General features: G+C 43.3%; 1 protein-coding gene across 1 annotated transcript; it reads right to left on the bottom strand.

Moving 5' to 3' along the window:
- Window positions 1-50,054: 50,054 nt before the first annotated feature.
- On the bottom strand, window positions 50,055-285,483 carry rttn (rotatin). The gene is made up of 49 exons (XM_033018928.1): window positions 285,344-285,483; window positions 277,811-277,998; window positions 274,903-275,098; window positions 273,312-273,419; window positions 270,969-271,059; window positions 265,547-265,661; window positions 262,006-262,156; window positions 257,856-258,021; window positions 250,258-250,445; window positions 249,329-249,444; window positions 243,100-243,270; window positions 237,703-237,915; window positions 235,272-235,384; window positions 233,034-233,160; window positions 229,786-229,911; window positions 226,069-226,185; window positions 209,750-209,889; window positions 201,273-201,444; window positions 199,780-199,879; window positions 194,573-194,661; window positions 183,352-183,469; window positions 181,029-181,125; window positions 178,062-178,118; window positions 177,458-177,640; window positions 174,394-174,633; window positions 164,225-164,369; window positions 160,113-160,264; window positions 156,294-156,513; window positions 148,467-148,595; window positions 140,051-140,161; window positions 136,790-136,948; window positions 115,498-115,575; window positions 113,468-113,660; window positions 111,747-111,835; window positions 110,505-110,622; window positions 108,573-108,771; window positions 92,156-92,246; window positions 90,840-90,993; window positions 88,450-88,587; window positions 86,082-86,293; window positions 83,980-84,085; window positions 77,293-77,390; window positions 76,404-76,481; window positions 76,161-76,287; window positions 67,222-67,424; window positions 64,638-64,905; window positions 55,123-55,226; window positions 53,175-53,244; window positions 50,055-50,253 (listed from the first exon to the last, which is right to left on the bottom strand). Exons 1-49 carry the CDS (start codon window positions 285,372-285,374, stop codon window positions 50,180-50,182), a joined length of 6,729 nt encoding a protein of 2,242 aa, XP_032874819.1. The 5' UTR covers window positions 285,375-285,483; the 3' UTR covers window positions 50,055-50,179.
- Between the last annotated feature and the right edge of the window lie 2,875 nt (window positions 285,484-288,358).

The raw sequence follows: 288,358 nt of genomic DNA, 5'->3' as shown, positions 1-288,358 counted from the left end.
TGCATGCCTACTTTTAATGACTGGTGTACCATGACACCCAGGTCTTGTTGCATCTTCCCTTTTCCTAATCTGCCACCATTCTGGTAAAAGTCTACTTTGTAGTGGCCTAATTCCAGCAGTCCGAGTACACACACCACGACACCCTTAACTCTACCCCTAGGGAGCCGTCAGGAAACCCCGTGGCAGACCAACGCCCCTGTCCCTCAATCGGCGAGGGGGATGATCCAAGGAGTGGCCTACCCCCCAGGGACCGCCACAACTTTCCTGTTTTTGCCACCAAAGTGGATAACCTCACATTTATCCACATTATACTGCATTTGCCATGCATTTGCCCACTCACCCAGCCTATCCAAGTCACCTTGCAGCCTCCAAGCATCCTCCTCACAGCTAGCACTGCCCCCCAGCTTCATGTTGCATTCAATTCCCTCGTCCAAATCATTAATATATATTGTAAATAACTGGGGTCCCAGTACTGAGCCTTCCGGTACCCCACTAGTCCCTGCCTGCCATTTATATATTTAAATAAATAATGATGTGAACATATAACAATCATATTAAAAAATATATAATCTGAAATAAACATTACCAACTTAAAGAAAATTGTTGTGTGTAATTACGTTTAATTTTGCTTCTCCAGGGACACATTAATTAACCTGGTTTGTAAATGATCCAATAATATTTGATTCTCTTATCAAATATGGATTTATTAAAATTAAAAATTTGCTCTTATATGTATTTTACAAAATATCCAAATATCTAGCAGAAAATTTAAAATGAATAATTACACAATAATTTCCTGGTCTTATTACGATATAGTCGGTTCTGTGAAGGGGGCGTAGTTGTTATTGATCGTTGCATCTCCCCTTTTCCTAATCGGCCACCATTCAGATAATAGTCTACTTTCTTGTTTTTGCCGCCAAAGTGGATAACCTCACATTTATCCACATTATACTGCATCTGTCATGCATTTGCCCACTCACCCAGCCTATCCAAGTCACCTTGCAGCCTCCTAGCATCATCACAGCTAACACTGCCCCCCAGCTTTGTGTCATCCGCAAACTTGGAGTTGTTGCATTCAATTCCCTCGTCCAAATCATTAATATATATTGTAAATAGCTGGGGTCCCAGCACTGAGCCTTGCGGTACCCCACTAGTCACTGCCTGCCATTGTGAAAAGGACCCGTTTATTGCTACTGTTCAAAAGGGGAACTGCAGATGCTGGAATATCGAAGGTACACAAAATTGCTGGGGAAACTCAGCGGGTGCAGCAGCATCTATGGAGCGAAGGAAATAGGCGACGTTTCGGGCCGAAACCCTTAACGTCGCCTATTTCCTTCGCTCCATAGATGCTGCTGCACCCGCTGAGTTTCCCCAGCAATTTTGTGTACCTTCGTTTACTCCTACTCTTTGCTTCCTGTCTGCCATCCAGTTCTCTATCCACATCAATACTGAACACCCAATACCGTGTGCTTTAAGTTTGTATACTAATCTCTTATGTGGGACCTTGTCAAAAGCCTTCTGAAAGTCCAGATATAACACATCCACTGGTTCTCCCTTATCCACTCTACTAGTTACATCCTCGAAAAATTCTATAAGATTCGTCAGACATGCTTTACCTTTCATAAATCCATGCTGATTTTGTCCAATGATTTCACCACTTTACAAATGTGCTGCTATCCCATCCTTATTAACTGATTCTAGCAGTTTCCCCACTACCGATGTTAGACTAACTGGTCTGTAATTCCCAGTTTTCTCTCTCCCTCCCTTTTTAAAAAGTGGGGTTACATTAGCTACCCTCCAATCCTCAGGAACTACTCCAGAATCTAAAGAGTTTTGAAAAATTATCACTAACGCATCCACTATTTCTGGGGCTACTTCCTTAAGTACTCTGGGATGCAGCCTATCTGGCCCTGGGGATTTATCGGCCTTTAATCCATTCAATTTACCTAACACCACTTCCCGGCTAACCTGGATTTCACTCAGTTCCTCCATCTCATTTGACCCCCGGTCCCCTGCTATTTCCAGCAGATTATTTATGTCTTCCTTAGTGAAGACAGAACCAAAGTAGTTATTCAATTGGTCTGCCATGTCCTTGTTCCCCATGATCAATTCACCTGTTTGTGACTGCAAGGGACCTACATTTGTTTTAACTAATCTTTTTCTCTTCACATAACTATAAAAACTTTTGCAGTCAGTTTTTATGTTCCCTGCCAGTTTTCTTTCATAATCTATTTTCCCTTTCCTAATTAAGCCTTTTGTCCTCCTCTGCTGGACTCTGAATTTCTCCCAGTCCTCTGGTTGGCTGCTTTTTCTGGCTAATTTGTATGCTTTATCTTTTGTTTTGATACTATCCCTGATTTCCCTTGTTATCCACGGATGCAATACCTTCCCTGATTTATTCTTTTGCCAAACTGGGATGAACAATTGTTGTAGCTCATCCATGCAGTCTTTAAATGCCTTCCATTGCATATCCACTGTCAACCCTTTAAGAATCAATTGCCAGTCTATCTTGGCCAATTCATGTCTCATACCTTCAAAGTTATCTTTCTTTAAGTTCAGGACCCTTGTTTCTGAATTAACAATGTCACTCTCCATCCTAATGAAGAACTCAACCATATTATGGTCACTCTTGCCCAAGGGGCCACGCACAACAAGCTGCTAACTAACCCTTCCTCATTACTCAATACCCAGTCTAGAATAGCCTGCTCTCTCGTTGGTTCCTCTACATGTCGGTTTAGAAAACTATCCCGCATACATTCCAATAAATTGTCTTCCTCAGCACCCTTGCCAATTTGATTCACCCAATCTATATGTAGATTGAAGTCACCCATTATAACTGTTTTACCTTTGTTGCATGCATTTCTAATTTCCTTTTTGATGCCACCCCAACTCCACTACTACTGTTAGGTGGCCTATACACAACTCCCACTAGCGTTTTCTGCCCCTTAGTGTTTCGCAGCTCTACCCATATCGATTCCACATCCTCCAAGCTAATTTCCTTCCTTTCTATTGCGTTAATCTCCTCTCTAACCAGCAACGCTACCCCACCTCCTTTTCCTTTCTGTCTATCCCTCCTGAATATTGAATATCCCTGGATGTTCAGCTCCCAGCCTTGGTCACCCTGGAGCCATGTCTCCGTGATCCCAACTATATCATAGTCATTAATAGCTATCTGCACATTCAACTCATCCACCTTATTACGAATGCTCCTTGCATTGAGACACAAAGCCTTCAGGCTTGTTTTTACAACACTCTTACCCCTTATACAATAATGTTGAAAAGTGGCCCTTTTTGTATTTTGCCCTGGATTCTACTGTGCTTCTGCAGAAATTGGAAATAGTCATTAGAGACATGCCAAATGTTCTTAGTCTGAGAAAGTTCATAAGGGATAGGAAGAGAATTAGGCCATCCGGCCCATCAAGTCTGCACGGCCATTGAATCATGGCTGATCTATCTTTTCCTCTTAACCCCTTTCTCCTGCCTTCCTCCCCTAATCCCTAACACCCATACTAATTAAGAATCTATCTATCTCTGCCTTAAAAATATCCATTGACAGCCTCCACAGTCTTCTGTGGCAATGAATTCCACAGATTCACCACCCAAAGTTGAGGCATTGGTGTGTTTTCTCGGTCGTACAACTGGATGCCATCCATACAATGCAACCAGGACAAGTTGCAGGTGTAATGTATGCCTGGGAACATGAAGCTCCTGACCAGCTCCTCTTCAGCACTTCCCGTTTAAGATGTGCAGATACATTAAGGTACATACACTGTAACAACCAGGTGTTTCTGTCTATATTGCAATAAATGGGCATGTTAAGCGTACATGATGATCCTTTTCTAGCCTGCATCGACTTCACTGTTTTACTGTTAAAGGCTTCTGTCTGCTAGTAGTGCCAACAATTATTAAATTATTATTATTATTATTATGAAATATGAAGAAAATTAATTGCTTCTAGGTGACAGGTACAGGAACAATAAAAAAAAACCAAGCCAGATTCTCTTGCTTAAATGCTGAGGAAATGTATTATACATGATCATTATGGATTCCAAAATGCTGGAATCAGCATTGAAAAAGAGTCATAGAACCGAAGTACAAAAATATTAAAAGTTTGACCTATCTGAGGACTAATTTTATATGACCCTTCAAACATCGGTAAATTTATGTTGACTGGATGAAATAGTCCTGGCGATAGACACAAAGTGCTGGAGAAACTCAGCGGGTCAGGCAGCATCTCTGGAGAAAAAGGATGGGTGACATTTTGGGTCAAGACCCTTCTTCAGACTGCAAGTATAGGGAAGGGAACTGAAGGTAAGAAAAGGCCACCAACAGATGATAATGGTCCACTGTTGGCTAGGGAAGAGGTGATATGAGTGGATACAAGGATTTGAGCAGTGAAACTAGTAGGATGGCTAAAATGGAGCAGGAGAGGTAGGAGGGAATGCAAGGGTTACTTGAAATTAGAGAAATCAGCGTTCATACCCCCGGGTTGTAAGCTACCCAAGCAAAATAATATTGGATGTGCTTCCAGTTTAACTTATGCTGCATACTCAATCTAATTAATGCCACAGTCTGCACCTGCATTTGGCACACAAAACTAATAAGGACATTGCAAGGTCTAATGCTCTCTATTTTTGATGTAGAGCCAGGCATCTTTTGAAGTTACTGATCAATGTTTGCCTGCTTTCTAGGCTGCCATGTATGCTATTGACATAAATCATCATCTCAGGGGGAGGGGGGAATTATCCCGTGTCCTGTAATTTTTTTTCAGGAATGTGGTATCAGCTAAAAATTGTAAATGGATCGATATGTAATTAGCCAATTGATCATAGCAGAAACCCAGCAGTTAATTATAGTGAGTAACTCTGCAGAACAAAATACTCATCTGGTATTAACATTTGATACACTAGCTATTAGATCATTAGCTAAAACCTTTCCGTTCGATGTCCTTCATCATTTCTCCATGGCATGAATGTAATTAAAACACAAACGATTTTTTAAATAATTAAAACTTGTTATTTTTAACTCTCTTTCTTGGGTTATTTTCCTTTGAGGTTTCCCATATCACCCACTACTCCTTATTTGAGAAGGCAGATTATTTATTCCCAATAAATTATTGAAAACTCAACAGGGTTAACTCACACTCCAGTGTTCAATCTCTCCTGATATAGTAACATTTATCTTTGGTTCAACTCCTCTCCATAACACATCACAGATGATGATCTCAGTTAATATTGATAATTCAATATACATTTCATCTTCATCTCTTCCTTTAATGCTATATCTTCAAATTCCTGGGACATATCTTCACATTATATCTGACATTAAACCAATGAGCACATTTGAAATAAAATCACTTTACTTGATATAATATAGCGAGACGTGTTGTTTAGCAAAGTGATCTTTATTAAGTTGAACAAAGAACAGCTCACACGTGACTGGGGAGGGGTCCCCCAAAGTTATTTTTAATCGCAGGGCACACCTCTAAGCCACTTGACGACTTCTTCCTGCCAAATCTAGTCACATGACCCTGCCAGTCCTAGGGTTCGCCCAATAAGTGGCCGAACCACCAGGTGGCGCCACAATAATGTGATTTTAGATCATTAGACTGAAAAACACTTTTAGTTATTTCTATTTCTTTTGAATATGTTACTGTTGATTACTAGATGCAAACCAAATTAAAACCTAGGTTTCAGGAGCAACATCCCTTTGGTCTTTTTTGGAGTCCACTTATTTGGTTACTAAGTACTGGAGGATACTGGCTCCAGCAGGAATAGCTGATGAGTTCAGGAACGGGGGACAATGTATTTCGTGTATCTAGCAAATTGAAGGCACATTCTTTTCCTCAATTTCCTCACAAAAGGCAACATGAAAAGTTTGAGCATTTAGCGTGATTAAGTAATCGCTCCTCCAACATTCTTACTCGAGATAGTCAGAACCTTTCTCCCAGGGTGGAAATGCCCAACACTAGAGGGCATACATAGCTATAATGTGAGAGGGGAGAATTTTAATGAAGGTATGCGGGGCAAATATTTTACACTAGAGGGAGGGTATTGCGGGCCAAGAATCCACTGCCAGAGTTGGTGGTGGAGACAGATACGATAGTGGCATTTATAACGCTCTTAGACATGTATGTGGTAGTGCATTAAATAGAGAGATATGGATCATGTACAGCCAGATGAGATCAGTTTAACGTGATTTCATGTGCCAAAGGGCCCGTTCCTGTGCTGTACTGTACTATGTTCAATGAATAGGAAGCAAAACAAGTTACGTGCAGTGAAGAATAACTACACTTGATATTGTGAGATGGCTGCACAAAGCATTTCCTGTTAGTCATCCTCCAACCAAATGTAATCCTTGCAAATCGGACTGGACAGATGTTGGTAATGCTTGTTTTTCTTTTCTGTTTCATGCTATTCAGAGGATTTTGGGGCTTGAGGTTTATCAGAATGGACTTCATGAAAGGCCATACAAAACCTTGAAAATAAGTTTTTTTTTACATGAGAAGAACACACAGAGGATAAAGCAATATTTAAAATGTAATTGAAATATTTGTAAAGACTGGGAGGCAGTGGAGATACCAAGACTATTGCCAGTAACTGGAAGCTGTAGGGTAAGGAACGGTAGATTAAAAATAGAGAAACGATGCTGGTTTACAAAAAAAACCACAGAAAGTGTGGAGTACCTCAGCGTGTCAAGCAGCACCTCTGGATAACATGGATAGGTGATGTTCCAGGTTGGGACCCTTCTACAGAGTATGTGTCCTTTATAAATGACAAATTGTTGTTGAGAATTTGCGGTTGAGGCAATTGATATTCACTGTGGTTCAAAGAAAATCGGACAGCAACCTCTACAGATACACATTCCAGCATAAAGCAGGAGCAAGAACAAGTTCAGCTGCTCTACCGCTCAACCACATTTGTCATTCTCACAGTAAATTTTACTTCTTATGCAATGCATTAAATTTTCTTAGCGTCATAGAGTCATACAACACAGAAATAAGCCCTTAGGCCCAATTAGAAAATAGGTGCAGGAGGAGGCCATTCGGCCCTTCGAGCCAGCACCTTGTCCCTGTCGGCTAAGATGTCCCATTAAAGCTAGTCCCATTTGCCTGTGTTTGGCATATACCTCTCTAAATCTTTCCTATGCATACATGTACCTGTCCAAGTGTTCACCTCCTCTGGCAGCTCCTTTCATATATCCACGAGTGAAAATTTGCCCCTCAGGTTCCCATTAAATCTCGCCTTTCTAAAGGGGCTGTCCCACTTGGGCGACCTAAACTGCGAGTTTAGAAGAGTGTCTTCGACCTTCAAACTCACAGCATGGTCGACACGTGGTCCTAGGAGGTCCTATGAGGACACTAGAAGTCTCCTTCATGCTCGAGGGAAGTTCCTGAATACACATGGCCTCAGCATGGTCGCAGAAATTGCATGTTGAAAAATCTGGGATGAGAGAGGGGGGGGAGAGAGGGGGCGGAGAGAGGGGGGGGAGAGGGGGGGGGGAGAGGGGGGGGGAGAGGGGAGGAGAGAGGGGGAGAGAGGGGGTGGAGAGAGAGGGGAAGGGAGGAGGAGAGACCCGAGTCGAGGCGCGAGTGAGTGTCAACCAAAGGAGCGCCAGTTGGGCTGACGCAGTCTTCTGCTATGATCTTTAGGCGACTTTTGATCTATGACTGGGCAACTTTTGGACAACTGGGGGAGGAGGGAGGGATGGGAGCTGACGTCAGTCACAGCGCGAGCAGATGCAGCACGATCTGACGTCAGTCACAGCGCGAGCAGATGCAGCACGAGCAGATGCAGCGCGAGCAGACGGCAGGCAGGCAGATGCATTGTCACGTCATCAGCGAAAAAAAGGCGTTTTGATTTCAAAGTTTGATCGGATTTGTGAACATTTTTATTAATAACTCAAGAAACAAAGCACAAAATTTTCAGGTGAGCCGATTTCAGACTCCAGGGGACACATGTCTACCAGAATATGTAAACATTTTACCGTTCGCGCGTCGTTTTTTTGAGAAGATTTGAAAACACACAAACAAATAAATGAATGCACACACACACACACTTCCAAGGTCAGAGTTTTATGGTTATAAGGATATGATATATGATTGAATCAAAATCAACAATTATAAATTCGCATTTCAAAAATGGTTTCACAATTTAATAATATTGATTTTCAGTATTCCATACTGATATTTGAGAATACATGAGGTTGCATGCAAAATACTGATTTTCAAAAATCTGGTTTCTGTGTGGTAATCAGTATTTTGCATTTATGTGAGAAATACCGATTTCCCCAACAAAATACTGATTTGCAGCCATCAATACACGGAAATGCTCGGTGAAACTTGGCAGCTCTGCAATTATTCATAATCACATTGTGTTTGAGAATTCAAAATGTGATTTGTGATCTTGTTTCTGTCATCATGGAACTAGAATTTGTTATAATAGTATGACTGTAAAATAGGTTAGTTTGAAAGCGATCATAGTAATGTCAATGCACCATTTAGTTTGACTTCAATTTTCATGATGGAAATTGAAGTTGAACTAAATGTTGCATGCTTACTTTCATAGACTGATGTACAAGGACCCCCCAGATCCTGTTTATACTTCCCCTTTTCCCAACTTGACGCCATTTAGATAGTAAACTGCCTTCCTGTTTTTGCTACCAAAGTGGATAACCTCACAATTGTCCACATTAAATTTCATCTGCCATGCATCTTCCCACTCCCCCAACCTGTCCAAGTAACCCTGCATTCTCATAGCAACTAGCACCAAGAACTCGCTTGTCAGATCCTTCCTGTACTGGCAGAGTCTTACTACCAATGAATGCTGCTTCTTGTGGATCAGGCGCCGCTGGAATCCCCCACAAAATCGGACGAGATCACACATCGAATGAAGCCTGCAGCTGCATAGAGAGGTGGTCGAAGGTACCACCAGCATTGCAAGGGCAGGCCGACTTTCATATCACAGACCCTGTGACACTGTAGGGCCAACAGGCCTTGAAGGCCAACATCAGACTCAATATTTTTAAGAATTTGTTACATGAAAGGTACAAAATGGCACCAGCTTTAAGTACTGCCACAGAGGAAATCTAATATTTCTGCACTGCAATTGTTGCACAATTACACTTGTGTATGATTATTATTATGTAATAGACTAAGTGGGACCCATTGGGTCCCAGCATCACACGGGAGGGCTGGTCACCAACGCAATATTCCACCTCTCCACCAATTCCAATATTGCTCGCCAGTGGGGGGCTGTCTGTTGCGCTAGTATGGGTGTTGTGGGCCAAAGGTACAGGTTTCCATTGGGCTAGTATAGACATTGTGGGCCGAATAGATTCTTGGGCTGGCATCCAACTGTTGCAATGATTTTCAAAGCCAAGCCAAGGCAAACAATTGGGCTGCAGCCACCTGACAACCAAAAATCATTTTGTGAACACAAGCTTGTTAAAAAGGCGAGGGAAACAATTGGGCTGCAGCCACCTGACAACCAAAATTCATGTTGTGAACATAAACTTTAAAAAGGCGAGGCAAACAATTGGGCTGCAGCCACCTGACAACCAAAATTCATTTTGTGAACACAAACTTTTTAAAAAGGCGAGGCAAACAATTGGGCTGCAGCCACCTGACAACCAAAATTTATTTTGTGAACACAAACTTTTAAAAAAAGGCGAGGCAAACAACTGGGCAGCAGCCACTTTTCAGACGCATCGAGGGTACTCACCGTGGAGTAGACGTGCTTTCAGTGTTATTTGCATCTCAGAGAGCCGTGACCCTCTCGCTTCCTGGGTCTGGCAGAGACTGAGTGAAGGACTACACTTCCAGGTTTTATAGTCCGCCCCCCCCCCTCCCCGCCCCCGCCGCCAGCGTGGGCGGCAGAGAGAATGGCAAATTAAAAAAAAAACATTATTATCTCTCTGATCTTTCATCGATGGGAAAATCCTCTGGTTCTGGAAGGCGGAGTGGGGCTCTAAGTGAGGTGGCCAAAAACGACGGCCATAGGTGGCGGTGTTTTCTCGGAAATCGCAGCACAGTGGGCCAAAAGCGGTCAAGATCAGACTTTTAGTAATATAGATAGATAGTATGATTTTACTGGATTGCATGCAAAACAAAGAATTTCATTGTATGTAGGTGCATGTGATAATAAGCTACTATTAAACTGTTGAACATACGTTAAAAGACTGTGGTTACAAGCTGCAAACCTCCCACACTTGTAAGCATTACCGGAAACAACTTGTTCAACTGTTATTCCCAGTCTTGTCCAAGTTGGGATGAAAGGACATTTTTTAAGCTTGTATTTTTTTTTTTAAAGCCCCTTGATTATTGTTTACTTTTCTGGAATTTACTGGGCTGAGCATATTCATCAGTCAAGAATTCCTCACCCGCATTGTAAGCACCCGCACTGATGACTTTGCTTTTGATCAACATTGAAAAACTGTCAACAACACAGTAGGACCTTTCATTACCTCTTGTGGACTAATAATCTATAAAAAAATTTGCTGATGGTTCCCAGTTCCTGGAAATGAATCCGAGATCTCACGGAACAACATCAACAGCCGCAAACATTCAGTGCACACTCCAAAGATTAAAACCAGCTTATTGTTTTCTCATAGTTTGTGGGGGGGGCATGGCAGGCCACATTTAAGATGATGGGTTAGCAAGTTATTAACATTCACACACTCTGCTGGCTCTGTCTTACAAAGGTGTGAACTGTCCTGCAGAGAACTGCAATGACTAATGACTGAGGCTAGTCAATTTGGAAAGACAATTTTATTACCAAAACAAACAATGTGAACTAAAGGACCTAAACGTATCCACAGAGTGGCACAGTAACAGAGTTCCTGCCTTACAATGTCAGAGACCAGGGATTCATCCTGACTATTGGTGCTATCTGTACGGAGTTTGTACGTTCTTCCTGTGACTGCCTGGATATCCTCCAGGTGCTCCGGTTTCCTCCCAAATTCCAACGACATACAGGTTTGCCGGTTAATTAAATTTGGTAAAAATTGTAAATTGTCCCAAGAGGATAGTGCTAGTGTATGGGGTGATCGCTGGTCGATGCAGACTCGCTGGGTCATAGGACCTGTTTCTGCACTGTATCTCTAAAGTCTGAAATCTAAATGTGTAGTTTATTAATTGGTTAATTAATTATTAATCTGTGAGATGAATTTACCATAAATATGGTATCATTATCCAGAATGACACTGCTTGTCATTCTGGATATTGATACCATATTTATGGTAATTCATGAATAGAAGACTTTCCTACTTTTTCTTTGCACAAGTTACCAAATGAACAGTGTTTGGTTATTTTGACATTAGTGCTTCACAGCACCCCAGAGATGAGGCAGACTTCATCCCTTATAAATAAGTGACCAAAAAAAATTAACCTGCATCTTCGTTGTAAGGGCTTCCGTTCAATATGGTCTCGATAAACAAAACTCGGCCAATACGTAATCAATTGGCAACCAATGGATGTCATAGTGGACACCAAGGGCCAGTACCTTCAATTTAATAGTCATAGAATTATTAAATGGATACAATACAAAATGTGTACTGCACCATATTTGGCCTGTTATGTCAACAATAGCTCTCTGCAAGGGCTATGGATTAGTTCCAACTATCACTTACAATTTTTTCATATAATAATCCAATTTCTTCATGGGCAGGATTGAGCAGATTCCAACACACAGCATAAAAACAACTTTCCTCATCTCATTCTAACTCTCTTCCCATTTATTTACGGCGGGGGAACTCTAGTCCACAACCCCTCCACTAAGTGACACAGCCTTCCAATATCAATTTTCTGCGACCCCTATTATTTTATATACTCCTATCTAATCTCCCTTCTCTTCTTCAAAGAAAGAAACTACAGCTTCTCTAATCTATCATTGCAACCAGGGATTATTCTTGGAAAGATTTTCAGTACCCTCTCCAATGCCTCTTTATCCTTCCCACAATGAGGTTATCAGAATTGCGTGCAATGATTTATTTCAGGCTAGACCAGTGTTTGTAAACATTGAGCATGACTTCCCTAGTTTTCTAACCTGTGCCTCTATTGATAAAATCCGGTATTGTCCACGCCTTCTCAACCAGCCCAGCTGCTCTCACAACACGTACAACAATTCTTACAGATCACTCTGCTTTTCTGCTTCTTTCAGAATCTAATGTTCATAGGTGATAGGAGCAGAATTAGGCCATTCGGCCCATCAATGCTACTCCACCATTAAATCATGGCTGATCTATCTTTCCTTCTTAACCCCATTCTCCTGCCTTCTCCCCATAACCCCTGACACCAATACTAATCAAGAATCTGTCTACCTCTGCCTTAAAAATATCCATTAATTTGGTATCCACAGCCATCTATCTGTATATTCCTTACTCTACAGCACCTCTTCCCACTAGTACCACTTCACATATCTCTGCAAATAAGTTTGAAAATACCACGTGTCTGCCCATTCCACCGACCTGTTTATAACTGACTGCAATTTATCCCTCTCCCTTTCACAGTGCTGCCCAGGGCGGGAAGAAGAAAGGAAGAGGTGGAGCCAGTGGGCTGAGGGAGAGCTGAGAAGGGGAGGAGAAAGTAAGGACTACCTGAAATTAGAGAAGTCAATGTTCATACCGCTGGGGTGCAAACTGCCCAAGCGAAATATGAGGTGCTGCTCCTCCAATTTACGGTGGTCCTCACTCTGGCCATGGAGGAGGCCCAGGACAGAAAGGTTGGATTCGGAATGGGAGGGGGAGTTGAAGTGCTGAGCCACCGGGAGATCAGGTTGGTTATTGCGGACCAAGCGGAGGTGTTCGGCGAAACGATCGCCAAGCCTACGCTTGGTCTCACCGATGTAGAGCAGTTGACACCTAGAGCAGCGGATGCAATAGATGAGGTTGGAGGAGGTGCAGGTGAACCTCTGTCGCACTTGGAAAGACTGCTTGGGTCCTTGAATGGAGTCAAGGGGGGAGGTAAAACAACAAGTGTAGCATTTGATGAGTTCCAGCATCTGCAGTTCCTTCCTTCTGGATTACAAGTTGTAATCCAGTGCTGATTGCCACATTCACGAAGTACTCCACGTCCAACAAATCAACAGTTTCCCACACAACACAGATTGGTCCTCAGTATGAAAAGTTGCTCCTTCGTTTTTTATCTTTTCTGTTCAAATTAAATAGATTCTGCCAAGCTAGTCACAGCAATAATCTTAAATTAAAATTTTGAAGAATAGCACTAAAAATAAAACTAGTCACTGCAATAATGCGTTCTAAATTGCACAGACGTTATTTTCCAAATTCTTTGAGCATCCATTTTATCATCTCAGCCACTGTATATATATGTTAGGATGAATCTTTACAACGATAATGAAATAAAAATTGAAATCTGACCACACATATAATAGGCAATGTATCACAATATCCAGCGACCTTACTGAAAAGTCCATTTGTGTGGAAATCAAAGCATTGTAGAATCCCTGGACAAATTTGGCACAAGGAATATTTCACTCTTTGTGTTTTATTGCAAATAATCTTAATAGTTAAATGACATGCTTGCTGTGCTTGAGGCTGATTTAAATAACAGTCGGTGATATGTTACTGTAGCACACTTTAATGGATATTGTACCAATGTGACACCCTTGTTTTGAGGCTTAATCATATAGATAGATACCATCTAACGCTCCGAGTGCTCCATACACCTTTTTGTGTTATAACAGATGCACAATATCCAGTTTCCATGCCAACAGATTCATCATGGACTCATTTCTGCTTCAGGTTTTCAGGACCAATCGACTAAAGAATATGTGGAGATCAAAATAAATTACACGCATGGACCTAAATAAGGTCTTTAAAAAGCAACAGATATTTCATGACACATAGGGGTATAGTGACTCATATTGGCACTCTGTGGTAGAATATCATTTTTTACCCACTGCCCCCCTTATACACAAATAATTATTTGTAAAGAAGTAGTTGCTTATTCTGTTCATGACATTACAAACAGGATTTATTATCTGATGAGTAAGTAGAGCAGATAATGTTTACATTCCGGACAAGCTATTGCCAAATCAACTCACAAAAATTCTTAATTAAACTATTTTGCATTTCAAAATCTTAAGGAAGAATTCCAGAGCAGGTATATGCTGAATGCAAGTTATGCTTGACATGGTAAAAAAAGCATTCTTTTTTCAGTGAGCTGTCTGATGGAGGAGTTATTTTTAAGGGGACCTCAAAAAGGTGTCACACAAATGTTTTATTAGGGAACTGATGTAATCGACATGGGCAATTGAGCTGGTTAATGGAAAGATGATAAAGAGTTGCAGTTACATTTGGAGTAGTGTTTGTGTTCAGCGCAAGTGTCAGTGTTAAGTGTCCAGGTTAAGTGTCTATTAGTTATTACAGAGAACCCTTGTCAGAAATACATTTTCCAAAATATTTTAGGGATATACAATGGTAATGGCATTTAGCTAAAGGAGGAGAGCGGACTAAACACTTAACAAAATAGTAGAATTGAAGCAGGATTTTAATAGAGGAAACTTAGGTGAATTGGTGAAAGAAATTCAAAGTAAGATACCTGAAGATTGAAGAGAAGGCAATATTGTAAGATAATTGAATAGTGAACAGTCGACTTCAAAAAACATTGACTTTTGAGAGGGACAGAATTTATCCGTGAAGTGTGTAATGGAAGAAACTGCATCCAGCATGAAACATCGGACTAGTTGCTTGACAGCATAGCAACATGATTGTGCAGAAGGTTGTGAGAAAGATAGGTACACAAAAATGCTGGAGAAACTCAGCGGGTGCAGCAGCATCTATGGAGAGAAGGAGATAGGCAACGTTTCGGGCCGAAACCCTTCTTCAGACCCTTCTTGAGAAATATAGAGTGCAATGTCATTAATCAAAACGGTTTGCCTTATAGTAGCAATGTTACAAAATTTTGAGATTTTAAAAATCAAGTCTGTAATTTATCCCATCAGATAAAGCATAAAAATAAGTTTAATTTGACACCTAATTCACTTTCATATCTCAAGTATTTAAAAAGTTATGGCCATTTTCATACTCGGAAATGAGCATCTTGTTCCCTATTGATTTTCTATGGTCATAACAAAAAAGCTGTGATCGTGAACAGTCAAAAGCCCATAACTTTCTTAAAAATTAAGAGAACTGAATGAAATTTTCAGTTATCATAGATTGAAGCATTCTGAAACAAATATAAAATAATCTTACTTGGATGACCTGAAATTAAAGCATATAATTAGTTAGTTACCTAATTGTAACTAATTTCAGACTTCAATTACTAGATCTAAACATCTATCCATTTCTTAATAAATGATTAACATTTTTAAATAGCCTAAATGCCCAAATAATATTCACAAATAATTTACATTTACATTTACATTAATTTATAGACCAAATGGAAGGAATTTAGTGCTCAATTGCTGTAAATAAATGCCCATTTAAATCAGCTTTCCAGTGGGTCCCTGTGGAACCCGCTGGTTTAGAACGTTCACATTGCGGTAGATTTGTGCCCCAAATACCGAGAAAAATACTGCGGGATATAATGGGCCCAAAATGAGCTACTCGCAATATTAAACTTTGTATAAAGGGTTCTTTAGAAGCCCTTTTTAATGTAAAAATATACAGCCTAACTTCAGATATTTGCTTTATGAGACCCTGCGGTTGCTGGCGGTCGCGGGTTTAGAGATTGATTTTTAAACTACTATAACTATTATACGAGGCCTTTAAAACTAATAATAGCTTTTGCGACGGGGTCTTCCAGCGATTTTTCGTTAATAATTAACTAGGCTGAACATCTTCGATTTGAACAGCCTAGAGAAAATCGCGTTTTAAACCCGCCCCCCTCTAAACGGCGCCAAAATCGCGCACACCCGCAGCAGCAGATTTTCAACGACGCTTCAGGTAGGTTTTGCAACATACCTACTTATAGCATTAGGACAATGGCAGGAAATACCAAGCAAGTACACGGGGTGAAGAAGAAAGTGTATTACTGCAGATTACTGCTATCACAGCCTATTTAGGAGGGAAACAAAGGACAGTCCAATTTTAAATGAGAATATAATAAAAAAAACTGCAGAGGCTGGAAATCTGAAATAAAAATAGAAAAGTCTCAGAGAAACGAAGCAGGTCATGCAGCATCTATGGAAAGAGAAACAGTGCATGTTTCAGGTCTGAAATGTTTATCAGATTGAATCCAGCCAAGCTAATTAATAATGAGGGAGCAGAAAAGATACGTGGGCACCTGGCCCAATATTACCAGGAGATGGAGGAGTAAAATTCACCAGTCTCAGATTATCTTATATGGAAGTAATGAATTTAGGATAAGACATGGTTTGCAAGGACATATATGAGTGTGTAAATATTTTAGGAGGGTGTTGTCAACGCTTGGAAACCTGACACTAGAACAAAAAAGTCCTGAAAATGCGCGGCAGATCAGCAGTATATGTGGAAACATAGAAACATAGAAAATAGATGCAGGAAGATTGCTCCCGATGTTGGGGAAGTCCAGGACAAGGGGTCACAGCTTAAGGATAAGGGGGAAATCCTTTAAAACCGAGATGAGAAGAACTTTTTTCACACAGAGAGTGGTGAATCTCTGGAACTCTCTGCCACAGAGGGTAGTCGAGGCCAGTTCATTGGCTATATTTAAGAGGCAGTTAGATGTGGCCCTTGTGGCTAAGGGGATCAGAGGGTATGGAGAGAAGGCAAGTACGGGATACTGAGTTGGATGATCAGCCATGATCATATTGAATGGCGGTGCAGGCTCGAAGGGCCGAATGGCCTACTCCTGCACCTAATTTCTATGTTTCTATGTTTCTATTCGGCCCTTCGAGCCTGCACCGCCATTCAATATGATCATGGCTGATCATCCAACTCAGTATCCTGTACCTGCCTTCTCTCCATACCCCCTGATCCCTTTAGCCACAAGGGCCACATCTAACTCCCTCTTAAATATAGCCAATGAACTGGCCTCAACTACCTTCTGTGGCAGAGAATTCCAGAGAGAGAATGAGAAACAAAGTCAACGTTCCCAGTCCAAGACGCTTCCTATTCCTCTCAAATCCTCATCCAACCCTAATATTTGTTAATGTTTTCTGTGACCAAATTGGCAAGATTCAGCTGCTTTAACTATTGGTTTCTCAAGGAGAGAACTGAGGACATAAACAATAATAATACAATTACCACCTGTCCATTTACACTGAGTCACAACTGGCCGCTTAATCTCATGTCTGTATCAGTGGAATTACGGCGGGGAATATACTTGAAAACATAGAAAATCTAATCAATAAAATAAAGTGTATCTTATATCTATTACAGTCCAGTGTGAGAGCACAAAGTGAGATTCCTTAATTTGATGTTTTACATTGTTTTAGCTTTTTTTTACATTCACTCCAAATAGTATTTGAAACATTTCAAACAGCAGCTCATAATTTCTTATTTATATTTATAGGACAAAAGCAGAAATTATCAACCCTTAGATATAGAATACATATCTAAAAGTGCTTTTCTTCCTTGCATTTTTGTATTGTATTGTATTGTATTGTATTCAAATTTATTGTCATTGTCTCAGTTAGAGACAACAAAATGAATTTCCCTTACAGGCAGTATCATAAAAATAAAAATAATAAATAATAATAAATAATAAAACATATTAAAAATAAAATAGAATTTAAAAAAAAGCACAAACACTGAAAGTCCACGACACAACATAACACAGTGGCACCAAGGTGAGGAAGGCACCATAGTCCAGCCAGCCTCCCCTCCGTTCTTCCCAGATGTTCACTCGTGGTCGAGGCCTTCCTAGCACCCGCAGTCGCCGCCCCGGGCGGCCCGATGTTCAGGCCCTCACGCCGGGCTGGTGGAACGCCGACGCCGAACCCCGACGATGAACATCCTCCTCCTCAGCGGCCCGGACCTCCAGATCAGCCGCCTCCCGCAGCCGGAGTCCGCAGCTCCCGTGTCCGCAGGCCGAGCCGGGCAGAGTCGCAGGGCCCCGCGCTGTCCATCAGCGCCGCCCGCGTTGGGAGCTCCGCAAACCGCAGCTCCAGGATGTCGGTGCAGCAGGTCCAGCACTCCGGGCTCCAGACGGCGATCCCCGGTAAGGCATCGCCAGCCTCGCGATGTTACAGCGCTGTCCCGCCGCTGCTGGAGCTCTGGTCGCAGGAAAGGCCGCGGCAATCCAGTAGGTAGGCCGCTGGTGGGGGGGGGGGGGGGGCGAGGACGCGACTCGAATAATAGTCGCGTCTTCACCAGGAAGCGGCTGAAGGACGGTATCCCCTGCACCGTACCCTCTTCCCCCACATGAAAACACAAAAAAAACACAAAAAAACACACTTTTACATAACTAAATAAACAAAAAAACAAAAAGATACCGGGCTGTAGGTGGAGGCTGCTGGCACCAGCGCCACCGGAAGTACAAGATTTTGTTCAAAATCACACATGTTATACCACTCACCAGATTTATTCAATAGCTTTTTGGAACAACTGGTTTTGTTTTTGTGTGGAAAATGTTGCATCCCCTACAAATTGCTGAGTATAGCGAAAACTTGGTAGAGAGGGGCGGCAAAAAACTAATATCTTGATTGGAATCTGTGGTGTGAATTATAGATTGAGGATGGGATAGCAGCACATTTGGAAAGTGGTGAAATCATTGGACAAAGTCAGCATGGATTTATGAAAGGTAAATCATGTCTGACGAATCTTATAGAATTTTTCGAGGATGTAACTAGTAGAGTGGATAAGGGAGAACCAGTGGATGTGTTATATCTGGACTTTCAGAAGGCTTTCAACAAGGTTCCACATAAGAGATTAGTATACAAACTTAAAGCACACGGTGTTGGGGGTTCAGTATTGATGTGGATAGAGAACTGGCTGGCAGACAGGAGGAAAAGAGTAGGAGTAAACGGGTCCTTTTCAGAATGAAAGGCAGTGGCTAGTGGGGTACCGCAAGGCTCAGTGCTAGGACCCCAGCTATTTACAATATATATTAATGATTTGGACGAGGGAATTGAATGCAACATCTCCAAGTTTGCGGATGACACGAAGCTGGGGGGCAGTGTTAGCTGTGAGGAGGATGCTAGGAGGCTGCAAGGTGACTTGGATAGGCTGGGTGAGTGGGCAAATGCATGGCAGATGCAGTAAAATGTGGATAAATGTGAGGTTATCCACTTTGGAGGCAAAAACAGGAAAGTCAACTATTATCAGAATGGTGGCCGATTAGGAAAAGGGGAGATGCAACGACACCTGGGTGTCGTGGTACACCAGTCATTGAAAGTAGGCATGCAGGTGCAGCAGGCAGTGAAGTAAGTGAATGGTATGTTAGCATTCATAGCAAAAGGATTTGAGTATAGGAGCAGGGAGGTTCTACTGCAGTTGTACAGAGTCTTGGTGAGACCACACCTGGAGTATTGCGTACAATTTTGGTCTCCTAATCTGAGGAAAGACATTCTTGCCATAGAGGGAATACAAAGAAGGTTCACCAGACTGATTCCTGGGATGTCAGGACTTTCATATGAAGAAAGACTGGATAGACTCGGCTTGTACTCACTGGAATTTAGAAGATCGAGGGGGGATCTTACAGAAACTTACAAAATTCTTAAGGGGTTGGACAGGCCAGATGCAGGAAGATTGTTCCCGATGTTGGGGAAGTCCAGAACAAGGGGTTACAGTTTAAGGATAAGGGGGGAAACTTTTAGGACCGATATAAAAAAACCATTTTTCACACAGAGAGTGGTGAATCTCTGGAATTCTCTTCCACAGAAAGTAGTTGAGGCCAGTTCATCGGCTATATTTAAGAGGGAGTTAGATGTGACCCTTGTGGCTAAAGGGATCAGGGGGTATGGAGAGAAGGCAGGTACAGGATACTGAGTTGGATGATCAGCCATGATCATATTGAATGGCGGTGCAGGCTCGAAGGGCCGAATGGCCTACTCCTGCACCTATTTTCTATGTATCTATGTTCTATGTTTCAAACTCAAATGTGTTGCTGCTTTGTTGAGGGGAAGGAAGAGGTAATTCATCAAAGATTGTAAGCAGAGTCATACAGGTGTACACCATGGAAATAAACCCATCAGCCTCCAGAGTCCATGGTGACCAATCACTCATTGGATTGGATTGGATTCAATTTATTGGCATTGTCTCAAGTAAGAGACAACGAAATGCCATTTTCCTTACCATCATACAAACAAATTTAAAAAAAGCACAAAACACAGAGGTCTACGACACAACATCCCCACAGCGGCACCAAAGTTCATCACTGTGAAGGAAGGAACCAAAGTCCAGTCAACCTCCTCGCTGATGTTCCCAGATGTTCACCCGTGGTCGGGGCCTCCCGAGCACCCCGTAGTTGCCGCCAGTGGCGGACTGGCCAGGGTGTCAGCGTGCCCGATGGCAAGTGGGCCCTGATGAAGTGGGCCCCCTATATCAAGTGTGCCCCTGATGAAGTGGGCCCCCTTTGTCTCCTGGCAACCAATATTTTTAGACCCAGTCCGCCACTGGTCACCGCTACGGGTGGCCCGATGTTCAGGCCCTCTCGCCGGGAATGATGGAACCCAGACGTCGAACGGGAGAACATCCTCAGCGGCCCGGACCTCTAAATCGGCCACCTCCCACCGGATCATTTACACTAATCCTATATTAACCCATCTTTTGTTGTTCTCCCCACACTCTCTTCAACTCCCCACAGATTCAATCACTCACCTACACACTCCGGACAATTTACAGTGGCTACTTAGCCTTCTGACCCTCACATCTTTGGGAAGTGGGTGGAAACCGAAGCACCTGGGGGAAACATAGAAACATAGAAAATAGGTGCAGGAGTAGGCCATTCGGCCCTTCGAGCCTGCACCGCCATTCAACATGATCATGGCTGATCATCCAACTCAGTATCCTGTACCTGCCTTCTCTCCATACGCCCGATCCCTTTAGCCACAAGGGCCACATCTAACTCCCTCTTAAATATAGCCAATGAACTGGCCTCAACTACCTTCTGCCACAGATTTACCACTCTGTGTGAAAAATGTTTTTCTCATCTCGATCCCAAAGGATTTCCCCCTTATCCTTAAACTGTGACCCCTTGTCCTGGACTTCCCCAACATCGGGAATAATCTTCCTGCATCTAGCCTGTCCAACCCCTTAAGAATTTTGTAAGTTTCTATAAGATCCCCTCTCAATCTTCTAAATTCTAGCGAGTGCAAGCCGAGTCTATCCAGTCTTTCTTCATATGAAAGTCCTGACATCCCAGGAATCAGTCTGGTGAACCTTCTCTGAACTCACCTCTATGGCAAGAATGCCTTTCCTCATATTTGGAGACTAAAACTGTACACAATACTCCAGGTGTGGTCTCACCAATACCCTGTACAACTGCAGTAGAACCTCCCTGCTCCTATACTCAAATCCTTTTGCTATGAATGCTAACATACCATTCGCTTACTTCACTGCCTGCTGCACCTGCATGCCTACTTCCAATGACTGGTGTACCATGACACCCAGGTCTCGTTGCATCTCCCCTTTTCCTAATCGGCCACCATTCGGAAAACCCATGCTGTCACAGGACGAACGTACAAATTCTACATTGATTGTTTTTGAGGTAAGTGTTTGTGGGTTAATGTGCCACAGTGCTGCCCAAATGCTTCAAAGCAGCATGTGATGAAGATGATTTTTAATTTTCCCTTGCTAACCTCTGAGAATAGGTGGCATTCATGCAGAACTTCACCTGCAGATGGCAGGATTAGGGTAGAATCCATTAGAGGCTGTAAAATACATGATGTTGAGAAGAAAATTCAAAGGGTAAATATAACACATGAGCATTTGCTGGTGTGTGTCCACTGCTTACTTTTCCAGTAAGATTTATTTTATAACTTCTCGGAAAAAATCAATTTACTTCAGTGAATTAAATTTTTTTAAATCAGAATTCCACTTTTGTTTCTCTCTCATTACCCTTTCCCGTCCTTTTCCATCCATACCCTTCTCTCTGGCTCAACATTTAGACTTTAGATTTGATGTTACACTTTAGAGATACAACATGGAAAGAGGCCCTTTTCCCCACTGAGTCTGTGCTAACCAGCCATCACACCATAGGCAAGCACTATCCTACACACTAAGGAAAATCTGCAATGTGACCAAAGCCAATTAACCCACAAACATTTACGTCTCTGGCATGTCAGAGAAACCGCAGCATCCAGAGAAAACCTAGCCGTACAGACAGCACCCATAGTCAGGATCAAACCTGGGTCTCTGGCACTATAATAATAATAATAATAATAAATTTTATTTAATGGGCGCCTTTCAGACATCTCAAGGACACCTTACATAGTAATCGGAATAAAAACATATAATCGGAATAGAACAGGTAAAAAAGACATCACAGAGACACAAATTAAAAACAGAATTCAATCCAAAAACAGAAAATCAAAAACACACTATGAGGCAGCAATCCTACTATCGTGCCACCATTAAATTCCTCTTCTCAACTTATTTGACAACGTTTGTCTCCTTTTTACCTCAAGCCTTTGTCACTTACTCCACCCATCTGCCAATCAAACCCACCTCTCCTGTATCCACCTATCACTTGCCAGGCTTGTTCCCGTCTCATTCTCTCTTTTCCAGCTTTCTGCTCCCGACTACAATCAGTCATAAGAAGGGTCTGACTTGAAAAGTCACCCGTCCATTCCCTCCACAGATGCTGACTGACCTGGTGAAATCTTTCAGTACTTTGTGTTTCGCTCAAGTTTCCAGCATCCTCAGTTCCTCGTGCCTCCATTTCTTGGTTTTAATTCTGTCAAAGAATGCTGATGCTGTCTTAAATAATGTGAGCTCAATATAGGGTTTGATAGTGGACTGAAAAATAATAGCCTTCACATAATTCTCTAATGTGTTATAACCCATGAGAGAATACTGTATGTATAGAAAATAAATAGCTTTGCTGTTGCCCAGGCATCAGCTACTGTGAGATTCCTGATGAGTTTCTCTTTGTCTGTACTAACACTCATATAAAAGCAGTATTGATTGTGACACAATCTGCAAGTGTTCAGCTGAGCAACGATTCCAATTCATTGCTGTCATGAGAAATGTTATTTCCGGTCTCCAAGAGAGCCAAGTATTATTTCCACACTAGCCTTGAATTTATTTGTGTAGGAATACTACTTTTCTGAAAGCCACCAGGTGCACTGACAGCTGACAATTTCTTATTTAGAATAAGAGAAGACTATATTCTGCATCTCTTAACATCAACCTTGACTAGATTGATAGTGCCTGGAACGCGTTGCCAGAAGCGTTAGTGCAAGCAGATATAGCAGCGGTGTTTAGTTAGGCACATGATTATGCAAGGGAGTGGAGAGACTTGAATCATGTGCAGGCAGTAGAGATCAGATTAATTTGGCATAAGGGTTTCGGCCCGAAACGTCGCCTATTTCCTTCGCTCCATAGATGCTGCTGCACCCGCTGAGTTTCCCCAGCAATTTTGTGTACCTTCGATATTCCAGCATCTGCAGTTCCCTTTTGAATAATTTGGCATCATGTCTGGCACAGACATTGTGGGCTGAAGGGTCTGTTCATGTACAGTACTGTTCTATGTTCCACAATGTTGGCTTTGGATTTCTCTACCAAACAAAATGGAGAAAGACTGAAACAGACATGTGAAAGAAAAAAGTTTTTCATTTATGTGGCAATTTTTATTTATTTTTTTCAGTTCCTCAAAACAACAATGAAGAGATTAATTATTTTCAATGATGTTAGCTGAAGGATAAACGCCATCACTTTGAAATGGAATGTGAGAGAACAGGTGAGCCTAAGTTGATTCCCATCCCTCCCTCTCTCCCCTGTTCCCCCACCCAGACACACCTATTCTCCCCTCCCCCACCACATAAATTCTCACTGCTCCATGTCGTCCAGAGATGCTACCTGACCTCCTGAGTTTCTCCAGCACTGTGAGCTCCTCTATCAAACTTCTTTCACTTTGCTTCAGACTTTAGATTAGATTAGATTAGATAGCCTTTATTGTCATTCAGACCGAAGTCTGAACGAAATTGAAGCAGTCATACATACAATACAATACAATAAAAAACAACAATAAACACATATTAACATCCACCACAGTGAGTCCACCCAACATCTCCTCACTGTGATGGAGGCAAAAGTCTTAGGTCTCCAGTCTCTTCCCTCCTCTTCTCCCTCTGCGCTGAGGCGATACCCCCCGGGCGATGTTACAAATGTCCCGCGGCTCAAACACCGCGGCCCGGGGTCGTCGAAGCTGCCGCCCACCAGTCCTGCTGACGCAGCCGCTGGCCCGCGGCCGAACCCCGGACTCAGGCCACCGCCGCCAGAACACCGTCCCAGCCACCGGAGCACCGTTCCAGCCCCAAGCCGGCTCGCCCTCACGTGAGTACCGTTACCGTCTCAGCCTCGCGCCAGGCCTCCCCGACATGGGCGCCGCTCATCCCTCGGGCTGGGCCGCCCCGACATGGGCGCCGCTCATCCCTCGGGCTGGGCCGCCCCGACATGGGCGCCGCTCCTCCCTCGGACTGGGCCGCCCCGACATGGCGCCGCTCCTCCCTCGGGCTGGGAGCGCCGACATGGGCGCCGCTCCTCCCTCGGGCTGGGCCGCCCCGGCATGGGCGCCGCTCCTCCCTCGGGCTGGGCCGCCCCGACATGGGCGCCGCTCCTCCCTCGGGCTGGGAACGCCGTACCTCCCCGAGCTCGGCCACTCCGACGGGAGCACCGTTCCTTCCTCGGGCCGGCCGCCCTCCCGGGAGCGTCACAGCCCCTCACGGAAGCACTGTTCCAGCCCCGAGCCGGGCCGCCCTCCCGGGAGCATCACAGCCCCTCACGAAAGCACTGTTCCAGCCCCGAGCCGGGCCGTCCTCACGGGAGCGAGCCCAGTGCGAGCCCAGTGCGAGTCCTGGCGGGCTCTGCCTCCTGAGCCTCGAGGTCGCCAGCTCCGCCATTAGGCCTCAGCGCAGACGGAGGCAGAGAAGGGGAATACGACAAAAAAGTCGCCTTCCCCCGCAGGGAGAGACAGCAAGCCCCGTTTCAACCCCCCCCCCCAAAACAGAAACTAAAAACCAAAACTAGACTAACCAAAACGAAAATAAATAACACAAAAAACACAAAACAAACAGGACTGCTGGAGAGCCGCTGCAGCCAGAGCCGCGCCGCCACTAGAGAGATACAGTGGGGAAACAGGCCCTTCAACCCACTGAGTTGGTGCTGACTGGCGATCACCCCATACACAAACACTATCTTACATACTGGGGACAATTCCCAAGATTACTGAAGCCTAGTAATCTACAATCCTGCAAGTCTTGGAGTGTGAGAGGAAACTGGAGCACCTGGTGAAAACCCATGCATTGACAGGGAAAACGTATACATTCCATACAGACATCACCCATAGTCAGGCTTGAACCCAGGTGTCTGGCACTGATGCTGCCATGCTAAGAGATTAGGGGGGGAGAAGGGGGGGTGGAGAAGGGGGGTGGGGGGAGAAGAGAGGTGGGGGGAAGGAGGGGGGGGAGAAGGGGGGTGGGGGGAAGGAGGGGGGAGAAGGAGGGGGGAGAAGAAGGGGGGGGAGAAGGGGGGGGGAGAAGAAGGGGGGGGAGAAGAGGGGGGGAGAAGGGGGGGTGAGGGGAGGGAGAGGGGGGGAGGGGGGGGGAGGGGGGGGGAAGATGGGGTGGAGAAGGGGTGGGGAGAAGGGAGGGGGAGAGAAGGGGGGAGAGATGGGGGGGAGAAGGGGGGAGAAGGGGGGGAGAAGGGGGGGAGAAGGGGGGTGAGAAGGGGTAGAGAAGTGGGGGGAGACGGGGGGGGGGGGGGAGGGGGAGGGGGGAGAAGGGGGGGGGAGGAGGAGAAGGAGTGGAGACACTTTTAAGAAGCCAGACAACTTTTAATAAAGTTTAATGGGCATTTAATATTACCGGTCAGTTTTCCTTGGTTCTGAAAACTCCAATGAGCCAATTAGTCAGTCAGCAAAGGAAATTACCTACGGCTACCTCGACTGCCTATAACTATATGGTGACCCCACTACCACTGCACTACAATTTCAAAAGGACCATGCCGACCAATTTTTACTCGCTGAAAATTTTTCCTCGATCAAACTGAAGCCGCGAGTATGCGGGAACTTCTCTCGAGAATGAAGGAGAGTTATGCCCCTGTCCCACTTAGGAAACCTGAACAGAAACCTCTGGAGACTTTGCGCCACACCCAAGGTTTCCGTGCGGTTCCCGGAGGTTGCAGGTGGTTGCCGGAGGTTGCAGGTAGTGGAAGCAGGTAGGGAGACTGACAAAAACCTCTGGGAACCTCCGGGAACCGCACGGAAACATTGGGTGGGGCGCAAAGTCTCCAGAAGTTTCCGTTCAGGTTTCCTAAGTGGGACAGGGGCATTACAGTGACCTCCTAGGACCACGTGTTGACCATGCTGTGAGTTTGTGGCGAGTGCAAACTCTTTTAAACTCGCAAATGAGGTCGCCATAGTGGGGCAGGCCATTTAATAATCTATATTCTTAATTCTACATTGTGCAAGCATTACAATGCCAGTACTAGCCAATTAATTTTGAATTGGCTAGACCAATATGAAATGTCTTATTCAGAGTTTTAAAACTTTAGCAAAGTCTATACATTTTAATATGAAACCTGTCTGAACCAGTCCAGCTGAACATTTCTGTTTTATAGCTGTCTTTATTGGTGCTGAAATGCTTGTGACTCCAATTCTATTTATGCCTCTGACTTCACAGGTGTTGTTTCTTTATCTGCTAAAGTAATCTACCACATTAACTATTTGCCGAAATGTGTAAGCAAAAATGAACGTGTTAATGTCAAAACATTAGTAAAAATAAATGGATTAAACAGCGTTTGCTCAAGGCACGGAAAGATTCTTAGACAAGTCGCAAATGTGTCCCCTATCCACTGCAGCCTCCGCAAACCCCTTTAGGATCAAGCGAATATCTAAAGGCAAGATTTTACATCCTCACCCAAATATGCTAAAATCCAATTACATAAAATCCAGGTTACTTTGTAACATTTTCTCGCTACATTCCTACCTTAATAAGGAACTTATGGGCCTGTCCCACCTAGGCAATTTTTATGCGACTACAGGAGACTCTGCGGTCGCCACATGTTCAAAGGTGGTTGCCGGGGAGTCGCCTTCATGGTCATGAGTAGTTACCGCATTCTCGGAGCTAGGCGCGGTTCTGGGCTGTAATTAAGACGGTGGCGCTGTAATTAAGACAGAATGAAGCCGTCATGGAGAGTAGCGAGAATTCTCGTGCCATAGGTGCAGTGGTAGTGGGTCGCCAGGAGGTAGATGGTTCTCGTAGGTTCTTGTAGGTTGTCGCCGGTGCTGACCAGTGAATTTCATTGGGGAAATAAACATAAGCAATAGTTTTCAGAACCAAGGATAACCGGCTGGTAATGTTAATGTCTGCCGAGCTTCACAGCCGAGTTTCTCTGGCTTATTAAAAGTTGTCTCCACTCCTTCTCCCCACACCGTCTCCCCCTTCTTCCCCCCTTCTCCCCCCTCCTCTTTTAAAGGACTTAAGTGGCCCTTCCCGTACACTGTAATTTCACCGTCTTAATTACAGCGCCAACCTTCCTGTTCATCGCGGTGTGTGTCTGGATCACATTGGCTTTGCACCGTGTGAATTTCACTCACATAGCGCTCCCCCCGCTTGCCCTGTCCCCCGCCTGCATAACTGGCTGGTGAAGGAAGCGCTGTGTGTGTGTGTGTGTGTGTGTGTGTGTGTGTGTGTGTGTGTGTGTGTGTGTGTGTGTGTGTGTGTGTGTGTGTGTGTGTGTGTGTGTGTGTGTGTGTGTGTGTGTGTGTGTGTGTGTGTGTGTGTGTGTGTTGCACTCTGACAGTTGCCGTTCCAGTCGCTGGTTTTTCAGCAACCTGCTACGACTTGACAGTCACCGGCAGTCACCTGAAAAATCACATAAGTGGGACAGGCCCATAACTCCATCACTCCAAGCACGCACCAGATCTAATACAACTAATTTTCAAACACAATTATATGTTTGCATTTGTAGACTTGAAGAGACTCCAATTTACCAGTCAATAAAAGATGATATTTAACATAATGTGGTGGCATATTGGCACAGCTGGTAGAGCTGGTGCCTCACAGAGCCAGAGACTCAGGTGCAATCCTGGCCTCGGGTGTTGGCTACATGGAGTTGGCACATTCTCCCTGTGACTGCATGGATTTCCTCCAGGTGCTCCGGTTTCTTCCCATGTCCCAGAGACGTTTAGAATTTTAGGTTAATTGACCTCTGTAAAATTGCCCTCAATATGCAGGGAATGGATGAGAAAGTGGGATGACATGGTACTTGTGTGAACATGTGATCGTTGGGTGGTGTGGACTCGGGGCTGAATGGCAATTTTCCATGCTGTATATCTAAATTTCTCAAATCCAACTAAATGATTGATTTTGGATACGGTTATGAACAATTTCAGACTATCCCACATAATATCCATTGGATGAACCTTAAAACCTTTGCTGATACTGCACTAATGTCCTCTTTCTACATTTTAAATTCTGTGTTATTTCTCAACAATGTTTTAAAGTTAAGTCATCCATAGAATTATCCTTTTAACCATCATGGCTTAGAACTTCCAATTGCAGAAAGCTGTTCTTTGTCAGCTTTTTACAACTGAAAATTGATTTAACCTGGGATGAGATATCACTCCAATCACTTAAGTGCCTTTTCTCTTCATTCTGGAAACCCCTTCAGCAGCTTGCAGAAGTGATTCACCTTGACATATTTTCCACATCAGTCATGCATGGGATGATGTCATTTAATTAATAAAGCTCTTTTTTGAGGCACCCATGAATAAATTAGAGCATTAGAAGAAATTAGAGGAACCTTTGTTGGTAAAATTAATTTCCTAATGCTGCAGCAGGATAGTTTAACGTAATGTACTAGCCTATGATTGTCCTCCCCACAATACAATGCCAACACTCCTTACCCATTCCCTAGTTTTGCTTGCAACCCAATTCCAATTTCCATCTTGGTTGCTTGCAACACTACGTGTTTGCTTTCGTTATCAAAGGATACTCGGGTCTCTTTGTAAGTCAGTATACGCCAGGTAATATTTCTTCCCCGCTGTTTTTTGTACCAAAATGATTACCTCCATACACATCCATGTTGGAAAGACCAGTAATGTCCATACTCATTCACTCAGCTTGTTTAAATCTAATTTCTTGGCATCCTTCACACAACTCACAACCTCACTGAATTTCATGTTGTTGGTGAATTTAGAAATATTACATTTGGTCATTTCATCCAAATCATTGAGATGTATTGTGAAAGTATCCATTTATATGGTACCCAACAAGTAACCGCTTACTTTCCAATCTACCTCATTGTGTACCATGCACTTTTTTAATCTACACTTCCTCTGTAACTGTAAAATGATGAAGCTGTAAGATTATATTTCACACTCTGGTATTTGTCTCCTTACACTAGCTGTTGCACTTTTTACAGCTCAGTTGCATTCATGTATAGTATGTTTTGATTGGATGGTGTGCAAACAAAGTTTTACACTGTATCTCTGCGCATCAGACAATATTAAAACAATACCAATATTTTGTTTCCTGTCTGTTAACCAATCTTTAATCTATGTTTGAATATTACACCAAATCCCATGTGCTTCAATGTTGTACACTGAAATTATTAAATGGAATTTTATCTGAGGCCTTCTGAAAATCCAAATGCACCACATCTACAGGTTATTTCTTAATTATTCTATCCTTTATTTCTCCAAAAGCTCTCGTAGATTTGTCATACACCATTTCCCTTTCATAAATCCATGCAGACTTTGTGCAATCCCATCCACATTTTCTAAGTGTCCTGTTATCGTATCCTATTTAATAGATTAAATTTTCCCTCGCACTAATGTTCCGTTAATTGATCTGTAGTTATCGATCTTCACTCTCTGCCTTTTGTAAACATTTGGATTACATTTGCCATTCTTCAATTTGCCATATGCTTGAGGTATCATTCCCTTGGTAAGGAACTATTCTAGGATGTAAACATGGAAATGGTGGGTGCATTGGATGTCATTTTCCTTTCCTGGAAAGAAACTGTTCTGTAGTCTACACAATTTTGGAAATTGACTCCCCACTGCATTTACTATTCTCATGGTTACCACTTTTAGTACTTTGAGGTGCAGTTTATCAGGTCCTTGGAGACTCATCAGTTTACAGTCCTATTGATTTCTCCAGGATTACTTTTTCAATTCATATTGATTTTTTTCTTCTTTGCAATGGACACAGTTCAATAAATTCTGTGATGATCTTTGTTAAGACAGAACACAGTTATTTCTTTAATTGTTCTATTGTTTCTTGGTTCTCTATAAAGCATTCTCCTGTTTCTTTCTTTCTTTTTAAATCTTTTTATTGTTTTTTTTCCCAAAAAAAACACAAATAAAAAAACAGAGCAAAAAGAATAATGATAAACATAACAATGGTATCGATACATTGGGATCAGGATTACATTAATAACAGGTATAACCTAATATGAGACCAGTGTCAAAATACACAATCAATATAGACCTCCCGGTCTATCTTTAAAAGGAAACATAAATGTAAAAAAAACACAAAAATAAAAATAGGCATTCACCTATTTCTGATATTTACATTTGACATCACTATAAAAAAAAAAAAAATAACCCTTTTTGCCTATTTGCAATGATTTTATAATACATTTTTAATGTTCCTTGCAAGTTAACTTTCACACTCGCTTGGTCAATCATGTGATCTAATTTGTGTAGGAAGGAACTGCAGATGCTGCTTTACACCAAGACAGACAAAACATGCTAGAGTAACTCAGCGGGACAGGCAGCAGCTCTGCATAGAATGAATGGGTAATGTTTCAAATCGAGACCCTTCTTCAGTGAGCATCAAGGGAAAGGGAATTACAGAGATAAGGAAGTGTCAGAGATCAAAAGAGATGAAGGTCAAAGAAAATGTAGAATCATTGTCAGCGAGGGTAAGGTTACAACAAAACAACAAGAGGTACTATGTAATCAGGGGGACAGTCAAACTGGTCAGAGAACTGGGAAGGGGGAAGGATGAATAGAGCGGGAGAGCAAACATAGAAACATAGACAATAGGTGCAGGAGTAGGCCATTCGGCCCTTCGAGCCTGCACCGCCATTCAATATGATCATGGATGATCATCCAACTCAGTATCCTGTACCTGCCTTCTCTCCATACCCCCTGATCCCTTTAGCCACAAGGGCCACATCTAACTCCCTCTTAAATATAGCCAATGAACTGGCCTCAACTACCTTCTGTGGCAGAGAATTCCAGAGATTCACCACTCTCTGTGTAAAAAGGGTTACTTGAAGTTAGAGAAGTCAATATTTATACTGCTGGGGTGTAAGCTGCCTAAGCGAAATAATGAGATGCTGTTCCTCCAATTTGCACTGGGCATCACTCTATTTTTGTTGGATTCTATACTGTTTCTAATCCTTTGACTTACTATTTTGTCTGGAAACTTTATGCAACATTTTAGACCTAATACGGCCTTTAACATCTTCTGTTAGCCATTATTTTAAGTTGCAGCTAAAGAAGAATAGGTGAAGAAAACAAAGCAAATGTCTCTGATAAGGTGTAAGACTTATGGTCCTGTCCCATTCAGGCGATTTTTTTAGGCAACTACAGGCGACAAGTCGCGGCATGTTCGACGGTGGTCACCGGGAGTCGTCTCCTCAGTCGCGCAAAAAGTCGTAGCGTCTTTCTGGTCGCCGCTAAATTTTCAACATGTTGAAACATTTTTGACGACAGTGGGTTTGACGCCAATGAGCGTAGCTTGATTCTCCCGTCGTTGGAGTCGCCGTAGGTTGTCGCCAGGATGACGTAGGTTATCGTTGGTTTTTCAGCGACCTGCTACCACTCTGACAGCCGATGACAGTTGCCTAAAAAATCGCCAAGTGGGACAGGCCCATAAGAGAAACCAAATTAGGTAAATGGTACAAATGAAGGTTTAAAAAAGGTAATAAAGTTAAGATCAAATAGGAGGGCTGAATGAGAATAAAGAGAAAGGAAAAAGTCAAAACTGCAACTGTAGGATACAAAAATGGAATGTTAATGTAAATTCAAAACAAGGTTGCTGATTATATTGTGTTGTGTTTCAATTATAAATGTGTAATAACATAAAATGTTGGTGATCAACTGGTATCTGAGGGGAGTACAGTCACGAGAGTGTGCACATGACATAATGTGCATGCATGTGAGAGAATGCACGAGAGAGCGTGTGCGCACGAGAGAATGTGTATGAAAGAGTGCACAAGGGAATGTGTGCATGAGAGAGTGCATGCATGAAAGAGAGAGTGTTTGCACAAGAGTTACTGTCTGTGTTGGAACCTGGACATCAATTAATCCAAGTATGGGTTGGCAGGTGTGGATTAACCACATAGTAAAGGTTTCATCCTCCTGTTTAGCAGCAGTCCAACTTCTCGACCAGAAGTAATAATGTCAGGTAAAGTTTATGGTTTTGCATGAGTAACCCGTAGGTTGAGAGTTTAAATGCCACCAAAATAATTGAAGTAATTGAATACATTTGGGAATTTGTTAATCGCTACAAAAACAAAACGAGCATCAAACTCTATTGAAAAGATCCAAATTGTTCCATTTATATCAATTCATACGGTTCTTGCCAACATGTACCTCCATTCGTCCAAGCACCGGCCAGCTTCCCTTAAAATTCCCGTCCAATCTGCCGCTGTCTCCAAGGGCATTGTGACCAATCACATAATTCGCTGGTCACTCGGCGGCCAATCAGACACTTCCCTTACTGAAGCAGAAGATTGCTGCAGCCAAAATCACTTTTTCTCTGATGTTTGCACAGTGCTAGGCAAAGACATTTCAGGTAACATTCTTTGTAAAGATTTTTTTAGCTGTCTGAAATCATTTATTTCATGAAATATTTATCTTTAAAAAATTGAAAAATTAATTAAAAAAATTCAGCAAAATGGCACCATGTAAAAATACTGATTTCCTCAGCAAAATACTGATTTTCAGGTACTAGAATACTGAAATGCTCTGACAAAACTTGGCAGCTCTGAATACATCGCGATATCGACAAACTACTAAAAAAAACCCATAAAATCCAGGAGGTAAGGCGGGCCCCTGGATCCCACCCGTAATGCGCTCGCACTCCATCAAACCGTACACTCAGAGTAAGATTTTTCATTTTCAAATGTTGGTAGGTATGATATACATCATGTAGAAATTAACAAAGTAAAAATTACATGTAAAATCCATGGAAATTTGGACTTCCAAAAACAATCCTTTGCCTTTATTTCTGATAATCACAAGGTTATTTAAAAAAAAACCAGATACAACAGATATACAGATAATTTAACCACTCTCTACGCCTTGACGGCCCAATCCCCTTTGAGGCTTTTCTGTCAAGCTTTCACCAAATAACATCTTCAATAGAAGACAAAACTTTGTAGATTCCTGCTTCACCTACAAATTAGTCCCCTTGTATTATGCAATTTTTTTTGTGATACATTCAAACAACTTTGGTAGCTTGACAAAAGAGTGCAGGAGTAGGCCATTCGGCCCTTTAAGCCAGCACCTCCATTCAATGTGATCATAGCTGATCATTCCCAATCAGTACCCTGTACCTGCCTTCTCCCCACATCCCCTGACTCCGCTATCTGTAAGAGCCCTATCGAGCTCTCTCTTGAAAGTATCCAGAGAACCGGCCTCCACCGCCCTCTGAGGCAGAGAATTCCACAGACTCACAACTATCAGTAATCATTCAATTAAATAACATTAACTCCCAATCTAGCCTTCTGCCTGAACTTGCCTTACTCAAGCATATTCAAGAAGCTTACTCAAGAAGGGACCAAGAACTTATGTAATGTCTTTGTTGTTCGAAACATTCATCTCTGGACACATACATACTACAGGTGCACAACTTTTTATCCGAAAGCCTTGGGACCAGACACTTTTCGTAATTCGGAATTTTTCGGCTTTCGGATTGGAAGATTTTTAGCGTAGATTTAAACGGCTGGCTCAGTGGTAGAGTGCTCGGCTCATATCCGCAATCCCGGCAGTTACTCGATCGCGAGTTTGAGTCTTCAATGTAGTTTTTTCTTGCAGAATAGGAGAGAATAGGGAGGGTTAGGCTGGGATCATTCTCTGCGAGATGATCTTAGTGCGGGAGACAAGTGTAGGAGAGGTGTACTGACCGTGTGGGCAGAACTTTGGCAGTGATTGCCCACCATTCTCAAAAGCCACTGTGTCTCCCTGTCCCTGGGATAGTAGGGGGCGATCAAACAGCACAATACCCCCCTCCCCCCCAACTCCAGAGGAATCCGCTCCCCGATGGGCCGCTACGGCGACAAGTGGCAGTTCGCCCACAGCCCGAGCTGCGCGACCCCAAGAACAAGACGTACCTTGCACACCATCAGCTTCTGCCCCTACTTGTTCCTCTGGAGTTGGAGCGGGGCTGGGCTGGAGTTGCTGATCTGAGTTGCTGATCTGGGATCTCCGTGCTTGCAGTGGGCCTGGGGGTCGGTGTCCCGATGAGGGGGCGCAGCTCGGGCTGTGGGCGAACTGCCACTTGTTGCCGTAGCGGCCCATCGGGGAGCAGCTTCTGGTGGTCCTGACGTCTCCGGCCACCCACCTGTACAGGAGCTGAGACTACACTGTACCGCCCTTGCAGGTGAGCAGGAGAGTGGGGTTGTTTGCAGTTGCAGAGGGAGGGGGCAAGGGCGGTACAGTTCCCAGTCTCAGCTCCTGTACAGGGGGGTGGCCGGAGACAGTCAGGACCAACAGGAACCCGCTCCCCGATGGGCCGCTACAGCGACAAGTGGCAGTTCGCCCACAGCCCGAGCTGCGCCCCCTCATCCGCAACCCGGGTTCCTCTGGAGTTGGAACGGGGCTGGGCTAGAGTTGCTGCTGGCTGTGAGTCTCTGGGATCTCCGTGCTTGCAGTCGGTGTCCCGTTGGTCCTGACGTCTCCGGCCACCCCCCTGGACAGGAGCTGAGACTGGGAACTGTACCGCCCTTGCCCCCTCCCTCTGCAACTGCAAACAACCCCACTCTCCTGCTCACCTGCAAGGGCGGTACAGTGTAGTCTCAGCTCCTGTACAGGGGGGTGGCCGGAGACGTCACAGCCCGAGCTGCGCCCCCTCATCCGCAACCCCAAGACGTACCTCGCACACCATCAGCTTCTGTCCCTACGGGGAGCGTGTTCCTCTGGAGTTGGAACGGGGCTGGGCTGCTGCTGGCTGTGGGTCTCTGGGATCTCCGTGCTTGCAGTGGGCCTGGGGGTCGGTGTCCCGTTGGTCCTGACGTCTCCGGTGACTGGCACTGACCTGCTGGCATCGCCGACGTGAAGACAGTGCAAAGCCCCCGCGCCGGTGCAATGGGCGGGGAGCTGGAGAGGGGAGGGAAGGAGTCACACACATGGCCGGGAAGCAGAGGGGTGTAGGTGGGGTGAAACTGAAGGGAGCGACAATCTGCTGCTGCCTGCCCGCTGAGTTAAAAAGTTCCCACGCAAGACTCACGATACACTGTGTATCGTGAGTCTACCGTGGGAACTTTTTAACTCAGCGGGCAGGCAGCAGCATATTGTCAATTATTAACCCTCCCGCGCAATATACCCTCACCTTCTCTTTTATGAATGGGGATTTAGTTCCCCTTTCTTCGAGGACCGACCGGAGGTTCCACTGTCACCTCTGCGGGCCGCCCTCGGTGAACGTCTTCAAGGACCTTTCTTCAAGGACCGAAATAATGTCCGCTATTCGGAGCTTTTCGTTATTTGGATGTTCGAATAAAAGGTTGTGCACCTGTATTGTTAAATCCTTGTGTCATGTTTTTGGTTAAATTAAATAGCTTGAAGTTTTTGTCAATTCTCACAAGTCCCTCTTTAACTAATGAGCTTCTGTTTTATTCATTGTTTGCAATCAGTATTACATAACATTTTCTCTTATTTGTTAATATTTTTAAGTTTACTAGTTTTGAAAGGAAATTTGAACGAAAGATTGAAGTTTGAAATGTCTTTTAACCAACAGACTTCTTGATTGCTGTGGTGTATTTGAAATAAGATACTGCCTTGAAGCTGAAATTCAAACCTGCAAGGAGGTGTTTTAACTATTTCTCTTTCTGCAGACCTGTTCGGTTTTTTCCAGCATTTTCTGATTTTATTTCAGGATCCTAGCATCTGCAGATTTTTTTGATTTTGATTTTCATTCATAGATACAACATTTTAAATCAATGGAACTTTGTTCAGCTATGTTTACAAAATAGCTTTGTTTACGAATTAGCTTTTATTCTTATGCAGTTCAAATTAAAAGGGTAGGTTTTATAGTGTTCGACAAAGCAGTCAATTCAATTATGGGAATTCTGGAAGCTAATTTTTCAGATTGACTCTGACAGGCACCACCAGAGGTTGTCAAAGTAAGGAAGTACAAACGTAATTGGGAAAATTGGTATTAAATCAATGTGACATCCTAAATTCACTCAAACATTGTATCAACGTGTTTCCTTTATATTTTAAGAATAATTCCCTTTAAAAAGAAAATTCATCAACTAGCATCTGGCACAATACTAGGATATCAATGGAAGTATACATGTGATTAGTTGTGAGTTTGGCAACAAATGCATGGAAATAGGTGGCTGATTTGCACTGAAAATGTGTCTGAGGAGAGGGGTGGGGGGGTTGTTAAGAGGGGAAATAACAGCTTACATCAAAACGGACATAAGCCCCATAGACAATATGAATTACAGTGCATTCAGGAAGTATACAAACCTCTTGTTACGTTACAGCCTTATTCTAAAATGGATTAAATTATTTTTTTTATCATCAACCTACACACAATATCCCATAATAAAAAAGCGTAAACAGGTGTTTAGAAATTTATGCAAAGTAATTAAAAAGAATAACTGAAATATCACATTTACATAAGTATTCAGACCCTTTACTCAATTCTTTGTTGAGGCACATTTGGCAGCGATTACAGCCTCGTCTTCTTGGGTATGGTGCTACAAGCTTGGCACACCTGTATTTGGGTAATTTCTCCCATTCTTCTCTGCAGATCCTCTCAAGCTCTGTCAGGCTGGATGGGGAGCTTCGATGCACAGCTATTTTCAGGTCCCTCCAGAGTTATTCGATCGGGTTCAAGTCCAGACACTGCCTGGCCACTCAAGGACATTCACAGACTTGTCACGAAGCCACTCCTGCGTTGTCATGGCTGTGTGCTCAGGGTCATTGTCCTGTTGGAAGGTGAGGTCCAGAATGCTCTGGAGCAGGTTTTCATCAAGGATCTCTCTGTACTTTGCCCCATTTATCTTTCTCTCGATCCTGACTAGTCTCCCAGTTCCTGCCGCTGAAAACATCCCCGCAGCATGATGCTGCCACCACCATGCTTCACCGTAGGTATGGTATTGGCCAGGTGATGAGCGGTGCCTGGTTTCCTCCAGACGTGACGCTTGGCATTCAGGCCAAAGAGTTCAATCGTGGTTTCATCAGACCAGATAATCTTGTTTCTGATGCCTTTTGGCAAACTCCAAGTGGGCTGTCATGTGCCTTTTACTGAGGAGTGGCTTCCGTCTGGCCACTCTACCATAAAGGCCTGATTGGTGGAGTGCTGCAGATATAGTTGTCTTTCTGGAAGGTTCTCCCATCTCCACAGAGGAACTCTGGAGCTCTGTCAGAGTAACCATCAGATTCTTGGTCACCTCCCTGACCAAGGCCCTTCTCCCCGATTGCTCAGTTTGGTCGGGCGGCCAGCTCTATGAAGAGTCCTGGTGGTTCCAAAGTTCTTCCATTAAAGAATGACGGAGGCCACTGTGCTCTTCTGGACCTGCAATGCTGCAGAAATTGTTTTATACCTTTCCCTAGATCTGTGTCACGACAAAATCCTTCTTCGGAGATCTACGGACAATTTCTTCTTCTTCATGGCTTGGTTTTTGTTCTGTCATGCACTGTCAACTGTGGGACCTTAGACAGGTGTGTGCCTTTGCAAATCATGTACAATCAATTTATTTTACCACTGGTGGAATCCAATCAAGTTTTTTCAGTTATTTCTTTTCAATTTGCAAAATTTCTAAACGCCTGTTTTCGCTTCTTCATTCTGTGGTAGTGTATATAGATTGATGATGAAAAAAAAGAATGTAACCCATTTTAAAATAAGGCTGTAATGTAACAAAATGTGGAAAAACTGAATGGGTCTGAATACCTTCTGAATGCGCTGTAAATTAAACTTGAAAATAAACAAGACAGTAAAACTTCCACAATCTGCTATCCAATGAATTAAATAACTGGATGGTTTGGCATCTGACTCATTTGGTGATGCTTGGCTCATTCCCTATCCGTCAGTTCAATTAGTCTCCCTCCATCAACTCCACTGAGACTCCATTCTGCCTCAGGACAGCACCCAATATAATCACAGTCGATTTACACCCTTTTTCTCTACTCCTCTTTTCCGTTGGGCAGAGGATGCAAAAGGTTTAAAGCATGTCCCACCAGATGCAAAAACAGCTTCTCTCCCACTATTATCAGACTCTTGATGGACCTCTCATTTGCTAAGGATGAATTTCTGATCTACAATCTTACATACTGTGACCCTTGCAATTGCTGGAGACAGTGGTAGACTGTGTGGTTTAATCAACTAGTGTTTACGTTGTAGACTGTGGGAGCTAACATTCAGCCAACATATTGCATGCCTCCCATTGGCCCATCACTTCCTCAGTGACGTAGCCCATTGTCTTCCAGATAGTCACAGATCTAATTTCATCTGGAGATCTTCCTTTCTCTTCCTCCAGCCTTGTCGTGCTCCAAGCACACAGTCTCCATAATTTGCACTGCTTTTAATGGGGTTCCAGCACAAGACTGGATAGATACATAGTCTCTTGCCCAGAGTAGGTGAATCGAGGACCAGAAGACATAGGTGAAGGGGAAAATATTTAATATGAATTTGAGGGGTAACTCTTTTGCACAAAGGGTGGTGGGTGTATGGAACAAGCTTCCAGAAGAGGTAGTTGAGGCAGGGACTATCCAAACATTTAAGAAACAGTTAGACAGGTACATGGATAGGACAGGTTTGGAGGGATATGGACCAAACACGGGCAAGGAGTAGTAGTGTAGCTGGGAAATTGTTGGCCGGTGTGGGCAAGTTGGGCCGAAGATCCTGTTTCCACACTGTTTCACTCTATGACTAAAATGCATTAAGCCTCTCACCCTTTTCAACATTTCATTGGGTATTTCCAATCTACGGCTCCTTATGCCCCTGTCCCACTTAGGAAACCTGAACGGAAACCTCTGGAGACTTTGCGCCCCACCCAAGGTTTCCGTGCGGTTCCCGGAGGTTGCAGGTAGCGGAAGCAGGTAAGGAGATTGACAAAAACCTCCGGGAACCGCACGGAAACCTTGGGTGGGGCGCAAAGTCTCCAGAGGTTTCCGTTCAGGTTTCCTAAGTGGGACAGGGGCATTAGTCCCTTCTTCTTTCCACACCATCTACCACTCTGCTCTCAGCACTTTCGCACACAACCATGGGAGATGAAAGTCAGTCCCTTCCTACCATCTAGGGACCTACAATGTCCTTCTAGGAAAAACAGCAATTCACTTCAACCTTTTCCAGTTTATCGTGTTTCAATCAGTATTTACTATATCTATGACTATGGTCAAACACAGTTCACCAGACCATAGTCAGATTAGCCAAACCCTTCCAACTAGTCTACAAGAGATATCGTGAACTTTCAGTCTCCTGTCACTTTAGCTTAGTTTTTACTTTAGAAATAGTGTGAAACAGGCCTTTCGGCCCACCGGGCCAGCACCGACCAGCGATCCCTGCACATTAACACTATTTTACACACAGCAGGGACAATTTACATTTTTATATAAAAGCCAATTAACCTACAAACCTGTACATCTGTGCAGTGTATGAGGAAACCAAAGATCTCTGAGAAATCCCACGCAGGTCACGGGGAGAACGTACGAACTCCGTACAGACAAGCACCTGTAGCCAAGATCAAGCCTGGGTCTCTGGCGCTGTGAGGCACAAGCTCTATTGCTACGCCACTGTGGTGATTAATGTTCTATTCCATTCTGTCCTCAATTTCTAAGAACAGATTCTTATTTTTTGACTCGGTACACTACAGCCATTGGGATTTCAAATTGATTTTAGCAATCTAATTAACCCTTCCTTGCCACCTCCCACTCACTTCCATAATTGTGCCTGTCCCTTTTGGCTTCCTTTTGTTGTTCCTTTTAATCTTCTATTGTTACCAAGGCAACTTTGATCTGCACCTGATCAGTCATTCCCGGGATGGCGGGACTGTCATATGCTGAGAGAATGGAGCGGCTGGGCTTGTACACGCTGGAGGTTATAAGGATGAGAGGGCATCTTATTGAAACATATAAGATTATTAAGGGTTTGGACACGCTTAGAGGCAGGAAACAAAGGACAAGGATAAAGGCCATTTATTGTCACATACACCAATTGGTGCAGTGAAATTTGAGTTGCCATTTGCAGCACACCAATAAAAATTAAACACATCATTAAAGAATTTAACATTAAACAGAAAAACATCCTTTGTCTTTCTCTTACATTTCCAGTACAGATGTAAGACGTCGCGATCTGAAACATTAACTGTTCCTCTCCACATGCAGGACTCGCTGAGTGCTTCTAGTTTTCTATCTTCTGATTTGCAGTCATCTTCTCCAAAGATCAAAATTAAATCTGGTGACAGCACAAAGCTTCTGGAAAATGAATAAATATTGCAGAAGGAGGTACATTGATATAGTTTGGAGCAAATCATCAGGTCAGGCAGCATCTCTGGACGACATGGAGAGGCGATGTTTTGGATAGTTGGAGAGATTGGCCTAAAACATTGCTCGTCCTCTTGGTACGGAATATTAAAAGCTAGTCTGATTTACTAACATAATTATTTCAATGTATTAGTTTAAGTAGACGTGTTACTGATATATATTTGACTCCGAGATATACAGCACTGAAACAGGCACATAATAAGTCCACACCAACTATCATGTACCTCTAGTTTCCCTCTCCTCAGTTTCCCTCTCCCAACACTGTCTGAAGAAGATATTCTGAAGATTGGAAGATAGAGATAAAATGCTGGAGTATCTCAGCTGGTCGGGCTGCATCTCTGGAGAAAAAGGATGGGTGATGTTTTGGGTCGGGTCCCTTCTTCAGATTGAAGATTATAAAATGTGTTGAGAGCAGGAGAATATATCTGTGAGCAAGTACAAAAAAGGAATCATTCTAAAAACAATTGAATAAAAAATGGAAGAGCAAAAAGGAATTGAAAGGGTTTCGCCAGAGCAAGGACATTTGGACAAAATGTGAAACTGGATATATCAAAATTAGAGAGAACAGTGTTCACAAACTAGATTTATCTCCCCAGAGGCCAACGAGAGAGATGGGAGGAAGATTCAGAGGGCTCATTCTATTGAGGTCAATTGTAGGTCTTCAGGTAGGTAGTGCAGTTATGATGAGGTACCAGGAAACACTTAGCCAAAGGGTGGCCTTGGGAATGATGGCTTAAAAGCAGTCGATAAGACACTATTCATTCTTTTAGAGGTGTTTTCAATTTAGTAAATAAAGATACAGCATAGAAATAGGTAAAGGAAACTGAAGAGCTGATAGGATTGCTGAGTCATTATGTGAAGTTCATGTTCATAAGTGATAGGAGCAGAATTAGGCCATTTGGCCCATCAATTCTATTCCGCCATTCAATAATGGCTGATTTATCTTTCCCTCCTAACACCATTCTCTTGCCTTCTCCCCATAACCCCGAGCGAGCCATGGTCCATTGTGGGACCTGGAGCTACAAGACTACAAGACTATCTTCTTGCTTTAAAATCCCTGGAACTGCTATGGGCTTGCACGACACAATTAAAATTTGAGACTATTGTCAAAAAATTGCAATGAAAATGAAAATAAAATATATCCTGCACACTGCATCTTCAAGCAATTCAAGGGTGACCAACATCTCCTGTGCATATGTTCAAAGGCAATTCTCCTTTGCTTGAACTACACAGACTGGCCATCAACCCTCCCTCCTACACGCTTGATATGGAACAAAAACAGAGCTGATTCTCTGTGCCCGCTCACGTCAAGTGGGTATCAGGCATTTTAAGAAGAAAGATAAATGTTCTTAAAACCATGTTAAAATCAAGCAAATAATCATTATCATAAGATTTAAAATAAAGTCCATTATCTTTTATCACAGGGTCAGAACCCTATTCAAATGACTGGGATCGCGAATCGCATATGATAGCCAGACCTAAGAAAGTGCCGGCTGCAGATAAACGCAAGCAGCCCAAATATTATACAGTACATTTCAGCTATCAGTGTGTCAAGGTTTTCCTTTGTAAATTGCCTGAATGCAAGTCCTGTTAGAATGCAGGTACTGGTGGGGAATCAATAAGCTAAGTGTGCAGTCTAGGAAGATTTTCATACTGTAGTAATGAAAATAGAAGACAATAGGGAAGAATAGAAAAAGACAAGCCATAAATTAGATTCAGTCTATTTGTTTGAATCCCATACAGAAGAGATGTACGTTTCATTTAAGGGCCTGTCCCACTGCGGCCACCTAATTCACGAGTTTAGAAGAGTTTGCCCTCGACTCATACTCGCAGTATGGTCGACACAAGGTCCTAGGAGGTCTTTGTAAAGCCCCTGCCCCACTTACGTGTCCTTGGCACACAAATTACGCGACCTCGTCGTCGCGTTGAAGCGTGACGGTCCCGCGAGAGACAAGCACGTCATCCTGCGCCCGCACAGCCGTCTGGAGCGTGTGACGTCATTTGAATATAGACACAAAATGCAGGAGTAACTCAGCGGGACCAGCAGCATCTCTGGAGAGAAGGAATGGGTGATGTTTCGGGTCGAGACCCTTCTTCAGTCTGAAAAGATGATTCAGAGATGCTGCTGGTCCTGCTGAGTTATTCCTGCATTTTGTGTCTATCATCAATTTTCTTGGCCCCGCTCTGGGAGTAGAAGTGGGGGCGGATCCGGATCCGCAATGGCCATTTACCCCAGGCTGAGTTCGTCGATCGTTTGCCTGCTTCTGCTGCTGTTGGAGGTGAGACGTTGCACCACGCCACGGTCTTGGGCCTATCCCACTTTGGCCGTCAGTTACGCGACAGGCCGGAGGCGCGCAAAGATTTCCACACTGCTCCACACCACTCCATGCGCCCGTCCCGTGCTACCCACACGCTAGCAGGTCGCGTAAATGGCGCGCGAAAGATAGCCGGGAAAGGCCCTTAACTCTCCTTCATGCTCGAGAGTAATCCCCACGTACTCGAGGCCTCAGCTAGGTCGCGGCGTTTATTTTTCAACATGCTGAAAAATGCCCGTGAGTAAAAAAATGCGCCATGGAAAAACATCAATATATTTTTACTCGTAGGTTTAGTCGAGGTTGGTCGTAATAGGTTGTAATTCTATCGCAGGTATTCGAAGGCAATCAAAGGTAGTCTAAGGTAAAGATCGTTTAAAATAAATAGGTAAGTAAACCGACCGGTAATGTTAAATGCCCGCTAATCTTTATTAAAAGTTGTCTGGTTTCTTAAAAGTGTCACCGCCCCTTCTCCCCCCCTGCCCCCCCCCGTGCTCTCTAAAGGACTTACCATAACTGTGCCAGCCGTCTTTTACCTTCGTCTTCATCGCGGGTGTGAATTTCAGACAGCGCTTTCCCTGGACCCCGCCTTTGTGTGTGTGTGTGTGTGTGTGTGTGTGTGTGTGTGTGTGTGTGTGTGTGTGTGTGTGTTTGTGTGTGTGTGTGTGTGTGTGTGTGTGTGTGTGTGTGTGTGTGTGTGTGTGTGTGTGTGAGTGTGTGTGTGTGCGCGTGCGCGTGTGTGTGTGTGTGTGTGTGCGTGCAGACGGTCGATCCGGCTCGCGGTTTCATCGTTGACGGTCAATCCAGTTCGAGGTTTTCCAGGCGAGTGCCCTCGAGCTTGCAGGTCGAAGACTGTCGCTTAAAAGTCGCGTTAGTGGGACAGGCCCTTAACTAATCTGCTCTCTCCATAGATGTAAACTGACTACGTGTGCTTTTCAGCATTTTCCCTGGTTTCAAAAGCCAAACAATTAGCCCGTCTCCTGAAAAATAAATGATGTCACCGGTTGCTTTTACTCACTTTCTTGAGGGTATGAAATTGAAGAAGGTTTTGTTTTGTAACTGGTATTTTCAACAAGACTATTAATTTCAGCAAATAGATAAATGCCACCCATTCATTGATATGTTTCATGTAAATGATTGCTTGGGCCCCAAGTCATGGTCCATTGTGGGACCTGGAGCCACAAGGCTAGAATTCATGTTTCTTGCTTTAAAATCCCAGGATCACGGGCATGAATATTTATTGGAATAAATTCAAATGGTTATTGATTTCGATCTGACATTGTCTGAATGTCTTTAGAAATTGTTGGAGTCTAACTTTTGAAATCATTCTGTATTGCACTGCCAGTTCAATTACTTACTCCCAAAGTCTGCATACCTAGCACATAACATCCTCAAACCAATAACAGATTTTTGTTTTTCTTTGTGCCTCAAAGGAAAACACCAACCAAGAAAGCATTATTGGCTGGAGAGAGATTCTATTGATTAAACTGTCTGCTGTGTCATCATGCTATTTTCATCATTGCATCTGGTGGTTCCAGTAATATCATATTACCTGGAAATTGCTGCCTGCACTTATACATGGAGAATGCTAACGTTATCTTAGAGGTGATACCCAGCAGCTTGCACAAAATTGCCTGGGTTATTTGTCCAGAAAAAAAGATTGATCCATTAGATGTTGAGAAGTTGTTTGCAGTTTTGGGGAAGACTTGGACCAGAGGTCATAAATATAATGTCAATAATAAGCCCAAAATGAATTTCAGTAAAGATTCCTCTGACCAAAGTGTAGTCAAAATGCTGAACTGATCTTTAGAAAGACAAGTGGCTTTAGGGGGTTCATTTTATTTCCTCAAAGAAAAACGTGATGCGCCTTGAGAGAGAAAGGAATAGGATATATTAGTGGAGTTACATGAGAAGTGGGAGCTCATGCGTTTGGAGACTAAACATAAACAAAATGGCCTGTATCAGAATCACAGAATGATTACAGTAGAGACTTAGACTATTTGGCCCATCTAGTTTATTTCAGTTTAGAGACACAGGCCCTTCGGCCCACCGAGTCCGCACCGACCAGCGATCCACGCACATTAACACTACTCTACATACAATAGGGACAATTTAAACAAAGCCAATGATCCTACAAACCTGTACTCCTTTGGAATGTGGGAGGAAAACAAAGATCTTGGAGAAATACCCACAGGCCAAGGGGAGAACATACAAACTCCATACAGCCAGCACCGTACTCAGGATCGAACCCGGGTTTCTGCGCTGTAAGGCAGTAACTTTACCGCTATGCCATCGTTGCTGCCCTATTTATTCCATAATGGCTCTAATGATGTCCGTCCATCCATCCATCCATCCATCCATCCATCCATCTATCCAATCAATTACTAAAACTCTCATCTTGATCACTTCCAGTCTGCATTGTAATAAAATTTGCGCAAAAACGATCCCTCATAGCGCTACTATTTTTCGCCACCTTACTCACCATTCTCCTCTACTGCAAGTCAAACAAGTTTTGTTCCATCAGTGAAATATTAGAAGTTATCGGTCTGTTATTCGCCAGGACAGCGAGGCCCCTTCCGGCACCCTCTATCAATCATTGGCAGCGAGAATAAAGCTGAAGGAGCGAAGTGTGCAAAGAGCGAGCGGGATCTGTGTTCTGCGAGCGGGCGCTGTGTTCTTTGTTCTGCGAGTGAGGGCTGTGCTCTGAGATAGACACAAAATGCTGGAGTAACTCAGCAGGACAGGCAGCATCTCTGGATAGAAGGAGTGGGTGGCGTTCCGGTTCAAGACCCTTCTTCAGACTGATGACAGTGAGAATGTGTAAACTCCACACAGACAGCACCCGAGGTCAGGATTGAATCCAGGTCTCTGGTGCTGTGAGGCAGCAGTTCAATCAGCTGTGCCACTATGACACTAGAATTTGAGAAATTATGGATTGTAATAAAACTACTTTAGCACATATAATAATGGCAGTAAAATGGGAGAAACACCTTGTCATTTGCAGCAGAATTCTAGGATTAAACATCATTGATAGGATATCTCGAATAGGATGCAAGTGTATAAATATAATTTACTACAATAATCTCAGCAGTCTTCTCGTCTCCACTGCCCGAGGTTAGATATGTACAAATGTGGGACCATGAAGTGGCGCAGTGGTGAAGCTAGTAGACGTGACAACTTCAGTAACCCGGGATAACTCCTTACCTTTAGTGCTGTCTGGTTGGTTTGCACATCTATATAATTACAAGCCTCATCTTGACCACTTCCTGTCTGCGCTGTATATTCATTTTAGAAAAAATGCTACCCTGTATCGCAGAGATTTTTGGCCATCTTACGCAGTCCTCCTCCACTGAGCCAACCCCGAGGATTTTTCCCATCGATGAAAAATAAAAAAGTTGAGTGCTTGAGATCAGCTGATTGGTCCTCTCGCCTGTCAATCATCGCGATGAAGGTAACGCCCCTTCCGGGGGTCGGGGGGGGGGGGGGGGCAAAGACTATAAAACTCTGGATGCCTGTACGCGAGTCAGTCACTCTGCAAGATCGCGAGGGAGAAGCCACGACTGTCATCCTAAGCTGTGAATCAACTGAACTTATTGCAAGTATATTGCATCATTTGTTGGCCCTTAATGACAATGCCATGAGTTGTTTGGCCTGCTGGCCTGCCTGTGCTTGAAAGTGCAATGCTTAATTGGAAATGAAATGCAATGACAATGCCATGAGTTGTTTGGCCTGCTGCCCTGCTTGTGCTTGAAAGTGCAATGCTTAATTGGAAATGAAATGACAATACCATGAGTTGTTTGGCCTGCTGTCCTGCCTGTGCTCGAAACTGCAATGCTTTATTAGGTCCGACTGTGTTTGGAAGGAATAAATGCTTTATTAGGTCCGATTGCGTTTAATCCAAAATTCCCGCTCATTTCATGACTTCCGCTTAGTGGACAGGTCGCTCTGATTGCGTAATCTCCGGAGAGTGCAGAGGTCGCGCTGATTGCGGAAGTTCCGCTGACTGCGGAAGCCCCCACCGTGGAGAGGCCGCGCTCAGCCGTGTGAGTAGATTCAAGAATATTTACCATCATATATATGGTGTGTGAGTCAGTGTGGGTGAGTGTGTGTGCGTGTGTGTGTGTATGTGTGAGTGTATGTGTGTGTGAGTCTGTGTGTGTGTGTGTGTGAGTGTATGTGTGAGTGTGAGTGTGTATATATGTGTGTGAGTGTATATGTGTCTGTGTGTGTAAGTCTGTGTGAGTGTGTGAGTCTGTGTGAAAGTCTGTGTGAGTCTGTGTGTGAAAGTCTGTGTGAGTCTGTGTGTGTGAGTGTGTGAGTGTGTGTGTGTGTGTGTGTGTGTGTGTGTGGTGGATGGTGTGTGTGTGTGTGGTGGATAGCGTGTGTAAGTGAGTGTGTGTGCGTGCGTGTGTGTATATATTACAATTGGTGGAGAGGTGGAATATTGCGTTGGGGGACCAGCTGGGACCAACGGGTCCCACTTAGTCTAGTTTTCCCTATGATTGCGTGGGTTTCCTCTGCATTTTCATGTTTGATCCCACAACCCTGGGATGTCAGGACTTTCATATGAAGAAAAACTGGATAGACTCGGCTTGTACTCGCTAGAATTTAGGAGATTGAGGGGGGATCTTATAGAAACTTACAAAATTCTTAAGGGGTTGGACAGGCTAGATGCAGGAAGATTGTTCCCGATGTTGGGGAAGTCCAGGACAAGGGGTCACAGCTTAAGGATAGAGGGGAAATCCTTTAAGACCGAGATGAGAAAAACATTTTTCACACAGAGAGTGGTGAATCTCTGGAACTCTCTGCCACAGAAGGTAGCTGAGGCCAGTTCATTGGCTATATTTAAGAGTGAGTTAGATGTGGCCCTTGTGGCTAAAGGGATCAGGGGTATGGAGAGAAGGCAGGTACGGGATACTGAGTTGGATGATCAGCCATGATCATATTGAATGGCGGTGCAGGCTCGAAGGGCCGAATGGCCTACTCCTGCACCTATTTTCTATGTATCTATGTATGTAACCCAAAGACACATTGGTCGGTGGTTTAATTGGCCAATATAATTTGCGCAGAGTATGAAGGTGAGACTAGAGGGAAATAATGGGAATGCGAGATAGTAAAATGAGATAGCTGGAGAATAATCTAAATGGAATGATGTGCAGAGTTGGTGTGGAGAGTGTGGGCTAAAAGTATTGTTTCGATGCTGTGCAACATCTCTATGTCCACGACTCAAAGTTTCAAAGATCGTATTCTATACTTGTAACACGAGACACCTATGGGAATGATCAATTTTGCAATCTTGCAGCAGAGCTTAATCTATATCTTCTATACTATTGCTAAAACTCTCATCTTGACCACTTCCGGTCTGCACTGTTTTTAAATCTGAGCAAAAATGGTACCATATATCGCTAGGATTTTTCGCCACCTTTCTCACCGTTCTCCTCTGCTCCAAGCCACCAGGTTTTGTTCCGAATGGTGGAAGGTTATAAAAGTTATGAAGGTTTAAAAAATCGTGAGATCAGCAGATTGGCCTTCTCACTTGTCAGTCACCATGAAGGTAACGCCCCTTCCTGCACCCGCAGGAGATTAAATCCCCGAAGGCGCGGCTGAGTCCGTGAACACGGCCAGAAAACGCACGTCCAGAATTTGCCCGTCCAGAAGCAGCCCAGAATAAAGGTGAAGCAGCTGAGTATGGGCTGCAGGTGGGGACGGGGCGGGGGCAGGCTGTGTTCTGCAGGCGGGGGTGGGCTCTGTTTGCAGGCAGGGGCTGTGAGCGCGACAGGCGCTGGGGATGGGAGCAGCTGAGTGAGTCCGGAGCCGGGTCCTGGAGCCAGGATAGCAGTCGGAGCCGAGGCTGGGAACCCCCCCCCCCCGTACACATCCCACCCTCCCCCCCACATAACCCCCTCCCCAATACGCAGCCCCTCCCCCACACACACACCCCACTCCTCCACACACCCCCTCCCGCACACACACCCCCTCACACACCTGCCGTTGCGTTGGGGGAACAGGTGAATGCTGGAATATTGCATTGGGGAATGGGTTGCGTTGGGGGACCAGGCCTCCCGTGTGACTGGGACCCAAAGAATCCCACTTAGTCTTGTAATGTAATAAAAAGGAACTGCAAATGCTGGTTTATACCAAAATGCTCCTGTACATTGGTGGGACAAAAAGTGCTCCTGTACATTGGCGAGACAAAGCGTAGACTAGGCGAACATTTTGCTGAACATTTATGCTCGATCCGCCAAGGCCTACTGCATTTCCCGATGGCTAACCACTTTAACTCCCCTTCCCATTCCCATACTGACCTATCTGTCCTCGCCCTCCTCCATTGCCAGAGTGAGGCTGCACGCAGATTGGAGGAACAGCATCTCATATTGTGCTTGGGTGGTTCATAACCCAGTGGTATGAATGATGAATTATCCAATTTTAGATAATATCTACAAACACCTCCCTTCCCCTCCCCTCCTTCTTCTGCATTAAAAGATTGTTGACTTGTTCCACAGGTCCCAACTATGTTTCCCTCTTGGGCTCACACTGTCTCCATCCAACAAACAACCTCTGCCGCAAGCCCAGATTTGTCCTGTTTTTATTTTCTTGTTTCCAGTCCCCACATTCCCCCCTCTTCCCAACTACAATCAGTGTGAGGAAGCTGAAATGTCACCTATCCATTTTCTCCACAGGTGCTGCCTGACCTGCTGAGTTACTCCAACATTTTGTGGGTACCCTTGCAGCACAGCTTAAACAGTTTCCTCTTCAAATGTCACAGAGTATTCTTCACAACAGGTGGCAGTCCCAACAACTAGGAACAACAAAATTGCTTGATTTTTAACCCCCAACAGAAGCCAATTCTGTCATCTCTACTGTACCTTAGGCTGAACTCAACTGATGGGACTTTTTTGCCTAAGGATTGCATCATTTTGTTTCACTGATACATCATAATTCACTACAAAAGTCAAAATAACACGTCGATTTAATCTAATGAAAATTTTATTACTGAAAATAAATTAGAATCTCGATGAAACATACACATGATTTATAGCAAGATTGCACTCCATTTCACAATAAAAGGTTCACAAAGCTAGGCAAGGTATTAACTGTTCAGCAGGACTGCGAGATTTTCCAAGCACTTCAAAAGATAGCTGTTTACTAGACCTTCAGGGGGACCTGGAAAGTAATTTGCATTTGAATTACAATGGACTATTATACAAATATGCAATATTGGCAAATTATACATTTGCTCCATTAAATAATTATCTCTGATCCCACAGTTAGTTTGCGTTACATATCTCAAACAGACAAAACTTTATATTTCAATAGTAGCACTATTTACTTTGAAAACATATACCCATTCCTCAAGTTGGGAATCGTACTGTACAACTGTGCTGAATTGGAGGATGGTCATAATTAACATTTCAAAGGTTATAAAATATTTTTCTTGAAGGTGGGCACCTGAAATTTGCAGTCACTCTGAATACTGGCATCCTGGATTCAGCTACAATCCATAAGCTATATACTAGTTAGGAAGTGCAGCACGAGAATAAACTACAAATAACCTGTTTGATTACTAGTTTATCACCTTGGTTTGTTGGAAAAGACCTGAAGGCTACCCTTAGGCTTAGAATCTCACAATGAATGTAAGGTTATATTGAGCGGTGCAAAGGCAGCCTATTTGTTTTTATCCCGGGAAAAGAGAAATTATCTGATTTCAGTCTGTCCAGATGGGAGAAGGCTGCACAATTTGTCTGTCGTCTGATGGAATAGAATGTCTAGGAGAGGGGCAGATCTTGGGCTCTCACTTTCAGATTCTATTATCATCACTGTACTGCTGCACACAGGTGGCACAATACAGCTCCTGGCCAAGTGAGTTGCCAAATAAGAGCATCTGCAAAAACCTCAGTTCAGGTTCAGAATTTGTAGGTTAGTCCCTTTTGGATTCAAAGAAGAATTGCAATTTCAATATTTCAGCGAAATAGTACTTTTACTATTGCTTGCCTGCTGTCCTTCAATAAATCTGTTTTGTAGCTTATAGACATGTCAGCGATGCCCAACATTTTCATGTTAAGGGCCAGAATGACAATCCAAATCCCTGCTGGAGGCACTATCACCAAAAACCTGTGTTAACGTAAACCAGATACTGATAACTTGGAAGTAAAAAAAGCTAGAATTTCAGGTTCAGGTATCTACCAAGCAAAAATAAGTTAATAACAATGTCCTTATTTAAAATACAGAGAAATATGATTTATAAAATGGGATTTATTTAGTATAATGTAAATTATTTCACATTGTAAAGATCAAAACATATTTTAATCAGGTTACAAGCGTTGGAAGTACAACAGTAAATTGAACCTATATTAAAATAATATCACTTCCTTTACAATGATCTACAGTATTGGCTGCTTGACAAATTAAATTTAGTTACTAAGGTGAGAGAAAGTTTCAGTTGAAATTCATTAGTTTTTTTTGCTTTGTTGGTCAGTTGATTTGGATAAAACAAACCCTCTATTTTTGTCAAAAAAACATCTATTTTGTAGGTCAAGCATGAAAAGTTAGAACTTTCTGTTTGTCTGTTCTGCTTTACATATCATCACCCACCCTGTCTCCCCACCAACTCTCTGGTACCAAAGCCAAACAGTCAACTTGCAGGTAGTGTTTTCAGAATGCTGCTCATCATTTTACCAAAGGGCTGACAATAAGAATTAGAGGCTGCTACTGCCATATTTAGCAAATTAAAGATCCAACTTTTTATCTCAGAATAGCAGATTAGTTTGCAGATCCAAAGATTTGGGAAAGGCATTGATGAAAGCAGTTTTTTTCACAAGTGACTGCAAATTTCCTCAGCATTTCTGTTGGATATATGATGTGATAAATTCCCAATCTTTGCTGCCCCATGAAAATTCTGATCAACAGTTTGGGACCGTGGTAAGAAAGGGGCGACTCTTTCTTCTTTCTTTAACTCTCATTGCACTTGAAATTCTCCCATGACCTTCCATTTTCTGAGGTTCCACTTAAATGGTCTGAATGCAAGAATAGTCTTGACATATTTTTTATGCCTTGGCAAATGGGCTACAGGTCTACTAACCTGCCACTCTAAAAAAGGGTCCCACTCTTCTGTGTTTCATTGTTTGCTGGGGCAACGCACTTGTGGGCAAATTGATTTAATTATATCAAACTACTCTCAGATAGTTATATTTCAGATAATATATCTGAAACATAATGATAATTTTATTTCAGCTAATTATTTGGAATGATAACTAAGATCTGGAGATGACTGAGTGATCAAATTATTGAATTACCAGGATAGATAAGTGCTCCTTGTCAGCTGTGATGTTGTGGCTGAGCTAGGTGTCTACACGATAGAAGGCTGCCCAATTTCATACAATGACTGTTGCAATTTAAACAGTTGGAGAATTAAAGATGTGATGGCCAGATGGAAGTAATCTAAACTGGGCAGTGGCATTTCCCAACTACCTGGGCTAAGTTTCCGTGTTATGGGTTTCAGATTGGCCCTGAGAGAAGGAGATTTCAGGTCTGGATGTCTCTGGTATGCTGTGTGGTTGGGGCATATGCACTCTGAGATGCACTTGTTCTTATTAACAAGAACTCAATTATAAACTGGCATCAACTCTGTGTGAAACTAAGCTGTAATATTGATTTTGCCTGAATATTACAAAAGATGCCTCTTGAAATCTCAGGATATATTTTCATTTATAACTGATGCAATTTATGTACCCCAACTTTATGAAAAAAAATCACTTGCATGGTGATTGGATAGGTTCAGCTGTTGCATTAACTGGTGCATTAAGTTAATTTCTTATTTTTATGGCACCCAGTCTGCCTTCTTATGTTACATTTGTTGATGGAAATACTATAAAAAGTGCTAATTTTGTGATTGGTGTTTCTATGGTACCCCACAAATTGGTAAATCTTCAATTCCTTGCGTCAATATTTTGTATGGTATTGAAAATTAGTTGCAATTTCTAAATTATATATTTCAAAAAATAAATACACATTAATCATTTATTGAGATTTGAAAAAAATCAATCTGGAATTTTAGAAAACAGATTCATTATTACTTTAATACTTACACTTTTTAACTGAAAAGCAAGCTTCATCCACTCTCCTCTTGATTGATGGATTTTTCAGAGTCACTTTTGCCTGTAAGCAACATTGACTTCAATTTGATATTGTGGAAATTATGTGATAATTATGATAGTTTTGTTAAGAGAACACAAATTAAAGCAGCCATGTTGAATAAAGGTAACATCAACAATTCTAATTTATTAAAGGAGAATAAGAATATAACGTTCTGAATACTAAAAATAATATCCAGTTATTTAATCTACTACTGACAGTGTTAAAGAAAATATTGCATGCAAAAACGTCCCTAAATATTTCAGGATATTATAGTCATTTTTTGATATTTAAGATGCCTAAATATCTGAGGCTCCGACACTCCGAATTATGGCATTATCATGTTTTAAAAGAGCATGATTTAGTCACATTTTGGGCTAGAAATGTTATGTGCTGGATAAGAACATAGTACAGCAACAAAACTGGCCCTTCAGCCCGCTATGTGTGTGCTGACTCTGATGCTACTCTGCTTGTACACAGTCTATATCTTTCCATTCCCTGCCTCTTCATTTGTCTGCCTATATGCCTCTTAGAAGTGAGCTCTACGTTGTTCATCAGTGAACTCTTTCAATTAAAAGTCTCTCCCAGCAAACAGTGATGTATAAGGTCTTGTATTTCCTTTTGCTCACTGCAGAGTACACAAAGAAAGAAAATGTTTGCAGAGATATTGGAGAAAGAGAGGATTAGCATTTGGAAATACAATTGGGATGTAGATGGGGTGGTTAGGTGCTGGGGCACTGGAGGTCAGGTCAAGGCTTTGTGAGTTGTGTAAGTGAATTGATATGAACTGAGATTTGACTGGGGTCTAGTATTTTTCTTGCAGGACAATGTGGGGATGATGCAGTGGGCGTGGAGATTCAAGTTTGATTACGGAGGGGGATGGTTGAGGGATTTTGGAGTATGGGGTGAGGAGAAGGCTGGTGATCAGGATAACTGGAGACATTTTTCATGGCTAATGCACAGCACAGTGGCCATTTCTGCTGCAGGGCTCCCCTGCAAAACATCAAACTTATTAAGCAATTGATGTTCAGATGACCTTTGTGCTAATTTAAAGAAAATTGTAACCTTGTTTAAAAGTAAGTTTATTAAAGCTGATTCATGTACTGTTATGTTCCTCAAACATAATGACCAAATGTAATGGTATGCACATCACCTTTGATTATCTAGGACGTATATTCTGCATAAATGTTTACAACTAAACAAGTGCGAACTGACAAAGTGAAACAGGGTCACATTTCTCCTATCACCACTATATGTTTGGAGCTTTCTAATTTCACACTTCACCCGCAGATAGGAGAGATACTAAAGATCATTTCAAGTCAATAACTAAGCATAAGGATCACAATTTTCGAGTGCCTGATACAAAAATTACTTTCACCATTGCCTGCTAGATGATGTCTTACAGGAAGCTATCAGCTTGCAGTGCTCACAAACATGAGACCATGCCACTCAGGAACAGTTCTGATGTGTGGTTTAAAATAATAGTTGATTTCTTTCAACTCACATCCCCAAGCAATGAGAAATGTATGGCAGTTTGTATTTCACATGATTTCATAACACAGTTGCTTTGTTCAACATTAATATTCCATACAAATTGGCAAAGATTAAATCAAGGATGAGGTGCATTTTTCAGTCAAGAGTAAAAACAAGTAAAAACTGCAGATGATGGTTTACAAAAATAGACTAAGTGCTGGAGTAACTCAGTGTGTCAGGTAGCATCCCTGGAGAACATGATTGACTGATGGTCAATCATTCTGAAGAAGAGTCCCAACCCAAAACATCACCTATCCATGTTCTCCAGAGATGCCTCAAACCCACTGTGTTACAGCACTGTGCATCTTTTTTCCACATGATGGAACTCAAGATTAAAACCACAGTGCAGATATTCAAAGAAACACTCACCTTCTGATAGTTGTGAAGCAAAGCCCAGAGAGCTGAGGCTCCGATAGTCTGAACCAAAGGATTCTCATTTTCGAGGCAAGCAGCAAATATTGACGCAGTTTTACCTGGGAACAGAAGGGGAAAGTGCATGGTGGTTATTCTTTTCCATGTAACTACGCAAAATACACATTTTATGCAGATTTAGTACCAAACAATTATTTTAGAGTAAGTGCTATGAAACAAAAAGTAAAGCATGCTGGTGCCAATCATTAACGAATAACACTTGCAGCTAAAAGCATTATTTGGCTGAAGGGGCGCTGCACTGGCAGCAGCCTCTACCTACAGCCTGTCTGTCATTTCTATATATTTTTTTTAAATTTTCAGTTAGCCCAAAGTCTGTTTTAGGGGGAAACTTTAACTTTTCTATGTGGGGGAGGGGGGCAGGGTAAGGGGGAAACCGTTTCCCAGTCTCTTCCTGGCGGGGTCGCGACTATTTCTCCGAGTCGCGTCCTCGCCCCCCACCTCGCGGCCTACCAGCTGGATCGGAGTGGCCTTTCCTGCCGGGGACCGGGAACCGGACCACGGCTGCTACAGCGGCGGCGCAGCGCTGGAGTCACCGCGGAGCGGGCGATGCCTACCCGGGTCGCCGTTTGGAGCTCCGGAGCGTTGAGCCGTTGCTCCAACATCGTGGAGCTCTGGTGCGGAGAGCTTCCAACGCAGGCGGCGCTGAACAACATCGCGTAGTCCTGGGGCGCCTTGCAGAGGGTCTGCAGCAGCAGTCTCCACCCGGCGCGGCCTACGGACTTTGGAAGCCGCCGACTCCGGTAGGAGGGGGCCGACTCTGGCGTCCACGCCGCTGAGGACGTCCCGCAGCCCCGACGTCGGACTTGTATCACCCCTGTGAGCGGTCCTGGACATCGGGCCGCCCGTAGCTGCAACTGTGGAGGGCTTGGGGAGGCCCTGACCACGGGGAACAGTGGAGAAAGAGACTGACTTTGGTGCCTTCCCACACAGTGGGAAACTCTGATTCTGCTGTGTGGGGATGTTTTATGTTAAATTCTCTAGTGTGTTGTGTTCTTTATTTTTATTGTATGGCTGTATGGGAATTTCATTTCACTGTGCCATCTGGCACATGTGATAATTAAATGTATCTTGAATCTTGAGGTATCTTGTGTACTTAGTTGCTTTGATAATCTGCTACACTTGGCTTTAAAAACAACCTTCTAAAGTACAGAGTTCTCAAGGGAATTGAGATAAATGGGCACATGATTAAGGAAACTGGACTGCACCGATAATGGAATTCAATAGTATTTTATCACATTGTGATGGCTTGAAATACTTGAAGTGAATAATTTTCAGAACAGTGTCTAATAGCCTAAATCGTGCATCAACACTTGAAACATCGTAATCAAATCTTGGGTCTTTCTTGAATTTCCTTCTCACGTCATTAATTTGTTATAATGTGCAGGAAAGTAATCACATTGTTCACTGTCCAAATTCAATACATGAATGAAAAATGTAAAGCTATTAGAAAATTTATATGCAGTAACATTCTTACTGTACAATCATGACTAGTGCCGAGTCTGAAGTGAAGTCTAAGGCTTGCAATAAATGGGGGAGGAAGTGTAGGAGTGAGCTTCAGTCTAATAGGTTTGACTTGGCGCGATAAATTTATTTGTGCCCTGATCTATATTAGATTTTTTTTAACACTCTGCTATATCAGTACACATACATCTCAAGAAACTGGAGCACAATCTCAGAAAATGATACCACACATTTTAAAGCTACAAGCCTAGCGCAAGAAATGAAAATGTTCAGTTTAATTGCTAATCACAAGTTTCAAAGCAACAACATTATTCTGGCAAGATAGTTTTTTAATGCTTTCCTGGAGAATTCAAAGGTGAAAAGCTATAAAATCAGAGGATTGCAAAATGAAATCTAAGCACACAGAAAACAACCGTTCGGACCATCATACTCGCACTGACTTTTTGGAAGTTCCATCTGAACAGTTTCTTTGCATGGCTCTTTCTCTGTTAGTCTCAAATGTACTAATTCCTCACAGTAATTGGAGAACAACTCTGTTTATAAAATGTCAACAGTTGCTCTGCATAATTACTTCTGCCCCTGTCCCACTTAGGAAACCTGAACAGAAACCTCCGGAGACCTTGCGGCCCACCCAAGGTTTCCGTGAGATTCCCGGAGGTTTTGGTCACTCTCCCGAATGGTGGAAAGTGGTTTCTGCATAGTCGAGGCTTCTTCTATGTTCCTGCGATTATTAAAAAAACAAAAAAAAACGGCCTCGACTAAAAATAGGTTGCTGTTTGGTCGAAGCCAGTGGAGTGGGGTCGCTATTTACTTACAGGCAGTCGAAGGCAATCTCCTTCGCTGACCGGCCATTTTGATTGGCTCATTGGAGTTTTCAGCAAAGATATATAGGATCTTTGGTTTTCAGGACCTAGAAGATCCACCGGAAGGTAAAATGCCCGCTGACTTTATTAAACTTCTTAAAACTCTCTCCACTCCTTCTCCCCCCCCCCCCCCCCCTCTCCCCCCTTCTCTGTCCGTCTCTCCCCTTCTGAGAGGCCCAAGAGCCATTGGAGCGGTTGCAGAGGGAGGAGCTACGCCGGAGTGGTGAGTTTAAAACCTGATCGCGGGGCTTTCCTTTACAGAGGCCCAGGAGCCGTTGGAGCGATTGCAGATGGAGGAGCTACGCCGGAGTGGTGAGTTTAAAACCTGATCGCGGGGCTTTCCTTTACAGAGGCCCAGGAGCCGTTGGAGCGGTTGCAGAGGGAGGAGCTACGCCGGAGTGGTGAGTTTAAAACCTGATCGCGGGGCTTTCCTTTACAGAGGCCCAGGAGCCGTTGGAGCGGTTGCAGATGGAGGAGCCCAAATCTGTAACGTTCCATTCGCATTTCAAAACAAGTGGGCTTGAAGAAGCCGCTGATTGGTGGAAGCAGACAAGAGGGAGCAGCTGATTGGGAGTCAGATCCCTGCTGATTTCTTCCAGCACTTTATATTTTATCCAGGGTAAGGGGAGAGTGCCAGGGCAGTTTACTGTTCTGGATGTCAGATGTGGGAGGTCATGGAGTCTGATAGCCTTCCAGACGTCCACATCTGCGCCAGGTGCGTCGAGATGGGGCTCCTAAGGGACCGTGTTAGGAACCTGGAGCAGCAGTTCGATGACCTCCGTCTGGTCAGGGAGAGCGAGGAAGTCATAGAGGAGTTATAGAGAGGTGGTCACTCCAAGACCACAGGAGGTAGGCAAGTGGGTCACGGTTAGGAGGGGCAAGGGGCAGAGGCAGGGACTAGAGAGTACCCCGGTGGCTGTACACCTTGACAATAAGTACTCCTGTTTGAGTACTGTTGGGGGGGGGGGCAGCCTACCTGGGGGTAGCAACAGCGGCCGGGCCTCCGGTACAGAGACCGGTTATGTTGCTCAGAAGGGTAAGGAAAAGAAGAGGAGGGCAGTAGTAATAAGGGACTCTATAGTTAGGGGCGACTCTGTGGACGCAGTCGGGAGACCCGGAAGGTAGTTTGCCTCCCTGGTGTCAGGGTCTGGGATGTGTCTGAACGTGTCCAAGATATCCTGAAATGGGAGGGAGAGGAGCCCGAGGTCGTGGTACATATAGGTACCAATGACATAGGTATTTGGGCAAGAGTGACCATAATATGGTTGAGTTCTTCATTAGGATGGAGAGTGACATTGTTAATTCAGAAACAAGGGTCCTGAACTTAAAGAAAGGTAACTTTGTGGGTATGAGACGTGAATTGCCCAACATTGACTGCCAATTGATTCTTAAAGGGTTGACGGTGGATATGCAATGGAAGGCATTTAAAGGCTGCATGGATGAACTAAAACAATTGTTCATCCCAGTTTGGCAAAATAATAAATCAGGGAAGGTAGTGCATCCATGGATAACAAGGGAAATCAGGAATAGTATCAAAACAAAAGATGAAGCGTACAAATTAGCCAGAAAAAGCAGCCTACCAGAGGACTGGGAGAAATTCAGAGTCCAGCAGAGGAGGACAAAGGGCTTAATTAGGAAAGGGAAAATAGATTATTAAAGAGAACTGGCAGGGAACATAAAAACTGACTGCAAAGGTTTTTATAGATACGTGAACAGAAAGAGATTAGTTAAAACAAATGTAGGTCCCTTGCAGTTAGAAACAGGTGAATTGATCATGGGGAACAAGGACATGGCATAACTGAAATTGAATAACTACTTTGGTTCCGTCTTCACTAAGAAAGACATAAATAATCTGCCGGAAATAGCAGGGGACCGCGGGTCAAATGAGATGGAGGAACTGAGTGAAATACAGGTTAGCCGGGAAGTGGTGTTAGGTAAATTGAACGGATTACAGGCCGATAAATCCCCAGGGCCAGATAGGCTTCATCCCAGAGTACTTAAGGAAGTAGCCCCAGAAATAGTGGATGCATTAGTGATAATTTTTCAAAACTCTTTAGATTCTGGAGTAGTTCCTGAGGTTTGGAGGGTAGCTAAAGTAACCCCACTTTTTAAAAAGGGAGGGAGAGAGAAAACGGGGAATTACATACCAGTTAGTCTAACGTCGGTAGTGGGGAAACTGCTAGAGTCAGTTATTAAAGATGGGATAGCAGCATATTTGGAAAGTGGTGAAATCATTGGACAAAGTCAGCATAGATTTACGAAAGGTAAATCATGTCTGATGAATCTTATGGAATTTTTTGAGGGTGTAACTAGTAGAGTGGATAAGGGAGAGCCAGTGGATGTGTTATATCTGGACTTTCAGAAGGCTTTCGACAAGGTCCCACATAAGAGATTAGTATACAAACTTAAAGCACACGGTATTGGGGGTTCAGTATTGATGTGGATAGAGAACTGGATGGCAGACAGGAAGAAAAGAGTAGGAGTAAACGGGTCCTTTTCAGAATTGCAGGCAGTGACTAGTGGGGTACCGCAAAGCTCAGTGCTGGGACCCCAGCTATTTACAATATATATTAATGATTTGGACGAGGGAATTGAATGCAACATCTCCAAGTTTGCAGATGACACGAAGCTGGGGGGCAGTGTTAGCTGTCAGGAGGATGCTAGGAGGCTGCATGGTGACTTGGATAGGCTGGGTGAGTGGGCAAATGCATGGCAGATGCAGTATAATGTGGATAAATGTGAGGTTATCCACTTTGGTGGCAAAAACAGGAAAGTAGACTATTATCTAAATGGTGGCCGATTAGGAAAAGGGGAGATGCAACGAGACCTGGGTGTCATGGTACACCAGTCATTGAAAGTAGGCATGCAGGTGCAGCAGGCAGTGAACAAAGCGAATGGTATGTTGGCATTCATAGCAAAAGGATTTGAGTATAGGAGCAGGGAGATTCTACTGCAGTTGTACAGGGTCTTGGTGAGACCACACCTGGAGTATTGCGTACAGTTTTGGTCTCCAAATCTGAGGAAAGACATTCTTGCCATAGAGGAAGTACAGAGAAGGTTCACCAGACTGATTCCTGGGATGTCAGGACTTTCAGATGAAGAAAGACTGGATAGACCCGGCTTGTACTCGCTAGAATTTAGAAGATTGAGGGGGGATCTTATAGAAACTTACAAAATTCTTAAGGGGCTGGACAGGCTAGATGCAGGAAGATTGTTCCCGATGTTGAGGAAGTCCAGAACAAGGGGTCACAGTTTAAGGATAAAGGGGAAATCCTTTAGGACCGAGATGAGAAAAACATTTTTCACACAGAGAGTAGTGAATCTCTGGAACTCCCTGCCACAGAAGATAGTTGAGGCCAGTTCATTGGCTATATTTAAGAGGGAGTTAGATACATAGATACATAGAAAATAGGTGCAGGAGTAGGCCATTCGGCCCTTCGAGCCTGCACCGCCATTCAATATGATCATGGCTGATCATCCAACTCAGTATCCCGTACCTGCCTTCTCTCCATACCCCCTGATCCCTTTAGCCACAAGGGCCACATCTAACTCCCTCTTAAATATAGCCAATGAACTGGACTCAACTACCCTCTGTGGCAGAGAGTTCCAGAGATTCACCACTCTCTGTGTGAAAAAGTTTCTTCTCATCTCGGTCCTAAAGGATTTCCCCCTTATCCTTAAGCTGTGACACCTTGTCCTGCACTTCCCCAACATCGGGAACAATCTTCCTGCATCTAGCCTGTCCAACCCCATAAGAATTTTGTACGTTTCTATAAGATCCCCTCTCAATCTCCTAAATTCTAGCGAGTATAAGCCAAGTCTATCCAGTCTTTCTTCATATGAAAGTCCTGACATCCCAGGAATCAGTCTGGTGAACCTTCTCTGCACTCCCTCTATGGCTATAATGTCCTTCCTCAGATTTGGAGACCAAAACTGTACGCAATACTCCAGGTGTGGTCTCACCAAGACCCTGTACAACTGCAGTAGAACCTCCCTGCTCCTATACTCAAATCCTTTTGCTATGAAAGCTAACATACCATTCGCTTTCTTCACTGCCTGCTGCACCTGCATGCCTACTTTCAATGACTGGTGTACCATGACACCCAGGTCTCGTTGCATCTCCCCTTTTCCTAATCGGCCACCATTTAGATAATAGTCTGCTTTCCTGCCCTTGTGGCTAAAGGGATCAGGGGGTATGGAGAGAAGGCAGGTACAGGATACTGAGTTGGATGATCAGCCATGATCATATTGAATGGCGGTGCAGGCTCGAAGGGCCGAATGGCCTACTCCTGCACCTGTTTTCTATGTTACTATGTTTCTTTCCCCTTCTCTCCCTCCCTCCCGTGCTCTCCAAAGGACTTACCGTGCTCTGTGGCAGCCGTTTACCTTCCTCTTCATCGCACAGACAGCGCTCCTCCGCTGTCCCCGGCCCCCACCTTCGCGATGTGTGTGTGTGTGTGTGTGTGTGTGTGTGTGTGTGTGTGTGTGCGGTCGGTAGCAAAGATCCTGTAGGATCTTTGGTCAGTAGATTCAGCTCACGCTCCGTTCGAGGCTTTTCAGGCAAGTGACCAAAACCTCTGGCAACTCAGGGAAACCTTGGGTGGGGTGCAAGGTCACCAGAGGTTTCCGTTCAGGTTTCCTAAGTGGGACAGGGGCTTTATTTAACCAAATTTGCAATTGGGCATTCTAAACAAGTTTCCTACAGCCTTGTTGTAGTTTTGTCTGGAGTCTAAAACACAGTGTCACCAAACGCATTGGAGAGAACGTGTCAATGTAGCGGCACCTAGTGGTGGTTTAGGACTGTTTGAACCCTCGTCATTGGTTGGCTTCATCACGTGACCACGGGGGTTTGTTCGCAGGCGTTCTAGTCAGTCGTCAGCGCTCCTCCAAGCCGCAGGAGCTATTACAGTGTTAGCTGACCAGGCACGCATGTACTGGGCTTCATTATCGTTTTTGTTTGCCAATAAAAATTATTTAACTCAACCTGCCTGTCTCGCTAAAGTGGTGACCCCGCTGGTCCGAATGTTTTTTGGATCTTTAAAATGAACGCCACCGAGAACCTCAACCCCCAGCCTGACAGCAAAATGCGGTTGCCCTGAAACTGCCTACGGAACAGCGTCAAGTGTTGTTCGCCCACATTGAGGCTCAATTCGAACTCAGCAACATCGTCGCAGATGCCACCCGTTACTTCTACATGGTGGGGGTGCTCGGTCAAGAGACTGCCACCCGATTGTTGCCGTACCCACAAAGTATGCGTTCGACAGAGTATGAAGGTCTCTAGGCGCTGCTGCTCCGCACTTTCGGGCTCAGTCGCCGTGATCGCGCGACCCGCCTGTTACACACAGACGGCCTCGTCGATCGTAAGCCGTCCGCGCTGATGAGCGAGATGCTCGCTCTTATGGATGGCCACCAGCCCTGCCAGCTGTTCGAGCAGGCCTTCCTCGAGCAAATGCCCGACAACCTCCTGCTTCTCGCTGGGTCAGATTTCGCCGACCCCCTGCAGCTCGCTGAACGGGCCGACTAGCTGTGGCTTGCCAAACAGCAGGACCATCAGCTGGGTGTCCGCACCTTCGCACCAGCAGCCTCGCAGAGATGTACAGCCCTCCGCTGCCGCAGTCGACGGCCGGAGACGTCAGTAAGCGCCAGAGGTGCTACCACCACCAACGCTGGGGTGCAGAGGCCCACCAATGCCGCACCTCCTGCTCGTTTTCGGGAAACGCCTCGGCCGACTGCCAGTAGAGGCCAGAACCATCGTCTCTACGTCCGGGATCGTCATTCCAGACTTCTCTTCCTGGTGGACACCGGGGCTGAGCTGAGCATCATTCCTCCGTCTGGGCGCGATACTCGTGCTGGTAAGCATGGCCCCACTCTTACCGCCATCATCGGCAGCCCCATCCGTACCTATGGCACTCGGACCCTTTCCCTCGTTACTCGTGGGTCTTTACTACTGCAGACGTTTCCCAGCCGTTGCTGGGCGCCGATTTTCTGCTGGCTTTTTCTCTACTGGTAGATGTGCGGGGCCGGCGCCTTGTTCCTCTGGAGTCCCCCCAGCCCACGCCATCACGGCCCGCAGTTCGCTCCGACCCGCACCTCGGATCTGTGACGGATGTGGGCGGGGCATATGCTCCCATACTGGCTGAATTCCCGGAGCTTCTGACCCCTCGTTTTCACGCGGCTGCCCTTAAGCATGGGGTGGTCCATCATATTCTTACTGCCAGCCCCCCACTGCATGCACGGGCGCGCAGGCTCCCGCCCGACAAGCTGCGTCTCACCACGGAGGAGTTCCGACAAATGGAGGACATGGGGATTGTGCAGTGCTCAAACAGCCCGTGGGCATCCCCATTACATATAATCCCTAAATAAGGTGGGGGGTGGAGATCGTGTGGGGATTACCGCCGCCTGAACGCTGTCACGATCGCGGATCGTTATCCAGTCCCGCACATTCAGGACTTCACGGCCCACTTGGACGGTGGATCTGGTGCGCGGCCACCACCAGATTCCCGCCCACACTGATGATGTGCCCAAGACCGCCATCATCACCCCGTTCGGCCTATTTGAATGGCAGCGGATGCCGTTTGGGTTGAAGAACGCCGCGCAGGCTTTCCAGTGGTTAATGGATTTGGTGGGTTGAGGGTTGGATTTTGTGTTTGTGTACTTGGATGACATTCTGGTCGCCAGCCGCTCCCACCAGGAACACTGCGCGCACCTGCGGGCGCTGTTCCAGCGGCTTAAGGACCACGGGCTGGTTATCAACCCCGACAAATGTCAGTTTAGGCTCCGCTCCATTTCCTTCCTGGGACACCATGTCACCTCACAGGGTGCTGCACCTCTTCCCGCTGAGGTGGTGTCTCGCTAAATCACAATGGGTCATGTCAGGTTTTAACCTCTGTTCGGCAAGAGAAATTTGCCCATTGTTGTGTGCTAATGTTAGAAGTCTCTATACACAAAATAAGATGCAATTTTAGAATGTACATTTAAATATAATGCCCAAAGTGTGACCAATACTCAGAAGTACTCAAATTATATTATGTGAATCATTAAATGTTTCTTTAAAAGGGCATGAAATAATTTATAACAGTGTTCTAAGCAATTATGTTATTACCCAAATATTCACCAAAAATAACTTACCATTAGCTAGAATCTTTGGCTTGTTAGCTGGATGGAAGCAAACATTGTGAAGAACAAGCAGTGCTGTGGGTTGGTTGTTCTTGCACTTTTGCTGGGACATTGTTGCCAATAGCTCCAAACTACCTTTCATCTTCAGAATCATCTGCTGTCCCTCATCACCAAAAGACAAATTCAGCAACAGCTTCAGCCAAAGCATTGCCAAATTGCTTACTTGTTTTCCTGCTGCCTTCGGTAATGGCAGAGAAAGGAAGTTCGGCAAGAAATTGCTCTGTAATAAAGATTAGATGCACACATGAGCTGATGTCCTCATCTTGATGATGAGAAACACTATTGGCATCGACATTTAAAATATTACCAGCTTCAATGGCTACCTGAAGTAAGTTTCACATTTTAGCTTGCTAAGTGATGATTTACAAATTAAAATGCAAATTACAACACAAACCATTCCATTTAAAAGATGCAAAGTATATACATTTTATGCTGATTGGATACTTTTCAGTGCAAAGCACAATTTTTCACATCAACACATTAAGGGAAATATTTGTTTCCGCTAATAGCTAGACATTTTGCTGGAGAGCCATGGAGCTCAGACGATAGCTGCTCTGCCTCGTTCAGAAAGCACCAAGACATGGGAATTGATATTCTTTTTAAATAATATTTTATGATTTTATAATAGATGCCAAATCTGTCAGTCATTTTGGAATACAATGCAAGACAAGAATGTAGCTGGAAAAGATTGAATGCTTTTGTTCTTTCACTCCCACTGAGTAACTAGTCATTAACATCAAAACACCCTGATCTCTTGGCCACAGTCTGCCAGCAATGATGCTAAAGACATGTCAGTAGAAGAGACACATTCCCATTTTAAGTGCCTCCCTATTGCTTCCACCAGCATGTAGGCTTGCTGACTAAATCCACAAAAAAGCTGCAGTTTAATCTAGTTTACTCTGATGGGTCTGTCCCACTTAGGCGATTTTTCAGCTGGCGGCGACTGCCTGAACAACGGGGGACCGCAACGGCGACTGTCAGAGAGAGAGAGAGAGACACACACACACACACACCTCAAACGGTGGGGGCCAGTGCAAGCGGGGGGAGCGCTGTCTGAAATTCACATGGTACAAAGCCAAGGTGATACAGACAACACACCACGATGAACAGGAAGGTTGGCGCTGTAATTAAGACGGCTAACACAGTGTACGGTAAGTCATTTAAAAGAGGGTGGGGAGAGGGGGGGGGGGGAGAAGGAGTGGAGACAAATTTTAAGCAACCAGATAGCTTTTAATAAGCCAGAGATACACAGCTGTGATGTTAGGCGGACATTTAACATTACCGGTCGGTTATCCTTGGTTCTGAAAACTACTGCTTGTGTTATTTTTCCCCAATGAACCGATGAAAATGAGCGGTCAGCAAAGGCGATTAACCAAAACTACCTACGACTACCTACAACTCAAGGCGACAAATTGGCCAGGGAGTTACTGAGGGAACGGTCTCTGTGGAAAGCCGAAAGCGGGAGGAAATGGGAAGATGTGTCCAGTGGTGGGATCCTGTTGGAGGTGGCAAAAATGTCAGAGGATTATATGTTGTATGTGATGGCTGGTTGGGTGGAAGGTGAGGACAAGGGGGACTCTGTCCTTGTTAGAAGTGGGGGGATGGGGAGTGAGAGCAGAACTACGAGATATAGAGGAGACCCTGGTGAGAGCCTCATCTGTAGTCGAAGAGGGGAACCCCCGTTTCCTTAAGAATGAGGACATCTCCGATGCCCTGGTTCAGAACACCTCATCCTGGGTGCAGATGCGGCGTAGATGGAAGAATTGGGAGTAGGGGATAGAGTCCTTACAGGAAGCAGGGTGGGAAGAAGTGTAGTCCAGATAGCCATGGGAGTCAGACCCTAGCAATGACTATTTTCAGGACATTGTCAGAAAGTTTTACAATTGATCATCATGCCACATTCCAAATCTCTATATGCAGGAAAACTAGTCTATATGGTGACCCATGGAACTGACATTTTTCTAACCTTTCCAACCCTTCTCCAAATCGAGTGATTCTGGCACCGTGGCAGTTTATTATATCCCGGTTGACCAAATTTCCATTAATGTTTAATTTATTCAAATATTATAGACCTGAATTGCTAAACAAAACCTCCTGTGAGACTTTGGTATATGGGCACAAATATATCTCTTCTATTTCCTTCACTTACCCATTCTTCAGAAAATGACATCTACGTGACATGATGAGCCGCCAAGAAATCCATGATGACAGTCCTTATCTATTCTGTACGATTCCAAACACTTGTTATTTTTACCTTTAATTATGGCTGTTTAGAATTTTGCTTTAGCTGTCCCGTCACCTATTTAATCTTTCTCTTTGCGAACAAAGTATTATGTTGACCATATTCCAGTTTCCCAGCCTAAAACATTGTAATCAGAGCTGCAGTTGGACTTTCTATGATCGCTGTTGACTTATTCACTAAATTATACTTCCCAAGTCCATTGATTCTAATACATTAAATACATTTTTAAAACAATTTCAGTAATGTCAAGATTTACGTAACGCTGTTGTTTGATTATACTAAAACATTACTAACCTTCTGTAAAATGCCTTTACACTCGTGGGACATAACTAAGTTGGAGAGCACAGCAAATGCCAATTGTTGAATGGTATGATTATCGTGTATCTTCTGCAAGGCTTGCTTCATAATCATATGGACAAGGGCGTTCCCCCCAACTCCTTTCTGTGATGGATGAGGAATTAATTGTCCTCCAGTTCCACAACACAAGGAAGCACATGCTGAAAATGCCAATTTGGAAATTGAGCAAGCTCTCATAATTCAGATATCAATTTCAAATGGATAATATATAAACACAGTATACTTATAATTAGCAAAATATTCAAATACTTCTACCTTGGTCAACTTTGATTAAAAAGCAGGAAAAAACCTAATTGCTTCAAACACTGAAACATCAACCAGCATTGCAGGTACAGTATATTCAGCAATAAGAGTCAAAGATTACATTCTAGATACCAATCCAGAGTATTGGCTACTAGTCAGTTGAGTCAATAATGTTCAGGATATTAATGGCAAGGGATGGGTGCAGGGAATGTGACTATTCCTGAAATGTTAAAGTGTCGAGTTTATGATCTGTTTTACTACAAATTCCCAATAAATGTACTGGTAAAAAACAAGGAACTGCAAATGCGGGTTTCCACAAAAGGACACAAAGTGCTGGAGTAACTAAGCAAGCCAGGCAGCATCTCTGGATAGCATGGCGAGGTGATGTTTTGGGTTGGGATCTTCTTTAGACTGAATGTAGGGAGGGGAAGACAGCTGGAAGAGAGGTGAGGCAGGGCAAAGCATGCCAGGATACAGGCAAGGGGTATTTTTGAGCAGATGGTTGGAGCAAAGGCCAGTGATAAAAGCAGAAGGTGCGAGGCAGGATTGAAGAGTTGTGAATTGTGAAGCCAAAGGAAGGAATGTAGGTGGGGTGGGGGAGGTGAGGAATAGATGGGGGGGGGGGGGGGAAGGAAGAGAAAAGGAGATTAAGGGGGAGAAAGGGGGGGGGAGAAAGGGAGGTTTGGAGGAGGAAGGAGGGGAGGTTGTTAAAGGTTAACCCAAATTGGAGAATTCGAATATTCCTACCGATACCCAAGCGGAATATGAGCTGTTGCTCCAGTTTGTATGTGGCCTCACTCAGGCAATAGAGGCAGCTCAGGACAGACATGTATATGCCTATTAGACATGTCCCACATGTGCATGGTGCGAATGTTACAGTATTACTGAATACTACTCATGTCTTGGTGTACTTATCAGCGAAGTTTTGAATGGAATGCAATCATCAGTGAATGTCCCTATTTCCAACTGTGATGGAAGAAAGGCCATGGATGAAGCAACCCATGAAGAAGGTACAAGAACTTCTGCATCAATGTCCTGGGATGATTACTCTCCAAAAATGTACTAGGTAAAATTGCAGCCAGCAAATAAATCGTCCTGATTCCTGTCAGACTCTCGATTCATTTTGATTTTTACTCGGATTCTTGATGCATTCCCAACCAAATACCTGTGGAATTTAGTTTCTTGTTGTCCATTTTAGTGTGAGGTTGCCTCAAGATCCGGAATCACATTAACCTACTGAGTTTTGATGAGTTAAGTCGAGCCTGCCCCACGAGCATGTGACTCCATGCGGCAAGCGCGACCTAAAGGGCCTGTCCCACGAGCATGCGACTGCATGCGGCAAGCGCGACCTAACGTGGTCGCTTGAGCCGTACGGCCTCGCGGGGCCGGTCCCACTTCGATCGCCGGAGCCGTATGGAGTTGTGCGGAGCTGGTCCCGACATCGCGTGGGGCTCCGAAAAACTGACCGTGTTCAAAAATTCCGCACGACAACGGCCTGCCAGTCTGCAGCCGCCTCGACGGCGTACTTCCCACGGACTTCGCTCGAACTTCATGTCACTCACTCGACCTCCGCGCGGCTCCCGCTTCTGGTTTGGTCGCGCTTGCCGCATACAGTTGCATGCTGGTGGGACAGGCCCTTTAGGTCGCGCTTGCCGCATGCAGGTCGCATGCTCGTGGGACAGGCCCTTTAGGTCGTGCTTGCCGCATGCAGGTCGCATGCTCGTGGGACAGGCCCTTTAGCTATTGATAAATGCGGCTTGATGTCACTGCCGCTAACCCTTTCTGCTACTCTTTGAGATTAAAGAGGCAGGATGCATCTATCCCTGCTTTTGAGGATGGGACATAGATTGACATTTTGTTATCTGTCACGTGGAGACAAAGTTAACTATACATGAATACCTGGGCTGTCTGCATAGTTAGTTCTGGAGCACACGTCGTTAGCAGCACAGTTAAGATTTTTTGTCAGGTTTTATGACCTTTGCTGTATCCAGTTTTCTCAGGCATTTATTAATAATATGGAAGTGAGTGGTTGGCCAAAGAAGCTTGGCAAGTCACCCATCTTTTCAGAAAGACCCTTTCCCGACGGGCCGCGGCTGTGGACTGGGAACGCGGCTAGAGGCCTTTACCGAGACGCCGCGGCCTCGATGCCTCCCGGATCACCGCGTAGATGCCCGGGTCGGGGCCCGGCCGGGTCCTCGTGGGTAGAAGCACGGGTCGGGTGAAGCGGCCGACGGAGCCCGTGGCTGTGGCCCGGGTCGACACCATGGAGGCGTGGAGTGGAGCATTGACAGCGGTGAAGCCTCAGTGACGGCAGCTCTCAAGCCTCGTAACAATGGGGCCTTGGTGGTGGAGAAGCCTCGCGGCAGCGGCGATATCTCGCAGGTCGACCAGTGGTCGACGGTCAATGAGAGCGTGGAGGACCACCATGGGAGGGGAAGAACAATGGAGGACCAGGCAAAGGAGGACCGTCGTGAGGGGAAGAACAATGGAGGGCCCAGCGTGGGGGAACCGCCCTGAGGGAGGGGGGAGAACAATGGACAATGGGGGGGGGAAACAAAGGACAATGGGGACCCGGCATGGCGGAACTGCTGGGGGAGGGACAAAAGGGGGAGCTGCCGTGCTTTGTAACTTTGTCAGCGCCGTGGGTGGTTGCTATTGTATACATTGCGTATGCAAGGAAAGAATCTCACTGTGCCTAGTCACATGTGACAATAAAGTATTCCTATTCCTATTCATTCTGTTCTCAGTCGCTGGATGCCACCAGTGTTGAAGATTGTGATGTTGTGGCCAATTTACACTCTATCTCTTTGAGACCAATATCTTTTTCCTGATGTTAAATACCCCAAACTGAATGTAGTTAATGTCTGATCATGCTGTAAGAATGAGGTATCACTATTGAGAAGGGATAGAATTGAAAACTGATGGATGAGAACAGGCTTTTTAATTAGATTGTTGTACCTATACAGTAGGTTTTAGCAATCCTCAGTGGCAGATTGTATTAACATACAATCCTCCTAAGCATTGCCTGCAGTTTACTATTTCCAAATTTGTGTATTCATTTGTTCAAAATATACAATATCCCACAGAAAATCATTTGGGCAATCCTCCAAATCAAAGTCCATTCCACAACATCTGTTGCCTAACATCTGATTAATTTCTACTGTCGTTCCTGGTCCCTTAGAGTGTTTTAAAATCTAATTTTACTAACCTCTTGTGTGAAATTGTGTCAATTGTCATCTTGATCAAATAGGCTTCCAGTTTTCTAATTATTTTGCAATGCCAGACAAACGATATTTATGCTCTACTGCAACTAGCTTCTACTAGCATTGTCATTTTGGCATTCACTTCTGAGTTGCACACAATGTAAAATGGCAGAGCATTAAGTGTCTGACAAATGTATCTGTGAAATGAGCCTGGATATGAACTCAGTTACCACTGAAATGATATCTGTTTCAAATCAAATATGGCTGACAACCAATGGTTCACAAGTTTGCAATATATTAATTTAGCAGCAGCAAAATATTGCAAATTGGATGTAAGAAAATTAAACTTGCAGGTTCAATTAGGTTGTTAACTTAAGAACTAAATCAAAATCTCAGTGGGAACTTAATTAGACACAATTTCAAAACAGCTTAAATAAAACGACATCAGCAGAACACAAATGGATCGTGAAAGATTGCACTGCCGCAGTAAGTACTAAACTGCGTTAGGGTTTCAGTTGTTGAACAGATGCCAGAGGCCAGATATGAAATGATTAGCAGACTTCATAAAATGCCACTGCAGAACTGCAGCTAAAAAATTGCTGCAATGTTTTCTCGTTTCATTCTCGTAATTACCCGTGTCCTTCCTATAATTTGTCTTTTATCCTAGTTTACTTCACTGCTCTCTGCCATAAAATTAAAAAAAAACACACCAGGTTGCACAGATGCTGATGACACTCAGTTCTGTCTCACCACCATCTTTCTTCATCTCTTCACCGTTTCTGATTTGCCATTCTTTGACCAAGAAATAATTTTGAATCAAACTATTTAGAAAACCAAAGCTTGTATATTTGGTTTGAAGACGTTCTCCTCTCTCCAACAAGAGTTCTGCAACATCCTCTCTCGCTGCTCCCCCTCTGATTCCTCCTGCTCTATGACCATATTTTAACCCAGACTCTCTACCACAGCCACGTGTGTTTTCTCGGTGCTTGCCTGCGCCTCCATCTTCTACCTCGTGGATTCCAACTTCGGTTCCAGACATCCCAGTTCGGACCCAACCTGGATTACAGGTACCGACAGTCGATCTGCGGCTTTTCGCAACAGTTCTCCTTCCATGCCCGGCGTTCTATACTGGCTGCGATGCACCCGCACCAGCAGGCCCTTGTTTTGACTCCTGCAGCTCCGGGCCTCACTCACCCAGACCTGCAATGGACCCCGACTGTACTTCATTCAACGCCAGATCCACGCCCTCAACAAACGCTTCCTCGCTGACCTGGACTATACCAAGGATCACAAGCTTGCCCGCCTCCAGACCAGTCCCATCCACGAACATTCATCGACTCGACCGCCCGCAGGCCTGGCGCTCCACTGCTGGACCGCGCCGCCTGCCCGAACACCACGAGGCCGAGATTGCCACCACGAGGAGCAGCACCAACATCCATCCCCTCTCCGACCTTCACCACCTTCCCGGCCGAACCCAGGCCCGGACCACCGAAACTGTGCGGCCGCTGACTTTCACTGCCTCCCTGGAGCCACTGCTGCCGACCTTCACTGTCTCCCCAGTGCCATCGATGCTGCTGCCACCGACCCGCATCTTAACTCTAGCCCTCCACGGGCCTCCACCAGCAACTCCGCCGACCCTCACCTCTCCACCGCCCAGCAGCAGGCCTCACCCGAGTTCCAGGCTGAGAACCAGTCCCACAACCTCCACGATGCAGACTCCTACACCACGTGGCCTGACTCTGCTGGGTCCTACTGGTCTCTCCCCCCCCCCCCTTACATGGAATTGCAGTAGTGAGGGTCTTCCCCTTCCCCCTCTTTTAACCAGGTTACCCCGACCACACCCCACCAATACAATATTCCTCACGCTCCCATCCTCTGAACACCCACTATCCCCCCCAGTAGATCTAGCCTTGGCCTTTGTACACTTCCCGGCCCACCTCTGACCAGAACCCCCACCGTTGTCGTGTCTTCACCATCCCCTCCCTTTCTGATACGGAACGGTCTGTCCTCAACATAGGCCTCACCATCGTTCCCCTCCGCCCCCACGTCAACGAGTCCGCCACGATGTGGAGCTTTTCTCCCGTGCCTTTTTCTATGGGAAGGAGTCCTCACCACCCAGTGATGCCCCCTTATCTCGTCTCCACCGGAACCCCTACTCTTGGGCTCCCCAGAATGGCTTTCTACACCCTCTAGACCTCTTTATTTCTAACTGCCGTCATGACATCAACCCTCAACTTTTCCAGTTCCCTCACCCCCTCTGAACGTACAGCCATCCGCTCACTCTGCAGCAACCCTGACATTATAATCAAACACGCCAACAAATAAGGTGCCGTGGTAGTCTAGCGCACTGACCTCTAACAGCCTGAGGCCAGGCGACAACTCTCAGACACCTCCTCCTACTTATCCTTGGACCATGATCCCACAGATGAGCTGATTTCATCTATGTCTATGTTTCTAACTTCTGGATGTCTGCCTTCCAACCTTATCGTTTCCCAGCCTCGCCTTTTTAAAAAGTTTGTGTTCACAAAATGAATTTTGGTTGTAGGGTGGCTGCAGCCCAATTGTTTGCCTCGCCTTTTAAAATTGTTGCAACAGTTGGATGCCAGCCCAAGAATCCATTCGACCCACAATGTCTATACTAGCCCTTTGGAAACCAGTACCTTCGGCCCACAACACCCATACTAGTGCAACAGACAGCCCCCTCCCACTGGCGAGCAATATTGGAATTGGTGGAGAGGTGGAATATTGCGTTTGTGACCAGCCCTCCCGTGTGATGCTGGGAACCAACGGGTCCCACTTAGTGTAGTATTATACTGCATCTGCCACGCATCTGCCCACTCACTCAACCTGGCCAGGTCACCCTGCAACCTTCTAACATCTTCTTCACAGTTCACACTGCCACCCAGCTTTGTGTCATCTGCAAACTTGCTAGTGTTGCTCCTAATTCCCTCTTTCAAATCATTAATATATATGCTAAACAGTTGCGGCCCCAACACTGAGCCTTGCGGCACTCCACTCGCCACTGCCTGCCATACTGAAAAGGGCCCGTTCACTCCTACGCTTGTCTTCCTGTCTGCCAACCAATTTTCTATCCATGTCAACACCCTACCCCCAATACCATATGCTCTAATTTTAGTCACCAGTCCCCCGTGCGGGACCTTATCAAAGGCTTTCTGAAAGTCTAGATACACTACATCCATTAGCTCCCCTTCATCCACTTTACTTGTCACATCCTCAAAAAATTCCAGAAGATTAGTCAAGCATGATTTCCCTTTCATTGAAGGATTTATCATCCTTCAGTCCCATTAGCCTACCCAATACTATTTCTCGCCTAATGAAAATTTATTTCAGTTCCTTTCCCCCCTTAGATCCTCTGACCTCCAGTACCTCTTGCCTTTCTGTTACTAAAACAGCCTGCGTCAACTTGCATAACATTCCCGAACTACACCCATCAGTAATGTTATGGAATTTGACTCGGACTATTTAAAAAAAGTCATTTTATGCCTATGATAAATTCCCAGTGCCTGACCAAGTACATCCTTGATTCTTGTGAGAAGCTAGGAAAAAAATTGCAGAGGCCCTTGCAGAAATAGTTGCATCATCTTTAGCCACAAGAGAAGTTCCAGAAGACTGGAGAGTGGCTAATATTGTACTGTCATTTAAGAAGATGCACCAAAATTAATGGTATAGTAAACATTGAAGAAGGATATTTACATCTATAACAAATTCTGGATCTAATGGTAAGACGGGAAATTCAATCCAACAACTGTGAAGTGTTGTGCTTTGTGTATGTCAAACCAAGGTAGGACTTGGTAAATGGTTGAGCCCTGGAGGATGTTCCAGAACAGAGAGAACTGGGAGTACAGGTACATAGTTCCCCAAAAGTAGTGAGTTAGGTGGTCAGTGTGGTGAAGAAGGCATTTGGCATGCTTGCCTTAATTGGGAAGGACATGGATTACAAAATTGGAATATCATGATGCAAATGTGCAAGTACTGTGTGTACCGGTCTGGTGGCCAAGTTATAGGAAGGATGTCATTAAATTGGAAAGGGTGCAGAAGAGATTCACCAGGATTTCACTTCGGCTTCTGGGATTGAGTTATATTGGAAGAGATTGGATAGGTTGGACTTTTTTCTTCAGAGTGTTGGAGTGCAGGAGGCTGATATCTTATTGAAATGTGCAAGATCATGACAGGTGTGGATGAAGTGAATGCTCACAGTCTTTTCTCAGCATAGACAATTTAAAAACTAGAGGACATAATGTGAGTCGACATCGGGGCAGATTTTTCACTCAGAGGGTAGTCTGTATCTTAAATGAGTTGCCAGAGGAAACTATGGAAGTGGATAAAATTATGACTTTTAAAAGCCATTTAGATACATAGATATGGATGGAAATGGGACTAGCCCATGCCATCTTGGTCAGCATGGACAAGGTGGAGTGAAGGGCCAGTTTTGTGCGGCATAACTCTATGACTTCACAGATATTTGAGAATATTTCGAGCTTAAATAACCCTCTTTTTACATATTATATGAACTTATTGAATGCTTCTTTAAAAAAACCCCCATCAAAAACACATAGCATTTAAACACCAAGGAAAAGACGAGAATGCATCATATAATCGGCACAGCCATGGATAAATGAACGGGAAATGAAAGCCTCTAACATCTTGTCCCAACCCTGCTCCATTCCAAATTCTACAAGGAATTCAGTGCAGAGCATAGCCTGCTGTCTAGAGGTGAATTACTGAGTGATTTCCACATCTGTGTACTCTGGCTAACTATGGCAGAACTGATGAAGGGCTTATTTAACTCCTTTTGGGGCATCCACAGATGGTCGCTGAGGACAAAGATCGAGTGATTACCAGGAAAGGCACGAGAACTACCTGGGTTGGCAGAGGGACCTGACTTAGCTGTTACATCCCTGGTGTGCCCATTCTGTAGTACAGCTTCTCCCGTCTCTGCAGGATGTGGCCAGTGTGCTACCTGCAAAACATTAGCATCCCTCATTGTGGACCAACAAGACCAACCTATGGCCATCACGGATGCTCCTTCCTCAAAAAGGAAAGATTTGAGAGATAAGAACGCAGCTGGCAAAACTAAAGGACAATGCAATCAAGTGAGTTTTGAAATCACTATGAAAATGTCCGCTCATAGAATCTTTGGAATTAACAGCATAGGAGGTTTGAACCATAAAGTCCAAAAAGATTTTGATTGAATATGGTCTGCAATTTAATCCCATCTCCTTGACCTAATAGTAACGCTATATTACATTCTGATGCACTTGTTTATTAAGTGTACTGCTGTTGTATAATGATTTGGGAACTGATCACTTTTCACCCTAGTTTCCTGATATTCCAAGCAACTTATACTAAATGATTTGTATCAACTCTTTGCACATTGTTGCTTTATTGATGAGCCTTAACTCTACTTACATGCAGGAAGATTCGCTGTGTAGACACACAGCAACTTCAGAACTTCCAACATTAGTACGTCATCCATTAAAAACCAGGGCCAAAGTGAATGAATAGCATTCACAAGATGAGCATCAGATGCCGCAATCTGCAGGAATGAGGATAGGAAGCACGTGGAGGCAGTGGGAAAGGAAGAAAAGAAAAATCTGAGTGTACAAGTAAGAATTAATGAATACCCATTAACTTGATTTGGTACCGACTTACTTTGCATTCGACGTTGTGATATAGACAATTCCTCAGTAATTGCATCACTGTTTTTAGCTCCCTGGTAAGGGGGTCATCCTGTGACATCAGAAACACATCAATAGTCAATATAAACATGCAATGAAAAATGCTAAAAATGCTATGGAAATATACATTTCCCCTTATAACAGGGAAGGCTGCCATTTCAGTCCATCGAGCTTGTGCTGGCTCATTGTGCAATCCCATTCCTCATTAATTTTCTCTGCAGCCTATTCTTTTCACATATACATCAACATTTGGAACAATTTACAACAGCCAATTAATATATAAACCTGCATATGTTTGGGGCATTGGAGGGGAGGTCGGGTTATCTGGAACACCTCAGGGAAACCCGTGCACAATAGAAAGTTTGTACAAACTCCAGATAGATAGATTGAACCCGAGTTGCTGGTTGTGAAGCAGCTTTCGTAGCTGTGTCAACAAAGAACTTCTCCAACTTGGCGAGGGGGTGGGGCAAGGGGTGTGGAGAGGAGGCACATTGTCATGGGAACATTATCATTTATGTTTTGTTTAAGAAATAGTTGGATTATTTTATTGAGAGCTGAATTACGTGCTGCCTATTGTGGGACTTCAACAGGGCAAACACCCGTGAAATCGTCTGGTTACCGACAACTTTGATGTTCATCATTCAAATACATAAATTATCTCTTTAGCAAAATGTGAATTAAAACCTCCCCATGGAATTTAACCATGAATATTTAAGAAAACAAAGCATATGCCAAAACATCAGTAGGAACATGTTTTTTTTAATTAATAAATTAATTATGTTTACGAACATCTTGGTGTCTTAAGATAAGATCAAAATTCCATCTACCGTCTGAATCTTTACTTCTCCCGTTTCCTTGCTCACCTTTTTTCTTTGGATTACTTTTCCAGGCCTCAATGAATCCAAGTTGAATTGTACGTACGTTTGCTTCATCTGTTCTATACAGCTGTCAACGAGGCCAGCTAAACAAGGAGGGATTAAAGAATCATGAGCAGATTACAAATAGATTGTCAACATTTGGTTTTATCTCATTTGTGTAAAATATTTTCAAATGTTTGCAAAAATTACATCTACTGTATTTCTAATGCTGCTCATAATTTAGAATTAAGGGTATTTTATAGATCCCTGCATATTTTAGTTGGAGAAAATGTGTGGAACATTGTGTATTTTTGTATTGACATTTTCAGAAGTTGAAAGAATGTTCATATTAACTGGCGAATCTATTTCAATTTTAGAGTGATTTTTCTACTAAAGCTTTGGGTGATGGATAGGGTCAGAGATATTGGTTCAGGGCCATCGCTGCCATATAATAAATTGGTGATACAAGGAACTTCAGGTACTACTTTACAAAAAAGTCCCAAAGTGCTGGAGTAACTCAGCGGGTTGGGCAGCAACTCTGGCGAACATGGATAGGTGACATGGATGGGGACCCTTCTTCATAGATTCTAGGACAGAATTAGCCCACTCGGCTTCTCAAGTCTATTCGACCATTCAATCATGGCTGATTTATCATTTCCTCTCTATCCTATTCTCCTGCCTTCTCACCATAACCCGACACCCTTACTAATCAAGAATCTGTCAAGCTCCACCCAAAACATATCCATTGACTTCACCTCCACAGCTGTCTGTTGCAATGAATTCCAGATTCACCACTCTCGGACTAAAGAAATACCTCCTCATCTCCTTCCTAGAGGTGCGTCCTGTTTTTGAGGCTACGGCCTCTGATCCTAGACTCTCCCACTAGTAGAAACATCCTCTGCACATTCACTCTATCAAGGCCTTTCACTATTCCGTAAGTTTCAATGAGGTCTCCCCTCATCCTTCTAAAATCCAGAAGTACAGGCGCAGTTCCTTCAAACGCTCATCATATGTTAACCCAATCATTCCTGGGATCATTCTCGTAAACCTCCTTTGAAATCTCTCCAACGCCAGCACATCCTTCCTCAGATATGTGACCAAATGCAGTCTGACCACTGCCTTAAAGGCTCAGTATTACATCCCCGTTTTCATATTCTAGTCTTCTCGAAATAAATGCTAGCATTGCATTTGCTTTCCTTCCTCCCGATTCGACGTGCAAACTAACCTTTTGGGAATCTTGCACCAGCACTCCCAAGTGCCTTTGCACCTTTGATTTCTGAATTCTCTCCCCATTTAGAAAATAGTCTCCACTTTTATTCTTACTACCAAAATGCATGACTCCACACTTTGCTACACTGTATTCCAATTGCCACTTCTCAGCTCACTCTCCCAAACTGTCCTTCTGCCCTGCTTTCTCTACACTACCTGCCCCTCCACCTATCTTTGTACTATCTGCATACTTGACCACAATGCCTTCAATTCCCCCATCCAAATTATTGATATACATTGTGAAGAGTAGCGGCTCCAGCACCAATCACGGTACAACACAGCTAGTCACTGGGCCTACAGGGATGAGGTGGAACAGCTGACAGTGTGGTGTGGAGAGAATAACCTGCTCCTCAACACCTCAAAGACTAAGGAGCTCATAATAGACTACAGGAAGAAGAAAACGGACATTACACCATTAATCATCAGAGGGGACTGTGTGGAGAGGGTGGCGGATTTCCGCTTCCTGGGAATCCACATTGAGGAGGACCTGACATGGAGCGTGAACACCTCTGCGCTGCTGAAAAAGGTCCAGCAGAGACTGCACTTCCTGAGGGTGCTCAGGAAGAACAACATCACCCAGAGACTGCTGCTGTCCTTTTATCGGTGCTCCATAGAGAGCATCCTAACATACTGTGTATGCGTATGGTACACCAGCTGCACAGCGGCTAAGAGGAAAGCGCTCCAGAGGGCTATTGACAATGCCCAGAAGATTGTCGGCTGCCCTCTCCTCACCTTGGAGGACCTACACAGTTCCCACTGTCTCAAGAAATCCCAGAACATTATAAAGGACATTTCCCACCCCGGACACTCCCTGTTTGAAATGTTGCCGTCAGGCAGACGGTACAGATCAATGAGGACAAGGACAAACAGACTCAAAAACAGTTTTTATCCCACAGCAATAACTACACTTAATATAGCCACCAAATGAGCGCAGGTGCGCTACATACCAAAGGGAATGTGAAATCGACAGAAGAATGTATGGTTGTGTGTTTATGCTTGGTTTTTTCATGTTATTTATTTTAGTTGTTAATTTTAGATATTTCTCTTTTACGTATCGTTAGCTTTTAGATAATGTGTGAATGGTGCACTGACTGGTTGGCATTTTTAATTTTGTTGTACATGTTTACATGTTATAATGACAATAAAGAACAATTTCAATTTCAACACAGCTAGTCACTGGCAGCCAACCAGAAAAAGCCCCTTTTATTGCCAATCTTTGCCTTTTGCCATCCAGCCAACCTGCTATTCATGCTAGTTTCTGCCCTCTAATACCATGGGCTCTCGTCTTCTTTAGCAGCCTCCTCTGCGGCACCTTATCAAACGCCTTTTGACAATCCAGGTAAACCACATCCACTGACTCTCCATTGTCTATCCTGCTATTTACTTCAACAAAGAATTCCAACAGGTTCAGGTCAGGAGAAATTGGTGGGAATCCAGGTGGGAAAAGGGAAGAGAGCGAGGAATAAAGGAGGAGAGGGTGAGGAGGGCAGGAGAAGGGTTTGTTTGTAGGTTAGCTACCTAAAATTGGAGAATTCTCCATTTCTTCAAAACACTGAAATCTCTAAACCTTCAAAAGTGAATTCTCTAATTCTAGGTAACTAAACTACAAACAACCCCCTTCCCCTCCCCTTCCGTGTGCCCCATGTGGATCTGTACCCCTTTCTTCCCTTCACCCCTCCACCCACCACATCCATTTATTCCTTCCCCTGGTTTCACAATTTTCACCTCTTCTATCCTTATCTCACTCTTTGTCTTTTCATCTCTGGTCTCTGTCCACCCATCTACCAATCAAAACTCTCCTCATCACTTGTATAGAAACATAGAAAATAGGTGCAGGAGTAGGCCATTCGGCCCTTCGAGCCTGCACCGCCATTCAATATGATCATGGCTGGTCATCCAACTCAGTATCCTGTACCTGCCTTCTCTCCATACCTCCTGATCCCTTTAGCCACAAGGACCACATCTAACTCCCTCTTAAATATAGCCAATGAACTGGCCTCAACTACCTTCTGTGGCAGAGAGTTCCAGAGGTTTACCACTCTCTGTGTGAAAAATGTTTTTCTCATCTCGGTCCTAAAGGATTTCCCCTTTATCCTTAAACTGTGACCCTTTGTCCTGGACTTCCCCAACATCGGGAACAATCTTCCTGCATCTAGCCTGTTCAACCCCTTAAGAATTTTGTAAGTTTCTATAAGATCCCCCCTCAATCTTCTAAATTCTAGCGAGTACAAGCCGAGTCTATCCAGTCTTTCTTCATATGAAAGGCCTGACATCCCAGGAATCAGTCTGGTGAACCTTCTCTGTACCCCCTCCAAGGCAAGAATGTCTTTCCTCAGATTTGGAGACCAAAACTATGCACAATACTCCAGGTGTGGTCTCACCAAGACCCTGCACAACTGCAGTAGACCCTCCCTGCTCCTATACACAAATCCTTTTGCTATGAATCCACCAATCACTTCCCATGCTTTGTCCTGCTCCCACTTCTCTTCCAGCTTTCTCCCCCAACCCCCATCACAATCAGTCTGAAGATGGGTCCCGACTTGAAACATCACCTACTCATGTTCTTCAGAGATGCTGTCTGTCTGCTGAGTTATTCCAGCACTGTGTCTTTTCTTTATAAAGAATTGGTACTACTATCATTCAGAATCAACATCATCAGTGTGCAAGCTTACTATATTCTGCTTCAATAGCAAGTTGTAATCAAACTCGGCAAGATATTTTTTTCCTTCCATAAGACATGTGGCAGGTTTCCATTTTCACATTAGTTGTGTTGTATACATTATTAAAATTATATGTTGCTAATAGGAAGGATGTGTTCATCTCTTCTTCTACTAAGTATAACAAAGTTAAGCTTCTGTCATTATACCCATTTTGCACAGTTTCTGTTGTGTGATATCCTGGTCAAATATGAAACCTAAACGTTAAAACTGTTTTTAGGCCTATGTCAGAGTTCAAAGATCTGAATCGTCCCATCAGCCTGCAACAAATTCACTACACCACAAACTGGTTAGTATAGTTGGAACTCTGTGGGTCTGATGGGGATATATTTTATGGCCTTCCATATTTTATGGAATTCCTACCACCAAACACAAAACACCGATAGGGAATACATCAATCTTCATTCTGTGCCGGGAAACCTTTTGTGTGAAATTAGAATGGTCAGGTGTACTATAAGACCTACACAGCAGATAGTTGGTTGATCCACTAAAGGTGCTTTGTGACCGGCAATTACATCAACAGCAGTGAGAGTAATTCTTCAATGTTGTTCTATATGACGGCCTTAGATTTGCTATGACTGGTACCTTTACAGTGCTTTGGTCTGAAGGAACCTATCCTTCATTTGCTCCTGGATTGACTCGATGCAATGTACTTAACTAATAACATAGCAGGGCTGCTCATCAGCCAGTTGTCCTTGGGTTTTTGATCATAGGAAGAAAATGTGTGCCAAAGTATTTACTTTACATAAATTATATTTCCCAACGATAAGAAGACAGAACAATTCTTTGATTTGAATCTGAAAGTAATTTTTAATTAAACATTTACCCAAGCCCCAATGCAACTCTAAGGGGAATGTCAAATTCAACAGCTAATTTACAATAAAGAATTTCACATCTTTCACAATTTTTAGTAGAAGGAATTTAAACGTTTGTTTGAATAGATTTGAAGGGGAATATAATATGTTTGAAATGATTCAAAGTTATGAAATGTCTAACACATTTTTCAAATGCTTGAATAATCTTACAACAATACAACTGAAATGAGTGTTGTAATAAGGAAATAACATAATATGAACTCAAATGGAACCATATTTTACATTAATATTGGTCAGATGTGAAAGATGCAAGATATCATAGGAATAAGAAAACTAATGAGATGTATCTAAATTCAGTAAAATACCACAAATATTACTACACAAACATACTTCACAGTGTTATACATTTTAACAATGGATATCATATGACATCCAGTCCATGTAATTGTGATCAAGAACATTAACAAAAACACCTCTTCAGAGAAAGCTGATAAGAAATTGTGTTTGGACTGAAAAGGGGGATGTAGCCTAGGAAATATATATTGAGGGCAGTGCAAAAGAAGATAGCACGGTTATGAGGACTCACAAACAAATTTAAAAAGAGAAGGAATGGCAGAGAGGTTTAAAGAGTGGGAGTTGTTGAGCATTGGCTATGGATACCTGAAGGTATGACCCACAAGATTATTGCAACATTTAAGAGCTTCCAGTATTACACCAGGAGTACCTTCACTGAACATGCAATATTTGCGACTACAAACTCAACTATTTCTAGCATTCTTTTTCTTGTCCTCCATCAATCTCAATCTCATAGAAACATAGAAACATAGAATGCATGCTTCAGACTAGACATTCACAATCACAATATATTAGTCAATTGAGGCCCACAACTTTATTCTCCCAAAACTCATGAAGGACCCAATCCCTACATCACTTTCCATCGTCAGCCATTAACTAATCAACACTTTTCACTTCCCTTCACCCTGGCTAATCGATGTGTCCTATCCCACACCTCCCATCATATCTTGCCTCCCATCATGGCTGTTTAGCTGATCACTGATTCAACATCAAGCCCCAATCGTGCCCACAATACAAGCCTTCCTATCCTCCACCACTTCTCTTTTACCCTGTCTCTTCAATCAATCCCTTGCCTTCTCAAACCTGGCTTGCTGACACATTCCAAACAATATTGGTGCAACACTCTTGTACCATGCTCAATCACTACAGTGCAAGGCTTTGGGCCTCAAGTGCTAATGAAGTGTATGGTAATGGAACAATAATGAAATAGTTATTTGTGTGCTATTCATTGCATTGCAATCTTTAGGTGAGTATGTCCTTGAGTTCATCAGATTGCATTAAATCCTTTAAACCTTCCACTCCTTGCTTGCTGATCTGCATTGACTCAGAGTCTAGCAAACCTACAATTTTAATTTTACCTAATCTTCAACCCTCCCAGGTCTCATTTCTTGCTGTCTCTGTTTCACCAACTCTCCATCGCCAAATGCGTGAATCCTAGCCTCATTATCTCTTCCACCTTAGTTGTTCTCACTTCAGTGGCTGTGTTTTTAGATTATTAATCTTAGCTGAACACTGCTCACTTTCACCTTAAATGACCCTAAACCCTGCCTTCTTACTGAGCTAACGCATCACCCATTCGAATATTTCCTCACGTGGCAGGGCATTGCATTTTGTTTGCTTATGCTTGTATGAAGCACATTCAAATAGTTTAATTAATTAAAGAAACCATAACAATCATCCACGTAATATGATTTATTCATGCATAATAAAATTTATGGTTTACATAATACTTTGACACTTCTCTGATAACTTCACGTTGAATACTCTGACAAAAAGTCAGACAGAGCTGATTTTGCAAGGATACATTTATCACTTACCCTGCAAGGCATGCTTCTGTGCAGAAACACTCACAGGAAGTAATGCGATGAGAGCACCTGCAGTGACTTTCCTCTGAGTGTCTTCAGATGATTTACCCTCGTAGCTCTACATAAGAAAATGCCACATCAAAATCAATTACAAGTAACTGAAACTACTTTCGTAACGTTGAAATAAAAAAATCAGTTAGTTAAATTTGGTTTGAACAAGTTTTGGCCTTTGGCATATTCAAAATACACATCTACTTTAAGTTCCCTTCTTATGCCATTGAGTTAAAAATATATAGGCAATGGCCCAGAAATTCATACACAGGCCATGTTTCATCAACATAATTTGATTGTCATTTTCAGAGCAACATGCGGCTGCTTTCTTAAAGGGTTAAATCATGCCATTAACTCTGGAAATTCAACCCGGTATATCCAGCCACAAGTCATTCTTGCTGACCTGGAAAGATTTCCATTTCAGTCATGCATGTGGCACCAGTTGACGTGATTCTGAGTAATGCAGACCCCTGGATACTCACAGGACCACCATTACACCAACTTGTTGTTCAAGAACTTAACTGCCTTCCAAAGGGTGTCACCTACCCTACCGCTGCCACCGCCAGTTCATCGGCCCACAATCTCCTCTGCCTTCATCTTGAACCCTTCGTGCACAATACTGCTGTCCTCATGCCCCCTCACAAGCCCTCAAAGCTACAGATTTCCAGAAAACCCCTTGATCATCAATCCTCTTTCCTTTTAGGTCATTCCCTCATTCTCAGCATCAAACTATCTGCTAAAACATCAGTTTTCCTAGAATTGGCATTTAAAATGAGAGGTCACCAACCTGAATTATTAGCTGTTACTCCTTCTGATGCAACTTAACCTGGTCAGTGTTTCAAACATTTAAGAACGGTAAAAAATAGCAGGAGGATGCCATTCAGTCCTAACACCAGCTCCACCTTTCAGTAAGATCATGGCTGATCTTTTACCACAGTTCCACTTTCCATTATGTCTAAAAATATAGCGATCCATGTCTTGAATATACTCAGCTCGCGAACCCAGATAGCTCTCTTGGGGAGAGACCGGGGGTGAAGAATTTTCTACTCGTCTTTGTTTTGTAAGGCAGACCTTTATTTTGAGATGGTGATTTCCATCGCACTCATAAAAAAATTCGGAAAACTAATCAGCAGCAAATTTGAATATATTCACTTGATCCTCGCATCTAAATCACTATATGTTGACTAGTGATTAGTAAGTGCACTCAGAGAGAAATAGCTGGTGCCTCTTTGTTTCTGTAATCAGCAAAAAATGTATCGAAACTTCAGACAAAACATTCAAGACATTTCTAATGTTATTGGTTGAATTTTTATTGCACCAAATGGGTGCGTTTAATGGGCACTGGAGCAGTGCACTAACTATCCCTCTGGTCATGTCCCTGCCACTGCCACTGCAAACTTTACTAACATCCTACTCTTTGCGATTGTATTTTCCCATGATTGAAAATGTGCTGCTGGGCACCATATGCCATGGATATCAGACAGTAGGAGCATAGAGGATGGGCAGGGCCACAGATGGGAGGGAAGAGTAGATGTTGGATATGGAGAGGATTGAAGAATTTGAGGTCATTGTGGGACCAGTCATGCAGATATCCCAATCTAACACTGTGGCAATATAATTTGATTTACTCGATTGGTCCAAAAATGGCCTCACCTGGGACGTGGGTGTAAAACTGACACCCCCCCCACCGCCAAGTTACAAGATGAGTTATGCATTGAATAATTATTTCATCAGGTGTGCAACTGAAGTGAGAGTTGCAAAGGTTACTCACTCCATTGAAGATCATAGATACTGAAGATCATGAGTGAACTTTCATTATTTATTTTAAATCTAACAACTCTTGGGTATTTAAAATGCAAAGTTTAAAATGCCGGTAATGATAATGGTTAAAGTACTAATCCCTTAAGTTTAAGCAGCTGTGAAATGAAACCTTGTAATACCTCACTTTTGCACCTGAAGCTAAGTAGCTTGAATGTAAATGCTATAGCTCTGTTGGCTAATTTGGATTCCTCGTACAAATACATTATCATATATTCAATGTATTGGGAAAATGTTTACAATACCTGTAATAAACTCTCACAAAGCATAGTGCCTGATGATACATCATCTTCATCTTCATCCAGAAGCTCAGTCAGAGACAGACACTGGATTGAATGCTTTTCCGCACCAAGATGATTCTTCCCCTCTTCCATCAGAAGAAGAGATATGAATTGCAGGGATATCGTATGCAGGCTAGGGTTGGAGGCGGACAGTTGAATGCACAAGGAAATAGTCTCTAAAAGACAGAGAGATTCTTATTACAAAAAGACCAATCCAACTCTGCCACTCCTGGAAACTGCCACCCCCCCCCACCCCACAAGTTGCAAGATGAGCATAATGCCCGTCCCACTTAGGAAACCTGAACGGAAACCTCTGGAGACTTTGCGTCCCACCCAAGGTTTCCGTGCGGTTCCCGGAGGTTTTTGTCAGTCTCCCAACCTCCGGCAATCACCTACAACCTCCGGGAACCGCACGGAAACCTTGGGTGGGGCGCAAAGTCTCCACAGGTTTCCGTTCAGGTTTCCTAAGTGGGACAGGGGCTTAAGTGGGACGGGGCATTATGCAACTAACTTTTAAACTATTTTATCCATGTTGTATCAGGTGAAAGACTGAAAGAGTTACATAATTCAGAGAAATTCATATTTGGTTGTCAGGGTTAAACACCTATTACATTTTAGCTCCCCCACGTTTTCAGTTTCCACTCAAGTCAACATGTGGTTGATATTCTCACAAGCATTTAGCACTTGTAGCTTTGGACAATCTTCTCCCTCATCAATTCCAAGAATATGCAAGGAAAATATCAGCAGAAGTTTCCTCTATGAATCAGTTTACTCTGCAGAAACGCATTTGTTACAGATGCTAAATGAGAGAAGGGATACATGTCAGGGATACCAGCCAGGGGATCTTCATCCAATAGGCAATATTCCATCGGGATCCTATATAAAGCTCTTATCAGGAAGCATCACACTTGCTCTGACAACTATTCTATCGAAGATCACAAGAAGCAAACAAGCCTTCCCCCACATGCCAATTGACTCCATCTATGCTTCATGCTGCCTCAGGGAAGCAGCCAACATGTTCAAGGATCACTCACACCTTAGTCATTTCCTGTTCGCCCCTCTCCCATTGAACAGAAGACGCTAATACTTGAAACCACATACTACCAGATTCAGGAACAGCTTCTTCCCTGCCAATATTAGACCATGGAAAGGATCTCGCATTAGCTAAGGTTGCTAAGGTCCAATCTACCCCATTGTTGTTCTTGCACGTTCTCTGTAGTTGTAATCTACAGTATGTACTTGGATATGGCGTGATTATACACATATATGGTATGATTTGACTGGATAACATGCAAGCTGGTTTTCACTATAGCTCAACACGCAGGACTATAATAAATCAATACCAATGCCAAGTTTAGACGGGAGAATAGAAAATACTCAAGAAGAAATCTTACAAATGATTTAAAGATTTTTGTGAGAAAGCAATTACAATAAAAGATATTGTCTTTGTTTTCAATTTCTTGCCATGATTATCAATGCACAAAAAAAGCATTACCATTGGCATAATGGCAATGAAACAATACAAATCATTTGAACAACTGAACAGATGTCCTGCTACTCATGAGCATCTGATGAATGAGATAATAAATCGTAAACTATATTAAAGTATTGCTGCAATGTTGTAAATTAAATTCCAGGTGCTTACGATGAATTTCACCTCCCATAGCTTGTGGAAAAGCAGAGGAATACCATACATGATATAACATGGAAACAGGCTCGTCAGCTCACCGAGTTCACACCAACAAACGATCACCCATTCACATCAGTTTTATGTCATTGTACTTTTGCGATTATTCCCTACACACCAGGGGAAATTTACAGAGGCCAATGAACCCACAAAACGGCATGTGTTTGGAATATGGGGGGAAAACCGAGCAGCCGCAAGAAACCCATATGGTGAATGTGCAAACTCCACACAGATAGCACTCGCGGTGAGGATCAAACCAGGTCTCCAGCGCTGTGAGACAGTAGCTATATTAGCTGTGCCACTCTATTTGGGTACATTTTTGGTTATTATGCTACTTGTGGAATGTGACATTGGGGTGATGTATGCCTCAAAAGCCCAAAGTTGTCAGGCACAGTAAATTGACAATAATTAAAACAGACTTACTCTACGGTTCATGCTATATTAAAACTGTTAATCTGAATTTTTTTAAAACAGGGAAAACTATTGTGCAGGAATTTGAATTTGGTTAAGCAATTCAAAATTATTCTTAATTGATTCCATTTTAAGACACTACATTGACGACTGTGGCTATGGCTGGCGTAGTACCCATGGGAAGACCTAGTCCCTTGAATACAGGGAACGTACACATTAGCAGGTTTATGTTACCTAAGAAAGCAACCCACTGCTTTGTCACAGCAGTTACGACAGCTGGGAATATAGCCTGACCACATTTCCGGAGAATTGTGTTCAAAAGAATAAACAAGTCCGTCCACGCTTGGTAGATCCCAGATGTTATCTCACAGCCTGAAAGCACAGATAATTATTAGATTGGCATTAAAAAAATCACTAATTTAGAAACAGAAATTCTAGTCATTAACTGCTATTACTAACAATAGAAATGTCATGTTCTCTCTTCAACCTACTTATGCAAAATTCTCTGATAATGGTTATATCTGAAAATGTTATTCAGAGAACAAAGATTCTAAACTCCTTAGTGAAATATTAATCAGTGATTTGTAGACGGTTCATAATAATTGAAATGTACATTCAGAAAGCATCATATGTCCTATCCTATCCATGCCAGTCACACAAAAGAGCTATCCAGTTGAATCCCACACACCGCTCCGAAGACTTGTCGATTCAAGCACTTTTGAAATATGATGCAGCATTGAGGGGAAATTGTGGGCATGGGAAAGAGTGGAGGAGTTTATTACTTGAATTAATTCAATGTTTAATTCGCAAGTTTGTAAGTTACCCAAAGGGAATATGAGCTGGTGTTCCTCGTGTTTATGTGTGGTCGCTCTCTGGCAACGGAGGTCAAGAATAGAAAAGATAGTATGGTAATGTGAAGAGGGGTTAAAATGGCTAGCAACTGGGAGATCCTCTACTCCTAATTCCTCCATCTATGCCACATCTGCACCTAAAATGAAGTGTTCCATACCAGGACATCTGAGATGTCCTCATTCTTTAGGGAATGGGGGTTCCCTTCTTCCATCATAGGTGAGGCCCTCAGACGTGTGTCCTCGGTACCCTGCAGCTCTGCTTTTGCTCCCCCTTCCCCTAGTCCTTACCTTTCACCCAATCAGCCGTCGCATACAACAATAATCCAACATTTTCGCCACCTCCAACAGGAACCCACCATGGCACATCTTCCCATCTCCACCCCTTTCCCCCTTCCATAGAAATTGCTCCCTCTGCAACTTCCCGGTTAACTCATCGCTTCCCAGGCAAACCATCCACTCCCCAGGTACCTTACCTCCAATCGCAGGAGATGAAACACCTGTCCCTATACCTCCTCCCTCGACTATCCAGGAACCCCGACAGTCCTTTCAGGTTAGGCAACGGTTTACTTACATCTCCTCCAATCTCATCTACTGTATCCGTTGTTTCATCTGTGGACTCCTATACATCAGCGAGACCAAACGTAGACTGGGCGATCGTTTTGATGAATAGCTTTGCTCAGTCTACTTGGGCCTACCTGATCTCCCGGCTGCCAAAACTACTGGTTCTCATATTACAACCTGCTGGTCCTCCTGACACCCTAAGCTCCCCCATACCCATTCCCCTCATTGTTGCCCTCACACACTTCAACTTCACACAACAAGGTGCCAATTAGCTCCTGAACTTAACTCCAGGGGAGAAAGCAGATTTGCACCCAAGAAAATGTGCAATGCCAGATATATGAAGCCTAAGACATCTGGGCGAAGAATACATCTGAAGTGATGAGGAAAAAAAAACACCAACATGGACGTTGATGCCCTACATCTGCAGTACTCTAGCGCACACTAATTTTACAATAAATTCTTTAAACAATTTAAAAAAAAATACCAATGCTTTGAATTTACATGGGGAAAATAGAAAAACATTTTTGGAAATAATTTAATTGCATTTTGTGCTGCACCTGATCAAAAGCTATAATTTTAAATAAATAAAATGCAACACTTTCAGCACTATTTTCAAATTTCTTCACTGACTGTCCTTTCATTTTATCAGTAACTTTCTCCGTCCTACAAACCCCTATCACGACTCTTTACCTTCCCTGTTCAGGTTCTTTGTGCATTGCTCATTTCTATGTGAAGGGGCTGTGAAATACCCAGCTTAAATTTCTCCATTTCACCTTCTGATTGACCTTATTTAAGACACTCCAGAAATCGACTCATTTGTAACCACATCATCCTTTCTGATATTGATTTCCTGTTAATCATCCTCACAAATTTATTTCAGCATCAGGGTGTACTTGACAACAACACAAGTGATGTGCACAATGGTGTAGGAAACTGATCAAATGATGAATAATCCTGCAAAGGATGCTTTTGTCATGATAATGGCATCAGAGAAAAGGAATTTTCAAAATCAACTATCAAATATAAGTTAAATTAAGTTATTCCTAGACTACCTGCTCAAAGTTGAATCCAATTTGGTTTTCTCTAACTGAAGCAGGAATGGAAAAACTAACTAACATTTTCAAGTATCTTCAAACTGACTGTGGAAAACATACATATGAACAAATTGCAATTTGTAGGTAAAAGAGAAAACTAAAGATATTAGCATATTACCAAAATAGTCTTTGCAGCGTATACAAAGTGCTGAAAATACATTTGACAACAAAGGCTTCAGCAAGTCATCTTGATTTATGAACTCTGGATGCAAGATTAAACTGGATTGGATTAGTCCAGAAAGAGAGCATAGATACTGAAGATGGCTCAATACCTGAAGAGAAAGACAATATTACATACACCATGTAACAAATATGAGTAATTAGATTCTATCTTAAAACGTTGTTATACACATTCATTACCAATGCAAAGGCAAGTTTAAAATCCATTCATTTGACCACTTTAAACAAATTACATGGGGAAAATTTTGGACCAAGAAGAGGCTTAAATGGTCAAAAAAAACATTGCATCATTGCACAATTTTTAATTTGCATTCCCTGCTCATAACAATTGCAGAACAAAGCCAAATGTTGGACTATGAATTTTGCTTAGTCCCAGAGTTAATTTCATGTTCTAACTCTGGATTAGACCAAGATTCAAGGTCCCTACTGGATTTCAAAGGACATTAATAAGACCAGTGCTGAGGAAGAGTAAGGTGACATGCGTCAATGACTATTAACCGGTGGCACTAACGTGCATGGTGATGGAGTGCTTTGAGAGGTTGGTTGTGATGCACATCAACTCCTGAGTTATCAATGACCTGGACCCATTACAATTCACCTACCACCACAACAGATGATGTGATCTTCTTGGCTCTTCAATGGATCACTTGGACAAAAGGCTGTTGTTCATTGACTACAGCTAACACACCATCATCCCCTCCAAATTTATCATCAAAGTCAAAGAACTGAGTCTCTGCTCATTCCCACTTCATCTCAGAAGCATCTCAGGACTGTGTGTTTGGACCCCTATTCGGTGTCTCTATACTGATGACTATGTAGCCAGACACATTTCTAAAGCTATCTTTAAATTTGTCGACTAAACCACTGCAGTCTGTGTGAAAAATGTTTTTCTCATCTCGGTCCTAAAAGATTTCCCCCTTATCCTTAAACTGTGACCCCTTGTTCTGGACTTCCCCAACATCGGGAACAATCTTCCTGCATTTCGTAAGTTTCTATAAGATCCCCCCTCAGTCTCCTAAATTCTAGCGAGTACAAGCCGAGTCTATCCAGTCTTTCTTCATATGAAAGTCCTGACATCCCAGGAATCAGTCTGGTGAACCTTCTCTGTACTCCCTCTATGGCAAGAATGTATTTTCTCAGATTAGGAAATGCTCTAGTGATTTAATTGAAGTTATCAGAAGTAAACATTCACATTAAAAAGATTCCCCTTTTCAGAATTTTAAGTATTTAATCTGGAATGTATATTGGACTGACCTGAACTTTAATATCCTGGATGTGGTTCGGCCGAGTCAGTGGTATTCCCAGCTCCCATATGCACTTTTCAAGTAAACTAATATTTGCCAACCTACAGCAAAATAAAGACATGAAAAATATTAAATTTAAAGACAAATTATGAAGCCAGTTGGTGCAATTAGTTACATAAATAATACAAACACCATACGCACCAGAAATGTCAAATATTTCAAGATTCTTTATGTAAATTTCACACAGTGAAATATTTTGTGCACCAGCTCTATTATGGTGGTACATTATCTCTGATTATGTACTTCTATGCTATCTTTATATTCATATTGTGTCTGTTTTAAGCTCTTCAATGTACTCACAAATTTATTGACACAAAATAATCACTAAATTAGCATTATTCAATGTGTTCGCAAATTAAAAAAATAGCTGTATTTCTCAGGAAATTGAAGCAGACTTTTGAGCATGTTAATGAGACATTAAAATGGAGCATAGACATTTTGTTGGGGAGCACCAAACCAGAAAATACCACAAGTAAGAAATTCAAGTGAAACGATGAATGAAGCTGAACAATTATTTTGTGCTTGCCAAGGTGGTAAGATTTGGTTGGATGAGCTTATACAATGTGTCCACAAATTTGTGAGACCTTTAGTCTTGGCTGCTGCAAAGTTACTCTGGATTCCTTTAGCTTCTTAAGCCTTTTGTCCTACACATCCCTCCCCATCCTCTCTGCAATTCTTTTCAAACAAACTTGTTTTCTTTTTCACGGTTCTGATGAAGGATCTTCAACTTGTAATGTTAAGTCTGTCTCTCTTTCCAAAGATGCTGCCTCATCCACTAATTACTTCCAGCACTTCACTTTTATTGAAGACTATCCCCATCTGCAGTTTAAAAAAAAATCATTTATGTTTCATGCTTACTGGGAGGGTGTATACAGCTGGCCTGACAAACTGAACCGTTATTGAAGACTAACACAATGGTTGGTGTTTGAGCATGGGACAACTTAAGTCAAAATTAAAAGTATTTTCTTCTGCTTTTTAATCTTCAATTTAAGATTATCTTTCTCTTTCAACATCGTGGAAACGTGGGACAAAAGCCTGAGTTTTTGTGACTATCTGATAAGACTATCAAGATCCTATACAAAGTTGTGTATAAATTGATACTTTATGAACTAAGTTATAAGCAGATCAATCCTGATCTTGTTTCTGGCAGAGTAGGCTCAATGGGTAAAACACACAGATTGTGCTCCTAATTCATATGTTTGTATGAGATCCAGCAAAGATGGCTATGTTGGATACCACTACATTCGTCAACCAATACATAATACCAGAACAACAATTTTCAATCCATTTTATAGAAAGATCAAAATGCAATAGTACAGTACGCTTCACTTCATGTCACCTCATGGATTTCACAGCTATTGAAATATTTTATATGCATTGTTGTAGGAGAGCAAACTTTAAAGATAATTCATATACAAGATCACATAAACAATGATGTAAACAGTACTAATTTGTTTTAGTGCTGTTAGCTAAGGGCAAACGTATTTGCCAGGTCACCAGTTGCAGTGGGAGAAGTGGAGAGTTTGGAGACGAGTTTGGTTGGTATTATGGTGTTGAAGGAAGAGTTATATTCAATAAATAGGAGCATGACATATATGTCTATGTTATCTAGATGTTCCAGGGATGAGTGTAGGGCCAGGGGGTTGATGTCTGCATGGACCTGTGGTGGAGATAGGAGGATTGCGGTGGATCAAGGCCATTCAGGCCACAGCTATACTTTCCAGTAAGCTAATCAGACGACTGTGATGGCGACATTAGGTATCAGGTGTACCCAGTGGTGTCAGGGTGGGTGATGCCATTACACTGACCTTTTATTTAAAATGAGCATTGAACTCATCGGATGATGTTGCCATTGATTTTGTCCAAATTCACTTTGTAGTCTGTTATCGCATGCACGCTTTGCCACAATCGACGATGTGCTTGTGGTAATTCTGGGAGTCCAGCTTGGTCAGGAATTGCTTTACCTAGTTTTCCTGTGGAGGTTGGGATCAGCCGACTTGAAAGCCTCAGACCTGGACTTTACTAGCAGGTGGATCTTGCAGTTCATCCATGATTTCCCATTGGGGAACAATTGGATTGACTACTTTGGCATGCACTCCTCTACACACTTACTAATGAAGTTTGTGATGGCATTTGAATTTGCTGCATTTAAATGTCAAATTTAGCAAATCTGTTCAAGGTGGTGCAGTGGTAGAGTTGCTGTCTTACAGCGCCAGAGACCCGGGTTCGAGACCTGGGTGCTGTCTGTACGGAGTTTGTATGTTCTCCACGCTGAGTTTCTCCAGCATTTTGTGTCTATCTTAGGTTGTAGGATAATTGGCTCGGTAAAATTGCAAAAATTGTCCCTAGTGTGTATAGGATAGTGTTAGAGTGCAGGGATCACTGGTTGGCATGGATTCAGTGGGCTGTAGGGAACTGTTTCCACACTGTATCTTTAAACTAAAGAAAACTAATGATTTAGGCTCCAAATCCACATCAGTTTAATCCAAGGGCAAAAACACTAACATTGTGTCAAAATATCTTCAGAGTTCCCATTGAACTGTCATGTCCTATAATTCAGCGGGACCATGGCAGTGCGAAATCAAAGTTATTCTTTTGGCAGCAAACAAGAAATAGAATCAAATAAGCATCTATTTGTACACAATTACAAAGTATTAATGCAAAGCAGCTGGATAGGTTAATAACATGAATTGATGGCATGAGTCATATTTAAATCAATGTAAAATATAATAATCAGTTTCTGCTGCTCATATGTGCAAATGTGTACCCATTAAAAGGACCTATGTCTTCAATTTTGATGTCTGAAACATTTTAAATAGATAATTATAGAGAACAAGTGCATGATAAAAACATTCTTATGGTCACACCAAATCTCATATACATAGTGATACTTTGTTTTATACATTTGCTTAAACATTTATTTGATTTCTTATCTTTAGAGATAATAAAACGTGTAACCATTTGCACGAAGCACTGCAAATCTGAGTTTCTGGGCCTCTATGTGAACCAACTTCAAAAGCTGTAACTACAGCAATGTCTGGAGCTTGTAGCCGTGCTGGAATCAAGTGCAAAATTGAAGAAGAGAATTGCTACGAACACATAAATAATGTGAGACATTTAAAATTAATTTCTAACCACTAAGAAAAAGAGAACTCCAGATAAAATAAAACCTAAGCCCAATTTGTAGAACATTACTTTTAAAATGAAAGTGTGTCTATGTGTCTATTAACAACTTATCAATGAAGAGAGGAGAATCACAGGTGGAAGGATATAATAAATGCAGTAGGTGGCAGCGAGGATTTGTGACAATGATAAGGAAACTGTGGTCCTAAAGGCACGGTTGAATAGGTGTGTATGACTCGTGTTGGCACGGTTAACATCTTTCATTGCATTACTAACATTTGGAAATAGCCTTCAGAGGTCTGGAACGAGAACTTCAGAGATCACTAGCAGAAATGGATTGTCCTGCTTTTTGTAAATGCATTAATCCAGGCTGACACACTAGTACAGTATGGAGGAAACATTGCACTGTGGCACAGGTTGTTACAACTAAGGCCTGTCTTGTTAAACAGACGTACAAGACAATATGGTATTGATGCTATCCATATTATTCTGGCCAATATTTACCTCACAATCAACGTAATCCAACTAAAGTGGCGAATCAATATCACGTTGCTGTTGAAAGTTTTTGGTGTAGAAATTATCTTGCACATTTCCTAGTTTAAAGCAGTGACCACTTTCTTTGCAGGCTTTAATTGCTCTGTGGTGGTTATAGCGGTTAAAGGAACCGATTAAAGACTGTGTCTAAGGCTGCATGAAAGAGGGTGGAAGAGACAGTGGTGAGCAAATGGCGAGCAAAACATTTAATGGAGTAAAAGCGTGGGTGGATCTTCCTGTCTAGAAACATATTAATATTTAACTGTTGGATGGGTTGAATGTGGATACTTTAAGATAAAAGATTATTTCATTCCTATAATTTGATCTCCTTCCTGGGTTCTAAAGTTATTTAATTACATGCATCAAATAATGGAAAATATATTTATACTAGTTTGATTGCAAGACTTTTCATTTCATGCACTGTAAGCTATGACAGCTTCACCACTGTAAACTCCACCACACAGGCAATTGACCTGTATAGAAGAGGATCTTAAAGCAACTTCTCGATACCCGTGAGAGAAAGGCTAAAAGAGAGGGTATAATCACAATTCTAGGTGTTAACTTGCCATTGTGTTTCAGAGGACTCTTACTTCATAGCATAGAATTTGTATGATCCGTCAACTAATAAGATAGATAGACACAAAAAGCTGGAGTAACTCAGCGGGACAGGCAGCATCTCTGCCTGTCCCGCTGAGTTACTCCAGCTTTTTGTGTCTATCTTCGGCTTAAACCAGCATCTGCAGTTGCTTCTTACACAACTGGTAAGATAGGTTTAAAATTCAAAACAGATGAGGTGCAGTAGCGGAGTAATATGGCTTTTGTTCAGCAAGTCGTGGAGCAAATAATGGGAGAGAAAAAGGTTTAGGAAGGAAATAAACACGTATTGCTCTTGGCTTCCAAGTTTGTCTTTTGGGAAGCATGGAGAATTGCAGAGTATTCTTTATTTAAAAACATAGCAGAAACACGCTACTGTCGGCCATATGGAGTGGAATGCCACAACTTCTGTCTTTTAACAAAAGTGGTATTTTTAGGTTGAAACAAAATACATGGTGTTGACATGGCTAAAGCAAGTTGAATAAGATGATGAACTAATTCTAGATTCTTACTGTGAGCGACACTATGAACAGCTGGTAGTTTTCTGTGGGGATAGGGACAGGGACAGGGGGAGGGGGGTGTAGATCATTGACTCATGTTATGAGTCATACTTTGGAGCTACGCCCACTAGTTTAACAGAAAGCCTCCCTGCCCTTTCTCTCTCACTTTTAGAGTAACGTGCTAAGATGAAGTTACCTATGCTGTAACGTTAATAAAGTCTTTGGATCTTAATCACAGTGTGTGACTTAAGTTATTCCAACTGCAGAAGCTTAACATGGTGTCAGAGTGTCGGACTCACTCCTTGCTTAATTATATTGCTTTTATTTTAGTTTGTTGTTTTCTCCGGTATATATTGCTGTGGCTTCTGCTCTCAGAAACCCAGAGATCCTGGTGTTTGACGAGGACCTCGCAGAACGGTGGCGTGTATTTGAAGAGGATTTCTCAATTTACATTGAAGCAGCTCACCCTCCTGTTGCTCCCGGTGTTCGAGCGTCAATTCTTCTTAATCTAGCAGGCACAGAAGCTGCTCAACGTGCCAGAAGATTTCATTATGAACGGCTAGATTTGACCCGGCTGGTGTGCAGATCGCTCCCGCTGAATCTATCCGAGACCCGGACTGCATACTACGCAAATTCAGACACTTATGTGAGTTACGTACTAACTTGGTCATGGAGAGGCATTTGTTCTTTTCTTGAAGTCAGAGACAGGGAGAACCTGTGGAGATGTATATCAGTATGTTAAAGCACATTGCCAATCGGTGCGATTTCAGGGATATATGTGAGAGCCTAGTCCGTGACCGTTTGGTCTATGGTGTCCACAATGATAAATTATGCGACGAGCTACTGCGAGTTGCTGATCTTACTCTAAAGTCTGCTGAAAACCGCTGGCACATTGCTGAAATGGCTGACTCATACAAAAGTTTTAGGACAGTCTACTGGTCGTGAAATTAATGTTGCCAGTATGTCTTATCAAACCTCTCGCCATTCTCCTCAAGTGCCTGACAATTCTATCATGAGATTAATAGACAATTGCTTTAACTGTGGGGGTTCACATGTTGCTGTTCGTGACCGTTGCTCAGAGTATGGTAAATTGTTGATTTTGCAACAAAAGAAATAATTTCTTCAGATGCTGTCATTCACGTAGCAACAGAGTTCTAACAAGACAATCTGTTAATTCACTTGGCCATGAAAACTTGCTCTCAGAATGCTCTCAACAAGCTCCCACGGATTTGCAGGCTGCTGGCAAAAGTTTTGACTTTGATGAACATTCCTTGTCTGATTTAATGCATAAACAACTAGACCCCAAGGTTACTTTGCTCGTTAATGGCAAGAACCTTTATCTGAAAGTGGACACCGGCGCAAGATGCAATGTGATTTGTCTAGCTGTGTTTAAAAAGTTATGAAAAACAGAGACAGTCACTCCTACGGCTGACTCCCTTATCCCATTTGCAGGAGGTCCAGTTACGCTGCTGTCTCAACTCACGTGTCCACACCTGAGTTTCTATGTTGTTCGTGAGGATGTGCCGTCTCTGCTGGGTGCCAACCCATGTCAAGACATGGGACGTCTCTTTCAGCCCTTCTGTTTGTCATCTGACTACCCCTGTGACTTTAGCCAACAAATCCTGACACAATACAAAATTTTGTTTGACGACAAGCTGGGCAGGTTGCCTGTTAGGTTCACAATTACCATTGAACCTGAGATAATTCCAGTTGTCCGTCCAGCTCATAAGATTCCCCATGCAATGTGGGACCGTGTTCAAAGTGAACTCAACAGAATGGTGTCTCTAGGTGTGATTGCTCCTGTCGCTGACCCCTTGGATTGGGTTTCCACCATGGTCGTGGCAACAAAGAAGAATAAAGACGAATATGGATTTGTATCAACCCTAAGGACTTAAACACAGCCATTAAACAACATCACTATCCCATTCGCACTGTGGACAAGATTGCAGCGCTAAATGCCAAGAGATAATTCTGGTAGATTTAGCTGGGACACAACTCCTCCAAGTTAACCACCTTCAGCACACCATTCGGGCGTTACAGATTTCTTCGCATGCCCTTTGGCATAAGCTTTGCTAGTGAAGTATTTCAACAAGCTATGGAGCAGTTGTTTGCAGGTTACCCATGCTCCATTGTAGTGGATGACATCCTCGTTGCTGAGCGAACTGTCGAAGAACACAATGCTAATCTGACGAAGGTCCTGGATCATGCCAAGGCCATCAACCTCAAGCTAAACCCTCAAAAATGCTAATTCAGGGTAAGTGAGATGAAATACATAGGTCATGTGTTTACTAAAGATAGCCTAAAAACTGACCTGGCGAAAACCAGTGCTATCAAAGAGCTCCCAGCATCCTCAGATGTGCTCACTGCAGAGATTCCTTGGCATGGTTAACTACTTGAGCAAATTATTCCGGACTTCAGTGAAATATCAGCCCCGTTGTGCCAGCTTACACACAAAGACACTGCTTGGACCTGGCACGAGCAATAGCAGAGGGTGTTCGCCACTCTTAAGCAGCAGATGTCTTGTGCTCCTACTCTCGCTTACTTTGATCCTAAACGACCGGTCACACTGACTTGTGACGCTCCACAACACAGACTAGGCGCAGCTTGTCTTCAAAATAACGGTAGCGGCAGTAAGCCTGTTGCCTACGCCTCGCGCACTATGACTGACACAGAACAACGATATGCCCAAATTGAGAAAGAGCTGCTGGCGGTAGTTTTCACCTGCAAGAAATTTAACGACTTTATCTTCGGACAAACGGTCACGATTGAAACTGACCACCAACCTCTGATCAGCATCTTTAACAAACTGATTCATGCCTCTCCAGCGTGCCTACAGCGGATGCTGCTGCAGCGTCAAAAATATGACATTGTTCTGATCTACAAACTTGGTAAGGATATGCACCTGGCTGACCCTCTCTCGCGTGCACCGCGGAACACCTGCGAGGGTCCGCCCTCGCCGGATGATGACTTTGTCGTAATGACTGTGTCTTTTATTCCCTCGTCCTGTGTGGAGGACCTGGTTGCCCACACTGCTGCTGACAGTACTTTACGGTCGCTTGCCTCTGTCACAAACACTATAACATTCCGCTGCCATTTCGTGACAAAAGGACATAAGGCTGTGATCCCTGCTTCGCTGCACAGCAAGTATTTTAACGCTGTCCATGCAGGGCACCCAGGCGCTGAAGCTACCATCCTACGGGCAAGAAACATGTTTTACTGGCCTGGCGTGGCCGAATACATCACCGATTACATGTGGCGTCCTGTGCAGTGTGACTTGGCACCTCATCAACAAAACCAACCACTTCTTTCACATCCGGCTCCTGCACTCCTATGGTCTACACTGGCTACTGACATATTTGAGTGACATGGTAAGCAGTACCTGGTACTTGTCGTTTCGTATTCAGGATGGTTTGACATTGATTTTTTTAGCAGCCCCACTTCTTGCGGGGTAGTTTTGAAGCTTGCTCGCCATTTTGCAGACCATGGAGCTCTGTGCATACTGTTATCTGATAATGTCAGTCAATTTACCAGCCAACACTACAAGGAATTTGCTGCACGCTGGGGTTTTCGCCACATCACCAGCAGCCCTGAATATCCACAGTTGAATGGACTAGCTGAGCAGGCTGTCAAGAGTGCCAAACAGCTCATGGAACGATCGTACAGAGCTAATTCTGACGTGCTCCTGGATCTACTCAACTTACACAACATCTCCCGCGACCCCATTTTGGGTTCACATGTTCAACGTTTATTGTCGAGGCAGACATGACCCACGGTGCCTGTGGTGGATCAGGCATTGATCCCACAGGTGGTTCCACCATCGGAAGTCCAGTCCAGGTTACAACAAAAGCATGACATTCAAAAACAGTGGTATGACAAGACAAGTAGGCCACTGCCACCATTAACCAAGGGGCATGTGGTTCGTTTGCAGACTGACAAAGGCCATGACCATATTGGTGTAATTTCTGGAATTGCTTCTGACCCACGATCATATCTGGTCAGTGCTGATGGCGGCACCTACAGGTGTAACAGACAACATTTCCTGCATGTGAATGAGCCGGCTCCTCCTCCATATTATCCTGACCGTACAAGTGTACTTCCGTCCGTGTCCAGCGGCATTGGCCCGCCTACACCAGCACAACTTCTGCAACGGCTGCTTTGCCAGTGGCGATGCCCCCTCCGCCTGCGCCACAGCCCTGTTTCATCATCGGGAATGCTGGTTCAGTCTCCGTCACCTGTGAAGCCACCGGCCCTATCCTCGGTTGGGAAAAACGGAGATGGTCTATTTCGCACACGTGCTGGTCATGTTTGCAAGCCCACCGTGAAGTACCCAGGCTATGTTTGACTTTCCTCCAGCTTATTATTAATTGCCATGCACGTCTTATTTAGTCAATGGTTTTGGACTGACATTTCATTCTTTAAGAGGGAGGATGTAGATCGGTGTCACTCATGTTATGAGACATACTTTGTAGCTACGCCCACTAGTTTAACAGAAAGCCTCCCTGCCCTTTCTCTCTCACTTTTAGAGTAACGTGCTAAGATGAAGTTACCCATGCTGTAACGTTAATAAAGTCTTTGGATCTTAATCACGGTGTGTGACTTAAGTTATTCCAACAGCAGAACCTCAACAGGCGGGTGGAGAGTGTTGGCATTAGCTTCCATGCAAGTTACGTTGAAAAGCAATGATCTGGACGATGATCCCCCAAAATTGTGTTGCCAAACAAAGTTGGCTACAGGCCAAATGTTATGCTTGGGGAAATTGAAATAATAAATGACTCTTTCTCTACCGCATAGGGACAGGACAATTGCCTATTAAGATCTCAGATGAATTGAGCCAAGTTACAATGTTCAGATGATTTAGGAGAATACACTGATCTTTATTGTGCTCAGAATTCATAACAACCCCATCTGTTCAGGTCTGTACAAACTCTTCGAAAAAAAGCAGGTGAAATGTCAGCTGAGTTTTGAGATTCACAGCTTGCAGTATTTTCACAGGACAGAATTGATGCAACTTACAGCACAGAAAGGGACCATAGAGGTTTGTCATATCCAAGTGGTCAGGAAAAACCTATTCAGCCGAGAAGCCTTTTGTGTTTTCTGTACGTTGTTACATAGGTTTTAGCACATTAAGTATATAATACAGTGCCCTCCATAATGTTTGGGACAAAGACCCATCATTTATTTATTTGCCTCTCCCACTTAACAATTTGAGATTTGTAATAGAAAATATCACCTGTGGTTAAAGTGCACATTGTCAGATTTTATTAAAGGGTATTTTTATACCTTTTGGTCTCACCATGTAGAAATTTCAGCTGTGTTAATATATAGTCCCCCCATTTCAGGGCACCATAATGTTTAGGACACATGGCTTCACAGGTGTTTGTAAACACAGGTGTGTTTAATTGCCTCCTTCATGCAGGTATAAGAGAGCTCAACATCTAGTCTTTCCTTCAGTCTTTCCATCACCTTTGGGAACATTTATTGCTATTTAATAACATGTGGACCAAAGTTATGATAATGAAAGTGAAATAAGCCAATTTGAGACTGAGAAACAAGAATAAAACTGTTAGAGACATCAGCCAAACCCTAGGCTTACCAAAATCAACTGTTTGGAACATCATTAAGAAGAGAGCACTGGTGAGCTTACTAATCGCAAAGGGACTGGTGGGCCAAAGAAGACCTCCACAGCTGATGACAGAAGAATTCTCGCTATAATAAAGAAAAATCCCCAAACACCTGACTGACAGATCAGAAACACTCTTCAGGAGTCAGGTGTGGATTTGTCAATGACCATTGTCCGCAGAAGACTTCATGAACAGAAACACAGAGGCGACACTGCAAGATGCAAACCACTGGTTAGCCGCAAAAATAGGATGGCCAGGTTACAGTTTGCCAAGAAGTGCTTAAAAGAGCAACCACAGTTCTGGAAACAAGGTCTTGTGGTCAGATGAAATGAAGATTAACTTATATCAGAGTGATGGCAAGAGCAAAGTATGGAGGAGAGAAAGAACTGCCTAAGATCCAAAGCATACCACCTCATCTGTGAGACACGATGGGTGGGAGTGTTATGGCCTGGGCATGTTTGGCTGCTGAAGGTACTGGCTAACTTATCTTCATTGATGATACAACTGCAAAATGGTAGTACAGGTGCACAACCTTTTATCCGAAATTCCGGAAACCGAAAAGCTCCGAAAATCGGACATTTTCGGTCCTGGAAAAAAGGGAGGGTATATTGCCCAGGAAAGTAGGAATCCCTAGACCTAGTACAGTGAGCGTCCACCGAGGGTTGCCCGGAGAGGTACCGCGGTCGCCTCTCCGGGTGACCCTCGGTGGACGCTCACTGAACTAGGTCTAGGGATTCACAAAAATGCTGGAGAAACTCCGCGGGTGCAGCAGCATCTATGGAGCGAAGGAAATAGGTAACGCTTCAGGCCGAAACCCTTCCTCAGACTGCCCTATCAGTCTCCCCTGTCAGTCTGAGGAAGGGTTTCGGCAAAGGGAGGGGAGAGAAGGGAAAAGAGAGAGGAAGGATCTGCCGGACATGCTGTGTGTGTGTGTTTGTTTGGCGGAGTCTGAGGGGAGAAGGAGAGAAGGGAGAGAAGAAGGGAAGGGAGGGAAGGGAGGGAGAGGTCCAGCGGCGGGAACGGATGCCTGGGTCCGGGCGTGAGCTGAGTCCGAGGTTTGTAAACGTTGCTGCAACCCCCGACCCGGCCCTCGTGTATTGTTCACCGCGTCTTCCTGGAGAGAGGGGGGAGGGCGGGAGCCGGGGCTGTGTGCGTGAAGCACGGCGACTAGAGGGACGGGAGAGCTGCCCCGGGAGCGTGAGGGCACCTCCCCCTTCCCCCTCACACCCCCCTCCCCATCTACCCCTTTCTTCCCCCTCTACCTCTCTACTCTCTCTCGGCCCGCAGCGATCTGCCGGACATGCTGTGTGTGTGTGTGTGTGTGTGTTTGGCGGAGTCTGAGGGGAGAAACGCCGGCACTAAGAGCGAGCGAACGCGCGGACAGAACGGACAAAAGCAACGATCATAGATCGGAATAGGTGACCAAAGATCTTTGTAGGTGACATTTCGGGTCGAGACCCCTCTTCTGACTGACTCAGGGGAAAGAGGAGCAAGAGCTATGGACGGTACTAAGGACACGTGAATGGAAGATATGCCAATATCTCCCGTTTCCCTTTCCCTTGACTATCAGTCTGAAGAAGGGTCTCGACCCGAAATGTCAACCAACGCCGCTCTATGAACGTTGCTTTCATCCGTCTGTCCACGCATGAGCTCACTCTTGGTGCCGGCGCTTCTCCCCTCATGGCAGCTATTGAAAAAGTCAACCCGTAATATCACCTATTTCCTCCTATTATCACGTATTCCTCATCAGAGATGTAGCCTGATCCGCTGATTTACTCCAGCCTTTTGTGTCTGTCTTCGGTTTAATCAGCATCTGCAGTATGTGCCGTTTAAAAAGTACAAGGCATGTGCCGTTTAAAAAGGAAGTGATAAAAAACATTTAAAACATTTAACAACACCTAAACTGTTCCCTCGCAACGCTGCGAGCGGCATAACTGAAGTCGGGTCGGTGTTACTGAAATGACGGAGGTTACGCTCCGGTGCGGACTACGCGTCAGTTCATTGTATTTCGCAGGAGTGGACCATCTTGCGCGCTATAAGATCTTTGCTCCAATTGAGTTGATTACTCTAGCGCGGGGCTCAATTGGGAGAAATAGGTCCTATCGGCTAAAGGCCGGCCCTGACCGGGTAACTGCCGGGATCGAGGCGCAAACTCGCGACCACGAGCCGAGCACTCTACCACTGAGCCACATGTTAAAATCTACGCTAAAAACCTTCCGTTCGGAAAACTGAAACATCCCGAAATCCGAGAAGTGTCTGGTCCCAAGGCTTTCGGATAAAAGGTTGTGCACCTGTAGCATAATACTGATGGCAGGAGCATAATAAATTCTGAAGAGTATAGACACATCCTATCTGCTCAAATTCAGACAAATGCCTCAAAACTCATTGGCCAGCGGTTTATTCTACAGCAAGACAATGATCCCAAACATATTGCTGAAGCAACAAAATAGTTTTTCAATGCTAAAAATTGGTAAATTCTTGAGTACCAAGTCAGTCACCCTTTCTGAACCTAATTGAGCATGCCTTTTTTTGCTGAAGAGAAAACTGAAGGGGACTATCCCCCAAAACAAGCCCCTCAAAACGCTTGGCAGAGCATCACTGGTAAAGACACCCGGCAACCGGTGATGTCCATGAATCACAGACTTCAAGCATGCAAAGGATGCGCAACAAAATACGACACATGACTACTTTCATTTACAGGACATTGCTGTGTCCCAAACATTATGGTGCCCTGAAATGGGGGGGGGGGACTATGTATAAACACTGCTATAATTTCTATATGGTGAAAACAAAATGTTTAAAAATGGCCTTTTATTAAAATCTGGCAATGTGCACTTTAACAACATGTGATTTTATTTCTATTACAAATCTCAAATTGTGGAGTAAATAGGCAAATAAATAAATGACGGGTCTTTGTCCCAAACATTATGGAGGGCACTGTATCAATGTACTTTTTTAAAGGAAGAAAAGATGTCTGCCTCCTAATCCTTTCAGGCTTTCAGTATCCTCTGAGGCACATTTTCTTTCTCTCAACTCTTGGAATCTTTTTATCAATTATTATTTTTTAAATCAAAATCTTTTTAATTCAGTTTTCATGACATAAAAAAGTGCAAAGTTGTCCATTTGTTACAGACAGAGTGTACAAAAATAAAAAATAAAAAACAACTTATGCCTACATATAACAAGACAACAATAAAAGAAAAACAAGATACCAAAAATAATCCCTCCCCAGTCACTGCCAGTGAGCATATGCAAATATCAGCTTGTCCCAACAATAATCCACGATAAGTGAATGGGTAGATAGATAGATAGATATAATTTATTGCCACACAACCAGGGTTGGTGGAAATTTGGGTTGTCAGCAGCAGTACAATAATAAAGAACACACAATAAAACTGTAACACAAACATCCACCACAGCATTCATCACTGTGGTGGAAGGCACAAAAATTTGGCCAGTCCTCCTCCATTCCCCCCCCGTGTACAGGACCAGAGTCCAGTCAGTCCAGGATCGGCTCTTCCTCACCGGAGACCGCGGCTTTAGATTGTTGTAGGCCGCAGGCCGGCGGTCGAGATTTAAAGTCCCCGCCGCGGCCAGAAGCACCGTAGACTGCAGGGCCGGCGGTCGAAGCTCCCCTTCAGGGGTGATGGTAAGTCCATGCCGCACCCGCGGTAGAAGTCGGCCGCGGGCCGGCAGTGATGGCTTCTTCTTCCCCCGGGTCCCCCATGAGGGATCCCGGGCTGTAGACCGCGGCTTCAGGCTCCACGCAGCGCCCGCCGCTGAAGCCCCGGGCACATCTCCGGGAAAGGCCGCGTCGATCCTTGATGTTAGGCCACGGGGGAGGCGACCTGGAAAAAGTCGCCTCTCCATGGAGGAGGCGACCGAAGCGGTTTCCCCCTTACCCCCCCACACCACCCCCCACACAAAAAACACGAAGAAACATTAAATACATACTTTAAAACATACTAAAAAATAAAAAAAAGCTGGAAAAACTGACGCGCTGCTAGACTTAAGCTATTAAACTGTACTTGATGATCAAGCATTTACAAAGCCTGGAATGCATTTAAAAAATGTCCCCACGCTTTCTGAAACCTTCCTTTTGAATGTTGAAGTGAGTACCTGATTTTCTCGAGTTTTATCAATTATTTTAAGTTTGTGCTTCATGTTTATGATCTTTTGGCTGAGGGAAATAAACTTCTTTCTCACCAGATTATGATGGCGTCTGAAAATTCCGCACACCTCAATTAATTTATCCCTCTGCATCCAAAGTCAAGAGAAAATAATCCCAATGTATCCAATTTTCTTTTACCCATCATATTTTCCAGTTCTGGCAACATCACTGATTTTCTTCGATACACTCAAGCAATCATATTGTCGCAATACGTGAGTTTATCCATTTTCAGTGAAGTGAAGAGATTTAACTGGAGCATGCTGTGAACAGCATACCCTCTGCTTTGCCACAGTTAAGCTGATAACAAAAAAAATTAACATACTTTGATGACTTGTTGGGGTTTGGGAATAAGGCAGTGGAAATGCTACATAAAATACTCTAATACATTTGAAGGATGTAGTAAGAATAACAGAATGCTATTGTGTTATGAAAGTAGTCATTGGTTGATCTAATCTTTGATATTATGCATGCAAAATACAAGCATGTCCCTTTTCCCAAATATATTCAGCAATTGAGGTTTTTTTTTTAAAGTAACATGTAAAGAATTTAAAATAATATTTAAAATATATTCCTATATAGCATAATCCAGTGCAGAAAAACCTCAAATGGAATGTACTTACCAAAGAGGTAGTGCAGCCAAGATTTAACAGACTAGTTCCTGTGATAGCCAGCTGGCTCTTATAGATGAGATTGAGAAGCGTATTTCTTTGAAGTCAGATGATCAAGAGGAGATATCAATGAAAAGGGCAGAATTTTATTAAATGGATGCATGGAGGATGTTTCACCTGGCTATAGAGTCTAGAATCAGGTGTCATAGTTGGGCGATAAGGACTGAGATGATATGAAATTTCTCCACTCAGAAGGCAATGAGTCTCTAGAAATGTTCTATAATGGAAGGCTATGGTAGCTTCGTCATGGAGTTTGTTCAAAACCAACATTGATAGATTTTTGATTGTGGAGGGATAAATGATAAATGTCCCAGAAAATAGCCGTGGGTAAGATCAACAATGACTTACTCCTAATTCTTATCTTTTTCCATGCTTGGTTCAGTAATCAAAATTAGTTGCCATCCAGATGGAGATAGTTGTCAGTCTGAAGATGGGTCTCGACCCGAAACATCACCCATTCCTTCTCTCCAGAGATGCTGCCTGTCTCGCTGAGTTACTCCAACATTTGGTGTCTATCTTCGATTTAAACCAGCATCTGCAGTTCCTTCCTACACAACTGAGATTTTAAATTGTCAAGCGATCAGATGGGGCCACCAACTGATGATTGAACAGCGGAGTCCCATTCTCACTGGGCGCCATACAATTAATTTGCTTCGTTTTATTTACTTTTTTGCTTTACTTTTCTCAAAGTAGCTTTTTTCTCAGTTTCTTTTTCTGTATCTCCTTTCATTCCAATTTACTCATGCAAGTATGATTTGATTTGACTGGATAGCATGCAAACACAGCTTTTTGGTACACATGACAATAATAAATCAATACCATTACAACACAAAAATCTGAAGAAGGGTCCCAACCTGAATCATCACCTACCCATGTTCTGCAGGGATGCTGCCTGACCCACTGAATTACTCCAGCAATTTGTCTTTATTTTAACTATTATTCCTTCCTCATTCTTAAACTCAATGGTTGAGTAGAGAGCCTATTATTCCCATTGTTTGCTATGATGTGGATACCTCTTCACCCTCACAAGTTATCAAGACACAATTAAAAAATGTGATACATAACAAAGGGTTCTCCTCGGGCAAATTTTCCTGCCAATATCTGAAATCGCGAGCAAATTTAATAATTTCCAATTAACTTTACAAAAATCACTCACCCATTGAAAGCTACAAGAAGGTGGTTTTGCTTGAATGCAGTTAATGTGTCTTCTGGAATGACTGCCAGTAGGTTGGCAAGCAAGCTGCACACAGCTGACAAGAACTGAAGGGTAACAACTGCGCATTGCTCCGATAAAAGTTCAGAATCATGGGAATTCTCACTGTGCAGAGATTCTGTGACTTCTGATTCACTCTGGCCTTATTAGAAGAAAACAGAAAGATGCAGTAAGGCATTTATGAAAAGTTAAAATAATACACAGCAAACAATGCCCGATTTGCCTCACACATTTATGATATGTGAACAGACAAACAAGTCTATAGATTGGTTGAGAAGCATGAGGAGATGTAACTTATCATGATTAATACGCAATTAAAACATCCTGAAAGCTTTACACGATAACCTACTAAACAGCAAGCACACAGTTAAAACGCAAGGTTTCCTTGTTGAGATTAGATTTACAAACATGGAAACCCTAAAGACAATATACAAGAGTTGTGAGATTTAAAATGGACATGAGCTGAATGGACACTATTGGTTAAATGCCAACTAAATGTTAACAATTGCCTTAGCATATTTTAGAAGGCATGATTAATTTCTGTGAGTAGAGGTTATTGGGACATTTAATAGTTGCATTCAACTTTTATAAAAGTTTGGATAGAATACATATTTCCTGCTCTTGGGACGAGATGGAAAGGTAAACTCTAGTACAGAAAAGGTGCCCATTATAGACAATAGTTGCAGGAATAGGCTGTTCGGCACTTCGAGCCAGCACCGCCACTCAATATGATCGTGTGCGGGCGTGGCACCGACAGACAAGAGGCCGAAACAAAGAAGTCGAAGCCAAAGAACCGAATGGAAACGAGGCTGAAACGCCAATAAACCGAAAGATTACCAAGACAAAACGCCTACTAACCGAAAGGATGGGACGCCTAAATGCAAACTAACCGGAAGGGCGGTACGCCTAAAAGCCAACGAACCGAAAAGCTGCGTCGCCTAAAAGCAAACTTACTGAATGGCTGCTTTGTCGAAACGTCACCTACCCGAAAGGCGGCGTCGCCTACAGGTCAAAGGACCGACTGCCGCTCAACAGAAAAGTCCAATAACGGACATGACGTTGCCAGGGGGGCGGGACTTGTCAGCGATTGGTCCAGACCCACGCGTCCATCACATCACTGGGAAGGCATGAACATTGTCCCAAACCTCCGCTCCACCCGACCCACAGCCCGCGGAGGGTGGCTGTGGGAGAGTGGGGGCTGTCCCGAGTGATGCACACCTTCGGCCGCTTTCAACTTGGTGCTTGGGTTCAGATTGTCCAGTCACCTATGGCTTGTGTGGGAAAATGAACCCCACACTCCCGTCTCCCCCTTCTCGCTCCCCTCTTCTCTCTATCCCCCTCTCCTCCTCTCTCTCCACTCTTCTCTCTCTCCTCCTCTCTCTTCCCCCCCTCTCGCTACTCTCTCCCTCTCTTCTTTCTCTCCCCTTCTCTCACCCCCCCTCCCTTCTCTCACCCCCTCTTTGCAACTCTCTCTCCCCTTCTCTCACCCCCCCCTTCCTTCTCTCTCTCCTCCGTCTCCACCCGCGGGAGCGTCCCACAGTCACTGACTGCGATGCACCGCCATCGGACCCCAACCCCCACACCAGGGTGATTCATCCCACCCCCCTCCGACCCCCGGACCCCCACACCCACACCGGGTGATTCACCCCGGCCGCGGGGACAGACGTTTTATTTAATACCATCTCGGTGCTTGCGGAATGCACCCAAGCTCCCACGCACAAAACAGGCAGCATCTCTGGAGAGAAGGAATGGGTGACGTTTCGTGCCAAGACCATTCTTCAGAGTGCGTCTGAAAGGTCTCGACCCAAAACGCCACCCATTGGTTTTAACCTACTGCATGATACGTTTTACACAAAGTGGGGGAACGTATCCTACCTTGAGCTGTCAGCCTGTTGATGGGAGATTCAAGAATAGGAATAGGAGACACAGCCGACGCTTGCAGCAGACCATGGAAATCAGATGCAGCCATCGATAAGGATGAGATTGGCAAAATCTGAAAATTTCAAAGTTAGGAAGCATAAACCAATACCAAATACTGTGAAGATGCAAACATCATTATTTAACTTTGTCTTTTTATGTTTTTTTCAACCAAAATTGAAATCTGGACATGGTATTAGCACTTGGCCATCAGGTAGTGTTCTGATCAGTGACTCGGGAAATGCTTGGGCTAATGATTGGGACAAGGCATTGGTATATGCAGCAGTCAATGGTGTTGAGGGGGTGAAGAAGGTTGATCCAGCAATCAGGGGAGTGGAGTATTGGATTAGTAAAGGATTGGGGTGTGACAAAGGTTGGTTTGATATTTAGAGGTTCAGGAATAGACGTAGAGTTGTTGTGTTTCATGGTGTTGATACTTTGTGAGATAAGCATGCACCCAAGGTGAATTATCAAGCCTGAGACCTGCTCAGGCATGTCCCCGGACATGTGGAACGAAGGTCTTCTTATGCATGAATTACATGAAGCACCTATTGGTCACCAGTGTAGTGAAAAGTAGCATACTTTAAGCACCAATAGACAGTGCTGCACATGGCCAGGCACTATCATACATTAAATGCACAAAGGGCTTTTTCACACAAAGGGTGGTGAATGTATGGAACAAGCTGCCAGAGGAAGTAGTTGAGGACTATCCCAACATTTAAGAAACAGTTAGACAGGTACATGGATAGGACATGTCTGGAGGGATATGGACCAATTGGGGCATGTTAGGCCAAAGGGGCTGTTTCCACACTGTATCTATGACTCTATGGCAAGGAAGGAAAGTCATGGATTTGGGAACCCTTGAAAATAATTTCCAATGGTCATTAATAAAAGCATTTTCTCAAAATTTAGTTGTGCAGTGCACATATGTACAACCCAAATGAATTAAAATTTTTAGTTCACTATCTTTCAAAACAGATTCAAAGCTAAGCATTTGAAATCCATACAATTCATGGCTCAATGAGTAATGCATTCTTTGTACCTTGAAGCTTTCTCAAGATATTTTGGTTATTTTCTAAATCCAATAGTAACACTGACATGTCATTTCTATAGGTATAAAATACTTCCTAAAATTGCAGCAAGAAATATCAATTAAATGTGTTCAGAAATACTTTTAACATTCATTGATCTGTTACACACCACAGTACTTGATGTTGATGGAAAACTTGACAACTGACTGTGATTTGATAGACTGGATGATGCTCTCCAATACTGCAGTGAGTCAGTATCTGGTGATAGAAAATGAAATATCACTGGTTATCAAATCCATCTGTAAATGTAGATTTATATTTATGAATAGTGGCAGGTATACAATGTACAGAATCTTGTTGATTCCACAAGTGCAGTCAATATATATTTATAACCTCATACCTCCACTGTGTACATTTACATGCCTTTGTGTTTACAGACTGTAAAAACAGTTGGTAATGTTCAGTTCATCAATCTTATCATATTGAAAACTTTGAAAGTTGGCTCCTGAAAAGGATTCTCCATACATTCCGATCATTTCATAGTGTACAAAGAGATCAAAATCCAGTCAATGACTTTATGCTCGTTAATTTTTACAAATATTTGTATCCCTTTTACATTGAGAAAGCTACTCTTTATTTGCCCCCAGGAAATAACCCACCTATTTAGACAGTGCTTCCTTCTATAACATTCAATCTTAATGACTTTTATTTACAATTAAAAAAACCCTCCCTGGTATGACTTGTGTTATGTATTATATGAATGATACACGATACAGTAACTATTCAGCATATAATGGAAACATTGCAGTATTGTCATTACGCTAATGGACAAATAATGTGCCCTCCTGACCCATTCGGCACTTAAAGCAGAGTTTTCGGTAAATTCACTTTGTGTGAGAGATTTAAACTAAAAAAAATTCAAGGCAAGAGTTTAAACTGAATTGTAATTCAAAGATACAAAAGTAAAAAGCTGAAATAAAATGGTTCCGGGACTATGTTGTAATATCATAAATGGCCTTGTCTGTTGAATATACAATTGCAATTGCTCATAAACAGGACTGAATTTTACTGGTCCCCTGAGAGCAATAAAAGTCAGACAATAATGCTTATTAAGTACAGTCAATTAGGAAAAAAAAAAATCAAGATTATACTCAACAGATATGAATCAGATGCTATCAGACTATGATGTTTTCCAATTGTAGAATAATTGGCATTATTTTAGGCTGCAAAAAGGTTTCAAAGAACATGGGCAGAAAAACAGCAAATGGAACTCAGTCCTGAGGCAATGCATCTAGGAAGTGCACACAAGATGAGGGAATATATACAATAAATTACATCAAGCAGAGCTGTATATCTACAGTTGGTACAGCGGCAGACGCTGAAAATGGAACATTTAATGATTCAAGATTCAAGAGAGTTTATTGTCATGTGTCCCTGATAGGACAATTAAATTCTTGCTTTGCTTCAGCACAACAGAACATAGTAGGCATGACTACAGAACAGATCAGTGTGTCCATATATAGCATTATATAAATATATACACACATGAATAAATAAACTGATTGTGCAAATAAACAGATAATGGGCTATTAATGTTCAGAGTTTTGTCCGAGCCGAGTTTAATAGCCTGATCTCTGTGGGGAATAGCTATTCCTGAACCTGGTCGTTGCAGTCTTCAGGCTCCTGTACCTTCTACCTGAAGGTAGCGGGGAGATGAGTGCGTGGCCAGGATGTAAAATGCCATTTTACATCACGGACACAACAGGTAAAATGACTGCCTTCAATGCCATATATTACTACAATTCTATATACTTACTAATTCATAAAATACAAAGATACTGGGTGGGTTTATTGCCAAGTTTGAAAATAAAACATTCTCAAAACTCTTACCTTCTAAAGTGGTGCTGAGCAAACTACTGCTCGTAGTTTTTGGGAAGTTTAAATCAAACATGTACCTTCCCTGGTAGCAGTGTTTTGCCATATGAGCTACATGCTCAAAGAACTGGCAATGGTACAACAGAGCCTGGAGAGCAGGCAGCCCGACTAGGGATAAGCCAGACTCCTCATTGTGAACACAGGGGCTCTACAAGAAGAAAAACACTTCAGGCAAAACATTAAAGCAAAACCTTAAATTCACAGCAACTGCAACAACAAAGTAGACATATCTCATTGCATAAGACTTCCTAAACACATTTCATCATCTTTGTAGTTGCAAATGGGCGCCATATAGATTGATGCTGTATTTTTTTAATTATCAGATATTATTTGATACCAAAGGTTTCAGTAATCGATTAGACATTCCGCTTGTTGGGAAAATCATCATTCAAACCGCAATACACATTTAGAATCAAAACAATTCATCAATTTAAGCAAATAAATTCCAATCTACAGAAGGTCACTAGAGGGAATTATATTTTTCACTTAATTCACACTTTAAACACAATTTTCTTTAAACTGCCAGATGTGCAAATATCATTGTTCAGCAAGAAATCCTCAATATTTTTTTATAGTTAGTACACTAATTTTCTCAGTAATGGCTGCAATATATTTTATTTCTTGAAATTAGTGGGAGAGTCATATATTCTGAGCAACATCTGTTACCACTCCAGGAGATGCAATGATCAGTGTATAGGGTGAGCATTCACATCAACGTTCAGCTTCAATTCTGCTTGCAGTCTCATTCTTCCACTTCCTTGCTTTCCTTTGACTGTCTTTCCCTTTTACAATTCACAAAGCAATCTGCTCTTGTGTAACACAACAATATAAACTGAGCAGAAATAACCAATTCCTTCCTTGCATTTTTAAGCATGAATCAGATTCCAGTCTCATTCCTTTTTTTAAATGTTACTTTAATCACTGTTCTTCAGAAAATCCCCAAAAGCAATGTAATATAAATTTTGGATTTTTCACCAACTACTTATGATACGGTGTATTTCACACCGTAGAGATATTTAGTCTAGGAATACATTGCCCAGAAAAGGTACACTAATCCATTACTATGCAGTTGCCAACTTTGGTTGTAGAACAACTGTCTAAAAAGTCAGTAGCAACTAATGTGCTCAATGGACTGAACTGACCTTACGAAGGTGAGAGAGTGAAGAAAACAGAGATGTCCAGAGTAAGAAACCATGAGGGAGAATGGCCAAGATGGGGGCATATAAGCTAAAAACTAGTGGTTAATGACAAAATGGACTAAGATCACTGAATGGAGGAGCGTGTGTGTCTGAGACAGTGGGTAGGTGGTGAAGGAGTGGTGTGGTGGTACAGGTGGAGAAATTCAGGAATCAGTTTTGTGATGGGCTTTAGGGGTTGAGACTTGCAATCAGTTCAGGAAAAAAAGGGTGGGTCAAGTCAGCAACTAGGTAAAGATATGAACATAGAGTGTACTAATCAGATAGGTGGGCCAGGAATCATGGTTTGACCTTTTGGTGATTAACCAGTTAGGAGGGAAATGGAGATAGTGGAGATGAGACCCAAGGGTCAGAATACATGGAAGGTGCTTAGTTTCCAGTTTGGTGCTGCACTGTGAGAACACAGTTAGTTGATAGTTGATCCCAGACAATGTGGATACATTTTTTCAGCAATGGTCCAAAAGCATTATTACTACATGGAAGGATATCATTTGACGTCCTTCCACCACTGAAATAAGGGGGCTTTTAGGTTTAAGTTTTGTAGCCAAATGCATGCAGAGGTTCGTGCACAGCTGTATTTTATATAACTTTGCTTTGGATTATTTGGAAGAATAACAAATAAAAATAAAATCACATTTTTATGCTTCTGCAGGCAGGCTGTAATCTTGCTTCCAGAAATAAAGTAACCTGCAAAAAAGCTGCATTCACCTATTAAAGATAAGGTTTTATTTTTATATATTCTCTAAAAAGTACAAGTTAATACAGTACACGTTCACAAACTTTCCGTACCTGCCAGATGTAATCCTTGGCTTCCTCCATAGTGGCTGGCATTCGAATCATCAGCAAATTCTGGAGAATGGATGCAGCCTGAACAAAATTAGACCTTTGTTATCCTTCTATACAAGTAAATGCCAGCAGTATAGATACATCCCTTAGAAACACAGAGATTCTTGAGAATGCAGTACAAGAATGGAACATGTCAGGCCACCTCTAATCTTTTAATGAATGCAAACCCTGATATGCCAATCGAGTTGAAAACTGTGCATGGGTGAAAATAATATTTAGTTTTGATCTCATCAAAAATTAGGATGACTTAGTTGGGTTTGCGCATGGTGTAAGGATACAGTCCTTTAAAGAATGAAGACAAACAAAGAGATAACTAATTGTTCAATCTTCTTCCATCAGCAATTTTTCATAAGCCATTGAGAAGAAGAATGCGTTTTATGAACAGACCATAGAAACATAGAAAATAGGTGCAGGAGGAGGCTATTCGGCCCTTCGAGCCTGCACCGCCATTCGATATGATCATGGCTGATCATCCAACTCAGTATCCCATCCCTGCCTTCTCTCCATACCCCCTGATCCCTTTAGCCACAAGGGCCACATCTAATGCCCTCTTAAATATAGCCAATGAACTGGCCTCAACTACCTTCTGTGGCAGAGAATTCCACAGATTCACCACTCTCTGTGTAAAAAATGATTTTCTCATCTCGGTCCTAAAAGACTTCCCTCTTATCCTTAAACTGTGACCCCTAGTTCTGGACTTCCCCAACATCGGGAATAATCTTCCTGCATCTAGCCTGTCCAACCCCTTAAGAATGTTGTAAGTTTCTATAAGATCCCCCCTCAATCTTCTAAATTCTAGTGTGTACAAGCCGAGTCTATCCAGTCTTTCTTCATATGAAAGTCCTGCCATCCCAGGAATCAGTCTGGTGAACCTTCTCTGTACTCCCTCTATGGCAAGAATGTCTTTCCTCAGATTCCATCAGATAGATGAGCCATTGTTCCTGGTCTAATTCAATGCAAATTGTGTGCATCATTGTGTGTTGCAAATGTATAGATATTGTCAATAGAAGCATCACAAGCATCTCAATAGAAGCATCACAAATATCTCAAGAAAAGGTTTCGAGCAGAGTGACTTTGCACAGAAACAGCCTGCTTTAGTTATGGTATCAATGAAGATAAACAATAGACAATAACCATATAACCATATACCAATTACAGCACGGAAACAGGCCATCTCGACCCTTCTAGTCCGTGCCGAACACATAATCTCCCCTAGTCCCATATACCTGCGCTCAGACCATAACCCTCCATTCCTTTCCCATCCATATAACTATCCAATTTATTTTTAAATGATAAAAACGAACCTGCCTCCACCACCTTCACTGGAAGCTCATTCCACACCGCTACCACTCTGAGTAAAGAAGTTCCCCCTCATGTTACCCCTAAACTTCAGTCCCTTAATTCTGAAGTCATGTCCTCTTGTTTGAATCTTCCCTATTCTCAAAGGGAAAAGCTTGATCACATCAACTCTGTCTATCCCTCTCATCATTTTAAAAACCTCTATCAAGTCCCCCCTTAACCTTCTGCGCTCCAAAGAATAAAGCCCTAACTTGTTCAACCTTTCTCTGTAACTTAGTTGCTGAAACCCAGGCAACATTCTAGTAAATCTCCTCTGTACTCTCTCTATTTTGTTGACATCCTTCCTATAATTAGGCGACCAAAATTGTACACCATACTCCAGAATTGGCCTCACCAATGCCTTGTACAATTTTAACATTACATCCCAACTTCTATACTCAATGCTCTGATTTATAAAGGCCAGCACACCAAAAGCTTTCTTTACCACCCTATCTACATGAGATTCCACTTTCAGGGAACTGTGCACAGTTATTCCCAGATCCCTCTGTTCACCTACATTCTTCAATTCCCTACCATTTACCATGTACGTCCTATTTTGATTTGTCCTGCCAAGATGTAGCACCTCACACTTATCATCATTAAACTCCATCTGCCATCTTTCAGCCCACTCTTCCAACTGGCATAAATCTCTCTGTAGACTTTGAAACTCTACTTCATTACCCACAACCCCACCTATCTTAGTATCATCTGCATACTTACTAATCCAATTTACCACACCATCGTCCAGATCATTGATGTACATGACAAACAGTGGACCCAACACAGATCCCTGTGGCACCCCACTCGTCACTGGCCTCCAACCTGACAAACAACCATCCGCCATTACTCTCTGGCATCTCCCATTCAGCCACTGTTGAATCCATCTTGCTACTCCACCATTAATACCCAACCATTGAACCTTCTTAACCAACCTTCCATGAGGAACCTTGTCAAAGGCCTTACTGAAGTCCATATACACAACATCCACTGCTTTACCCTCATCAATTTCCCGAGTAACATCTTCAAAAAATTCAAGAAGATTAGTTAAACATGACCTTCCAGGCACAAATCCATGTTGACTGTTCCTAATCAGACCCTGTTTATCCAGATGCTTATATATATTATCTCTAAGTATTCTTTCCATTAATTTGCCCACCACTGACGTCAAACTAACAGGTCTATAATTGCTAGGTTTACTCTTAGACCCCTTTTTAAACAATGGAACAACATGCGCAGTACGCCAATCCTCCGGCACTATTCCCGTTTCTAATGACATTTGAAATATTTCTGCCATAGCCCCTGCTATTTCTACACTAACTTCCCTCAATGTCCTAGGGAATATCCTGTCCGGACCTGGAGACTTATCCACTTTTATATTTCTCAAAAGTGTCAGTACTTCCTCTTCTTTGATCCTCATAGTTTCCATAGCTACTCTACTTGTTTCCCTTACCTCACATAATTCAATATCCTTCTCCTTGGTGAATACCGAAGAAAAGAAACTGTTCAATATCTCCCCCATCTCTTTTGGCTCTGCAGATAGTTGGCCACTCTGACTCTCTAATGGACCAATTTTATCCCTCGTTATCCTTTTGCTATTAATATAGCGGTAGAAACCCTTTGGATTTACTTTTACCTTACTTGCCAAAGCAACCTCATATCTTCTTTTAGCTTTTCTAATTTCTTTCTTAAGATTCTTTTTACATTCTTTATACTCCTCAAGCACCTCATTTACTCCATGCTGCCTATAACTATTGTAGATCTCCCTCTTTTTCCGAACCAAGTGTCCAATTTCCCTTGAAAACCATGGCTCTTTACAATTTTTACGATTTCCTTTCAACCGAACAGGGACATAAAGATTCTGTACTCTTAAAATTTCACCTTTAAATGTACTCCATTTCTCTTCCACATCTTTCCCATAAAACAAACTGTCCCAATTTACTCCTTTTAAATCCTTTCGCATCTCCTCAAAATTAGCCTTTCTCCAATCAAAAATCTCAACACTAGGTCCAGTTTTGTCCCTCTCCATAATTATATTGTGCAGGTAAGACAATAGGTGCAGGAGTAGGCTACTCGGCCCATTGCACAACTCCATGACTAACAAATTGGTCTTCCAAATGTCGGGGTGAAAGTTGAGCAATAACTGTTTAGATGAATAGTTTGATGGAATCAATGACAGAAAATGTTATTGACATTTCAGCAGATTTATGAAAGGCTGCATAGAATAAAGGGATTCACAAATTTCTCAATAAATAGTATAAGATAGGCATCAAAAATTGTGTAGAATTAGGTGAAGATTTCAGATGGGACAAATGGAGGTGTCTAAGATTGTTTCCAAGTAGCTCCTGGTTCAAACCACTAAATTTATTCTTCCCAACAAATCTCAAATATAACCTCAAAGAAGATAAAGCTGGCTTTCATTTGCAAACTGTTTTTTCAAAGTTTCTGGCTGGAAGAGAGACAAATTAATTTTTTGATGAAACCGGTGACAACAGAGGTTTACTCATCCAGGTTGGATGAAGAGGTCTTGAACGAGATCCAGTCCACCAATACAAGTCAGTCCCAAAGTAGACCTTCGGCCTCCACAAGCTACTGCTGTGTTACGATGTATTACAATGTTTGATGCTTCTTGTTTCCGTCTCCGTCAGCCGGAGAAACAGGACTGACAGATGATGAGTGTCCAACTTGATGGTGTGGGGGTTAGAGCAAGAGGCATACTTGATGGCTATGTAGCAGCGAGCAAAAGCATTAACATCACACATGGAGCAAGAGGCATACTTGATGGCTATGTAGCAGCGTGCAAAAGCATTAACATCACACATGGAGCAAGAGGCATACTTGATGGCTATGTAGCAACGAGCAAAAGCATTAACATCACACGTGGAGCAAGAGGCATACTTGATGGCTATGTAGCAACGAGCAAAAGCATTAACATCACACGTGGAGCAAGAGACATTCTGATGGTATTTGGAGAGTAGGTTCCTGATGTAGTTTGATTGAAGTTGCTGCTGATGATGAACAGGGCATCATATTTTAAAGTAATTCTATTAGTTTTTGTTCTGGTTGATCACCAGCAGAGGACTTCATACATTTATTATCTATTAAACAATAAATCATTTATAACTGATATACACCAATGAAATCTTTAAATAAACCAGTGTCAAATTTTAAGATAATTTCATTGCTTTTAAATCCAATTATTCAGAGCGATGTGTATGAAGGAACGGCAGATGCTGGTTTAAACCGAAGATAGACACAAAATGCTGGAGTAACTCAGCCAGCATCTCTGGAGAGAAGGAATGGGTGACGTTTTGGGTTGAGACCCTTCTTCAGACTGAAAGTCACGGGAAATGGAAATGAGAGATATAGACGATGATGTAACTCAGATACTCAGAGAGATGATTGGACACTTTCATTACATTTTTCAGATAATCCTTCATTTCCAGTTATATTTCAGAGAAGCGAGGGTGCTGAGTCAATATATATATGCCCGGGGCACAAAGGTTAAAGATGGGCCGGGCAAGGAGAAGGACAATGGCTCGCGGGACAACAGGATGGAGGCAATGGCTGCAGCTGGGATTGTGAAATTGTGCCAAAACCTGGCGACTATTGTATATACACTCACACAAAGGGTGGTGGGTGTATGGAACAAGCTGCCAGAGGAGGTAGTTAAGGCAGAGACTATCCCAAAATGTAAGTAACAGACAGGTACATGGATAGGACAGGTTTGGAGGGATAAGGACCAAATGCTGGCAGGTGGGACTTGTGGAGCTGTTGGCCGGTGTGGGCAAGTTGGGCAGAAGGGCCTGTTGCCACTCTGTAAGACTCTATGATTCTGTGGACTGTTTATCTGCATTATCAGGGCTGCCAACATTGGGTGAGAGTTGTGTAGATGTTCCTTTAACATAGTGACCTCACCACTACTAACCACTCCCTATATCCCAAGTATAAATGTAACCTCCCCACCCCTTGATCTCTCTCTAGCTCGTGTGACGGACCACGTACAGCTAGTGCAGTAATGAATGTGAGTTATAACAATAAAAGCAGTAAAGACTACTGTGCGTTATTGTAGCACTTTACATGGTGTCACAATAGTGGCTCTACGTCTCTACGTCTCCTATTCTCTTGCTATCCTGTTTTTTTTTATTTGACCCAGTAACCTACCCCTTCTATACTCTCGTGCCATGGCTACCTCGTGCCGTAAACCTGATCCTCTCGTCTTCGATTCGGACATTGCCCACCGTTGGGATGTCTTTAGACGAGACTTTCAGCACTACGTGACGATTGCCCATCCCGCAGCCACCGCCGAGATGCGGGCGTCCCTACTCCTCAACATTGCCGGCCCCGCCGCCCTGGAACGGTCTGAGTCGTTTGTCTATGCTGCAGGTGAAGATGAGCGAGACCCGGTATGTCTTATGGCTAAATTCACCGCAATGTGCGACGTCCCCACTAACTGTATTCTCGCACGGTATAAGATGTTCAATCGGCGCCAGGTCGTTGGCGAGTCCGTTGATAACTACATCGCCGCTTTGAGACACATGGCCAGACGTTGTCGCCTGGACGCTCTCACACCAGACCAAGTGACCAGGGATATTCTTGTATATGGCCTCTTAGACTATAAGCTTAGGGCTGAACTTCTGCGTAAGCCCGACCTGTCCTTAGACGAGGCTCTCCACGCCGCCCGCATGGCTGAGGCGGTGGACTCGGCTTCGCCGCCGGCCGGTCATGACATCAACTTTGCCAGTGCTACCGCCCGCCGGCGGAACACTGGCCCGCCACGGCAACAGGTCTCTCCCGCACCCGGCGTCGCCAGCCCACGGCGTTGCCCTAACTGTAACTTTTCCTCCCATCAGTTCAATGTGTGCCCAGCGTTGGGAAAGACATGCAACTTTTGCAGAAAATTAAACCATTTCTCTGCAGCCTGCCGCTCCAAGGGCAGGCCAGTACCCGCACCACGGAGAATGTTAAACAACGTTGCTCAGGCTGATAGCGAGTTCGATTCCCAACACGAGCCCGAAGATTTACCTTTGTCCGATACTAGTTCCCCCTCCCAAGGGGAGGCGGGCATCTTTTCGATCTTAGATGCACATGCCTTGATAGCAGACCCTTCGGTTAGGGTTACTGTTAATGGTTCGACCTTCACTGCGAAACTAGACACGGGGGCAGTTACGAATGTAATGTCAACAAGCCTATTCAAAAAGATTAGGACCGATGAGAAAGTCACTGTTGACAACTCCCGCCTACATGCTTACGGGGGAGGGCTTCTCGTTCCCGTGGGAAAGGCAACCCTGCACTGCAAGATCCTGAAGGCCTCTCGGCCCCTCACTTTTTATCTGCTAGACTCTGACAGCGTCACCTTGCTGGGTGCCCGGGCGTGTCAGGACCTCGGCCTGGTCTCCTTTCACCGTGACATACACCTGGTGCGGACCCTCATGGACCCCCTGCTGGAATACCCTGACCGCTTCGACGACAAGCTGGGCAAGCTGCTCATTCGCCATGAAGGACAAGGTGGAATCAACGCTGCGCGACATGGTCACCTGGGGCATTCTCAAAGAGGTGAGCGATCCCACCCGGTGGGTCTCCACCATGGTCGTTGCCGCCAAAAAGGACAAAAGTGAAATCCGCATTTGTATCAACCCCAAGGACCTGAACCTGGCGATCAAACGCCCGCACTACCCTATGCGAACTGTAGAGGACGTCGCTGCACAGGTCGGTCCGGCCACTGTCTTTTCGGTCCTCGACGCCAAGAGCTCGTTCTGGCAGATACCGCTTGACGAGCGATCCTCCTACTTGACCACCTTCAGCACGCCTTTTGGACGTTTCCGTTTCCTCCGCATGCCATTCGGGATCAACTCCGCCAGCGAGGTGTTCCAGCGGACCATGGAGCAGCTGTTTGCCGGTCTGCCGTGTGCCATAATCGTGGACGACATCCTGGTCTACGGGAAGGACGTAGCCGAGCATGATCTCCACCTTCGCCTGGTCCTCGACCGGGCTCGCGATATAAACCTCAAGCTCAACGCCAAGAAGTGCCGTTTCCGCGTCCCGGAGGTCACGTATGTGGGGCACGTCTTCACCGCCTCCGGTCTCAAGCCCGACCCGCAGAAAACTGCTGCCGTCTCCAGTATGTCTTCGCCCGCCGACGTGCCAAGCCTGCAGCGCTTCCTAGGCATGGTCAATTACCTGGGGAAGTTCATCCCCGACCTCAGCGAAATGAGCGCTCCTTTGAGGGAACTGACCAAGAAGGACGTTGCCTGGGTTTGGTTCCCGCACCATCAGTCGGCTTTCGAAGCCCTGAAGTCCCAGTTGGTCCGAGCACCTACTCTTAAATTTTTCGACCTGAAGCGCCCCATCGTTCTGACTTGCGATGCCTCGAAGTTCGGCCTCGGTGCCGCCTGCCTGCAGCTCTACGACAAGCTGCAGCTACCCGTCTCCTACGCTTCCCGCACCATGACCCCTGCTGAGCAGCGCTATGCTCAGATCGAGAAGGAGCTCCTGGCCGTGGTGTTTGCCTGCTCGAAGTTCAAGGATTACATCCTGGGAAACGACTTCCTTATCGAGACTGACCACCAGCCGCTGGTCACCATCCTAAACAAGCCGATTCACGCCGCCTCATCCCGCCTGCAGCGTATGATGCTGCAGCTTCAACGCTTCACCTTTCGGATTGTGTACCGCAAAGGCAAGGACATGTTTGTGGCCGATACTCTGTCTCGTGCACCCCTGGTATCCACTGCCCGTCACCCGTACGAGTCCTCCGACCTGATGGTGCTTAACCTTAACATTGTGCCTTCTCAGCAGATGCAATCCCTGGTCAAGCACACTGCCCTGGATCCTGCCCTGCAGCAGCTTGCCGACGTCATCAGGCAGGGCTGGCCAGACCGTCGCTCATCTCTACCTGCCGGTGCTGATCCGTACTTCCTGGTCCGCGATGAGCTTGTCCTGCACGACGGCGTCGTGGTGAAGGGTCACAAAGTGGTCGTGCCCGCTGCGCTGCATGCTCACTACTTCGAATCCGCCCACCGCGGTCATCCTGGGGCCGAAGCCACTCTGTCACACGCCCAGAGTCAGTTCTACTGGCCCGGCATGGCCGATTACATCCGGGACAGGGTCTCCGCCTGCGCTACCTGCAATAGCCTCGCTCCCCGTCCGCAACGCCAGCCACTTCTGCAACAGCCTGCCCCTGAACTTCCATGGATGGCCCTCGCCACTGACATTTTCGAGTGGCATGGAAAGCACTTTCTAGTCCTTGTTGATTCCTATTCCAGCTGGTTCGAAGTTGATCAGCTGCACTCCCTCTCCTCTTCGGCCGTCATCGGGAAGCTGCGCCGCCACTTCGCCACCTTCGGCTCCCCGGCTACCCTCCAATCTGACAACGGCAGCCAGTTCACCAGTGCCGAGTTCCGGGGGTTCGCTGCCAGCTGGAACTTTCGCCATTTCACCAGCAGTCCTGAATACCCGCAGAGTAACGGCCTGGCGGAGCGCGCTGTCCGCAGTGCCAAGGACTTGCTGGAACATTGTAGACTGTCCGAATCCGATTTTTACTTAGCTCTTCTTAATATCCGCAACATCTCCCGCGACCCTGTCCTGGGCTCGCCAGCCAAACGGCTGATGTCTCGCACTACGCGACCTCCGCTCCCTGTCACCCAGCGGTCACTCGTGCCTTCTCCCCTAAAGCCTGCTGCTGTCCAGGAGCGCATTGCTCACAAGCACGAAGAGCAGAAGCGCTCCCACGACCAGTCATGCCGCCCCCTTCCGCGTCTGTTCCCCGGCCAAGTCGTCCGGATGCAGTCCCCCTCCGGTCCCTCTAAGCTTGCCACCGTTGTCGGTGATGCTGGATCGCCGCGCTCCTACCTTGTCGACCACGACGGCACAATTTACAGGCGGACCCGCCAACATCTCCGTCCCGTCAACGAGCCTCCTCCGCCTCCTGCCGTCCCCTTCTGCCCTCCCCTGCCCGAAACACTGCCTGCCGCCCCTCGCATGCCTCGGTCTCTGCCTTCCCAGCTCTCTCATCCTCACTCGCCGCCTGCTTCCCCTGGCTCGCCTGCCCGTGCACCCGATTCTGCCGCTATTTCCCCGCCTCTGCCTACGCCTGCTCTTTCTACGCCCGGTTCCCCGGCTCCTTTCCCCGCCTCGGCTGCTGCTCTTCCTGTAGAGGGAGGAGATGGCGAGCTGCGGACCCGGTCCGGTCGACTGGTTAAGCCGCCCGTCCGCTATGGTGATTTTGCTTAGCTGTATGCTCCTCTGCTTGTTTAACTGTTTGCCTGCCTGCTCGTAGCGCATGAGACGTGGTCCCTATGTCACTACTGTATTGTTTGTTTCCAAGGGAAAGGATGTAGATGTTCCTTTAACATAGTGACCTCACCACTACTAACCACTCCCTATATCCCAAGTATAAATGTAACCTCCCCACCCCTTGATCTCTCTCTAGCTCGTGTGACGGACCACGTACAGCTAGTGCAGTAATGAATGTGAGTTATAACAATAAAAGCAGTAAAGACTACTGTGCGTTATTGTAGCACTTTACAAGTTGGGAGTGAGAAATTGCGAGAGACCAAGCCCGAGGGAGTATAGCGACCGGGGGAAGTGGGGGGGGAGGGAGGAGGTACGGAACATTTGCAACCGAGTGGGGAGAGGGTGTGGAAGAAGGGTGTCCCCCCCTCCCAGGGTAGGAACTTTTTGAAATTTGATGTATTTGATGAAAGCTTGATGTATGGAACAAGCTGCCAGAGGAGGTAGTTGAGGCAGGGACCATCCCAACATTTAAGAAAAAGTTAGACTGATACATGGATAGGACAGGTTTGGAGGTATGGACCAAAAGCAGGTAGCGTAGCTGGGACATGTTGGTGGGTGTGGGCAAGTTGCGCCGAAGGGCCTGTTTTCACACTGTATCACTCTATGACTACATTATACCTCCACCATGCATGAATGCTTCAAAATCAAGTGATCGGGTTTTATTGCCATATACTCAAGCATAGAAACATAGAAAATATGTGCAGGAATAGGCCATCGGCCCTTCGAGCCAGCACTGCCATTCAATATGATCATGGCTATTCATCTAAAATAGTAAGATTAAACGAGAACTTACCAGTTTGAAGTTTGATCTGTATTTTATGAGGAGGAACGTTGAGGGAATACGTGAAGAACCCGCTTCCAACGCATGCGTGTCATTCTTCAAAGCAGCGGTGTGAGGTCACAGAAACTATAATGACCTAACATAGTAAGATTATCAAAGAGATACCAGTTTTTGATATGATCATAGGAGGGTGGGAGCGGAGGGCACGTATTCCCTCAACGTTCCTCCTCATAAAATACAGATCAAACTTCAAACTGGTAAGTTCTCGTTTAATCTTACTATTTTACTTCGGAGTCACGTGAGTGACTACGTGAAGATTTCAAAGCTCTGTGACCTCATGCCGTGGAACGAGTCCATGCTTCACAACTGCCTTGGGTATTGGGAGAAGGTATCATTAGTAATTTTAAACACACTCATACAAGACTTGTGTGATATAACGAAAAATAAATTTATTAAATTGAAATCATAGCCCTGTAACCTTTCGGGCAAATTATATTATTGAACGTAAAATGTTTTCAGAAAACGATGATGGCTCCAAAACTGGTTTGTTATAAACCCTTTGGAAAGTCCTTTTGGATGACCATCCTGCCATTCTGAGGATTTGGTCTGTTGGCACCCCCAGAATTTTTGCTGCGGATGTTGCTGCAGCCCTGGTGGAATGAGATTTAAAAACATTAGTGTCTATTCCTGCCATCTTTAGGACACATTTGAGCCACCTTGAGATAGTTTGGGTCGTGAGCCTTTTGTGCGGTTTCTTGTAAGAAATTAACAGAGCCATTTCCTGACCTCGAATGCTCTTAGTATATTCCATGTATAATTGGATATGTCTGGCTATACACAGGCGTTCGTCATTTGGATATGCCATAAATTCAATCACTTGACCCGATGAACCTGGTCTGTTTTGTTTTATTAAATCATGTATAACAAACACCAGTTTCTCGGGTGAGATGATCAAGGTGTCCAGGCTCAGCTTGTTTAACGACTGGACTCGTTGTGCGGTAACTAACGCCATGAGCATAACCATCTTCATGGTCAGTTTCCGAAGTGATAATGCTGTTATGGGCGACCAACTCCTCAGCATGTTCAAAACGACACCCACATCCCAGATTCTGGAGTACCTGGTTTTAGGGGGTTTTGCATTGAATATGCCCCTCATAAGTTTTGTTACCAGGGGGTGCGTTCCCACCGTGTGCCGCTCCGTTCCTTGTGATAGGTAATTGGAGAGTGCACTTCTGGCACTATTGATGGCACTGTAGCCTAATCGTTTATCACAATGGAGGCTTGTTAAAAATTCCAATACGGCCGGAATGTTCTTGGCCCTTTGGTCTAAGTTGTTGTCAAAGCAGTATTTGCCCCATTTCTTGATGTGTCCGAGGTACTGCTTCCGTGTTGACAGTCTTTGTGCGGATGTGATGAGATTCATAGTCCTGTCTGACAGCCCCATGCCGTGTAGTGGGTCTTTCAGACTCTACAAATCAACAAATCCATAGTCTTATGGCATGGGTGACTGCCCCCAGTCACTGGATGAATCAATAAATTTGGGCTATGTCCAATAAGGGAACATGGTTCTAACACCATCCCCTGTATGACCGAATACCACGGTTGAGTAGGCCAATCGGGTACTATGAGAATCCCAGATGCCGAATATTGTTGAATTTTCCTTTGTACCCGATTGATGAGGCAGAACGGGGGAAATGCATAAAAAAGCCATTTCCCCCAATGCAGTGAGAAAGCATCTGTAGCTTCTGCCCCAGGGTCTGGTTCCCAGGACACATACGTTGGTAATTGGTGATTCAACCTGGATGCAAAAAGATCAATATATGGTCTACCATATTTTGCTGTAATTTCAGCAAATACATTTTTATTTAACATCCATTCCGTGTTTTCGTTAAATTTGCGTGATCTGGTGTCTGCCACTGAATTTAGCTTACCTGGTAGGTATGTTGCCGATATCCAAATGTTTCTTTGGATACACCATTGCCAAATTAAATTTGCCAATTGATCACAAGATGTCGATATATTTCCACCCATGTGATTTATATATGCCACCGCAGTGGTATTATCAATTTGTAATCGTACATGCTGGTGGTTAATTGCTGAGCAATATGACAAGGCCCAAATTGTGTGGCCGGGAATGTAGCCACAATCTTCCCAATTATCTGGGCTACCCGTCTAATGGAGGGTCTGTTGGTGTTAAGAAACTCGCTGCAATCCTCCTGTAGGGCTAGAGCTTTATCTATTGGTAAAGTTACTAACATATTGACCGTGTTAATGGTGAATCCTAAATAATCCATATTAGTTGCTGGTATCAATTTAGACTTAACTGGATGGATGATAAACCCTAGTTGTTCAAACAATTGTTTTGTGGCAAGTACTGTTTGATGTGCCAATTCGTAAGTTTTGCCAACAATAAAAATATCGTCTAAATATGCCATCACCCTATGGCTTTGTTTACGTAACAATGCCAAAGCTGGTTTCAGAATTTTAGTAAATAATCTGGGGGCTGATGTTAGCCCATTTGGTAAGGCTCTATATTGCCAAAGTTCCCCCATCCAGTTAAATTTCAAATACCGTCTGTGTTCCCTTCTGATGGGTACTGTATAGTATGCATCTTTTAAGTCAATGCTTGCCATATGGAACCCAGCTGACACTAATTCTTTAGCAGTGATATCCATTTTAAAATGAACATATTGAATGAATGTGTTTAGGGTTGAAAGATCAATGATAATCCGGCAACCCCCATCTTTTTTATTTTTAATAAATAATAAATATGTTTGATACAAATTCTAATTGTTCATGAATAGTATGCTCAATTACACCTTTTGTATACAATCGTTGTAGCTCCGTGTGGGCTTTAGATTGTTCGGTTTTTGTAAGAACGAAATGCCTTTCTGGTGTATGTTGTACTGGGGGGTTATTGGAATGAGTAAATTCTATCAGATAACCCTGAATACTGCTTAGAACATACGAGTCTGTAGTGATTTTACACCATTCGTCACTGTAGTATTGCAACCTCCCCCCCACCGTCGTGGGTCCCTTTTTTTACAAAAGAACCACACCCACCTACCTCCATGGTTACTGGTGGTTGTATTATTTTCTTTGTTGTTTGAAAAAGGGGGGTTCTGTTTTTATTCGTGTTCGTGGTTGTACTGGAGGTTGAGGCTTCCGCATCTTCCAGGGTGGCCGTCCCTGGCCATACCCTAAAAAAGGCTGCTGCGGGTTATATTGGGTTCTGGCACTGCCACTGGTATAAGCCACACTTTTCGGTCTTCCATGTGGCTGGTACCGTGATCCAAAATAAGCCTTTGTGCTGGCTTTGATGAGCCCCAGTGTCTTGGCTTCTTCGTCTAGTTTTTTTACTTGTTTGCACAAGTCTTGCCCAAACAAAAGGGTTGGGGTTTTAACGGCTCTTTGTTTGCAAATTGTTGCATATTTAGGATTTTGAGATCATGGTTCCTGATGTCCCTCCCCATATGCTTCCAAATGCGTTGGTTGACACTGGGGACTTGTAATGCATCACAGTTACCAGGTGGCAGATGTCTGGCCAGTGTCTCTGTGAATATTTGCTGTTGGAGTTGATGGCCAGGCATATAATTAATACTGGCTGCCATCCTGGAATCCAAGTCTGCCCCTGTTTGACTTGGTTTGAAATAATCTGCCACCATGCGCAGCAGTGTATCTTTTTCTGCAGATTCAGGATCATGTGAAGCTGTATGATTAGGGTCTGGCCCATCAGGGTCCTACCCACTCTCCTCCGAAGAGTTTGAGATATCAGGGGGTCCCTCACGGGGTACCATATGGGGCTTGCCTGCCCACTGTGGCTAGTCTCCACATTCATGGGACTGCCACTGTGAAGGAGCTCCTCCAGCAGCTCCTTTAGACGGTCTTTATGTTGAGCTGCACTTGCCATTTTTGGCTGCTCCCATTCCTGCAGCCTTTCAGCAGTGTGCTGCTCTTTCCTGCATCCCCGCTGTTCCCGTCCCCGGTACTCACGGGTGCTGGTTTGCGGGCTTTCCTCGTCCCGCCGCTGGCCACACCGGTCCTGTGTGTAGGTCCACTGCTGTTCCTGGTCAGCTGTTGCTCCTGGCTGCTCCGTCTGCAGCCACTCATAGCGGGTTTGTTCTGTCTCCCGCACCCGCTCAGCCCTGGTCCGATATTGATACGGACTGGTCGCCCGCTGCTGCTCCAAGTCGGGCTCTTCTAGATGGTGAGTTTTCTTTTGAACTTTGCCTCCCGGCCGGGAAGTAACTTTAGTCGGTGCCAGAACGATTTCTGGCACAGCTGATTCCTCTACCGAGGCATCTAGTGCCGACGGCTGCTGTCTCTGCCCTTCATCCACGCTTTCAACGCGTTTCTCGGGCAGCTTTCTAGCAGCCCGCTTCCTTTTTACTCTGTCCATTTTGCTGTGAATAAAAATGCAGAGTGCCTTACCTGCCTTTTGCTGGCCCTTTTGTCTTCTCCCGCTACTGGGGGACGTCCTCCCCCCTCCTGTTGACTCGTGCAATGCGTGTAGCGATATGACACGCATGCGTTGGAAGCGGGTTCTTCACGTAGTCACTCACGTGACTCCGAAGTAAAATCAGTACCTCTTTCCTGTTTTTTCCCCATATCCCTTGATGTTGTTAGCCCCAAGAACTAAATCTAATTCTCTCTTGAAAACATCCAGTGAATTGGCCTGCACTGCCTTCTGTGGCGGAGAATTCCACAGATTCACAACTCTCTGCGTGAAGAAAGTTTGTCCTCCATCTCAGTCCTAACTGCCCCCCCCCCCTTTATTCTTAAACTGTGACCCATGGTTCTGAACGCCCCCAACATCGGGAACATTTTTCCTGCAGTTACAGTAAGTGAAAATCTAGCAGGCAAGCAGGATGCTTTCACCAACCACCCCCATTTGAAGTCCACTATCTTCCACCGTATCTACCCAGTGCTTAGTACTTACTTCCAGCAGCCACTGGTTGTCCTCCAGGATGCACCGAGCCACAGCCTGATCCATGCCGGTCACCTGGGCGAATTCAGCACAGAGACTCTCACGGCAGCGGCGCAACGCTTCGAAGCCTCCGACGGCCCGGGACTCTTGCACTGAGGCTGCCCCATGGCCGGAGCTGCAGTGAGCGACTAGCCAGCCTGGCAAACACGTGCCAGCCCCACTCCCCGTCCGCATCTGTCCCCGCCGCTGCTTCTGCTTCCAACACCCGCAGCCCATGCAGTTGATATGAGTTTTGACATTTTCGTTGATCACAGAATTTCCCACAACAGAGCGAGAGAAATTTGTGATAACGTGAGAATTTGGTGAAATGCGTGATTCTCACGCTCAATGCCTGGGAGTTGGCAGCCCTGCCTCTCTATCCCCCTCACCCTCTCCCCCCCTCTCTCTCTCCTCCCTTTCTCTCCCCTCTCTCCCTCCCACCTCACTCGCATCCCTCTCTCTCCCCCTCTCATCCGCTTTCTCTCCCCCTCACTCTCTCTCCTCTCTCCCGTCTCACCTCTCTCACCTTCCCTCTCTTCTCTCCCCCTCCTCCCCTCTCTCTCTCCTCCCTTCCCCTCTCTCTCTCTTCCCCCTCTCCCTCCCACCTCACTCTCCCCCTCTCTCTCCCCTCTTTCCCCTCGCTCTCTCCCCTAACTCTCTCCCCTAACTCTCTCTCTATCCCCCTTTCTTCTCTCTCCCCCTTTCTTCCCCCCTCTCCCCCCCCTCTCTCTCTCTTTCTCCCTCCCTCTCTATCTCTCCCTCTCTACACACTCTCCCCTCTCTCTGTCTCACCTCTCTCTCTTCCCCCCCTCTCTTTCTCATCTCTCTCTCCCCCATTTCTCCCTCCCACCTCACTCTCCCCCTGGCTCTCTCGCCCCTCTCTCTTTCTCCTCTGTCCCTATCTCCTCTCTCTCTTTGCCCCCCCCCCCTCTCTCCCTCTCTTTTACCACCCCTCTCTCTTCCCCCTCTCTATCCCATTCTCTCCTCCCTCTTCACCCCCTCTCTCTCCCCTCATTCTTCCCTCTTACCCCTCTCTCTCTTCCCTCTCTCTCTTCCCCCCCTCTCCCCCCTCTCTCCCCCCCTCTCCCTCTTCTCTCTCTCCATTCACGCCCCCTCTGTCTCTCCCCTCACACCCCCCTCTCTCTCCCCCCACTGTCTCCCTGTCTCATTCCTCTCTCTCCCTCTACCTCCCTTTGAGAGTCTGTCTCTTCAGCACAGAGACTCTCGCGGCAGCGGCAGCGGCGCAACGCTTCCGACGGCTCCGCGGCCCGGGTCACGCGCATTGTCCGGGGTGCTCCATGGCCGGAGCTGCAGCGTCAGCCCCGCAAACACTCGACAGCGCCGCAAACACTCGCAAGTCCCCGCTCCCCGCATCTGTTCCCGCCGCTGGTTCTGCTCCCATCCCTTCCGCAGCCCCGGCTCTCCAACACCCGCGGACTATGCAGTTTATCCGAGTCTTGAAATTTTCGTTGATCACAAAATTTCTCACCACTGAGCGTCAGAAATTTCTGATCAGCGTGAGGGCGTGAGAGTTTGCTTGAGGGCGTGAGTCTCACGCTCAAAGCGTGAGAGTTGGCAGCCCTGCATTATGTGCTAACCGAGTGTTGTACTTATGTATGGCAATAATCTCACTGATTTGTCTGCAAAAAAAAAAGTTTCTTATAGAAACTTACAAAATTCTTAAGGGGTTGGACAGGCTAGATGCAGGAAGATTTTTCCCGATGTTGGGGAAGTCAAGAACAAGGGGTCACAGTTTAAGGATAAGGGGGAAATTGGTTCAGGCTCCACAATACATTGTCTGCCATTAACCATCAAAAATGTGCCAGTTATTTGGAGCTTTGAAAGGTTCTGTGTGTCCCATTTATATCAGGCACTACAAAGTCATGTTGGAGCATATTCACACTGGCCAAACTCAAATGATGTCCGACTTCAAATCTGGTATCAGCCATGGACAATTCTCATTGAGTGGTGCTTAACACGCTCTTCACGATCCTTGCAATTGTCGCACCAAAACTCACCTTGCTTTACAGTATTTACAATCCATTAGGAATGCCAGACAAGATCTATTCCATTACATACTATTCTATTCATAGCTGCACATGCATAGTGGAATAATATCATATCTCCCACTGTGGTGTTATAGAATTATACCCTTGTTCCATTTCAGAGGTTTAATAAAATAATCTTGACTGACACCTTCATGTAGTTTTCATGGAAAGCTGCAATCTCGAATGTGTCCTTGTTTTAGATGAAGTATTAGGCCCTTTTCAGCAGGTACAGTATCAAAGATCCCATGTCCAGAACAAGGGGTCACAGTTTAAGGATAAGAGGGAAATCTTTTAGGACCGAGATGAGAAAAACATTTTTCACACTGGAATTCTCTGCCACAGAAGGTAGTTGAGGCCAGTTAATTGGCTATATTTAAGAGGGAGTTAGACGTGGCCCTTGTGGCTAAAGGGATCAGGGGGTATGGAGAGAAGGCAGGTACAGGATACTGAGTTGGATGATCAGCCATGATCATATTGAATGGCGGTGCAGGCTCGAAGGGCCGAATGGCCTACTCCTGCACCTATTTTCTATGTTTCTATGTTTCTATGTGATAATAAAGAAACCATTGCACCACATGCTGGGTTGAACTAGATATAGACTTTTCGATCACAGAAAGAATTGATGGATGCAGGGATCATGAAGTAAAGTGATTATAGGGCTAATTTAAATTAGTCTAGATATAATTGAATGGAAGGTCAGACTGAGGCCTTTTCTTATTAACATTCTATCCTTTGTAGTTCCTTTTGCCTCTAACTATTATTTATCATATTCTTATGTTAGATCTATTTCACATTACTTATCATTTCCCACGTGGAAATTATTCATAATTTCTTCCCAAGATTGAGGCACAAAATATTTTGTGCATCTGCAGGTTTTTTGTGGATTTTCAGTATATTTCTAGCCTTGAGTCATAGTTTAAATTATACAATTTAATTCCATTCTTAATGACCTTCTAGTGTCATTTTAAAGACCTGCCATTATTTATTGTATTTTATCCAAGTTGGGAGATATATCTTTCCATCTGCAATTATGTGTCAGAAGTAGATAAATAACAAGAATGGATTTTTCATTCTCAACAAATCAATATCATTTTAAAATAACATGAGCCAATGTTCCACAAAATACCCAAAGATATAAAATAATAACATACTAGAATGAATAGCCATTTTTACTTGAATTTAAATGCTCTTAAGGGCAATTTATCAGGTTAAACTAGTCTATTATGCTGTATTTTATATATTTCTTCAAAAATTAAATTTGACCCAGATAGTTCTTTGCTATTTACCAACCCCTTTGAATTGTATTAGGCATCGTTCCACCCTGCTTATTGAATAGGTCAATCCTACTAAAACCAGTGTTCATGCAATCTAAAAATGATCATTTCTGCAGTCTCCATGGGACTTCACTGCCTAAAAGCACAATGTTAGCATTGCCTTAGAAAACATCTTTGTTTTGGTTAAATAATTTTTAAATTTAGCAATGTATCCTGAACCTCACATAGTTTCACCATGTTAAAAAAACTCAGATATGCAACTTTATCAAATTCTATTTAAAAGCCTTATGTTGTTTGACCCTAATTTGATTACTGCAAGGAATCTTTGTTGAATTATTTGATGTGCATTTAATTACTTGACAAATACAGATACATAATGTGAACTAAAATGCCATAAATGGTCAGAAGGCCAGGCATCAATTGTGGAGAGAGAAACACAGGTAATGTTTCTGGTAGCTGACCTTTTGTCAGAACTGTAATATGTTGAACAGGTGCCGGTTGATCAATTTAATATATTCTTTATTTTATTTAGGGAACCAAGAGGAGCAGCACAAATTTGATTTTATGGTCAATGCCACAATGATGGGCAGAATAGTTTGGGAGAAAATATATATTTGAAAGGCAGAAAGGAGGAAATGTTACATCAGGCACTGATTATATCCTATGAGAGGCCAAAACTCAGACAAAAAATATTAAATAAAAAAAAGGTATGGAATTTGATTTACCAATACGATGATATGATGGACAGTTTAACAATGGCGAACATTACACACATAGATACACGTATGCTACCTTGAATTTTGAGAAGTTAAATTACCCTAAAGGGCCTGTCCCACTTACGTGATTTTTTGGGTGACTAGCCGGCACCCGTCATAGTCGCAGCAGGTTGCCAAAAATTTTCAACATGTTGAAAATCCAGCGGCGACCAGAAAAAGGTACGACTCTTTGGGCGACTACCCACCACCAAACAGGCGTCGCCCCGTGACATGCCAGCAAGTCGCCAAAAAAATTGCATAAGTGGGACAGGCCCTTAATACTCCTAATGTCAATTTCAACTTTCCACTATTTTGGTGTGGGGAAAAAAATAGATTTCTTTCATAAATAACTATAATTTTAAAATCATGCCTCTTGTTTTGGATTTCCGCAGGAAAATAAAAATTTGATCCATCTTAGCATACATCGTACTGACCTGGAAAATCCCCCTGCATACGATAGAGGAATTACAAACCATGATTATGTAAACTGCCTCAAAATTAAATCAGAGAAGATACGTTAACACTGTTTCTCTTTCCACAACTGGTGTCTGACCAGTTGAGAATTATTGTATTTTAATTCACATCATGCATCTCTGCATCTTTTTGTTTAGTGATATAAATAAAAATTCATGCAAATGTACAGCAGGCAAAATAACACCTGCAGAATAAGGAAGTTATTATGTTAGGCTTGCAATATTTTGTTAAAAATGATATTAATTTTACAGATTTGAAATAATAACTGGTCTAGGGAAAGGAAACAAGGCTGATAAAATAGCAGTAGCACAGTAGCTCGATATCTGGAAGCAGGGCATGATTAAATGAACATAGAATCTTTAAACACCAGCTGTTATGTAAAAACATTAGAGCAGCCATTTAAATATGAAATTACTGAACTCTATCTCAGGCCAGAAGATTGTAAAATGCTGAATTACTAGCCGATTGTTGTCCCATGAACAATACTGGGGTAGTTGCCAGAAAATGGGTAAAAACACGAATCAATGAATCAAGTGAAGAGAAGGTCAGTGCCACATTTAGTGGGATTGGACTACAATGTTAGTACCCAATCAAGTCTTTTGTTGCCTTTAAGTGTCTCGGACAATAAAAAAAAATGCAAGTATAAACATATGATTGAAAATAAAAGAGTTAATCCTTTAAAAGATGCAAAATGAAAAATGTCAATTTAAGTTTATTCAATTTAGTTTAGAGATACAGCATGGAAACAGGCATTTCTGCCCACTGAATCCAAGCCGTCAATCAATTACACGCTCACACTAATTCTATGTTATCTCACTTGCTCATCCGCTCCCCACACAAGGGGGGGACAATTTTACTGAGGCCAAACCCGTACGTCTTTGGAATGTGGGGAGAAAACCGGAGCACCCGAAAGAAATCCACTCATCACAGGTAAAGGTGTAAACTCCACACAGACAGCACTCGAGGTTAGGATCGAAAATGTTAAAAACAAATTATATAAAATACAATACGGTTTACTTAATTAATTCACAAAATATAAATTCCTTCAACATCTACCTAACTTGCAGAGCTAGTTTTAAATGTTGTTATTATGGGCACCTTTGTAATTCTGAACTCCTACATCACAATTAGAATAATTGTTTGTCCAGCGATATGCCATCAAGATCACAGCGATACAGTTACAGAATATAGCTCAGAGAAGGCAGCCTAATTATGAATATGTTTTATTGCTCTGAAGTGCTCAGTATGTTGGGTAAAAGCCAAATCATAGCACGAATATCTACTACTATATAATTGAAAGGATTGCCTACCTCTTTACGAACCATACTGCACTCAGACTGGTCCAGAAAGATATTAAGCACTGTGCCCCACAATCCTCCAGAAATGTTTTGACAGCTGGCTGCCAATGCAACACAGCCACTTTCTACCAGTGTTAACGCTGATCCAATACCCAAGCTGCCAAAACGTACCTAGCAAAATACAAACAGAAACTAATACATATAGCATGTATTGAACAAGTATTGGTCTCATCATTTGCAAAACACATACATTTCATACTTCAAATGAATGCCGAAAATGGAGATATATAATATTTGGTACAAATCTGAATATTGGTTGACATATGCCTGCAAAATAAAAATAAAGTGATTTGCCATTATAGATTGCATATTGTGACCTCAAGATCTTGCAAATTAAGTAAAATGCAGGAAAAATGTAGGAATTTGATCATCTATGTGTGGCGTTCCACATGACAGGCGAGGCTCTCAATGAATATTTCTCCTGTTTTTTTACCATGGAGAAACAAATAAAGATTCTGCAACTTGGGAAAGTCATTGGCGATGTCTTCTAGTTCAAAGTTGCTGGATGTCCTAAAACATATGATTGTATATAAATCTCCAGGACCTGATCAGGTATATTCAAGGACACTGTGGAAAGCTAAAGAAATTGCAGGAGTCTTGGCTGAGGTGTATGAATTATCATTAGACATGGGTAAGGTGCCGGAAAACTGGAGGCTGACCAATTATGTGCTGCTATTTAAGAAAGGCTGCAAAGAAATCCTGGGAACTGTGCATCAGTATGAGCAACATTTGCAATAGGAAAATTACTGGAGAAAATTCTAAGAGATAAGATAGACATGCATTTGGAAAGACATGGTTGAAATTGAATATTCAGCATGGTTTTGTACATGGGGGAAATAGTCTCACAAATCTGATTGAGTTTTTTGAAGAAGTAACCAAGGAAGTTGCACTATGTAGACGTAGTCAATATGGCCTTTGATAAGGTTCCATGTGGTAGGCTGCTCAGGTACATTAGATTGGATAGGTTAGATTAGATAGGATCCAAATTGATGGATGCAGAATTGACTTAATGGTAGGAAAGAGAGAGTGGTGGTGGAAGATTGTTTTTTGGACTGGAGGCCTATGTCTAATGGTGTGCCTCAGGGATCAGTGCTGCATCCACTGCCAATTATCATCTATTTCAATGATTTGAATAGGAATGTACAAGGCATGATTAGTAAGTTTACAGATAATATTAAAATAGGTGGTATCGTAGACAGTGAAGATAATTATCATGAATTACAATGGGATCTTGATCAACTAGATAAGTGGGCCAAGGAATGACAGATGAAGTTTAATTCAGATAAATCGTAGATGTTGCATTTTAGGAAGTGAAACCAGGGCAGGACTTTCGCAGTGAACAATTGGGTCTGGGAGGATTATAGAAAAGAAGGATCAAGGATCAAACTATTTGGAGTATCATGTTCAGTTTTGGTCATCCAGCTATAGGAAAGATGTCAGTCAGCTGGAAAGAGTGCCGAGAGGATTTACAAGGATGTTGGCAGGATTTGGGCCGAAGGGACAGTTTCCATGCTGTATATCTCTATGATTCAATGCTTGTGCAATGCAATATGCATATTGATCATTTTTTGCAAGCAAATCTCATCAATAGGAATAAGATAATGGACAAATATTTAAGTTTTAGTATGAAAGAAAAATACAGTTTGTGACAAGGGGGAAAACTACCCAGTTTTCTTCAAAATAATAATGGGATAGAAACATAGACATAGAAATTAGGTGCAGGAGTAGGCCATTCGCCCTTCGAGCCTGCACCGCCATTCAATATGATCATGGCTGATCATCCAACTCAATGAGCTGGATCTCTTCAATGAAGCAGGGTTTTGCAAAGCATTCTCTCAGCATGCAGTGGAATATTACCCTAGTATTCTGTGGTCAGGCCTCTGTTGTATATCAGTATCATTACACGTGAATGTTTAACAGAAAATAACTTTCTTCATAAGGGAGGAAACAAAGTAATTTATTTGCCAATGCAAGATGAGAAACCAATTTCAAAATTTGATTCCTGAATTGTTTTGATTAGTCAGTAGTAAGAATGACACTTAATCTGTTCTATACAATGGAAGACAATTTTTTTAATTGGATGGGATAGTTGTGGAGTGGCCAGAAGCAGAGAAAAGGGATAATGGGAAGGTATTCAAAGCATTGGAGAATGACAGCTGGCACCTCAAAAGGATCTACACCAGGCTCGCAGATAATCATCCTATTTATAAATGGCTGAAATGATAGGCTAGAAAGTCATCAATTTTAGTTTCCTGAAGACATAATAAATGCGGCAAGCCGTGTGAATAGATTAATTCAACTGATTGTGTGAATGGACAAAACTGTGGCCTTGTTGGAAAAGAAAAGGCCATCGGCTCTGGAGAAACATGGTGCGTTCTAAATAATGGAAGGCTTGAAGCAGTGGAGTTAAAAAGTGTCTGGGATTCATTCATTCTAGTAGCCAATTAAAAGGCCATGGATAGGATCATACATTACGGCCTTTAATATCGAGAGGAACAGAAGTTATGCTACCACCACGATATATAATCTATGTTTGGCCAACATCCAGAAAACTGTAAGGTGCCCTTGGTAACCTGACCTTAGGAAAAATAGATCGATCCTGAAAAAAATGCAGCATTGATTAAGCAGAATGATACACAGACTTCAAAGATTAAATCACAAGGAGAATCATAGTCATATAGTGCGCGAACAGGGAATGGCCTCCTCTCCGTCCCCCGTGGCGGCCGCTTTTCCACTGCGCCTGTCCGCGCCAGCGCTGTGATAACGACCGCCGCCGCCATGTTGTAGAAGTTCAAGGAGCCCAGCGGAGCGTGCTGCATGACTTGAGCTTGTGGTTAGCGACTTCAATCCAGAGCTCGGGGGGGGGGGGGGGGGGGGGGAATCTGCGCAGCTTGCCGCGAGGAGCAGAGGCATTGTGACGTCATCCAGCTCACTTCAGCACGTTAAATTTTAAAAAGATCTCAGATTGGTGACCAATTTTAGTAGAAAATTCGGGAAATAATGAATCAAATTTTCAGATGAGGCGATTTTTGAGATCATGAGGTAAATCTCTACCAGAATATGTAAACATTTCACCGTTAGCGTGTCGGGTTTTCGAGGAGATGTGAATCACATACGAACACACACATACACACAAATAAATACATCACATCCAAGATCAGTTTTATATTATAATAGATTAGCTGATGAACATGTACAAGAAAGATTGCACACCTCAGGATCTCGGTCAACCCACAGGGGAATAAGCCAGGCTAGGTCAAGTCTTGATGGCACATGATCTTCAATGTTATGCTCGTAGACCAAAGACCACATAGATATCCAATCCTACAACAACAAAAAAAGCATGAAATAGCTTCCTTTACTACAATGCTATTGCTAAAATTAAACCTTAATTCAGATTCTATATTAAGCATAAAGGCATTTGTATGCGTTTTCAAATAAAAATGCTGATATACCACCCACAAGTGGTTAAGAAAGAACTGCAGATGCTGGAATAATTGACGTTGGACAAAAATGCTGGAGAAACACAGTGTGTGAGGCAGCATCTATGGAGCGAAGGAATAGGTGACATTTCAGGACTCTTTTAAATCTAGCTGTAAGCATAGCACCTTTTTTCAATGCTCTAATCATATAATCTTTAATATTCCCAGAGGTCTGATATCGTACGACCTCCAAGATGAAGACCTTCCCTGACCCGAGTTGATTTGACCAATGAAGCCTATTCCAACCGGCAAAGCCTTTGGCCTACACATATCCCCCAAATCCTTGGCCTTGCATAGCTGCTGACCCAATCAGATGACCAGGCCCTAACGGGTCAAATTCGCTGACCCGAGCAGAGCACCAGCCCGACCGATTGTGGGCCCTCACACCAGGAAGCTGCAGCCCCGACCAGACCACTGGTCCTGCCCAAGGAACGGCCCAATGCTGAGTCACCGGCGACGGGCCTTGACCTGCAGCACTCTATGCCATGTCCCTCGTAGGAGGCCTGATCTACCAGAGAGCCTGACACTACTATCTCGACGCACAGACTGACCCGAGCACATCGTTTATCTAATGGAGCAACCAATTCCACACTCCAGCTCCCGGGCCTGACCAGAAGCAGTCATCCCTGGAGGAAACATGGGAAATGTGCTGGGCTACAAGTACGACTGAAAGAACGTGGTTTCAACTTACTCCCCCCTCCACACCACACACACACACACTCCCTCCCCAACGTACTGCTGGAAAATATACAGGCTATTGAGAACACACTGAATGACCTAAATGCTAGACCTACTACCTCCCTTAGAGAACTGAGGGACTGTTGTGTGCTGTTTCATAGAGATATGGCTCACTTCTGCCTCACCTGACCATGCCACACAACCAGAATATTTCTAGCTACACCAGACGGACCTACTCAGGCAGGTAAAGGGCAGAGGAGTCTGCTTCTTATCTAGCTTTGCATAACACTCAGACGTGGCAGTCCTGGCAAGCTCCTGCTCCCCTGATAGTGGAATATCTTAGTGGAGTGAATGCAACAAGAATTCATTTTGGCTCTCCTGACTCTTGTCTGCATCACATCCAAGCTGATGCTAAACTTGCACTCGGGGAACCACACTCTGTCACCAACAGCATTGAAACTAAGTATCCTGTGGCCTTGTTGTAAAAATCAGGTATTTTGATCAGGCCAACCTCAAGAATGTGGTGCCAAAATACTATCAGCATGTTGCCTGCCCAACCAGAGTTTCAAACACCCTTGACCACTGCTGTACTCCCTCTATGGCAAGAATGTCTTTCCTCAGATTAGGAGACCAAAACTGTACGCAATACATAGGATAAACTACTTCAAATTGTAATACTACTTTCTTAAAATGGGGAGGCATTGACATTTAAATCTATTAAAATCCAGTAAGTAGCAATTTGAGTTGAATGATTAATCTGTGCTTGAGTGCAATATATTGGTCAAAGAGCCAGGGGGGTCATCTTATGATCCATTGACATTTTCTGTGATCCTTAAAGCTCATAGGAGCAGGTACAAAAGGCATACAAGTTGTGAATTGATGGAATTGCCTTCAACAAAGCAATTATTTCCAACCAGCATTGCATTACTATTGCATCACACGATCAGATTTGGAAGAAGATGCTAACATTTAAAATATTGCAATCTCATACAATCTTGTGCCTCCAATAAAAAGTAGTAATTGATTTATAAAGAATTTGGCTGTAAAAATTCAAGAAAGATGAAAATAGGTTAGGTAATCAGCATATGGGTTGTCAAAAAGTGTGATGTTATCCAAAAACGTTATCCAACCATGTACTAAAAAGATTATTCTTGCCTCCTGGTGTAATAAAGAGTATTAAAGATAAAACTACTTTTGTAGATTGAGAAAGACAGCAATGGATCAGGGCAGGGCAAAGATGGCCTCTTTCGTACCCTTTTCATCTTGTGTAATTACATTGGATTATTCTGGCTTTGTTTCATTTAACTCAAGAAAACTCCTGCATTTCCAGCAACGAGTGTTCCTTCTAATCTATTTTGTAGTCTCCAAAGGTTTGCAACCTCAAAAATAGCATCAGCTTCCATGAGTATCAATGATGCACGCATAATTGCCCTTTCTATTGATCTTTTTAAAAAAATATTCCAAAGCGTGTCTAATTTCTTCAATATACACTGTTCCATTCGGTGATTCAATAAAAGTTTCTGTACTGCAATTCCCTAAGCAAATTTAAATGAGCAACATGCTGCTGAGATGAATGAATGCACTTTGTGAAGCAAAGTAAATTCTGATCTAAAATGATGAAAATTAGGGCATGCGCATATGGGTCTCTATGGTTAATTCAGTGTTGGGGATGGTGCAGAGTAAATTATCACAGTGGGGGGATCCAAAAGGATTATTCCTGTCTCAGAGATGTGCTGTAATACCCTTGTATTCTTGATTCAGCATTTCCTGAATTGAGGGTCATCCTCAATCACCTCCTCCCTGTGGCCACAAAACTGCTCCCTGAATTGCAGTGCAAACTCTACCAATTGGGCGGCAAAGAAGACATGACCTGCACGGCATAGCAAAAGCAAAATAAATATAAGGAGCTGAATCAACTTTTATAAGGAGCCTCTTTTAACAAAATCCTGTAATTATAACAACTGAGGGATAGCGTAATATCCTTTTCATATTTAGCTGCCCTCCGAAATTCATTTTACCGAGATATATTTTGTGGTCAGGAGGCCAGCTGAAGATCGGGGAAGGAAGACAAAAGTGCTGGAGAAACTTAGCGGGTGCAGCAGCATCTATGGAGCGAAGGAAATCGGCAACGTTTCGGGTCGAAACCCTTCTTCAGACTGATCGGGGAAGGAGTTGTGTGGGTTGTTTAAGTGCAAGGAAAGATCTTGCAAAGCTCTAAAATTAGCCTTATGTGGGAAGATACTTCATACACATTGGTGTAGTTGGCAGAGCTGCAGCCTATTCGTGATCTTTATGCCATTTGTGTGCAATTCGGAGTGCTGGTGTAGGATTCCCAAAAAGTTAATCTGCACGTCGAATCAGTAGTAAAGAAACCAAACTCAATGCTTGCATTTATTTCAAGAGGGCTTGTATACAAAAAACAGGGATGTAATGTTGAAACTCCATAAGGTGCTGGTAAGGCCACATTTGGAATATTGTCAACAATTTTGGGCACCATATCTGCTGGCTCTGGAGAGGATCCAGAGGAGGCTTACAAGAATGATCCCATGAAAGAGTAGGTTAACCTATGATGAGCGTTTGTCAGCACTGCGCTGGAAGGTACGAGCGGGGGACGGGGGGGGGGGGGGGACCTCATTGAAACATACAGAATAGTGAAAGGCTTGGATAGAGTGGATGTGGAGAGGATGTTTCTACTAGTGGGAGAGCCTAAGACTAGAGGTCATAGCCTCAGAATTAAAGTACATTCTTTTTGGAAGGAGACATTTCTTTAACCAGAGGGTGGTGAATCTGTGGAATTCTTTGCCACTGAAGGTTGTAGAGTCCAAGTCAGTGGATATTTTTAAGGCAGAGATAAATAGATTTTTGATTCGTAGAGGTGTCAGAGGCTATGTGGAGAAGGCAGGAGAATGGGGTTAGGAGGGAGAGATAGATCAGCCATGATTGAATGGCAGGCCATTTCCCCCTCTAACTGCATGTGTTCCCCTGGGTGCTCTGGTTTATTCTCACATTCACAAGTCGCGCAGTTTGGAAGAGTAATTGACTTGTGTACATTGCCCCTAGTATGTAGGTAATTGGAAAAATCTGGGGGAGTTGATAGGAATATGGAGAGAATAAAAACATATGATTCAATGAGGATTAAAGTACATGTATGGTTGATAGCACATACTTGGTGGGCTGAAAATCCATCTCCATGCTACAAATCTCTATTGTTTGTATCAGGGATGTGGAAATCCATTTGGGGTCATAACAGGAAATGCTGGTTGAAAGTCATAACTAGATTCAATTCAGAGACAGCCATAAACATCACTTATTCTGGATTAAGTAGTTTTTCAATCACAAAAAGCTGAGAAAGCAGTGATATGAGATCTAATTTCCATGCACATTAAAAAACAATGTATTTTACATCTATCACAATATTATCAATCTGCATTATTCAATATCTTGATGCTTCACTTTAAGATTGGTTACAGTGAATCAGCTGGCAGCCATTGTTCTCTATTTTTTTATCTAAATGAATCTCTTAAATTGTAATAATCTTCCAATTTCAAAGCATCTTGTCAGTTTCTTTAGATAGTTATAGATTGTTCCTCGTCTGATTGCTCCATGTCCCCATGTACATAATTCTTCCATTAATTTCACCCTGTGTCAGTCCCCTGCCCCCTTCTCCGCATTCAGCCAGAATCACAGTACTATTAATTGTCAGAGTTATAGAGAGATACATAATGGAAACAGGTCATTCAGCCCAACCATGTCAACAAAGCACCATTTTTTTCCGACACAAATCCATTTTACTCTTCCCACTTTCCCCATCAACCCCCAGACTCAACCACATACCTGTGCAATTGGGGTAATTTACAGCGCTTGCACATTCAAATGATGTGGTATGAAACCAGAGCACCCAGGGGAAACACACAAATTTAAAGTGAGAATGTGCAAACTTCACACAGACAGCAGAGCTCAGGATTGAACTTGGTCGCTGGAGTTGAGAGGATGCAGCTCCAGAAGCTGTGTCACAAAGTGCTATCTCACACATTTCATATTATTAAAGTATTAAATATCTTCACATTCTTTGAATAATCTTTCAATTTTCTAACTTCTGCAGCTAAATCCACTATTGTAGTGTCATTTTTTTCTAAAGAATTCTGATACCAGTAACTCAGTTTCTTTATGTGGTATTTTACCTGAAAGCCTCAAACACTAAATTTCTACCTGCACTCTCTTTTGTGTTTCTTATCGCAATTCTATGTTTCAATTAAGGGAAATGTAAAATCAAATGTCACATGCCCTCTTTCCTTTCATCCTTACTCTTTGGCTTGAAAATTCAATTTCATGACCGACACAATGTGTTTAAAATGTGGAGTAAAAATCCGTGTATGTGAAGATGGCTTTGTCGCATGCAGCGTGCACACTGAAATTTGCTTCCGTGCACGAAGGAGGCAGTATGTGCAACATTAAAGACAGATAGTGTGCAATGCATGAATGTGGCTGAATCTGTCACACTGGTAATAAAGATTTAAACTTAAATGTCAGGGAAACGAGAAAGGAGTTATTAAAAAACGCAAAGTGAGGAGGTGAGTACTATTCGTTGCGGTAGCTTATTTACAACAGTGTTCCAGGCATAAGAACATCCAATGCACCTTCAGTTTCTGCTCCTGAACTAATTTTGGATCCAATGTGTGTCTCCACTCTCCCATGGACATCATGGCATGTTAGACAAATGTATCTTGTGAGACATTGTGAAATATCTTCAAGTTCAATTGCATTGCATCAATTGAACTCCCCTCCAAGAAATCTGTCAAGTTACACTGATGTGACCTTTCCTTAATGAAGCCACGCTGAGTATCTCTGTGAATATGTCTTTCTAAATGAAGGTTTACACCATACACTAGAAAGGTATATGGTATTAATTTACCTACCACTTGGGTTAAAATTACAGGACCGTTTTATTTCTTCTTTCTTTTTAAATAAGACCACATTAGAAGTCTTCCAATATTCTGAAGGCATTTCAGAAATGTGTGAGATTTTTTTTTAATGCTCTTGGATCCCAATTTCTTCCCTTGCTTCTTTAAATAACCAGGGAAATATTTCACCTGGGCCTTGCAATTTATCCACTTCTAAAGATACCAAACATGCTAATATTTTCTCTTTTACAAGGTTCATCTCATTCAATACTTCACTGAGTTCAAACCAAATTCAGACCCCACATTCAGGCTTTGCAAAATATTCCAATATGGAAACTTAAATGTTGCGTATCACCTCTGTAAATGAGCTTAACAATTTTGTTTATCCACCTCATTTTCCAAAAGTGAGTCTCACCTGTTCTTATGCTCTGCTAACTCCAAAATGTAATTCTCCAGCTATTTAATATATGTGCACACCCACCTAACCAAAGTATTATCTACCTAACCACATATTTAACTGTTATTTAACTGTTAAGCCATAGATCAATTTCAGTTTTTGGAGGCAATGTGGTCTTGTTATTATATTACTATGTGTTTCAGATATATTGCAATAAATCTATAGTTAAGACTTGGAAAAATACAAAATGCTGGAGGAACTCAGCGAGTCAGTTAGCATCCCTGGAAAACATGCATAGGTGACATTTCAGATCGGAACCCTGATTCAGTCTGAAGAAGGGTCCCGACTCGAAACGTCACCTATTCATGTTCTCCAGGGTTACTGCTGGTGGTATTCCTGACCGCCATTTAGTGCGGTTCCTTGCCAACATCCTTGCAAACCTCAGTTTTGTACTCAAGACCAGCGACGGACAATCTTGCCGACTGCGATGCCTAAGAACTGGAGTCCCCCTCGGTTCGGTAATGGCCACCATGCTCTTCAATCTCTATATCAGCGATCTGCCACGCACGACCTCGCGCCAGTATGTATACGGATATGATCTGGCCCTACTGTTGGAGTTGGTCAAATGTGGAGGATGTGCTCTCGGCAGATATGGAACTTGTCGCGGGCTACCTTAAGACCTGGAGACTAAAACTGAGTGTGGCAAAAACCATCACATTAACCTTTCATCTGAATAACAAGGAAGCTCAATGCCAGCTAACCGTCACCCTCAATGGGTCAACCCTACCCTATAAACCATTTCCTACATACCTTGGGGTGCAACTAGATCGGCAGCTGACCTACAAGCAAAACCTTACTAAAGTCTCCGTACTAAAGTCTCGGCACGGAACACATTCCTGCGTTGCTTGGCTGGATCGTCATGGGGCGCCAGGACATCTACTCTCTGAACCAGTGCTCTTGCACTCGTGTACAGCGCTGCTGAGTACGCCGCCCCAGCATGGTGCCGCGGCGCTCATATTGGCAAGCTAGACGCCATCCTCATCGACACCATGTGGATCATCACCGGCTGCCTACGTCCTACTCCGACGGATCTTCTGCCGGTGCTTGCGGGTATCGCACCTGCCAAGCTTGGAAAAGAGTACTTCACCCACAGACTGGTGTGCTAGGCCCCATCGGACGCCAAACACCATTTGCACCACCTCGCCCAGGACTCACAGCAACTGGGACCTCAACGCCTGTCATCTTGTCGCTCCTTCTCCCGTCACGCAGCGACCCTCTGTGGCTCCGGTTTCAACACACTAGGAGCTTGGAGAACCAGCTGGGAACAGACTTCGCGACCTCCTCAATTCACTGTTCCACCGAACAGCACAGCCCCACCCGGCTCGGACCTGCCCTGCAAAGAGTGGGTCGCCCTGAACCGGCTCCGCACATGCATCGCTGGGGGCTTCATTTATCAGCAGCCTGCGTGTGTGGAGCAGACCAGCAAACAACGCAGAACGTCATTTTTGACTGCGCTGTCCTCCGCCCCCCTGGTGGAGGGGTAGACCTCACGGCCCTCGACAACAGCACATTGTTCTGGCTACAGCGCCTGGGGGGCGTCACATAACCTCTGCTGCCTCAAACGCAAGAAGGGATGCTGCCTGAATCGCTGTGTTACTCCAGCATTTTGTGTCTTTCCTTGGTTAAACCAGCATCTGCTGTTCCTTGTTTTACATACAGCACAACTTGTCTGACCATGATAATGTACAGCACACACAGAATTAATAATTAACTGAATCTACACATTGTTCTTAAAATGGAAATGATTTTTTCAAATTTAAACAATTAAATCTTATCCCAATGAGGCTCTTATCCCAATGAGGCAAATTGATTAATAAGCCACCCAACAACCTCAATAAGCCATCTTACCACACACGATCCCAATTCACATTGAAATGAACTTGCTACGTGCATTATTTAATAAAATATGCATGCCTAAATATGCTTATTAATTGCTTATTTATAAGTTTCATCTAAATTTATCTGATATCTATGATGGGATATAGGGAACAGTGAACCAGATATTCTCTGAAAAGATATTCAATCATGAAGTAGCAAGGAAATGTCAGAAAAAATGTTTACTTGCTCAAAGGTGTTCATCAAACATGTAAATGTCCTATTGATGTTCCTACCTTATCTTTGGCCTGTGTTTTCATCTCGTAGGACAGCTGGAGCAAGCAGATAACTGCATTCTTTGTGACACCTTTACCCATGAAAGACACTGCATTTCCTCCCCATTCCACATAAAAGGATGAAATTACCTGATAGATTGACAAAGTCAAAAAGTTCACATGAAATGAAACATCTCAGCAATGCAGCAGTGAAAATATTTACCTTGAGTCTACCGGGTCAGTCGAAGTTCTGACTTAGTCAATATTGACATGAAATGGGCTGACCACCATTGAAAAAAGGGACTGATGCCTAAATTATCAGCACAGCAGTATTTTCTTTGTTTAACATTATTATTATTTTTAATATACCATGCATCAATTTATTGTTGTGCATTTTAAAAGTTTTATTTCTAGTTTTGCAAATGTAAATGTTTTATTGCAGTTGTTTCTATCTTCTTAATAACATTTTAACCAATCTTCTTGCTGCAGCTTACTTCTCATTAATATCACCATTTTTCCTTTGATGATAGATCAGCGGATGAAGGAAACAGTAATTTAATTAGTTAATGAAAAGTGAAGTGAATTTTTCTCAGTTGTATAATGATATTTTAATAAGGATACTGTGTTTAAAACTGCATCTTCTAGCCAGATAAGTAAGTGATTCGTGCCCTCATAGTACAGATGGCGGTGGCAGCAGACACAGGAAGACAAGAGTGATGGTGGGTGGGCTGGGAGGCACACAGTGTTCCACGGTCCTGGGCACTGAGCTTGAACAGTGGCGACGTGAGGTGAAGGACAACAAGAAGGACAACGGTTTGAGGTGCCAGTGGAGTGGGCCGTTAGATGTTGTGCTACAGACTGGAGCTCAGGTGAATCAGGCGCCACTGCAAGAGGTCGAGCACACAGATCAGACGCGGCTTGCAGTGGCATGGGGGCGGCAGAGGACCCTGTGACACAGCCACCGTCAGAATAACAGGCCTTTATGGCCAAGTTAAGACTACATTTTTAACAACTATGGATGAATCATATGAAACAGCATCGGAAAAGTGGCGAATCCTGTGTACTGTGTAATCTATTATATCTACGCATTTGTACTTGAGTGTATGTTGTGTCTATGTATGGTAAAAAAAATAATCTGAACTGTATGTAAAACAGGAATGTCACTGTACTCAAGTACAAGTGAGAATAAAATACCATGAACATACTGGTAGAAAACATATGGTCTACCAGACACGGGTGATCATTGTCTCCTGTATGGTTTGGAGGTGTGCGATACTTACAGCAGGCACCTTAAAGCACTGGAGAGATGCCACTATATTAGCCTTCACAGAATCCTCCAAATTCACCAAAAATATAACAGAAACAATTATCAGTGTCCTCTCTGCAGCCAACAACTCCATGGTGGCCAAGTTTCACTCTATTGGCTACTATGCTAACATACCTTTTATCAAACTCCTAAAATAGACTCACAATTCCAAGTTGTCATGGAAGAGATACTCAGAATGTCAGAAGAAATGACTGAGTAATGTGCATGAGGACTCCTGCAAGTGCTGTCCTCTGGCATCACCTTTGAATTTACTGGTGTTTGTGAGATTATGACCGATGTCTCTGTAATTTCCTCCCCTCAACAATTAGGGAGGTATCTCATCTAAGAAAGCATACCAAGTCTTTCCATATTTTCGTTTGTGTTTCTTATCTGCACTTTTTATAATCAACCAGGTTGTAACGAATTAATAACCTGACATCAGCACTTTTGTTTTCTGCTTCTTTTCCAGTCTACTTTTTAGTTATTCATGATACATTGGCTTCAATTTAATCATGAGTTCGGAACGTACTTAGGCTCCAGCAGAAACACTTGCCTATTAAAGGTCTTGTATCACTGTTTTTACAGTACAGCCTGCCAAGCTACAATTGTAATTTACTAAGGGCACATATTTTCTCATTACTTTGATATTTGATTTTATTTGATTAGTATTTTTAATCTGAAATGTCTATATCCTTTTGCAAAGCTATTCTAAACAAGACATTCTTGCCATAGAGGGAGTACAGAGAAGGTTCACCAGACTGATTCCTGGGATGTCAGGACTTTCATATGAAGAAAGACTGGATAGACTCGGCTTGTACTCGCTAGAATTTAGAAGATTGAGGGGGGATCTTATAGAAACGTACAAAATTCTTAACGGGTTGGACAGGCTAGATGCAGGAAGATTATTCCCGATGTTGGGGAAGTCCAGAACAAGGGGTCACAGTTTAAGGATAAGGGGGAAGTGTTTTAGGACTGAGATGAGAAAATCATTTTTTACACAGAGTGTGGAATTCTCTGCCACAGAAGGTAGTTGAGGCCAGTTCATTGGCTATATTTAAGAGGGAGTTAGATGTAGCCCTTGTGGCTAAAGAGATCAGGGGGTATGGAGAGAAGGCAGGTATGGGATACTGAGCTGGATGATCAGCCATGATCATATTGAATGGCGGTGCTAGCTCGAAGGGCCGAATGGCCTACTCCTGCACCTATTTTCTATGTTTCTATAAACATTGAAACAAAGAAAGGAAGAACACTAAAAAGTATTCAACTCACTTCAGAAACCTGACCTTTGTCAACATGATGTTATTGTTTTATCTGGACATTTCAATTATCGCACTATCAATACTCCATGCCTTTTGCTCATCATTGAAATTTCTAACAAACAGACAGCAAAGAGTCAAGGTGGGTGAAAAACTCTCCAGCCCTTTGACTCTCAACATAGGAGCCCCCCAAGGGTGCGTTCTGTCACCCCAGCTCTTCTCACTTTACACCAACAACCTCACATCCCAATGCAGCTCAGTTAAAAATTTTAAATATGCAGACGACACAACAATAATTGGCCTTATCTCAGACAACAAAGAATCACAATACCATCTAACAGTCGATAGCGCAGTCAAATGGTGCGCAGACAACAACCTCCAGCTTAATACTTCAAAAACCTTAGAAATCATCATAGATTTCAGACGCAATCAAAACCACAAACCTCCAGTCCATGTCAACTCTCACCCCATAACCTCCACAAACTCATTTAAGTTTCTAGGCACCTATATCTCCAATAATCTAAAATGGCACATCAATGCAGACCACGTCATCAAGAAAGGTCAACAACGCCTATATTTCCTCAGACAGCTCAAAAAGTTCAGAGTCGATAAACACCTCCTGGTCCGTTTCTATCAATCAATCATTGAAAGCATCATCACCTCCTCAATCACAGTCTGGTACGGTAACACCGATAGTCACTCACTACACAGAATACAACGCATTGTCTCCAAGGCCTCCAGGATCATCAACTCCCCCCTCCCCTCAATCCATTCCAGTTATCTCCAACGTACCTCAAAACGGGCAGAAAAGATCATCTCGGACCACTCCCATCCAGCAAATCACCTTTTTCAGTCTCTCCCTTCGGGGAGGCGCCTCAGGTCACTTACTACTAAAACCACCCGCTTTAAAAACAGTTTCTTCCCCTCAGCAATAAGAACTCTCAATTCCGTCCAATAATCAGACAATAATATGACTTTTGATGTATACAGTGTCTTGTCTATGGTCTTTGTTTGTTCTTTTGCACTATGTATTGTTGGTGAGATTTGTGATTTGTGATGTGGTATGGATGCACTTTATAACGGTGATCTGTGTTATTAGTGGTATGTAACAAAAGCAGTGTACCATCATGTACCGAACCCAAATACCATCAACCCTGGTTGCGTGGCAATTAAAGATTCTATTCTATTCTATTCTTCCCAGAAAATGTAATCAATATCCTTCCTGCTGGTTTACAGCTACAGAATAGTTTAGTATCAACAGATAGAATAGAATAGAATAGAATCTTTAATTGCCACGCAACCAGGGTTGGTGGTATTTGGGTTCGGTACATGATGGTACACTGCTTTTGTTACATACCACTAATAACACAGATCACCGTAATAAAGTGCATCCATACCACATCACAAATCACAAATCTCACCAACAATACATAGTGCAAAGGAACAAACAAAGACCATAGACAAGACACTGTATACATCAAAAGTCATATTATCGTCTGATTATTGGACGGAATTGAGAGTTCTTATTGCTGAGGGGAAGAAACTGTTTTTAAAGCGGGTGGTTTTAGTAGCAAGTGACCTGAGGCGCCTCCCCGAAGGGAGAGACTGAAAAAGGTGATTTGCTGGATGGGAGTGGTCCGAGATGATCTTTTTTGCCCGTTGTGAGGTACGTTGGAGATAACTGGAATGGATTGAGGGGAGGGGGGAGTTGATGATCCTGGAGGCCTTGGAGACAATGCGTTGTATTCTGTGTAGTGAGTGACTATCGGTGTTACCGTACCAGACTGTGATTGAGGAGGTGTTGATGCTTTCAATGATTGATTGATAGAAACGGGCCAGGAGGTGTTTATCGACTCTGAACCTTTTGAGCTGTCTGAGGAAATATAGGCGTTGTTGACCTTTCTTGATGACGTGGTCTGCATTGATGTGCCATTTTAGATTATTGGAGATATAGGTGCCTAGAAAATTAAATGAGTTTGTGGAGGTTATGGGGTGAGAGTTGACATGGACCGGGGGTTTGTGGTTTTGATTGCGTCTGAAATCTATGATGATTTCTAAGGTTTTTGAAGTATTAAGCTGGAGGTTGTTGTCTGCGCACCATTTGACTGCGCTGTCGACTGTTAGATGGTATTGTGATTCTTTGTTGTCTGAGATAAGGCCAATTATTGTTGTGTGGTCTGCATATTTAAAATTTTTAACTGAGCTGCATTGGGATGTGAGGTTGTTGGTGTAAAGTGAGAAGAGCTGGGGTGACAGAACGCACCCTTGGGGGGCTCCTATGTTGAGAGTCAAAGGGCTGGAGAGTTTTTCACCCACCTTGAATCTTTGCTGTCTGTTTGTTAGAAAGTGTAGAATCCAATGGCACATGGCTGGGTGGATGCTCATGTCCAACATTTTATTGTAGAGTTTAATCGGGTGTATAGTATTAAAGGCCGAGCTAAAATCTATAAACAGGATGCGTGCATAGGTGTTCGGTGATTCCAGATGATGAAGGGAATAGTGAAGAGCTAAGTTGATAGCATCCTCAACAGACCGGTTGGCCCTATATGCAAATTGGAAAGGGTCCATGATGGGGGCAGTGTGGGTTTTCAGATGGGTGAGGACTATGTGCTCAAAGGCCTTCATGGCGACTGATGTTAATGCCACAGGTCTATAATCGTTCAGGCAGCTCACCTTGGAGGACTTGGGCACAGGGATGATAATGGATGATTTAAAACACTGCGGGACTCTGCATTGGCTGAGGGAGGTGTTAAAGATGGAGGTGAACACAGGGGCCAGCTGAGCTGCACAGTGGTTGAGAGCAGCGGGGCTGAGGTTGTCAGGCCCTGCCGCTTTTCTTTTATTAAGATTTTTGAAGGCCGCCCTAACCACCTCCTCAGAGATGGTGAATGGTGCTGAGTTAGGTGGGGGGGAGGCATGGATGGCGGGGTGGCATTGTCAAAGCGTGCGTAAAAAGTGTTCAGTTTTTCCGGTAAATCCGGATCCTCGTCTGGGATGGGAACAGGACGTTTTTTGTAGTCCGTCATCTTCTGTAGATGTTTCCAGACTTCTCTTGAATTGTGGGTTTTGAGTTGTTGTTCCAATTTGTGTGAATAAGCTAATTTTGCTTTCCGAATTGCAGACCTGAATTCATATTTTGCTGATTTATACTGAACCTTGTTACCGTTGGTGTAGGCTGCATTTTTCTTTTTGCGAAGAAGTTGTATGTGCTTGTTGAACCAGGGTTTACCATTGCTGGGTATTGTGACAGTTTTGTAGGGGACGCACAGTTCTTCACAGAAGCGGACGTATGATGTCACCACGTCAGTGTACACGTCGATGTTGTTGCCGGATACGTCGAGGAAGAGGTCCCAGTCAGTACATTCAAAACATCCCCTTAACGTTTCGATGACATCCTCTGACCAGGACTTAACGGTTATTGTTTTGGGCTTGATGGATTTTAGTTTTTGTTTGTATGCGGGGATGAGCAGCAGCATTACATGATCGGATCTACCCAGTGGAGCACGAGGAAAGGCACGGTAAGCGCCAGTGATGTTAGTGTAACAATGATCCAATGTATTGTTTTCTCTGCTCGGGCATGTAACTTGCTGAGTGTAGTTAGGAAGTTCTTTTGTTAGACAGCTGTGGTTGAAATCGCCCAAGGCTATAATGATGGAGTCCGGATGCGAGCTTTCCATGGAGGAAATGTGATGTGATAAAATATCCATAGCCGTGTTAGCATTAGCATTGGGTGGAACGTAGACGCCAATTAACACAACAGATGAAAATTCTCTTGGTAAGTAGAATGGTCTGATGATCAGACAGAGGAATTCAATCTCAGGGGAGCAGTGTTGTGATTGTACTGTGATGTTATTGCACCAGCGTTGATTGACAAGGAAGCAGATACCCCCTCCCTTGGACTTGAGTGACAGCGCTGCCGACCTATCGGCTCTGTAGATGGTAAAGCCGGGTGGGGTTACTGCTGAGTCGGGAACAGATTGATCCAGCCAGGTTTCCGTGAAGCAGATTGCAGAAGATTCGTTGTACTCTCTCCTTGAGTGGATCAAAAGCTGGAGTTCGTCCATCTTATTCCGGAGTGAACGGATGTTGGAGAGAAGTAGTGCCGGTAGTGGAGGCCGGTAGGGCCGCTTCCTGAACCGAGCCAGGACTCCTGCTCGCCGTCGGACAAGCCGTCGATCAGGCCTAGGAGAGGTCCCGGGGTATGGCCCAGGTGTGGTGTTCCTGGCATGTAATTCCACCGGAAGGGTTTGTATAAGGGTCGAAGATCCAAAAACTCCGTTCGATCTTGCCCTTATAGTGAGCAACTCAATTCGGTTGTAATTGAGTATGCAGCAGGAGGAGTTTTTAACATAGAAGGACAAAAGGGCGTAACATATAAGCAGGGACTGTACCGGCGCGCGCCTCAAGGCCGCCATCTTTCCAGTAGCTTTATATATAGATATATAGTTTTGAGATTTCTGTTGGTTCATTATTCTAATGAGATATTTCTGACCTTGGTCATTACAGTACATTCCTTCCTTCTAGCAATGTAGAACATCTAGCATTCTAGAATATTCTCTCCTTCCTCAATCAACTTTCCTCCCATCTTTTGGGGTGCCACAGAGAAGCACAACTGCCAACCCATTGAATCAGCGCCAATGATCGAGCGCCCTCTCACTACCAGGTGAAACATACTATCCACAAAACACTTGACGTGACAGGTGGACTGCAGTGATATCAATTATTAATCAAATCTAAAGATTGAGCTTCAGCAAATATCGACAGGTCCTCCATTGGTGGATGAACAAATCATTGGAGCCTTCTGGAGTTACCGCTTGTGCAGAACATATGGTTAAAGCTTTCAGGATCAATGAACCATGGGTGAAATTAAATTTCCATTTTAAATATTACAAGTTTGCAACTTTATATTTTTATTATAAACTACTTCCTTAAAACCTGTTTCAATAATGACATTTTGTAATTACAAAATCTGTCCAGACATTTGTGATGCTGCAATTGTTTCATTGTATTCCAAAAATGTTTCTGCAGCTTGGAAGAATGAACAGAATAAACCGTGATTTTTATGGCTATCAACCAAATAATTTGTCGAGTTTCTAGTTCTCTTCAGTCTCTTCAACTGGATGAAAATAAAACTAACATGGCAAGGCAGCAAAACACTACTGACTTGAAACATCACTTTTTGTAAATCATTTCCGCAGCTTCTGTGAGCACCTGTTTTATTACAAAACTAAATCACTTTAAAAGTGTAATTATTTTGCAGGTTATTCCGGGCATTTGAATACATACCTCTAGAAGGCCATTCAGATATTTAGTACAAAGTGAAGAGGATTCCACAGTGTCTGAGTGCAAACTCCATCCAGGAAGAGCAGTGATGTGGACCATTCCCTGCAGTGCCCGCTCTAATGAAGGAAGCCCGTAGAAATGTGGGGCATTTGTAATCCGCAAGCATTGTAAGAGTTTGCCTGCCAACTGGGTTCTGAAAGGACCAGCTAAGTACAGGCACTTTCTGTACAAAAGCAGAGAGGAAGAATTTAGTGAAATGTTATTAAAAAGAGCAAAATCACTATTTTCAGCATTCAAACAGATGATGTCCAAATTAGTTTTTGTATGATGACAAGCATAATTTCTGTTGGTTGTGAGCAAGTGTCGTTTAGCTTCCTTGACAGAGTAAGTGACAAAGTCAGGGATTCATGTTTCTTTGCAAAACACATTATACCACAATTTGCACTAATTTATTATTGAAAACTTTCCTTGGGCGCATATGTCTAAACACACGTTGTTGCTTCCGCTTTACAGGTGTGCCTTGCATATTAAATGTGGAGAGTCAAGGAACTGGAGTCACTATTCAGAAATAAGGTTCACCCACCTAAGGCAGAGGTGAGCAGAATTTTTTTTTACTCAAAGGGTTGTGAATTTTTTAAATAGTCGTCCTCAACAGCCAGTGGAAGCAGAGTCGTTGAATATTTTTCAAGCTGTGGCACAGATTATTGATAAGAAAAGAAACTAAAGGTAACCTGCAGTGGAGTTGTGGTTACAAGACATCAGCTATCAATGGTGGAGTAGGTTCAATTAATATAATGGCCTACTCTTCCTCCTTATTTCATTTCACTTTCATTTCACTGCACATCTCGTATGTGTATGTGACAAATAAACTTGACTTGACTTGAATTTGTATATCAGCTGTTGATTTAAAAAAAAGCTGCTTTGCATGAACAGAAATTTGCATAAACAATGTGTGTATTATATAAGACTGGCTAACTCAGTGGGTCAGGCAGCATCTCTGGAGAGAAGGAATGGGTGAAGTTTCTGGTCAAGACCCTTCTTCAGACCCGAAACGTCACCCATTCCTTCTCTCCAGAGATGCTGCCTGACCTGCTGAGTTACTCCAGCATTTTGTGCCTATCTTCGATTTAAATGAGCATCTGCAGTTCTTTCCTACACATAAGACTGGCTCATGGATACAGGGAACTGCAGATGCTGGTTTACAACAGAAAAAATACTGGAGTAAATTAGCCAGTCAAGTAGCATCTCTGGAGGGCATTTCAGGTCAGGACCTTCTTCAGACTAATTCTGATGGAGGAGTGAAAGCTGGAAGAGAGTTAGGTATGGAACAAAACATGGCAAGTGATCAATGGAGACAGGTGAGGCGGTTTGATTGGCAAATGGGTTCTACTGCAGTTGTACAGGGTCTTGGTGAAACCACACCTGGAGTATTGCGTACAGTTTTGGTCTCCTAATCTGAGGAAAGACATTCTTGCCATAGAGGGAGTACAGGGAAGGTTCACCAGACTGATTCCTGGGATGTCAGGACTTTCATATCAAGAAAGACTGGATAGACTCGGCTTGTACTCGCTAGAATTTAGAAGATTGAGGGGGGATCTTATAGAAACTTACAAAATTATTTTGGACAGGCTAGATGCAGGAAGATTGTTCCCGATGTTGGGGAAGTCCAGAACAAGGGGTCACAGTTTAAGGATAAGGGGGAAATCTTTTAGGACCGAGATGAGAAAAACATTTTTCACACAGAGAGTGGTGAATCTCTGGAACTGTCTGCCACAGAAGGTAGTTGAGGCCAGTTCATTGGCTATATTTATGAGGGAGTTAGATGTGGCCCTTGTGGCTAAAGGGATCAGGGGGTATGGAGAGAATACAGGATACCGAGTTGGATGATCAGCCATGATCATATTGAATGGCGGTGCAGGCTCGAAGGGCCGAATGGCCTACTCCTGCACCTATTTTCTATGTTTCTATGTCATTTGTACCAAAAAATTGAACAATTAAATTCTTACTTGCAGCAGTATGTCAGATCCTTAAACACAGTACAGGTGCACAACCTTTTATCCGAAAGCCTTGGGACCAGACACTTTTCGTAATTCAGAATTTGTCGGTCTTCGGAATGGAATTTTTTTAGCGTAGATTTTAATGGCTGGCTCAGTGGTAGAGTGCTCGGCTCATATCCGCAAGGTCGCGAGTTTGCGCCTTGATCCCGGCAGTAAACTCGGTCGCGAGTTTGATGCCTTCAATGTAGTTTTTTCTTGCAGAATATATGTTTGTATGAAATGCAGTGTAGGAGAGGCGTACTGACTGTGTGGGCAGAACTTTGGAAGTGATTGCCCACCAGTCTAAAAAGCCGCTGTGTCTCCCTGTCCCTGGGGCGATCAAACAGCACAATACCCCCCTCCCCCTCCAACTCCAGAGGAATCCGCTCCCCGATGGGCCGCTACGGCGACAAGTGGCAGTTTGCCCACAGCCCGAGCTGCGCCCCCTCATCCGCCACCCCAAGAACAAGACGTACCTTGCACACCATCAGCTTCTGCCCCTACGTGTTCCTCTGGAGTTGGAGCGGGGCTGGGCTGGAGTTGCTGCTGGCTGTGGGTCTCTGGGATCTCCCTGCTTGCAGTGGGCCTGGGGGTCGGTGTCCCGTTGGTCCTGACGTCTCCGGCCACCCCCCTGGACTGGAGCTGAGACTGGGAACTGTACCGCCCTTGCCCCCTCCCTCTGCAACTGCAAACAACCCCACTCTCCTGCAAGGGCGGTACAGTTCCCGGAGGATGGCAGGTGGCCGGAGACGTCAGGACCAACAGGAACCCGCTCCCCGATGGGCCCCTACGACGCCCCGAGCTGCGCCCCGTCATCCGCAACCCAGGTTCCTCTGTAGTTGGAACGGGGCTGGGCTGGGCTGCTGTTGGCTGTGGGTCTCTGGGATCTCCGTGCTTGCAGTGGGCCTGGGGGTCGGTGTCCCGATGAGGGGGCGCAGCTCGGGGAACGGCTTCTGGTGGTCCTGACGTCTCCGACCAGTTTGCAGTTTTCCTCGAGTTGGAACGGGGCTGGGCTGCTGCTGGCTGTGGGTCTCTGGGATCTCTGTGCTTGCAGTGGGCCTGGGGGTCGGTGTCCCGTTGGTCCTGACGTCTCCGGTGACCGGCACGGTCCTGCTGCAATCGCCGACGTGAAGACAGTGCAAAGCCCCTGCGCCGGTGCAATGGGCGGGGAGCTGGAGAGGGGAGGGAAGGGGTCACACACATGGCCGGGAAGCAGAGGGGTGTAGGTGGGGTGAAACTGAAGGGAGTGACAATCTGCTGCTGCCTGCCCCGCTGAGTTAAAAAGTTCCCACGCAAGACTCACGAAACACTGTGTATCGTGAGTCTACCGTGGGAACTTTTTAACTCAGCGGGCAGGCAGCAGCATATTGTCAATTATTAACCCTCCCGCGCAATATACCCTCACCTTCTCTTTTATGAATGGGGATTTAGTTCCCCTTTCTTCGAGGACCGACCGGAGGTTCCGCTGTCACCTCTGCGGGCCGCCCTCGGTGAACGTTTTCAAGGACCTTTCTTCAAGGACCGAAAAAATGGCCGCTATTCGGAGGTTTTCGTTATTTGGATCTTCGGATAAAAGGTTGTGCACCTGTACTCATAAATAAACAGTTATCATGTTACTCATCAGGCTTTGGACCCAACACAAAATTAAAGGGCAGAACATAGCTGGCTGTTAAGATGGATCTGCTGGCTTTTATTCTGAAGATCCAGGCCTGCCTAAATGGCACTCCTGAACCTAGTTTTAAAATAGTGGATCAAATTGCTGGAGAACAACCTCAACTGCCATTACCTGTCTGTAGTAAAAGTGAGGGATTGCAATATTGCATTGAAGAATCCTGTCAGTTCCTTTTGCAGCTTCTGTCTTACAAGACTTTGAACTTCATCCATTTCACCTTGAGCTGATGATTCTGTCTGCAGTAAATTCAGCAGCGAACTGCTTTCCTGTCACATCAATGCAAGAGCAACTAGAGTGATTCAAACATAAAATGTCTTTAACCCACCCACCTGGCAATATGAACTATGATCATTGCTGAATGCCTGCACTGTTCATTCACACCAGCAGCTCTGTCATAATATTGATCATTTAAGTGCAGAGCCTGGTATGAGAATCACAAATTATTCAAAGAAGAGAAAGTTTTCGATATTTACAGCTCTAATCGAGGCATTTATCGTCTGTGACGGAAAAAGCAGAAAAGGTACATTTTCCTTATCATTTTATTTTAAAACAGAATATTATTCATTATTCAATACATATACTTCAGAGAATACTTGAAGGATAATTTCAGAAACCTACCCATCTGAAATGTATGATTTAGGTTTTCTAGAATTATGGATTGTGGGATCTTGTACATTACAAGGGGTGACATTCCCAAGATTGGTGTTTCTGATTAGACAGGGGGCTGCAAAAGCTACGTCTCTATGAAGGTGGACACAAAAAGGTGGAGTAACTCAGCAGGTCAGGCAGCATCTCTGGATAAAATAAATAGGTGACGCTTCTGGTCGAGACCCTTCTTCAAATGGAGAGTCAGGGGAAAGGGGAACCAGAGATATAGATGGTACCTAGGACAAATTAATGGAAGATGTGCAAAAGCAAGGATAATCAAGGAAATGTGCAGCTTAATACTGACAGTGAACTCAACAGGACGACAGCAAAACTAGCACGAAGATGAGGGTGGGGGAGAGACGAAGAGAGACAGGAAATGCAAGGGTTACTTGAAGTTAAGAGAAATCAAAATTCATACTGCTGGGTTGTAAACTGCCCATGCGAAACATGAGGTGCTGTTCCTCCAATTTATGTTTGCCCTCACTCTGACAATGGAGGAGGCCCAGGACAGAGAGGTCAGTGTGGGGATGGGAAGGGCATTTAAAGTGTTTGGCAACTGGGAGATCACGAAGGCTGAGGCGGATTGAGAGAAGGTATTCAGCAAAACGACCTGAAACACCAGGTACGGTAGATGTGGTTGGAGAAGTGCACGTGAACCTCTGCCTCAACTAAAGGACTGTTGCGGTCCCTGAACAGTTGAGGGAAGAGGTATAGTGACGTGTTGCATCTCCTGCAGTTGCAGGGAAGGTACCTGGGGAGGGATGAGTTAACCAGGGCGTTTCGAAGAGAATGGTCTCTGCGGAAAGCAGAAATGGGTGGTGATGGGAAGACATGCCTTGTGGTGGGATCCCGTTGGAGGTGGTGAAAATGTCAGCCGGCTGCACAGCAATTTAACCCCTGTGGCTTTCATCCTGGATAGATGTATTCAAATGGCATCAATCACCCTTAGTAGATAGGGAAGCTTGTTTTTCAGCAGTGTATTCTATAGTCCGTTTGTTAAGTGTCAGTGTCTTTTGTCTCTCGTCTTGTTCAGTTGTCTGTCCGATAGTTACAGTTCCATTGTTTCTTTGTTTAGTTAGTTATGATATGTTCAGTTTTCATTTAAGGTCTGCAGATATTTTAATACTTTGCTCTGATGCCATATAACCATTGTGCTTCAATAAAAGCTACTGGACTACAGGACTCGGCAATTAATTGAGATTCAGTGATCCTACTGTTGACGAGTTATTGCTAAGTAATACTTCTTTCTCCAAATGCATTTGGAGAAGAAGTATTATTTGGAAATAACTCTAGTCAACAGTAGGATCACTGAATTCTCAATTATTTGACAACAGTCTTGGGAAACCTAGCTCGTGTAGATGTTGCTCCCCAGAAATCCAGAGATATGGTTGAGTGTGGTTGGAAGACTGGTGAGGATTGGTCCTTTGAATCCTTTTACATCTCTTGTACTTTTGTAGAGTACATCTGTACTTTTAAAGGGGATCCCAAATCTAGGGCCTGATGCTCCTGCTAATAAATTCCAACAAGATAACAGCAAAAGCAATCATAAAGTAATTTACAAAGGCAACAAAAATCGGCTTTATGGAAGGAAGCAGTCGGCGATGGTGGAACGTTATTTATCGGACTGGAGGTCTGTGACTAGCGATGTGCCTCGGGGTTCAGTGTTGGGTCCATTACTGTTTGTCAACTATATCAATGATTCGAATGAGAACGTACAGGGCATGAATAGTGCGTTTACAAATATCACTAAATTCGGCGGTATTGTAGATAATGAAGATGGTTGTTAAACATTGCAGCAGAATCTTGATTGATTGGGCATGTGGGCTGAGGAATGGTTGATGAAGATTAATACAGAGGAGTGCAAGATGTCGCATTTTGGGAAGTATCAGCACCTACACAGTGAATGGCAGAGCTCTGGGGAGTGCTGTAGAGCAGAGCGGCCTAGAAGTGCAAGTAATAATAATAATAATAATAATAATATCTTTTATTGTCATTGCACATAAGTGCAACGAGATTTGGGTTTGCAGCTTCCATCCGACATCATAACTTAAGTAACTACTAAAATTTAGGTTTAGATACCCCGAGAACATGGTTTGTACAAAGAACATTACAACAGTAAAATAGTCAAAACAGACTAAAGTGCAGATGTGTCTGTGCGACGTGACCATCTGAGGGAGACAGTCCAGGGGGGGGGGGGTGGGGGGCACTCAGCAGGGCCAGTTCAGAGCAGCTATAGCTCTGGGAAAGAAGCTGTTCCCAAGTCTGGAGGTTTGGGCGTAGAAGGCCTTGTAACGTCTGCTGTAAGGAAGTAGTTCGAACAGTCCATTACAAGGGTGTGAGGAGTCTTTGTGAATGCTGACGGCGTTCCTGAGGCACCGTGTGCGGTAGATGTTCATTGTGGATTGACAATATTACGTGGTCAAGAAGGCTTTTGGCACATTGACCTTCAGAGGTTGGGAGGTTATGTCACAGTTATACAAGATATTGGTGATGCCACATTTAGAGGATTGTATTCAGTTTTGGTCACCATTATAGGAAATATGTTGAGTTGGAAAGGGTGCAAAGGGTGATTTATGAGGTCGTTGCCAGGACTAGAAGGCCTGAGCTACAGGGAGAAGTTGAGCAGGCTAGGACTTTATTCTTTAGAGTGCAGGAGGATGGGTGATCTTATATGTGTGTAAGTTCATAAAAGGAATAGATAGGGTAAATGCACAGTCTTTATCCAGAGTAGCCAAATCAAGAACCAGAGAATGTAGGTTTAGGGTGAGGGGGATGGAGGGGGGGTGGAAATATTTAATAGGGAGATTTACCTTGATGGGCAACTTTTTTTTTTACCAAGGCAGGTATATGGAAAGAGATGCCGAAGGAGTTATTTGAGTCTTGCGTGCAGTTTTGGTCCCCTAATTTAAGGAAGGACATTATTGCTATTGAGTGCAGTGTAGGTTTAAAAGGTTACTTCCCAGGATGGCGGGACTGTCATATGATGAGAGAATGGAGCGGCTGGGCTTGTATACTCTGGAGTTTAGAAGGATGAGAGGGTATCTTATTGAAACATATAAGATTATTAAGGCTTTGGATACGCTAGAGGCAGAAAACATGTTGGGGTATCCAGAACCAAGGGCAAGGTTTAAGAATAAGGGGTAAGCTATTTAGATCGGAGATGAGGAAACACTTTTTCACATTGAGTTGTGAGTCTGTGGAATTCTCTGCCTCAGAGGGCAATGGAGGCCAGTTCTCTGGATACTTTCAAGAGAGAGCTAGATAGGGGTCTTAAAGATAGCGGAGTCAGGAGATATGGGGAGAAGGCAGGAACGGGATACTGATTGGGGATGATCAGCCATGATCACATAGATTGACGGTGCTGGCTCGAAGGGCCGAATGGCATACTCCTGCACATATTGTCTATTGATTGTGTTTATGTATAGTATTATCTGATCAGATAACATGCAAGACAAAACTTTTCACAGTACATCATCTGCACGTAACAAATAAACCTGATCCTATCTGATAGCCTTGGGTGGATTAGCGTGCTTAACCTATTTGTACCAAACGCATTAATTACATCTTATTTCCTGTACCTGTTTAGCCAGGAGCTCCAAGACTGAGCGTAGGTAGTTCGCATCTGTACCATCCTTTTGAGTTATCAAGATTTTGGTTAGGAAAGTCACAACATCAGCTAAAAGTTTCTCATCTTCAACGCAGGCTGGAAGAACTTGTAAAAACCTGGAACATAGTTAATAGCAAGTGTGTGACATTTCAAACTAGGCGACTTCATAGAATATAGCAAAAATGTAATTTCAATACACACGATTTGGTATTATTTTTTAAATGCCAGCTTTTGTTCAAAGTAAATTAAGGGACTAAAATGAATCAAAAGCACAAAAATAATGAAATTCCAATCCTCCAGACCTTTCTATACTGTCAATGTACCATGTGGTTATTCTGTTGTATATTTCACCAACACCTGAAAAAAGAGATGTAGCGAACATATCTACAGAATATTTCAAAGGTGTGCAAGATCTGTAGCATTGTGATATTGGATCATTTTAATTACTCTGATATTGACTTAATGATATTAATGTAGAGAGCAAAGAAGTGTGCATATTAGGGCGAGTTTATGGTGCTGGAGAGAATAATCACTGAACATTTGAGAAGTGATCTTGAATCATACAAGTTTATATTGAAAATGGATGTAAGCAAGAAATATCCTAAATAGACCCAAAATGGAAAAGGGCGAACTTCAGCGGAATTAGAAAAAAAAAATGGCTAAGATAAAAGTGGAACCAAATGTTGATAGATAAACCAGTAAGTATTTATTGAACAGATGTTCCAGAACAGCAAGACACAATCCTACCCAAGGGGAAAGGCAAGAGAATCAAAGCCAAAACTCCTGGGATGACAAAGGAGATTTAAAAAATGAAAGAAAAGCATGAAACACTTTAAGTTGACAAATTATATTGAGAGAAGTTAAAAAAAAAACAAAGAATGAGAGGATGCAAAGAGAGGATGCAAAGAATGAGAGGATACAACATGAAGAAGTTCCCAAAAGGGGTGAGGCTGTTGAGAGATTTAACATAACCACGACTCCTTAAAGAAATAGTTGGAATAGTGAATGAGTATATGCATCGTTACCAATTAAGAAGCTGGCAAAACTCAACATGGAGAGACGAGAAATAACAGCTGGTGTTAATGTGATGATAAAAGATAGGTGGGCACTGGTTACGAGTAAATAATTCATCATTTCCATCACCAGGTTAGCTAAAGAAAGTGAATTTGAGATTTCATGGAGCTTGATATAATGTTCGAATCTTCCCTGGTGATGACAGTGAGCTCGGAAAAGAAACACCCTTGTTAAAAAGGAAATACAAGGATAAACCAAGCAACTCAACTGCCATTTTGTCAGTTTAACTTCAGAGGATGAATTTGCTTTGAAAAAGAATAATCAGGGAAAATATTAACAGGCATTTTAATAGTTTGAGTTTAGTTTAGTTTACAGATACAGCGAGGAAACATGTCCTTCGGCCACCGAGTTGCACCAACCATTAACGCTATCCTACATACACTAGGGACAATTTACACTTATACCAAGTCAATTAACCTACAACCTGGTACATCTTTGGAGTATGGGAGGAAACCCATGCGGTCACGGGGAGAAAGTACAAACTCCGTACAGATAGCACCCGTAGTCTGGATCGAATCCAGGTCTCCAGCAATACAAAAACTCTAAGGCAGCAACTCTACAGCTGCGCCATCGTGTTGGCAATTTGTGTTGGATTAACTTTGTTTCATTTACTAATGAGGTGAAAGAGAAAGCACCTGAAAGGTTTGCATGTGTTGATTGTCAGGAGGATTTTGACAATGTCCTTCTAAAAATGAGTCAATAACATTGAGGCATAGATACATGGACAATAGATGCAGGAGTAGGCCATTCGGCCCTTCGAGCCAGCACCGCCATTCAATGTGATCATGGCTGATCATCCAATCAGTATTCCATTCCTGCCTTCTCCCCATACCCTTGACTCTGCTAGCCCTAAGAGCTCAATCTAACTATCTTTTGAATGCATCGAGTCAATCGGCCTCCACTGCCTTCTGAGGCCTTCTTTCCACAAATTCACAACTCTCTGGGTGAAAAAGTGTTTCCTCAGCTCAGTTCTAAATGGCCTATCCCTTATTTTTAAACTATGGCCCCTGGTTCTGGACTCCCCCAACATCGGGAACATGTTTCCAGCATCTAGCGTATCCAATCCCTTAATAATTTTACATGTTTCTATAAGATTCCCTCTCATCCTTCTAAATTCCAGTTAATGCAAGCCCAGTCACTCCATTCTTTCATCACATGACAGTCCCACTATCCCATGAATTAATCTCGTGAACCTACGCTGCATTCCCACAATAGCAATAATGTCCTTCCTCAAAGTAGGAGAACAAAACTGCACACAATACTCCAGGTGTGGTCTCACCAGGGCCCTATACAACTGCAGAAGGACCTCTTTGCTCCTATACTCAACTCCTCTTGTTATGAAGGCCAACATGCCATTAGCTTTCTTCACTGCCTGTTGTACCTGCATGCTTACTTTCAGTGACTGATGTACAAAGACACCCAGGTCTTGTTGTACTTCCCCTTTTCCTAACCTGATACCATTCAGATAATAATCTGCCTTCCTGTTCTTGCCACCGAAGTGGATAACCTCACATTTATCCACATTATACTGCATCTGCCATGCATCTGCCCACACACCCAACCTGTCCAAGTCACTCTGCATCCTCATAGCATCCTCTTCACAGTTCACACTGCCGCCCAGCTTTGTTTCATCTGCAAATTTGCTAATGTTACTTTTAATTGCTTCATCTAAATCATTAATGTATATTGTAAATAGGTGCGGGACCCCACTAGTCATTGCGGCCATTCTGAAAAGGACCCGTTAATCCCTACTCTTTGTTTCCTGTCTGCCAACCAACATGTCTCCTGCTGCACCAGAGGACCTAACACCCTCGACCACTGCTACACCACCATCAAGAATGCCTATCGCTCTATCCCTCGCCCTCACTTCGGTAAATCCGACCATACCGCGGTGCTGCTTCTTCCTGCCTACAGGCAGCAATTGAAGAGCGCACCCCCAGAAGTGAGGACAGTACAGAGCTGGTCGGGGGGGGGGGGGGGGGGGGGGGGGGCAGAGGAACAACTCCAGAACTGTTTGGAGTCTGTAGACTGGGCAATGTTCAAGGACTCGGCAACGGACTTGAACGAATACGCCACAGTCGTTAGAGACTTCGTAAAGAAATGTGTGGAGGACTGCATCCCTACAAAAACCTTCCGAGTGTTTCCCAATCAGAAACCTTGGATGAACTTTGAGATCCGCACTCTTCTGAAATCCAGGCACAGGGCATTCACTTCCAATGATACAGTGGCCTACATGAAGTCCAGATACGACCTTGGTAGGCCATCAAAAAGGCCAAAAGGGACTTCTGCTCCAAACTGGAGGATGAGACAGATGTTCGGCAGCTGTGGCAGGGCCTGAATGTAATCACCTCCTACAAGGCGAAACCAGGAGGCAGCTCGAATGTCGGCGAAACATCACTCCCTGACGAGCTCAATGCGTTTTACGCACGCTTTGATAGGGAGAATACTGATGTGCCTTCCCGATCCCCCATTCGCTGTGATGGCATTTCAGTCTCAGTCTCAGAGGCCGACGTCAGGAAATCCTTCAGAGGGGTGAACCCCCGAAAAGCACCTGGACCTGATGGTATACCCGGTCGTGTTCTAAAAACCTGTGCGGACCAACTGGCTGGAATTTTTACGGACATTTTCAACCTCTCACTTCTGAGGTCTGAGGTCCCCACCTGCTTTAAAAGGGCATCAATTATACCGGTGCCCAAGAAGAGTAAGGTGACGTGCCTCAATGACTATCGACCAGTGGCATTAACGCCGGTGGTGATGAAGTGCTTTGAGAGGTTGATCATGGAGCAAATCAACTCTTACCTCGACAAAAACCTGGACCCACTGCAGTTCGCTTACCGCCACAACAGATCAACGGTGGATGCGACCTCGCTGGCCCTCCACTCCGCACTGGACCACTTGGACAACAAAAACTCATATGTCAGGCTGTTATTCATCGATTACAGCTCGGCATTTAACACAATCATCCCCTCCAAGCTGGTTACCAAACTCGCAGAACTGGGTCTCTGCGCATCCCTCTGCAATTGGATCCTCGACTTCCTCATTCACAGACCACAGTCTGTTCGTATTGGTGGAAATGTGTCAGCCTCGATAACAATCAGCATGGGAGCACCTCAAGGCTGCGTGCTCAACCCCCTGCTGTACTCACTCTATACTCATGACTGCGTAGCCAGTCACAGTGCGAACTCCATCATCAAGTTCGCTGACGACACCACTGTTGTGGGGCATATCACTGATGCGGATGAGTCAGAGTATAGAAGAGAGATCGAGCAACTGTCCATATGGTGCCAGCGCAATAACCTGGCCCTCAACACCAACAAAACCAAGGAATTGATTGTGTACTTTGGAAGGAGTAGGAGGGGGACCCACAGCCGCATTTAAATCAACGAGTCGATGGTCGAAAGGGTCAAGAGCTTCAAATTCCTGGGCGTGCACATCTCTGAAAATCTTTCCTGGTCTGAGAACACTAATGCAATTATCAAAAAAGCTCATCAGCGCCACTACTTCCTGAGAAGATTACGGAGAGTCGGTTTGTCAAGGAAGACTCTCTCTAACTTCTACAGGTGCACAATAGAGCACATGCTGACCGGTTGCATCGTGGCTTGGTTCGGCAATTTGAGCGCCCTGGAGAGGAAAAGACTACAAAAAGTAGTAAACACTGCCCAGTCCATCATCGGCTCTGACCTTCCTTCCATCGAGGGGTTTATCGCAGTCGCTGCCTCAAAAAGGCTGGCAGTATTATCAAAGACCCACACCATCCTGGCCACACACTCATCTCCCTGCTACCTTCAGGTAGAAGGTACAGGAGCCTGAAGACTGCAACAACCAGGTTCAGGAATAGCTACTTCCCCACAGCCATCAGGCTATTAAACCTGTTCGGATAAAACTCTGATTATTAATAACCCATTTCTGTTATTTGCATTTTATCAGTTTATTTATTCATGTGTGTATATATTTATATCATGGTATATGGACACACTTATCTGTTTTGTAGTAAATGCCTACTATGTTCTGTGTGCTGAAGCAAAGCAAGAATTTCATTGTTCTATACAGGGACACATGACAATAAACTCACTTGAACTTGATTTTCTATCCATGTCAATAGCATACCCCCAATATCATGTGCTCCAATTTTGCCCACTAATCTCCTATGTGCGACCTTATCAAAGGCTTTCTGAAAGTCCAGGTACACTATATCCACTGGCTCTTCCTTGTCCATTTTGTTACATCCTCAAAAAATTCCAGAAGATTTGTCAAGCATGATTTCCCCTTCGTAAATCCACGCTGATTTGGACCGATCCTGTCACAGCTATGCAAATGCACTGCTATTACATCTTTGATAATCGACTCCAGCATCTTTCCCACCACTGACGTTAGGTTAACTGGTCTATAATTCCCTGGTTTCTCTCTCCATCCTTTCTTGAAAAGTGGGATAACATTAGCTGCCCTCCAATCCACAGGAATGGATCCAGAATCTATAGAAAATTGGAAAATTATCACCAATGTGTCCACGATTTCTAGAGCCACCTCCTTAAGTACCCTGGGATACAGACCATCATGCCCTGGGTATTAATCAGCCTTCAGTCCCATCAGTGTACCTAACACCATTTCCTGCCTAATGTGAATTTCCTTCAGTTCCTCCATCACCCTAGGTCATCTGTCCCCTTGTACTTCTGGGAGATTGTTTGTGTCTTCCTTAGTGAAGACACAACCAAAGTACCTGTTCAACTCGTCTGCCATTTCCTTGTTCCCCATAATAAATTCACCTCTTTCTGTCTTCAAGGAACCCACATTTGTCATAACTAATTTTTTCCACTTCACATACCTAAAGAAGCTTTTACTATCGTTCTTTATATTCTTGGCTAGCTTACCTTCGTACTTCATCTTTCCGCCCCATATTGCCTTTTTAGTTACCTTCTGTTGATCTTTAAAAGTTTCCCAATCCTCTGGCTTCCCGCTCATCTTTGCTGTTATACGTCTTCTCTTTTATTTTTATACTGTCCTTGACTTCCCTTGTCAGCCACGGTCGCCTCTTATTCCCCTTAGAATCTTTCTTACTATTTGGAATGAAATGATCCAGCATCTTCTGGATTCTCCCCACAAATAACTGCCATTGCTGTTCCACCATCATCCCTGCTTGGGTCCCTTTCCAGTCATAGAAACATAGAAAATAGGTGCAGGAGTAGGCTATTCGGCCCATTCGAGCCTGCACCGCCATTCAATATGATCATGGCTGATCATCCAACTCAGTATCCCGTACCTGCCTTCTCTCCATACCCCCTGATCCCTTTAGCCACAAGGGCCACATCTAACTCCCTCTTAAATATAGCCAATGAACTGGCCTCAACTACCTTCTGTGGCAGAGAGTTCCAGAGATTCACCACTCTCTGCGTGAAAAATGTTTTTCTCATCTCGGCTCTAAAGGATTTCCCCTCTATCCTTAAGCTGTGACCCCTTGTCCTGGACTTCCCCAACATCGGGAACAATCTTCCTGCATCTAGCCTGTCCAATCCATTAAGAATGTTGTAAGTTTCTATAAGATCCCCCCTCAATCTCCTAAATTCTAGCGAGTACAATCCGAGTCTATCCAGTCTTTCTTCATAAGAAAGCCCTGACATCCCAGGAATCAGTCTGGTGAACCTTCTCTGCACTCCCTCTATGGCAATAATGTCCTTCCTCAGATTTGGAGACCAAAACTGTACGCAATACTCCAGGTGTGGTCTCACCAAGACCCTGTACAACTGCAGCAGAACCTCCCTGCTCCTATACTCAAATCCTTTTGCTATGAATGCCAACATACCATTCGCTTTCTTTACTGCCTGCTGCACCTGCATGCCTACTTTCAATGACTGGTGTACCATGACACCCAGGTCTCGTTGCATCTCCCCTTTTCCTAATCGGCCACCATTTAGATAATAGTCAGCTTTCCTGTTTTTGCCACCAAAGTGGATAACCTCACATTTATCCACATTATACTGCATCTGCCATGCATTTGCCCACTCACCCAGCCTATCCAAGTCACCTTGCAGCCTCCTAGCATCCTCCTCACAGCTAACACTGCCCCCCAGCTTCATGTCATCCGCAAACTTGGAGATGTTGCATTCAATTCCCTCGTCCAAATCATTAATATATATTGTAAATAGCTGGGTCCCAGCACTGAGCCTTGCGGTACCCCACTAGTCACTGCCTGCCATTGTGAAAAGGACCCGTTTACTCCTACTCTTTGCTTCCTGTTTGCCAGCCAGTTCTCTATCCACATCAATACTGAACCCCAATACCGTGTGTTTTAAGTTTGTATACTAATCTCTTATGTGGGACCTTGTCAACAGTCAACTTTGGCCAGCTCCTCTCTCATGCCTCCGTAATCCCCTCTATTCAACTGCAATACTGACATTTCCGATTTTACCTTCTCCCTCTCAAATTGCAGATTAAAACTTATCATATTATGGTCACTACCTTCTAATGGTTCCTTTACCCTGAGTTCCCTTATCAAATCAGGTTCATTACACAACACTAAATCCAGAACTGCCTTCCCCCTGGTAGGCTCCAGTACAAGCTGCTCTAAGAATCCATCTCGGAAGCACTCCACAAACTCCCTTTCTTGGGGTCCAGTACCAAGCTGATTTTCCCAGTCTACCTGCATGTTAAAATCTCCCATAATCACTGTAGCATTACCTTTGTTACATGCTAATTTTAACTCCTCATACAACTTGCACCCTGTCTCCAGGCTACTGTTTGGGGGCCTGTAGATAACTCCCATTAGGATCCTTTTACCTGTAAAATTTCTCAGTTCAATCAACAATGACTCCACATCTTCTTATTCTATGTTACCCCTCGCAAGGAACTGAATTTCATTCCTTACCAACAGAACCACCCCACCCCCTCTGCCCACCTGTCTGTCTTTTCGATAGGACGTATACCCCTGAATATTCAGTTCCCAGCTCTGACCCTCTTGCAGCCATGTCTCTGTAATCCCCACAACATCATACTTACCAATTTCTAACTGAACCTCAAGCTCATCCACTTTATTTCTTATACTCGCACAATTAAACATAACACTTCGGTATTCACCTCCCCTCTCACACTGGTTCCTATTTCACCTGACCACACAAAAAATTCCAAATGTGCTGCTCGCACACAGCTTTGAACTGCGACAAACAGGAGGATAGTAGAAGACTGCAAGAAGAGAAATATTCAGCAACATTTTCTGTTTTAGCTTCAGATTACCAGAATAAGCAATCATTTTCCTCTCCAATTACTGCAAGGAGACATGAGTAGACTGGCTGGATGGGCAGACAAGTGGCAGTGTAAATTCAACATAGAAAAGTGTGAAGTGACACACTTTGGCAGAAAGTGTCAACAGGGATAATTTCAACGATGGCATAATTCTAAAAAGGCCACAGGAAAAAGAGACTTGCTTATGTACATGCATTGATCCTTGAAATTGCAAGGAATTTTGGACAGAGAATTAGAATTCAGAGAGTGGTTAATAATGCAAAAAGATATACAATCATAAATGGAGCCATAGAGTACAATTAGTGAATTATTATTCAACACATGCAAAATGTTTGGCTACAACCCGAGCACTGCATCCAGATCAGATCACCTTCAATAATATGAAAATCGTTAAAATGATGTATTAAAGGTTTACTAAAATACTTCCAGGGATCAAAGGTTTTCAACTGCAAGGTTATAATGCACTCTCCTTGGAGAACAGTAGGATGAATAGAAATGTGTGCACACAATCATGGTGGGTTTAGATAAGTAGATGTAAGATCTCCCATTGGCAGTTGATTCAAAAGTAGGGAATACTGATTTTAAATTAGGGACAAAAGTTATAAAATGGGTTTGAGAGGATAAGCATGGTTTGCCCATGATAGTTAAAATCTGAGATGCAATGCCTCAGGGTAATGGAAATAGAAACAATGAGTGCCTGCAAAAAGAAAACGGTTTGACACTTGAGAGGGGGTTAACGAGCAGACCATGGAAAACAAACTAATGGGAACCAAGATAATGAGACTAATGGATTGGCCTATGAAGAGACTAAATGGGCCCAGTGACCTCCTCCTGAAATATAACAATTCAAATATTCTATACACATTTTGCTGTTAATTATGGAAATTAAACAGTAGTTCTTTCAGATTAGTGTATACAACAGACAACATCCCAGCTTAATTTGAAACAGGGGTTAACAAGAACAGGCAGGAAGGCAAAATTGAGGTGACAATTAGGACAATCATCATCTCACTGAATTGCAGAGCAGCTTGACAAGGTAAAGTAACCTACTCCTGCCCTTAATTAGTGTATTCATATGACAAAAAAATCATTTTGTTCAGATTGTTTCACAAAGGACATAAAGCTTGTTTCAAACAAAAAAAATACTGGAGTACGTTTCCGAACAAATGAATCAGGTTTTCAGCTTTGATTTCCTCAGAAAATGTCTAACATTCCAACAAAACCTTTTGCACAACAAAAAAACACAAAGTGTTGGTGCAACTCGGCGTGTCAGCATCATTGAAGAAAGTGGATAGGTGACATTTCGAGTCAGGACCCTTCTTCATACTGATTGTGGGGGTGGTGGGCAGGAAAGGAAGCTGGAAGGGAGTAGGGCCAGGACAAAGCTTGGCAAGTAATATGAAGATGGTATGACAAAGGCAAGAGATGAAAAGACTGAAAGTGTGAGGTAAAAGGATTGAAGAGACAACATCCAAGGATTCTAGTCCCATACTTTTAAGGAGAAATGGCAATGTTTTCCGGGGCAAATTTGCTTGCTGGATGTTAAACACATTCAACAACAACCTACCCCGCTGCATTTAAACATAATAATTGGTTTTGTACAATTGCTTCCAATAAAAAAATATATATATTTAAAAAAAAAAATAGTAATTGCAGACAGATCAAATAGTGGCACTGATCACTTTTATGATACTGTCTCGAAAATAATGGAATCATTTAAGAGAAAAATGGCAATTTTAACTGATACAAAGTACATAAATCATAAAATATGTGAAAAATAACAATTCTAAATAGTAGATATTCAACGGTTGCATTTTCAGCAATTGTCCAAACCTGCCCAATGCTGTCTGCCATTCAAGGTTGTGCAAGATAGATATGCTGCTGCTGGTTCCTTGTTTCAGTGCTAGTTTATCATTCAATAAATATAATCTCATCCTGGCAAGAGCAGAATTGACAGCACTGTGAGAATCTGCCTGGGTGATGGAAAGAAGAGAGTCCTGCAGACCACTGGCAGTATGACTTGTTTTTAGCACCACTTTGTCAACAGGAGACAGTATCATGTCCTCTGGAAATCTATATAAAAAAAACAAATCAATTTGCCAATTAAATCAGTATGTGTACAATTCAATTGTGTCGCTTCATTATTGAATCCACCGTGAAATAAAATATAGAACAGTTCGTAGAAAGTTATAACGTTAACAAACAATCCAACACAAAGTTTATTGAAGAACATTTTGGATCTGAATTTCTATTTTGATTCCTTAAACACTGCTTGATTGCCAGTTTGGGAAAACATGTGGATTATCACAGATTATCCAGTTTTACAGCTTTGAGAAGCACATTTGTCCCTGAACAATGATTTGGATTAGTGCCGAGGAAGATTAGAAAGCAGTTCTTCAAACTCTGTCAATAGGTAAGTGCTCAGAGTGGCGCCACATCAAAACACACAGACCAGAAAAGGAAATGAATAGGATGAAGCATTGACTGAGCACCCTCTTGCTAAACTGCTCATGTTTACATCCAAGAATAATTATACAGAGATCAGGTCAGAGGCTATGAATCCTGCAGTGAGTGACTTACCCCCCAACACCCTTAAGTCAGGATAGAATCTATGCCTATTTCTTTGACAAGGCCCCTTTGCCACATCATCGATGATATTTTCTCCACTTCATTTTGGAAACTTTCGTCGACCTCTCCCTCTTTTGACTTTTTTTATTTCCAACTTCCGTTGTGACATCGACCATCCTGACTTCTCCACACCCCCCCCCCCCCCCCCCCCCGGCTTACTCCAATCACACTCCTTCCGAATGCACAGCCATTCACTAACTCTATGCCAGTCCCAACATCATTATCAAACCCACTGACAATGTAAGTGCCATTGGTAGTCTAGCAGATGGATCTCTACCTTGCTGAGGCAGAGTCAGCTCTCATACACGTCCTCATACATACCTCTTGACCATAGCCTCACCAATGAACACCAGGCCGCCATCTATTGACCCATCCCAGATCTCATCATTTCCAGTAATCCCCTCTCCACAACCTCTAACCTAATAGTTCCACAACCTCCCCCACTGCCAGTGTCTATCACCTTTCCAAAATCCACAAACAGGAATGCCCTGGCAGACCTATAGTTTCCACCTGAACTTGCCCCACCGAACACGCCTCAACGTTATCTTGTCCCTCCAAGTCCAGTCTCTGCCCAGCTACATCCAGGACACATGCCAAAAACGCTATTCTTGGCCCTCACCGCATCATATTTACCTTGGACATGCACCATTTGCACTTCCATTCCTCCATCAGGAAACCTCAGGGATTAACAATGATGTGGTCATATGGATTCATAACTGGCTTACTGATAAAAGACAGAGGGTTTTGATATTCAGGCTGGAGATCAGAGGATCTGTGCTGGGACATCTGTTGTTTGTGATATATACAACTTGGATGTAAAGTAGATGAGTTGGTTAGTAAGTTTGCAGATTACACCAAGATTGCCTTGGTTGTGGACTGTAAGGAAAGCTGTTGAAGTAACCACTGTAACTTAGATCAGTTACAGAAATGGATAGAGAAATGGCAGATGCCATTTAATCTGAACAAGTGTGAGGTCCGGGAGCAAACTGCACTGGGAGGCCAGATGTAAAGGGAAATCATACAATTAACAGCAAAACCCTTGACAGCAATGATGTACAGAGGGATCTCGGGGTCCAACTCCATAACTCCCTGAATATGGCAACACAAGTAGATAGAATGGTATCGAAGGCCGAAGGTGTGCTTGCCTTCATTGGTGAGAACATGAAGTATACAACTCAGGAAATCCTAATCTGACAATAGACAATAGTTGCAGGAGTAGGCCATTTGGCCCTTCAAGCAGCATTCAATGTGATCATGGCTGATCATCCACAATCAGTACCCTGTTCCTGCCTTCTCCCCATATCCCCTGACTCTGCTATCTTTCAGAGCTCGTCTAACTCTCTCATGAAAGCATCCAGAGAACTGGCCTCCACCACCTTCTGAGGCAGAGAATTCCACAGACTTGATTAGCTTGATTAGCCTACCATCAAATGTATCAAATTCCTTACAAACATCCATGTAGAGAATATCCACCTCCCTGTCCTCATCAATCACCTTCATCACCTCCTCAAAATAATCAATCAAGTTAGTAAGACAGGACTTACCGCATACAAAATCATGCCGACTGTTCCTGATTAACCCATTCTTCCAAATCCAATCCCAAAGAATTCTCTCCACTAGCCTCCCCACTGACACGTAGCTCACCAGCCTGTAATTTGCTAGCATTTCTCCACTTCCCTTTTTCAACAAAGGAACATTAGATACTATGGCGACCTCAGAGAACTTGCCTGTGGCCAGAGAAGATGCAATGATCTTCATGACTCCCACAATCTCCTTGTTTGCCTCTCTCAATTAGATGGGATGGATCCCATCAGACCCTGGGAATTTATCCTCCTTAATACTCTTCAAGACACCCAACACTTCCCTTTTTTAATCTCAGACTCGCCTTGCATACTGTTCTCCACCCTGATTGCACTCTCCTCCAATCTTTCTCCTTTGTGAAAATAGATGCAAAATATTCATTTAGCCTCATCAGCATCACCATAATCCTTCGCATCTCCCTGCCTGCTTTGAAATTTATTTGACCTAACCTCTATCTTTCCATCACTCTTTACATCATTTTTGACCTACCACTCCGGTTCCCCCCATCTCTCTCCCCACCTCTCTCTCCACCTCCCCCCCCCCCCCCCACCACTCTCTCTTATCCCCCCCTCCCCCCCCCCCCCCCTTTGAACTCTTTGTGCCATTTGGCAGGCTTGGTGCCCAAAATTCATTCAGTAAAAAACATTTACACTGCCAAACAATTCAAATAATACAAATGCGCACTTACTCAGGTGTGGTGTCAATTGTCTGATCTATGATTTGCTCAATTCCATGATACCATGCAAGGTTCCAGGCTATTTTCAACGTGTGCGATACAGGTTTCATGGACATTGCATCCGATGTAGATGGAACCACAATACAGTAGGGGCTCACAACATGATGTACTGCCACTTTGACCATTAATTTGTACCTTTTTAAATTAATAGAACAAATCAACATAAAATCATGCAGAACAAAGCATAATAAAATTGTTTGTGTCTTCCTTGGTGAAGACAGACCAGTGTACTCATTTAACTGGTCTGCCATTTTCTTATTTCCCCATTATAAATTCACGCGATTCTGACTGTAATTATAAATTCACCTGATTCTGACTGTAACAAGAAAGAAACAGTCGTTGCCAAAGGTCATCCCCAAAATCTTTTTTAGCAGTTATTTTCTGGGCAATTGCTTTATTTTTTTATAAATCAGTCAGGATTAAATTTCTCATGTATTACTTTTTTTAGTAATATGAAATCTGCGTTGATGAACATGCTGCCAAGCCGTATTTTAATGTAGACAAAAAAATAACATTAAAATATGTCGGCAAAAACATTAAATTCAGAGAAGCTTACCTCCGAGTTACAGTAACAGGCAAGCTGAATGGAGAAGGAGCAGCAGCACTATTAGACCTGTTCAGAAAATGGCCTCATGAGCAAAGTCATCAATATTATGAAACAAATCAACACAGAAAGACATAACAGATCAGTACTTTTGATTAATAACCAATAACTTTAGACTGCACGCATGGTGACCTGCAACAGATGTATGTATCCATTATGTTGTCTATTAATTCTAGGTCACTCTTATGGGCCTGTCCCACTTAGGCGATTTTTCAGTCGCTTGAAAAACCGGCAACTGGAACGGTGACAGTCAGAGTGGAACACACACACATCGCTTCCTTCACCAGGCGGGGGACAGGGCAAGCGGGGGGAGCAAAATTCACATGATGCAAAGCCAAGATGACACACTCACCGCAATGAACAGGAAGGGTGGCACTGTAATTAAGTAGGCTAAGCACATTGTCTTTTAAAAGAGGGGGTGGGGGAGGGTGAGGGGAGTCCTTTAAAAAAGGGGGGAGAGGGGAGAGAGGGGGGAGGAGTGAAGACAACTTTTAAGAAGCCAGAGATACACGGCTGTGAAGCACGGCGGACATTTAATATTACCGGTCGGTCATCCTTGGTTCTGAAAACTATTTTTTTTCCCCAATGAGCCAATGAAATTCGCCAGTTAGCATCGGCTACAACCTACGAGAACCTTCGACCTCCTGGCAACCCACCTACAGCACGAGAATTTGCGCTACTCTCCACGGCGGCCTCATTCTGGTCACCGCTAATGTTTCAACATGTTGTAAAATTTGTGGCGACCATAATGAGGCCGCGACTATTTCCCAGAATGCGGGAATTCCTCACGACCATGAAGGCGACCACCCGCGAACATGTGGCGATCATGTGACGACCGCACAGTCTCCTGCAGTCGTCTAAAAAGTCGCCTAAGTGGGACAGGCCCATTAAACTTTCACATAGCAAAAGAAAGAAAACACAATTCACAGATTAGGATAGGGAGATTTAATTATCTTTGTAAATCAGCTCTAAAAAGTAACAAAAATAGAAAAGAGATTACCCTAGTGCTCAGGAGATGGCGTTTTCTTCGTACCATTATCAGGGGTAAAAATAATATTTATTTTTAAGATACTGAAATATATGAAAAACCCAAACGAAAACTTAAAACATGTTGCGAGGAAAAATGTTTACATTTACACCTCATTTACCAAATCTAGTACCAACTAATGGAGATACTGCAAATGGATACAAGTTCATGTTACACACTAGTACAGTGGGCGGCGCGACTCACATCGCAGCGGCCTTTGCAGTCCGTCTGTCTTTTTTTTATTTTTTGTCTCATTTGAATGTAGTTTTTATTTTATGTGTGTGGGGGGCGGGGGTTGGGGGAAACTTTTAAAATCTTTCCCCTGCACGGAGAACCCGACCTTTTCTCTGTCGGGTCTCTGTTGTCGTTGGGGCCTAGCACCGTGGAGCGGCCTCCAACCGGAACGACCTGGGGCTCCAGTCGCGGAGCCTGCGGACTACTCACCATCGCGGAGCTGGCCGAGTTCAGAGCGGGAGGAGTGTTGGTGGTGGCCCCAAGATTCGGAGGCTCCAACCGCAGGTCTGGTGGGCGGTGACACCGGGAGCCCGCGGGTCCCTGCTGGGAGACCGCTTTTCGGGGCTTCCGCAACAGCGATTTCTCCCGCCCGAGTTGCGGGGTTCAGGATGACCTGGAGTGGGGCCTTACATCATCGCCGGCGCGGCTTTAAATGGCCGCGGGACTTGTTAGCGCACGCCGGGGACTCCAACACCAAGACCCGGAGCAGGGCCTTGCATCACCCCGCGCGGTTTTATAATTGCCGCGGGACTTATCTACCATCGCCCGCCGGGGACTTTGACTCTGACATCGGGAGGAGAACGAGGAGTGCAGGGGAGAGATAAGACTTTGCCTTCCATCACAGTGAGGAGGAGATTCACTGTGATGGATGTTTGTGTAAATTGTGTTGTGTCTTGGTTCTTCTTCTGGTTTGTATGACTGCAGAAACCAAATTTCGTTTGAACCTCTGGGTTCAAATGACAACAAATAAATTGTATTGTATTGTATTGTATTGAACTTTTTTTTTCTCCCGCTATGTACCATGTTTACTTGTTCTGTTGTGCTGCAGCAAGTAAGAATTTCATTGTCCTATCTGGGACATATGACAATAAAACACTCTTGCCTCTTGATAACTCTATGCCTTAACTTTTAAATTAAGTCCCATAGTTGCCATGAAGTTCAATTACATTTTGTGCACTATTCAAGCGCATCTTATACATCTATTGCTTTTCACCCCTCCAAAGGAAGTCAGTTGGGTCGGCAGAGCATGGTGGGGCTTGGAGTGAGTGATGAGAGGCTAAAGGAGCAGAGAGAAGAAAAGGATTGATGTGGAAAGAGGGGACTGGAGTAGGTTAGATTGAAGAGGATCCAGCAAGGGTTGGGGAGAAGGATTGGGGATATGATCGAAGCACAATTTAGGAGTTAATTGAATGGGTCATTGGGGAAGCAATCGAGATGGGGAAGGGGGCTTTGGTCTGGATACAGGCTATGATGGGATTGGGAGGGAAAGGGCAAATGAAAACAAAACAATTTGCCCTATCTTCACAGAGCAACAGAAACTTGGTATTTTGCATCACCAGTTCACTCAAATTCAGGTCGCCACCAATGTCAAAGTAGGCAGTAAAATTCCAGACATGGAATCAAGACCAACACTGACATGCCAGAACCATGCTGTATGCAGACACAGTCTACAATGTCAAAGCATTCACTACTGTTAATGCACCAGTAATGCATATGGTGCATCACATACATTAATTTTCAGGACAGCAATGATCACTGTTGTTTCACAACTAACCTTCGCATACCTAAAGGCAGAGCCATACTACAGAATTTCTAGATCATTTAGTTAAATTTTTTTTTATGGTTTCAGATACGAAGTCAATAACTCACAGTCTTACCCAGCATCTATTCTGGCTATTTCATCAAAAAGAAGCAGGGTCAGTAAGGCAGCCACCTCAGAAACTGTATCTGTGTCATTACGCAAAATCAGAGATACTGAAAAGAGAACAAATATTAATTAAAGGTTTACTGATATTCAATTTGGTTTTGTGCAATTCAATTTGAGTTTACCTAATCTTTTACACTTTGTCCTGCCAAATCACATTGAAGTAAAAGTATATTTATTAAATCTTTGCAATGTAATACAATCCACTTTATTTTAAGGAGGAAATAAAGGTAAACATTAAACAAATGTAGATCATAGTCTGTAACTATTACATCGTACATTTAAAAGGTACAAATTGATTCATTTCACACATTAAGCTTTAGATATAGATTAGGTCAGTTTCACAAAAATGAGAGCTGATATACAATGATGTAAAACAGCATAAGAAAAATATGATTAATGGCCTAAATAGAAAATTGTTGATTTAACTAAATAAAATGCCCATTTTTTAATAATAAAAAGACATCTAATAACAACACTTGTTTTCAGATATAACCTGTCAAAAATATCAGTATACTGGCTGAAACAAATCTGTTCAAAAAATTGCATTGCTGCAATGCTTGTCATTAGCCCCTCAGATGTTGTGAAAAGTGCTTTGCACCTTCGCAGACTGAAAATGCTAATTTTAATTGAAACTAAAATAAAATGTAAATTCACAAATGTTTATATTGCACCTAGACTACAAGCCAATTAAACCTCAAGGTGTGAAGGTGTATACAAAATGAGTTACCTAAATCAGTGGTTCCCAACCTTTTTTAGTTCATGGCCCCCTTGGGTTCTTTAATTTTTCTGTGCCCCACCCCCCCTCCCCCTGACATTATTAGTGGAATAAAAGTGGCCCCCTTCATTGAACCCGTGGCCCCCTAAATCCCCAAATTTTTCTGTGGTCCCCCTAAAATCTGCCACGGCCCCAGGTTGGGAATCACGTTTCCCCACCCGCCCATAGAATTAAATGTATATTTTACGGACAAAAGCCAAGAAATATCAATTCATTCTACCTCTCAACAAACAGACTTGAGATATAAATATTTCCATCAAGGAATATCTGAGCTGCATCTCTCAGAACCAGAAAAAAAAAAGCATAATGCACAAAGATAAACAACAACTTAGAACAAAAATCAGTAACTCAGGATCTACATGATGTAAACTCTAACTCAATTCCTATTACCTGAGCAGGAGTGTAGTGCGTGATTAATTGGTTCACTGAGGGAGCTGAAGTAATTGTCAGAATCCAATTAAATAAAAATCCAGTCATAATAAGGAGAAACAAGATGGCTGACATGAACTGGAGCTGTGCATTCTCAGTAAATTGCAGCCATGGGCATCCGCTTCTGAAGCAATAAAGATGTTAAGCCAATGCATGCCAATGCTTGGCATAAGACTCACTTCAGAAAACTGATGTTTTTATTTTGTCCTTGCATTCGCATTACAGTTTAAATACTCTATCCTGAGAGGTTGATAACGGCTCCCTCTTCATCAACATTCTAAATTCTTCCTTCCATTAATGTGCCAATCACCAGCAGACCAATACGAAACATGCTTCTCCAAACACTCAATCCTCCCCCAACACCTGGTTAGGTCATGGTTTTCAAACATCTATGCCCCTCTAATGTCTCATCACTATATATGTTTGTAGAGGCCAATTTTAAGTACCAAATTAATCTTTTATCTGGCTGGATATAGTCACAAAGCACAAACAGGCCTTGTAACCTACCAAGCTTGCAGTGACCATTAACAACACATCGGCACTAATCCTATTTTCTATTCTTCCCACATTCCCATCAATTTCTCCCATATTCTTTCACTGACCTGTGCATTAGAAGCAATTTATAGTTTGATACAAGGTCCCCCTGACTTTATCAATGTTCCAGCCAACAAAGAATAGCCCGAGAAATGTGGCCAACCCTGACATTCCTCTACTCCCTATCAAAATATCCCTGTGAATATTATCAGTGTCTAGCCAAATATCCAATGTATATTCAGATTAAGTCTCAGGATCATAGTTATATTAATTCATTCATAACCCAAATTCTACATTAATATTCTATATTAAATTGTCTTTTAAATCTTTATTGGATACAAATCTCTAACTTGCTGTGACATAAGTAATGGATATAAATCAATAGAAATTGAATGTAAAACAAAATGTAGGTTGCTAAGGAGAATAAAAATAAGCATCTAGACTCTCTCCTTTTTACAATTTAGCCAGAGGTTTCACTAATAAACTGAAGTTTGCAGTGGGAAAATAGCAATGTAAGCAACTTCAGGGAGCTCACCTCTGAAAAGAGCAAGTAGAAATGAAGATTGCTGAGCCAGGCTGTGGCGCAGCGTCGGGTCCAGGTAAACCAGCTTCCGTAAAATAGAAAGACATGGCAACACCAAACATTGCATGTTCTAAAAACAAGGGAAAGATAAACTAAAGTAAACCAATTACAGTACAAAACCATATAAAGCAAAAAATAATTCTAAAGGAATCCTCAGCAAAGAGCAGCATATTTGGAAAAGATTTCCGTGCAAGTTTTAAGCTTAACTAACCATTTCCCTGCATCACCATCCCAACCCAAACAGGACATTATGTTGGTAGAAAAATGAGCCATCCAATCAAAAACTTCCTATTGTTTGCTTCAATTGGTCTAATCACTGGGTGTGCTGACTTTAACAAGTAGAATTCAGCTTTATATTCATTCCACTTCAAAATATATTATTTTTGCTGTCTGTGCAGACAAATGACACTGCTTATGGTGTCCCTAGACTCCATTTACACATCATACTGCCTCTGGAGCCAATATAATCAAACCTATCCCACTCCCATTGAGCAGCAGCAGCTTCTTCTCTCATGTTATCAGGCTTCTGAACAATTGTTCCATGAGCCAGGGTACAGTCTGATTCTCATCTACCTCGCTTCAGATATTGGACTTTGTCCGATGCGCCATAATGCTAAAAAATATGTTTTTGCACTTTGTATCTTTCCCTTTGATCTACCAATTGTAATTGAGATTGGTTTGATTGTATTTGTGGATAGTATTGTCTGACTTCATTGGATAGCACGCAAAACAAAGTTTTTCAATATACCTTCGTACATGTGACTATAATACCCTAAATTAAAGGGTTTTATTTTTATTCAATAGTTGGCAACATGAATTTTCATGTAACGTACTAGTTCACTGACAAATGAAACAGATGGTAGGATTTGGTGTACTGGCAAGAATAACAATAGCAGAATCCCAAATATAGTAGAAAACACAAATGAGAATGTCAAATATTCAGATAAAAGATGTAAATATATGACACCTTTTAAAGAGAAACGCAAATTAAATAATCTAATATATGCCTAACATTTCATACTATTGAATTGAGATTTTTTTTTTTTAATCTGCTCTCATACTTAAAAGAAAACATGGACTCAAATATTTTATTATTGCAGTGCCATTGATTATCACTAACATTGTAAATTATCTTTTCTTGTCATTTATCAGGATACAACAGTAACAAACCTGTTAATGGAAATGAGATCCAGAAACATATACCAACCAATGAACTCACAATGTGCCAATGAACTCACACGCAATTAAAATAAATTACCAATATAAAGAAATACTAGTTTTTGGTGAAAGAGACAATGAGATTTTTTTAATCCCTCTGGCTCACTTAAGTACATTAGAAGATCCAGTCATACTTATCCAATCTAGCCATTTCTTGATTAAAGTCCAATACTAATGCGAATAACTCTTCAGAGGCCTCAGAGATCACAAAGACTAAAAAAGGCCAGAATGGTTATATTGATGAGAAGCTAAAAAACTTAAACTGGATATAAGCTAAACTTTGCATCAATGTTTTTAAACATGAAATCAACTATGACACCACAGGGTGGCGCACCAATGGCTGCAGCGCCAACAGTCTGTCTGTCCCTTCCTTCTTTGTTGTTTTTTTTGTACATGTCAAATGTATGTTTTTAGTGTTCTTTAGCTTGTTTTATGTGGGGGGTGGGGGAGGGGGTTGGGGCAAACTCTGTAGATTCAGGATCAGTTCCTGTGGAGGGCAGCTAATGTTATCCCACTTTATAAGAAAGGCAAGAGAGAAAGCATGGAATTATAGTAGGTATGTTACAAAACTTACCTTCAGCGGCGCTGTAATTCTGCCACTGGCCGTGTGCGCGATTTTGGCGCGTTTGAGGGGGGGCGAGGTTAAAACGGGTTTTTTTTCCTGACCTGATCCTGAATTATATTTGTTGGAGTGCAAGATTTTGCTAAAGAATCGTTCCCACGGCCGTTCTGTGTGTTTTTTTAAAAAATTCACCCGACAAGTTAATCGCTGGAATGATTTTAAAACCAGCTTCTGAAGCCGTCAATGCCGACAACTGGGACGGATTTTATGCAGGACCAGGTTAAAGAAAGTAGTTTATTTTTATGTATAAAAGTGTTGCTTAAGAAGTATTTAATTCACATTTTACGTTGTGAAACGGTGATTTTTCCCCCCGAAGAACCGGCAGTATATTTGCTGCAGATATGGGGGTATAAATTCACTGCACCTGAACGTTCTAAATGGTCCCGTTCCAGTAAAACCCACTCGCAAGCTGATTTAAATGGCCATTAATTTACAGGTATTAAACATTAAATTCCTTCCATTTGGCCTATAAACCCATGACAATGAGATTTAAAAATTATGTTATATTCTGAATTATTGTGTGAATGTTATTTGGACACTTAGGCTATTTAAAAATGTTAATCTATTCGTAACAAATGGATAGATGTTTAGATCTAATAATTGAATTTTGTAATTAGCTACAATTAGGTAACTAACTAATTATATGCTTTAATTTCAAGTCATCTAAGAGATTGTTTCATATTTGTTTCAGAATGCTTCAATCTATAATAACTGAAAATTTCTTTCAGTTCTCTCAAATTTTAAGAAAGTTATCGGCTTTTGACTGTCCTCGATCACAGCTTTTGTGTTAAGTCAATGAAAAAGCAATAGGGAACAAGATGCCAATTTCCGAGTATGAAAATGTCCATAACATTTTTAATACTGAAGATATGAAAGTGAATTAGGTGTCAAATTAAACTTATTTTTATGCTTTATCTGATGGGATAAATTAAAGACTTGATTTTTTAAATCTCAAAATTTTGTAACATTGCTAATTATAGAACAGTTAGCCTGACATCGGTGGTGGGGAAGATGCTGGAGTTAATCATAAAAGATGAAATAGCGGCACATTTGGATAACAGTAACAGGATCGGTCAGATTCAGCATGGATTTACGATGGGGAAATCATGCTTGACTAATCTTCTGGAATTTTTTGAGGATGTAACGAGGAAAGTGGACAAAGGAGAGCCAGTGGATGTAGTGTACCTGGACTTTCAGAAAGCATTTGATAAGGTCCCACATAGGATATTAGTGGGCAAAATTAGGCCACATGGTATTGGGGGTAGAGTGCTGACATGGATAGAAAATTGGTTGGGAGACAGGAAACAAAGGGTAGGGATTAATGGGTCCCTTTCAGAATGGCAGGCAGTGACTAGTGGGGTACCACAAGACTCGGTGTTGGGACCGCAGCTATTTACAATATACAGCAATGATTTAGATGAAGGGATTCTTAGTAACATTAGCAAATTTGCAGATGACACAAAGCTGGGTGGCGGTGTGAACTGTGAGGAGGATGCTATGAGAATGCAGGGTGACTTGGACAGGTTGGGTGAGTGGGCAAATGCATGGCAGATGCAGTTTAATGTGGATAAATGTGACGGTATCCACTTTGGGAGCAAAAACAGGAAGGCGGATTATTATCTAAATGGTGTCAAGTTGGGAAAAGGGGAAGTACAACAGGATCTGGGGGTCCTTGTTCATCAGTCAATGAAAGTAAGCATGCAGGTATAGCAGGCAGTGAAGAAAGCGAATGGCATGTTGGCCTTCATAACAAGAGGAGTGAGTATAGGAGCAACGAGGTCCTTCTGCAGTGTACAGGGCCTTAGTGAGACCACACCTGGAGTATTGCGTGCAGTTTTGGTCCCCTAATTTGAGGAAGGACATTCTTGCTATTGAGGGAGTGCAGCGTAGGTTTACAAGGATAATTCCCAGGATGGCGGGACTGTCATATGTCATAATTTAGAAGAATTGAAATGGGATCTTATTGAAACACATAAGATTATAGAGGGTTTGGACATATAGAGGCAGGAAACATGTTCCCGACGTTGGGGGAGTCCAGAACCAGGGACCACAGTTTAAGAATAAGGGGTAAGAACTGATATGTGGAACACATTTTCACACAGTTGTGAGTCTGTGGAATTCCCTGCATCAGAGGGCGATAGATAGATAGATAGATCCTTTATTTGTCATTCAGACCTTACGGTCTGAACGAAATGTCGTTACCTGCAGCCATACATACAATAATAAACAACAGAACAGACAGTAAACACAAATTAACATCCACCACAGTGAGTCCACCAAACACCTCCTCACTGTGATGGAGGCACAAATAGTAAGATTAAACGAGAACTTACTAGTTCGAAGTTTGATCATTATTTTATAAGGAGTACCTTGAGGGAATACGTGAAGAACCCCGCCAGGACGCATGCGTGTCATTCTTCAAAGCAGCGGTGTGAAAACACAGATAACTTTAATGACTTAAACATAGTAAGATTAGAAAGAAATACCAGTTGAGTATATGATCATGGGTGGGAGCGGAGGGCACGTATTCCCTCAACGTACTGCCTCATAAAATAATGATCAAACTTCGAACTGGTAAGTTCTCGTTTAATCTTACTATTTTACTTCGGAGTCACTTGAGTGACTACGTGAAGATTTCAAAGCTCTGTGATTTCATACCGTGGAAACGAGTCCATGCATCACATCTGCCTTAATGACTGTAGGAGGAATTGTGTCAACATAATTTAGACATGAATCCGACATTAAAATCCATGAAATTCATTAACACAAATTATAACCCCTATTTATGGGGTAAATTAAATTACAGAACTTAAAATTGTTTCTGCAAACGTTCCAGATTTCATGACTGGTTTATTATAAAATAGTTGGAATGTTTTTTCCCCTGACCATCCTGCTGCCTTGAGGATTTGGTCCATTGGTACATCCAACTGCATAGCTGCCGATGTAGCTGCAGCCCTGGTGGAATGAGATTTAAAAATATTAGTATCCACCCCAGCCTGTGTTAGAACCTGTTTCAGCCATCTTGAGATGGTCTGGACCGTCACTTTGTGTGGTTGCTTATGGCTGACTAAAAGTGCCTTCTCATTGCCTCTGATGATTTTCGTTTTCTCCATGTATAACGACAAATGTCTTACTATACAGAGACGATCATCTGTTGGGTAAGACCTAAATTCTATATTGAGGCCCGCTGATCCCTGTCTGTTCTGCATCACTAATTCATAAATATGAAACGTAATATTTTCAGATGAAGAAATGTTGTCCAGTCTTAATTTATGTAATGACTGTACCCTTTGTGCCATGACCAATGCCATTAGCATGACTGTTTTTAATGTCAGTCTATGTAGGGACAGAGCTGTTGCTGGAGACCAATTCCTGAGGGACAATACTCACATCCCATATTTGGGAGTACCTGGTTCTTGGGGGATTGGTATTAAAAATTCCCCTCATAAGTTTTGTTACCAGTGGGTGAGTTCCAACAGAGTGACGCTCTGTTCCTTGCCATAGATAAGTTGATAAGGCACTTCTGGCGCAGTTGATGGCACTATAACTGAGCCCCTCATCATAATGGAGGCCTGCCAGGTATTCCAGAACAGACGGGATGTTCATATCTCTGTAGGTGATGCTGTTTTTGTTACAATACATCTCCCACTTCCTGATATAGACCAGATACTGTTCTTTGGTGGACTGTCTTTGGGCCGCCGAAATCATGTTCACTGTTCGGTCCGTCAGTCCCAGCTGTAGTAGAGGTATTTTTAAACTCTACAAATTAATAAATTCAAATAGTTATGGCATGGGTGGCTATCCCTTGTTACGGGATGAACCAACAAGTCTGGTCTATTCGGGATGGTGATACATGGTTCTAATACCATGTTCAGTATCACTGGGAACCATGGTTGAGTAGGCCAATCGGGTGCTACCAAAATACCAGACGCAGAGTCCTGCTGTATTTTCCTTAATACCCGACTGTTGAGGCAGAAAGGAGGGAATGCATAAATAAACAATTTCCCCCAATGCAGCGAAAATGCATCTGTCGCTGCTGCCCCAGGGTCTGGTTCCCATGAAACATAATTTGATAACTGGTGATTAAGCCTGGATGCGAATAGATCGATATCTGGTGTTCCATATCGTGCTGTAATATCAGCAAATACTTTTTTATTCAACATCCATTCGGTGTTTTCATTAAATTTGCGTGACCTGGTGTCTGCCACTAAATTTAGTTTACCTGGTAGGTAAGTAGCTGATATCCAAATATCTTTCTGGATACTGCCAAATTATATCAGCCAGATTGTCACATGATGTCGATTTGTTTCCACCCATGTGGTTGATATATGTTACCACGGTGGTATTGTCAATCTGTAGTCTAACATGCTGGTGATATGACCCAGTACAATATGACTTTAGGTCATAGAATGCGCCTAACATTTCTAGGTAGTTTATGCCCAGTGTGAGTAATAATGATGCCTCCTGAGCAGTCCATCTACCTCCACAGCTGGAGATGGAATTGGTGGCACCCCAACCAAGTGCACTGGCATCAGTTTGTAGCACCATTGAAGGGTTGCTGATAATGATTGGATTGAAACAAAGCCAAATGTTATCTATCCACCATTTTAGTTCCATTATAGCTTTGATTGGTAGCTTCATTGGTCTGTCAAAATGACCAGCATTGATTTTGAGTGCTTGTATTTTTGCTCTCTGTAAATTTTGGTAATGTAAAGGTCCAAATTGTGTGGCTGGAAAGGCAGCCACCATTTTGCCAATTACATTTGCTACCAATCTGATGGATGGTTTACTGATGTCAATGAGGTTATTGCAAGCCTCTATTAAGTCTATAGCCTTTCCCTTTGGCAAAGTCACCGACATGTGAACTGAGTCAATGGTGAACCCCAAATAGTCCATTGTAGTGGAAGGCGTTAATTTAGATTTAACTGGATGGATAATAAACCCCAGTTTTTCAAATAACTGTTTTGTGGCTGTTACAGTTTGTTTGGCCAATTCCAAAGTTTTGCCCACAATAAGTATGTCATCTAGATATGCCATGACCATGAGTTTTCGTTTCCGTAGAAACGCTAGGGCTGGTTTCAAAATTTTTGTGAACAGTCTGGGGGCTGATGTTAATCCATTTGACAGCGCTCTATACTGCCAATGCTGTCCCATCCAGTTGAATTTTAAGAAACATCTGTGGTCACCTCGTATAGGCACTGAATAGTAAGCATCTTTTAAATCGATGCTAGCCATGAAGTAACTACTTTGGAAATCAATTGTTTAGCAGTAACAAAGGTTTCCATTTTAAATGAATATATTGTACAATATATTCAATTTGGTCAGATCTATGATGATGCGACAACCACCATCTTTTTTTGTTTTTGGTAAATATATTGGACACGAATTCTAGCGGTTCGTGTTGGGATTTTTCAATTACACCTTTTGCGTAAAGCCGCTCCAGTTCAGCATGCGCTTCTGATTTCTCTTTACCAGAAAGTACGAACATTCGGTTCGGTATATGCTGAACTGGAGGGCTGTACTTGTGTATAAATTCTATTGTATATCCCTGGATACTGCTTAAAATATAAGTATCGGTAGTTAACATGCTCCATGCATCCAGAAAGGAGTGTAATCTCCCCCCAACCTCCATGCTCCCTGTATGTTGTAGGGAACCAGACCCACCTACCTCCATAGTTACCAGTGGCAGGTTTACTTCTTTTTGTAAATCCTTCGTTGATGTTGAGGCGGTGGTGTCTGGGTTTGTGGTTTGGTTGATGTTGGAGGTTCGCGTATCTTCCAAGAAGGCCGGCCTGGGCCATGGCCTAAAAATGACTCATGTTTGGTGTACCGGACCTTCGAGCTTTCACCAGTCGGTCTTGTTCTACTGGTGGGTGCGTAGGGATGCTGTCTGTGGCTGTAGTGGGTTTTTGATGAAGTCCCTTTTATGAGTCCCAGGGTTTTTGCTTCCTCATCGAGCTCCTTGACTTGCTTCGATACGTTACCTCCAAATAGTAGTATTGGTGGTTTTATGTTCCCAGGTTTGCACAGACCCGCGAATTTCGGATTTAAAGTGGGTCGGATGGCATTCTTCCTGATGCTATTTATCTCGTATTGAGTGTTGCAAAGCAATGCCAGTGCATCCTGTTGGCCCTGGGACATGTCGTTCTTATCCACTGTGCGGGCGAATGCTGTTATCCCTGCTGTTAGGAGTTTTAATACCTTTTGGAGTTTGACATCCATGCCTCTAACTCCTATTCCAATATGTTTCCATATACAAGTATTGACTACTGGAACATTCAGGGATATACAGTTGCCGTGCAGGTGTCTTGACGTGGTGTCCAATACAGCCTGTTCTTGTAGCTGGTTAAAAGACATATAGTCTATACTGGCAGCAAGCTTTTGCTCCAGGTTTTGGCCAGTCTGGTCTGGCTGTATGAAGTTGGACACCATGTCCAGCAGATTTTCTCGTTCCTGCATCCCCTGCACACTTGATTTTTCTTCTGCGAACCTCTCTTCAGGATCAGCCCAGTACTGACCCCCAGTGCTCCCTTCTGATGAGGGAGAAGCACTGTGCAGCCCTACAAGAGGTGCTGCTGTGAGTTTTCCTTAGAGATCACAGTGACTCGACTCCATCTCCCGGAGCCTGTCACGTTGGAGCAAATGCTCCACACACCGCTCCATCCGGCTCCAGCGCTCACGGTCGCTGGCCGCCCGCGGTTGCTCAAAGTCGGACTCCTCTGAGTCCACGACTTTGTTAGTTTTTTGTCTTGCCTTACCGCCCGGCCGCGGAGTGGATCTGGCCGATGCGGAGGCGACATCGGGCTACTCCGCGGTCCTCCCCCACCCGCTTTGTCGCAGCCCTTGTTGCTTTCTTAGACTTGTCCATGCTTCCCACCTGTAAGTTGGTATAGGAAACACACAAAAAGACCGCAGAGTAACTCTTACCTGCTGGTTCTGGCTTTTTAAAACTGCCGCTGCGGGGGAACGTCATTCCACCCCGCCTGGCGTTTCGCAATGCGTGTAGCGATATGACACGCATGCGTCCTGGCGGGGTTCTTCACGTAGTCACTCACGTGACTCTGAAGTAAAATCTTAGGGCTGCTGTCTCTTCCCTCCTCTGCGCTGATGCAATACCCCACCGGCCGATGGTAAGTCAGTCCCGCGGCTCACCGAGCTCCGCGAACGGGCCGGTTCAAACTCCGCGGCCCGGGGGTGGTCGAAGCTGCCGCCCTCCAGTCCAGCGGACGCAGCTGTTGACGATGTCGTCCACTGGCCCGCGGCCGAACGCCGTCTCAGCCACCGGAGCACCGTTCCAGCCCCGAGCCGGGTCGCCCTCACGTGAGCGCCGTTCCACCCTCGAGCCAGGCCGCCCTCACGGGAGCGTCTCAGCCCCGTGCCAGGCCGCCCTCACGGGAGCGCCGTTACCCTTGAGCCAGGCCGCCCTCACGGGAGCGTCTCAGCCCCTCACGGGAGCGCCGTTACCCTCGAGCTGGGCTGCCCTCACGGGAGCGCCGTTACCCTCGAGCCAGGCCGCCCTCACGGGAGCGCCGTTACCCTCGAGCCAGGCCGCCCTCACGGGAGCGCCGTTACCCTCGAGCCAGGCCGCCCTCACGGGAGCGTCTCAGCCCCTCACGAGAGCGCCGTTCCAGCCCCGAGCCTGGCGCCCTCACGGGAGCGAGCCCAGGGCGAGTCCTGACAGGCTCTGCCTCCGGAGCCTCGAGGTCGCCAGCTCCGCCATTAGGCCTCAGCGGAGACGGAGGCAGAGAAGGGGGATACGACAAGAAAGTCGTATTCCCCCGAAGGGAGAGACAGAAAGCCCTGTTTCAACCCCTCACCCCCCCCTCCCCCCCACCCCCACACATAACACAAACCTAAAAACCAAAAACTTAACAACAAGACGAAAAAAACAACACAAAAAAGTAAAAACAAACGGACTGTAGGTGAGCCGCAGCCGTTCACCAGCGCCGCCACTTCCAGAGGCCGGTTCTCTAGATATGTTCAAGGGAGAGCTAGATTGGGCTCTTAAAGATGGCGGAGTTCAGGGATATGGGAAGAAGGCAGGAACGGGGTACTGATTGGGGATGATCAGCCATGATCACATTGAATGGCGGTGCTGGCTCAAAGGGCTGAATGGTCTACTCCTGCACCTATTGTCTATTGTCCCTGGAGGGAGACCGCTTTTCAGGGCTTCCGCAGCGGCGACTTCTCCCGCCCGAGTTGCGGGGTTGAAGAGCTCCTCAAGCGGGGCCTACATCACCGCCCCGCGCGGATTGGAATGGCTGCGGGTCTTTGCGAGCGCCCGCCGGGGGCTCTAACATCAAGAACCCGGTGCGCGACCTTGCATCACCCGGCGTGGCTTTAATGGCCGCGGGACAATTCGCCATCGCCTTCCGGGGGCTTTGACTTTGACTCTGACATCGGGGGGGAGAGTGCAGTGGAGAGATAAGTTTTTTTGGCCTTCCATCACAGCAATGTGATGGATGTTTATGTAAATTATGTTGTGTCTTGGGTCTATTTGTTTGTAATGTATGGCTGCAGAAACGACATTTCGTTTGGACCTCAAGGGGTCCAAATGACAATAAATTGAATTGTATTGTATTGTATTGTATTGTATTGTGTTGTCTTACCTCGACAGAGATGTTATTTTTTTTTCCGTATCGTATCTCCGTCCGCACTGTGGCATAACATCGAGAAGTTGGCGGCCTTTGCTGGAGACCGACTTCGAGAGCTCCACCGCGGGTGCCTGTGGACTTACCATTGTGGAGCCCGCGATCCCTTTGCCAGGAATTGACCTCTGAGCTCTACCGCGGGCACCTGCAGACTTTAGCAAGGTGAAGCTCGCGGTCTCTGTTTAGAGACCAACATCGGGAACAAGCCGCAGGAGCTTCAACCACCCGACGCGGGATCTCTGATCGCCTGACGGGGAGCTACGATCGCCCTTAAGCGGGGTCTATAACAGCCAGCTGCGGGGGCTTCGACAGCTGGCTACAGGAGCTTTGTTCGCCCCGACGAATGGTTCGACTAACCCGACCATGGTAGAAAAATGAGGGAAGATTAGACTTTATTGACTTCCATCACAGTGAGGAATGTGCTGTGGTGGATGTTTATGTTAACTTTTATATAGTTGTGTCTTGTTGCTTTTTTTTTGGTATGGCTGTATGGTTATTCGCATATCACTGTACCTTAATTGGTACATGTGACAATAAAAGACCTTTGAAACCTTTGAATGAGAGAACTAGGAAATTAATGGCATTGGAAAAGGTTATGAAACAAAGCCTTAACAAGCAATCAGCAATACAAGCATTCTGTCAATTAGCACAAACTAGAGACAAAAAACATATTGCAAAGTACCTTTCCATTTTTGTGTATACTCTCAAGTATAAATGAAACTAACTTTTCTGCTATTCCAAGGTTTTTCAGTCCTTCGTGAATTTTAGTATCTGTAAATAAATACCAATCATGAGTTATTATGCTGCACCAAGTTGCGATTCGGAAAACATTGTCTGAAAAGTGAGTGGAAGCAATTTAACATTATACAAAAAGAGCTGTGGTGATGAGCACAGAACTGCAACTAATTGGACTGCTCTGTCAAAATGCTGGAATAAGTATGATGGATCAAATGGCTCACATCCCTGTCGTTTTATTTCTTAACTCTATGAATTCTCGATTTTTAATGTCTCCAGAAGCTTCACGAATGTTTAGTTTATCATTTGGAGGAAATGAACAGATGTGTTTTACGTTGGAACACTTTTTCAGTATCTGCAGTCTCGTGTCTCTGGCCAGCTGTTCAAGTTCAAGTTCAAGTTAGCCCCTGCTGAGGCAGACCTTGTATTGTGCTACGCTATGCTGAAAATGTAGAAGCTGGCTGCCAGTAAAAGACAGCAGCAGAGGGCACATTGGGACAAACTGTATAGCTCAGGAGCGAGAATTCAGGGCAATTTGAAATCCACCACCTTTTAATGCTTATTATTTTCTTGTGGTACGTACTCTTACTGTATTATTCCCAGTCATGTACGCAAATTATAATTTTGAGTTATGAGGTGCATAAGAAAGTGAAATGTCTGGGATGCTCTCAGTTCCCAGGATAAAGATTTTTATAGTGTGAGGGAGTTGAGTTAATTTGGGAGTAAGCTATGTCAGTGGAGATTGGCCCCGTGGTTTGCTCAGCCTGCAACATGTGGGAGATCAGGGATATGGTCGGTGTCCCTGGTGATTACGTTTGCAGGAGGTGTGTCCAGCTGCAGCTCCTGGCAGACCGCATTGAACGGTTGGAGCTGCGATTGGATTCATACTGGAGCATCCACGATGCTGAGAAAGTCATGGATAGCACGTACAGCGAGTTGGTCACACCGCAGGTAAAAGGAAAGAGGACAGAAAGGGAACGGGTGGCCAATAGCCAGCACAGCAGTAGGCAGGTAGTGCAGGAATCCCCTGCGGTCATCTCCCTCCTAAACAGGTATACCATTTTGGATACTTATTCCAGCATTTGGAGACGGCTCATCAGGGGAAGGCAGCAGCAGCCAAGTTCATGGCACCATGGGTGGCTCTGCGGCACAGGAGGGGAGAAAAAAGAGTGGAAGGGCAATAGTAATAGGGGATTCAATTGTAAAGGGAATAGACAGGCGTTTCTGCGGCTGCAAACGAGACTCCAGGATGGTACGTTGCCTCCTTGGTGCAAGGGTCAGGGATGTCACTGAACGGCTGCAGAACATTCTGGAGGGGGAGGGTGAACAGCCAGTTGTCGTGGTGCATATTGGCACCAACGATATAGGTTAAAAAAAGGGATGAGGTCCTACAAGGTGAATTTAGGGAGCTAGGAGATAAACTTAAAAGTAGGACCTCAAAGGTAATAATCTCTGGATTACTACCAGTGCCACGGGTTAGTCAGAGTAGAAATAGGAGGATATTGCAGATGAATACGTGGCTTGAAAAATGGTGCAAGGGGGAGGGATTCAAATTTTTAGGGCTTTGGAACCAGTTCTGGGGGAGGTGGGACCAGTACAAACAGGACGGTCTGCACCTGGGCTGGAATGGAACCAATGTCCTTGGGGGAGTGTTTGCTAGTGCTGTCGGGGAGGATTTAAACTAATGTGGCAGGGGGATGGGTGCAAGAGCAGAGAGGCAGAGGGGTGTAAAATGAGGGTAGAAGCAATGGGTAGCAAGGTGAAAAGTAAAAGTGGCAGGCAGACAAATCCAGGGCAAAAATCAAACAGGGCCACTTTTCAACATAATTGTATAAGGGGTAAGAGTGTTGTAAAGACAAGCCTGAAGGCTTTGTATCTTAATGCAAGGAGCATTCGTAATAAGGTGGATGAGTTGAATGTGCAGATAGCTATTAATGAATATGCTATAATTGGGATCACGGAGACATGGCTCCAGGTTGACCAAGGCTGGGAGCTGAACATCCAGGGATATTCAATATTCAGGAGGGATAGACAGAAAGGTGGTGGGGTAGCGTTGCTGGTTAGAGAGGAGATTAACGCAATAGAAAGGAAGGACATTAGCTTGGAGGATGTGGAATCGATATGGGTAGAGCTGCGAAACACTAAGGGGCAGAAAACGCTAGTGGGAGTGGTGTACCGGCCACCTAGCAGTAGTAGTGAAGTTGGGGATGGCATCAAACTGGAAATTAGAAATGCGTGCAACAAAGGTAAAACAATTATAACGGGTGACTTCAATCTACATATAGATTGGGTGAATCAAATTGGCAAGGGTGCTGAGAAAGAGGATTTCTTGGAATGTATGCGGGATAGTTATCTAAACCAACATGTAGAACAACCAACGAGAGAGCAGGCTATTCTAGACTGGGTATTGAGTAATGAGGAAGGGTTAGTTTGCAGTCTTGTTGTGCGTGGCCCCTTGGGCAAGAGTGACCATAATATGGTTGAGTTCTTCATTAGGATGGAGAGTGACATTGTTAATTCAGAAACAAGGGTCCTGAACTTAAAGAAAGGTGACTTTGAGGGTATGAGGCATGAACTGGCCAAGATAGACTGGCAAATGATTCTTAAAGGGTTGACGGTGGATATGCAATGGAAGGCATTTAAAAATTGCATGGATGAACTACAACAAGTGTTCATCCCAGTTTGGCAAAAGAATAAATCAGGGAAGGTAGTGCATCCGTGGATAACAAGGGAAATCAGGGATAGTATCAAACAAAAGATGAAGCGTACAAATTAGCCAGAACAAGCAGCCTACCAGAGGACTGGGAGAAATTCAGAGTCCAGCAGAGGAGGACAAAAGGCTTAATTAGGAAAGGGAAAATAGATTATGAAAGAAAACTGGCAGGGAACATAAAAACTGACTGCAAAAGTTGTTATAGATATGTGAAGAGGAAAAGATTAGTTAAAACAAATGTAGGTCCCTTGCAGTCAGAAACAGGCGAATTGATCATGGGGAACAAGGACATGGCAGACCAATTGAATAACTACTTTGGTTCTGTCTTCACTAAGGAAGATATAAACAATCTGCCGGAAATTGCAAGGGACCGGGGGTTAAATGAGATGGAGGAACTGAGTGAAATCCAGGTTAGCCGGGAAGTGGTGTTAGGTAAATTGAATGGATTAAAGGCCGATAAATCCCCAGGGCCAAATAAGTTGCATCCCAGAGTACTTAAGGAAGTAGCCGCAGAAATAGTGGATGCATTAGTGATAATTTTTCAAAACTCTTTAGATTCTGGAGTAGTTCCTGAGGCCTGGAGGGTAGCTAATGTAACCCCACTTTTTAAAAAGGGAGGGAGAGAGAAAACGGGGAATTACAGACCAGTTAGTCTAACATCGGTAGTGGGGAAACTGCTAGAGTCAGTTATTAAAGATGGGATAGCAGCACATTTGGAAAGTGGTGAATTCATTGGACAAAGTCAGCATGGATTTATGAAAGGTGGATCATGTCTGACGAATCTTATAGAATTTTTCGAGGATGTAACTAGTAGAGTGGATAAGGGAGAACCAGTGGATGTGTTATATCTGGACTTTCAGAAGGCTTTCGACAAGGTCCCACATAAGAGATTAGTATACAAACTTAAAGCACATGGTATTGGGGGTTCAGTATTGATGTGGATAGAGAACTGGCTGGCAGACAGGAAGCAAAGAGTGGGAGTAAACGGGTCCTTTTCAGAATGGCAGGCAGTGACTAGTGGGGTAAGGCTCAGTGCTGGGACCCCATCTATTTACAATAAATATTAATGATCTAGATGAGGGAATTGAATGCAACATCTCCGAGTTTGCGGATGACACGAAGCTGGAGGGCAGTGTTAGCTGTGAGGAGGATGCTAGGAGGCTGCAAGGTGACATGGATAGGTTGGGTGAGTGGGCAAATGCATGGCAGATGCAGTATAATGTGGATAAATGTGAGGTTATCCACTTTGGTGGCAAAATCAGGAAAGTAGACTATTATCTGAATGGTGGCTGATTAGGAAAAGGGGAGATGCAACGAGACCTGGGTGTCATGGTACACCAGTCATTGAAAGTAGGAATGCAGGTGCAGCAGGCAGTGAAGAAAGCAAATGGTATGTTAGCATTCATAGCAAAAGGGTTTGAGTATAAGAGCAGGGAGGTTCTACTGCAGTTGTACAGGGTCTTGGTGAGACCACACCTGGATTATTGCATACAGTTTTGGTCTCCTAATCTGAGGAAAGACATTCTTGCCATAGAGGGAGTACAGAGATGGTTCACCAGACTGATTCCTGGGATGGCAGGACTTTCATATGAAGAAAGACTGGATAGACGCGGCTTGTACACGCTGGAATTCAGAAGATTGAGGGGGGATCTTATAGAAACTTACAAAATTCTTAAGGGGTTGGACAGGCTAGATGCAGGAAGATTTATTCCCGATGTTGGGGAAGTCCAGAACAAGGGGTCACAGTTTAAGGATAAGAGGGAAGTCTTTCAGGACCGAGATGAGAAAATCATTGTTTACAGAGAGTGGTGAATCTGTGGAATTCTCTGCCACAGAAGGTAGTTGAGGCCAGTTCATTGGCTATATTTAAGAGGGAGTTAGATGTGGCCCTTGTGGCTAAAGGGATCAGGGGGTATGGAGAGAAGGCAGGGATGGGATAGTGAGTTGGATGATCAGCCATGATCATATCGAATGGCGGTGCAGGCTCGAAGGGCCGAATGGCCTACTCCTGCACCTATTTTCTATGTTTCTATGTTTCCCCCTCATGTTAACAGCTGTTGAGCCAGGAGACTGGGTTTCACTGGCTACTAAGTGAATGGAAGGCCAGTTGCAGTTGCGTTTGTATAGAGATTTTTTCATCACAGATTCTTATTACAAGAGATGCACTAATTAAATCCAATTTATCAGGTTAGAAATTCATATTGTAGTACAATATCTTTAAAGGAAGTACCCCAAACAAGAGCTGGAACCGATGGTCCGGTTGGGGTCTGAAGAAGGGTTTCGGCCCAAAACGTTGCCTATTTCCTTCGCTCCATAGATGCTGCTGCACCCGCTGAGTTTCTCCAGCTTTTTTGTGTACCCCCAAACAAGAGAACTGGTTCATATGATGGAGGTTAAATTCAACAATCTGAACAGCACTTAACGCATTCAGAACCAATTACCTTGAGCCATAATCGCTAGTTGTTCCGCTGCAGATTTCCGTAGAATCAGGTCGACAGTCTCCGAGATCAAGATTTCATATACTTTGCAAACACTCTCATCCTATAGCAAAAGATAGGAGCATGATATTGCTGTAGCAATTCAATTAAAGTGCCATTGGGGTGGAAGATTGCAACCTTCACGTGGTCTGCCTTGTTTCAACGAATGCAATCAACCCGGCGTGCACAATCAAATAAGATCAAATAGAACAAGTTGTCCTACAACTTTAGGCTGTGCACACCATATGCAAGAAGAGAAGAAGAAAGTGCCATTGAACCATGTTATTGTAAACAAGCAGATGAAGCTGCATGTTGAAAAGGAGTGGAATAATTTTGCTCTGAAGCTCTGATTCAGCTTCATAACCCAAAGGTTTTCTTTGTAATAGGTTAACCTAGCTAATTGAGTTAACCCATACATCTATACTCATTGGGTGTTACAGTGACAAACTAAGGACTGCTTCAGCTATGGACCTGTCTTTGTGGAAAATGCACCACCCTGGTTCCACTGCACTGTAACTGAAGAAGGGTCTCGACACGAAACGTCACCTATTCCTTCGCTCCATGGATGCTGCCTCACCCGCTGAGTTTCTCCAGCATTTTTGTCTACCTTGTAATTACCAATACATAACTTATGCAAGGTAGCATCTGCTTATAACTGCCACAGTAACTGATACAAGCTCACTTTCAAACACATTTCCTTTGTTTTACTCATCCCTCCTCTCCCAACTTTATGTGATAACTAACTTGTATTGTCTCCTTCCCACTTTTGACAAAGGGCATTGTACCTGAAACATTAAACGTGCTTTTTTTTGCCCACGCATCTCTGTTGACCTGCTAAGTGAAAATAGCAACGGTAGACACAAAATGCTGGAGTAACTCAGCGGGTGAGGCAGCATCTCTGGGGAGAAGTGTTTCTAGCACTTTTGTGTTTGATTTCAGATTTCCACCATCTGCATTTTTTTTAATTTTCACTTACCGATTAGAGGAAATCTATAGCAAACCTTAATGCATTACATTTGTCACTTTGTTTTTGCCTTTAACTTCATATTATTGCATTTAGTTTAGTATAGTGGTACAGCGTGGAAATAGGCCCTTTGGCCCACCGAGTCTGCGACAATCAGCGATCCCCGCACACTAATGCTATCCTGCACACACTGAGGACAATTTACAATTTTACCAAGCCAAATAGCCTATAAAACTGTATGTTTTTGGAATATGGGAGGAAACCAGAGATCCCGGTGTAAACCCATGCGGGTCACAGGGAGAACGTACAAATCCTTTCCAGACAGCACCCGTAGTCACGATCAAACCTAGGTCTCTGGTGCTATAAGGCAGCAACTCTACTGCTGTGCCACCATGCCACCCATTTTAGGAATTATATGCCCAGAAAGATGAATTTTATTATATAACAATGTGTGAACTATATGTTTGAAAGAAACAAAATAATGGATTCTTACCTTAAAGAAAGTTTTGTCATTATCTTCCAACTGTAAATCTATAGTCTTATCCAATATATACAGATCAGACACATTGTTGAATGTACTTCCTTGTAATGCAGGCTGTTTATTGGAGGCATCTTCTTCATTTACCAAATGTGGCATTAAGTGTGTAATAGCTACAGAGCGTACCCTGTTGATCAAACAGAGAAAATAATCTATTTACTGTCGTTAAAAAACAGCAAGATTTCATTCCCTGAAAAATATCTGATAATGGCGAACAAACCAGGCCAGTTATAAATAAGGTAGCTAACGCATGTTGTGTATGTTACAAAATTGTTTGTTATTGCCGAACTGAAGCTTTACTAATTTGATTTTGCTGATGATCTTACTCGAAGTTGCTGATGATCTTACTAGAAGTTGTGCCTGTGAAGCAGGAAATAAAATAAAACGTTTTTGTTTAACGCATCAACTTTTCACAATCCAGTTGCATTTAAACAATCATTTAAAAAATGTTCCACTTCCAAACCCAATAAAGATTAATTTGCATTAGTTCTCCAGAAGCTGAGTGCCCAAACTTCAAGATTTCCATATATCTGCTAATAGGGAATTCTCCATTGGGCTAAAGCAACTTGGAACTGGTTTTAGCTTTTAAGTTTGTCTGGGTTACCAACTTCATAAGGAAATATGTGGAGAATGTGTTCCCACTAAGACCTCAGTGTTCCGTATCCAGAAGACTTGGATACATCTGGAGATCCATAATCTACTAGCGACCAGATGCTGGCCATTCAACTCAGGTGATAAACCATCAAATATGAAGTCCAGGTACGACCTTGTTAAGCCCAACTCGAAAGCAAAGAAACACTTCTGGTCTAAACTGGAGGATCAGGCAGACATTCAACTGCACAGGCATGACTTGCATGCATTACTTTCTATGACAAAACTAAATCAAGTGACAGTGAAGAATCACTTCCAGACAAGCAGAATCCTTTCTATGCTCACTTCAAGAGAGCACCAAAGTGCCTTCACAAGCCCCAACAACACTGATCTTATTCTCTGAGGCTACGACAGTTTGGCTTACATGATAATAGCTTCCTTAAAGCAAGTATGCACCTCAAATTGGAATTGGGAGAGGATAAAGGTGTCCAAGGAGAGTCCTGCCAGGTGGTCCACACAGGTTCTGAGAACATGGCCAGGGACACCATCTGGGCCAGTCGCAATCGGCGGGTTCATTCTCAGGAAGGCTATCTGACATCTGTGAAGTAATTCTGCTGCCAACCAGCATCTGCAGTTCCTTCCTACATAGTTCTAGTAAATCTTGTCTACGCTCTCTGCCGTGCTTTCGTGCTGTATAGTGCAGTGCCCAATATCCCAGACTTAATTAAACCAATGTTTTAACGAAGTTCAACACAACCTCCTTGCCTTTGTACCCAGCACCTATAATTAGAAACATGTGCAAATGATTGGCATTGTTGATACTGCATATTTTGCATTGGGCATACACTGCATAGTGGAGTATCTAACTCCGCTCTATGATCTTTGGCCAGTGCTCCGGGTGGCGTCCTCGAAGGGAGGGGATCTATGTGATCTGCCATCCAGGGCGGGATGGGGGCGCGATCCATGTGTGCATGTGATAGATGTGGCCTGCTATCCACTCAGACATGCATCCTGGCCCCAACGCAGAACAAGGTTGCCGACCCCTGATATAGGATATGATCAATATTTGCAGCTTTCCTTCATATTCTCTTGTAAACACTATTAATTACCCTATTCCCTAACATTACACTTTTACCTTCCTGAATCTTTTCTCTCTATTGTGGTGTAACAATCTTCTCAAAAAACAATATTTTGTTGAAGCAGACAACAAGGCTGAAGGCCTTCCTCGGATTAGTCTGAAGAAGGCACCCAATCCAAAATGTTGCCTGCCCATTCCTACTACAGATGTCTGATGCGCTGAGTTAGACAATAAACAATTGGTGCAGGAGTATGCAATTTGGCACTTCAAGCCAACACCGCCATTCAATGTGATCATGGCTGATCATCCACAATCAGTACCCCCAGGGCTCTCACTTAACTTTTTTTCCCTGTTGCCAGCCGGGCAATCTAGGCAGCTTTATAGGTTGCCAAATGACAGTTTAGGTGGTCATTTAAGACCATTTGCATGATGCGTGCGATAATGTGCTCGGACGAAGTGCGTAGTTACCAGTCGGAATTATGCTCAATGAAGCATTCACATATTATTTCTGCTTCAAATAAAGTCACAAACTAAATATATTCACCAATCAAGACATGATACATACCACAATGACATGCAGCAAAATTATAAGACAGTATCTCAACTCTTTTTACACATTGCAATTAATGCAATTTCTATTAGTTCTTTCCACTTCCAAACAAAAATGTGGTTGGATTATTCAGAGTATAATCAACCTGTGTCAATAAATCCTGGATCATGGTAACATATATGCTTAACCATGCACACTACAGATTGATGCAAACATGTTTCTGTGAAGGACCAAAAATTATAATGACATGGCCATAGCATGGATCGTTATTGCTATTGGTACAGAAACACTCTCCCTTCCCACATAATTTATCCACAACCAAATATACAGGTTGCAAGGAAATTTCTAAAGGCATTTTATGAGTATAGAAGTTGGGATGTAATGTTAAAATTGTACAAGGCATTGGTGAGGCCAATTCTGGAGTATGGTGTACAATTTTGGTCGCCTATTTATAGGAAGGATGTCAACAAAATAGAGAGAGTACAGAGGAGATTTACTAGAATGTTGCCTGGGTTTCAGCAACTAAGTTACAGAGAAAGGTTGAACAAGTTAGGGCTTTATTCTTTGGAGCGCAGAAGGTTAAGGGGAGACTTGATAGAGGTCTTTAAAATGATGAGAGGGATAGACAGAGTTGACGTGGATAAGCTTTTCCCACTGAGAGTAGGGAAGATTCAAACAAGGGGACATGACGAGAATTAAGGGACTGAAGTTTAGGGGTAACATGAGGGGGAACTTCTTTACTCAGAGAGTGGTGGCTGTGTGGAATGAGCTTCCAGTGAAGGTGGTGGAGGCAGGTTCGTTTTTATCATTTAAAAATAAATTGGATAGTTATATGGACGGGAAAGGAATGGAGGGTTATGGTCTGAGTGCAGGTATATTGGACTAGGGGAGAATACGTGTTCGGCACGGACTAGAAGGGTCGAGATGGCCTGTTTCCTTGCTGTAATTGTTATATGGTTATATGGTTATATGATAATAGCTGTTAAAACCGACTATACCCATCTGACAGGTTAAACATTACGCTAACTGACAAGAGACGGACAAAGGACATCAAATGCAGCAAATGTTCTTTTGGCAATATGTTTATAGGTGTCAAAATGCCACATTACCGGACATTCAGATTAGATGAATGTGTTGTAAACAGCAATGAAAATACCTAGTTTGTACACACCAGGATTTTTTTTAAATTATTGATAAACGCTGTTTCCATCATTCCCACTTCAGAATTAACGTTAAAATTACAACTGAAATATCTCCTGACCAAATTTGTGTCACAATAGAGTCTGGGAGGGGCAGGGTGTGAATCAGTGTGGGGAGGATTGAGAAGGCAATTGGAGTGGAAAGGATGGATTGAGGCAGGTGAATTAGTATGTGTTGGTTGGAGTATGTGAAATTGTGAGGGGAGAGCACAGGGGATGTCAGTGGTGTTGAATGGGGAGATCAGTACAGGATGGGTGGGGGGCGGGATCAGTACAGGATGGATGGGGGGGGGATCAGCACAGGATGAATGGGTTGGATCAGTACAGGATGAATGGGGGGGGGGGTCAGTACAGTGTGGATCGGAAGGTCTGTGCAGGATGAATGGGGGATCATTACAGGATGAATGAGGGATTAGTACAGGATGAATGGGGGGGGATCAGTACAGGGTGAATGGGACGATCAGTACAGGATGAATGGAGTAGACAAAAATGCTGGAGAAACTCAGCGGGTGAGGCAGCATCTATGGAGCAAAGGAAATAGGCAACGTTTCGGGTCGAGACCCTTCTTCAGACTGTTCCTCCCATTCTTATTGAATGGGGTGATCAGTACAGGATGGATGGAGGGGGGGGGGGGGAATGGGACAACACAGGATGAATGGGAGCTCAGTACAGGGTGATCGGGGGGGGGGGGGGGGGGGTCAGTGCAGTGTGGATCGGAAGGTCAGTAAAAGATGAATGGGCGGATCAGTAAAAGATGAATGGGGAGGTCACTACAGGATGGATGGGGAGGAGTCGATGCAGGATAAATGGAGGTGAGTCAGTACAGGATGAATGGGTGGTTCAGTACAGGATGGATGAGGGGATCAGTACAGGATGGATGAGGGGATCAGTACAGGATGAACGAGGGGGTCAGTACAGGATGAATGAGGGATTCAGTACAGGATGAATGGGGAATCAGTACAGGATGAATACGGGGTTCAGTACAGGATGAATGGGGGGTTCAGTACAGGATGAATGGGGGGTATCAGTAAAGATGAATGGGGAGCACTATAGGATGGATGGGGGGAGGGGTCGGTGCAAAAATGGAGGGTGGGTCATTACAGGATGAATGGAAGGATCAGTACAGGATGGATGGGGGATCAGTACAGGATTGATGGGGGAGCAGTGCGGGATGAATGGGAAGAGCAGTGCAGGATGGATGGGAAGGGGGGTCAGTACAGGATGAATTGGGGGACTAGTGTAGGATGGATGGGGGGTGGCAGGAGAATCAATGCAAGGTGGATAGGGTGATCAGCGCAGGATGAATAGATTGGGGGGGGAGGGGTAGATGAGGAGGGGAGCACAGGGGATGTCAGTGAGGACTGAATTAAGGCAGGAATGGGGATCAGTGCGGAATGGAGAGGAGGGGTCCCAGGATAAGAGGTGTGGAGGAGGGCGTACAAGAGAGAGAGAGAGAGAGAGAGAGAGAGAGAGAGAGAGGGGGCGAGGTGGGGAGGAAGGAAGGTCAGCGCTCCTCGGACAACATCGCCCCGCTGCCTTGACCATCCCTGAGCACTGCCAAGTGCCACCGCCAAAGGGGGAAGCGTTTGGGATCTCCTCCCCACCGCCTCCCCTCCTCCGCCAGCCAACAGCAAGGTGCGGGCCCGAGCGGTGCAGCTCAAAGATCCTATAGCTATAGACGGCAGAAGGAGGCCTCCCCCTCCCTCCCTCCTCCCGGCCTCGGCGTGCGAGAGGGTTTCTTTTGAAAGTGGTTATCGCCGTTAGCGGATTTGCAAGCAGCGGCCGCTGACCCCGCTCCTGCCTTCTCCCCATGTCCAATGACTCTGCTATCTTTAAGAGCTCAATCAAACTGTCTCTTGAAAGCATCCAGAGAACCGGCCTCCACCGCCCACTGAGGCAGAGAATTCCACAGACTCACAACTCTGTGTGAATTTTTTTCCTCTCATCTCCATTCTAAATGGCTTACCCCTTATTCTTAAATTGTCCCTGGATTCCCACAACATCGGGAACATGTTTCCTGCCTCTAGCGTGTCCAAATCCTTAATAATCTTATACGTTTCAATAAGATCCCCTCTCAATCTTCTAAATTCCAGAGAATATAAGCCTAGCTGCTCCATTCCATCAACGTATGACAGTCCCGCCATCTCGGGAATTAACCTGGTGAACCTACACTGCACTCCCTCAATAGCACGAATGTCCTTCCTCAAATTCGGAGACCAAAACTGCACACAATACTCCAGGTGTGGTCTCACTAGGGCCCTACAACTGCAGAAGGACCTCTTTGCTCCTATACTCAACTCCTCTTGTTATGAAGGCCAACATGCCATTTGCTTTCTTCACTGCCTGCTGTAACTGCATTCTTACTTTCATTGACTGATGAAGGACCCCCAGATCTCATTGTACTTCCCCTTTTCCCAACTTGAAACCATTTAGATAATAATCTGCTTTCCTGTTTTTGCCACCAAAGTGGATAACCTCACATTTATCCACATTAAACTGCATCTGCCATGCATCTGCCCACTCACCCAACCTGTCCAAGTCACCCTGCATCATTATAGCATCCTCCTCACGGTTCACACTGCCACCCAGCTTTGTGTCATCTGCAAATTTGCTATTGTTACTTTTAATCCCTTTATCGAGATTATTAATGTATATTGTAAATAGCTGCGGTCCCAACACCGAGCCTTGCGGTACCCCACTTGTCACTGCCTGGCAATCTGAAAGGGACCCATTAATCCCTACTCTTTGTTTCCTGTCCTCCAACCAATTTTCTATTCATGTCAACACCCTACCCTCAATACAATGTGCCCTAATTTTGCCCGCTAATCTCCTATGTGAGACCTTATCAAATGCTTTCTGAAAGTCTAGGTACACTACATCCACTGGCTCTCCCTTGCCATTTTCCTAGTTATATCCTCAAAAAAATTCCAGAAGATTAGTCAAGCATGATTTCCCCTTCGTAAATCCATGCTGACTCGGACCTGCTACTGCTATCGTAATGTGCTGCTCTTTCATCTTTTATATTTGACTCCAGCATCTTCCCCACCACCGATGTCAGGCTAACTGGTCTATAATTCCCTGTTTTCTTTCTCCCGCACGGATTTCTCTCTCCAGCACTGTTTGTCTGCTTAAGTTTTCAGCATCTGCAGTTTCCTGTGCCTCCAAAACATAACATGACAAAGGAGATGGACAACAGAATTACAAATGCTCACTGCTCCAATAAATCACCCTAGTCATCCATGGGGTTCTACAATAATATTGTGAGTATATAAAAATGTAGAAATAATCTCTGACTTACAATCATTTAATTGACAATGCAAAAGTATGCACTTTTACAATATGTTCACATTTCTGGAATAAACTAATGGAAGAATGAAGGACAAACTAATAATGTAAATCTTACTTGGCTGGGGATTTGTGACATATCAAACAGTTCCATTCCAGTCAATTTTCTTTCAAGGCTGCAGAATGTTATTACAGCCCACAAAGAGATCCAATTATTCTTTGCAATGAGTTGTAGCCTTAACCTTGTATGATGCTGCCATTTGATCATTTCAGTTTGTAATTTCACCTTCAATGCTTCTCACAGTTTTAGTATTTTTAGATTTCTGTGTGCAGAATACTGTTTGACAAAGAATTGATGGTCTCCCAAGTGCTTTTTATCTGATTGCCACACCAGGTTCCTTCAGGGATCAAACTTTCAGTAAATGGTTTTAAACTGGATTAGAAATTTGACTTTTCTGCCAAATGGGTCTCAAATTATATTTATGTCAACAATGGGAGAATCAGGGAAGGGTTTCAACCCAAAACGTCACCCATTCCTTCTCTCCAGAGATGTGCCTGTCCCGCTGAATTACTCCAGCATTTTGTGTCTACCTTCGATTTAAACCAGCATCTGCAATTCTTTCCTACACAATGGGAGGAATAATCTTGATCAAATTTCCTGTAAATAAATTCTGAATCACTTTAGTTCCATTGGAGCAATGGACAAGAGCGATTGTTACTGTAAAAAATATCATATCAACACCACCCACCACCCCAACACCATTTATTTTAGCTTACATTATTCCTTTATTTGGATACCAAGAAGACAGAGGGTTGAATTTCCCTCACATAGTTTCTAGTCTGTTATTGGAGAAATCTGCATGTTTGCTAAAGCAGATGCCATGAATTACAAAGGCATGATACTCGGACAGCTTAATGAAAGTGAAGATTCTTATCATATTACAATGCAAAATTGTCATTCAACAATACTTGTCACAAAGCTGTCGTCATATAAGCATTTTTCATGTTTATAAATAAATCCCTTGCCTGTACTGTACATGATACTCTGAAAGCTGTTGAAAATTGTGATTTTGGTGTTAAAAAAACCTCTCTTCAAAAGAAAGTGCTAAATCCACTGACTAGTTCTTTCTGTTGAAGTTACCTGGCAAGCTGGAATCTGATCTCAATGGTGCTCCAAACAATAATGCAAACAGTTTTATTTAGTGTAACTAATGTTCGATAATTAAATTATATGAGCAAAAAGTAGAAAAGGAAAATGCATTTACAATGCACCTTTCCATGTATTCCAGATGTAATGAGACGTCAATGCTGATTGATGTTGTGTCAAGCCTCCTTCCGCAGTATTTCATCTCATCCAATCAACTTCACTTTTAGTGATTGTTGAAACAATTCATAATTAACAAGGTGCAATGAACAAGAGCGATCATATGATGTATTTTAATATTTGTTTTCAGGAAGACTTTCTTGGGTCTCCTTACTGTCCTAGGGCTTACTGTAAACAGATTGCATAAGCAGGTTTGTGGGGGTTGCAGTGAGCAGTCTGACTGCTGGTTTTTCTACAGCAATACATCAGTGATTGATCTGGAAAAGTTATTTATAGGCTGAGATGTGCTGCATGTCTAAAAAGACTTAAGGCACTGTATAGATGCATATTGGCAACAGTTTACATCGCTGGACCTCAGTGTAATGTTAAAGGGTGGGTTATTTTAAGATAAATTATTCTGCTTACGAATGCTGTTTACTCATAAATAGGCGAAGAGATGCACGGATTCTTGCTATCCTTGGCAAAATGCTGGGTGCAGATTCATCCTGTGGCTCACTCAATGCAAGAATGCAGCGTCCCAGCGGCCCATCTACAGTTGCAAAGGCCTGGAAAAAACAACGGCAACATTAAACAATGGAGATGCTTCAAAATGCTAATAGTCCATTTTTTTTACACAAGGACAGGCATTGAATAAACTCATTTTAACTACAATGTTTAGTTCGTGCATTTTCTGTGACATGCCCTGATGACATCGGCCTGATGAATTAAAGTGAAGTTCTTCCAAAGGATCAGAATAGAAACTTACCATACGATGCCTGGAGAATTACTAAGATAACGAAGGAAGATATACATTAAACCACCTGCGAACCAGTCAAAGTTGTTGAGAAATTGTATCAATTAGAAAAGCGATAAAACCTGAGTAATTTTCAATGAGGTATGTCAAAGATGACCATCTTCATAAATTCTATTCAACTTCATCCAAATCACAATGAAGGATGAGGTCTGAATGCCAGCAGTGAAAGTCATAGGGATTTTAGTGACTGAACGGAGATAATAAAATCCAAATGGAAAAAATAATAGAATGTAGGCAAAACAAATCTTTGGGTTCCTATGATAAACACTTCTGGATATGAAAAAGAAGCAGTAGATGGTCATTAAGTTCCAAATCTCTCCTAGTGCAAATTTGCACTTTTAAATAAGAAAGTGCAAAACGGTATTGTCACTCCATAAATTAAAAAAAGAGGAAGATAAAACTTCCTGGTAGAAATTTACGAGTCGTCCTTAAATACAGGAGAGGTGCCAGAAAACTGGAGGGTGGCAAATGTTGTGCCTCTATTCAAGAAGGGTTGCAGGGAAAATGCTAGGAACTATAGGCCGGTGAGCTTAACATCTGTAGTTGGAAAGTTACGAGAAAGTATTCTGAGCAATTGGTTATACAGGCATTTGGATGTGCAAGGGCTAATTAAGGATAGTCAGCATGGTTTTGTATGTAGGAGGTCGTGTCTCACATATCTGATACATTTTTTGAAGACGTGACCAAAAAGGTCGATGAGGGCAGAGCTGTAGATGTTGTATACATGGATTTCTGTCAGGCATTCAACAAGGTTCCACATGGGATCCAAGGAGAGATAGCTCCTTAAAGCACACGGCATTGGGGGTTCAGTATTGATGTGGATAGAGAACTGGCTGGAAAACAGGAAGCAAAGAGTAGGAGTAAACGGGTCCTTTTCACAATGGCAGGCAGTGACTAGTGGGGTACCGCAAGGCTCAGTGCTGGGACCCCAGCTATTTACAATATATATTAATGATCTGGATGAGGGAATTGAAGGCAATATCTCCAAGTTTGCGGATGACACTAAGCTGGGGGGCAGTGTTAGCTGTGAGGAGGATGCTAGGAGACTGCAAGGTGACTTGGATAGGCTGGGTGAGTGGGCAAATGTTTGGCAGATGCAGTATAATGTGGATAAATGTGAGGTTATCCATTTTGGTGGCAAAAACAGGAAAGCAGACTATTATCTAAATGGTGGCCGACTAGGAAAAGGAAAGATGCAGCGAGACCTGGGTGTCATGGTACACCAGTCATTGAAAGTGGGCATGCAGGTGCAGCAGGCAGTGAAGAAAGCGAATGGTATGTTAGCTTTCATAGCAAAAGGATTTGAGTATAGGAGCAGAGAGGTTCTACTGCAGTTGTACAGGGTCTTGGTGAGACCACACCTGGAGTATTGCGTACAGTTTTAGTCTCCAAATCTGAGGAAGGACATTATTGCCATAGAGGGAGTGCAGAGAAGGTTCACCAGACTGATTCCTGGGATGTCAGGACTGTCTTATGAAGAAAGACTGGATAGACTTGGTTTATACTCTCTAGAATTTAGGAGATTGAGAGGGGATCTTATAGAAACTTACAAAATCCTTAAGGGGTTGGACAGGCTAGATGCAGGAAGATTGCTCCCGATGTTGGGGAAGTCCAGGACAAGGGGTCACAGCTTAAGGATAAGGGGGAAATCCTTTTAAAACGAGATGAGAAGAACTTTTTTCACACAGAGAGTGGTGAATCTCTGGAACTCCCTGCCACAGAGGGTAGTCGAGGCCAGTTCATTGGCTATATTTAAGAGGGAGTTAGATGTGGCCCTTGTGGCTAAGGGGATCAGAGGGTATGGAGAGAAGGCAGGTACGGGATACTGAGTTGGATGATCAGCCATGATCATATTGAATGGCGGTGCAGGCTCGAAGGGCCGAATGGCCTACTCCTGCACCTAATTTCTATGTTTCTATGTTTCTATAGCTGAACAGATAGCAAATTGGTTTCATGGAAGGAAGCAGATGGTGATGGTGGAAGGTTGTTTCTCGGACTGGAGGCCTATGACTGGTGGTGTGCCTCAGGGTTTGGTGCTGGGTCTGTTTGTCATGTACATCAATGATTTGGATGAGAACATTTTAGGGCAAGATTAGGAAGTTTGCTGATGACACAAATGTGGGTGGTTTTGCAGGCAGTGAAGATGGTAGTGAAAGATTGCAGCAGGATCTTGATTGATTGGCCAGATGGGCTGAGGAATGGTTGATGGAATTTAATACAGAGAAATGTGAGGTGTTGCATTTTTGGACATCTAACAAGGGCAAGACCTACACCGTAAATGGTAAGCCTCTGGGGAGTGTTCTGGAGCAGAGAGAGATCGAGGAGTGCAGGTGCAAGATTCCTTGAAGGTCGAGTCGCAGGTAGATAAGGTAGTCAAAAAGGCTTTTGGCACATTAACCTTCATCAGTCAGAGTATTGAGTATAGAAGTAATGGCGTCATGTTGCAGTTGTATCGCCGTCGTCGTGGCTATCCCTCTAGGTCGAGGATGATGGTCTACATTCTGTTGTTTTAATGGACTTTCAGGTGGCTTATGAGTCCAATCCTGGCTTTGAAAGTTCTTCAACATTCAGGACAGGGAATTCCAGATGGCAGATCGGGCTTTGGTTGTTGCTTCCTCTCTTTCCGTTTTCTTCCCTTTCTTCTAATTCTGCGCATCTCTTGGCTTCGAAGGTCGCTGTTCCTCCTTGGATGATGGTTGGCCAGAGTTTCCTATCCTTGGCATTGGTTTCCCAATTGTCGATGTCGATTGCACATTTCTTCATGCTAGCTTTTAAGGAGTCTTTGAATCTCTTCTTTTGTCCGCCTCTTTTCCGTTTGCCTTCTTTAAGCTGGGAGTAGAAGGTTTGCTTTGGTAGACGCTCATCTTCCATCCGAACAACATGACCAACCCATCTTAGTTGGTTCTTGGTGACGAAGGCTTCGATGCTAGATGTTTTTGCTTCATTCAGCATGCTGACATCGGTTCTTCTGTCTTCCCAACTGATATATAAGCTGCTTCAAAGACATCGTTGATGGAACTTTTCAAGTGTTTTCAGATGGTGTCGGTATGGTGTCCAGGTTCCTGATGCATACAGGAGCGTTGGAATCACCACTGCCTTGTACACTAACATTTTAGTGTCTGTTCGGATGTCATGATTTTGGAAGACTCATGTTCGAAGACGTCCAAAAGCTGTTCCAGCACATTAAGACGATGTTAGATCTCGTCATCAAGGTCGACATTGGAGGAGAGGTGGCTTCCAAGGTACAGAAAGTGATCCACATTTTCCAGGGTTGTTTCACCAAGTTGAATCGACGGTTCTTTCCGATTTGTCTCAGTTGGTGATGATTGGTAGATAACCTGAGTCTTCGTGGAGTTGATGGTAAGTCCAAGTTTTGTGTATGCCCTGTTGAAGGCAGTCAGGATCTGTCGCAGATGATTTTCTGAGAGAGGTGCAACACAGTTGTCGCCTGCGTATTGGAACTCGATGAGGGAGCTCATAGATGTCTTAGTTTTGAACTTGAGACGGACAAGATTGAAAAGTCTGCCATCTGTCTGAAGACGATTTTGATTCCTGGGGGTAGGTCGTCCTGGATGATGTGGATGGTTGTCACAATGAAGATGGTGAACAGTGTTGGGGCAATCACGCATCCGTTTCACTCCTGATCTGACTTGAAACGGCTCACAGTTGCTGTTGCTGGCCATGACTGTGGCTAGCATGTCATCATGGAGGAGTCTCAGGATTCAAATATACTTTTCAGGACATCCAAAGGTGGATAGGATGTCCCATAAGAGTTCCCTTGATATCGAGTCGAAGACCTTAGTGAGGTCGATGAATGCCATGTACAAAAGGTTGAACTTGTTCACAACATTTTTCTTGTAGTTGACGCATTGTGAAGATCATGTCGGCTGTTCCACGTGATGGTCTAAAACCAGCTTGTGTCTCTGGAAGGATCTTCTCGGCTGAAGGCTTGAGTCAGTAGTTCATGATGCGGGCGAGGACTTTGCCTGCTGTTGCTAATAGGGAAATTCCATGATGGTTTCCGCAGTCAGATCGATCGCCTTTCATTTTGTAGATGGTAACGATTGCTGAGTCTCTAAAGTCTCGTCGTGCATCTTCATTTATCCAGATCTTGATGAGAATTTGATGCAGATGGTAATGGAGCAGCTTACCTCCAATTTTGTAGAACTCGGCTGGTATTCCATCGAGTCCAGCTGCCTTGTTGTTTTTCACGGTTTTGATGGTTTCCTTGACTTCTTCAAGTGGTGGTAATCTGCTTAGGGAGTCGTCAACGGGCTGCTTTAGAATGGTGTTGATCACATTTCTGTCAAATGAGACGGTTTGATTTAGAAGATCTTCAAATCTCCATCTAGAATTGATGTCAGCATTGCTCTTCAGGATGGTTTTTTATTTATTTATTAGAAGTACAATAAGTTACAGTAGTACACAACACATATATCTTATTACATTTGTTATACCCCTTCATTTTTTGAGCTTTAAGAAAGATAGAAATAAAGGAAGTAAGGAAAGTGGGAAAGAGTCGTGCGAGAAAGTGTTGAAAAAAAAGCCCACTAGAAAAAGAGTTAGAGAAGAAAGTTAAGAAAGAGACCCTAGAAAAGAAAGAAAGAAAGAGAAACAATTGCTCTATTATAAAAAACCACGCATCTTCGCCTTTGAGAGGGGCTTGACCGTGAGTGGATGAACCAAAAATGGCTTTGGTTGCATTGGAAAAAGCCTCGAGTGTCGTTGGCATCAGCTAGTTGTTGGATTTCCTGAGCTTGCTCCCGCCACCATTGGTTTTTCAAGTTTCAGGTGCTCTTCTGGACTGCAGCCTTGCATTCCTGATAGCACTTCCTTTTGGTAGCTGACTGTTGATCATTTTGTAAGGTGATGAAAGCTTTTCTCTTTTCATCAATGAGCTGTTGGAGTTGTTTGTCATTATTGTCGAACCTATCCTGATGTTTTTTTTACTTGAACCCAATTGTTTCTTTGCAGGAGGCAATGATAGCTTTTTTCAATAGATTCCAGTGTTCTTCGACAGATGGTGGGATTGGTTGAGACAGTTGTTCTTGAAGTTTTTGTTGAAACTTCTGTACATGGTTGATGTCTTGAAGGACGTCAACATTGAATGTCTTGATGGTGTTTTGGTTTTGATGTTTCCTTTTGGGCCGAATCATGGTGGACGAGATGAGACGATGGTCTGTCCAGCACTCGTCGGCACCAGTAACAGCTCTTGTATTCAGTACATTTTGTTGGTCTCGGGATCGTACGATGATGTAGTCGATGAAGTGCCAGTGTTTGGAACGTGCAGCTGCCAGGAGACTTTGTGCCTGTTTTTCTGGCGAAATAAGGGGTTTGTAATCACCAGGTTGTGTTCAGCACATTTGGTGAGGAGGAGTGTTCCATTGACATTGACCTTGCCAACTACTTCCTTGCCGATTGTTCCAGTCCAGAGCCTATGATCTTTCCCGACTCTGGCATTGAAGTCCCCAAAGAGAATGATCTTGTCGTCGTTGGGAACAGAGGAAACAACGTCATCAAGTTGGGCGTAGAAGTTCTCCTTTACTTCATTTTCAGTGTCCAGAGTTGGATCATAGGTGCTGATGATGGTGGTGTATTGGTTCTTGATGAGTTGGATGCGTGGAGTCATAAGACGTTTGTTGATTCACAGTGGTTGTTCAGTCAGCTTAGGAAGTCGGCTGTATCGGATGGCAAAACCTACTCCGTGGATCCCCGGTTGTTTAGGATCAAGACCTTTCCAGAAAAAGGTGTATTGACCTTGTCCTTCCTTCAGTTGCCCTTCTCCAGCATCTCTGGAGAGAAGGAATGGGTGACGTTTCGATCAAGACCCTTCTTCAGACATCACCCATTCCTTCTCTCCAGGGATGCTGCCTATCCCGCTGAGTTACTCCAGCTTTTTGTGTCTATCTTCGGTTTAAACCAGCAGATGCAGTTCCTTCCTACACAAACCAATGTTCGATCCTGACTGTGGATGCTGTATGTACGTGGTTAGTGCATTCTCCCTGTGATGCGTGGGTTTTCTCTGGGTGATCCAGTTTCCTCCCACATTCCAAAGACATGCAAGTTTGTAGATTAAATGGCTTCTGTAAATTGTGTGTGTACGAGGATTCCTGGTTGGCTGAAGTGTCTGTTTGTAGGTCAATTGGCTTCTGTAAATTGTCCCTAGTGGGTAATATATGGAATATATGGTATACTGGAATCTCATATAGATAGGGTGGTAAAGAAAGCTTTTGGTATCCTAGCCTTTATAAATCAGAGCAGCATTGAGTATAGAAGCTGGGATGTAATGTTAAAATTGTACAAGGCATTGGTGAGACCAAATCTGGAGTGTGGTGTACAATTTTGGTCGCCCAATTATTGAATCCTTTATTTGTCATTCAGACCTTTCGGTCTGAACGAAATGCTGTTGCCTGCAGCCATACATGTAATAATAACAAAACACAATAAACACAAATTAACATCCACCACAGTGAGTTCACCAAACACCTCCTCACTGTGATGGAGGCAAAAGTCTTAGAGTTACTGTCTCTTCCCTCCTCTTCTCCCTCTGCGCCGAGGCGATACCCCACCGGGCGATGGTCAGTCAGTCCGCGGTTCAAGCTCCGCGGCCCGGGGGGTGGTCAAAGCTGCCCGCAGCTGTTGCAACGGGTGCTCCGGAAAACAGGCACCAGCCTGTGACCTGCGAGCTCCTGACATTGTCCTCCATTGGCCCGCGGCCGAGCCACGGATCCAGGTCGCCGCCGCCAGAACGCCGTAGCACCGTCTCCGCTCCGCACCGGGCCGCCCACAAGGCAGCGTCTCAGCCCCGCACCAGGCTGCCCCCACGGAAGCACCTTCCAGCCGGGAGCCGGTCCGCCCACACGGCAGCGTCTCAGCCCCGCACCAGGCTGCTCACACGGGAGCGCCTTCCAGCCGGTAGCCGTGCCGGCCGCACGGGAGTGTCTCAGCTCCGCACCGTCCGCCCTCACCGGAGCGCCGAGTCGTGCCGCTACCCGGACGTCGCCACAGCTCGAAGACGGCCAGCCTCGCTGGCTCTACCTCCGGACCCTCGAGGTCGGTCGCAGGTTGGAGGCCGCCAGCTCCGCCATTAGGCCTCAGCGCAGACGGGGAAGAGAAGGGGAATACGACAAAAAGTCGCATTCCCCCGAAGGGAGAGACAGAAAGCTCTGTTTCACCCTCCCCCCACACACATAACACCACCTAATAACCAAAAAATGTACTAAACTAGACAAAAAAAAACAACATAAAAAGTAAAAACAGACAGACTGCAGGCGAGCCGCAGCTGTATCACAGCGCCGCCACTTCCGGAATTATAGGAATTATAGGAAGGATGTCAACAAAATAGAGAGAGTACAGAGGAGATTTACTAGAATGTTGCCTGGGTTTCAACAACTAAGTTACAGAGATAGGTTGAATAAGTTAGGTCTTTATTCTCTGGAGCGCAGAAGGTTAAGGGGGGACTTGATAGAGGTCTTTAAAATGATGAGAGGGATAGACAGAGTTGATGTGATCAAGCGTTTCCCTTTGAGAATAGGGAAGATTCAAACAAGAGGACATGACTTCAGAATTAAGGGACAGAAGTTTAGGGGTAACATGAGGGGGAACTTCTTTACTCAGAGAGTGGTAGCGGTGTGGAATGAGCTTCCAGTGGAAGTGGTGGCGGCAGGTTCGTTGGTATCATTTAAAAATAAATTGGATAGGCATATGGATGAGAAGGGAATGGAGGGTTATGGTATGAGTGCAGGCAGGTGGGACTAAGGGAAAAAAGGTGTTTGGCACGGACTTGTAGGGCCGAGATGGCCTGTTTCCGTGCTGTAATTGTTATATGGTGTTATATGGTTAATATAGAACTAGTGTACGAGCATCGCTAGTCGGCGCAGACTTGATGGGCCGGCAAGGCTGACAAGGGATGTCAGGTACAGTAACAAGTTTGAAACAAGTTTATTCATGGATAACCCCTTGAGATGGACAGTCATCTCGTTTTGGAGGGGCTCCAACATAAAACATACAGCACAAGACATAACATACATAAAGGCTCTCATTGACCCACCTACCCACACACCAATCCCATAACCCCTCCATCCCCACTTGTTATAGTTTATAACAATTGTTAATTGACTTTACATATCCAAAAATAATAAGTTATATGTTACAGCACAAATGATCACACACAGAGCAAGCTAGATAAAGGAGCTTGAAGACTCTAATACTAGAAACAGGTACATTGTTTTATAAGGAAGAGTAAAAGTGTATTTTTAAATAGACAAAATGAGCTAATAGTCCTTATGGTACTAGGCAAAGTGTTCCAGTCAGAAGGAGCTTTGAATTTAAATGCACGTCTCCCAATTTCTTTGTTAGTTCTTGGAATGAAAAAGAAGGGTTGCTGAATATGTCTTAGTGAGTGTGAGGGTGTGTATGGTAATAGGTCTTGTTTTAGATAAGAAGGGTAATTGAGATGGATGCATTTAAAGATGAACTGGAACCAGTGGTAGCATCTTCGAGCGTGGGGGGATAACCAGTTTAGAGTTTCGTACATAGAGCAGTGGTGAGTTATATATGGACACCTTAAAATAAATCTGCAAAGACTATTATAAACTACATTGAGAGATTGAAGATGTGTATCAAATGTATTCTGATAGACAATATCAGCATAATCCAGTGTTGGTAGTAGTAGTTGAGAGACAATTCTTTTTCTCATCTGAAAGGTGAAACAATTTATATGGCGGTAAAGAATAGCTAGATTACAGCTGAGTTTTTTAGTAATCGTCTCACTATGTTTCGTAAATGAAAGTGTTGGGTCGAGCCAAACACCAAGATATTTGAAGTTCAATACGTGTTCTAATGGTGATCCTTCAATAAATGATATAGTCAGATCTACAGAATTACTAAGGCCTTGTCGGGTACCAAATAACATACTGCATGATTTATTTTTATTTAAAATTAATTTTTTAAATAATAGCCATTTCTGAACAGAAGTAAGATCTAATTGAAGGGTTCTTTCAATTTCAGACTTGTTAGTACTAGATGTATATAGCACTGCATCATCGGCAAATAGTTGTATTTGACAGTCAGAACAGATATTAGGGAGGTCGTTTATGAAAATAGAGAAAAGGAGTGGTGCCAAAGACGAACCTTGCGGGACCCCCTTCTCAACAATTAAGAAATTGGATTGACTTCCATTAAAAGTGACACATTGGCGTCTGTTATGAAGGTATGAGTTAAACCACAGTAGATTGTTTTGAGAAAGACCAATAGAGTAAAGTTTATCAAGCAGTAGGTAGTGGTCGACAACATCAAAGGCCTTGGTTAAATCAAGAAAGATGGCACCGGTGAGTTTACCATCCTCAGAAGCAGTGAACACATCGCTGGTGAGTTTTAACAGAGCTGTAGTTGTGGAGTGATTAGGTCTGAACCCAGACTGGCATGGAGATAGAATGTTGAAAGTTGAGACATAATGTGATAGCTGGTTAAACACTAGTTTCTCAAGAATTCTAGCCACCGAGTTGATAATTGAGATGGGGCGGTAATTGTTAATATCGTGTGGGTCGCCTCCCTTATGCAGTGGAGTAACATTAGCACACTTCCACACGGAAGGGAGGGTACAAGTTGAAAAGGACAAATTAAACAGGTCGCATAGTGGGTACATTAGAATATTAGCTCCTAACTTAATGAATTTAGTCTCAATACCAGCTGGTCCAGGTCCACAATCATCCTTTAATTCATTAATAGCATGTTGAATGTCAACAGGTTTTATTTTTTGAAAAGAAAAAGAGCTTCTACATGTAGAGGTAGCTGGAAAGTCACATATAATAGATGAGTCAAATACAGTAGAGCTACATACAGTGGAGAAGTGCTGGTTGAAAGCATTGGATATAACAGCAGGGTCCTGAATGATGTCATTGTTGACCCGAATCTGAGTGCTGATATTTTGATTTGATTTATTAAGAACATTATTTAGTCTTTTCCAGAACTTTTTTGGATTAGGCATGTCTTCAGAAAGATGTTTTTTAAAATGACTTGATTTAACATTACGTGTTTTTGTCGTACACTGATTCCTTAAGGACCTATATTTTTCCCAATCAGCAGGGTCCTTTGTTTCCCTGAAAGTCTTCCAGACTTTATCCCGCTCATTAAAAAGGTTGATCAAATCAGCACTAATCCATGGTAAATGTTTTCCCTTGACTTTTATTTCTCTCCAGGGGGCATGCTTATCGATAAATCTTGTGACTTCAGTGTATAAATAATTCCAGGCATCCTCGACAGTTGGTATAAGTTGAAACCTGTCCCAGTTTATTGCAATCAGGTCCTGCATATAATTATCATAATTAAATTTTCTACATTGTCTAACACGAATATGTTTAGGAGGGAGACGGGAAGGTTTAATCTTCCACGCACAGAAAATAGCAGAATGATCGCTAAAGCAATCTGACAAAACACCAGATGTTAAGATTCGGTCAGGATGGGTAACAAGAATCCAATCTAATAGTGATGTAGAATTGCCATGAACTCTGGTAGGTTCGTTGATTAACTGGGTCAGGTTTATACTTTTAAGCAAGTTTTTGTCGTTAGAAGAGGAGCGATCGAGCCAGTTTTTATTGAAGTCACCAAGAAGCACTAATTCACATGGGTGTTCAATAGAGGTGAGAGTGGAAATTAGGGACTTAGTTGAGTCAGGATGAACAGGGGGGGATCGATTGATAGTGCCGATAATTAGATGTTTATTCTCATGAAGTTTTAACCTAATGAAAAGGCTTTCAAAGAGAGATGAGGTTACTTTAGGGATAGTAGGTTCAGATATAAAGCGAGTTGACACATAACAAGCTACACCTCCAGCTCTCGTAGTCCTATCTGCTCTATATAATGCAAATTTATCAATATGAATATCATTGTCACAAATTTCACTATGTAACCATGTTTCTGAAAATGTTATTATGTCAGGTTTATTCTGTGCAATCCAAACTCTAATTAAATCTATCTTTGGAAGAAGACTCCTAATGTTCAAATGGATGATTTTTAGGCCTTTAGCTGTATCAATTATGGATCAGTTGGGTGTAGATAAGGTTGGGGGAGTGGGGTAGGGAAATAGCATGAGAAAGGGGACGGGAGTGCCACATACACAGATTGACACAAACACACACACACAGAAGACAGGACAGACAAAGCACACAAGATCAGGCTGCGTCATTGAGAGAGAGAGAGAGAGAGAGAGAAAGAGAAAAAAAGCGAGCATGCACACCTCAGTCTGCATAGCTCATGTTTATGCAAACAGTATAAAAATTAACGCAAAGAAGTACAACGTAGCAAAGATGAGCGGGAAGCTAGAGGATTGGGTAATGTTTAAAGAACAACAGAAGATAACCAAAGAGACAATACGGGGAGAAAAGATGAGGTACGAAGGTGAGCTAGCCAAGAATATAAAGCAGGATAGTAAAAGCTTCTTTAGGCATGTGAAGAGGAAACAATTAGTTAAGACCAAAGTTGGACCCTTGAAGACCGAAAAAGGTGAATTTATTATGGGGTACAAGGAAATGGCAGATGAATTGAACAGGTACTTTGGATCTGTCTTCACTAAAGAGGACACAAACAATCTTCCTGCTATAGTAGGGGCCAGAGGATCTGGGGTGACAGAGGAACTGAAGGAAATCCACATTAGGCAGGAAATGGTGTTGGAAAGACTGATGGGACAGAAGGCTGATAAATGCCCAGGGCCTGATGGTCTGCATCCCAGGGTACTTAATGGTCTAGAAATCGTGGATGCATTGGTGATAATTTTCCAATGTTTTATAGATTCAGGATCAGTTCCTGTGGATTGGAGGGTAGCTAATGTTATCCCACTTTTTAAGAAAGGCGGCAGAGAGAAAACAGGGAATTATAGACTAGTTAGCCTGACATCGGTGGTGGGGAAGATGCTGGAGTCAATTATAAAAGATGAGATAGCGGCACATTTGGATAGCAGTAACAGGATCGGTCCGAGTCAGCATGGATTTACGAAGGGGAAATCATGCTTGATTAATCTTCTGGAATTTTTTGAAGATGTAACTAGGAAAATGGACAAGGGAGAGCCAGTGGATGTAGTGTACCTGGACTTTCAGAAAGCATTTGATAAGGTCTCACATAGGAGATTAGTGGCCAAAATTAGGGCACATGGTATTGGGGGTAGAGTGCTGACATGGATAAAGTGGTTGGCAGACAGGAAACAAAGAGTAGGGATTAACGGGTCCCTTTCAGAATGGCAGGCAGTGACTAGTGGGGTACAGCAAGGCTCTGTGCTGGGACCGCAGCTATTTACAATATACATCAATGATTTGGATGAAGGGATTCTTAGTAACATTAGCAAATTTGCCACACAGATGACACAAAGCTGGGTGGCAGTGTGAATTTGCCACACAGATGACACAAAGCTGGGTGGCAGGAGGATGCTATGAGAATGCAGGGTGACTTGGACAGGTTGGGGAGTGGGCAGATGCATGGCAGATGCAGTTTACTGTGGATAAATGTGAGGTTCTCCACTTTGGTAGCAAAAACAGGAAGGCAGATTACTATCTAAATGGCGCCAAGTTGGGAAAAGGAGAAGTACAACGGGATCTGGGGGTCCTTGTACATCATTCTATGAAAGTAAGCATGCAGGTACAGCAGGCAGTGAAGAAAGCGAATGGCATGTTGGCCTTTATAACAAGAGGAATCAAATATAGGAGCAAATAGGTCCTTCTGCAGTTGTACAGAGCCGTAGTGAGGCCACACCTGGAGTATTGTGTGCAGTTTTGGTCCCCTAATTTGAGGAAGGACATTCTTGCTATTGAGGGAGTGCAGCGTAGGTTTACAAGGTTAATTCCCAGGATTGCGGGACTGAGAGAATGGAGCAGCTGGGCTTGTACACTCTGGAGTTCAGAAGGATGAGAGGGCATCACATTGAAACATATAAGATTGTTAAGGTTTTGGACACTTTAGAGGCAGGAAACATGTTCCCGATGTTGGGGGAGTCCAGAACCAGGGGCCACAGTTTAAGAATGAGTCAGCCATTCAGAACGGAGACGAGGAAACACTTTTTCTCACAGAGAGTGGTGAGTCTGTGGAATTCTCTGCCTCAGAGGGCAGTGGAGGCAGGTTCTCTGGATGGTTTCAAGAGAGAGCTAGATAGGGCTCTTAAAAATAGCAGAGTCAGGGGATATGGGGAGAAGGCAGGAACGGGGTACTGATTGGGGATGATCAGCCATGATCACATTGAATAGTGGTGCTGGCTCGAAGGGCCAAATGACCTACTCCTGCACCTATTGTCTATTGAAGGGCCTGTTTCCACGCTATATCTCTAAAATGAAAACTACCTCCCAATACTGCCAGGCCTGTGACAGCAAACTGTTTGCATCTGAGAAGAGCCCTCGGTGACAGCAGAGAGACTCCATATTCTTCATTTTTCATTTCTTGTCCAGCTGACCACACAAGTAAAATCTACTGAGATGTTAGAACTGCAGAATGGCTCAATAATTGATCATTATTTTGGCAGACTGCGCTCGATCTGCTCAGTCGCATTGAGCAGTTCCTCAGTGCACATCCTTTCTCAATCCTTCAAATAATTCAGGCCAAATTATCATCAAGTTGGGTCCAGCACATTTGTAATTGAGAGACTTGACCGACCAATTAATGGCAGTCATCTTCTTTCATTAAACACGTTATAATACATCCATCGACTGCGATAGTTGGAGACTTGGAGCCAATTGATTACATCTTTGTGTGGCCATGATCAATTTCACAAGGAGTAATCAATGAGCAGCATGACAACTTATCTGGTGAAATTAATGTACTGAAGTACCAAAGTACTGATATTTTCAACTCGCAACTTGTTACCATCAATATCTCCACTGGATCAATTAATTTTATAATGTCGGAATAATGGCCTACCTTTTAAGGCTTGCAGTTTGCGTGTTTGTATCAAAGTGCCGGCCATACAAGTTTTCTAATCATATTAGGCAATGATAATGAATCTAGATGTTTGCATTCATAAAGGCTACATTTACAGGTGACCTCTCAATACATCCGCCAATATGAGGAGTCAGCAACAACCGGAACAAATGGTCCAATTGTGGAAAGTGTTGTTATGCTAGAAATCTTTTTGAAAATAAAAACATTGTCGAAAGTTATGACACATTTCAGTTCCCGAGGACTCTCACAATTTGAACTGTTTGCAAATTGGAAATAAACAATAATGCTGTGCGGGAGAGCATCAAACAACCACCTGTGAAGAGAGAGTGAGCAGGCACAGGAAGAGTGGCCGCTCTGCTCAGCTCCACCAAGCCCCCAATTGTTGCAGCTCGTGGGTGGTGAGAAATCTCAAAGGGAAATGCCCCAATACCACCAGGCAGATGATGCATGCAGCCCACCAGCAGATGGCAAATCCATCTCCATTCATCCTGCCAGTTTGCCAAACACATTGGTATGTACGAAAGAATAACAAAATAGGATATCTATCTATCTATTCTATTACTAAAACTCTCATCTTGACCACTTCCGGTTTGCTTTTTTTTTTAAATCTGCGCAAAAACGGTACCCTTTATCGCTAGGATTTTTTGCCACCTTACTCGCCGTTCTCTGCTCCTCCAAGCGCACCAAGTTTTGTTCTGATCGGTGGTAGATTACAAAAGTTATGAAAGTTTAAAAAAATCGTGAGATCAGCAGATTGGTCTTCTTGCCTGTCAGTCACCACAAAGCTAACGCCCCTTCCGGCACCCGCTGGAGAATAAAGCCCCGGAGGCGGGGTTGAATCCACAAGTGCTGATTGAGTCCGCAAGAGTGTAGTCGGGAAAGCCGCTGTGTGGAGTCGGGAAAGCCACTTCGTGTAGTCGGGAAAGCCGCTGTGTGGAGTCGGGAAAGCCGCTGCGTGGGGTCGGGAAAGCTGCTGTGTGGAGTTGGGAAAATCGTTCTGTGGAGTCGGGTAAGCCGCTGTGTGGAGTTGGGAGGTGCTGTGTGGTGTCTCGTAAGCCGCTGTGTGGAGTCGGGAAAGCCGCTGTGTGGAGTCGGGAAAGCCGCTGTGTGGAGTCGGGAAAGTCGCTGTGTGGTGCCGCGGCCAGTGGCCGTTGTGTGGAGTCCCTCCCCCTCCTCTCCACACACCCCCATCCCCCACACCCTCACTTTACCCCTCCTCCATTCCTCCACCCTCCACCCCCCACCCACACCATCCCCCGTCCCCACAGCCCCCCCTCCACCACACCACACCCCCTCCCCCACACACACACCCCTCCCCACACCATGGTGGATATTGCATTCGGGAATGGGTTGCATTGGGGGACCAGGCCTCCCGTGTGACTGAGATTACGTGGGACCCAACAGGTCCCACGTAATCGAGTTGGCTTTTCAAAACATATGTACTTGCAGTAATGCTTTATTTACATTAAAGTATTTTGGATCTCTTTTTTATTATTTCACTTGAATGCATTGACAGATTGCAAAGCTGCAGGCAGGAGTTCCTATCTGCCTAAGGTTTACTCACCAATTTTGTGAGTGGGGTTTCTTCTGGCTCACCTGCAAGTCACACATCGCCTTGGCAACTCGGTGGAGGACATATGGCACAACAGAATGGGGTTGCCAAATGCAAAGTGCATGTGGCAGAACACATTCAGCAAAATGTGGACCTTTGTATTCTAGTGTTAATTAAATCCATTTATTTTTCTGCAGCCAAAGTCAAATGAGAGTGAATATTCAATTCTGTCCTTTAATGATGAGGAAATTAACAGCAATGCAATTCAAAGATAAAGCAGAACACGGTGCCTCTGTTCAATCCTTTAGTTTCACTACATTTGCCAGAATATTAGACAAGCATTCTGGCTCATTGCGAGCAGTCCATTTGAGTCACAATTACAGCTGAACCCAGTGACATATCTCCGGCATAAAGAAAATAAGAAAAGAATAAGGTTTGCTTCAGAATTTGAGCTAAAATTACCTGCAGGGCTGGAATAACAGGGTAGAGAGCTTCACATAACTTGTTCCAGCTTAAAGCGCTCATAACTAGATGTCCTTGCATTAGGTAGAGGATTATGTCCTTTGCAGCAGTGTTCACCTGCAAGATGATAGAGAAATGCATTGTTCACGTTTGAGAAAGTTATTCACATCCTCACAAAATCTTTTGAGAAATATATTGAAAGGGTAAGATCAAAAACACAGATTTTAAGGGTTTTTTTCCCCCAACAACAAAATGGGTGAGTTTAACGTGACCGTATCTTTGCAGTTGACAGTTGAAAGGCACTGGTATGAAGACTGAGACGCGAGTAGGTGGATTACAACCGATATTAAAAATAGGGGTGGCACATTGGGAGAGCAGGAAGATGCGCAGTGGTTTGGATTTAACCAACCCATGGATGAGTGAAAGGTATTGTGACCAGTGTGTGGTATCAGGGATTTGATTTAATGAAGGATGTTCTATATTGCTGATGATAACGGAAAATGTGACCTTTATGTGAAAACTGGCATGTATGTTGCTTGAATATTACATTTCACCAAAGTCCATGTCTGAATATTTAGGTCTGGCTGCAGGCGGCCAAGGGCTACTTCATTCTCTGGAGTGTTAGGAATGCAATTGAAGGTTGTGCAATCATCAGAAAACATTCCTACTTCAGATGGAAGGAAGGTCGCGATGAAACACCTTAAAATGCTAGCCTTGAACATTATCCTGAATGTCAACATCATGTCCTGATGTGAGGATAATTGACCTCAAATAACAATAACCATCTTTCTTTATGATATGCAAGATTCTAACCTATGAACTTCACTTTGAATTAGACACCTTCATGGTGCAGTGAATCAAATGGTACCTTGATGTCCAAAGGTCAAAAATACAGTTTAAATGAACAGATAAAAGAAGCATCTGATTTTGTCAGCGTGGAGAACCAAACTGAATACTGGTCATGTCAAGTTAAGAGAGTTTATTGTCATGTGTCCCAGGTAGGACAATGAAATTCGTGCTTGCAGCAGCACAACAGAATATTGTGGGCGTAAATACAGAACAGATCATTGTGTCCATATACCATAGAATATATATATATATACACACATAAATAAACAGTTAAAGTGCAATAGGCTTGTTATAGTTCAGAGTTTGTTTGAAGTTGTGTTTAATAGTCTGATGACTGTAGGGAAGAAGCTGTTCCTGAACCTGGATGTAACAGATTTCAGGCTCCTGTACCTTCTACCTGATGTCAGCGGAGAGATGAGTGTGTGGCCAGGATGGTGTGGGTCCTTGGTGATGCTGGCAGCCTTTTTGAGGCAGCGACTGCGATAGACGCCCTCGATGGCTGGGAGGTCAGAGCCAGTGATGGCCTGGGCAGTGGTTACAATTTTTTTGCGGCCTTTTCCACTCCTGGACCCTCAAGTTGCCGTACCAAGCCACGATGCAATCTCTCTACTGTGCACCTGTAGAAGTTCGAGAGACTCCTCCTTGACACACCCACTCTCCGTAATCTTCTCAGGAAGTAGAGGCACTGATGTGCTTTCTTTATAATTGCATCAGTGTGCTGGGACCAGGAGAGATCCTTCCAAAGTCCACAATCAGTTCCTTGGTTTTGCTGGTGTTGAGAGCCAGGTTATTGTGCTGGCACCATTTGGTCAATCTCGCTTCGATACTCTGACTCGTCACCTTCCTACAACAGTGGTGTCGTCGGCGAACTTGATGATACGCAGTCATGAGTATAGAGCGAGTAAAGCAGGGGGCTGAGCACGCAGCCTTGAGGTGCTCCCGTGCTGATTGTTATCGAGGCTGACACATTTCCACCAATACGGACAGACCGTGGTCTGTGAATGAAGAAGTCGAGGATCCAATTGCAGAGGGATGCGCTGAGATCTGAGAGCTTGGTAACCAGCTTGGAGGGGATGATTGTATTAAATGCCGAGCTGTAGTCAATGAATAACAGCCTGGCATATGAGTTTTTGTTGTCCAAGTGGTCCAGGGCGGAGTGGAGAGTCAGCGAGATCACATCCACCGTTGATCTGTTGTGGTGGTAAGCGAACTGCAGTGGGTCGAGGTTCTTGTCGAGGTAGGAGTTGATATGCGCCATGATCAACCTCTCAAAGCACTTCATCACCGCCGGCATTAGTGCCACTGGTCGATAGTCATTGAGGCACGTCACCTTGCTCTTCTTGGGCACCGGTATTATTGATGCCCTTTTAAAGCAGGTGGGAACCTCAGAAGTGAGAGGTTGAAAATGTCCGCAAATAATCCAGCCAGTTAGTCCGCACAGTTTCTGAGAAATCGACTGGGTATTCCATCGGGTCCAGACGCTTTCCGAGGATTCACCCCCCTAAAGGATCTTCTGACTTCGGCCTCTGTGACTGTAGTACCATCAGGGCGAATGGGGGCTCGGGAAGGCAAGATGATCAATAGTAGAAAATTTATTTTATGGAAGGAAATTATCTGGCCTATGTATCAGTGCCAGTTAGAAACAAAGATCTAGCCAACCTAATCACACTTGTGATTACCAGATCAAACTCTGCAGAGCGCATGTACATGTCATTTTTGCTTTGCTTGAGGCTTTTTGTTTCTATCTCGATCAGAGTTGTAGACTCTCCTTACCATAAAAGTTTAAAAAAAGGTATCCATTCATATTTAATCCTTCTACCAACTATTTAATAGCAATGTCCCCTTTTTATGACCCATATGCTAATGTAAATAGGTCCTTTCTATTTGTCCCATCTTGGCTCCTCATAAGTCTGAAAAAGGGTCTTGACCCGGAACGTCACCCATTCCTTCTCTCCAGATATGCTGCATGTCCCGCTGAGTTACTCCAGCATTTTGTGTCTACCTTTGGCTCCTCATAATCAGATACACTGTCACGCTCCAAAGCAAACAGCTATACCAATTCATCTTTCCAGAGCTATAATTTTTCCAGTCTTTCTAAATTTCTCAGAAATCATAATTTTCTCTCAATGTGGTAACCTGCATTCAAATAAATGATGTTTGTTGTTCAAGAAGGAACTGCAGATGCTGGAAGATCGAAGGTACACAAAAATGCTGGAGAAACTCAGCGGGTGCAGCAGCATCTATGGAGCGAAGGAAATAGGCGACGTTTCGGGCCGAAACCCTTCTTCAGACTGATGGGGGGTGGGGGAAGAAGGAAGGAAAAAGGGAGGACGAGGAGCCCGAGGGCGGGGGGATGGGAGGAGACAGCTCGAGGGTTAAGGAAGGGGAGGAGACAGCAAGGGCTAGCAAAACTGGGAGAATTCAACGTTCATGCCATCCGGACGCAAGCAACCCAGGCGGAATATGAGGTGCTGTTCCTCCAATTTCCGGTGTTGCTCACTCTGGCAATGGAGGAGACCCAGGACAGAGAATAAATGATATTGAAGCTGTTGTCTAATAACTGTTGTGTCATGTTTGAGTGTAACCTCCCTGCTAATATATTCCAAGTTCCCTGGATTCCATTTTAGATACCAAGAAACAAACTGAGTATATACTTCAAATAAAAACTTTTTCATACATTTTTGTGCAAAAAGAGTATGGGCTAATTGAAGCGTTCCAACAACAAACTGAAATGTACACAATAGACTGAATGACCTCCTCCAGTGCATTCTTCCAACCAAATCACATGTAATCATCCCCACATCTCAATTTACAAGAAAAGAGTGTCCCATTACTTTTAATAAAAGCATTCAGAAATCGAAAAAGTACCTTCTCTATGGGGTCTTGTAAGCCAAAAGTGCATATTTCATACAAAACCCGAGGATGGAGCAGAAAATGAACACCATGAGACACGGATGATACTGGTTTGGTTACATTGTTGATTGACAAGCAATCCTTTGAAAAAATATGTAAAAATAAAATTAATTACTGGATTGAATACAAGATCAATTCTACACATTAACATTTTCTAATTTTGGTTTTCATACACATTTCTTTCAAGCTCCTTCTCTTAAAACATCAATATCAATTATTGTAATTACAGGTTCATTTAGCTTCAGTCCCATGATGGCACTGTTGTTCAAAATAGGTTTCAGGTTTATAATCCACATCAGGTCCTCAGGCACTTGACATTTCCTGTAGCTTTGAGGAATATTCTGTTGTTAGGATAATAATATTTGAATGGCTCCTATAAATGTGGAATAAGCTGTTTTGCAGTATTTGAGGACACACGTAAATTTGTACGGTTCATGGGGCATGACTTATTCCTCAACCAACACTAGCTGATTTTGTGTTTGTCCACTTATCTCATTACACTTTGTAGTATTTGCCATATACAGACCGGCTACATCTATCTATATAACTAAAAGTCTCATCTTGACCACTTCCTGTCTGTGCTGTATATTGATTTTAGAAAAAACGCTACCATATATCGCTATGATTTTGGCCATCTCACAGTCCTCCTCCACTGAGGCACCCCCGAGGATTTTTCCGAAAATAAAAAAGTTATGAGTGTTTAAAAAAATCTTGAGAACAGCTGATTGGTCCTCTCGCCTGTCAATCACCGCAATTAAGGTAACGCCCCTTCCGGGGGAGGGGAGGGGGGGGGGCAGGGCTATAAAACCCCGCATGCCTGGACGTGTGTCAGTCACTCTGGAGATCGCGAGGGAGAGTCCACAACTGTGATTCTAAGCTGTGAATCAACTGAACTGTGAGTCTGCAATGTACTTACAATAAATGATTTGTTAGCCCGTAATGATAATGTAATGAGTTGATTGGCAATTTGGTGGCCTGTACTCTGCCTGAAATGCTATGAAACTGAATTTGGTGGCCTGCACTCTGCCTGAAATGCTATGAAACTGAATTTGGTGGCCTGCACTCTGCCTGAGATGCTACGAAAATGAATTTGTTGGCATGTACTCTGCCTGAAATGCTACGAAACTGAATTTGGTGGCCTGCATTCTGCCTGAAATGCCACTGTGAGAAAAAGTCACTGCGAGAAAAAGTTGTTCCTTGTCTACGTTCTAAATGGCTTACCCCTTATTCTTAAACTGTGGCCCCTGGTTCTGGACTCCCCCAACATCAGGAACATGATTCCTGCCTCTAGCGTGTCCAAACCCTTAATAATCATATATGTTTCAATAAGATGCCCTCTCATCCTCCTAAACTCCAGAGTGTACAAGCCCAGCTGCTCCATTCTCTCAACATAGGACAGTCCCGCCATCCCGGGAATTAACCTGTAAATTTACGCTGCACTCCCTCAATAGCAAGAATGTCCTTCCTCAAATTAAGGCACCAAAACTGCACACAATACTCCAGGTGTAGTCTCACTAGGGCCCTATGCAACTGCAGAACGACCTCTTTGCTCCTATACTCAACTCCTCTTGTCATAAAGCCCAACATGCCATTCGCTTTCTTCACTGCCTGCTGTACCTGCATGCATACATTCATAGACTGATGAACAAGTACCCCCAGATCCCGTTGTACTTCCCCCTTTCCCAACATGACACTATTTAGATAGTAATCTGCCTTCCTGTTTTTGCTACCAAAGTGGATAACCTCACATTTATCCACATTGATGTAATCTATTGGCTCATTTGTAACATTTTCCAACCTGCACGTGCTCAGTTCCCTGGTCCATCTTTATGATAATTTGCCTGGTCTCATTTTTGGCAACATAATACTCCATTGAAGATCAGCGAATGATGGAATCCAGCATCGTCCTGACAGTTCACACTGCCACCCAGCTTTGTGTCATCTGCAAATTTGCTAATGTTACGTTGAAATCTTTCATCCAAATCATTGATGTATATTGTAAATAGCTGCGGTCCCAGCACCCAGCCTTGCCATTCTGAAAGTGACCAGTTAATCCCTACTCTTTGTTTCCTGTCTGCCAACCACCTCTCTATCCATGTCAGCACTCTACCCCCAATACCATGTGCCCTAATTTTGCCCCTAATCTCCTATGGGGGACCTTATCAAGTGCTTTCTGAAAGTCCAGGTACACTACATCCACCGGCTCTCCCATGTCCATTTTCCTTGTTACATCTTCAAAAAATTCCAGAAGATTAGTCAAGCATGATTTCCCCTTCTCAAATCCATGCTGACTCGGACCGATCCTGTTACTGCTATCCAAATGTTCAGCTATCTCATCTTTTATAATTGACTCCAGCATCTTCCCCACCACCGATGTCAGGCTAACTAGTCTATAATTCCCTGTTTTCTCTCTGCCGCCTTTCTTAAAAAGTGGGATAACAATAGCTACCCTCCAATCCACAGGAACTGATCCTGAGTCAATAGAACATTGGAAAATTATCACCAATGCATCCACAATTTCTAGAGCCACTTCCTTAAGTACCCTGGGATGCAGACCATCCGGCCCTGAGGATTTATCAGCCTACAGTCCCATCAGTCTATCCAAAACCATTTCCTGCCTAATGTGGATTTCCTTCAGTTCCTCCGTCACCCCAGATTCTCTGGCCACTACTATAGAAAGAAGATTGTTTGTGTCCTCCTTAGTGAAGACAGATCCAAAGTACCTGTTCAACTCATCTGCTATTTCCGTGTTCCCCATAATAAATTTACCTTTTTCGGTCTTCAAGGGTCCAACTTTGGTCTTAACTATTTTTTTCCTCTTCACATACCTAAAGAAGCTTTTAATATCCTGCTTTATATTCTTGGCTAGCTTACCTTCGTACCTCATCTTTTCTCAACGTATTGGCCTTTTGGTTATCTTCTGTTGTTCTTTAAACATTACCCAATCCTCTTGCTTCCCACTCATCTTTGCTACATTGTACTTCTTCGCTTTAATTTTTATACTGTCTTTGACGTCCCTTGTTAGCCATGGTCGCCCCTTTCTCCCCTTGGAATCTTTCTTCCTCCTAGGAATAAACTGATCCTGCACTTTCTGTATTATTCCTAATACCAATACCAACCTGATTTTCCCAGTCTACCTGCATGTTGAAATCTCCCATAACAACCCATCCCATGACAAAAGATCAATGATGCTTTTTGCTTACCTTTACAAGGGTTAAAGAGTAGCAATAAGACTCAGTTTTAATAACTGGCAGGGGATGAGATAAGAGCTTTAGGAACACTTTCTGACTTTCTCCTTGATGTATTGGGCTGCCCTGTGTCGATTTACAACTGCAAACAAATATAAACATGTTAAAATTGAGCTTTTTGCACAACAAAAATCTAATATTTAAAAATATTTCAACTCTCTATACTTTGACAATAGCTTTCCTCAGAATACGCACAAGGAAAATGAACTGGGCCATGCAAGTGATCTAATGACTTAAGTCTTCTGTGCAACAAGCTGTTTACCCTGTTGCAGTGAGGACAATTAGACATCTAGGGCCCCGAGCCTGAAAGAAAAGCATCTTCGAAGCAAATTAAATTGAAACTAACAGTACAAAAGACAAGAAATCATAAATTGTGAGGATGAATTCAATGCAAATTAGATAGACAAAAACTGTGGAAAAAAAGATTTGATCATAACATTAAAATCACAAAAGGAGACTCTTAAAACAGAATTAATAGTTCATTTCTGGCACCAGTAATTAACACATAATTTATCACTAAAATAATAATTTGTTATGAGTTTAGTATGTATTTATCATAAAAAAACATCAGGTTCAGTGCATTCAATGCATTTCAATGCTGAAGTAGACAGCAAGATTGTGCTTTTGTGAAGGTGACAAGAGAGCAGAACATTTCCAGTAGCAAATATTGAATAGGGACATAGCTGCTGAATAATTTACACATTGATTTCACTGTTATTCTGACAGCAGGTTACAGTCCAATGTTAACCGCAAAAGGGAAGAATTGACTTTAATGAAAGTTGGATAATGATTAAGATGCCAAAGACAGTTCAAAATGGAAGTGGGATATTGAACTGATGTAACAATTTACTTCTCTATCCCATTCCCACCTACAAAACCCAATGTAAACTCAAGGAACATAATGTAATCTTATGACCAAGCACACCACAGTTCTCAGGATTTAAGATCGAGCTAAACAATTTCAGACAGTCAGCCTTTTCAGTATGTATCAGAGCAGGCCAGCTCCAAATGAAGCAAAGATCAAACAAAAATCTACACTGACACAAAAGGGTTTGTTTTTGGCTATATGAGGTTAAATGAATAACTAGTGCCACGCATTAAAAGCTGAGCAAATGCATTAAATGCTGGTGCAACACTAAAATACACTATTCCTTCAAAACTGCTAACATTTATGTATATTAAAAAAATCACATTCCTTTTCAGTTTAGACAAAATAATCGAATCCGATTATGAAGATATTTTCAGCATCAGGCATTTGCTTTGTTTGTTGATGGTGTGCAGTTTACACACAGGACCAACGGGGAACTGTTAAACCTGCATTGCCTGAATTTCACAACCAATGTCACTCAGGTCTCATTAAGCTGCAACACATAAATGACACTTGCTTATGTGCCTGTTTGATGGCCTAAGTTCTTAAATCATAATCGACTCCTTTACAAAAGCATGCAGGAAAATGGATATTGAATTTAATGTCTGCAAAATATAATTCCTCAAAGTTCCTCTCTCTGTGTACAACATGACAACCCGACAATGAAGTTCCATGATCAAGTACTGGAAAACATGGAACTTTTTCCACATCCAACAGAGGTGGCACACTGAAACAGCAGTGGAGTTTCTGCCTTACAGCGCCAGAGACCTAGAGAGGTGCAAATTTCACAATATCCACTTTATCAGCCAGCATGATCAACAGATTTATATCCCTGTCCTCTTCCAGACAGACATGCTTGGAACTGAGAGTACAGCAAGAACCAATGGCCAGGTCATATTGCCTTTACAACTCACACCACGCTCAGAAAGCAGACTCTCTATTCAAAATTCCATCATGGCAGGGGATTACCAAGTGGACAGGAGAATCTCTTCAAGTATGTTTTCAAGGCCCCCTTCAAAACCTGTAACAACAGCATTTACTCATGGAACATGTTTTCCAAGTAACATAGAAAAATAGAAAAGTAGGTGCAGGAGTAAGCCGTTCAGCCCTTTGAGCCAGCTCAGCCATGATCATATTGAATGGCAGTGATGGTTCGAAGAGCTGAATGGCCTACTCCTGCACCTATGTTTCTATGTAACCCCAGCTCATCACTCAAAATGGAGTAGGGGCAATTGGGAGCCCATTTGTCAAGAGGATATAGAAACCAGGAGGACATAGTATTCTGCATTTACATTTAATATAGATTTAAGAAATTCCTGCCTTACATTTCAGAGCAGATGTTAATATACTTCTGGACCAGCTGGAGCTGCCGATGGTAGGGAAGGCTGATCACAGCCTGATCTGCCAATTCAATCAAATCCATGAGATTCTTTTCATTCTGCAAAGAGAAGAATGCCATTAGGCTGTGAAAATTCCTTTCACTTTCAAAATATTACAAGGAAAATCTATTTTTAATATGAAGGAAAACATCAAATTCTACCTTTATGAGATAATCAGAGGATTATCACTGTTATTCATGTAAGAGAACAATCAGATAATACTATTGCTCTGATTTGACCTCCAAAAAACTGCATGATTTCTGCATGCGATGATGTATGGGGAGTTCTGGTCTCCTCAATGGTGAATGGAGTTGTTTAGTTTAAATAATGTACTATGGTATATGTATCTTTTTACAATACTGCACACAAAAATGTGACAAATTGAATCAAATTTCAAATTCCTTGAAAAAGTTGAAAGGACTTTATTGGGTTCATGACTAACATAGTATCAACAACAAATATAAGAAAAGATAGCATATTGATGGCAGGTTTCTGAGAAAGGCATCAGAATATACAAATACATTTTGTGTAACGGTCGTCGCGTGGTGTCCACCAGAGACCTGGTTGGCACAGTAAGTGCACGTATTTCTTATCCTTTCTATGTTTATGAATACCACAAGGAACAATAAAATTGCAAATAACGTTTCCACTTCATTCACCTGATCATTTAGTAGAAATTGCATCCATCTGAGTGGACACCGCAACGCTCGTTACACAAACATTAGTTGCGGTGGACACAAAGGTTTGGTGTCCCAGAAAACAAACGTTACATTATGAGCACGAACCCAGCATTTTCATCAATGTGATCTAAACGGTACATCCCCTTATGGATTTGAGCTATTGATGGCTGATGATTCGCCAGATCATTTGATTTGGGCTGATTTTTGTGTAAATAAAATGTCTCCGTAACGGTCGTTGCAGAGCTTCCCAAAGTTGACACGAAGGAATGATGTTAGTGACTTGGTCCGTACGACAGGTAAACAAGGGATAGTGTGTTGTCTCAGTTTCTTAGTTTGGATGACTGGTTTATGTCCAAAAAAAATTTTAATTGATTATTAAAAGTTGAAAAATATATCGTAAACGGTCGTTGCATTTTTGACACCACAATGTTTTTGATATATTAAATTGGAAAATTAAAAAAAATAATTAACTCACCGAAAGATCGATACTACCATCGGATACCTCGTTGGGTGTTTGAAAAGCATTGGAGGTTTGGAACCTCCATGGTTTAACGTACGGACGTACCGACCCCGATAACGGTTGTTGCACAACGACTGTTACGGCATCTTTACTGAACTGTATTACATTTATGTTACTGTATTTTTCTCCTGGTGTTGATGAAGATATTTCCCTTGATCATTATCAAAACGTCTATGTACGAGGGGCCATACGAAGCTTATTTATGAATTAAATATTCATGACTAAATATGGCAGTTTTTAATGCCACAGTTTTGGTGTCCAAAATGGTGGGAAAACAATGAAAATTTGTCTGTTATGAAAAAAGTTTTTGACTTTCGGTCTTGAAGTTATCTAATTTATATCTGCTATTTATAAGGTTTCACATGATGAGTAGAATTTTGTTAAGAACAGTGTGTTGGTGTCAAAAAGTGAATACTAACCTTGTTCGTCAAAAACCCTCCAGTATTGTAAAAAGACACATATAGCAGCTTGTAAAATTAGCAAGAAAACATAAAATGAATCATAATTGATCTATGGATCCAGTGTGTAGGCATAAATTGAGCATTTGGGGTGGCTATTGTAATTACATTTGATAATGCTTTTCCAAAATAAAAAAAATAAAAAATTTGAAGGGAAGTGCAATTTTTGATTCAAGGAGAAATTTAGACAACTTAAATATTGTTTTGGGTATGATACTCATTTTTAATGAAAGTTCAGTCAGAACTCATGAAGCTTACAAAGAAAAGCTATGAAAGGACCCTCCGTTACATCTCTGTAGCTAGACAGTTTAACAAAAAGAGATGTCGTAAAGCATCTTCCATGTATCAGTTCTCACGAGGATTGGTATTTAATGTAAGGGGGTTAATACTTCGCATTTAAAGTAAAAAGCTTTCAAGTTTTACAAATGCAAATTAGTGAAATAATGAAATATATTCAATTAAGGAAATGATTTAAGCCAACAGAGTAACAAAACTAATTCAAGTGACATATTGACCAGAGTGTATAAAATGATCCAATCTTTCAGGCACTGTTGTGCCTTAAAATAATTCAGCTACTTGGTTTGCTATGTAAAAACAGAAGTGAAAATTGAATTTTGGGGTGAAAAAGCAAATTCAATTTCAGTCAATTTCAACAAGCCACCCCCCCTCCTGTTTCACAATTAATAAATAATATATTAAATAATAGTGGCAGTACATACCATTGCTTCAGCCTCATTGATAAAGGAACATGCATATTCCATTGAGTGTGCTACTTCTGTGGTTCTCTTATAGATATTGTAGCTCTGCAAGCTAACCTGCTCCAGGTAGACAGTGACAGACTCATGAACGTTGAAATAGCTCAAACGGAATGGGACATCCAGAGACAGAAGATAAAGCACATTTCCAATGCTTTCTGGCAGAACTTCACTGGCCTATAAAATAATTAAAAACTATGTCACAAACAGAATCATTTTGATCATAATTTAAACCATTATTCTCTCCAAGACTTCAGAACCAGGAAAGAGCAAAGTTTGCTGCTCCAATGATTCATGCTGTAAAGGTAATATACAAATAAATATAAGAAAATGTCAGCCTTAGATTGGATTGTGATGTTCTTGCGAGATGAACTGCAAACATGAACTGACTCATTTGTAATTGAGGTACAACCATGGAAATCTCCTGCAACAGTGAATTTGTTCACAAACCAAGCCTTGGGATCCATGAAAGTAAAATGTCAGAGCATTCTCCAAAAATCTTTAGATCCAGTTTGAATGATGCCTTAAGGAACACCAACCCAAAATAATCTCCATGAATTTAAGAACATAAAGAAAAGGCAGGGGTGGGGAAAAGGAGAATAACCACCCAATTACTATTTTTCAATTATCCCTTGCCACATTAGTTTAATCATTAAACCAGATGATTGAAAGTAAGTAGGCAAAACGTTATGCTGCCAAGTTAGTTCCAGAGTGTGAACCAATGCCCCTGAACAAACCCTCATGCACTGAATTACCGCACATAATCCAGTACAGGTAGTTCTGCTGTACTGCACATTTCCGTACAGCTAATTAGATGTAAAGCGAAGATAGACACAAAGTGCTGGAGTTACTCAGCGGGACATGCAGCGTCTCTGGAGAGAAGGAATGGGTGACGTTTCAGGTCGAGTCTCGACCTGTAATTACTTCTCTCCAGAGATGCAGAGAGGAGGAGGATGGGGGGGGGGGGGGGGGAGAGGAGGAGGGGGGGGGGGGGATAGAAGGAAGGTGGAGAGGAGGAGGGGGGGGGGAATAGAAGGAAAGGGGGAGAGGAGGGGGGAGGGGAGGGGGGAGCGGAATTGAACTCGGCAGCTCTCGGGACCTCGCGGGACCTCTGAAGCCCAACCAAATTACTGCGTGTTCAGCGGCTTCAACCCAGAGCCCTGGGGGTAGGGGGCGGGGGGCGGCTGGGCTGCAGGTGGGGCGGGCACAGCGGGCGAGGCAGCCGGCCGAGTGCCAGTTGACGGCAAGCAGGAGGTGACAAAATGACTGCGAGGAGGGTGGGGGTTAACGTAACTCGCAGCTCGTGCAAAAACAGTGCACAGCAGGCTGCGCGTTGAAAATTCTACGCTGCTGGCCGCGAGGAGCAGAGCCATTGTGATGTCATCAGCTCGTTAGCTTCAAAAAATATCTCAGAATTGTGAATTCAGTGAAAGCTTCCATTTAATCATGTAGAAATAAGACCATGGGACATAGGTGCAGAATTAGGCCATTCAGCCCACCGGTCCATTCCACCATTCAATTATGGATGATCTATTTTTCGCTCTCAACCTCATTCTCCTGCCTTCTTCCCATAACTTCTGATGCCCTTTCTAATCAAGACCTACCATTTTCTGCTTTAAAAATATCCAATGTCTTGACCTCCACAGCCATCTATGGCAATGAATTCCATAGATTCACCACCCTCTGGTTTAAAAATGTCTTCCTCATCTCCATTTTGAAGGTCCTTTTATTCAAGGCTGTGCCTCTGGTTCTAGACTCTCTCATTACTGAAAACATCCTTTCCACATCCACTCCATTGGGGTCTTTCATTATTCGATAGGTTTCAATGAAATTCCCCCATTCATCCATATAAACTACAGCGAGTACAAGCCCAGAGTCTAAATGTTCCTCATATGTTAACCCAATCATCCCCGGGATTATTCTCATAAACCTCCTCTGGACCAGCTCCAAAGCCAGTACATCCTTCCTCAGATAATGGGACCCAAAACTACTCACAATATTCCAAATGTGGCCACACCAACACCTGATAAGGCCTCAGCATTACATCCTTGCTTTCGTATTCTAGTTCCCTTGAAATGATCGGCAACAATGCATTTGCTTTCCTCTGGAACAATTCCAGTTTCTAGTGATTCTTGAAAGATCACCACTAATGTCTCCACAATCTCCACAGCTACCTCTTTCAGAACACTGGGGTGAACATCAGGTCCAAGTGACTTATCTACCTTTAGATCTTTCAGCTTCCCAAACACCTTCTCCTCTGTAATAGTGACTGTACTCACTTCTGCTTCCTGCCTCTCTTGAACTACTGGCACATTGCTGGTGTCTTCCACTGTGAACACTGACGCAAATACGTATTCAGTTCATTTGCCATTTCTTTGTAACCAGACAGCATTGTCTCCCAAAAACACAGTTTGTCAGTTTCACCACAGGTGACCATTGAAACGAACCCCCAAAAAATTGCTGCTACTGACATCTGCACAATGATACTCTATTAAACAATTAAACAGTGTCATATAAAACCTTCAAAATTTTAGCCTGCAGTGACAAAAATAAACTTACGGCTGTTGAAAAGACTTTTGAAAACCCCGGAGAAAATTTAACATTATTGCGCGTCAAACTCTTTAGCCCCTAATTCCCTGTTCCCCGCTGACACAATTGGTTATAGAACATGGTTTCTTAGTAACACATCCGGCACATAGAGTGATATCGTGTGGAAACAGGCCCTTCGGCCCAACTTGCCCACACCAGCCAACAATGTCCCAGCTACACTGGTCCCACTTGCCTGCTCTTGGTCCATATCCCTCCAAACCTGTTCTATCCATGTACCTGTCTAACTGTTTCTTAAATGATGGGATAGTCCCTGCGTCAACTACCTCCTCTGGCAGCTTGTTTCATACACCCACCACCCTTTATGTGAAAAGGTTACTCCTCGGATTCCAATTAAATCTTTTCCCCTTCACTTTGAACCCATGTCCTCTAATCCTCGATTTCCCAACTCTGGGAAAGTGACTGTGCATCTAAGGGCACAGTATAACAGAATTGCCTACATTTCAATTTGGACGGTGACACACCAGCCTATTTTAGGTTATTTCCCAAATTGGTGCTAAACATAACTAAATACTAGGTACACAAAAAAGCTGGAGAAACTCAGCGGGTGCAGCAGCATCTATGGAGCGAAGGAAAAAGGCAACGTTTCGGGCCGAAACCCTTCTTCAGACTAAATAACTAAATACTATCCTGGCATATTTGTAAGTAGGAGCGGTACCCCAATACTTTTTAATAGAAAGCCACATTGGGACCAATATTTAAAGATGGTCATGACTAAAACTCCATCATTACATGACACAGTATGAGTAGTTGAAACTAGATGACACCCCAAGACATAGTTGGTTGTAGGTCAAATTGTTGATAAATGGGATTAATATCGATAAGTACTTGAAGGTCAGTACAGACATGGTGGACCAAAGGACATGCTTCGTGTTATATATATTTGTTAAATTACCACAACAAAAAATTATTCCAAATTCAAGTGCTTCCTCATAATTTTAATTCAGGGAATTGGTAAAAATGCACAGGTCCAATTGCATACTGGGTCCCTCGATGTTGCACCACACATCCTATAAATAGGCTTGGATTTTTAATCTGACGAAGATATGCAGAATGATACTTCTCTATCACACTCTTTACATCTTCTACAATCTAGGAACTCCACCTGTATGAATGTGAAGGAGCATAATGTCTGTACAGATTATTTTTAATTAAATAATTTATTATAGAAGAAGCAGCCTTTCAGAAGGCTTCTGGCATCTAATTATCACCCCCAGATCAGGTGGCTGTAGGTATTTCCAAGACTAGGTGGAATGCCAATCAGCCTGAAACCAATGGACCTGCTCCAGATTGCACAAAAACTCTCCTAATAATGAACAACACAAAGCTATTGGGAAGGAAGCTTTATGAAATGGTCAATAATATTTTTTATCAACTTACATCTATTTTTGCAAGCACATACTTGCCGATAACTTGGGAGAATGCTGCATAGTAATTACTCCATCATTTTTATCTGTATCTTATACTCTTGCATCGTGCAGAAAATGACATCATCAGGTTCAATGAGATTTGCAATATTCAAACTGAGAAGCTCTGACTGAGCCGACACAAGGGATGTACAAGGTCAATGCTCCAGTTATTCTGACAGATTAATCGTCCTATTAGATTGCTTGCTCCCCAAGGGTAACGAGGGAAGAAAACCAGCATGATTTAAACTTTAAGCCTCATTTATCACTAAAATTCACTGGAGACATCACATTTCCACTTAATACAATTCAGAGATTCAGCAAGCTAAGGCAGAGGTATAGCTGCCACACAGCTCCAAAACCCCAGGTTCAACCCTGACCTCCAGTGCTTGTGGGTGGAATGTGCACCTTTGCACTATGACTACATGGGTTTCCTCCAGGTTATCCAGTTTCCTCCACATCCCAAAGACATGTGGGTTAGTAGGTTAACTGGTGTGCCTCCAGTCTGTAAATGACATAGAATTTAGGGATGGGAATTGATAGGGATGTGTGGAAAAAAAAGTATCAGGTGCAATGGATGCAAGTTGGTGCAGATGGTTGCTTGATGTCCAGTGCAGATTTGCTGGGCTGAGGGGCCTGTTTCTAAGGTCTGTGAGAATCTATCTGGATTTTTGTTTAAACCAATAATTCTTAAAACATCTATAATTATGCCATTGCTGGAATCTAAATAGTAAGGAAGAGCCTTTAACCATCTATTTGATGATTGAGAGAGGGAGGGGTACACAGTGAAACAAAAGCATTCCTCTCACTGGCAATTTTAGAGTGAAGAAAGCTCTCGAAGATTCTGAATTGTTTCAAAATCTAATGACAAATTATGTGTAATGAGTGATATTCAGCAATGTTTGCAGGAATTACTTTTCTTGGCTGATCAATGGGAAACTGTTCACGGGTTAAATCACTTTATACAAAGGTTCAAACAAAAATAAAGTTTCCGATTGAAAGAAGCAAACATTCAATCTCATGTCCCATCCAAAATAGGAAACCTGTACTGAGATTCTTTGCACAGCTGGCCTTTGCTAGGCATGTTCCTATATCTGCATTCACTGCAATGTTTTGTCAGACACTTTGCTTGATGCATACATAGTGTGTTTGAAAAACAAGGTTAAGGAAGACAAACAGAAAATTGCATATAAATTATAATTACCAGTGATTAGGCATCTATGAAAGCCTAAAAAATAGCCATTTAACAAACATAAATATATGCTAAGAATTGTAAACTTATATATGATTGTACATAAGGTCCAATCTAAATCTTGTGGAAGAAACAGGCAAAAAAATATCAGCTCACCTTCTCCACAGGGAGGACTGTTTGCAGCAAACGTACAGTGAATAATGCAATGCTGACAAATGCCATTCGGTGGTGCACTATAATCGCTTCTGGGTGTTCTACAGAAGTGCTGGTATTATGATATGCAAGAACTTCCCCTAAAGCATCCAAGGTTGCTATCAGACTTTCTTTCTGTAAAGAGCAAAACAAATAATAATTACAGCAACTTATTTGAAATTATATTAATCAATAATATTGGTTAACTATGTTTTGTAACGGGTTAGGCAAGTTGTAATAGAAACATAGAAACATAGAAAATAGGTGCAGGAGAAGGCCATTCGGCCCTTCAATATGATCATGGCTGATCATCCAACTCAGTATCCCATACCTGCCTTCTCTCCATACCCCCTGATCCCTTTAGCCACAAGGGCCACATCTAACTCCCTCGTAAATATAGCCAATGAACTGGCCTCAACTACCTTCTGTGGTAGAGAATTCCACAGGCTTCTTTAACTTAAATAAAGATCTAATAACAGATATTGTTGCCTGCTGAGTAAATAAATTGGCAATTAAACATTTGGTAACAAGAATAATGGTTAAAAAATGTGCAGTATCCTAAAACTATGAACAAAAGTAAAAATTGTGGACGAGAAGATGCCATTAGGTCCAATGGAGCTCAATTGTTCACATTTCATCTCACTAATCTACCCATAAAGTGCATTCATAACAAGTGCCTTCTCTTATCAGACCAATTATATCAAACATGCATCATTCCTGGAGGAAAGAAATAATTTTGCACCTATAAATACTATGCGACCTTTAACCAACAATGAGGTGGGTCTCACTTACTACAATTAATTTGTTTACGAATAAACAAATTACACCATGGTTTATGGATTTCTATATGTACATTACCTCTAATGGCTAGAATATGATGAAAACAAAGATATGCGCAGAGTCTTGGTCACTCTCATTCTAGAGCATTACATCGGGTTTTGAGCACTGCACCTCCTGAAATGCAATTCACGGAGGCAGAAGTTTGGATGATCTTCAGATAATAGTGGACATTAGAATGAAAGCTAAGCAATAAAGCTGATGTAATATACAAGTGTGCTGATGAAGAAGGGTACAGGATACACCAAGGATACCACAACTTAGACTGGCTGCATAAACTTAACCGATGTCCTAATTGAACAGCAGATTATGACATAGGTATGAAGCAACATTCTCATTTGGTTGTAGAAAAATCAAAAAACAAGGAGATATTTCCTTACAATTAGTACTGGACTAATCAGGAACAAAATGAAGTAAGACTTGTTCACACTAATGATAGTAGAATTATTTATTTTCTCCCCAGAAAGGCAAAGACAATTGAGGCTTTAGGATACATCTTCATAAGATAAGAGTATCAAGGGGTATGAAGCAAAGGTAGGCACTCGTGCAACCAGGCGATGCTTTGAGTCTGTACGTGTAGCTTGAGAACTGAGGAACTTGCTCATTGTTTTGTGCAATACATTTATTACTGATTTACTACTTCCATCTGCTGGTTACAACCAGAATCTTCACCTACAGACATAAAAGATGTGATGGCAAATAGAATATCTAAATAACTGAGGTACCTTTTTTGTAATAATAGTCAATGAGATTTAATGCCAGATTTAATTAGTGTATTTAGTGTATTTATCATTTATACTGGCAAAAGAGCAGGAGTCATTCTTTCTGTATGACAAGTGCAATGGAAATTTAAAACATGGGAATATAAACATCATATTATAGCTTTTACATTATGTCTCTATTATAGCTCTGGCTTGATCTGGCCAACGCCTACGGTTCCATCACACACAAGCTGATCCAGACAGTCATGGCCAAGCATCATGTGCCGGGCCAAGTGGCAGATCTCATCCTGGACTATTACAACCAGTTCAGCATGAGAGTCTCATCAGGGTCAGTAACATCAGAGTGGCACAGACTGGAGGTTGGGATCATCACAGGCTGTACCTTCTCTGTGATCCTTTTTGCCTTGGCGATGAACATGATCGTCAAGTCTGCTGAACCAGAGTGCCGGGGCCCTGGGACCAAGTCAGGAGTGCGCCAACCACCAATCAGAGCCTTCATGGACGACCTGACTGTCACCACTGAGTCAGTGCCAGGAGGCAGGTGGATCCTGCAGGGGTTGGAGAAACTGATTGGATGGGCAAGGATGAGGGTTTCCTAAGTGTTTCTGCAGCTATATTAATAGCAAAAGGATAACGAGGGGTAAAATTGGTCCATTAGAGAGTCAGAGTGGACAGCTATCTGCAGAGCCAAAAGAGATGGGGGAGATATTGAACAATTTCTTTTCTTCGGTATTCACCAAGGAGAAGGATATTGAATTATGTGAGGTAAGGGAAACAAGTAGAGTAGCTATGGAAACTATGAGATTCAAAGAAGAGGAAGTACTGACACCTTTCAAAAAATATAAAAGTGGATAAGTCTCCAGGTCCTGACAGGAAATTCCCTAGGACATTGAGGGAAGTTAGTGTAGAAATAGCATGTTGTTCCATTGTTTAAAAAGGGTTCTAAGAGTAAACCTAGCAATTATACACCTGTAAGTTTGACGTCAGTGGTGGGCAAATTAATGGAAAGGATACTTAGAGATAATATATATAAGCATCTGGATAAACAGGGTCTGATTAGGAACAGTCAACATGGATTTGTGCCTGGAAGGTCATGTTTGACTAATCTTCTTGAATTTTTTGAAGAGGTTACTCGGGAAATTGATGAGGGTAAAGCAGTGGATGTTGTCTATATGAACTTCAGTAAGGCCTTTGACAAAGTTCCTCATGGAAGGTTGGTTAAGAAGGTTCAATTGTTGGGTATTAATGGTGGAGTAGCAAGATGGATTCAACAGTGGCTAAATGGGAGATGCCAGAGAGTAATGGTGGATGGCTGTTTGTCAGGTTGGAGGCCGGTGACTAGTGGGGTGCCACAGGGATCTGTGTTGGGTCCACTGTTGTTTGTCATGTACATCAATGATAATAATAATAATAATAATAATAATATATCTTTTATTTCATTGCACGTCAGTGCAACGAGATTTAGTGTGCAGCTCCACTGATGTCCAGGAAAGGTAAATAAATACAATACATAAATAAACAAGCTGAATTGATTGACGTGACCATCTGAGGGAGACTGTCCAAAGGGGGTGGGTGGGGGGGCACTCATTAGGGCCGGTTCAGAGCCGCTATAGCTCTTGGGATGAAACTGTTCCTGAGTCTGGAGGTTCGGGCGTAGAAGGCCTTGTAACGTCTGCCGGAGGGAAGTAGTTGAAACAGACCGTGGCAGGGGTGTGATGAGTCCTTATGGATGCTGAGGGCCTTCCTGAGGCACCGCGTGTGGTAGATGCCCTCCAAGGCTGGTAGCTCTGGATGATGGTGTGGTAAATTGGATTAGCAAGTATGCAGATGATACTAAGATAGGTGGTGTTGTGGATAATGAAGTAGATTTTCAAAGTCTACAGAGAGATTTAGGCCATTTGGAAGCGTGGGGTGAAAAATGGCAGATGGAGTTTAATGCTGATAAGTGTGAGGTGCTACATCTTGGCAGGACAAATCAAAATAGGACGTGCATGGTAAATGGTAGTGAGTTGAGGAATGCAGTTGAACAGAGGGATCTAGGAATTACTGTGCACAGTTCCCTGAAGGTGGAATCTCATGTAGATAGGGTGGTAAATAAAGCGTTTGGTGTGCTGGCCTTTATAAATCAGAGCATTAAGTATAGAACTTGGGATGTAATGTTAAAATTGTACAAGGCATTGGTGAGGCCAATTCTGGAGTATGGTGTACAATTTTGGTTGCCTAATTATAGGAAGGATGTCAACAAAATAGAGAGAGTACAGAGGAGATTTACTAGAATGTTGCCTGGGTTTCAGCAACTAAGTTACAGAGAAAGGTTGAATAAGTTAGGTCTTTATTCTTTGGAGCGCAGAAGGTTAAGGGGGGACTTGATAGAGGTCTTTAAAATGATGAGAGGGATAGACAGAGTTGACGTGGATAAGCTTTTCCCATTGAGAGTAGGGAAGTTTCAAACAAGAGGACATGACTTGAGAATTAAGGGACAGAAGTTTAGGGGTAACCTGAGGGGGAACTTCTTTACTCAGAGAGTGGTAGCTGTGTGGAATGAGCTTCCAGTGGAAGTGGTGGAGGCAGGTTCGATTTTATCATTTAAAAATAAATTGGATAGGTATATGGACGGGAAAGGAATGGAGGGTTATGGTCTGAGTGCAGGTAGATTGGACTAGGGGAGAATAAGTGTTCGGCACGGACTAGAAGGGTCGAGATGGCCTGTTTCCGTGCTGTAATTGTTATATGGTCATATGGTTATATGAGGTTTAAGCCAGGAAAATCTAGGTCACTGGTGCTGAAGGGCAAAGTCATGGGCAGGTTCCGCTTCAGCATCGAAGAGACACCAATCCCAACTGCCTCCGAAAGGTCTTGGCAAGGTGTTTAACAGCAGCCTGAAGGATACAGCATCAGTCCAGGCAACCTGTCAGGAGCTGGAGAGCTGGTTGAGAGCAATGGACCGGTCAGGGCTTCCTGGCAAGTTCAAGGCATGGATTTACCAGCATGGTATCCTGCCAAGGATACTCTGGCCACTCCTTGTCTACATAGTCCCAATATCCATCATAGAGAGATTGGAGAGGAAAGTCAGCAGCTTTCTCAGAAGGGGGCTGGGACTGCCCAGGAGCCTCAGCAGCATCGCCATTTACGGAAATAACAGCAAGCACCAGCTGCCACTGAAGTCCCTGGAGGAGGAGTTCAAGGTGACTCGGGCCAGAGAGGTGATGCTGTACACGGACTCCAGCGACCCCAAGGTGGCTCAAGCAGGGGTGGAGGTGAAAACTGGGAGGAAGTGGAGAGCCGGAGAAGCCGTGCTGCAAGTGGAGTCTCGGATATGCCACAGAGACATGGTGTGACTCAGGGAAGAGCTGGCCTGGGAATCTTCCCAACTCCCCAGTTTGACAAGGCCAAGGGGAAGGAGAGGTGCAGGCTGGACCAGGAGGAAGTGAGGGCAGCAGTAGAGGAGGAGAGGTCTACCAGAGCGGTTGGCTTGATGCAGCAGGGAGCCTGGACAAGGTGGGGAGCAGGCCATGGCCACAAAGTCACATGGCCTGAGCTCTGGCAAGCCCAAAGGCTCTTGGTCAGGGCCGGTACACCTGGCGTCACGACCAGGTTCTTAAACCCATTGCAAAAGCCATCAGCATGGGAATCAGCAGCTGCAGCCGAGCACGGCCCACCACCCAGATGATCACCTTCGTGAAGGCAGGAGTGCAGCTGCCAGGAACCACAGCAGCCAGGAATCCGTCAGGATTCCTGGCGACTGCGCAGGATTGGCAGTTTCTGTAGACCTGGTGAAACAGCTGAAGTTCCCACGGCACATTACCACGACCACCGTGAGGCCAGACATCCTCCTGGTCTCAGAGACGACCAGAAACATTGTCTTGTTGGAACTAACAGTGCCGTGGGAGGACCGTCAGGAGGAGGCCCACGAGAGGAAGATGGCCAAGTATGAAGAGCTGGTCATAGACTGCCGTAAGCAGGGCTGGAAGGCAAGTTGTATGCCCAATGAGGTTGGCTGCAGAGGTTTTGCAGGGCAATCACTCTACAAAGCCTTGAGTGCTCCAGACATCAACGGAATGAAGAGGAGAAGAGCCATCAAGAACACCACAGAGGCAGCGGAGAAGGCCTCGAGATGGCTCTGGATCAGGAGAGGAGGTCCATGGGGAGGAGCGAATGCCACCTGAACACAAGTCGTGGTCTGATCAACCATGACTGGGTCGCCTGGGTGAAGGTGACTGATGTTGAAAGACCCGAAACACCCAATGACCCCAGGTTACATCACTGATGACGTGTTCAGGAGCATCAATAGATATATTTTTTTATCATGTCTTTATTTATTTGTGACAAGCAATACTAGTTTGAACCAACATCATTAACTATAACAAAAATTCCAAGTGGAATTCCCAAAGATAATCCTTAAAAATCTTTGGAAACAAAACTAACAAAATACAGAATATATTCTGCCAAGGCACAAATATCGCAAACAAAGCACAGCATGATATATGGTAAATTGAAGTTAGTTCTCATTTAAGTCATTGGCAGAAGGGAAATTTAGACTGGTCTTGATCTCAGATAAGTAAAGAAATTAAGTAAACAGCTATTTCTTAACAGAAGAGTCCTGTTTACAAAACATGCTTCCATAAAAATCATACCAGTTCTCGACCTGTAAGACTCTCGTCCACCCACACATCTTCAGAGATTGAATCGCCGATAAGCATTACCACTTCTGTCAACAATTCGAGCACATTTATCACCGTCTTCCTACTACCTACAAAAAGAATTGTTGTCAACTTAACACTGAAATATTTGTTGTTTACATCAGATTCTAAAATGAACATATAAAATGCTGAGTAGATAAAATCCATAACAACACTTATGAAAAAAAGTATGGAAAGCAAAGCTTTTGGAAAAATGTATTCCAGAAATTAACAAAAAGATTTGTGCGTATCAGCTGTTTAAAAACTCAGATTGCTTTATTGAAAAAACCCAGCTGGAAAATTAAATAAAATGAATACTTTTGGTTTAATATTCTTGCATTTACCTCACATTGAAAAGCAATAATTTTTAATTCTTGCAGGAACAATTTTATTTTTACTTCAATGAGACACTGTTAAATCACATTAGGCAATGTTACAAATAGTCAATGACAAGGTCGGAAGAGTTTACAGAATTACTACTTCCATGTACTACTGAAAATGTAGTACAGGTACAAGCAACCCCACATTAAGGCCGTTCTGGCAATGGAAAGTTGCCCTTACTTCGCCACCCAAAAATCAGAAATATTAAATTTGTGTGAAAGTAGTAAGTAAATCAACACCTGATAAACTCAAGCAGTGAGATTGGTGTAGATGGGGCATATTGGTCAACGTGGGCAAGTTGAATTGCAGGCCTTGTTTCCACGCTGTATGACTTTATGATTCTAAAGCATAAAATGTTTCTATTTTTCATCCAGAATTTCATTTGGTCTCTCAAGTCTACCTTTCATCACAATGCAGATGTCATTATTCCCTCCCACTTGGTCATGGGACAAAGAGATAGAATTGAATATTACTGGGAGAACAGTGTCCACCAAGCTGCTTACTTGTTTTTAGCAAGGGTACTGCATGCTCCAGGACAGCCACACAAAACTGTGGAAGACTAAGCTGCTGGAATTGAAGCTCCAAGGAATCCTCATTTTCCATCTCGGGTAATTCCAAACGGGTCAGATCAGCCAAAGAATGTTTTGACATCGGACTTCTAGGGCTAGGAATTCCTTGGGAACTGCTTCCACTGAGATTAAACATTCAAAAACAAAAATCCCATTAAAACACACGTCAATCCTTATACACCAAAACTTCCGCAGAAGTCACTAAAGTTCACCCCGACCACGGGTGAACATCTGGGAAGATCGGAGGGGAGGCTGGCTGGATTATGGTGCCTTCCTCACCTTGGTGCCATTGTGTTATGCTGTGTCGTGGACTTTCTGTGTTTGTGCTTTTTTTAAAAAATTCTATTTTATTTTTAATATGTTTTATTATTTATAATTTATTTATTTTTATGATACTGACTGTAAAGGGAAATTCATTTCGTTGTCTCTAATTGAGACAATGACAATAAATTTGAATACAATACAAAGATCTCCAGCTCGTTATTATTGCTGAAGGACACTACTTCAATGTCTTCTACTGGATTGCAATTCTTACCATCATGCATAACTTACTGTTAAGGACAGAAATTATGTTATGAAATGCAACCTACCAGACCCAAACAAAGTGGGTTGGGGACAGTTCCACAGATGCTAATAGCCCTGTCCCACAGTGCGAGTTCATTCCAAGAGCTCTCCCGAGTTTAAAAAAAATCAAACTCGTGGTAAGCACGGAGAATGAACGTAGCGGGTACGTCGGAGCTCGGGGACGTCTCTTAGCGCTAACGGCAGGTACTCGGGAAGACTCGCTAACGGCAGGTAAGCACGGGAAGACTCGTGAAGATTTTTCAACATGATGAAAAATGTCCACGAGAGCCCCGAGTACCGACGAGTGGCCATTATGGTAAATCTCCAAGTTCGAATCAGGGCAAACTCGGGGGAACTCTTGGAATGAACTCGTACCATGGGACAGGGCTTTAAATTTGTTTGTGCTGATGGTATTCCAAAACTATCAATAGAAAAATTATGCAACTGGACTGTGGACAAATGAAGCATTTTCATCACTCGGATATCCCCAAATCAAGTTTTTTTTAATAAAAAAAATATTTGTTTTACCAAAGGACTGAGTGGCTGGCAACTTGGAAAATCAACACAAATGTCTAACAAATTACTTTGTTGCACATTTCCACAATCTGGGAGAGTCTGGCCCAACTGCACCAACCATAACTCATCTTCTCCATGCTGTGTGTTTAAGAAAGTGCTGCATGTCATGAGAACTTGCCACTGTATTAGTCACACCATTAAGCATGATGAAAGAGTTGTAATTCAACCGTTGTGATATTCTCAATTCCTTTAGTGTTTAAACAGATCTTGACTCAGAACCTAAGCATGTACATCAATGACATCATGATTCATGGGATGGAATGGAGGACAGAAATAAAAGAGCCATGATGGTAAATTCAAATGCACATCTGAATACTGCCAAATAATTTATCATTTCTGGCTATTACCATGAAGCAGGAAAAATCGAAGACTGTTCCATCTATGTATCACTTCTTTGTAATCTCTAAATATCACACATTCCATAATCCTAAAGAATTAAAAAGAAAAACAATGCAAATGTATTTTGCTCCGCTCATATATATTTCTACAGGCCTTAATCATAAAACTATGATCCGTAAATTCAAAATTTCCCTGCCAGAGGAATGAGTCAATCTTCTAAACTCAAGTGCATCCATCCTAGAAATCAATGTTAAACATACAATGCACCACCTCAAACGAGAAGTACACCTTTTCTTTGGCAAAGGTCAAAGCTGCTGTGCTGCTTGTGTTTTCTCATTAAACTCCGGCATTCTTTGCAGCAAAGTGCCCTTACAAGGGTACGCTATGCTCATTGCAATTAAAGTCAACATACCATAGCTTTCAACATTTTACGTCACAGTAATTCCAGATCCATCATACACCAATATCAGTTTAATATTACTCTTTGCTATAGGCTCTGACATTCACCCAGCAGCTCACTTTCACATGTATTTCTGCATTGGTAGGAAACGTGGTCATCGTGCATTCAATTAACAACCAAATTATTAAAATTATTCAAGAGCTCAGCAATGATCCTTGTGGCATCCTATTACTAACAGCCTGCTATTTAAGCAGCTTAATTCTGCAAACCAATTACCCATCTTAAGTGGTCAGAAAATGTGAATATCAGATAGACTATAATGAACACATCAAATGTAATGTCTGGTGCCTTGTCTCTGAAGATAATACATTAATTTTAGATTAAATGGCAATGTGTGAAAAACCAAGTTGTCATCTTGCAACTGTCATTTGCCCTTGAAATAGATCATCACAATAGTTGCAACACTGAAGTTTATCAGAGGTATGCAAAGGAAAGGTTTAGTTTGCTACTTTTTGTACATTAAATGCCATGTACTAATTAATCAAAACTTCCTTAAACATTGTGACTGATCAAGCAGCAACAGGCTAGATATTTACATCAATCTCTCTAATAACATTCCTCCCACTTTCAGACAGTTCTGGTTTTAAGTTCCACTCCAAAGATTTGAGTGCAGAATCTAGGATAATACTTCAGAACCAGGGGCCACAGTTTAAGAATAAGGAGTAAGCCATTTAGAACGGAGACGAAGAAACACTTTTTCTCACAGAGAGTTGAGAGTCTGTGGAATTCTCTGCCTCAGAGGGCGGTGGAGGCCGGTTCTCTGGATACTTTCAGGAGAGCTAGATAGGGGTCTTAGAGATAGCAGAGTCAGAGGATATGGGGAGAAGGCAGGAATGGGGTACTGATTGGGGATGATCAGCCATGATCACATCGCTGGCTCGAGGGGCCGATGGGCCTACTCCTGCACCTATTGTCTATTATTCAGTATAGCTCTGAAGGCATAGCTGAAGTGGCAGATTATTATATCGTTCAAGAGATCGCTCCGTTATCTCCCTCGCCACTTATGAGACAACATGGTATTAGGAGAACGTCATATTGTTACTCATGTGAGCTCTTCACGAGACTTTCAAAGCTTCTCGAAAGATAAACTTTCAAAACACACTTTTGATTAATGGTTTCTCTATTGTTGAAGAGAAACAGCAAGATATTCACCCAACCTTCTTCTTAGACTGGTACACTTTAATCTTCGTCAAACTCAAGCATATCGCTTTTAAACGTTAGAAAATTCCTCATGTCTCGGCAAAGCTCCACATGATCGAAGGATATCCCTCCTACATGTTGAGCTCCAAACTAAAACTAAAAAACTAAGCTTCTGAGCAAGAGAACCCGGCAGCAAACATGCCACTGACTACGTAATAAATCCCATCCACAGAATTAGTCAGACTAAAATTTAAAGGCAAATGCCATAATTATGACATACAAAATAAAGCCAAATGGCCACTACAATAGCTAGATGCGATGTTAGAATTGGTACCATATTCTAACTAATATAATAACTGTCGACACAGAACTAATAACATATGTCCCCACAACTGGACATGAAAAACTGTATGGAAATTCCTGAGTTTGTGAAAATTTCTACCTTTCACTTCGAACACAAACCCTCAAGAAATAGACAGTTGCAGATTCCGAAGGAACCTGTAAATGGACCAATGCAACAGACGTCCATTTCACACAAGGCGTATAACGTGGTGTAACAATACCAGGCGAGTAAATGTTTGCAAATGTTGACACATAGCCAACAAAATGCTGGGGAAGGGAACAACAATGTACAATTACATCCTTTGATTTGGATTTATGACTTGCATGTCTCACAAACATTCTCACCCCAGGGTTATGATTAATTTCTAACCACAGCAAGAGTAATATAAATAAAGATCCATTTAATTTCCCTCCTTACCGTACAATTTTAAAATTGGTACTCAGATGATTAAACTCACACTGGAGAATTAGTCCAGATCCATGTACAACTTTTGTAATTAGACCACTGCAAATCTACCTTTTTAATCTTTCCATACAAATAAATCCCGAATATATCCAGAAATGGAACTGTTGCTCAATATATTTCCTTGTAAGGACAATAACATCATTTTCTGCATCAGGTGTATATTACTGCATCCAATATTCCATTTAGAATGCCTGTATAGATGGATATTTGTTCTATCTTAATATGAGAAACGAGGAGAAGGAAGAGGAAAGGGGACAAGATGAGTCGAGGGAAAATGCTACGGCTCGCTACGAACGGTTCAGAGGCCAACTCTGAAGCAATGAAGAGACCACCCAAAGTGAAGCGTGTGAAGAGAAGTCTCAACTCTGAGCACCCGGTAGTTGTTGCAGCACGGAATGTAGTTGTTGAATGCCAAGAGGCCCACACATGGAGCAGGATGCAGCAGCTCAAGGAGGACCTGCAGGCGGCCGAATCCCAACTCTTTGAGGTGTACGACAAACTGAAGGAGGAGGAGGTTGCGAGAATGATAGAGGGAGTAGAGGCAGCCAACGATGGCAAGCGGTATAGCGAGGCATGGAGGGTCGTGAACAAGATCAGTGGCAGGAAGGTAAAGTCGGGTCAAGTCAACGGCTACTCTCCAGAGGACCGAATCAACACATGGTTCACCCACTTCAAGAACCTGTTTGGGTCACCTCCAACTGTCACTGAGGAAGATGAGGAGATCAAGACTGTCCTTATGGATGTACAGATTCACGACTGCCCCTTCACCATGGAGGGATTGCGAAAAGTGAAGACCTCGCTGAAGCAAAGGAAGAGTCCAGGCCCTGATAATATCCCTCCCGAGGTGTTGAAAAACAGTGAGCTCAACGACATCATGCTCAAGTTCTGCAACACAGCGCTAATGGCGAATGACAAGCCAATACAGTGGTCACAATCCAACATCATCCCCGTCCCCAAATCTGGGAGGCTAAAGACGACTGAAACTATCGTGGCATCAGCCTGACATGTGTCTTGGCCAAGGTCTACAACCACTTGATTCTCAACCGGATTAGGGCCGCTATCAGCCCAAAGCTACCTCACAATCAGAAGGGCTTCAGAGTGAAGAGGAACACGGTCACACAGATCCTTGCCCTCTGAAGAATCATTGAGGTGAAGTATAACCAGCTGCCGGCTGTCCTAACTTTCATAGACTTCAAGACGGCGTTTGACTCGATTCACCGATGCAAAATGATACGGATTTTTAAGCTTATGGTATCCCTCCTCGTCTCCAGAGAGCCATTGAGGATATACACTTGGGCACCACGGCCAAGGTTGTCATCCCGGATGGCGAGAGCAATGTGTTCGAGATCCTCGCGGGGGTCTTACAGGGAGACACGCTGGCACCCTTTCTCTTTGTCATTGTCCTTGATTATGCCATGAGGCAGGCGCTCAAGGAACAAGAGAACCTCGGCTTCACAATCACCCCAAGGCGTTCAAGAAGAATTGGGCCAGTCAACTTGTCAGATCTCGACTTCACTGATGACATCGCCCTGCTGTCAGATTCTCCGTGGATTGTCACCATGTCGTGGTGGAGAAGCTTGTGTGGTCCTGAGATCCTGAGAGCGATGCAGTCTGGAGCTATGCTCCTGGTAGGGCCACCCATGGCGGTAAGGTCGAGGGGGAGGTCTCCCACCAAGAGCAATCTAACCAAGACCTCAACGATGGAACAGGCGGAGGATGACTGCTGACCTTAGTGGGGCATCACAACGGCTGGGAAGGCGGATGAAGGCTGCAGCAGAAAAGGGTCTCCGGTCGTCTTGGACTCCATGCCACTGGATCCTGACCCAGATCTGTCAAGGACCGCGTGGTGGCTGTCTGTGCACCAGTCTCCCCACGTTAAACAAAGTCACGCACTGGCGTTCTCCAACCCTGGAGACACCCATGGTCAGCCATGACCGAAGGGGGCCTAAGAAGCTGTCAGACCAGATTAGGGAGGCACAAGAGCTGCTCAGCAGGGTCGAGACAGATTGCGAGAAAGTGGGCCTCCACCACAATGCCAAGAAGACGGAGTACTTGGCGTTCAACGTTGGTGACCATGAGCCTCTTAAGACCAGTGGCGGTGCATCTCTCAAGATAGTGGAGGACTTCAAGTACCTGGGAGCGAGGATGCAGAGCTCAGAGAATGACATGGAAAGCCCTCAATAACATGGGGGGAAATCTGGACGTCTCGGATGTCTAAGGGTCTCAAACTGAGATTTTTTAATGTAACTGTAGAGACCATATTATTGTACGGGTGTGAGGCTTGGACTCTCACTCGAGCACTGTCCAAGTCTCTCGATGGTACCTACACCCGAATGCTCAGAAAAGTTCAAAATGTCAGTTGGAGGGGCCACATCACTAACGCCCAGCTCTTTGGGGAGATTCCACCTCTGACCGAGAAGATCAGGTGGAGAAGGATGAGGCTCGCTGGTCACTGCCACCACCACCCAGAAATGCCAGCAAACAAGGTTCCACCCATGGAAGACGTGACCCGGGACAGCCAATCAAGACGATGCTGAAGACGTTGATGGAAGACAAATGTGCGGAGACAAAAGAGGAGCTTGTCAACTGCATGGAGGACAGAGATGTGTGGTGCGTCCGTCACCGTGCCCGTCGGAAACCAGCACCACTGCGTCGCTAATGTTTTCAATGATAATAATAATTAATATCCAATTTGATATCGTGTTCTTCTTTGCCTTTTATTCCTATTAGGGATAAACATTCAACAGACCACTTGTAGATTCAGTTACAGTCACCCTATGTATCACAATCACCCTATGTGTCAGATTAATTTCATGACTCATGTCCTACCTGCCAATTCTGTGAAGTTGAGACTTGGACCTAGATGGTAGAGCAGATTGTATGGGCTGAGTAAACTCTTTATTTTTCTCATTCCTACAAGCTCATGAATCAGTCGAGGGTGACTCATGACTGAAATTTTCCGTAATAAATTTATTTTGCTCTTCAAGCAACACTGTCACCCTTTCCATCACCTCCGATCTGTCACTGCAGGAAATTCACCGAGAATAAATTGCCCCATACTTAAATACTACAAAATGCCAGTCTTTAATGTTCAGAATGAAAAAGGGATAGGTTTTACCTCAGTGGAGAACATGGCTCATTACCAAAAGCAAACACCCTAAACCTAGTAATAGAAAATCAATCTCAGACAGCTTTCCTTCAAAAAGAAAAGGGAAAAGAAAACAAGGTGTTGGAAATGTGAAATAAAAGCAGATCACTGGATACATGCAGTTTATCATCCAATATCCATTGAGAGAATTAGGTGATTTCTAGATATGAACTTTTCATAAGAAATGTCACTTAGAATTTCTCTTCACGCATCGTGCATTTAGTTTTTTAATCCATTTAAAGAAACTTTTTTTTTTAACTTTAATTTTCAAACAAAAAACTTTAAAAGTCATAAATTTGTTTTGAATATAATTATCAAATGGAATTTAGTATGATGGAAAGTAAATCATACGCTAAACAAACGCAATGCCTAAAATGTGCAAGGACACAAATATAATGTACCATGATTGGTACATTGTATTTGAAGAAAATATTATATAAGAAGAAAATATTCAGTGTACAGAAGAATTCAAAAGTAACATGGTCCTAACCAATTACCTTGAGGATGCTGCATCACCATCTTGGCCATCACCTCTGGGGCGCTGAACTGTTCGTCCAACCACTGACGGTCTGGGACTGGTACTTCTGGGAGATGGATTTTGGGATACGTGCATTCCTCGTGCTTCTTGGGAATAAGCCAAGGACGAGTTCTGTGAAACTAAACCTATAGAAAGAAAAGTGAATATAATGGATTTCCATTTCCAATTTTTATTAATTAAAACCTTAAAATTAAGATTACGTATTCATATTAGTGTACGTAAATTATGTTGGTGTTTATTAAGTTCTTTATATGAAGCCTCTTCCAGCTGATAATTCAGTGTCTGCCTCAGCATAGGTTGGTATAATTGCTCATCGCATTACACATTGCTACATTTACAGCCGAATCATTCCGAATCTCTCCAGCTGCCTGAGTGTACACCTACTTCCCCTGTCTGGACCAATCTTGCAAGACTAACCAGACGCTTCAGGCACAACGAAGCCTGCAAACACCACCAGGGGCTCACTTGCATTTGATGAGGTCAAAGTTAGGGACTGTGAGGCTGTGAGAATTTGTGTTTTCCTTTTTTAAATGTGTCGGAACCAACTAAAAGTGTTGCAGGTGACTTTATTAAAATGTAATAAAAGAAAATATTGAAGTTTTATTAAAAGGTAAGTATAAAATAGCTTCGCTGCTCGACTCCTTGCGGTCCAGATACATAGAAAAGCAAAATTGCAGTTAAAATGTTGAGAGCCAATGATTCTAAATAACACATTTCAGCCCCATTACTTCTGCAGTTTACATACAAACTCACAACAGACAACAGAAGACTCATCACTCCTTCTCTCCGGAGATGCTGCCTGTCCCACTGAAACACTCCAGCATTTTGTATCTACCTTCGATTTAAACCAGCATCAGCACTTCTTTCCTACATATCACTCCTACCCATATCCACTGTTCAATAAGATTATTGCTCATCTGTTTCTAATCTCAATTCTGCATTCACATCTAGTTTGTAATCTCAAATCTGCATCATGCGTGCTCAGCCCCCTGCTTTATACTCATGACTGTGTTGCCGGGCATAGGGCGAACTCCATCATCAAGTTTGCTGACGACACCACTGTTGTTGGACGAATTACAGATGGTGATGAATCAGAGTATAGAAGTGAGATCGACAGATTGGCCAAATGGTGCCAGCACAACAACCTGGCTCTCAACACGTACAACCAAGGAACTGATTGTGGACTTTGGAAGGGGAAGGGTGAGGATCCACAACCCTGTTTATACCAATGGGACAATGGGCCAAAAACTTCAAATTCCTGGGCATGTATATTTCCGAAGATCTTTCCTGGACCCAGCACACTGATGCAATTATATAGAAGGCACATGAGCGTCTCAACTTCCTGAGAACATTTCGGAGAGTCGGTAAGTCAATGAGGATTCTCTTGAACATCTACAGGTGCACAGTAGAGAGCATACTGACTGGTTGCATTGTGGCCAGGTTCGGCAACTTGAACACCCAGGAGCGGAAAAGACTGCAAAACGTTGTGACCACTGCCCAGTCCATCACCGGCTTTGACCTCCCCATCATCGAAGGGATCCATCGAAGTCACTGCCTCAAAAAGGCAGCCAACTGCATCAAAGACCCACACCATCCTGGCCACACACTCATTGCACCGTTGCCATCAGGAAGAAGGTACAGGAGCCTGAAAACTGTAACTTCCAGGTTCAGGAACAGCTTCTTCCCTGCAGCCATCAGGCTATTAAACATGACAACAAATAAGCTCTGAACAATAACAGTCTATTATTATTATTATTGCACATATTGTTTATTTATTGAGTATGCGAGAATGTGTATCTATACACTGAACTTTTTTTTTTCTCCCGTTATGTACTATGTTTACATATTCTGTTGTGCTGTAGCAAGTAAGAATTTCATTATCCTGTCTGGGACATATGACAATAAAACATTCTTAACTCTTGACTTGAATTCTACCTAGCATTGAACCTACAAGGTGCTGAACTATAGTTCAAGAGACTGCACCGGAGACCTGGTTCATTCCTGACCTCAACTGCTATCTGTGTGGAGAGTCCAGATTCCCAATACAACCACGTGGGTTTCCTCCAGGCGCTCCGGTTTCCACCCATATCCCAAAGATGTGCAGGTTTGGAGGTCAATTGGCCTCTGTAAATTGCTCCTAATGTGCAGGGGGTGGTTGAGAAAGTGGGATAACATTCAACTGGTTTGAACGCATGATCAATGGTCATAGTGGACACGGTGGGCTAAAGAACTTCTTTCCCTGCTGTATCTCTAAACTTTAAACTGAGCTGCAAACCAGTTAGCAGTGTCGAGAGTAATTAAAAAAATAAAATAAAAAAATTGCAGATATTAGTTAACCACAATTGTTTGAGACCAGGAGAGAACAGAACATGAAGTTTGTGTTGAATGATTCTGTAACTTCTCTGACCAGAATAAAGGAAGGAAATGAATAGATTTCTAATCAACACCCATTTCCAAAAGAAAAAACAATTGGCTTACAAGGCAGATGATGGTAGATCTATTGATGAGCAATGAAATGGATCAAATGGTTGATGCGAAAAACCCAAATTTAATAGGTTTAGTGCTGAGTGCAGGGGAAAAAACCTCATAAAGAAGTAGCTGTGTGTCAATTGCAGATAATGATTGAAGAGTCAATGTAAACTTCTGAAAAATAATTACTTACACACTTCGTGAGGACACGCCACCTACAGGGAATATAAAGGCCTACTATAGATGAATCATGTGTCCATTTTCTGTTTTGTAATGCAATTCTGAATGCCTAGACTAATTAGCTTTGAAAGAGGTGTCAGTGATGCAGATAGCCGGGGGCTTTGACTTTGACATCGGGAGGAGAATGGGGAGTGCAGGGGAGAGATAAGACTTTGCCTTCCATCACAGTGAGGAGGAGATTCATTGTGATGGATGCTTGTGTAAATTGTGTTGTGTCTTGGTTCTTTTCTTGTTGTATGACTCAAGGAAACCAAATTTTGTTTGAACTTCAATGAGGTTCAAATGACAACAAATAAATTGTATTGTATTGTATTGTTATTAATAAACTTCAAATGCATGTCTCGATGTCAACATTTTTCATAATTTGTGTCACAAACAATTCAAACATGATTCCATGTTTTAAAAGCCGTTGTATGTGCAGCTGTTGTTTGGGTGAAAGAGTACATTTTGATCTTTTTTCAACAAATTTCAACTCTCAGTCAGACTCTCAAGATGAGCTCACTGGTCAACAACTCATCTTCGTCTCTCTTTTCTATTTGCCACCAATAGACTTTCCACCTAACAACTGTATTGTCAATATGACAGTCAGTGGGCAGGAGTGCAAAAATATTGGGGTTGACCAGAGGACATAGGTTCTAACGGAGGAGGAAAAGGTTCAAACCTCTGTCCCACTTTCCAGAGTTACTCACAAATTCTCCCGAGTTTTCCCCTTGATTCAAACTCAGAGAATGTCCGTAGCGAGTTCGTAGCGAGTCCATAGGAGTCCGTAGATATTTCGTAGTGGCTCGTAATGCCAGCCATAGGTACTCGAGTCATCAGGTAAATCGGGACGTTTTTTCAGCATGTCGAAAAATGTCCACAAGTAAAATAAATAGCCCCGAGTTTCTACTGCTGGCATCTCCGAGTTTGAATCAAGGGGAAAACTTGGGAGAATTCGTGAGTAACTTGGGCAAGTGGGACAGGGGCTTTAGAAAGGGTTTGAAGAATGTTTTTCCCAAGAGTGTAGTTCCAATCTGAAATGCATTTCTTCAGGTGACGGTGAAAGCAAATACTCTCCAACATTTTAAAACTTCTTGTTAAACACTTGAATCACTATGATGCAGTAGCCTCCAGATCAGGTGTTGGTGAATGGGATTATTATTTATAGATACTTAATGGTTAATATTGATGTAGAGGTCAGAGGGCCTCTTTCTGTGCAGCAAGACTCAAGAAACTCATCATTTTCAAAGTTAAAAAATTGTAGATACCGTAAATCCGAAAGTAAAACAGAAATGCTAGAAATACTCAGCAGGTTACAAAATCACATCTACTCGAAATGTTAACCCTGTTTTTCCATCAATGCTGCTGATCTGCTGAGTATTTACTGCATTTTCTAATTTTAACCACGCAACCCATCTTACCTTGCTTTGCAGAAAAGAAGCTGGGATCCCTGTGGAAGTTCAGTCGGCTTTGTAAATACCTGCAGAGTTGAGTCAGGCAGCTTATAGCAAGCATTGCCAAATATTGTTTTCCATCCCTTTCAAATGCTAACTTGGTCAACAAAAGAAGGTTCTAAAAGATTTAACAGTTAAAATAATTAGAACTGCATGAAAACGGGGGGGGGGGGGGGGGGGGGGGTAAACACCCCAATATATGCAAATGCAAATGGCAATTATCTGACAGTAGCCAGGAAGGTTTCAGGTTTGATTTCCCACCTGAAGCCATTGTGATGCCTCAGTTGCCATCCTGGAGTATACTTCATCCAGGATGGCAACAGAGGCATCACAGTGGCTTCAGTGCCCTGGATCATGCAAGGGAAGGCTCAAATATGAAACAGAAAATAAAACATAGAAAATAGGTGCAGGAGTAGGCCAGCACTTCGAGCCAGCACTGCCCCGATGAATAAACAGAATGCCACCTGGCAACCTAACAATAGTGCAAGAAAATAACTGAGCTGCTTTGTGATTTAAATACAATATTTAGCATTTTGTGGATGGGCAGGGATTAATTTTAAGTAAAATTGAGTATGAATAGGGTATGTGATAACTTTATGGTCAAATATTTGATTGTGAAGATAGTAATGCACTGTTTATGGAACAGTGCAGTGAAACACTTTTGCATGCTATAACGGAATAATGGATAAAAATTGGTCAATGGTTACTTTTAAATGACACAAACCTTTAAGATTACATATTATGAACATAAATAATTCTTATAATATTTTAGTCTGGGAAAGCAGCAGTTCTGTTATTCACCAGAGATAAGGCTTAAAATATGCAAATTTCTTCCCATGATCCAAGTACATATGCACATATGGCAGAATGCGTTATCAGGTCTACCAGAAACCAAATGAAATGATCTGATATAAACAGAATTTGGAGAAAAATAGAATAGGTAAACAAATTATATAGATAAGAGATATTATTTAGATATTGTTAGACATCCGACCGGTTTTACAAATTTAACTTGATGTGCTAAAGAATGAGGTCCTTAAAATCAGGAAGAATCTGACAAAACTTGATATTCAGTCCGTTGAATGCCAAAACATTACATAGTCTTCTGCAAAATTGAAGCTTTAATGAATACAAAATTTCAACCCAAAGACAATGTATTCTCTGAACAATAGAGGATTGTTCAAATGCTGACTTATGTTAGAAGGGAAAAGGCAGTCCGAAGAAGCCACTGAAGATGAATAGATACACTGCTGCCAACAATGTGTCTGATCTGGTTTGTCAAAGTTGTACATGCTTGGATTGTGTGTCTGCTTTGTTTAATGTGTGTGTAACTCAACATCAAAATAACAGAATAAACTGACTATTAATTTTTTTCTCATCAAGCTGGCTTCCACTACAAATCATTTTAAAATCTAACAATGTGTGAGGCATTCTTTAATTCTTTAATGCACTTTAATGCATTCTTTAATACCTTTAAAGAATCGGGCAGATGGGGCTCGTCAGCCTGGGAAGGCAGTCCATCTAGGAGAGGGAAAACTCTGATTTAAAACCTCCACTGCCTTGTGGCCATAACCAATCATGGAAAAGGCTCCAGGAGTAAACCTCAAGAAAATCCGGAGTCGCCCCTAAGGCAGTTTGTCGCTGTCTACAACCTCGCTCTGGCAGCTCCTGCGACAGCGCTGGTGCCAAACTGTAACGGCCCTGCGGTTCCTTTGGATCGATCAGGGATGTGGAGAGGGGGGGTGGGGGTAACGTGCTGCATGGGCAACAGGCTTGCATCCGACCAGGATGCATCACCCATGGTCAATCATGACCGAGAGGAGCCCACTTACTTAATACCCTTCATTCAGAATCATTGTTATAGCAAATACATTCCCATGATCCAGGCTTGAAAAACATCTAACACCATTGAACTCTGACTAAGTTACTGCCCCATCCCAGCCTCAGCTTAACTGTTCACTGAAATTTCAGCTTAATTAATCCCATTTTCTAAATCAATAGCATTATCACATCACAGCACTTCCAAAAAAGTGTTACTTAAAAGATCATAAAATTAACATCTGATTCATGGGAGGTAGACAAAAATGCTGGAGAAACTTAGTGGGCGAGGCAGCATCTACGGAGGGAAGGAAAAGCTGATGTTTCGGGTCGAGACCCTTCTTCAGACTGCCTTCGATTTTTCCAGCATCTGCAGTTCTTTCTTAAACATCCGATTCATGGGAATCAGGCACCAGTGTCTCTTAATTATGCAGCTGCAACTTAAACCATAGGTGGCCATCATAAACTGTCAATGAATCACTTCTACTGACATTCTGCAAAGATACTGTATAGCCTTTCATATTATTAGTTCCAATAAAAAAACAAACTTATTGCTAATCAAAATTTTTTTTTGAGAATCGTGCAGGAAAAAATGTTTTGTTGTTGTGAGTCTTCATGTTCCCATCATGAACGAGCCGTCACAGTGGTAGATTTTTTGCCTTACAATGCCTGAGAGGCGAGTTCTATCCTAACTGGGTGGTTGCCTGTATAGAGTTTGTATGTTCTCCCCGTGACCTGTGTGAGTTTTCACCAGGTGCTTCGATTTCCCCCCCAAACTCCAAAGACGTGCAGGTTTACAGGTTAATTGGCTTGGTATAATTGTAAATTGTCCCCAGTGTGTGTAGGATAGTTCTTAAGTGATAGGAGCAGAATTAGACCAATCAGCCCATCAAGACTACTCCACCATTCAATCATGGCTGCTCTATCTCTCCCTCCTAACCGCATTCTCCAGCCTTCTCCCCATAATCTCTGCTTTAAAAATATCCATTGACTTGGTCTCCACAATGTGTGGCAATCAATTCCACAGATTCGCCACCTTCTGCCTAAAGAAATTCCTCCTCATCTCCTTCTGAAGGTTGTGCCCTCTGGTCCTAGACTCCCACTCGTGGAAACATCCTCTCCACATCCACTCTATCCAGGTCATATGCCTTCTTCAACACTCTCTCTACTTGTGTTGCCACTTCTAGCGACCAAAAGACCTATGGACCCCAAGATCCCTTTGAACATTGATGCTGTTAAGGGTCTTGCCTTGCCATTGTACTGTATATTTGCCCTTTACATACGACCTCCCAAAGTGCAGTCTCTCCTGTCAAATAATTCAAGGGAGCTTGTGAAATTTCATGTATTTTGTGTTTTTATGACTGTTGGCAGATCAATTTCCCTCCTGGGATGAATAGTTCTACCGTATCGTACCGTATCTTCGTATTGCAATTTGATAGTGTGCGGGGTGATCGCTGGTAGGCCGAAGGGCCTGTTTCCATGCTGTATCTCTAAACATTTAAAAAAATATAAATGTAATGGGAATTAAAAGAAATTGAAGATAGGGTGCTTAATACGATGAACTATATAATAGAATTTCTAGGGCTCGAGCACTAGATTGCTAGTCCATTACCAATGTACAATCATTCCCAATTGTTAATCATGTTTCACTTATTAATTAATTGAAGGTGGTAAATTTTGTCTTTCGTACCTGAACAATCTTTGGACGTTGAAGAAAGATCTCAGTTGGAAAATCTTGCATGATTACGTCTTGTAAAAGCTCACATGTACTGCGAACTAAAGTGCGATTGCTACTTTTTAGAGAGCTGTTGAAAAGAAAAGAAATAGAAATGAATCTACCACTTTTTCCTATTGTATATTCAAGGTTGGGATGGTTGCTTCTAAAAATGGAAGCAATGAGACAATAATGTAGTACAAAAGCTCAGATCCCTGCAGAAATTCATTATTCTTTACCCATGTAAATTATTTATTTTTATTAATAGAATTAGATAAGCACAAAAAAAGCAAATCCACATATTTTATTATAAAACTGCAATAATGTCAGTCATACGCACAACATGGTAAAACATGTTTATTAAAGTCTACTCACAGTACACTTCAGCATGGTGTTAAAGCAAGCGTAACAGCTACTCAGACTAACTATATGAACTGAATTCAGATATAAACCGCGTAGTGGGCGGAGCTTCTAGATTGCTACAATTTGTTAGTATGAAGTAACCAATCTTCATCTTTCTTTACAGAAATGAAATAAGACACAACTAAAATGCAAGCCAATAAGCAGAAACACATTAATACGTGGTGGCTAAATAATACAGTAGCCGAAATGCTAATGACACACACAGGGATGTATGGATGGTTACATCTAAGGGGTGGCCTACAGACCCGTCCGGCGCGTGCAATATAAATCCACGCCTTCTCCTTTCACCGGGGAAGTGACTGGGGAAGTGACCGGGGACGACAGAGTGGAGGCGGCGAAGCTGGCGAGTAGGGCGCCGAACACTGTGGAGAGGCCACAGGGGGCACGGTCAGTGGTTGTTCTGCAGCAACTAGGCGTGAGGGAGCAGTTGGCCCGGCAGTGAGAGGGTACATCAAACGTGTGACCTCTGGATACGGAGTCGCAGGAAGGAAATTTTGAAGGTTGCATCTGTAAATGCCCCCGTCCACGCTTACCAGGTAAGAGCGCGGTTCTTTGGCAGGGCTGTGAATGTGAACCAAACAGCTTTAGCCCTTACCGGTCTGAAGGCAAACAACCTTTCCACTGGAGTGAGGTTTAAGTGGTTTGCTGGACTTGTCGAAAGATCATTTCTGTGCATTGCATTTCAGTTCTCAAGGAGGTGGCCCTAAAATCGTGGATGCATTGGTGATCATTTTCCAATGTTCTCTTGACTCTGAATCAGTTCCTGTAGACTGTGGACAATGTAACCCCACTTTTTAAGAAAGGAGGGAGAGAGAAAACAGGGAATTATAGACCATTTAACCTTACATCGGTGTTGGGGAAGATGCTCGAGTCGATTACTAAAGATGTTATAGCAGTGCATTTGGAAAGCAGTGATAGGATCGCTCAAAGTCAGCATGGATGTATGAAGGGGAAAATCATGCTTGACTAATCTTCTGAAATTTTTTGATGTAATAAGCAGAATGGATGTGAGAGCCAGTGGATATAGAAACATAGAAAATAGGTGCAGGAGTAGGCCATTTGGCCCTTCGAGCCTGCACCACCATTCAATATGATCATGGCTGATCATCCAACTCAGTATCCTGTACCTGCCTTCTCTCCATACCCCCTGATCCCTTTAGCCACAAGGGCCACATCTAACTCCCTCTTAAATATAGCCAATGAACTGGCCTCAACTACCTTCTGTGGCAGAGAATTCCAGAGATTCACCACTCTCTGTGTGAAAAAATGTTTTTCTCATCTTGGTCCTAAAAGATTTCCCCCTTATCCGTAAACTGTGACCCCTTGTTCTGGACTTCCCCAACATCGGGAACAATCTTCCTGCATCTAGCCTGTCCAACCCCTTAAGAATTCTGTAAGTTTCTATAAGATCCCCCCTCAATCTTCTAAATTCTAGCGAGTACAAGCCGAGTCTATCCAGTCTTTCTTCATATGAAAGTCCAAACATCCCAGGAATCAGTCTGGTGAACCATCTCTATACTCCCTCTATGGCAAGAATGTCTTTCCTCGGGTTAGGAGACCAAAACTGTACGCAATACTCCAGGTGTGGTCTCACCAAGACCCTGTACAACTGCAGTAGAACCTCCCTGCTCCTATACTCAAATCCTTTTGCTATGAATGCTAACATACCATTGGCTTTCTTCACTGCCTGCTGCACCTGCATGCCTACTTTCAATGACTGGTGTACCATGACACCCAGGTCTCGTTGCATCTCCCCTTTTCCTAATCGGCCACCATTCAGATAATAGTTTACTTTCCTGTTTTTGCCACCAAAGTGGAGAACCTCACATTTATCCACATTATACTGCATCTGCCATGCATTTGCCCACTCACCCAGCCTATCCAAGTCACATTGCAGCCTCCTAGCATCCTCCTCACAGCTAACACTGCCCCCCCCCCCCCCGCTTCGTGTCATCCGCAAACTTGGAGATGTTGCATTCAATTCCCTCGTCCAAATCATTAATATATATTGTAAATAGCTGGGGTCCCAGCACTGAGCCTTGCGGTACCCCACTAGTCACAGCCTACCATTCTGAAAAGGACGCGTTCACTCCTACTCTTTTCTTCCTGTCTGCCAGCCAGTTCTCTATCCACATCAATACTGAACCCCCAATACCGTGTGCTTTAAGTTTGTATACTAATCTCTTATGTGGGACCTTGTCGAAAGCCTTCTGAAAGTCCAGATATAACACATCCACTGGTTCTCCCTTATCCACTCTACTAGTTACATCCTCGAAACATTCTATAAGATTCGTCAGACATGATTTACCTTTCATAAATCCATGCTGACTTTGTCCAATGATTTCACCACTTTCCAAATGTGCTGCTATCCCATCTTTAATAACTGACTCTAGCAGTTTCCCCACTACCGATGTTAGACTAACTGGTCTGTAATTCCCCGTTTTCTCTCTCCCTCCTTTTTTAAAAAGTGAGGTTATATTAGCTACCCTCCAATCCTCAGGAACTACTCCAGAATCCAAAGAGTTTTGAAAAAATTATCACTAATGCATCCACTATTTCTGGGGTTACTTCCTTAAGTACTCTGGGATGCAGCCTATCTGGCCCTGGGGATTTATCGGCCTTTAATCCATTTAATTTACCTAACACCACATCCCGGCTAACCCGGATTTCACTCAGTTCCTCCATCTCATTTGACCCCTTTGATCACCATTGATATGGTGCATCTGGACTTTCAAAAAGCCTCTGACAAGGTCCCACACATGTGATCAGTGCGCAAAATTAGAGCACATAGCATTGGGGGTTGGGTATTGGCATGGATAGAAAACTGGTTGGCAGACAGGAAGCAAAGAGAAGGAATTAATGGGTCCTTTTCAGAATGGCAGTCAGTGGGGTGCTGCAAGGCTCAGTGCTGGGATCCCATTTATTTACAATATATATTGTACTTGGACTTGGACAAGGGAATTAAATGTGACATCTCCAAGTTTGCAGATGACACAAAGTTGGGTGGCAGTGCGAGTTGCGAGGAGGATGCTATGAGGCTGCAGGGTACTTGGATAGGTTGGGTGAGTGGGCAGATGCATGACAGATGCAGTATAATGTGGATAGATGTCAGGTTATCCACTTTGGTGGCAAGAGCAAGAAAGCAAATTATTATCTGGATGGTGTCAGAATAGGAAAAGGGGAGGTGCAACGAGACCTGGGTGTGCTTGTACATCAGTCACTGAGAGTAAGTTCAAGGTTCAAATGTATTTGTCACATGCACCATGCAGTGAAATGAATTTACCATGCAGCGTTACAATTAAAAAAGGACATAATACACAACATACTTCAACACAGACATCCACCACAGCATTCTTCACTGTGGTGGAAGGCAATAAAATTCAGACATTCTTCCTCCTCCTCCTCCTTTGATCACCCGTGGTCGGGGCCCCGACCCTCCGTAGTCGCCGCTAAGGACGGCCCGATGTTCAAGCCCTCTGGTCGGAACGCCGACTTCGGGACAGGTCAGGCACACCACGCGACCCGGAGCTCCCAATCTGTCACCTCCTTACCAGAGACCGCGGCTTCCAGATGCTGCAGGCCACAGGCTGGCGGTCGGAGCTCTTCTCCGGTGACCCCCGGCAAGAGATCGCCCTCTCCACGATGAAAGGTCCACTCCACGCCTGCCGCCAGAATCTCCACTGACCAAGGCTCCAAGATGTTGTCGGCCGCAGGCCAGCGGTCGGAGCTCTTCTCCGGCGACACCTTGCAAGGAGTCGCCTCACTCCACGATGTTAAAGTCTCCGCTGCGCCGCCGCTGAAGCTCTGGGCCCGACTCCAGGAAAGGCCGCACCAAACCAGTTGTAAGGCCACGAGGAGGGAGGCGAAGAAGCGTGCAGGTACAGCAGGCAGTGAAGAAAGCTAATGGCATGTTGGCCTTCATTGCGAGAGGAATTGAGTTAAGGAGCAAGGAGGTCCTACTACAGTTGTACAGGGACCTGGTGAGACCGCACCTGGAGTATAGTGTGCAATTTGAGGAAGGACATTATTGCTATTGAGGGAGTGTGGCGTAGGTTCACCAGGATAATTCCCGGGATGGCGGGACTGACATATGATGAAAGAATGGGTCGACTGGGCTTGTATTGACTAGAGTTTAAAAGGATGAGAGGGATTCTTATAGAAACATATAAAATTCTTAAAACGATTGGACAGGCCAGATGCACGAAAAATGTTCCCAATGTTCAGGCAGATCAGAACCAGGGGTCACAGTTTAAGAATAAGGGGTAGGCCATTTAGGACTGAGATGAGGAAAATCTTCTTCACCCAGAGAGTTGTGAATCTGTGGAATTCTCTGTGGAAGGCAGTGGAGGCCAATTCACTGGATTTTTTCAAGAGAGTTAGATTCACCTCTTAAGGCTAAAGGAATCAAGGGATATGGGGAAAAAGCAGGAACGGTGTACTGATTTTAGATGATCAGCCATGATCATATTGAATGGTGGTGCTGGCTCAAAGGACCAAATGGCCTACTCCTGTACCTATTTTTCTATGTTTCTATGTTCAGACTCAACGCATCCATCAATTAGCTATCCCTTATAACCATATAACCATATAACAATTACAGCACGGAAACAGGCCATCTCGGCCCTTCAAGTCCATGCCGAACACTTATTTTCCCTTAGTCCCATCTACCTGCACTCAGACCATAACCCTCCATTCCTTTCCCGTCCATATACCTATCCAATTTATAAGACCTAACTTGTTCAACCTTTCTCTGTAACTTAGTTGCTGAAACCCAGGCAACATTCTAGTAAATCTCCTCTGTACTCTCTCTATTTTGTTGACATCCTTCCTATAATTAGGCGACCAAAATTGTACACCATACTCCAGAATTGGCCTCACCAATGCCTTGTACAATTCAAACCATACATTTTCAAAAAAGGTTGTCTTTCGTTTCCCAAAATTATTCATATCTCTATTAAAACTTATTAAAACCTACCTCTCATTGGACAGAAGAACATGCCTGTCTGTCGTTGTCAGGGTTAACCAGGGGAAGGTTGAATATTTCAGACATTTCACCGCATCGTTAACTGAAAACAAGAGCACACATCAAAACGACGATGGAAAATAATATTGTAAAGTTTGCCCACCTATACCCAACATTAATAACAAATTGAATACCTTGTGCAATATGTAGGAATGAACTGCAGATGCTGGTTTACCTACTACCCATGTCACCCATACCTTCTATCCAGAGATGCTGCCTGTCCCACTGAGTTACTCCAGCATTTTGTGTCTGCCTTGTGCAATGCTGAGACTGGAGGTTGCCTGCCCCTCTTCCACTTTCATCCAACAGAAGCACTTATTGGAACCTCAGAAGAAAAGTCTGCCCAATAGATAGTGTAAAATCAACCCTTGGGAGACAACATTCTTCTTCCTGTTTGCGATTTATCCATTGGGCGTTACCAAAAACTTGTCACCGCTCTCTGTCCATGCCAAAATAACGTGAAAGATACAAGTCCCAATGGAGACCAAATCCAACCAGTAGCTGTCTTCAAGCAACCCTCTTCATTACAGCAACCCTCTTCACAAATGTTCTGCCTTAATATTTCTGCCTTAATATTCTGCCTTAATTTTCTTCTCTCCTCTGCAAAAACTTTGCCATTGTAAAGAACCTGATCTGGAGGATGAGCAGAAAATTGTTCACCTTTTGTCATTTCCACCCCAACACCGCTTCAATCTCAGTTATCACCAAGTTAAAGATGACACCTGGATGTGCAAGGCCAAATATTTAACTTCGTCACATATCAACCCTATAATGTTAATGGGCCTTAAACTAAAAATGTAAACCACTGTTCAAACCTTGCCACAAACATGGTCGTCCCATTTCATGAGGGCACTGCTCAACAAGAACAGGCATCAACTGCAACCTCCAGCCACTACAGGTGATGGTGGAAGTAGATACGGGAGTGATGTTTAAGAGGCATTAAATTAGACCCATGAATGGACAGAAAATGGAGGAATCTGGACCATATGCAGCCAGCAGAATGTTTAAAGAAGCCAACATTTTCAGCACTGACAACATGGTTGAGGGGTTTGTTCCTGTAATGCAGAAGCTTGAAAGCGTGCACCACCACTCAGCATCAGCTTCTTCCCCTGTTATCAGGGTTCTAGACAGTCCTTCCATAACATACTGTACCGTTATCTCTACCCCATTGCACACTTTGGACTTTGTCTCTGGAACTGGTGTGTTTCAATGTCGAGAACTATATTCTGCACTCTGTATCTTTCCCTTCTGTCGACCTATTGTACGGGAGTTTGGCTTGATTGCATTTATGTATAGTATTATCTGATTTGTTTGGATAGCATATAGTGTTACACTGTACCTAAGTACATCTGACAGTAATAAACCTAAACCTGTACTGTACTGTTGTACGTTCTATGTTCACATTGCTCTTAGTTATGCCAAAATATTTTATTTCCAGGTGACAGTAAAAAAATACATGTCATGAATACCCTCCAAGCCTTCTTTAAGAAATGTACTTCCTCACAACTCATGGTAATTCCAAGGCTATTTAAAGCACACAGGAAAGAACAAACCACCTCAAGTCTCTCTGATTGGAGTACATGGAGACCAAGTGCAAACGTCCCATCAGCCTCCAAGTGAGATGAACTGATCCCTCCAATTATTCATCTTCTGTGTTAGCAAGGCTCCAAAAACTATTCTGCAATGTTTCCTAAAGTAAACTCATACCATTACACCAAAAGGACTCCGAACAACATCACACTGAAAAGATTTTATTTACTTCTCTCCAACTGCAATAGCATAATAGCTATCCAATATCAATGTAGAAAGATTTGTTGATCTGCTCATGCAGTTTTGTAGAATACGTACCATGCATATTCCACGAGGCTGACAAAGATCAATACAATCTTAACATCTGGGGTTGTGCTTATGAAAAAGAAATTTGGTACTAAATTGATGCAAGTTTTAAAATGTCACAACGAGTCCTTTAGTCGATTTTTACAAGCCTTTGATTAAACTACACCCTTTCATTACTCAGCCTCATCTTCCTTACAACATAGTTACTCCTATCACTTATGATCTTATTAGATTCTTGATTAGCACGGGTGTCAGAGGTTATGGGGAGAAGCCATGATTGAATGGCAGAGTAGACTTGATGGGCCGAATGGCCTAATTCTGCTCCTATTACTTATGGTCAAGATAGTTCTTTGTAATAAAAATGCAAAAGTAGATGAAGATATTTCAAATCGGAAAGTTTAAATCTTCTAAAGACATGGACACAAATCTGGAAGCATCCAAACATTCTTGAAAACTCACCAACAGCTTTCCGGGGTGGAATTTCATTTGGTTCCACTTGACTGCCACTGTGTCGCTGAAAGTAACCAACCATTGTTTCTTCCTCCTCGGGTGGTACAATCGGCATGACTGCAAAAATGTTTTTTTTTTAAACTTTCAGTTTTTGGACACCCAATGAAATACATATATCACAGCATTTTAAAACTCAAAATTTCCAAAATCTTCAACAAAAAATTTGCTTCTACAGCATTTTTATATGGGGCAATTTGTTTGACATATTGCTCGTTTTAATTTTTATAACATTTTGAGTTTAAAATACATTTCCTTTGCTTTCCTTGCAGCTTACCAATGCAATTTCTTTGGTCAGAGATATTATCAGGAAAATCGTGTTGACTTTTTTGATAATCAGTAGCATGGCAAATATTTATTCTCCACCAATAATTCGCAAACGGAATAGAATATGCCATATCAAAGAGCAACTCAAGAATCCACCACATTGTCTATTCTGGATCACATAAGAATATGACTATCCTTCTCTGTAGGACATCGGTAAATCAGATTAGTTTTTATGATCATCCAGTAATTTCATATTCCTAGCTAATACTAGTTTGGTTTTTTTAAGTCCATAAATTGTATTATTTGAATGTATCTCTGGATGGAAAATCAACATAAAGGAAGCAGGCAAATAAAAAAATAATAGAAAATAATTGAGGGGTCATTGACCTGCATTGTTGACTTTATTCATCTTTCTGTAGATACAACCAGAATGGAGAGAATTTGATGATTCCTCCATCACCTGACAGACTAAATTTAAAAATGTTCAATATCTGGGACAGTGCACGTCATCTCAGCAATGCACACTAATTGAGAGGTAGATCTGCGGTACAAATTATGCAATTTTAAATAGCTTTTGGCAACCACAAAATACATTACGCAACGACTAGGCTTTCATTGGTTGTGACTGCATTGTCCAGGATGGATTTTGATGTAAAAAGACAACTCACAGCAGATTCCAAAATGTAGGCCTCCCACAGGAGCATCATAACCAATTCAACCTCTGCCAGATGTTATAAACACATGAGCCAGCATTCCAAGCATTTGTTGGCTCCTGATGCCTAAGAGGTCCATCTGTCATATTGGCAGCAGTAGTAAGACTTTCTAAGGAAGCAACCCTTACAGCAAAAATGATTTGGTAAATGAGGGAATTCTATGTGTTAGGGTTTAAACAAATAGTAGGTTGATTTTTACCGCGTTAGTAGTTATACAATTTAGGAAATTTTGTTGCAAATGTATAGGACTCTCACGCATTTCGTTTTCAAAGCCATTTCCTTAGGAAAGGTATCCTTAGTTTAGAAAAAGTCAACAAAAATTACACTGGAATGATTCCTCGGGTAAACTGATTGTCCCAGAATGAATAATGGAGTGATTGAAAACATCAACGTTCTGATTTAAAATAGTGAAAGATCTCCTCGTTGAAACACCTAAGATTAGAAGCGCTACACCAATGCAGCACACACAGTGAACTCAAATTGAACAGCGATATAATAAATTAATATAACGCACATGCTCAGTATTAGATCCATTATGTTTTATATTAACCTGCACAGATTACCTTTGTCAGAGGATTTTAAAGATTGTGACCGATAGGCAACTGCAGGATCAACATCCACAATTGTATCAGGCAGTTTAAGCAGATCATCCATGACCTCGTCAATGCAGATCTGAAGATTTGGCTCCACATTGGGTCGAAGTTGTGCTAGAAATTCCAAAGCCCCAATTTCTCGAAACATTTGAGCCGCTGAAGAATACTTTAGTCCCAAAAGACAAAAGGTACATGTTAGACTGGCAATGCAGATTTCATTCTTAGAAACTCTCAATAAATCAGGCAGCATCGGTAGAAAATAAAATCAAGAATTAACATTTCAGGTTCAAGATTTTTTGCCAGTAGTCCTGAACTGTTAATTATTTTTCTTTCCACAAATGCTGCCTGATCTGCTAAACGTTTCCAGCATTTTTTTGATTTTCAATTTTTATTCTTCGTTTTACAGTTTAAAATGACATGACGTAACTGTATCTGAAATGCTTATCTAAGGTATCTAAGTGCTTATGTGTAGTAATACTTGTACTAAACTGTATACAAAGATGAATTTCACTGTACCTCGGTACATGTGACAGTACCATATTATATATATATATATATATATATATATATATATATAATTTATATTAACAACAGATGATAAGATGTAAAATATTCAAACTAGATAAGAAAATTGTTCAAGAGAAAGATATACAGAGTCTACAAATAAATAATGGACAGTTTAAGCAGGTGAACAAAGCAAGCAGCAGCTAGAAGAACCTGAAGTTATGCACTATATGAATATAGTGCAAATATTGGTGTACAGGAGAGATCTTGGACATAATGAAGTCCGCTTTTACAGTAAGCAACTGGGAAGACAATCAATGTTTGTTGTGGACTCGGTGGGCCGAGAGCCGTTTCCATGCTGCATCTCTGAAACTAAAGATTGAAACAGCACTCCTCCAGGTTGGGGATGTTTAATTAATGAATCTTCACTGCAATGAAAGACAATTAATTTTAATTTGTTACTTTACAAAGCTTTTCCACCTTCAACAAATAGTAAGGAAAAGATTTGTACACCATCTTTCAAACATGAGTTCATAAATACCAGCAACATTATTTTTGATTGGGTCAATCAGGAAATGTCCGTTAAATAAATTAGCTACTTAAAACGAAGGAAACAAAACTCTCAGCACTTGAGCTGTTCTACCTGACAACATTGGTGATAAATGAATACAGCTCAATCATTGATCCTACTCAAGGCCAAGAAAAATGATTTTTGGACACCACAGGATTCAGGAAACAAGAAAAAATGGCTGGAAGTGAGATTCGCAGACATGGTCAGGTTTGAGGGCTATTACAGCCTACATCTGAAGCATTGTATATTTTTATGTGCTTAACCGATTAAACTAAAAAATATTTTTCTGGTCAATTATCTTATTACTATTTGTAGGAAAGAACATGTTTAAAAATTAGCTATGACACTTGAAGGGTCAAATGTAAGGTGAAAGTATACAGTTAAAAGCAGCAGCCTTAACAGCACTGATGTACAAAGGGATATTGGAGTCCAAGAACCTAGCTCCCTGAAGGTAGCCATGCGATTATAGAGTGGCAAAGAAGATGCTTGGTATGTTTGCCTTCATCATCCAGGGCTTTGAGTACAAGAGTCAGAAAGTCATGTTGTGACTTCATAAAACATAGGTTAAACCACGATTCGAGTATTGTGTTTCGTTCTGATTGTCCTATTACAGGGAGAATGTGGAGGGTTTGAAAAGGGTGCAGAAGAGGTTTACCAGGATGCTGCCTGCCTTAGAGATTATAAGCTCCAATGAGAGTGGAGACACACAAGAAACTACACATGCTGAAATCGTAAGCGGAAAGCAAAGTTTTAGAAGAAATCAGTGGGTCAGGCAGCTATAAAGAGAGGTTGGAAAAACTTGGATTGCTCTCACTGAAGCATCTGTGGCTGAGGCAACATCTAATAGAAGTTTATAAAATTAAGAGAGGCATAGATAGGATAGTCAGAATCATTTCCCCAAAGGTAGAAATGTCCGATAATTGAGGACAAGGGAGATGTGTGGGGCAAGTTTTGTTTTCACCCAGAGAGCGGTAGGTGCCTGGAGTGGTGTTGGAAGCAGATATGATAGTGGCATGTAAGCTTTCAGAAATGCACATAAAGTTGCAGGGTATGGAGAGATATTGACCATGCACAGTCAAGAGGGATTAATTTAATTTGGCATCATGTTTGGCACAGGCCCAAAGGCCCTGTTCCTGTGCTGTACTATATGTTATATGATATTTATCTGTAGTATACCAATGAAAACGAGTGAAAACAACTGAAGCATCATGTTGGCTTTGATGCACATGGGAAATCTTGGGGTTGGAAGGGCACCATATAAATACAATTCTCTCCTAGTCTTATCATATGGTCTCACCCGGCCTTCAAAAGAGTTAGATGAAAAATTCAAATTTTATTTTTACAATGAGCAAACGATAAGTATGCAAACAGGAGTCATGGCCTTCATTTATTATTCGAATAGCTTATATGAGGTGGTGAAAAAATAATGAAATGGATTTAGGCTGGATGTGAGCAGTAAACTTCATTAAATCTTCAACTATTTAACATGGATATCCAGCCATCACATTCCTGATAAATGATGCAGACTTGGTGTTGAAACACATGCACTCATGGAGTTATCAAGTACAGGAAAAGGCCCTTTTGCCCAACACTTCCATGCCAATTAAGATACCCTATCTATTAACTACATAACTCACCTAGTTTATAGAAATAAATTGGCCAATTTAAATCCAAAAATTCTTTTTTTTTTTTAACATTGTCAGTAGTTACAAATCAAAGGACAACAGTAAACACACCACTTCCCAATACCTAATACATTTAAGTGTTTCTTCTTCAGTGATTCATCTCACACAAATAACTTACCTTTACAAGTTGCCCGCATAGCTTGAATACATCTTCTTGCATTGGAACTATTGGGAAGTTGAACCATTCAAATAGTCGTACAAAAAGGGTTTTTTCTTGTGCCAAATCAATAATAGAAATCAATCCATGATCAATTTTGCTCAAAATATTCTTCAGGGCGCGAATTCTAATTTCCACCAGCTGGTGACCTGCAAAAACAATGTAAAAGCCAAGATCCATTTTGAAAATTTGATCTTTCAAAGTGATGATTTGGTTACTCGCTTTACAAACTGCAGGGATATGGCTAATGGGGAGCTGTGTGTCCTCCATTTCTGCACTCTATAGATAACCCAAAATCCCAGTAATATGGAACTGCTATCCATCATTTCCATTGATTCTGGGACTGAACCACCAACATTATCATCAGTCTGAAGGACCTGACATGAAACATCACCGATCTTTGTCATCCAGAGATGCTACGTGGCCAGCTGAGTTACTCCAGCATTTTGTGTTTTATTTTAAACCCAGCATCTGCAGTTCCTTTTGTCTACATCAATACTACATGCGGAATATAGCCCAACCAATAAGGGGACGGCAAATAAACAAACAAAGGTGCTGCGCAAAATCATCACTTATCTTGGGCAACTTACCTTACCTTCCTTTCAAGATACTGAAAATAATATTCGGGGTGGGAAGAAGGGCCGAAAGGGAATTATATAACTCTTAGCTCTTGAAATGTTCTCATTATCAGTCAGCTTCAGGCACCAAGCAGCCTAACATTATATCCCTGACGGACTGGATCTCCAATACCAGGCACTGAAGCTCTTTATTTCAGAGACAGTTAATTTGAATGATTCAATGCCTGTGATTATGCATACATGCAAGCAGCCTGTGACTATGTGATAGATAAAAAAAGAACTTTACTCCCACTGATTTATCTTTACAACCCTTAAAACTCAGCTACCAGAACTTGAAGCTAAGATCATCTTGTGTTTGGACAGCATGCTGAAAAATTGGGAATTGATATCTGCAGCATGTAAAATACTGCTCAAGAAAGGTTACAGGAATAATATTCTGCCACTACAAAAACAATAATATAATGAGTTATATCTTCCTGGTTATAGCTGGTGTACGAAGGGAATAATTTGCATTCAAACATTCCGACATTTTTGCCTCCTCCAACGGGATCCCACCACGTCACATCTTCCCATCTCCATCCATTTCTGCTTTCCACAGATGCCATTTCCTCCACAACTCTCTGGTACACTCATCCCTTCCCACCCAAACCTCCCCCCCAGGTATCTTCCCCAGCATCCGCAGGAGATGCAACACCTGCCAATATACCTCCCCCTCGACTTCATTCAGGGACCCCGACAGAACTTTCAGGCGAGGCAGAGGTTCACATGCACCTCCTCCAACTTTATCTATTGTATCCACTGTTTAAAGATATGGACTCCTGTATATCGCGAGACCGAGCACAAACTGGGCAATTGTTTCGTTGAACACATTTGCTCAGTCTGCCTTGGCCTACACAAACTCCCAGTTGCCAAACACTTTAACTTCCCTTCCCAAATTGACCTTTCTGTCCTGGTCCTCCTCCAATGTCAGAGTGAGACCAAACGCAAACTGGACGGACAGCACCTCATATTTCACATGGGCAGCTTACATTCCAACAGTATGAATATTGATTTCTCTAATTTCAAGTAACCCTTGCATTCCCTCTCACTTTCCATTCACTCCATCACCCGAGTCATCCTACTGCTTTCAGGGTCGTCCTGTTTGTATCTACTCAATATCACCTGTTCCACAGTCAACAATAGACCATTGTGGGTTCTACCTTTCCTTGGTCATAGTTGCTGGCTTTGATTTGTTCTTTTCATACCTTTCATTCATTTGTTCTTTGTACTTTTTCATACCTCTAGTTTCCCTCTCCCCCGACTCTCACTCTGAAGAAAGGTCTCAACCCGAAACGACACCTATTCCTTTTCTCCAGAGATGTTGCCTGATACGCTGAGTTATTCCATCATTTGTGTCTATCTTCGGTGTAAACCAGAATCTACAGTTCCTTCCTACACATAAAAACCACTAAACTGCTTCTCAACTTTGACGAAAAGGGAACATTGTGTCCGGATTTGCTTCACATGAAGAGTATGCTGGGGATGAAAGATGCAGGATCAGACTAACAGAGGGTTGCTTGTGGTTGAGGTCCTGCCACCTAATCCACGGATGCAGAGGACAAGAGAATTTGGCTGCGGATATTGGCCGAGAGGAATGTTAGCAGACAAGAATCAGAACAAACCAAACCAACATGCTTAACTCAACCAACAGTGTTTTCGACATAAGCCAATAATAGATTTTAAAAGAAAGAAAGTTTACTTCATCAAAGCAACAAACAATCTGCTGGAGGAACTCAACGGGTAGAACAGCAACCAAGGATAGAAAGGAAATGTCGATATTTCGAGACAAAATCCTGATGCAAGGTTTAGATCCTGCTGCAATTTTTGACAACCATCTTTACTGTCTATAACACCACCCACTTTTGTGTCATCTGCAAACTGGCTAACCATACTATGTACCATGCTGTTTGTCATCCAAATCAATGATTTGGATGACAAACAGCAATGGGCCTAGAACCGAACCGTGAGCTACTAGTCACAGGCCTCAAGTCCGAAAAGCAACCTTGCACCATCACCCTCTGCTCCCTTTCATGAAGCAAATTTTCTATCCATGCAGCTATCTCTCCTTGAATCCCATGAGATCTAACCTTCCAGAGCAGCATACCACGTGGAACCTTGTCAAATGCCATAGGGAAGTTTCACGGCAGTCAGGTCACGACCCATGACCCGTACTGTTGCTGCGCTACTCCAAGTGGATTACACGCGATGAACTGCAGGTAGGCACTTACCATTGTTTCCAGAGTAGCGGGCCCGTTAAAACCCGCCGAAATTGTCAATTTTTTGCGCTGTAATTCTTTATGCAAATCAGGATAAGTGTGTGAGACATTTAGCCTACTTCAGAATTCCAAAAGTGAGGAGAAATGACAGTAGATAGAAGCGAGAGCTGAAGGGACAACAACAGCCAAAGTGCTTAGCGAACATTGGCCGTTTGCTCACTGCATTTCATCAACTAAGGCATTATTTGTGTTTTTTCTTGATTCCTTTGGCATCTAAAAAGTTTCAGAAGTGATAAATCTGGCTGTAAATTATTTTGAATCGGCCATGGTTCTCAAGTGGGTTTTTACATGCAAAATGAAAACGCATCTGAAGAAAATTTTACAGCCAGATTTATCACTTCTGAGACTTTTTAGATACCAAAGGAATCAAGAAAAAATACAAATAATGCCTTACTTGATGAAATGCAGTGAGTAAACGCGATAATTCCCAATATTTTCAATTCCGATATCTGCACAGCCAATGTTTATCAAGCACTTTAGGTGCTGTTGTCCCTTCAGCTCTCGCTTCTCTTTACCTTCACTTTTGGAATTCTGAAGTTGGGTACATGTCTCTCACACTTACCCTGACAATTTTTTTCAGCGCAAAAATTCAACATTTTGGCGGTTTTTAACAGGTAGGAACGTACGCGTTTCTAGCATTAATAACATATACCGGAAGTTACATATGTCCTCCAGATGGATTGAGCGGCTCCGTGCGTCAAGCCCTATGACCTAGTGACCTTACGTGCAACCCCCCTATACTAAAATCCATGTATACAACATCTACAGCTCTGCCCCCATCGACCTTTTTGGTCACATCATCAATAACGTCAATCAGATTCGCGAGACATGACCAACCGACCACGTACACAACCATGTTGACTATCCCTAATCAGCGCTTGTCCATCTAAGTGCATGTATATCCTATCCCTCAGAATACTCTCTATTAACTTTCAGACCACAGATGTTAAGCACACTGATCTGTAGTTCCAGCCTTTTCCCTGCAGCCCTTCGTGAATAGAGGCACAACATTTGCCTCCCTCCCGTCTTCTGACACCTTGCCTGTATTTAACGATGACTTATAAATCTCAGTGAGGGCTCCTGCAATATCCTCTCTAGCTTCCCACAGTATCCTTGGATATATCTGATCAGGCCCAGAAGATTCATATAGGGTGATTTCACTAAAGGTCACTGGAGCGTAGATCCGCACCCACGTGACCGAAAATTTTAACTGGGGGACAAGCGTCACTTCCGGTACATGTTAGTGAATGGGAAAACACGCACTTTCACACCTGTTAAAAACATCGAAAACGGCCCGTTTTTGAGCTGCAATTAACTGTGCCAGTCGGGGTGACCGTGAGGAACAGCTACCTAAATTTACAGTCCAAAAAAAAGATAGAAACTAAGGTAAATTCAAGAGGGAGCTGAAGGTGTAAATACAGCGGAAGTGCTAGCGGACATTTGCCGTGGAGATTTAAAGATCCAAAATATCGGGAATTATCGCGTTTGCTCGCTGCATTTCATCAAAAGTAAGGCATTATTGGCTTTTTATCTTTATTCATTTGTTATATGAAAAGTATTAAAAGTTAAAAATCCGTCAGTAAAATTGCAAAATCGCCCATGGTTCTCAGGTGGGTTTTAACATGCAAAATGAAAACGCTTCTGAAGCTCCATTTACCATTTAAATAATCGTAAACTATCAATGCGTTTTGAAATAAATTTTACTGAGATGCAAGCTGTCAGCTGTTAGTTGGACAAAAGCAGGACATTTTATTATTTGCCAAAATATATTTCTCAATGTTTCTTGTTTAAAGCCTGCACAATCACCCAAACTACTTATTTATTTATTTATCATCTAATAACAGACAAGCCTGCATCATGGAATGATGTCAACAATCCTGATTGGGCACCCACTGTGAGCAGGATAGACAATGTGCACAAGAACGCCATGCGCGTGCAACAAGAAGAGAGTATTAAAGCAGATTTGGTTGCAGCTCAAGCATCTATAGCTCTGCAAGTTGATGGCGTTCTTGTGCACATTGTCTATCCTGCTCACAGTGGGTGCCCAATCAGGATTGTTGACATCATTCCATGCTGCAGGCTTGTCTGTTATTAGATGATAAATAAATAAATAAGTAGTTTGGGTGATTGTGCAAGCTTTAAACAAGAAACATTGAGAAATATATTTTGGCAAATAATAAAATGTCCTGCTTTTGTCCAACTAACAGCTGACAGCTTGCATCTCAGTAAAATTTATTTCAAAACGCATTGATAGTTTACGATTATTTAAATGGTAAATGGAGCTTCAGAAGCGTTTTCATTTTGCATGTTAAAACCCACCTGAGAACCATGGGCGATTTTGCAATTTTACTGACGGATTTTTAACTTTTAATACTTTTCATATAACAAATGAATAAAGATAAAAAGTCAATAATGCCTTACTTTTGATGAAATGCAGCGAGCAAACGCGATAATTCCCGATATTTTGGATCTTTAAATCTCCACGGCAAATGTCCGCTAGCACTTCCGCTGTATTTACACCTTCAGTTCCCTCTTGAATTTACCTTAGTTTCTATCTTTTTTTTGGACTGTAAATTTAGGTAGCTGTTCCTCACGGTCACCCCGACTAGTACAGTTAATTGCAGCTCAAAACCTGGCCATTTTCGATGTTTTTAACAGGTGTGAAAGTGCGTGTTTTCCCATTCACTAACATGTACCGGAAGTGACGCTTGTCCCCCAGTTAAAATTTTCGGTCACGTGGGTGCGGATCTACGCTCCAGTGACCTTTCGTGAAATCACCCTATACAACACTTTGACTTCGGTATTCACCTCCCCGCTCACAGAGCTCGCAATTGGCCCCGACACGCTCTTATCCTTTCTTGAACTTTCCTTCCCATTAATCTGGGAGTCTTTAGTAACTTTTCCAGTACTCATTTCCTCTTCAACCCCATCTTTATACTCCTAATTTATCAATCCCTCCGGGAACGGGGGGGGGGCAGGGTTTGGGACGGGGACTGGGTTTGGGGACTGGGGACTGGGGACGGGGACTGGGTTTGGGGACTGGGGACGGGGACTGGGTTTGGGGACGGGGTTTGGGGACTGGGTTTGGGGACTGGGTTTGGGGACTGGGTTTGGGGACTGGGTTTGGGGACTGGGTTTGGGGACGGGGACTGGGTTTGGGGACTGGGTTTGGGGACTGGGACTGGGTTTGGGGACTGGGTTTGGGGACGGGGACTGGGTTTGGGGACTGGGTTTGGGGACTGGGTTTGGGGACGGGGACTGGGTTTGGGGACTGGGTTTGGGGACGGGGGACGGGGACTGGGTTTGGGACTGGGTTTGGGGACGGGGACTGGGTTTGGGGACTGGGTTGGGGACTGGGTTTGGGGACGGGGACTGGGTTTGGGGACTGGGTTTGGGGACGGGGACTGGGTTTGGGGACTGGGTTTGGGGACTGGGGACGGGGACTGGGTTTGGGGACTGGGTTTGGGGACGGGGACTGGGTTTGGGGACTGGGTTTGGGGACTGGGTTTGGGGACGGGGACTGGGTTTGGGGACTGGGTTTGGGGACTGGGGACGGGGACTGGGTTTGGGGACGGGGACTGGGTTTGGGGACTGGGTTTGGGGACGGGGACTGGGTTTGGGGACTGGGTTTGGGGACTGGGTTTGGGGACTGGGGACGGGGACTGGGTTTGGGGACGGGGACTGGGTTTGGGGACTGGGTTTGGGGACGGGGACTGGGTTTGGGGACGGGGACTGGGTTTGGGGACTGGGTTTGGGGACTGGGACTGGGTTTGGGGACTGGGTTTGGGGACTGGGTTTGGGGACTGGGTTTGGGGACGGGGACTGGGTTTGGGGACTGGGTTTGGGGACTGGGTTTGGGGACGGGGACTGGGTTTGGGGACTGGGTTTGGGGACTGGGGACGGGGACTGGGTTTGGGGACGGGGACTGGGTTTGGGGACTGGGTTTGGGGACGGGGACTGGGTTTGGGGACTGGGTTTGGGGACGGGGACTGGGTTTGGGGACTGGGTTTGGGGACTGGGTTTGGGGACGGGGACTGGGTTTGGGGACTGGGTTTGGGGACGGGGACTGGGTTTGGGGACTGGGTTTGGGGACTGGGTTTGGGGACGGGGACTGGGTTTGGGGACTGGGTTTGGGGACTGGGTTTGGGGACTGGGTTTGGGGACTGGGTTTGGGGACGGGGACTGGGTTTGGGGACTGGGGACGGGGACTGGGTTTGGGGACGGGGACTGGGTTTGGGGACTGGGACGGGGACTGGGTTTGGGGACGGGGACTGGGTTTGGGGACTGGGTTTGGGGACTGGGTTTGGGGACGGGGACTGGGTTTGGGGACTGGGTTTGGGGACTGGGTTTGGGGACGGGGACTGGGTTTGGGGACGGGGGACGGGGACTGGGTTTGGGGACGGGGACTGGGACTGGGTTTGGGGACTGGGTTTGGGGACTGGGTTTGGGGACGGGGACTGGGTTTGGGGACGGGGGACGGGGACTGGGTTTGGGGACGGGGACTGGGACTGGGTTTGGGGACTGGGTTTGGGGACTGGGTTTGGGGACGGGGGACGGGGGACCGGGGTCGGGTGATTGATTCACCGCGAGTCTACACTGACCCAGTTTGACGAGCAGCGCCGCCAGGTCCATGTCGCGGCCCCAGATCCCGCCGGAGTTTCAAGGCTGGCGCCGGTCCGCCCTGAATGCGCTCCGGGTCGCGCCTCCCGCCCCCGGCCTCCGAGACCTGGGTCCGCGGATTCAACGCGGATTGTTTCCCACCGGAGCGGAGCTGTGGGGCTGGACAGCATCGGCCGTTGCCCGGGTTACAGCCGCCCTTTGTCAACCTCAACCCGCTTCCGGGCTGGGGGCGCATGCGCGGTCGGCCCGTGGGAAGGCGGGCCCGAGGGCGGGAGAGGAGCAAAGATCTGCCAGCTGTAGTAGCTTTGGAACAGAGAGGGTGGGGGAGAGAGGAGGGGAGAGAGAGAGAGATAGATAGGGGAAAAGAGAGGAGGAGAGGAATTGAGGGGAGAGAGAGGTTAGGGGGGACACAGGTTGAGGGGATAGAGAGAGAGAGGGAGAGTGTGAGGGGAGGGTGATGTGAGAGAGAGGGTGGAGGAGGCAGAGAGGGTGGGGGAGAGGGTGGGGGGGGGCAGAGAGGGTAAGGATAAGGGAGGAGGTGGGGGACAGCGACAGGGTGGTGGTTATGGTGAGGGTCAGGTAGGGGTGAAGGTCACGAGGCGGGTCAGGGTGGCAGTGAGGGGTGGGGTGAGGCTGAATGGGTTGAGTGCGGGATAGCATGGAGTGGGGCTGTGAAGGGCGGGGAGTTACGGGATGAGGGACAGTGAGGTGGGGTTGAATGCAGGACAGGGTGAGGGAGTGGGGATGGGGGGGGTGAGGGATGAAGGATGGAGAAGGGGTGAGGGATGAGGTGGATTGGGGATTCAGATACATATTCAGATTCAACTTTAATTGTCATTATCAGTGTACAGTACAGAGACAACGAAATGCGTTTAGCATCTCCCTGGAAGAGCGACATAGAATATGATTTCAATAAATAAATCTATTTTCCTGTGGGAGGAGTGTTCGGGGGGGGGGGGGGGGTGATTGACAGTCACCGAGGTACATTGTTGAGTAGAGTGACAGCCGCAGGGAAGAAGCTGTTCCTGGACCTGCTGGTCCAGCAACGGAGAGACCTGTAGCGCCTCCCGGATGGTAGGAGGGTAAACAGTCCATGGTTGGGGTGAGAGCAGTCCTTGGCGATGCTGCGCGCCCTTCGCAGACAACGCTTGCTTTGGACAGACTCAATGGAGGGGAGCGAGGAACCAGTGATGCGTTGGGCAATTTTCACCACCCTCTGCAGTGCTTTCCGGTCGGAGACAGAGCAGTTGCCATACCATATTGTGATACAGTTGGTAAGGATGCTCTCGATGGTGCAGCGGTAGAAGTTCACCAGAATCTGAGGAGACAGATGGACCTTCTTCAGTCTCCTCAGTGCGGGACAGGGTAGAGAGGAGTTGGTCTAAGTGAGGGACGGGCAGACTACATGAGAGTGGTGCCTCTTGCTGTTCAACAATTGTGTAACCCTCTCCCAGCTACCTAAAATATGGCGGAAAGCTTGTGTGATTGCTCTCCCTAAGCCAGGGAAAGATCCTAAAACCCCTGTCTCACGGTGTGAGTCGACCCACGAGTGACCCCGAGTTTAAAACAAATTAAACTCGTGGTAATCACGTACAATTAGCGTAGCGGGAACGTTGGAACTCGTGGACGCAACTTAGCGACTCGTGGCACTAACGGCAGGTACCCGGGAAACTTGTTAACTCTTGAAAAACTATAAACATGATTAAAGATTTCCACGAGTCAAATTTACTCTTGAAGTTAAAATTTGAAACATTTAAACTCGTTGTAAGAACGTAGTAGCCAGTGAGTTTACCGTAGTGATTCGTGAGTCTACCGTGGGCACTCTTTAACTCAGCGGGCAGGCAGCATCTTTGGAGAGAAGGAATGGGTCCCTTCAGTTCCCCCCCCCCCCCCACCTTTCCCTCCCAACTCCAGTCCCGTTCCGACCCCCTGGGAAACTGAAGGGAGCAACAATCAACTGCCACGGATACAAATGTCATACACAAGAAAGGGCAGATGCTGGTTGACAAAAAGTGAACACACAGTGCTGGAGTAACACAAAGACACAGCAGTGTTTTGGAAACGTCATCCGTCACCCATTCCTTCTGAGTGACCATAATGAGGGAATTCCCACGTATATGAAGCAGAGAGAAATGCTCTGGCACTGGACGGTGTGCATTTTCCCTTTGTAGGTCACATCTATAGACGCCGCCGCGCTGAATTCTATCTTTAACTCAAAGCCGCAGGATGGAGCCGTCTACTTTAACACTGTTGCTTCGCCGCCACCGCCTCCTTGCTGCACAATGGCAGCGAGTGCGAGTCCGAGATCCTGCCTAGTTTTTTTAAGTTCTGAAATTGAATAACTTTCAATACTGAATCAGAATATACTTACTGTATGAGATGCTGTCAAGCTCCTCAATTTGATACTTAAAACAGACCTTCATTCACGGTTGGCTCAAGAGTAACTCGGGAGAGGAACTTGGTAACTTGGGAGAGGAACTTGGTACATCGCAGAAATGAGAAGTAAATGGTAAACTTAGACATACACGTGGGAACTAATTTAAACGCATGAACATAAACTTAGAATCTCGTAGACAACCACGAGTGTGATTTTTTTCTTTCACTGGAGATCACTCGTGGGTGGACTCGCACCGTGAGGCAGGGCCATTAGTCTGCACAAGTACTTGAGAGTCTTCAAGGTACAACAGAAAGCTTTATTACATTACTTCAATTCTGGCAGCAAGACAACTCTAAATGGCTGCACACAGAGAATAAACTATACTCAAGACATCTCCCTTTGTCCTGTGCAGCGCCACCTACTGCACGGTAGGAGCAACGGGTCCTCCCACCCCACATAGTCCACCAAACATCACATTCCCCTTTTCCAGTTTGGACGTCTCCATTTGGCTGGACCTCGCTTCACTCTTTTTTTCCAGCCTTTTTTGCGTTTCACAACTCTTGCTAAAGGCTCAGAATCAACAGAGTTTTCCTCAGTGTTCTCTTTTGAAGAGATATCA

The sequence above is a fragment of the Amblyraja radiata genome, chromosome 4 (genome assembly GCF_010909765.2).
Source record: "Amblyraja radiata isolate CabotCenter1 chromosome 4, sAmbRad1.1.pri, whole genome shotgun sequence".
NCBI classification, from domain to species: Eukaryota; Metazoa; Chordata; class Chondrichthyes; order Rajiformes; family Rajidae; genus Amblyraja; species Amblyraja radiata.
Note: the sequence above shows the minus strand (reverse complement) of the source record. Positions and strands in the feature narration are given on the sequence as shown.

Bases quoted from the DNA above. Each gene is read 5' to 3' on its own strand.
- rttn (XM_033018928.1), bottom strand. From the start codon at position 285,374: ATGGACCTGGCGGCGCTGCTCGTCAAACTGG. The intron at 136,949-140,050 runs GTGTGCAATCTT...GTATTTTGCTAG, and splicing joins GGGTTGACCGAGATCCTGAG to GTACGTTTTGGCAGCTTGGG. The intron at 88,588-90,839 runs GTAATATGCTAA...CTGTGCTTTCAG, and splicing joins ACGCTGCAAAGACTATTTTG to GCTGTGAGATAACATCTGGG.